Source organism: Akebia trifoliata, chromosome 2, assembly GCF_017979445.1.
Source record: "Akebia trifoliata isolate Shusen 1 chromosome 2, ASM1797944v1, whole genome shotgun sequence".
NCBI lineage: Eukaryota > Viridiplantae > Streptophyta > Magnoliopsida > Ranunculales > Lardizabalaceae > Akebia > Akebia trifoliata.
Window position 1 is genome coordinate 5,260,702 of NC_141376.1, and position 284,420 is coordinate 5,545,121.

The window sequence follows — 284,420 nt, forward strand, 5'->3', positions numbered from 1 at the left end:
AAAAAATAAAAAATTGTCCTTACAAGCCAAAATTTTGAGCCGAAATTCTTTTTATTTTTTTATTTATAAAAAACACGACAGTTTAAGGACCAAAATTTTAATATTTTAATTAGAAAAAAAAATTGGCTCTTAAAAGATCGATTTTGATTCCTTTTAACAAATTATGTAAAATTATTATTTTAAAAAAAATATATTTTTTAATAGATTTTTATTTTGATAATTTCTCCTTGTATCAATCAAGTTCGGATCCAATAAAAGGTGAGAAATTATGTAAATTATATTATGTATTTTGTTTAACTATATGTAATTTATTTAGTTTTTGTTTATCTAATGGATTTGTTCCCACCTTGACACAAACCAGTTGTTATTTGATCGAGTTTGGATTTCAATCCTAATAGAGATCCAATAAAAACCCTATACAAGAAGTTTCTGATCCAATCCTTATCGGATTGGTCCAAGATCAACCTCGATACGATCTATTTGTCAACCTAATGATAGTTAAGTGCAGAGATGTCATGGGAAGTCTTGTATTCCATTTTTTTATAAATCATGAGCTTTACAAAAGCGATTCATGCATGTCCTGCTGCCAATTACACCCAAGTCTTTATACATTTGGGCTTTAGATAATAAGCGAGGAATGACTAGTTCCACTGGTCTTATGGAAACTCAAATTCTTCGTTAAGGTCCCAATCAAATACATTGTAATAATGCGATTGCAACTAATCTCTAGGAATTATGTGATTTTCCTCAAATCCTAAGGGTCATGTTGATGGAGATCCTCACCAGAGAGTTGTGGCTAGAAAAGTCCGATTCAATTAAGGGTTGTTTCTCAATTTTCTTCTGAAAATGGACATCCTAAATTATTCTATTAAGAGTGCTATATTACATTACGCTTAAATGTTAATATTTATTTTGATTGAACAAAAAGAAGATGTTACCCATGCAGGGGCGGAGCTAGTGGGGGCAATTGCCCCCCCAGAATTTTGAGACACCCCCATATTTTCAACTAATTACATGTCCCATTTATCCCCACTCCCTCACCTCTCTCCCCATTTTCTCCCACACCCTCACCTCCCTCCAATCGTATTTTCCAGCACAAATAATTTTCCCACCCTCCAAGTTCTTCAACTATACAACTAACCATAGTTTACCCCCAGTACAAGAAAATCCTGGCTCCACCCCCGTACGCATGTTTATTTTATAAGAAAAACTTCTTCAAGGTCAGGTTTTTAAGATCGGGTTCTTATTGAAACCCAAATTCTTGAGTAGGGTCCTAAGTTATTGGATTGGATTTTGGGCCTTATCAGATCAACAGCCCTAAAATCTCCACCAGTATTGGATGAGCATGCAGAGTTCTCTTTAGAGACGAGAAAATTTCTTCTATAACATACCACATTGATTTATGAAGCTTGCATATAATATAGAATTTCCAATAAAAGGTATAGCAGATAACCTCTCATGTGTTCCAGTATTTTCATAATTCAATTAATCATATAGTTTAGAAGGGAGTCGCGGGATGATTAGAACTTCAAGTGGTGTTACTTTCAGATTAGTGAGGCCAGCACTCTCGGTCATATCCACTGGTGCATCAAATGGGGTGGCAAACTCAAATGCATGCAACAAACGTGCCAGGGTCAAATGCACGACTTGGAGGCCAAATGAGATCGCTGGGCACGCTCGTCTACCAGACCCAAAAGGGATGAGTTCGAAATGCTGTCCCCTAACGTCCACGTTCGCTTGGCTTGTGAGAAATCTCTCCGGTTGAAATTCCATAGGGTTGGACCATACTCGTGGGTCTCGCTGAATTTTCCAAATATTTACTATTAGGCGCGTGCCTACAGGGACGTGGTAGCCAGCTACCGTGCAGTCCTCGATGGCTTCATGTGGTATAGATAATGGAGCAGCTGGGTACAAGCGCAACGTTTCCTTGACAATGGCTTGGAGGTACACAAGTTTCTTTATATCTGCTTCATCCAAGGGCCTATCTTTTCCAACATGTAAATCAATCTCATCTTGGGCCTTCTTCAATATGTGTCGATTGTTCAGTAGTAAGGAAAGTGCCCATGTTAGAGTGACAAACGTGGTATCGCTGCCTCCCAGTATTAGAGCCTGCCAAGCCAACGACAACAATGCTTGAAAACAAAAGAAAATAACATGAGGGGTGTCAATTGAGTTCACTGGCCCGTTAATCTGGTCCAGACAGGGGTTTTATTTTGAGACCACAAAGATAAAGTTGGGCTTAAAAATTTCACCTCGTTAAACTTGGGATAAAGTAGGGCTTTACAATGTACAACCCAGTCGGACGCTGTCCTCTGGTATATGTTATAGACCTCAGTGGGCAGACACCTTAATGTGGTGGCTCGCGCATATTCATAGGTGCATTTTACTTGTATGCTGAGAACAAATGACAAATCTAACTATTTTTACAATCACAACAGATATTAGAACTTTGTTTTGATGGAAAACAACATTGGATGACTCCAAATTATTTTATAAAGTGAATTAATTTAATTGATTTATAGAGTTTGAAAATCAAATCAACCCATCCAATTTAGCCCTGTAGCTATGGGACTGATTTAAGTTATCGCCTAGCTCTTTAGGGCCCAGCCAAACAATTACAAACCTGTCCACCAACAAACCTACAAATCCTATCTACATGTGGACTACAATAGCCACTTGGACTACAAATCCAAATGGGGGGTTAATAAAAAAAGTTGCAACTGGCACCCCAACGTTTAATTATTACACCCCAATTTTTTAAAATGTTTATTACACCCTCACTAAAGATTTAAAAAAAAAAAAAAAAAACCTCTTCAAACATTACAAACTTCTAGTTCTAATTATAATATAAACATTACAAAACATTATAACACTCATTCAAACAATTTCAATGGTCATTTGCAATTAGGTTCATATAAAACCTAAACCCAACAAACAAAAATCTAGCAAAAAATAAAAGGGAAAACGAAAGAACTTCTATTGGCATCCTAACTTTTACTTATTCTCTATCACTCACTTATTTTCTTTAATTTTACTATGGGTGTGATAATTAAAAGTTGGAGTGCCAATTGCAGTCTTCTTTTCTTCCATTTGCGGGATAAGTATGGGGTTACTGATCAGCTCTCACAGGATTTGAACTTGATCATGGGATCAACAGTTCTCAAGCTTTACCTCCCCATTGTGTGGCTCTCCAAGAAACTAAGGACTCCCAAGAAAAATGTATCCCTACACAAATTGCACTAGTCCCCAGGACAATCACAAACCTATGGAGAATCCTTGTTTCTCCTCGCCCTCCTATAATTGTAATGAGGGGGAAAAAAGGAAAAACTACTTAATGATGAATGGAGAATGATATACTCCTAATTTTGAATATTTAGATATATTTTTTGATCTATTTTGACATTTTATAACAAAACATATCAAATAGAATTGGGATTTTTTTATTTTTTATTTTTAAGATTTGATCGTAACTTTGATTTAAGTGTCCATTTCACAAGTATGATATTTGCATTTTGGTTATTTCAAGAAGTTCTCTAGTGTCGAGTTCAAAAAAAATAAATCTAAATCACATTTGTAGTGTTGAGTTCAACATTTTTATCGTTAAGATTAACATTTCTAATTTTCTAGTTCAACATTTTTTATTGTCAAGATCAATCACGATTCACGACAATAAAAATATTGACTTCGACATAATAAACTATTGATCGCGACAATAAAAATATTGGTCTCATCAAAATATTAAACTCCGCAATTGTTGATCTCGACAATCAATATTAAACTTGAAAACAGTTTTGAACTCTGACTGCAAAATAAAATATTGAACTTAACATTAAAATTAAAATAATGCTCAAGTCACATCAAGAATGGACCGCACATCGCACACCCTGGCGTGAAAGTGCATGAGAACCATAGATGCTTTCTTCAAAATGCAAGTGAAAAACATTTATCATTCCCATCCATTTTCACATCAAGATGTGCTTATATGAGATCCAATCTTGACGTCACTCCCGCAGGACTCTTAAAATTATTGATCCACGTGGCATGTATTTGGGGTATGGGAGGAGGGTTTCAATCGTCCACTCTGGGTGCATTCGATCCGAACTCTTTCTTTTTTATCTCAACTATTAGTTTGACGGAAAACCTCACCCGTGGGTTGACGCTCGTGTTTTCAATAAAAATCAAGAAATCTTGCGTGTCCTGTGATGGGAGGATAAGAGCAATTTTCTGGAGATAAGTATTGGTCTATCAAAGGATTTCGATCCGACCAGCTGACAGCCCTACTTGGTTGTTGGTATAATGGTACATCGATGCATATTAGAAAATTCAAAAAATGAAAAAAAAAAAAAAAAAAAAAAAAAAACCGATCATAGCATTTGCTTTTGTATTTAATTATATCATCGTAAGATAAACATACCATGCTCGTGGCCTTGTTGACGATATCGGCATCGTAACCATAGAGCTTTTCATCTTTAAGAGTTGACAGCATCACGTCTATGAAGTCTCCATCGCTGTGGGCCTTACTTCCCAATTTATTTCGTCGATGCTCCTGTAGCCATTTCTCGAGAAGATCATCCAATTCTTTGAAAGTTTTTTTCATGTCTCTTTCGTGACCTTGTATATCCAACCACCCTAAAAATGGCACATAGTCCGACACGACAAACAATCCTGCTAGGTAAAAAAAATCTTTTATGGCTTTCTTGAACCGCCGCGCCTCCTCACCCTCGCCTTCACATGTAGCAGCACTAGCATCAAAATATCTCTTCCCAGCAACCATCCTAACAACCACATTAACTGTAAGGTCACTCAACCATCCGTTCATCTCAACCAAAACACCATTGCCTTTGTTATTCTTTGCCCACAATTGGTACAATTCCTTTATACACATGTCAACCTCGGAGATCCGAACATACTTGAGCAACTCGAGCCTATGGTTCGAGAGAAGCTCAAGCGTGGCTATCTTGCGCACTTCACGCCAATATGGCCCGTACGAACTGAAGCCCAACATGGCGTGGTTGTAGCCCATTAATTTCATGGCTACGGAGCTTGGACGGGTGGCGAACGCCTTGTCATTGGTAGTGAAGCATTCCTTTACTACCTCCCAACTGCTCACCACCAGTGCTCGATGAACACCTAGCCGTATCGTTAAGACCGGTCCATACTTGTCGGCCATGGCCCCCAATGTAAAGTGGGGAGGGTGTTTACCTCCTAACATAGGGAGGTGACCGATGATGGGCCACGCACAACCCGCTTTGGGAGCCTTGTTACACTTACCACCTGCGCTTCTTCTCCATAAGACTAGATAATAGAGAAAGATTAGGAAGGCAAAGAGGGAAGTGATTGTGGCTGTGGCCGGGAAATGTAGGAGGGACTCCATAGCTTTTCAGTTTTCAACACTCAGTATATGGGCACAACTTTAGCTTCATCTATAGGCTTAGGAAATAATAATAAAAAAATAGATAGGGTGATTTCAAGATACCTCCATATTTTCCTGAATATTAGAGACACGCTCTTATGTTTTAGAACTGATGACATGCATTCCTTGACCCTTGACCTCAGTATTTTAAATAAATTAAGGAGAAAAGACTCAAATGCCCTCATCGTTAATCTCTTTTGGATAAAAATTTTAACCATCTTTCGTCTATTTTAAGATTGTATCTATTTTACGTCTTTAACATTCAAATCTCAAGGCAAAATACAATTTTTGAAGAAATATAAAATGATAAAATTTTAGATAAAAAAATCAATAATATTTATAACAAAAAGAAAGATAAAAAATAAATGATGAAAATAAAGTTGAATAGATTAAAATTATCTTGGAATTTGAAGAATTTGAAAATGATTGATTTTGAAGAATAAAAATTTAGATTTTAACGTAGTGATTAAAGATGAAGACATTTGAGTCTTTTTCTCTTAGGGTATGTTTGATTGCATGGAAAGTTACTTTTCATAAAATTTGAAATCCATGAAAAATTAGTTGTGAAAAATAGGTAGGGTTGAAAAATCAAATTTCATTGTTTGATTTCACTTAGATAAAATCATGAAAAAAATATGAGAAAAAAGAAGAAGAGGAGAAGGAGGAAGAAAATGAGAGGAGGGGGAGAGGACGAAGAAGATGACGAGGAAGAGGGAGGGGAGAAGATGTGGCGATGGTGGTGGCGACGACGGAGGTAAGTGAGGAAGATAAGGGGAGAACGAGGTGGTGGTGGTGGCGATGGCGGAGGACGTGAGGGATGAAGAAGAAGAAGAAGAGAGAGAAGGTGGTCGAAGACGGAACTGACGATGACGACGACGGCGAGGTTAGTATAGTGGTGGTGGTGGTGGTGGTAGTAATGATGGTAGGGAAGAATTGAGGATGGAAAATATGGGTGGATTTCATTTTTCCACCCATATGGGTGGGAAAGTGAAATTCATGATTTAGTGGACTTTTTGAATGGGATGAAATATGGGTGAAAAAGTGAAATTCATGATTTAGTGGACTTTTTAAATGAGATGAAAAATAAATTTTTATTTTCATGTGCAATCAAACACTAGAAAAATGTCATTTTTCATGAAAATTGATTTTGAATCCTATTTTTCATGTGCAATCAAACATACTCTTAGTCTATTTAGAAGACTCAAGTCAAGTAAAGCATGATCACTCAAAAAATATGAAAGATAAAGTCGCAAAAAATATTTGACGCTTTCCATCAAACAAATGGTTGATATGAGATAATACATCTAGCGATTTCTTAGAAAAGCAGTAATTATCCCTTTACGATGTACTGGTCTCTGATAAAACAAACTTTTTTCATAAATCTCAACCGTTCGTTTTGATGTGAGAAAAATCTTAAAAATTGTTCGTTTACGGCTCTGCTTTTGACATTATTGGACAAGACAATATTGGCTGTCGAAATGAGTGACATCATTGGACTAGACTAGACAATATTGGCTGTAAATGGGTGAGGCAGATTCATTGGTATTGCCACTAAACTTCATTTTATTATAAAGACGTGACGCTTGTTTGAAAGTTGAATTTTGACTTTATACGGATAGAAAGGATGAATATGAGACCATTAAAAAATAATTCACTGATGCATTTTTCCGGACAACCAAATCGATTGTTAGAATTTTTTTAATAATTGGTAGTTTGGTAGGATGTGTGGTTTTGCTTGGAGATGATAAAATCGTGGCATCCACTGATGTGCACATGCCCATCATATATTGGCCACTTAAGTACAAGGCAGTTGCGGACAATTGATGTGTAAATTGTAAAATAGACAAGACGTTTTTTTTTCATCCAATGTCGAATGAGTCTTCTTGGAATTTGGATGAGAAATAAATATCTTTTATTCAAACCTCTCCACCTTTTACTAATGCCACAACAATTCTTATATAAATCACCAAACAATTTGGAGATGATAAAATCGTGGCATCCACTGATGTGTACATGCCCATCAGATATTGGCCACTTAAGTACAAGGCAGTTGCCTACAATTGATGTGTAAATTGTAAAATAGACTAAGATGTTTTTTTTTCATCCAATGTCGAATGAGTCTTCTTGGAATTCGGATGAGAAATACATATCTTTTATCCAAACCTCTCCATCAATTGAAGGATTGAGATGGCAGAGCACTCTTAAAATACCTTCCTAAAAGAGATTTTTTAGAAAATAGATGTTAATCCCCAAAGTAGTATTGTAGAGGTAAATTCGAGTTTTATCTCTAATTTCTCTAAAAAAAGTGATTTCTTACTCCTTCGTGAGGGCATCGATGTGGTACCTGTCAATAATCCTTCGAAAATCAAATTAGAGTTACAGAAAAGATTAATAGATGTTCACTCAAATTTAAAGGAAAAGAAAAACTTGGTAAAGATTTCTAATGCCTGATAATATTATTACTTCCAAATTAAGTCTAAAATCAAATAATTTAAAATCTATGACAGAGCATCTAATGGGGATTCACGATAATGTTATCAAACAATATCAATTGCGATGATGATATGATAAGAAATAATGAGACCATAGTAGGCAAATCACGGTCAAGCTTGGTAAAGTTAATTGTGAGCATAGGGAGATCAAGTTTGCTGTTCCCAAGAGGAATTGTATTGGCACACAAACTTTTACTTACAACACACCAATCATTTAGAAATTGAATATAGAGATTGATGTGTTATAAGTAAAAGTTGGTGTGTAAATATAAGCTTTATTGTTCTTATCACATGTCGGGATTCTATGATGGGCATGTCTTGGTATTTTGAGTAGGAAAATGCTGAAGTAACATTGAGATTGACATCGTAAGGCACATTAGTGTGCACATAACCGTAGATGCTTCTAACTCGTATCTCAATGACAAGCATCTATGGTTCTGACATACATCCACATCAGCAATGGCCCCATGATGTCCCCCAACAATGTTACTCCAACACGACTCTTTTGAATATTAAGGATCAAGCTCTGAAAAATTTTGAGTTCCTGATGGTAATGTGAAATATTATTATTAATCCATATGTGAATTGGTCGGCCATAGAAGCAAATTAAGGAGATGGTTTGGTTTTGATAATGTTGAAAGGTGCTTTCTAGCCTTCCATTTGGCATGTTTGAAAAGAAAGGAATGAAAGGTTCTTTCAAGATATTTTCCATTATAAAAAGTTTATCTTTTCACTAGATTGAAGATGATGTTTGAGTACTACTATTTTCGAGTACAAAAAAAAGTTGAAAGTTCATGTGAGAATATGAAATTGCTTTCTCACGGGTGTTCCTCTTCATGTTCCTAGACATAATTTAAATAAAAGAAAGTTGCATGATCCCAATAATTAAAGACTTGGGTATGCTTTATCTTCAAAAAAAAAAAAAAAAAAAATTTACATATTGAAGTGATTTCTAACTTGATGATTGCAATCATATGTTTTAATATTTATATATTAGGGTTACTTTCTATATCTTCATTGAAGTAATTCTTATGATTAAGACTTTAATTGAACTAAATCACTCTTATTAATTTATATCTTAAATCTTAGGGTGAATTACCATTTTGTGAGTTGAATTTGGCGAATTTATGATTCCAATTGATTGGTCGAAATCACAAGTTTAAAGAAACTAGTTAATTCCCCCTATGACAATCTCATTGGTTTGTATTGTAACGATCTAGCTAAAATTAGGAAAATCTCACTTAAAACTTGTTAAATTGTCACTTCAAAACCTCTGATATCATTATCATTCACGTTTTGGTAATTAAAATGAACACTGAGCCAAAATCATAAATTCATCAAAAGTTTATCACGTTTTCATAAATATATCTACCCCCTTCCTCTCAATTTTTTGTTGATGACATTGCCTCTTGACCGGTCCTTCTCATATACTAATTGGAAATGACCTAAATATCTTTTTCTTCAATTTCTAATAAAAAACCTCTTAATTTCTTCATAAAATCATTCATCTTTAAGTTATTGGATTATACAGCTAACCATAATTTGCCCCCATTACAAGAAAATCCTGGCTCCGCCCTGAGTATAGAAGATATTAATTGATATATATCACACATATTCTTCTCCATGATACATCAACATTGCTTAACAACTCTCCTCCTTAAATTATTATTGGTAAAGCTTCAAAGGGAGTCGTGGGTTGATTACAACTTCAAGTGGAGTTGCCTTTAGGTTAGTGAGGCCTGCACTCTCAGTCATATCCACAGGTGCATCTAACAATGTCTTGAACTCAAACCCATGCACCAAACGTGCCAAAGTCAAGTGCACTACTTGAAGACCGAATGAGATCCCTGGGCATGACCGTCTACCCGACCCGAAAGGGATGAGCTCGAAATGTTGACCTCTAACGTCTATGTCCACGTGGCTCGTGAGAAATCTCTCTGGTTGGAATTCAGTAGGATTGGACCATACACGTGGGTCTCTCTGAATTTTTGAAATATTTATTAATAGAGTTGTACGTGCAGGGACGTGGTAGCCAGCTACGGTGCAGTCCTCCATGGCCTCGTGTGGGGCGGTCAGTGGACCTGCTGGATACAAACGCAAGGTTTCCTTGACAATGGCTTGTAGATATGGAAGTTTCTTTATATCTGTATCGTCCACGTGTCTGTCTTTTCCTACAAGGAAGTCAATCTCATCTTGGGCATTCTTTAGTATGTGTCGATTGTTCAGTAGCAAGGAAAGGGCCCATATTAGAGTGACCATTATGGCGTCGGATCCACCCAGAATCATAGTCTGCAAAACGAAAACAAAAAAAAGAATCGTGATAATCTGACTTTTCCACGTGGCATACTCAATGACTCTCCTGACATGAGTTATGTCATAACCATAGATTTTCTTTCGTCCGGATGCACAACTGCAAAGATTTATATGTATGATTGTGCATCCCAAGGCATAAAATCTATGATTCTGACACACCTCACGTCAAGGGAGTGAATAGAGTATGCCACGTGGGAGTCATATTATCACCACTCCAAAAGAATAAAAATAAAATTTGGTTCATCAAAACTATTTGAGGCTCACAATCATGTAAAGGAGGGCAAAGATGGGAGATGCATTAAAAGAGAAAAATGCTAAAGTGACTTTTTATGATACTGCATTCAACAATGCGTTGACCTAGAGGTGCTCCTAGAACCATAGGTGTTTTTCCTGAATAATGCTGAAGTGATCTCAAGATTGTACCTCATATTGCACTTTCCTGATGTGGAAGTGTGGAGGAATCATATATGTTTTTCATTGAGATGAGTAAAAAGGTGTCTACGATTCCTACTCACTTCTACATAAGGTACAATCTTGAAGTCATTCCAGCACAGCTCATTTTTCCTCCAGACACGAGAGTGAAAAGCATCTATGATTCCATGCATATCACGATGTCAGCTCAGTGTTGAGTAGTGTCCTGCAGAGTTATTCTAGCATTACTCTTTAACAAATATTGTATTGATCTCTAGAAAAACAGAACAGTTCTCCAAGAAATATTTGCTTCCCATCCCATCTGTCATATGTTTGACGGAGAGACTCAGATGCCGTTGTTTGAGGTTAAAAAGTCCAAAGTAAAATTAAAAAATACATTTAAAAATAAAAAAATAAAAATTCTGATTTCTAGGATATATGTGTTTGTCCTCTTATCTCAACCATCCGATATGATATTTCTTGTTTGGATTCTCTTGAATAAGAGGATTAAGATTTAAAATAGAAAAAGGGCTTTAGACTTTTGTGTGTATGATAGTTAAGGATCTCTATGATTGTAATCTTTTTCAACGATATAGTGATTTGACTCCAATATATCTCATCGACGGAGTAGACCAACTGTGGAACCATGTAAATTCTTTGTAATTTGTAATTTGTTCTCAATTATAAGCAGTTTTTCCTTCAGTGGAGTGCCCGTAATAAGTTTTCGTAAGATTGGAAGCATGATTATGCTTAAAAAAGGCAAGCTCAATTCCCAAAATTAAATCATTACTCATCTCAAAGAGAGGTTTGAGGCAGAATATGTATCTGCTTCAAACCTCTCGATTAAGGCATTATATAGTATAATGCCTTGGGTGGAAAGGTATTCGTAGGATTTCGTTAAGAATAGTCCCTAGGAAATTTGTACTAATGCTTTTGAAGTCCATTTTATCTTCCCATCTCAATCATATGTTTGAGACTAGAAAATCCTTCCCTTCTAGCAAGATACACATACCAGGCAAGTAGCTTTGATAACAGTATCAGCATCGTAATCAAATCGCTCTGTATCTTCAAGGATTGAAATCATCACATCCATAAAGTCTTGGTCGCTCTGTTCTTCTCTCAACGACTTCTCTCTTCGATGCTCCTCTACCCATCTCCCAAGGAATAAATCCAATTCTTTCGCTGTTCTCCTCATGGCCTTCTCATGACCTTGCAAATCCAACCACCCTAAGAAAGGCAATGCATCCGACACTAAGAACAGCCCCACCAAGTAAAAGAAATCTCTAATTGCTTTCTGACACCGCCGCGCTTCCTCCTCACATGCAGCACTAGCACCAAAATATCGCTTTCCTGCAACCATCCTAAGTGCCAAGTTCAGTGTCAAGTCACCAAACCATCGCTTCATCTCTACCAAAACACTACCTTTATTATTCTTGGCCCACACCTGATACATCTCTTTTATACATGTGTCAATCTCTGAGGCCCAGACATGCTTGAGTAACTCGATCCGACTATTCGAGAGAAGCTCGAGCATGGCTATCTTGCGCAATTTGCGCCAGTAGGGCCCGTAAGGACCAAAGCCGAACATGGCGTAGTTGTAGCCCATGATTTTAACAGCCACAGAGCTTGGGCGAGTGGCAAAGACCCTGTCGTTCGTAGTTAAACACTCCTTTGCTACCTCCCAACTACTCACCACCAGTGTTCGACGTACTCCTAGACGTAAAGTAAACACAGGTCCATACTTGTCGGCCATGTCCCCCAACGTAAAGTGAGCCGGGCGGTGACCTCCTAACATAGGAAGATGACCGATGATAGGCCATGCTCCATTGGGTTCAGGAGCCTCTATGCTCTTGTTACTCTTACTACTTGCACTTCTCCTTCTCCATAAGAATAGATAATAGAGAAAGAATAATAAGGAAAAGAGGGCACTCATAGTTGCAGTGGATGTGTAAGGTAGAAGGGAATCCATTGTTTGATGATGATGAGTTTAGTGTGAAGAAAACTTGGTATAATTTATAGATTTAAAAAATGACGATAAAAGTCTTAGATTCTTATCGGTTTAGGAAGAGTCAAATTTGTTCTAATTTTCAATTTAAATGGTAGGTCTACAAAATGACAAAAAAAAAAAAAGGCCTCAGGCCACTATCAACTGAGAAATTTTTAATAAGTGATGCTGACAGGATGTTGAATTCTTGTATAATTAATTATTCTAAAAGTAAATAGATGAATCTATTAGGAAATCTAATCTGATCAAATCATATTTTATCCTGATCTTCGTCGATAATGTTATAAAAGATGATTTAATATATTAAAATACATCTTATTATAATCTTCCTATAGCACCCACCCACATTTCTTTCACAGTCCAGAGAGTGTCATGTTGAAAGAAAAAACCACAGCCCCATAGGGTTCTTGGCCTACATCAGAAAAAGAAAAAAAATTAAAAAAATCACGAACTTTTCTTGGCCTGATCAAAGACTTTGAAACACTGAACACCCAAATTTAAACCAGTTGATTTTTTTTTTATAGTCAATGTGATTCTCTCACATGACATGGTGCTGTATAAAAAAAAAAAAAAAACACTACAGACGATCCGAGCGGAACTTATGTATGGCTGCCCACATGAACCAAATCTACAATATGGTAAATTGAGAAGTTAAGCCATCTCTTGTGGGGGCAACTGCCCTCACTCTAAATCCGTCCCTGCTCCCCGAAATCAGAACACATAAACATTTTACACAATCAACTACGAATAAAAGCCCCTATCACTCCAGCACAAAGAAGCTCTTTTCCAGTATACTCACATGCCACAGAAATTATCCCATATCTGATGGATTAATTGATCAGCGAAGGCCAAAAATTAGCAAGTTTACAAAGTAAAGGCTACCTATATCACCCGGGTATGGGTCATCCAAGTGTCTGACTTACTTTACTCCTATACTGGACATGCCTACATAGATAATATTCAAGCTTTTTTTGTTTTTTTTTTCTAATATAATAAAACCTTTATTACTTTCTTTAAATTTAAATCTATCGTGCTTTTGTAAACATTATTTCAACATAAAACATTCAGGTGAGGCTGAGTGTTATTCAACACGGATCCCAAATCCAAATCCAAATCCATGTCGAGTTGCGCTGACATAGTTAGCCACCCAAGGCCAAGAACCAACTTGCACTGTTTCATAATAATAAATACTGGCTAATGTGAAGTAAACTCTTGGTTGAAAAAATAAAATGCCTAAGTTAGAAAAGAAAGCAATGTAGGAACTAGAAATAAATACCAAATGATACGTTTATAACATACATATACATTTAATTAACTTTATAAAGGAGCTTAGGAAAAAAAACTCCGAAAAGAAACTAACAGGGCAATGGATGGTTTATATGATTCTTACCACCATGGCCTTCATTGCCTGTAGTTTCTTGGAAGGTGTTCTTACGGGAGGTTGCTTGGCATGAACAACCTAAGGTTGTCCTGGCAATTTCTTTATAGGAAGCAGTGGTGAACTGAAATCAACAGCCCCGCGATACCTAGGTCTGCCAAACACATGAATAGATGCTCTACATGATACGTTGGGGGGTTATGAAATCTTCAACAAATTAATTACTTGAGTTTGTACATGGTCAATTGAAGGATGGCAAGCAAAAAAGGTTCTTGAAGGTTTAAGGTGAGAAATCAACATTTTTATAAGAGAATCCTTGAGAAACTTCTACATGATACACAAGTTACATACCTTGGAAAGCATGACCCTTCATGGAGGTAAAGGAAATCATTTGTGTATTCATCAAACAAGGACAAGCTAGCAACAATATAGAGTATTCCTCTCCTTACAGAATTTTCCTCACACACAAAACACATAATAAGGCTTTTTTTTTTTTTTTGCAAGGCAAACAAGGATTAGTGGTCAGCGTGAAGGCGCGGTAAATGGGTTCTGATCCCAGACTTAGCTAAGTTGGCATCTTCAAACATATAGTAAGGTTATAAGCAATAACTAAGAACACACACACACAGAAAACCTTGTCACAGTATCAATTTGGGAAGCAAAGAAATAGTACCTGATATGAAACATCAGCAGCATAAAATCCAAGAAAAATAATTTCTGCAGTTTAAATGATTTCCGAGTAAAAATAATTTACTCTAACAAAAGATTTGTGTTCAAATTTTATATCAACAACTAAGCAAGTAGCTTAGTGCTCAGTTGCTCCCAGAAACTTTTTTGTTCCTAGTCGTACGAAGGATGACAGGACACCTTATGAAGCCTTCTCGGCAAAGAGAGTGACTCTTGGCCAAGAGGAATGTATGTTTTGGGTTTTCAAACCCCCATAAGTCCCTATACAAGAAGGTGTGTATGATTAAATTGGTCTATATGAGACCAGCTAGTGTTTACATGCATCAAGTTCGAATTTTTTTTATTATTATTATTCTGAACTCCGAAAGGTTTTCAATCAAGTTTTGCAGACAAAAAATTTTCTATTGTCTAACAATTTACAGCCTTGATACCCTCATGCGTGCATGTATTAACCTTATGTAATGTAATCACATTTATGGTTCAGTCCATTTGCAATTCAAAAGTATAATTTGGCTTCCAACAATTACAATGAGTTGCAAAATAATCAAACCACCACAAATAACATCAGTAACCAAACAACAACAAATAACTTACTCGTGTCCTAACACAATCAAAAGTAAATCATAAGAAACTTAAGTTCATGTTTTATGAACATACTTGATTTCTAACAGCATCTCGATTTGTAACATGACAACCCATCCATCACAGATAAGTAAGAATAGAATGAAACATCTGCGAAGTCATGTACAACCGTGCATCCCCCCAAAATAGAGCTCCAAGTACCATCCTATAAAGATTTTTCAGAAATATTAAACCTCCTCACAATCAATTAATTCAAATAGTAAGCTATCACAATACAAAAATTATTGAAGCAATAACAAAACAATACCGTGAAGCATTTGACAAACTTGTTTGAAACACCTTCGTCAATAACTTCGAAAGTTGCAATCAAAGGCCATAAGAAGCCATACCCTAAACCTGTCAGCACAGTTCCGATTAATCCCACGAGCAGCCATAGTAGCAGAGGAATCGGCATTGTTAGAAACAAGAAAGCCTTCATAAATGTACCAAATTTAAATGTTCTGCTCCAAATTTATAAAATAAAAAAAATAAAAAAATTATCAGCATTTTTCCTTAAACCCAACAAAAATACAAATAAAAGCAAAAAAAAACATAAAAATGGGCAACAAGGATTCTTACTTTCCCATACAGTAGTAAGTCCAAATCACATGTACCGGCCATAACCCAACAATAATGGCGAAATTTCCAAATGTGATCAAAAGAAAGACAATGGGACCGATAAGAGCAGCTGCAGACAAATGTGATCAAAAGTGCTTCTTGCTCCTCTATGGTGGCACCGGTGTGGTATCTGCCAATAATCCTCTGAAAATCAGAAAGGATTAATAGATGTTCACTCAAATCGAAAGGAAGCCCCTAAAAAAAATCACTAGCTCTGGGTCATCCCTTCAATATGTAGGATCTCCCTAGGATCAGGATTTCCCCTTTATTCAAGATTTGATCATGGGGGATTCCACGATCACAGGGATCTTAAACTAAATTGGAACCTTCCTTATCATGCTTCAAATTTCTTGGGATTTCTCCAAGAATCTTAGAGCTTAATACATGCGATATGGGATCGTACGAATATATTGACTTAGTCTGCCCTGCCAACAGGATAGACCACTATCTATGTTTTGCCTTTCTATTGGGCTGGACTGGATTGAAACTGAATTGGAACCTTCCTTATCGTGCTCCAGGATTCTTGGGATTTCTCCCAGAATCTTAGAGCTTAATACTCGTGGTATGGGATCGAGCGAATATACTGACATAGTCCGCCCTGGCAGTAGGGCAGACCTCTATCTATGCTCTGCCCTTCTATTGGGCTGGACTGGATTATTAGCCTGCTCTGAGTACCACTTGCTCTCAGCACTTGCTGTTCTGCTCTTCAGCTCATGCATTCATCAGGACACGTATAGGGTCTTGATGAGATATTGATTTTACCCTTTACAAGTACTAATCTATAGAGAATTGGTGTTTATTCGTTTGTGTGTCAGTTGTAAACAAGGTTTACTTTGCCCAACTTTTTTTCCTTTGAAAGAAAAAAATAAAATATCTCCTATAAAGGATCAACCTCGTAGCATCCAAAAACATGATCAGATGACACAAGGTTGTAAAGGACAAATTTTTAAGAACTTTGAAAAGATTTAAAAAAAAAAATTAATTTTCACTACTGAATTTTAATTTCAAATTTGGAGTTTTGCAGTTGCACATTTTCAACACCTTGGATCAAGTTCAGAAAAATGATATTTTTTTTTCTTTTTTCTTAATCGAAGTTTTTCAATGATATCTATAGGGCTATGGTGTTGGATTTCCAATTGGATTATCCAATTGGGTACAAGTTGACACCCTCATAAGAGCAACAGTAACGCATTACCCTTCCCTCTACCCATCAACTCTCAACTGTCAATATGAGTAATGGCAGGGGCGGAGCTAGCAAGTAACACATTTCGCAGAACTTTGAGACACCCCTATATTTTCAACTAATTGCATGCTCCATTTGCCCCCACCCCCTCACCTCCCTCCAATTCCCACCTCCTCCCCGCCCCCCCACCCCCCTTCAATTTTTTGTTGATGACATTGCCTCTTGACGGTGCCTTCTTATATACTAATAAGAAATGACCTAAATATCCTTTCCTTCAACTTCTAACCAAAGACCTCTAAATTTTTCCCTAAAACCATTCATCTTCAAGTTCTTCAACTATACAACTATACAACTAACAATAGTTTGCCCCCACTACAAGAAAATCCTAGCTCCGCCCATGCCAAAAACCTCTGAATTTCTCCTTAAAACCATTCATCTTCAAGTTCTTCAATTATACAACTAACCATAATTTGCCCCCCTACAAGAAAATCTTGGCTCCGGCCCTGAAAATTTCAACTCCAATGCATGACCCATCCCTCACCATTTTTTGGGTCTAGACATTTTCAATACCAAAAAAAAGTACTCCCACTTGGTTACCGGTCCTTTCCCTCCTTGTTTAATTACCCATCCGTTTTTTGAGGGAAAAAAAATTAGGGCAGCTATGTTGAAAAAAATGTTAATTGCAGAAAGTTTTAGATCTAAATTAAATTAAAAAATTATTAAACAATTTAAGGGTTGCACGGTTGGAGTGCATATCACGTGCATACCCATAATTGCTACTCACAATGCCTAATGGAGATGCTCTAATGGAGTACTAGATACTTAGATAGGTGTCTGGACTCTGGACTTCTCTTTACCTATAATAGAAATACATTGAGTTAGGCTAGCGACACCAACTCGGTAAGATTTGACTAAAAATGCTAGCCTCACTAACAGGTTGATGAGTGTGTCTTGCTCTCTTTCAATTATTGGCTTGTAAGAAGATTAATTAAAGATTAGAAAGAAAATATTGATAGAAGGAAAGAAAAGGAAAAAAAAAAGAAAAAAAGCCAGAATATCAATTATAAACAGAGATTTATATGAGAGTGTGAGAGATAGGGTTTGAGAGGCTTCATACCGTTTCGTTCAACTCTAGGATAGTTGCGTTTCGATTTGGCTGATTTCTAAGAGAAGATTGAAGATTTCAGGAAAAGGAGTCTTGCGGTTTTTATTTTACTGATTTCCAGGGTTTCTTCGTTCTAGAGAGGATAAAAGAAGAGAGGACTGCGTTCGTAGTTGGATTTGACTTCAAAGTATTTTTTCATAAAACCACAAGGAGTCGTTTTTTTCTCAAAGTGCTCATGGACTCTCAGTGCTTGCCACGTCAAGTATACAAGGTAGTTTTGTAAGTAAAAAGGGTACTTCAGTAAATTATAGGAATGTCATTCAATACACGTGGCCTTAAAAAATGGGACGGTTTTTATCTGAAATCCAAATCATTCAAATCTGAATTTAACGGTGTTGGTTCCTTTAGGTACATCCTAAAAAAAAATGGGTCGGACATGAGATTGAGTCGTTTGACCAGCGTTGAATATGAGTCGGATCAGATTTGTAATTTATATTTTTCGAAGTATCTTTTTTCAACCAACAAATTGATATAATGGCCTAGGCCACCTTTAAAAAAAAAAAAATATTATGTTCAAGTCACCTTTTGGTTGTACCTTTAAATCTAAATAAGACTTTTGAAAATTTATCCAAGTAATTTTATTTTATTTTTTTTCAAAACTCTTAAATTTTTTATTTTCTACATCCTATTGCAACATTGTCTTGGGGGAGCAAATCCCTTATGGTTTTGAGATGACTTAAAGAGCACTATACATGTTGTATACTACCTCCTACATTTGCCTCTTTCAATTCTATATTTTGAAACAATAAAATGAAAAAATGTCATATTTTGACACATGCTTCTCCAATGTTTTCATCTTAAAAAAAATGTCATTGGTATACTTTGAATGATAATTTGACAAAATAAATAATCCAAAATAATATTTTTTTTTTATATACTTTGAATGGTAATTTGATAAAATAACACTTCAACAAGTTTTGAGATATATATTTTAAAAAATAATGTCAAATATAACATTGTTTTTAGCGTATTCTATTTTTTACGAGTCCATATGACACTTGCATTGAAGAGCGTTTATGAGAAACAATTCCAAAATTTGGAAGGGAAACGCTTTCCTTACTAACATATTAAGATTTTAAGCCTTAGTGAGGGTCGTTTTGCACAAATGGAATACCACAACCACAATCCATTACTACAATTCTCTAAGTTTCATTAACAAATTCAAATAAATAAAAAAAATCAATTTTTTGTGTTGAGTTTGATACAAGGTTTTGAAAATGGACAGCTTCCACATAACTCCCAAACATAAAATTGAAATTCAACTGTGACAAAAAATGGATTTTTTTTTTTAAATTCATAGAATTTTGTTCTTTACAATCCTGAAGCATAATATCATATTTTCAAACACAACGAGGTGAGCTCAAGGACCTTAATAAGGGTGAAATCTTTACTAACATCGTAAGGCTAGTCCGACTCAATTTGGAATTGCCATCAAAATTTGAGACGCCATTGGAGATGCTCTTATAGGGCTTTTGGGGAATTAGGAGAGTGCCATGTTGACCTGACATTAAAATCACAATGTTGAAAATTGATTGTAAATTGGAGGTTCACCGACAGTGAAGTTGTGGATCATGTGAAAAAAAAAACTCTTTTTTTCGATTTTTTTTTTATTAAATCAGATCTAGGTCATTGCGGTGTTATTTTTCCTTGATGTTTACTGTCTCCAACTTGTATAAAGTTCTACAAGGAACTAAAGAAAAATTGCCTACAAAGTATCTGCACCCACCAACACGTAGGGTACCTCCATGGAAATTTGCTTAGTAAAGAAGGTGTTCTTCTAAGTACTTTTATTGCTAGACAAGACGAAAAAGTACGGTGCAGTTCACATACAACATAGAATTACTAACAAAGATAGGAGGTACAACAAGTTCACAACCTTCCATAATTAATCCTCTTATTATTTTAATATTTATATTTCGAAAACACTAGCCTCAAGCATGGGTTGAGGTCCATCAAACACATGGTCCAGATTCTAGGAATTCTTGAGAAAGAAGTACCCAAGGTTGGCCTGGTGTTGGAGAACCTCAATCATGGGTTGGGCTAGTGTTTTCCTATATACTTTTATCATTCACAAAATTTAGAAGGGAGTCGTGGGGTGATTAGAACTTCAAGTGGGGTTGCTTTTTGATTACTGAGGCCTGGACTCTCGACATATCAATTGATGTATTTGATGGTGTCTTCAATTCAAACCCATGTAGTAAACGTGCGAGAGTCAAGTGCACCACTCGAAGGCCCAATGATATCCCTGGGTATGACCGTCTACCAGACCCAAAAGGGATCAACTCAAAATGTTGTCCCCTAACGTCCATGTTCGCTTGGCTTATGAGAAATCTCTCTGGTTGGAATTCAGTGGGATTGGACCATATGCGCGGGTCTCTTTGAATTTTCCAAATATTTACTATTAGGCGTGTGCCTGCAGGAACGTGGTAGCCATCTACGGTGCAATCCTCAATGGCCTCATGTGGTATTGACAATGGAGCGGGTGGATACAAGCGCAATGTTTCCTTGACAATGGCTTGGAGGTACACAAGTTTCCTTATATCTGCTTCATCCGGGAGTCTGTCCCTTCCAATGTGGCAATCAATTTCATCTTGGGCTTTCTTCAAAATGTGTCGATTGTTCAGTAATAAGGAGAGTGCCCATGTTAGAGTGGCCAACTCCCACCAAGGAGTAGGGTCTGCAATTTTTTAAAAGAAATATGTGGCTGGTCAAAGCCTCAAAGATTTGGTGGGTCAAGATATATTTTCAGTTTTTTTCCTTGCTGTTTAGGTTGATACAATAATAGTTGACTGTCCTAGAGTCTAGTCAACTAGTACTTTAACTTTTAAAGAGACTTTTTGGTTCACAATTCAGTGATTCACACATGATAGTCAATGTTGGATTTCACTAAGTCCCCAATTGGTCAATCGCATGCATGAAGTCATGTGTATTGAAGGCATCACCGATTTACATAAGCACCAAAATTAACATAGGTGAAGTATAGTTGTACATGCATTAGTTTGCACTTAGTCTAGGTCGTATGTATAGTACTTCGCAGATTGGAATACATACTACCTACGTTGAGCTCAAAATACTATTTATACCCATCTAAGATGGTGACCAAAGAGAAAATAAATGAAGTATATTGTAAGAATAATGCTGAAAGTGACCTCAGGCTGGAACCTCACATCACACTTCTTGATGTGAAAGTGTATGAAAACCAAAGATGCTTTTCATTGAGATATGAGTGAAAAAGCATCTATGGTTCCTATCCACTTTCACGTCAAGAAGTGCGATATGAGGTTCCAGCTTGAAGTCACTTCAGCACAACTACACCTCAAATTTGGGAAAGAGTTGTATTGGGGGTGACCTCAAGATTGTACCTCAAATTTCTCCACGTGGAAGTATGTAGGAATCATTGGTGCTTTTTCACTCGAATTGAGAAACTAATAATGACCTATATGATTTAATTCATAGGGATATGTGTCCATCATATTTAATCTCGAGAATGGTCAATGATGCAGATGATACGTCTTTTAAAGAAAATGGAAGGAAAATACTAGTTAATATCCTCCGTGTTCATGAGTTATTTTTGTGTGCTAAACCTCAAGAGTACTTTTACATTGGAGATCCTTTAGTAGGTATCATGCCTAGGATTGGGAGGAGATCAAAGTAAGAGGAAGAGTACAACCATAAATCTCGAAGTGTTATGATCTAAAATCATGACCACACTATAATCTACAATGAGATATATTTGGAAAAAGACTCTATCCTAATAGAGTAGATAATAGATAAAACTCATTGATTAAAAGAAGGTTTATTATTATTTTTAAGAGAGATTTGTCGACCTATTTGTTGCTATTATATTACAAAAACTCCCTTACTTTATCAAGTTGGTTACCAAACAAAACCTTACTTTATGAATCAGACTAGCATGACTTACTTAGTAAGATTGAAAATCTTACTAAGGGTTGTTGGGCCCACATGGATTGTCGAATTGGAAATCAAACATACAGACTTTTAAATTTCATGAAAAGACTCAGATTAAAGAAAAAAAAAGTTTTAAAAAATAGTTCCTTTTTTATCTTGATCCTAGGCATGAAAAAAGGATGGCTACCAAACTCCTAAATATAAAATTAAAATTTAACTGTGAAAATTAACTACTATGTTCAAAAAAAATTCTAAGTTCTTAGAATTTCTTCCTCTATAACCTTGTGGCATTAGATCATGTTTTTAAATGCCACAAATTAATGCGTAACAAACTTATCTTCATCAATTTGAATTTTCCGACATGGATTCCCACTTCATGGTTTGCTGCGTAACAAACTTCATAAAGTAAGGTTCGTTGGGTAATGAGCTTCATAAAGCAAGGTTCCCTGGAGTTGTCAGAACTCCAAAAGAGGTTTTTGTAATAAAAATGTAACACTTGGGTTTGCCGGGTAAATCTCTCTATTTTTAATTCATGTATACTTTTTGTTATCGCTAATGCTCGAATGACACAAATCAAAGCACACAGGGGTGACACAAATGATGTGGTGGCGAACATAACCGTAGGTGCTTTTTACTCATATCTCGCAAAAAAGTATCTATGATTATGTGTGCGCCACCACGTCATTGTTTCACCCATCTGTCCCTATTTTTGTCACCCCAGCACAACTCGTTTGTTATTTAAGACTCCTTAAACAAAAAAACAAAAACAAAAAGAAGGGAGCAAAAGTAGGCATAACTGGTGGTGACAAGTCGACAATTAGTAATCTATTTAAATTGGGGATGCCCTCAATACAAGCGGGCTAATCAGATTGATCCATCAATGATCCCATGAGATCCGTGAGGAGAAAGTTTGTGAAAAAAAAGATGTCACTACTACTACTAGTACGAAGTGAGTGGAGCTTTCCTAAGTTAAGCTGTCACAATTGGCAGAGACAACTGGTACAAGTACGAAGTGAGTAGGACCATGGTTTTAAAACTCGTTTGGACGTCTCGAGACAAATTCATCTCAGACAAGTTTTTCAATACGTTTGGACGTATCTTTCAACAATGTGAAAACAATTAATGATTTTAAATCTCATCTGATATGTTTGGCTATTCTATCGGACGATAGAGAAACGTATCGATTTAAAACCATGAATAGGACTACTTTTCTAATCTCAAGTCAATGTAGGCCCACTTTTCCATTCAGCATTACATGTGTTATTGCATGAGGTAGGAAAATGTTGAAGTGACACTAAAATTGACATCGTTTCACATATTGCTGATGTGGAGGTGTGTTCAAAATCAAAGATTATTTTCACTCGTATCTCGATGAAAAATATTTATGATTTTGTACACACATCCACATCAACAATGTGTGAAACGATGCCAATTTTAAGGTCCCTCCAGAACTACTCTATCAAGATAAGAGGAGAAGCACAAATTTCCTCATGGAAAATGTTGGAGTAAATTAACATTCACAATGTGAAAAAGCCTAAATTTGATGATCTTAGGCCACCAAATTTTCATAAAATTTGACAGACTAAGGGTCGAATTTTTCATTGTCAATTTTTTTTTCGACGGTTTGAAACTGTCAAATTAATGCAGGCTGATAGAATTTCGACAGCTCTAAGCTATCAAATCTGGGAGCATCAATAATTTTGACAGTCTTAGACCGTCAAAATTTAGTTTCTAAAATTCGTAGGCCTTCGCCCATCAATTTTTTCTATTGAATTTTCCAATTTTCACGTAGTGATTGTTTCACACATTACTAATGTGAATGCATGTACGAAACCGTTGATAATTTTCATCCAGATACGAGTGAAAAGCATTTATGATTATGTGCGCATCTGCACATCAACAATGTGTGAAACGATGTCAATTTTAATATCAATCCAGCACGACTCTTTCTCATTTAGTGATGTAAGTAAGAAAAAATCTAGTGTCCAACGTGTTGATTGTATATTTTCTTCCACTCTCGGGTGAATCATATACCAATTAAGCCCTGTGACCCTCTTGTATTAATACTTCTCCCCCTCTCCAATAGATCGGTCTTTTGGATTAGTTGGTTGATTAACAAATTATCAGAGAATTAGGTTTGTATAAGTTATGGGTTCGATTCATTCCACCCTTATGGGTGAGAGGCAGATCGGTCACTTGGAGTAGTTGGTTGGTTAACAAAAAGAAGCTTGTAATGGGGGGGATAAGTATGGTCTTCCTAAGATTAGTAAAGCTCTCTTCAAAATCAGTTTTCCTATATTATCCTCATGTACTAAGTAATCTATAAAATAAAAAAGTGAAAGAAATTGGCAAAGAAAAATGGAATTGAAGAAATATATAAGTTTATAGTGTTGTGTAAATGTCTTGTATTATGTTGCGCTATGGAGAGCTGCAGGGGTGCACTAAGTTTTTAAGGATTACGGAAAAGGCAATCCTGTAATATTTTCTTAAGAGATTTTTCTATTTTTGGGATTTCTATTTTGGGAAGTTTTACATATTTTGGTACCTCTTAGTTATATAAATAGAAATCTCTAGACCTATAAAACTTATGAGAAAATAGTAATTGTTTATTTGCTTAAGTAGTTAAGAGTCTAAATTTGACGAGTTCAACCAGACCTAGGTTTGATTTAGGTTCCTAACACTAAGAAATTCCTTTAAAGTCCTTAAGAAATCTCTCCCAATCTCAATCTTTGGTACATAAAATATTAAAGGACTTTTCTAACAATATTGTTAGAGGTTCTTCATCAGACAAATGGTTACGGCAGACCGTTTGTCTAAGATGGAGAACCTCCAAGGTTGGTTGGGGCTGTGTTTTGGAGTTTTCTAGTATCAACCCACGATTGAGATTCTCTAATAAACATACGGTTGAGATAAGAGAAAAAAAAATTTCATAGAAGATTAATTTGTGGCTGTCCTATAAGGATCAATACAATTTGTTTAGGATTTTTTTTTTGCTAAGCAGGGTTAGTGGTGCGTGAGAAGGGGTTCAAAGGGTTTGAACCTCAGACCTTGGGAAAAACCTCTACACAAGGTCTTACCACTTAGCTAAGTGATCCTTCTTGAGAGAGATATTTTTCTTGGGAATCCCAAGCATCTCAACCGTTTATTTGATGGAGAGCCTCAACTGTGGGTTGAGAGGTTGAGGCTAGTGCTTATCCTTTGTTTTCGAAAGTGGATCGAAATGCACAAAACCTAAAATAAACTCCCATTTCTGTTTGGAAAACACAATCCTCGACTCATGCTTAAGGCTCTCCACCAAATAGATTATTGTTGAGATGCTAGGAAATCTATATTTTTCCTGTTATCTCTACCGTCTGCCTAATGGAGAACCTCAACCACTGTTAAGACTAGAAAATGATAATTTGACTTCCTACAACACTGCACTTACGTGGTACTGTGATAGAACCATAGATGCTTTTCCTCGAAATACAATTGTGCACACTTGAGGAAAATTGATGGGTCTCTACAAACACAGTGTTGTAGGAAGTCAGTGTAGCACGACTCTTCGTTTTTAGCAAAATGTACATACCAAGCTTGTTGCCTTAGTAGCAATATGGGCCTCATAACCAAAGAGCTTTGCACCCTTAAGGATTGACAACATCACGTCCATGAAGTCTCCTCCCCTTTGTCCATCTCTTGACAATTTTTTTTGTTGATGCTCCGGTAGCCATCTCTCAAGAAGATCATCCAATTCTTTTGCAGTTTTTTTCATGGCTTTCTTATGACCTTGCACATCCAACCACCCTATGAATGGCAAATAATCGGACACCACAAACGTCCCCACAAAGTGAAAAAAATCACTCAAGGCTTTTTGGCACTCTCGCACCTCCTTCTTCTCCTCATATGCAGCACTAGCCCCAAAATAGTGATATCGCTTTCCAGCAACCATCCTAAAGATCATGTTGAGCATCAAATCCCCCAAACATTGCTTCATCTCCACCAAAACACCATTGCCCTTGTTATTCTTCACCCACAATTGGTACAACCCCTTTATACACATGTCAACCTCGGAAGCCCGTGCATGCTTGAGCAACTCAAGCCTATGTTCCGAGAGAAGCTCGAGTGTGGCTATCTTGCGCACTTCACGCCAATATGGTCCAGAAGGGCATAAGGCAAATATGGCGTTGTTGTAGCCCATAATCTTCATGGCCACGGAGCTTGGACGGGTGGCAAAGGCCTTATCATTAGTAGTGAAACACTCCTTTGCCACCTCCCAACTACTCACCACTAGTGCTCTACGTACATCTAGACGGATTGTTAAAGCCGGTCCGTACTTGTCGGCCATGGCTCCCAATGTAAAGTGAGGAAGGAGGTGGCCACCTAGCATAGGAAGATGACCAATGATCGGCCATGTTCCACGTGCTTCCGGAGCCCTCTTACTCTTAATACTTGCATTTCTACTACATAAGAATAGATAACATAGAAAGAAGAGGAAGGCAAAGAAAGAAGTCATAGTAGCAATGAATGGATAGTGATGAAAGGAATCCATGGCTTTGTGAGTACTTCAGTTCAGTATGAGCACAACTTCTTCACCTCATTTTATAGCTTTGAAAAAAAAATTAAAATCTTGAATCTGTCTATAGCTTAGATTCTTAAAATATTAGATTAGACTTACACAATTAGTCCATGTTCTCAATGTTCCCCTCTTGAAAATTAACTTAAAATTTAAAAATCTAAACTTTCCTATTAGATCATGGACTTATTGTCTACTTAGTTTTGTACCAAATGATGTTGACAATTGATAGAGTTCCCAAACTGGCCATTTTTTCTCCTTTAATTACCACGGTATCCTATTATAGAGTAGTGAAAAATGATCTTAAATGCCCTCATCTTTAACCTTCGAAAACCTTTGGTTTTTCTTCTCAAAACCAGTAATCTTCAAGCTCTGAAACATCTAGTAATTTATTTTAATCTATTAAGCCTCCTCTTTAATTCGAAGCTGTCAACCTCACCATAATCCCTTGTAGAAATCCTTGACTTTCTATCGGAAAGTCATTTTTTACTTCAAAAATGTTATATTAATTGTGCTTGAGGTTAGATAGAACTATTGAAGTAATTAGTTTTGATGCATTGTAATAAGGTGTACTACGGTTCACCATATCATATCTATTGAGAACCTTAAGGTTGAAGCAAACGGTTTGAAGAGTAGTGAATTTTTTTTTTTTGTTTTACAAGAGTTTGAAGAGACTGGTTTGAATAATGCTGAAGTGACCTCAAGATTGTACCTAACATCTCATTTTTCTGATGTAGGTGTGTGTCGGAACCATAGATGTTTTTCATCAAGATACGAGTGAAAAAGCATCTGTAGTTCCTACACACTCCCACGTCATGAAAGTGCAATGTGAGGTACAATCTTCATGTCACTCCAGCACGACTCAACTGGTTTTGGGAAGAAGGTTTATTGGGGTGATCGTTTAGGTCTCCCTACGCCAAGATTGTCAAAACAGGGGATATGCCCCTAGTGATTGTAAAATTTTATTTCTTTAATTAAATCTTTTCATTCACTTGGCAAAAAAAAAAAATGGATTCTAAGAGAGGGTACTGATTTTATCGAGCGGGACCAGTGTCTAACACCTTTGGGATCACGCTAGTTCGCAACCAAACCCTTGGATGACTATGAATTTATTGCTTAAATCAAACTGAATTCATATTCGAGTATATATCAATTCTTAGACTGTAGTAACTCCAAAACCCATAATCTGTGGATTCGAGAGGGTGGACTTGATCCGAAATCTGGATCAACGATTCCTACATACCTATCCAGCAGAACATATAAGATGACAAAATGTTGCTTTTGGATTATGGTAATGATTTGGAACCAATCTGTTTAGAATCAGATTGATTCCAAGATTCATCTCTTATTGGATCGGCCAGGTCTTTATCAGATTGGATTATGATTCAATCTCCATACTTGGCTCCAAATTTAATATGGCACAGTTAGATCAGATCTTGATTGGATCAAATTCATCATGACATATATTATATTGACATATAATATGTTACATAAATAAATATAACATAATTTATACTTTTTCTTACATATAATCCAAATAGGTTTCGTTCATTAATTTGGGACACAGTTTATCCAAAAACTGATAAATTTCAAATCGGATCATTATAGGATCGAGTCCTTACTTAAAGACAAATTCCTAATTTTGTATTAACATATAAAGCTCACATAGGATAAAATTTCTAACAAAGATAGCAGGTATGACAATTTTACATTGCCCCGACCCAATTATTTTATTAATTTAATTATTCATAAAGGTTCAAAGGGAGTCGCGGGGTGATTAAAACGTCTAGTGGGGTAAGTTTGAGATTAGTGAGGCCTGCACTCTCGGTCATATCCACCGGTGCATCAAATGAGGTTGCAAACTCAAATGACTGCAGTAAACGAGCTAGAGTCAAGTGCACCACTTGAAGGCCAAATGAGATCCCTGGGCATGCTCGTCTACCAGACCCAAAAGGGATGAGCTCGAATTGGTGACCCCTAACGTCCAAGTTCGCATGGTTCGTGAGAAATCTCTCTGGTTGGAACTCGGAAGGATTGGACCATACGCGGGGGTCTCGTTGAATTTTCCAAATATTTGTTATTAGGCGCGTGCCTGCAGGGATGTGGTAGCCAGCTACAGTGCAGTCCTTGATGGCCTCATGTGGTGCAGACAATGGAGCGCCTGGGTACAAACGCAAAGTTTCCTTGACAATGGCTTGGAGGTACACAAGTTTCTTTACATCTGCTTCATCCAAGGGTCTGTCTTTTCCAACATGAAAATCAATCTCATCCTGGGCCTTCTTCAAAGTGTGTCGATTGTTTAGTAGTAAGGAAAGTGCCCATGTTAAAGTGACCATCGTGGTATCGCTCCCACCAAGGATTAGAGCCTACAAAGCCAATGATAACAATGCTTGAAAACAAAAGAAAATCATGAGAAAATACTACCCTCAAAACAACTTTTGGGGAGATTTTTTTTTCTCACATGAGAGTCAATCGGTGATTTCACAGAATCCAGGATGATTAATCTTATGAAGCCTTACTAGTGTTGTTTTGTAAATTGAGATGTGATTGGAATTCTGTGAAATCCTGGATTGATATTTTTTGTGAGCAAAAAAAATCTTTTTTAGGAAGACCATCAAATTTGCAATTTACAGAGAAATAGCCCAAGGAAATCTTATTGAATCCTCTGGTTTTCATTTTGTAGCTAGACATTTACCATGCATGTGGCCTTGTTGACGGTATCCGCCTCGTGACCAAAGAGCTTTGCATCCTCAAGAGTTGACATCAACACGTCCATGAAGTCTCTGTCTCTCTGTGCATCTCTCGACAATTTATTTCGCCGATGCTCCTCTAGCAATCTCTCAAATAGACAATCCAATTCTTTGGCAATTCTCTTCATGGCTCTATTGTGACCTTGCAACATGTCCAACCACCCTAACAATGGCAAAAAGTCTGACACTAGGAACAATCCAACAATGACAAATAAATCTCTAAATGCTTTCTGGCACCGCCTCGCCTCTTCATCGTCTTCACAAGCAGCACTAGCACCAAAGTATCGCTTCCCAACAACCATCCTAACGGCCACGTTAAGCGTTAAGTCACCTAACCATTCCTTCATCTCCACCAAAACACCTCCACCTTTGATGCCATCTCTATTCTTTGCCCACACTTGGTACAGCTCTTTTATACAAATGTCAACCTCGGAGGCCCGGACATGCTTAAGCAATTCGAGCCTATGGTTCGAGAGAAGCTCGAGTGTTGATATCTTACGCAATTCGCGCCAGTAGGGACCATAAGGACTGAAGCCAAACAAGGAGTTGTTGTAGCCCATGATCTTCACGGCCAAGGAACTTGGGCGGTAGGCAAAGACCTTGTCGTGGGTAGTGAAACACTCCTTTGCTACCTCCCAGCTACTCACCACTAATGCTCTACGTAGACCTAGCCGGATAGTTAAGGCTGGTCCGTACTTGTCAGCCATCTCCCCAAACATACAGTGTAGAAGCCGGGGACCGACTAACATAGGAAGGTGACCAACGATGGGCCATGCTCCACCAACTTCGGGGGCATTCTTGTGCTTGTTACTTTTACTAGTTGCACTTCTTCTCCATAGTAATACATAATAGAGGAAGAAAAGGAAGGCAAAGAAGGCTATAATCATAGTAGTGGGTGTGAAATGTTGAAGGGAGTACTCCATGGCTTTCAGTACTTCATTATTGGAAAACTAAGCTTTATTTATAGACTTAAAAATATTTATAAAAAATAAAATCTTATATAAGCTTTAAATTTTTTTTTTTTATATTTGATTATATAAGCTTTAATTATCAGCCTACGACTCTCCATTAGACAAATTTTGACCAGACAAAAACTGCCGTTGTCTTCTTATCCAACAGATTTTGGTATCCATTCAGACGCCGCTTGACCAATAAGTGTGGCTAGGCTGCAGGTGTCGCGCGTTCGAAACTTGAATCTGAGAATTCGACTAGGAAGCTTTGCTGAACTGGAAAATGACGAGACGAGTCAAGAGTGTTGCACCCCTCCCACTTTGAACAAAGATTTGATGTTTAGAAACTTATGTGCTAAGCTGATGAACCAATGGCATGACACCATGTGTATCAAATGAGCAAGAGTGATTGGTTAGTAGAGCAAAAATTTCAAAACATTTTAAGTGTCTTAATTTAGTAAACACATGGCATGATGCCATTGGTTCATCACCTAGCGCATAAATTTCAAAATAGCAAAATAAACCAACTCGCCCTGCTAGTTAGGCGTAGGGTCCAGAACCCCGATCATCAAAAAATAAATAAATAAAGAAGAGTGATTCAATCAATTTTTAAGTAGTTTATATCTTCGCAATTATAATGAGAGGAGTAGAAGGAATTTGACACCATTGAGACTTCGTGATTGTGTTTAACATGATGTTGATGTGGCCTTGCACAAATAATTATAAATTTATTTCCTCGAGATACAAGTGAAAAAATCAATGGTTCTCTATGCACTGCCATGTCAACGCTAATGAAGTCAGTCCAGCATTTTTCTAAAATTTAATATAATTAGAATCATTTTGATTAAAACAAAGAAAATTGCAACTCACAACTCCATAATCACATTGGTTAATTGGCAAAATTATAAAAATATCCTCTATTTACTATGAAATCTTCAAAATTCTTTAATCAATATTTTATATTTATTAATAAGCCCTTTTGTATGTGTGTTTGCACATGCCCTTCTTGTTATTAATAATGAATGCATTATATAAATTGAGAACTAAGGGGGAAAATGGTTGCTTTAAAATATGTATATATCCTTAGTAAAATGAAATAAAATTTTACTTTCCCAAAAAATTAAGGTTGTTAGTGGTATCTTAGGGTTACTCATGCAAAATTAAAAATTAAGTGCATTGCTTGATCAAAAGCCAGTGTAGTTGACGGATGAAGAATTAACGGGGGAATTAAATTTTATTCAAAATACCATCCAAGAACATAAATTACTAAAATTCCAATATACATTTTTAAAAAGAAAACAGAAATTATCTAAGAATCTATTCCGACCAATCAAATCAAAATCTTGTTCTTTAAAATCTTGTACAATCACCCATTGCACAGTGCAAGAGGTTTTTTGGCTTCCTTCAACAATTCAAAAAAGATGTCAAAGGAGAAATATGAAAATAATCCTAAATGGTGATCTAATTAAGTGAAGAAGACCCAGGTCACACCTTCAAATCTCTATATGCCCCTCCACTTAAAAGTGGGTATATTTAATTGTTGAACACGTGCTAGGGTGGTTAGTATGTGCAGCCCGCCAAAGCCAAAAAAAAACATAATAATAATTAGATTAAGTGAAGAAGCAAAATGGATGACCAAAATCCTAATAATAAACTGATTCAATGAAGGAAAAAAAAAACACTACGCTTCGATCAGAACAATTTTTATCTTCATTTAAAAGACACAAAAGTCCAATGGCCTTATAGTAATTTTCCGTGGGAGGGTATTTAATTTGATGAAATCAAATTTTCACTGTTAATTCATTATCAGTCATTAATGTTGACCTTTGGTAAATGGGGGTACACCTAACTTTACATTTTGTCATGGGGTAACCCTAATATGGCCAATTTCAAGGGGTTATTGCTAAAATTTCCCTTTTTTTCAAACCAATCAGAGGATTGCAATTTTCTTGATTTTTGATCAAAATAACCCTGATTATACTAAATTTAAATGTTAAGGTAAGGGCATTTTTGGAATCCAAATTTTGGTGTTGCAAAGTAGGGCTTTCAATTCCACCCATTGGCCTGCTTTTTAAGGCCCGGTAGCCTTCTACTCGGGCCCGGTCGGACCAAAAGAATAAGGGTTAGGGCCTTGACATTAGGCCTGCAAAGACATGGATGCATTCAAAGTTTTCCAAGTCGTTAAATTTGTGCCAAAAGCTCAATACTAACCACCCCAGCTTAGTCCAACATAACCTGCTACAATAATGTATGGGGATATTTTTCTGGGTCTCGCTTCCTTCACTTTAGCCATCACCCTTGAAGACCTTCCACCCGGTCTCCTTTTCCAAGGTTTCATTGGTAATCAGTTGAAAACACTCTAACGCTCAAGTTAGAAAGAATTTTGACAGATTTTCAGCTCAGAGTGAAAATCACATATCTTTGTCATTCAAATGACCTCCTATTTATAGAATTTGAGATCCCTATTAGAATCATGTAATTTTTGGACCTTATCAGTCTCACTGGATCTGAAACATGGCATGGTTGGCTCGTGTTAACATCCTACCAAGTCTGGTTAGCCCATATTTTGTGGGTGGTGAACAACTTCTTGTCATCATGCATGCTTTGTTCAGACCACGCATTCTGCCATGTCAAGTAATAATTGTCATCGAGTGGTATATTAGGTTATCAGTTAGGTTGGCTTATAGCCTGGTCATGCTATTTGACTCTTGGACTCACTTTTTGGATGGATTTCAGCTCTTACCATGGCTGGCTAGTCTTCTTTTATTTTATTTTATTTTTTTAATTTGGGCCCAATACCTAGCTTGGATTACTTGAATGTCTTTGAAGTTGAACTAGGAGTTTTATCTACTAAAACAGATAGACCTGGGCTGTGGCAGGGCTGTGGAGGCCCATTTCCATCCATCTAACCTAATTTAAAATGCAATAAACCACTAGGGTTTCCAAAGTCCACAATTCACATTAGCAGGTCTGAGTTTCATAGTAAATTCCTAGCATAAAAAACGATGGGAAATAAACATAGATCAACATGTCAAAAGATTGATCCTAACGTTCATGGATTACAGATCATTTTTTTGACCTATTCATAAATATTTAATGTCATTTCTGACTTTTAATCATTAGATTTAATAATTTTTTATGGCAGATTTCTATCTTTACATTTGATCTTTTTTTTTTATATCTGTCTATATGTAAAACTTTTGTACATTATAGATTAATATGATTTGACTATCATGGATGCCAAACCATGGAGTTGTTTCAAAAACTTCTTCCACTTTAATCACTTCTCAAATCTCCCTTACTTGCAAAAAGTCTTTTCTGGGAGATTTCCTCGTCACATGTGTGGAAATTGATCCAAAACCAATGAGTTGTCAAATCAAAACTACTTGGTGAACTCGGTTTATATTGGATTAAAGCGCTACAGGTCACCAATAAAGATAATTAACCCCCCCCCCCGGCAACGGGGGGTGTTTGTTAATGGCAATTTCAAGTCGATAAGCGGTTAATGCATGTAGGTCATGAGTTCGATACTCAATATGAGCATTAATTCTTAGGGACCACCCACAAGGCACACCCTTACTTACCTGATATGTGTGATGTGTGGGTGTTACATGTTCCCTGAGACTAGTCCTTGAACAAGAATCATAAATATAATAACAAAGCTAAAAAAATAGATTAGCTTGGCAAAGATAAGTTTCTTTTATTATCCAAGCAATGGTCATCATTTTGGTAAATATAGTATTTGGTAGGGGTGCAACTTGGTCTGTTTGAAATCGAGAATCGAACCAAATCGAGAGCTTTAAATTGATTTGGTTCGATTTATAATGAACTTTGGTTTGGTTCCGGATTAACAAAATAGAGAACCGATCAACTGGGTTTGGTTCTTGGTTCATGTCTTGCAAGAACCAAACCAAACCAAGTACCTAATCTTTATATTAATAAAATTATATCAATCTATTTAATAACCTATACTCATTTTTATAGATAGATTAATGACATTTTTTATGGGTGAGATTAATAACTTTCTTTAATTGGTGAAAAAATTATTGACTTTTTTTTTAAAGGGAGATTGTAGATGAAAAACTTGCTCTACCTCGTGATTCTTGCTAATAAAGAACTCTCCCCTTTTTGCACTCCTAGGTGTGCCTGCAACAACACCACTCCGACACCCAAGTCAGGGTTTAGTACAAATAGTATAGAGTATTTTCAGGGAGAAAATTCATACATTTTGGTATGTTGCACTTTCGTATTTATAAAAGTTTCTTCCCTAAGATCTTCTTAAATTTTCTCCATGATTCTCACCCGAGCGATTACGCCCATTTAGGAATTTGTCTTCATTTCTAGAAAGGAAGAATACTCCATATTTTATGAGATTTACACCGAGCTTCACACCTTTGGAACTAGGTTAAATGCAAATCAGCATCTTTAGTAATTCGGACGTTCAGTTAGATTATCTTGTAACGCGGTCCTTCAATTAAAATTCCTCAAGATTGCCACATGTTATTTTTTCCAAAAAATATCCTCCACAGATACATTAATGATTTTTTATTTTATTGATGGATAGATAAATGACTCATTATATGAGATTTCATATTTATATATATTTATTTTCATTAAAAATATGTTGATTCAATTAGATTTTCAAGATATTACATAAAGGTTGGAAGAGAGTCGTGGGTTGATAACAACATCAAGGGGGGTTGATTTGAGATTAGTGAGTCCAGTACTCTCGGTCATATCAACCGGTGTATCTGATGGTGTCTCAAACTCAAACCCATGCACCAAACGCGCGAGAATCAATTGCACCACTTGAAGGCCCAATGAGATCCCTGGGCATGATCGTCTACCCGACCCGAAAGGGATGAGCTCGAAATGTTGACCTCTAACATCTATGTCCACGTGGCTCGTGAGAAATCTCTCTGGTTGGAATTCAGTAGGGTTGGACCATACACGTGGGTCTCTCTGAATTTTCCAAACATTTACTAATAGAGTTGTACCCGCAGGGACGTGATAGCCAGCTACAGTGCAGTCCTCCATGGACTCATGTGGAGCAGATAGTGGGCCTGCTGGGTATAGGCGTAACGTTTCCTTAACAATGGCTTGGAGGTACACAAGTTTCTGTATATCTGATTCATCCACATGTCTGTCCTTTCCAACGTGAAAGTCAATCTCATCTTGGGCCTTCTTCAATATGTGTCGATTGTTCAACAGCAAAGCAAGGGCCCATGTTAGAGTCACCATTGTAGTGTCAGACCCACCTAGGATCATACTCTGCAAATTCAAAACAACTCTTGAAAAGAAAAGAAAATCAAATAGTCTAAATTATATATATATCCTTGGGCCACTATCTAGGGTCCGATTGACCCTCGACTCAACTAGTTGCACATAAGACCATTATCCAATTCATTTCTACTAGTCCGTATTGTTGTTTGTGGAGCCTAATAGTACTAGTCAACAAGGATGTATTGTAAATCAAGCCACGTTTTCACGTTGGTCGAGCTTTTCCAATGATGTTTTCATAATTTCACTATTATTATATAAAATCCTAGTTAGATTTTTTGGGGTATTTATATTTCTCGTTTTTTGGTGAAAGTGTGTAATCTGTAACTGTCCATCGACGTACCTCAATCTTGAGGGAATCACGTAAAATTATGTGTTTTTGTGTGTGATTTGTGTTTTGTTTTAATTCATTTTCTGATTCAATTGTTCCTCTTTTTCTCAACAGTCTGAACCACAAATCGGTATGAAGAGAACCAGTTCGTGGTACGATTCTTACTGGGTTCATTAAATCAAGTGAACCACAAACCCACAGAATTTTGGTCAGGTTCAACAAACCAAAAAATTTGGTTATGCAAACCAATTTGATTCGACAAAGCAAATATTTTTTTTAATTCATTTTTATTTTTTTCATTGTTTATATTTAAATTTTATATTATTTAACTAATTTATTTCTATTTAAATTTTTTTTTTAAATTATATTATAATTGTAATTATAACTTGTATACTTGACTTATATATATGCATAATTAAGCGAACCAAGCTAGCGAACTGATCGTTTGTAAATCTTGCTAAATAAATGTAGAGATTAAGATGTGAACTAAGACTTTGGGCAAGTCGAATTCGTTCCACAGGGACAATGAAGATTCAAAGATTCATTCGGTTAGAAACAAAAACAGAATTAGAAAACAGATTTTTCTTAAAAACAAAATTGATTTGTTGCACAAATGAAATGGAAATTAACTTGCAATTTGAAATAAAAACAGAAAGTAGAGATTGAAGATATAAGAAAGGAGGTTTAGAGAAATCAAATCAGCTTTTGCAAACTATCCATAATGCAGATCAATTCCAAGAATAACTCAATCCATGTAGCAAGTCATTGCTCATGGATTGGAAGGTGGAGCGGTTTAATTATCAAAGGTAACCAAAAGACATTCATGAAAATTCATATTTAATTGAGATTGCCTAGCTTATATTCAGATTCTTCACAGAGCATAGCCGTTCTTGAACTTATCTAAGTAATGGCTATCAAATTTTGAATCAGAAATATAAGTAGATCATCTAATCAAAGTAGAATTTCTAGAATAGTAAACATGTAAGCAAAATAAGGAATTAAAACTACATTAGAGGGATAAACTTGCTTCGGCATCCTTGATCTCTCTAATGAGGATCTAGCCACTCATTGCAAAGATTAAAATTGCAGAAATTAATAAGAGAGCAAAGAACATGGGTGAAGAAGATGATAATCGATCTGAAATTCTTCTTCTATATCTCTCCAAAGAATTACAAAAAACAATGAAATCCCACTCTTGATGTTCTCACTACACTCAAGAGCTTTCTCACAAGGAAATTACAGAGAATAAAAGAAGATTAAAGAGAGGAAAAACCAAAAATTAGAGAAGAATAGAGCAAAGAGAAGACCCCTTCTCTAAAATCAACCCTCCAATTTATAACATTCGTATTCGGGTAATCGGGTCAACTTTTCGGATGATTCGCTTCGAACTACCCATTCAGTTACAACCACCGAAGCAATTGGAAGCTTCTATGAAAATCTCGAGGACAAATTCCTCGAGATGACCGCGGCGCGGTCATGCCTAGCCGCGGCGCGGTGACATGGCGCCCAAATCGATCGAGGTTTTTCTGGATGCTTTCTTTCGGCTCGTGTATTGTAACCGTAATCGTTTCGCGATTTAATAACTTCCACGTGCGCTACAATTAACACTAATATATCATTAGCTCTATTAATTTGGATAAATAAAATAATTTTACAATTATTTAAAGGAACTAACATTTATGCAATGGTAATCTTAATGCAATTACGGTCCCAAAATCGAATAATTGGGACCTTATCACGAACCAAACTAAGAAACCAAAGGGAACCCAAAAATAAATTTTCTCTATGAACCGAGTTCATTTTAAATTGACGAACCACAAACCAGAATTCAAACCGATCTATCCCACAAACTAGGTAACATAGCGTAGGACTTTTCGAGGGGGTGGTGCATGTGACCATGGGATTAGTCTCATCCTAAGAAGAAAAAAAAAACTTAAGAGAAGTTAATTCATATTCCATCACCATATATAGACCTAAGAGAAGATTGGCTAATTCGTATCCAAAACTGCTTGAAATCAATCTATAATGTTTTTTTTTTCCTCGGTTTCCACCACTTTGTGCAAAAAAAGGGGTAAATTCAACGGACCTTGGCATCAACTTAACCCTTTTTGCATGTAGTGCCCTAGAAAAAAAAATGCTTTATTGGGGATAGGTTCTCTTTGCCCCAAAATTGTATAGTTTAAATCATATTTATACGATCTCTATTTAATTTAGTGAAAAAACATACCAAGCAAGTAGCCTTGATAATGGTATCCGTATCATAATCGAAGAGCTTTGTATCCTCAAGAATTGACAACATCACACCCATGAAGTCTCGGTCCCTATGTGTCTCTCCCAACAATTTTTCTCTTCGATGCTCTTCTAACCATCCCCCAAGTATACAATCCAATTCTTTTGCAGTTCTCTTCATGGCTTTCTCGTGACCTTGCACGTCCAGCCATGCTAGGAATGGCAGTGCGTCCGACACTACGAACAGTCCCATAAGATGAAAGAAATCCCTAATTGCTTTCTGGCACCGCCGCGCCTCCTCCTCCTCACACGGAAGATATCGCTTCCCAACAACCATCCTAAGGGCCAAGTTAAGCGTCAAGTCGGCAAACCATCCCTTCATATCCACCAAAACACTTCCTTTGTTATTCTTCGCCCACAACTGATACAACTCTTTTATACATGTGTCAATCTCGGAGGCTCTGACATGCTTGAGTAACTCAAGCCGATGGTTTGAGAGAAGCTCAAGTGTGGCTATCTTGCGCAATTCACGCCAGTGGCGCCCGTAAGGACTAAAGCCGAACATGGCATGGTTGTAGCCCATGATTTTAATGGCCACGGAGCTTGGTCGAGTGGCAAAGACCCTGTCGTTGGTAGTGAAACACTCCTTTGCTACCTCCCAACTACTCACCACTAGTGTTCGACGTACTCCTAGCCGTATAGTTAATGCATGCCCATACTTGTCGGCCATGGCTCCCAATGTGAAGTGGGGCGGGTCGTGACCTCCTAAGATAGGAAGGTGACCAATGATAGGCCACGCTCCATCAGGTTCTGGAGCCTCTTTGCTCTTGTTACTCTCACTACTTGCACTTCTCCTCCACCATAAGAATAGATAATAGAGGAAGAATAGTAAGGCAAAGATGGCACTCATAGTTGAAGTGGCTATTTAAGGTTGAAGGGAATTCATGGCTTGTTGGTTGATGATTTTTCTAGTACTTCTATGGGCAAGATAAGCCTGATATTTAATAGACTTGCAAATAATTAACAAGTCTGATGTCCTTATTGCTGATGATTCGGGTCCCACCGTTGCAAAGAAATCCAATTCCAAAGAAACCCACACGACACGACTCAGATCTTATCACATACATGTTGAAAAGTCCTCTTTTTCACGATAATGAAAAGGATATATATATCTAGAAAGATCCCCCTCATCCCTTGGTGCATATTATCCAGATTAATCCCCAAAGGGTCAAGTCAAGCCTTGATAAGCTCCTTAAGAAGGGTGGGTCAAGTGTTCGAAACCCCATGAAGTTATGAATTCCTTAGGGGCACTCTCCAGGTCCAGTTGACCCACAACTCCATCAGTTGCAGATAGGATTTTCCGAGGGGATGGTGTGGGTGATCGTGAGATCGAGTGGGGATGTGCATAAAAAAAAAACCATTTCCTTTACATGCATAGCATGTTATCAAAGAGTGATTTCAATTTTAAACATAACCCTTCACATACATTTTGCTAAATATTTTGAGATCTATGTTTTCAAACTGATGACATGCCCTTAATTTTTTCTACCTCTACCTTGTAATTATCAACCTCTTTAATTAATCTTTACAATAAATTAGTTTTAATCTATTCAACCACATATTGAATTTATCATTTTCAATGTCACTTCAACACCTCATAGAAAACCTTCATTTTTTGCTCAAAAAATTTGTCTTGTTCGTGATGTTTAAAGGATTAGATAAAAATTTAAGGTTATAACGTGAAGGTAAAAATTTTACCCGAAAGGTTAAAGATTGCATTTTTTTAAGAAACTATAAATTCTAAAGATTTTTACTGCAGGTTGAAGATGGGATGTTAAAATTATTTTTTTATTAATCTATTATAGTTGCATGGAATTTATGGACTATATATCATCAGATTGAAAATTCAAATGCATCTCAAACATTCACGAAAATTTTGAGGATATATTTAAATTACCCTAAATAAATAGTCGACTTTACAATTGAGTACCTACAGGTTAGGGGTGCACATGGTTCGGATTTTGACAAAATTGGAACTGAACCAAACATGATCGGTTCTACAAATTTGAAACCGAACCAATCCAATTACCCAATAGAACCGAACCAATCCAAACCAACCTTGGTTCGGATTGGTTCGGATCGGTTCTCGGTTCTCATACTTTCAAAATAGAAGAATTAGTATTTTTTTCTTTCAAAAGAGGAACCCTTTGGATCATATCATAAATAATGCATATTTTAAAAATGAAAATGTTTTTATGATTAAATTATGACTGAAATCTGTAAAAATTGAAAATTAAAGAAAGCTCAATGCATTAAAAAAAAATTACAATTTTAAAATTGGTATTTTGGATGGATTAGTGAGGAAACTAATCTATAAATGGTAGATTAACGTATCCAAGTCTAGGTTCGTATAGTTTATTTCATCTAACAAATACGACATAAAGGCTCTCGTAAAAAAATAAGGAATCAAATTCTTTGAAAAGCTTTTCCATAAATGGATTGATTCATTTGAGAGTTGAGAAAGAGATTTGTGTACATTTTTTATGAATTTTTGTTAGAAAAACATAGAGGAAATAAAGTTGAAGACTTTGATGAGTTATATATATAATAGATATTTCGGATTAGTTCGATTCTCGGATTGGTTCAGTTCTATTATACCCTTAATCCGGAACCGAATCAAATCAATCGGATTTTTTAATATACAATATGTACCCGAATCAAACCATGCTCAATCCGAACCAATCCAATCCAAAAGGCTTCGGATTGGTTCGGTTCTCGGATTTACCCAATCCAATGTGCAACCCTAGTTCTTCTAAATTTTAAAGAGCGCATTTGGATAAGGGTCCGACTTTGAAACGGACAGCCCGCTTCAAAATGTGAAAGAATCCTGCTTGTTACATGACACGTGGTGTTTTGAATTTATTTACCACCCTACATTTCTGCCAAAATTTGAAATACCTCCTTGAAAATACCACATGTAATCCAATGGAGGTGGTATCTTCAAAATTTTGAAACTGGCTGCCCACTTCAAAAAAATTTCCCTTGGACTAGTCGCCACCCAACGAATGCCACCAACCCCAAGTGACAAAGTTTTTGTCAATGACCAGGCATAAACGTCACCTAGAAGTCTTTAATTTAATTGAATACTGATTTATAAGTCTACAAGAAGATCTAAAAGTACATTTCACAGGACTTAACAGGGGTTTAGTACCAAACTTGTGTTAAGTAACTCAAAATATTTATAACTATAACGGACATTAGTGGGGTTAATTAATATCAAATTTTGTGCTAAGTAATGTAACAATTACTAATAATTACTAATTGTCCAGATATCCTTCTAATCAAAACAATAATAATAATAAATAATTACTAACTGTTATAACTGTAATGGACATTAGTGGGGTTTATTAATATCAAACTTTGTGATAAGTAATGTAACGAGATACCTGTAATGATGTATCCCGGTCTTCGCTCTTTGCAAAGCTTGGTATGCCATTTAGTGTAGAGTGTCCAAGTTTGATGGCATAAGAATCTATGGAAAATGGGAGATGATCCACAATAGCATTTTTTTTTCTTCCAATTTTTAGACTGTTTGAGAGAAGGATACATAATTATTATTTTTTTAAATAAAAACCAGGAGGCCAAGAGGGAGGGGGTTTACCAAATGGGTAAAGAAAAAGTTGAAAATTTTAAATATGATAGACTATTCATTTTAATTCTGAAAATGATAAATTATCATTTTTACATAATTAAAACATTTTACGAAAGTGGGGAAATATTAAATAATTTATGAAAATGATGATTTTTTAATAATTACTAAAATTAAAACGAAAAAATATTTACTTTTTTGAAAACAGTATATTGAGATCAACCTTTTTATTTTCATAATAATGCATTGTTCTTACCCACCCATGGGTTGCCTAAGTGGTAAGGGCGAGCACGTGAAGTGTGGGTTAGGCGCACGTCATGGGTTCGATCGATTCCCCTCTTGGATTTTTCTCATGATTTAATTGGGGGACCATGGCGGTGGGTTGTTGTGGTAGTCCTCCCCGAGATTAGTTGTGGTGCGCTCAAACTGGTCCGGACACTCGATTAGCCAAAAATAATGCATTGTTCTTCAATTTTGATGGCCTGCACAAAGAAATTACTTAAAACAGGGGCAGAGCAAGGGTTTTGCTTATGTGGGGGCAATGTAAGAGTAGAAAAAATGTATGGGGCTAATAGACTTTGAAAATTATGTGGGGGCAAGTGCCCCCCATTACCTCCACTGTAAATCTGCCCCCTGACTTAAAAGAAGAGTCATTATAATCTTACTACTGCACGTGGCATACTCAATCAACTACCTAACACGTGGCATACTCAATCAACTACCTAATGTGACAAGTTCAAGAACTGTAGATTTTTGCTCCTCGAGAAACATGATTCCCTCGAGATCCACTTTTTTTTGGGGAAGTGAAGTCGTGTATCCTGAGGAACGCAGGTCTATGGTTCTTGAATTTATCACGTCAGGGTAGTCAACTTAGTTTGCCACGTGGGGTAGTCAGACTACCCACGTGGCAGTGTTTTCCGTGATTTAAGCATATATTTGTGTGTATTAAATGACATTTCTAATTAACAAAAGTACCCTTATTAATTACAAAACTACCTTTGTATGCTTGATGTGGCCTGCACTGAGGAATCTGTGAGCAAAAAAAATGTCTCATTTAAATTGTCCACATTAGCATGTTGGAGATTTCGAAACACGTTTTTATATTATTTGTTGAAAGCACTTAGGGATAGATCTTTAATGTGGCATATTAGATGAACTTTAGAACGGACACACATTAAAGGGGGGAAAAAACTAGGTAAAGATTTCTGATGCCTGATGATATTATTACTTCCAAATTAAGTCTAAAATCAAATAATTTAAAATCTACAACAGACATCTAATGGGGATTCATGGCAATGTTATCAAAAAATATCAATTGTGTTGATGAAATTCAAATAATGATGATATGATAAGAAATAATGAGACTATAGTAGGGAAATCAAGGTCAAGCTTGGTATAGTTAATTGTGAGCATAGGGAGATCAAGTCTGCTGCTCCTGTGTGACAGAAAATTTGAGCGACGATCATGATCATGATACGACTTTTAGAGGAATTGTATTGGTACACTAACTTTTACTTACAGCACACCAATCCTTTAGAAATTGAATATAGAGATTGATGTGTTATAAGTAAAAGTTGGTGTGTAAATATAAGGTCTATTGTTCTTATTACCTCCTCTCGGGATTCTACGATGGGCATGTCTTGGTATTTTGAGTAGGAAAATACTGAAGTAACATTGAAATTGACATCGTAGGGGACATTGGTGTGCACAAAACCATAGATGCTTCTCACTTATATTAAGATGCTCCTCACTCGTATCTCAATGACAAGCATCTATGGTTCTGACATACATCCATGTCAGCAATGTCCCCCATGACGTCCCTCACAATGTTACTCCAACAAGACTTTCTTGAGTATTAAGGATCAAGCTCTGAAAATTTTTGAGTTCTTAATGGCAATGTGAAATATTATTATTAACCCATATGTGAATTGGTCTGCCATAGAAGCAAATTAAGGAGATGGTTTGGTTTTGATAATGTTGAAAGGGTGCTTTCTAGCCTTCCAACTGGCATGTTTGAAAAGAAAGGAACGAAAGGATCTTTCAAGATATTTTCCATTATAAAAAATTTATCTTTCACTAGAATGAAGATAATGTTTGAGTACTACTATTTTCAAATACAAGAAAAAGATGAAAGCTCATATGAGAATATGAGATTGCTTTCTCACGGGGTGTTCCTCTTCATGTTCCTAGACATAATTTAAATTAAAGAAAGTTGCATGATCCCAATAATTAAAGCAAAAATTACATATTGAAGTGATTTCTAACTCGATGATTGCAATCATATATTTTTCATCGAGATACAAGTAAAAGGCATCTACGATTCCTACTCACTTCTCCATAAGGAAAGTGTGATATGAGGTACAATCTTGACGTCACTCCAGCACAACTAATTTTTCCTCAAGACACACGAGTGAATTGCAACTATGGTTTCATCCATACCACGATGTCAGCACAGGGTTGAGCAGAGTGTCCTGTAAAGTCATTCTAGCATTATCCTCTAACAAATACTATATTGATTTCTAGAAAAACAGAACAGTTCTCTAGGAAATATTTGCTTCTCATCCCATCTGTCATATGTTTGACGGAGGGACTCAGATGTTGTTGTTTGAGGTTAAAAAGTTCAAATTAAAATTAAAAAATATATTTTAAAAAAGAAAAAAAACTTACCAAATTTTAAAATGAAATGATCCTAGAAAACATTTTCTATGATACATGTGTTTGTCATCCTATCTCAACCATATGACAGGATATTTCTTGTTTGGATTCTCTTGAATAAGAGGAGTAAGATTTAAAATAGAAAAAAGGACTTTAGTCTTTTATGTGTGTGACAGTTAAGGATCTCTATGATTGTAATCTTTTTCACCGATATAGTGATTTGACTCCAATATATCTCATCCGCGGAGTAGACCCACTGTGGAACCCAAATTGGATAATCAATCATAGAGTCGTGACAATCTGACTCTCCCCTGACATACTCCCTCATACTCTCCTGACATGGGAAAAATCTATGATTTTATGCACATGTCACGTCAAGAGAGTATGGGGGAAGAATGTCAGAGGGGGGAGTCTGAAAATCATTGTTCTCAATTAAACCAGTTGTTCCTCCGGTGGAGTGCCCATAATAAGCCTTCGTAAGATTGGAAGTATGATTATGCTTAAAGAAGGCAAGCTCAACTCCAAAAATTAAATCAGTACTCATCTCAAAGAGAGGTTTGAGGCAGAATATATATCTACTTCAAATCTCTCGATTAAGGCATTATATAGTATAGTGCCTCAAGTGTATTCGTAGGATTTCGTTAAGAAGAATCCCTTGGAAATTTGTACTAAGGCTTTTGAAGTCTATTTTATCTTCCCATCTCAACCATATGTTTGAGACTAGAAAATCCTTCCCTTTTAGCAAGATACACATACCAGGCAAGTAGCTTTGATAACAGTATCAGCATCCTAATCAAAGCGCTCTGTATATTCTAGGATTGAAATCATCACATCCATGAAGTCTTGGTCGCTCTGTTCCTCTCTCGATGATTTCTCTTTTCGATGCTCCTCTACCCATCTCCCAAGGAATAAATCCAATTCTTTCCCTGTTCTCCACATGGCCTTCTCATGACATTGCAAATCCAACCACCCTAAGAAAAGCAATGTGTCCAGACACTAAGAAGTAAGAACAACCCTGACAAGTGAAAGAAAACTCTAAGTGCTTTCTGGCACCGCCGCACTTCCTCCTCACACGCAGCGCTAGTACCAAAATATCACTTTCCAGCAACCATCCTAAGTGCCAAGTTCAGTGTCAAGTCGCCAAACCATTGCTTCATCTCCACCAAAACACTCCTTTATTACTCTTGGCCCACACCTGATACAACTCTTTTATACATGTGTCAATCTCGGAGACCCAGACATGCTTGATTAACTCGATCCGACTATTCGAGAGAAGCTCGAGCGTGGCTATCTTGCGCAATTTGCTCCAGTAGGGCCCGTAAGGACCAAAGCCAAACATGGCGTAGTTGTAGCCCATGATTTTAACAGCCATGGAGCTTGGGCGAGTGGCAAAGACCCTGTCGTTCATAGTTAAACACTCCTTTGCTACCTCCCAACTACTCACCACCAGTGTTCGACGTACTCCTAGACGTAAAGTAAACTCAGGTCCATACATGTCGGCCATGTCCCCCAACGTAAAGTGAGCCGGGCGGTGACCTCCTAAAATAGGAAGGTGACCAATGATAGGCCATGCTCCATTGGGTTCAGGAGCCTCTATGCTCTTGTTACTCTTACTACTTGCACTTCTCCTTCTCCATAAGAATAGATAATAGAGAAAGAATAATAAGGAAAAGAGGGCACTCATAGTTGCAGTGGATGTGTAAGGTAGAAGGGAATCCATTGTTTGATGATGATGAGTTTAGTGTGAAGAAAACTTAGTATAATTTATAGATTTAAAAAATGACGATAAAAGTGACAGCCACTATCAACTGAGAAAATTTTAAAAAGTGATGCAGACAGGATGTCGAATTCTTGTATAATTAATCATTCTAAAATAAATAGATATTCTATTAGGAAATCTAATCTGATCAAATCATATTTTATCCCAATCTTCGTCAATTATGTTATAAAAGATGATTTAATATATTAAAATCCATCTTATTATAATCTTCCTATAGCACCCACTCGCATTTCTTTCACAGCCAGAGAGTGTCACGTTGAAAGAAAAAACCTCAGCCCCATAGGATTCATGGCCTATATCAGAAAACGAAGAAAAAAAAAAAATTTTAATAACGAACTTTTCTTGGCCTGATCAAAGACTTTGAAACACTGAACACCCAAATTTAAACCAATTGATTTTGTTTTGTCAATGTGATGCTCTCACATGACATGGTGCTATAGAGAAGAAAAAAAACACTACATAGGATCCAAGCGGAACTTATGAATGGCTGCCCACATGAACCAAATCTACAATTAATATGGGAAATAGACAAGTTAAGCCATCTTTATCAACAAAATACTTGAGAGTACCCAGATTATATAAAATTGGACATAGTGAACAGGTAAAAACGTTCAATTGGTGAGGAACTTTTATGTGATGTACAGCTTACATACTTTGGAAAACAAGCCCCTTCAAGCAATGTAAACTCCAAAACCAAAGCTTGAAATAATTCCAAATAAAACAGCTAAAAGTTGTGTGTGCAATTCTTCATGCGACGCAATCGGCTTTTACATATTTATGGTTCCGAATCCTGAATATATTTTGGCTTTCTTGCATTTGAAATGACTTTTTCAAAATTATAAGTAAATTTGTCCATTTTACAATTGATTCAAAATTTGTAGACCCACTAAAATAACCCGCTAAACACCCAAATTGCAAGAAATCAAAACCCATTTTATGTTGAGACAGTACTTGAGTTCCAAGGTTTTTCATTGTCTTTCATCTCAAACAACTCATCCATCACAGAAGTAAGAATGGAAGGAAAAATACCTAAAGTTGCATATAATGGTGCACTCCTCCCAAACATTGCTCCAAGTGCCATCCTATGGTTGAGTGTATTGCATACGTAATAGGTGGATGGAGCCAGGATTTTGCTCATGTGGGGGCAACCAAGAGTAGAAAAAACTTGTGGGGACAATTAAGAGTGAAAGAAGTAGTTGTGGGGGCAACTATGAGTGGAAAAAAAAATTGTGGGGGCCCTAGTGGCAAATTTCTTTATCCGCTGGTAAAATCTGTTGCAATAACACATTAATACATAGAATTTGAAAACTCTTCTGGGGGCAAGTGCCCCCACTCTAAATCCGCCCCTGCACCCCGAAATCAGAACACATAAACATTTTACATAATCAACTACAAACAAAAGCCCCAACCAACCAAAAATTATAAAACTCAAGAATACAGTTGACAATACGGATGTGCTGTTACATCTCGGAAAAAATAATAACTCTACACATTTACATCAAAATAGAAGGCGAAAAAAATGAGTATCTAAAAGGATGCTTCCATATTGCCGTCATTCCCACGCACATTTGATCTCTGTTTTGCTTCTTGAAGTAAAGTTCTTACTACTTCATGAAACCGCCGCCGGAAGGTTGGCAGCCGTGAGAGTGTCAAGCAAAAGCCTTGCAACCTGATTTAAACAACATATAAGTGCATTTAGTAGAAAACAGGATTGATCTAAAGCCATCTTCTCATGCAATAATAGAACTTTGATCCAACCAAACTTTTTAGACTTTTTACAACCATATAAGAACATGGGGAATTTTCATTCCTAGCAAGCAGGGATCAAAACATGTATTTTTAGCTTTAGCACAAGTTTTGCACCTCATTTATGTGTAGTCGGAAATATTCCTTTTAATCTTAAATAAAAAGGAAGGAAAATAAAGCAATCAGGAAAAAAAATTAGAGGACATTTAAGAACTACCTTCCCTAGAAAATTGGGTGAATCAGTAAGGTTCCCAGTAGTTAAATTAGGGTCAGCCCTTACCATGAAACAAATCACCTGTAATTAGCTTGTCAACTTGTTAATGTTGTTAGCTAGGAAAGTTTTTCATTATGAGATTTGTATTATTTGAAATGATCAAGTTTTTCTTGTACTTTCTCCTTTCAGATCTTCCCATGATATATCTTTCCAGTTATTTCAACTTCTAATTTTGATATAAAATCGTTCAAATATAAACGGCTTTTCATGTCAGGTGTAAATCAATGAAGTTGACTGATGGTCAAGGCGTGACCCTAATGTAGGTCTTATTAATTCAACCAAATTTCAGAAAGGATAAGAATGCAAACAAAACGTTAAAAATAAATTACAAACCTTCTGCTTATGCCATGCAACTGAGCTCTTCTGATTTCATTATCTGGAGAAACTCCATTCTTCCAAGCTTCTATTCTCTTTGTATCACCACAGTAGAGAGTCAATTTGTACAAATATAATTCTTCTATTTCTGATAAATTTAAACACTTAATTTGCTCTTTCATAATAGACATGGGCTCAAAAAGCCAGTCAAAAACCCTTCCTTCCGGCCTGTTCACATTGGTCAGTTCAACATTGTCACCTGATGTAACACGAAAAGTTTGCAAAATAAAGTTAGGTCCCATGTTAATAGACGTAATTGCAGAAAAAGGACCCTCGGTAATGGTTAGGATGGTCTAATAGACATAATTTTTTTGGGCTATGTCCATATTTCAGCTTAAAGATGGATGATCTCCATCTTTAAGCTGATACATCTAAATGGTATGTAAAGATGCATTGCCCCACACACACAGAGGTGGAGCATAGGATCCTCCCTGTATTTCATCTGCACAAAAATAAAATAGACTATCAGTTATTGGCATTCTTACGCATTAGAAAGCCCGAGCAACCATTCTTGACAGAGCGGAGAAAGCAATGCAGAAAAACATATGCTGGAATTCCAATGTTAACTATGTCATTCTTCGAAGATTGCCATGCTTCCAGGTCTTGTATCCCAATCGCTCCAGCATGAAGAAGCTCCTTTCCAGTATACTCACATGCCACAAAGAAATTATCCCATATCTGATGCAGTAATTGATCAGTGAAGGCCAAAAATTAGCAAGTTTACAAAGTAAAGGCTACCTATATTACCTGGGTATGGGTGATCCAAGTGTCTGACTTGCTTTACTCCTATACTGGACACGGCTACATAGATAATATTCAAGTTTTTTTTTTCTAATATAATAAAACCTTTATTATTTTCTTTAAATTTAAATCTATTGTGCTTTTGTAAACATTATTTCAACATAAAACATACAGGTGAGGCTGAGCGTTATTCAACACAGATCCCAAATCCATATCCATGTCGAGTTGGGCTGACATAGTTAGTCACCCAAGGCCAAGAACCAACTTGCACCGTTTCATAACAATAAATACTGGCTAATGTGAAGTAAACTCTTGGTTGAAAAAATAAAATGCCAAAGTTAGAAAAGAAAGCAATGTAGGAACTAGAAATAAATACCAAATGATACGTTTATAACATACATATACATTTAATTAACTTTATAAAGGAGCTTAGGATAAAAAACTTCGAAAAGGAACTAACAGGGCAATGGATGGTTTATATGATTCTTACCACCATGGCCTTCATTGCCTGTAGTTTCTTGGAAGTTGTTCTTACGGGAGGCTTGGCACAAACAACCTCAGGTTGTCCTGGCAATTTCTTTATAGGAAGCAGTGGTGAACTGAAATCAACAGCCCCGCGATACCTAGGTCTGCCAAACACATGAGTAGATGCTCTACATGATACGTTGGGGTGTTATGAAATCTTCAACAAATTAATTACTTGAGTTTGTACATGATCAATTGAAGGATGGGAAGCAAAAAAGGTTCTTGAAGGTTTAAGGTGAGAAATCAACATTTTTATAAGAGAATCCTTGAGAAACTTCTATATGATACACAAGTTACATACCTTGGAAAGCATGACCCTTCTCGGAGGTAAAGGAAATCATTTGTGTATTCATCAAACAAGGACAAGCTAGCAACAATATAGAGTATTCCTCTCTTTACAGAATTTTCCTAACACACAAAACACATAATAAGGCTTTCTTTTTTTGCAAGGCAAACAAGGATTAGTGGTCAGCATGAAGGCGCGGTAAATGGGTTCTGAACCCAGTCTTAGCTAAGTTGACATCTTCAAACACACAGAAAGGTTATAAGCAATAACTAAGAACACACACACACAGAAAACCTTGTCACAGTATCAATTTGGGAAGCAAAGAAATAGTACCTGATATGAAACAACAGCAGCATAAAATCCAAGAAAGAAGCTTGAACTAATTCCTGCTAAAACAGCTAAACTAACCGCAATTGGCCACAACAAAATTGAAAGCCCGGCAAAAGGGACACAGACGGTTTCCAAGAAGGGACCGGACCTTCCAATAAGATCTCCTACCAACCGCTGCCATCCTTTGAACAGCATGAAGGGTGCTTTATAAATCACTATTAAAGTAATAATGGGCACATCTAACAGAACCCCTAAAATTCCTGTCAATATGCATCCTGGTATCTGTAAAATCCTGCAATAGGAACAGGGAAGATCAGCAAATAATAGGACAATGAATCCAGTTTGGAGGCTATACATAACTTCACATATCATGGAGCCTCAGAACCAACCATATGGTAATTGCCGGAATATCATAAAATATGAAAACCAAATGTGCTATGAGTGACGGAAATGCTAAATGATTTCTGCACTTTAAATGATTTCCGAGTAAAACTAATTTACTCTAACAAAAGATTTGTGTTCAAATTTTATATCAACAACTAAGCAAGTAGCTTAGTGCTCAGTTGCTCCCAGAAACTTTTTTGTTCCTAGTCATACAAAGGGTGATAGGACACCTTATGAAGCCTTCTTGGCAAAGAGAGTGACTCTTAGCCAAGAGAAATGTATGTTTAGATCCATGCATCTGGGTTTTCAAACCCCCATAAGTCCCTATACAAGAAGGTGTGTATGATTAAATTGGTCTATATGAGACCAGCTAGTGTTTACATGCATCAAGTTCGAATTTTTTTATTATTATTATTCTGAACTCTTGAAGGTTTTCAATCAAGTTTTGCAGACAAAATTTTTTCTATTGTCTAACAATTTACAGCCTTGATACCCTCATGCACGTGTATTAACCTTATGTAATGTAATCACGTTTATGGTTCAGTCCATTTGCAATTTGAAAGTATAATTTGGCTTCCAACAATTCAATGAGTTGCAAAATAATCAAACCACCACAAATAATATCAGTAACCAAACAATAACAAATAACTTACTCGTGTCCCGACACCATCAAAAGTAAATCATAAGAAACTTAAGTTCATGTTTTATGAACATACTTGATTTCTAACGGCGTCTCGGTTTGTGACTTGAGCAACCCATCCATCACAGATAAGTAAGAATAGAGTGAAACATCTGCGAAGTCATGTACAATCGTGCATCCCCCCAAAATAGAACTCCAAGTACCATCCTATAAAGATTTTCAGAAATATTAAACCTCCCCACAATCAATTAATTCAAATAGCAAGATATCACAATACAAGAATTAATTGAAGCAATAACAAAACAATACCGTGAAGCATTTGACAAACTTGTTTGAAACACCTTCATCAATAACTTCGAAAGTTGCAATCAAAGGCCATAAGAAGCCATAGCCTAAACCCGTCAGCACAGTTCCGATTAATCCCACGAGCGGCCATAGTAGCAGTGGAATCAGCATTGTTAGAAACAAGAAACCCTTCATTAATGTACCAAATTTATTGGTTCTGTTCCAAATATAAAAATAATAATAATAAAATAAAAAAAATTTATCAGCATTTTTCCTTAAACCCAACAAAAATACAAAAAAAACCAAAAATAAAATAAAAATGGGCAACAAGGATTCTTACTTTCCCATACAGTAGTAAGTCCAAATCACATGTACCGGCCATAACCCAACGATAATGGCGAAATTTCCGAATGTGATCAAAAGAAAGACAATGGGACCGATAAGAGCAGCTGCAGACAAATCACTACTAGGTCACAAAAGAAAACAAGAAAATAGGGGAAATTTTGAGGATTAGAAAGAAACATAAGAGAAATCAATACCTTTAACGATTCCAAGAATTAACAGAAGTATAAAATAGGGTAAGAAGGCGAGAAAGTTCCATAGATAACCAAGAAATCCTTCAGGTACATCCATTTCAGAATTTTCCTGCAAATTATTCAAAATGGTCATTGAAAGAAGAAGAACAAGAAGAAGTTTTGATTCAAAAAATAGTTTAAACTGAACACCAAGTTTACCTGATTTTGAAACCCTAGCACAGAATTGACAGATAAGCTTAGAAAGACTTTTGCGCTGTGAATCTCAATTTTAATAGTTATCAATTCGAATACCCTGCAAAATAATAATAATAATAATAATAATAAAAAAGTGATTCTCGAATTGGGTTTTCTTAATTTCAAATCCTTTCGTTATGTACAAGCAAGTGAAAAGATGATTATTACGAATACGATAATGATAGTTACAGAGAGGAGTCTTTTTGTTAATTCTAGTAAGAAATATCGCCATTTGTTTGGTTCTGTAAACTTGATTTCTTTTGTGAAGAACACGACGCAGTTTCCCGCTGTTTAAATTATCCAAAAAAAAAAAAACCGGTTTGGAACCTTGAATGATTGGGCATGTCAGGGTCCAGGCCCAACTCAAAAAGTCCATGGTTTGATATTGGGCTGCTTGGAAAGGCCCGTTGTTGGTAATTGTTTAATTTGATCATCAAATCATATCCCATGTGTAACGGCTGCAGAATGTAGATAGATCTGACCCGGAAAGATCCGCTTTCGAATTGGGCTTTTATCAAATATCAAAATTATGATCCACACCCAATCCAACAACATGATAGATCAAATCCCATTTGTTATACTAAACATAAACTAACTTCACATTTTATTAATCCAATAGATTCTCAAATCATAACTTTGTTAGAATCCATATCCAAAGTTATTGGATTGGATTGGATTCTGGATTTGATTTGATCCATTGAACCCTTACCATTGTCTCTATATAATGGGTGTTTGCTAATTATAATTATAATTTGGGATACGTTATTGTAATCTCTTGTGCTACACTTCTAAGTTTATATTATTAACTTTGGGCCCTCCGAAAATTATAAAAACTAAAAATGTTAATTACATGAGGAACATAATTTCAATTGTTTAATCAACCTTTAAACATAATTGCATACTCATTAAGGCCCTAATGAGATCTTGTAACTCACAACTCCACTATGGAATCTAACAAATTTTTCTTCGGCAAATCATAAACTAGAGACCTTTATAAATAAATAATTAGAAGATTCTAAGAAAATATAGAATCTTAATGGACAAGTCTGGTTAGATAGAATTACTAGCAGTGCTTAAAACAACCATGCAAGTCTTATTTTTCCGGAATATCTCAATTTTCGATGATGAATTCTACCTCTAGTCAAAAAGATAGACCATGGTCATATTTCATATCTTCAACAAATTTTTGTGAGAATTTTCGTATTTGATAATAAATAAAAATGATTGTAATCTAGGAGAAAATGATATATATATTGATAAATCTATGTCTATCCAACCAAATTGAACCATGGTCTGATCAATTTAACAAAATTTTGGTCTAATGGCTGTCTGATTTTTAAAACATTGACTACTAGACATTTTTGGTTATCATGCCTGATCAGGCCCAATTTATATTTAGGGATGGGCTTGGACTTAGAAAATTGTTCATTGGGTCAATATTATAGTTTTATCTTTATTGGACCCAACCTAAATAGGCTCAAATACTAGTGGGTCTGATTGGGTGGGATGTGCAGGCGTTGCATGTGCACTAGTCCTTGGACAAGACCATGGTCTATGGACTGGGAAAAGCCCAGTTACAGGCCCGGTTTGCTGTTTTCAATGGAGGTACCTGATTATCCCAACAAAAAAAAAAACACTTCAAAACAAGAAAATGAAAGTTTTTAAGAGGATCTTGGTCTTCTTCAACTAGATTCAGTGCCATAAGATTCTACGAGAGAGGACTTTGACCAAGGGTCAAGCAAGATTTTGTAAACTTTTCAACTAGTCTAAGCTCAGAAGAAAGAAGGGAGAGATCAAATTCAAGTACTACACTTGTTCCATTTTTGGTAATCGATCTCATGTAATAACTTTTTCTTTTCTTTTATAACTAGAAATTATTACTCCACAAAAAAAATATAAATTAATTTACAAAACTTGTGCTTAGGAAGATAATTGTGTTTGAATTCACACTCAATGAATATTTGTGTATCAAATGACAAACTCGTGTTAGTAACCTAAATGAATTGAAACCATTTTTGTGGATGCATTACTAGTCACTTATTTCATTGATATTAGGTGACACAAATGTGTGAATTAAATCTAGAAGTAGTTTCACCGATTCCTTTCATTCTAGAAATTTTTCCTTCAACTCATTCATCCATTGATGGGTTTGCTCCTTTGGACTAATAGTTCAGAAACAAATAAATTGGAAACTTGATACTTCCAACCAGCAATTAATTGTATCAAGTACCATGAACTGCTTTAACTTCGTCTTCTTCTCCCCAGTTGACGTACCATTTTTTTTTTTTTTTTTGCTAAGTTGGCAAAATGCATTAAAATGAAAAAAAATAATAATAATAATAATAATTCATGTTAAGATGTCAGTCATAAATTCTCTGTTCCTCATAGGTTTGTGGGGGCACTTGTATAAGATGAGGTTGGGATCCCTTGTCCCTCAATGGATCACACTATTGAGCTTGACATATTGCGGAATTATGGCATGTCCTTAGGCAACCCTCAAAGGGCAATCAATGAAATTGAAGGCTAGATCAGACTACACAATTGAATGAGATAAGCCTAATTCCATTTGAATAAAATCCCCTACCTATCGATCGCATATATATATATATAGATATATAAATTCATATGGACCATCCAATGTGCAGACTAAAATTTGACAGGCAAGACCCATGAATTTTAGAAATCAAATTTGAAGGTCCAAGGCCATTGAAAATATTTTATATTTCCCAGATTCGACGGTTTGGAGTTGTCATATTTCTCTCATCCTCCATTAACTTGACGGTTTCTATCTGTTAAAAAAAATTTTGACTGCCTTGGACGGTCAAATATGAGTTTTTTTCACATTATGTGAGGAACTATAATATCATGAAGGAGAGATTAAATGGGTTTGCCTACATTTAGATTTTCAAAATTGTATAAAGTATGGGTTTTGCCCATGAATCTATTCTCATTCTTTTTAATTCGTCAACGCAATTCAACAATTGAGAAAATATGCCATATGGTGAGGATGCTCGTCACCACCACATCTTCCTCCAATCTCATATATATATTAGTTGTCACCAAGCAATAATCATCAACTTGACATTAGCATCTTTATGAAATTTCTAAACAAGGAAACAAGTGCAAGCACCACGCGATTTTCATGACAATCCAAAATATAATATATCTTGTGAGTAATTAACATTTGAGGAGGGTTAACTCATTGGAAGGTTCAGCATAGTCCATTTGCCAACTTTGTCTTCCCAGGGTGAACTCTAGGTTAGGTAACATTTTTGAAGCTGCCAATGAGCTTAAATACAACTTCTCCCTGTCCTTGTGAGACACGTGGAGGCCGGACCCATATTCGTCAACCTATATTTTTATATCAAAAGGGTTAAAATAAAACAATGTTAAGATCATATAATTCCTACATTAGTGGTAATATCATATAATCTATTTTTTTTCTTTTTTTATTCGAAAATAAATATTGATTAAAAGAAACTCACTAATCAAAAACTGGAAAAATTTAAATGAAATATGATCTCTTACCTTGGTTATTTCATTTATTGAACTGTTGGATTTGGAATGGGAATGAATTGTTGGTCTGTGCCGATCAGTTGATGGGCTCCAATCATTCCTCTCAATCGACGACCACGATCCTCTACCGTCAAATCTGGTGAGAGATTGAGGTTACAGATTATAAAAGTTTAAGTTAAATTAATATGATTGTGAAGATGAGGTTTGTGTAACATGGATCACATGTATTTGATAAAATTATTGATGTTCTTTCCATATGAACTTTTTTTCTCTCCATATTTTCGCTAGTTAACGTGTAAACAAGAAGAAAAAGTGGAAATGTTTTAAAGGCATTCAAATGGTTATGATCACTAAAATGTAAGATAACCAAATAGAGACCATTTGATTAAGTAGAGATTAATCCTAGCTTAGCCTATAAAAACCGGGGGGAAAAAACTCTGCAGTACGATCATAATCAACTAAAGCATACATCTAGATTTAAGGGATTAAATTAGATGAAGATGTTTGCTCCAAGTTTTCCAACTTTTGGTCAAATTTATGATCAAATGTGTAGATTGAGTAATCAAGTGTGTCTTCTACCATGATTTGTAATTGTCATATTAATCCGGTATTGGTTGTTTAGATCAAACACCAAGGATATATTAATTCAAACCAGACATGCTTTTCATGGTCCATTATCTTTCAAAAATAAAATTATTAGGTGCATGATTGTGCATTTTTCATGGACCAAAGAAATATTTCACCTTGGACAGAAAAACTTTTTCCCACCCAAGCCCCATAGGAAATGATTTTCACACTTCCTAGCGTTAATCTCTCATTTTCGTTACCAAGTTGCAATCAAACGTGAAATTTACTATAGAGTCATCATTTTCAAAAGCAATTCATACTCCCTGAAAACGAATTCCTTGTAATCAAACAGACCCTAAGGATTAAAATGTCTAATAATTGTTTTTCCCTTCTGTTATATGTGTGAAGGTAATCAAACAAGTGGATACGTTGGTTTGCTGCAAAATTTTGAAAATTGTGATCTTTAGGCTTTTTGACCTTAGGGGTTTGGTATCAGAACTATGAAAATCATGTTCTCTTGTTTCAAGGACGTCAAATGAAATTATTTAAGCTGTAAGAGTAGTACATCAATAAATTGATTTAAACCCATTCTTCTTGTCTTTGATGAATCCTCTCCGAGGAATCCATGAATGAAGTCAACAAAATCCCACCAACTAATAACATTAAATACTCATTTAAGTAAACAAATCCGGTAGCCCTCGGCTGTATTCATCACTATTGATGTACTTAAACACCTATCTTATCATCATTATCTACGTCATTAATATATAAATTAATCCCTACAAACTCCAATACCCAAGGCATGTATGAACGTGTACTGCACACGTACAAATGCTGTTTCCATGTGTGTGAGTTTTGATGCATATTCAAGTGATGAGACGACCCAATGTTATTTGCATGTTATGATGATGGATGAAAGACATAGAGATGATGATGGTGCACAAACCTAGGGGATTTTGGTAGTGGTGGTGGAGCTTTTGGTGATGGTGGTGATGGGTTGAGAAAATGAGAGGTGTGGATATCAGCTTTCCCACAAGACAATCCACCTTCCACTTCTACAATCCCTGTCCTCTTAACAAAACTCATATCTATCTGCCCTTGCCCTTGGTCTGCAACATTCATCATACATATAAAGTCATGACTTGTGCTTTGTCAGATACACTCAACAAATAATTCATGTGGACAAAAAGTCAGTCCAGTCTCAACCAATTTGTGTAGTTGGTAACACTAGAGGAAGATCTGTCACCCTTAGATCAACAAAACTTTGAACCAAAAAGAAAAAGAAAAAAAAAATTATGAGTTCTTATGAAGAGAAAAATCCAAATACCTGCTCCTTTGTCAGTGCTCTTCACTGTCCTATACATCTGCATGAACACCACACACACAAAACTCAGAGAAAGTCCACATTGCTAGGATTACTCCTTAGATGCCCTTTTGTCCTTACCACTTGTTTTCTAACCCCCACTATCAAAAACCCTAAAAATATTAATAATATATTACAATATAAATGGCAATAACCATAATAACATAAATAAATAAAATATCCTCTCAAATTTCAACCAAGTGAAGTTGATTGTATTAATTAACCTCACCTGTAAATGACTCTTCACATGAGCTAGTGTTAGATCCTTCACATTCATTAACTCCAAAACTGATTTCGGTGTTGCTCCTATCATCACAGTATATGTTCACAAAAATAGTTTTAATGAAACAAAAATATGTAAAATGGTTAAAAAAAACAAAAACAAGAAAACGAGAGACATGTAGCATGATGAAATGAAGACAGATTGCCTTAAATATTCTTTTTTTTTTTTCACCCTATCTTTTGTTTTTGTTCTATTTTCCTTACTCTCATGGCCACCAAGGAGTTCCACAGCATGAACAAAGTGGGCGTGAAGAGTTGTAGTCCATCTCATCCTTGGAGCTCTGATGCTTCTCTTTCCCCCATTAATACCGATTCTCGAACTTCTCTTAAAATCACGACCGTATATTTGAGGGTGGTGGTTGTGATGATGATTGCGTGGGACTTGTACAAGTGAAGGATCCAACGCTGTCGTCTCGAACCCAAGACTCAAGAACCCATGTTCATGGCTTATATCACTCCCGCTACTACCAGAATCCGCTGTTGTTGAGCTTTTGTCAGCGTAGAACGCTCTCCTCATCGATCCATTGTAGCCCATTTCTTTAACTTCACAATTTGAAATAGATGGAGGGCTGATATGTAGAGAGAGATCGGGAAAAGTACTCGAAGTTCTCATTGATTTGGAGGTTAAAAGCATCAAATGGTGTAAACCCAGTTCAAATCATGCAAATATCTACTAGGGTTAGATGCTTAAGCAAGAAATGAAGGAATTGAAATGAAGGGAAGGGAGTGAGAGGAGAGGAGGCAAAAAGGGTTGAGGAGTGTTGTGTGATTATATCATGAGTAGCTTATGATTTGCTCGGGTGCTTAGATATATATATAGAGAGAGTGAGAGAGAGAGAGAGAGAGAGAGAGAGAGAGAGAGGGTCTAGACTCTAGAGAAAGAAAGATAGGCTTATAGTATGGTGTGTCTAGGGTTAATAAAAATCAACAGTGAATGAAGGAATTGCAGAGGCTCTAAGTCAGAAAAAATGCAGAAAAAGAGAAGAAAAGAGAGAGATTTTGGGATGAACCGATGAAGGAAAAGAGAGTGGAAAGGGGAAGATGTGTACTTTAAGGAAGCAGAGGTACCAGACCACCACTTCAACTAGAGAGAGAGAGAGAGAGAGAGGGAAGGAGGGAGGGAGTTCCTTGTCTTTCTAATGGGGAATGAAAAGGAGGTGCAGGGATTAAATGGTGGTTGTACAGAGAATAGTTGGAATTCGAGAAAACCAAAAGGGTACTGTTCAATGGAAGGGGTTTGGGTTGGCATCTCTCTATCTCTCTCTCTCATGTCAACAGATGGGGACCAAATATAAATTCCTCCATTTTCTTAAACCACAATTTAATTTAATTTCGCTTTCAAGAAATTAAAATATTATCATTTTATTATTTCATTAAATGATGAGGATTTAGTCAAAGTTAGGACGGCCAAACATCTCTGTTCAACACTTACATGTTGATCTCCTTGTAAAAACCTGGCATCTTAGCTCTTACAAAAAAAATAACAAGGGTTTGTGATTTGAGCTGAACCATTGGATAAAATAACTTATCTGATGAATTTATTTGATTAAATAAGTAGGATCATCTTAAGGCTCTAAGCCATGTAAAGAATTCTTTGAATAATTCATGAATTATATCTGAATCTCCCAAATAATATATAATCAATTTGAATGGTAGTGCAATTCTACTCTTAAAAAAAAAATTCTCAACTTTTTTTTTACTCATTTTGAATAATTCAGATTTATTTGCTTCTTCAATTAAACAAATCAAAATAACTTCTTCTTTATGACAAGATTCTGAACCCATAGACCCAATTAGTAGGAGTGAGGCAATTGTTCTATTAGACCATCATATCTCGTCCAAATCCCTTAGGTACAATTCATGGCTAGCTTTACTATGACATAGTTGTCAATCATCATCTACCATCTATGCCAAAGTTATTGACCACTAGCTCAATATCTTCAATTTTTTCGATTTGTTCTCTCTCTTCTTCATCGATTTTTTTAGAATGATATTGGTGGAAAATCTTACATAAAGAGGAGTTTGAAGTTTGAATATGAAGACTAATCATGGTAAATTTAAAAATGAGATATAAAAATAATGAATCTTAAATAAATTGGAGAATATATGTGAATAATGATCGTAAAGAATTTAATTATTTTTGTTACTTGATTAGAAATTTTAACCTATGTATTTATTTCATATTTTATCTATATATATTTTTATTTTTAATTTTTTATTTACTTGACTTAATTCCTAAAAGTTGAAGTACAAAAATTCTTAAATATGTAACCTTATTTTCTAAAGTCTTTTAAATGTTGAAATCAAATTAGAAAAATAATTTCTTAACTAACTTAGGCGGAAAAGGTTCCTGACCATTCCTAAACACGTGATGGGGTGTGATGGGGATGTAAATCTTTTAAAAAAAATGTAAAAAGACAGGTTATTTTTTTATTGTTGAGTTCTAATTTTAAATTTGGAAGTCCGATGGCCATCCATTTTAACATCCTTGGATCAAGCCTAAATTATATATATTATTTTGCCAACATGATAATTCACGTGGGTCTTGTGACCAATTTGAAATCTTACTAAGGTAGTCACACTAACCTAACTCATCAAATTATGCTCGTACTTGTTAATATTGGAATTTCAGTGTAGTTCATCTTTTAAATGAATTGTTGAACGTATATTTTGAATAATTATTCAAATTAATCCCGTAGCAAATTCTTGTTGTATATTGGATTGCTTACTTTGATTTAAATCATGAATGTAGCATAAGTGATGGTATCTTTAGGATATCTCACCAAGATCGGATGATCCCAAACCATTTGATCAGTTATCAAATTATGATGGTCAATCTGATTACATAGGCGAGCAAGTGTCTAGAAAAATGCATGGAGGAATCTCATCAAATGTTTTACAATGCTTTACAAAATAGCTTTTCTTTCCCACATAAGAGATATTTTCATGAAATAGACCAAAATACCCTCAACTAGATTCTATTTACATTTCTGGAAAAACTTTCAATTACAAACACCAGTTCGAGAGTGGAAAAAAAAAAAAAAAAAAACTCTTTCAGATAAACTACTTTTGATCATGTTGGGACACTCGTGTGAGAAAAGTTGAAAGCCTTTTGGATGAGAAAACTTTTCAGAGTCTAGGACCCTCCCCCACCACAAGTCCTAGCCCCCCAATCCCACTAGAGCGAACTTTTAAGGGGTATTTTGGTCAATGTAAATAAAACGAGAATTTGGCCTATATTAATATTATTGAAGATATCGTGAGAAATAAATAACGCGAGAAATTGTCAGCGTGGTAGGTTGTCCGGTGACATCGGGTTCGGAAACCACATGCAAGTCACCGCGGCCCGTTAACAAAGGCTCCAACTCCTTCATCCGCTACTATGTATTTGTCTTCTCTTTCCCAATATTCCCTCTCCGCCTCTCTCTGCCTGTCCAAATATTCTCTTCCCGATTATCGAGGTACACGTGGCACTCATCAACTATCAAATTTCAATCAGTGGGCCTCCACGTGCTTATCTCAAGTGAGGTGTGGATGTGACCACCAGTTCCAGGTGATAGGTTCTCTTGTGTGTGTTGTTTTCTTTAATATTTGTTTGAAAGGTCACTAAGACTTAAAGAGTAGGAAAGGAGATTGATTGAGCGGTAAAGGGGTTAATAATAATCATAAGTTAATCAATTTCGAAGCTGCGGTCAGCGACTGATGCGCTCTAGATTCTTTGGGAAATGAGATTTTTCATCTTTTTCTTTAGTTAACGTTATTCTTTATACAGTGAGGACAAACACCTCTTTCGAGTTTCGACTAATTGGCAGTAATTATATACCATATCTCTCTTGATCTGTCTAATAATGCAAGATTATTTTTATATTTTAAACTTCTATTGTCACACCAAAATTCCTTTATATCACTCCAATTAATCAATAAATGGGGTCTAAGGGTATTTAAATCATTATGTCAATCTCATATGATAAGACTTACGTCATAAGGGTATCTCTCATATTGAGTCCAAAACAGGGATATATTTATTCATTTTTCCATCAATCCATTATGAACTGAACCACTAAATGGCTTGGACCACTCCCCCTTTTAAAAAAAAAAGTTTCCCTCACTTAGTTGTTCATATGATTATAGTTTTTCTTAAGATACACAACTGCACATATTTATGGGGATCAACAAATGTGTATTTTAAGAAAGAAAAATCTTTGATTTTATGCATAGTCACATGGAGAGAGTTCGTTAGAAGGGGGAATTAGAAAATCATAACTCTTGATATAATAGGAATGAATCCAATAGTATTAATTTGACATGAAAATTTATTTCTAGATATTCGACAAAGTAAGAGGAATTTTATATTGATCCCTTGAAAATTTTTGTTTTTTTTTTCTTCCATTCTCAAATGTTTGTTTAATGCTAGAAAAATCTTGATTTGTATTTTAATAGCACACTCATTACATTTAATTTCCTTAATTGATCTAAGAAAAATGTTGGTATGGCAATAAGAATTATATTTATATTCCATTCGATATGGAATGTGTTCTCATGGAAATCTTCACTAGATTTTACATGGTATGAAAGTAAGAGTAATCCCCTTTTTTGGATGGGTTTTTAGAATATTTCTTAGCATAGTCCTTGTATAACATAAAATTATTATATATAAATTAAAATTATAATAGATTCATTTAATTTAAAGCAGGGGCAGAGTCAAGATTTTTTTCAATGTTGGGACAATTAAAAATTCTTGTGGGGGATTATAACTAAGGATTTTTTTTTCCATCGTTATTCTTAGTCGCAGTAGAATAAAATCCATATCATTTTTTTTATTTCTTGTGAGGACAAGTGCCCCTACTATAAATTCACACCTAATTTTGGGCTTACCTTTTTTCTTTATTGAAATTGAAATATATATGTAAAAGAATGAAATACTTACCATGCTTATGATACTCACATTGAGATCTACATCATTGATGACATTTATATTAGTGAAATTGAGCATAGGGGAAAGAAAGCTGTGGATACGTTGAATCCCAAGTACATGGATTAGATAAACAAATCCCAAGCCCACAACTTGATTTTGATATTAGCATGCCAATGGAAATGTGTCTAGTGTGCTTTGTGGATAAGATCAAGGAAATAAAAACCCAATCACAAATGTCATGTAAACGTGTAATTGATGCCTTTTTTTCTCTTTTTTTTTTTTTTGAGGTAATCTCTACTGTCACTCCAAGAAATCTTATGAGTTCAAACGTAAAACAATATATATATGAGGGAGAGTGTTGAACCTATGCAAAGAGGTGAAATATACTCGTTGAAGGTTATGTCAATTCAATTGAAAAAAAAAATATCAATGAATTTAATTTAAGTACTTTTTTGTTAAGTACTATATCGATGCTTGGAATGACAATTGGATTAATCACATTGAAGATCTTGATATTTTCAAATGATGAGAAAAGAGTAATCAAAGAATATAATCATTTATACATAATAGATTTTGATTTTGAATATGAATATTTGATATAAAAATAAATTAAAAATATAAGTAAATATGGCTAAAAAAAAAAATCTTGATTTTTATTCCGATAAACCATATGTGTATTCAACTCATACGCACGCACAAACCAAAAAGAAAATAAGGACTAGGAGTCTAGGACCTTGATCTTGACCCTGGAGAGCTAGACAATTAATAATATTCTTGCAAAATAAATTTGTATTTCGATTGTTGTTGCCTTCTCGAAAAGTTAGCCGAAGAATAATAGTCTTCTCTTTGGAGAAATTGTCGAGAAGACAGCATTTAATTGCTGTCTTTGGTATTTAATTTATCAACATCGAGAACAACGCTGTTCTTCAAACTAACGTGGGGAAATGATACGGTCAAACCGTAATCAACGTTTAATAATTGAACTTAAAAGTTACTTCACTTTTATTTTCTCTGTCATCAACTTTTCCCACAAACAGCCCACTTTCTTTCACCATTCGCCCTTCAAACCTGTCCTAAGACTAACTCAATGCAGTAAGACCTACGAAAACCTACGCGTCCACGCCCAATTGGAGCCTGTGCTCTACCCAAGCCACACAACCCTCAACTTGGTAATTTGAAAGTGGGGAATATTCCAAACCCCCCCCCTAAAAAAAAAAAAAAAAAAAATGAGCTGTTGTTGCCATTGTATAGTAGATGTGTGACATTAACAAAATTGGTGTTGTAATAACTACTCAAAAAAAATTTGAGAACTTCTATTTTAGCAACAAATTTTATAGAGAGCACTTCAAGATGTGTGCTAATTTTTTGATGGTGTGACATGAATTGCTATGTTATTAGTAAAAGTTAATGTGAAAATAGAATCTTTACAAAATAAGATTATTTATAACAAGATGGGATTTGTGAAAGTAGAAGATGAAATTTTAATAGAAAAATCAAAGGTTTTTTTTTTTTTTTTAAACAAGAGATTAGGGTGAGTTTCAAATTAATGAATTGAAAATAATGTTCAATAGGTTAAAAATAATTTACCTTAGAAATTCAAGAGCTTGAAAATTACAAATTTTTTAATAGAAAAATCAAGTGATTAATTTAGAGGTTGAAGGGACTGACATTTAAGTTGTTTTTATTAATCTTCCAAAGTAGAATAAGGTCAAGGGGTATACTATTAGATTGAAAACATAGGGCATGAATTTCAAATATCCACCACAAATGTCTATATATATATATATATATATATATATATATATATATATATATATTAAATGAGTGGTTTTTTGCCCACATAATTCTTGCTCATAGTGCTCACAGATTCCTTAGTGCTTGTCACGTCAATCATACAAGGGTCGTTTTCTAACTAACAAGGGTACTTTTGTATTATAAATGTCATTCAACACATGTGGGTACATGTGATTGGTGGATCCGAGATTTTTATGAACAATTTAAAAAAAAAAAAAAAAAAAAAAATCTCATTAATATTCTTTTATTATAAATTAATTGAGAGATCTATGATTCAAGATTTTAGGTGTGAGTAAGGTTTTAACCCTCATACTTGCATGTATAAGATCCAAACTCATTTAATATACCAATGCATGGTGGGTGTACTCTTCTTAGGATTAGATGGTGGGAAGCCAAAAGCTTATACCTTTTCTCTTATTTGAAAGATTTCTTTCTTTTAAAAAATTTATCCCATTAAAATTACATTTTTTTGGACTTATTTGAACATCTCTTCTTTGTTTGTAAATATTTGAGTTATCCATATTTCCAAATTGTTGATGTACACTTGAGCTTTGGTCTCCTTTGAAAGATGAATTAAAAAAGGGCAAATTACCATTTTGTAAGTCGAATATAATGAAATTTCAATTTCGACTAAATGTTCCTATTATTTTCTTAAACGTCAATCATAGGTTTTTCAAGTGACAATCTCGCAGGTTTAAAGTGACTATTACACTGATTTTTTTCCTCGAAGTGACAATCTCGTTAAAAGTAGCGAACCTACGAGATCTTCACTTTATAACCAACGAAATTATAATTTTAAATATAAATAAATAAATGTATATATATATATATATCAACGTGACAATCAGACTTGCAAGATCCTCACTTGAAAATTTGTGATCTCGTACGTTTACGTTTTGAAAATTAAAAAGAATATTGAACCTTAATTAGTATTTCATCAAAAGTTGATTACGTTCTAAGAAATTTCTCTAAAACAATACCCTCATCTTCAACATCTAAAAAATTTATTTATTAATTTCCTAACATTTTGTCATCTTAAAGTTCTTCTTATTAAGGGTAAATTAATTTTTAATCAATCATTGATCTCTTTGTACAAAATCTTTGATTTTTCTATTTAAAAAATTTATTGTTTTTTCACTCCCTAAAAATTTCTATATTGCAATAGAGGGTAGAGGGTTGGACTTTGGAGGCTTGAAGGAGGGAGACATTTAAGGTAGAAAACAAGGGTAAATTGATGGGTGTTGGGATGAAAATTCAAGGATTTTTTACTTGAATAATAGGTCATTTTTTTTTTATTGTTCCCAAGAGAAGGAATGAAAATTGAAGGAGAGCGTAAATGGTGAGGAAGTGATGGGTAAGTTTTTAAAAGAGGGTACTTGTTTGTTTGCTTCTGCTTAGCAAAGTCAGGTGGCCACTCTCTCATTTCTTGAAAGAAGGGAGAGAGCACCGTACCATCCTTAATGAGAAGGTATGGCCGCAGCTGCAGAGAAGTAGAGCTGATTTTAATTAAAGAATATGGCCAAAAGGCCGTACATTCTTCAAGTAAAAATTTACTAGTGAAAACTGGATTAAATATCCTGTACTCTACGAATTACATAACAATCTCTGACCTCACATCTCTTTTCACGACCTCTCATCAGATTTTAATTCTTTCGCCTGTCGTACATTTTTTTTTTCTGGGGATCTATACATTAAAATCAGCCAGTATTGAAGGCCTAAGGGTGAATTATTGGTCATGATGTGAAATACTAGAATTAGAATCAAGTGGATACAAACCACCAATCACGCTTTATCCATATGTAGGATTCACCAAGAGCGGGCCAAACAACCCTAAAATGGAATTAATTGGCTTAGAGCTAAAACTAGCAATAAGGTTTGGCACTGGTCATGTGCTCGGGGACCTCCTGATTTACTCTATTGCATGTTGGGGGACTTCTTGAAGATCAAAACGTGTGATTGCACTACGTGAAAAAAATAGATAAATTCGAAGTCAAGGTCGATCGAATTTAAGTCAAACATAAAAGACCTATGATTGATATAAAAGATGCATTATTATCATATAGAGTAGGAATGATATTTACGTGGTACGTTTTGGTCGGAGTTTAAAACACTTTGAACTCTTAATCAAACCTATGGTTCTAGCACATGCCACGTCAAGAGAGTATTTTTATTATGCCATGTGGGTGAGTCAGACTATCACGACTCTTTTTAAAATTAAAAAAAATTTGTCTCAACTTAAATCTCCACCTAGTCAAATCAAGTTTAAACTCCACTCGGCGAGTTTTGAAACAAAGGTTGAAAGCATATATACCCATGGTAGATACATAGTTTTTTACCATATTTAATCACTACTTTTGTCTTGAGAACCCTTAAATATTCCAATGACAGTATCACAAGTCGCACTCTCATTTCTCTAAGCTGTTCGCATGGACCACCACTTTATATTTATACTAGAGCGTAAAACTTGCTCGTTCTTACACTGTTAATAATAATTAATTAATACTCTCTTCCTTCACCTACTTCGACTCTTTCAAGCACTGTTGGAGAAGAACCTCTTTTGGTTGTCATGCACCTCTTAATAGAAAAATAGGACTAAACTTTAGACGTCAACATCTACTAAATAAACCAAATTTCCATTTCTTAAGGAATAAATTTGATTTCTTCCATGAAGTATATAGTATTCAAGTTTGAACTATTATGGGTATTATCTTATGAACTTATACTGTGATGTTAGAAAGGAATAATTACTAGGAGAAGCAAAAATTTCTAAGTGGACCCCTACTATAGTATAAAATATTAGAATTCAAATTCATGTAGATTTGAAAGCTTGTTGTCTAATGAAATATAAGATGTTGTTGTTGGAATATTATTCCCACTAAATAAATGTATTAAGAAAGGGGTGATCATAACTCATAATAGGGAAATGTGTATTAAAAGGCTTAATACATTAATATCTACTTGATTATAAAATAATCCAAAGATGTTGAACTGTGTATTAGTAGACACACATGATAGCATTAGACTAATATGATTACATTCCATTGGAGCTTGCATGCAGCGGTGAGACGGCATGTAGGGATTACCGCGTAAAATAATGAGAAACCATGTGAAGTCACAGAGAAGATATAAATGGTTAAGGATGAAAATGGTGCAAACAAGAGATAAGAAGCTTGGGAGAATGGACAGACTTGGAATCTAATTAGTATTAATGTTTTTAAGTAATTAAGAAAGATATTGAGTGTTTAACAGTACTAGGGAAATTTTAGGTCAGCCCTGGGAGACGTTCATCACAAGGTTCAGACTGTTGGATGATCCTCGAGATTTACATAAAGCAGAATCCTGAGGTTCAACCAATGGTCTAGACCATGGGACATTAACAGTCAGCAAGGGCTTGGAACTAATGTGGGGAGGACTGTGCCACTCTTATGATTTATGCAAATCAGATCCCATCCTACTTTTCTTGTATCCACATACAGAAAAACTCATCAAGTTCTCTTTGACTCAGATTTTTCTCAGAGAGCATCAGAGAATAAGCTCCTTACAACACATGAACACACTAGTAAAGTCTTGGGTTTGTACCAGACTAGAAGAAGTATGAACTAGTCATAATTAGGGGGTGTTAATGGGCCGGGCTGAAAAGACCCATTCTAATGGGTATGGGCTTGATATTAAGCACTATGGACTCAATTTCATTTAAAAATATAGTTAACTCTATATGTTTATAAGTTCAGGGTTATCTAGCAGGAAAAAAAAAATATATATTTGATCAAGATTACACATGAACAAGTGTGGGGAGGCACATTTCTAACATCACGTTCAGTGGCTTATATGACATATGAAATATGCAAAAACAGAAAATCAAGTAAATCTGCATAGTCCAATATATCTACTATGGAACTGAAATTTATAGCTTTAGATAAATAATGACTAAAATTGAGATATTATAGGGGCAAAGTCAATGTCTTCGATGCATATTAGGAACACCACAACCTACCAATAGTGAATCCCAAATTGCCCATATTATCATAATAAATCCACAATTTTTTATTTTTTTTTGGATTAATTTTCCTATGACTTGGAACAATTCCCCGTGTGAAAGAAAATTTAAATAGGAAAATTAAATTTGGAGTATAATGGAAAAGTTGGGGTGATGATATATTTTTATATTGTTAAAATTTGCTAGTCTTCAAGTTTATTAATCGTTCGGCAAATTTTCTTCTTAATATGTCCAATTTTATAATATAAATAGACCCAAGAAACTATATTAAACTTAAAACTCTTCAATAACATACCTTTAATTTCTTACAATTGTGTTTTTTCGAGCAGTAATCATTTCAAAGCTTTCATAAGCACTCTAGAGAATCAATCAAAATTGTCATAAAAAGTATCTCCACTTCTATAACTATAGGTGCTTTTACTAAGTGGGCATTGTACCACAAACAAATTTTGTCCTAAAATAAAATATTGTGTTTTATAGGATATGCTCTGTATTGGCTTCATCAAGGTCCTTAAAAAGTAACCTCATTTATTTTTTAGCATTAAAAAGTTGAATTTTATTTATTTGTTTTTTTTTTTTTCTGTCATTGGTACAATGTTATTTTTCTAAATTACTTTTTGAGACTTTGTAATTGTAAATTACAAAAAACCCTCCTTTTTTTTTTTTGGCGTTAAAATAACAAAAATAATTACTTTTAAGTTTTTAATGATTTTAGTGAACAAAAAATATAACTTTGGAGATTGTTAACATCTAAGATTTCATGGGAACATGAGCATCCTCCACAACAATGTATCCATAAATACCCCTAAAGAAAATATTTTTATTTAATCTTTTAGTACAAAAAAGTAAGGGTTATGTTGCCATTATTCAATCATTTATTTTCTTATAAATATTACAAAGTCTCATAAAGTTATTTACCATTGAACAATGATAATGAAATCCTCACAATTTTTTTTTTTTTTTGCTATAAAAGAGAGACACTTTAAAGTATTTAGACATGAAATATGATCGTAAAAGATGCTAACGTCCCATAAAATATTCGATGGTAGGTCTACATATTTTTTTGCCATTGCCAACTTATTAGTAGATAATCCAAAATAAAAAATTATAGATTAATGGGAGCTTTACCTTCCTTATTTCCTTCAGCCCAAGCCCTAACCCAAATTTGGATCAGGCCCTAAAATTCCAGCCCCAGACAAACCCAAAGTGGCATCTGTTATCCAAAACCTAATTGAATATATTGGGCTTTGAGTGGGCTCGCCAAGTTGACCCCCTAAGTAGGTATGTTACAATTCCCCGACTTTCCACTGATGTGCATGTCCTTGTACTGGACACCAGGCACATTGGAGAGACTTATTATATTTTCAGGGTGTTATTATAAAAATTTTCTCTCCACCAAAAGCAAGCCTGTTCTGGTTATTGATGGGCCAAATAATGGCCTTTGACAACCAACTCCATACGAAACTATAGTGCATCCATGTAAAACTACAAACTGAAAACTAGGCCCAATAGGAACAGAAGGACTTGAACTTTACTGGGGTAACAGTCCTATAGCAAATTAGCAATTCCACAAGAAGGAGAGCTACTGCTACTGCAGCTGCAAGTCTGCAACACCAAGCATGACTTCTCTCCTTCCCTCCTAATGGTCTCTCACAGACATGAAGAGGTATGCTTACTCTCTCTATTGTTCTCAATTCTTCTCTCTTTCTCACTTAGCTTCTGCTTCCAACGTTTTCTCCTCCTCCATTGTTAGATATTTTAACCAAAACCCCTCCTTTATAAACCCCACCACTACTAGACCCTTCCCCCACTACTCCCCAAAGAAACCCACAATCCAAGACTCTGAACTTGTTAACCACATCTCCACCTCCATCAAGCAACGCCGCTCTGAGACCCTCCGCCGTGTCTTAAAGCCATTCGAACCCAAATTCAGACCCGATCACCTAGTCTGGGTCCTCATGAAAATCAAGAACGATTACAGTTTAGTTTCTGATTTTTTCGATTGGGCTTGCTTGCGTAAAGACCCGACATTGGAAGCTCGATGCATCGTCGTCCAAATTTCTGTGGCTTCAAAGCATCCGAAGACAGCTCATGAACTCATTCGCGCCTTCTGGGTGAAACCCAATTTAGATATTGGTCTTTCTTTCAGTCATTTTGTCGAACGGTTGATATACACTTATAAAGACTGGGGTTCAGATCCCCTCGTCTTTGATATTTTCTTCCAAGTCCTAGTTGAGGTTGGATTATTCGATGAAGCGAGGAAATTGTTCAATAAAATGTTGAATTATGGTGTGGTTGTCTCTGTTGATTCTTGTAATTTTCTTCTTTCTCGTCTGTTGAACACCCACGATGGGATCAACATGGCATTAAAGATTTTTAGTGAGTTTCCTGCGATGGGTGTTTGTTGGAACATTGCATCTCATAATATCATAATCCATGCTCTTTGTAAGTTAGAGAAATTGAAAGACGCTGAATCCCTTCTCCTTGAAATGGAGTCGAAGGCTTGCGTGCCCGATGTTATAAGTTACAGTACTTTAATTGACGGTTATTGTCATCTTGGGGAGCTTCAGAGGGCGTTGGAGCTCCTTGGAGAAATGCGAGTAAATGGTTTGAAGCCCAACCCATTTACATATAATAGCATTATACTTCTCCTATGTAAAAACAGTAAGGTAGTGGAAGCCGAGAGGGTACTGAGAGAGATCATAAGTTATGGCGTAGTACCAGATAATGTCGTCTTCACAACTCTCATCGATGGGTTTTGTAAGGTCGGGAATTTTCCAGCTTCATACAGGCTTTATGATGAAATGCAGACTCGAGGACTTGTTCCTGATACTATAACATATACACCACTGATTTGTGGGCTTTGTCGAAGTGGAAAAATGGCCGAAGCAAACAATTTATTCCGTGAAATGCTCAATAAGGAGTTGACGCCAGATGAATTTACTTATACAGCACTTATCGATGGTCATTGCAAGGCGGGTGATATGAAAGAGGCTTTTAACCTTCACAACAAGATGGTTCAGCTGGGGTTGACCCCTAACGTTGTCACATACACTGCTTTGGTTGATGGTCTTTGTAAACGTGGCGAGGTGGAAACTGCGAATGAGCTTCTTCATGAGATGTGTGGAAAGGGTTTGGAGTTGAATATATTTACATACAATTCGTTTATTAATGGTCTTTGCAAGGCTGGAAATATAGAGCAGGCAGTTAAGCTCATGGAAGATATGGAGGTGGCAGGGCTTCATCCCGATACTATTACTTATACTACGGTAATGGATGCTTATTGCAAGTCAGGAGAGATGGTTAAAGCCCACGAGCTCCTCCGTGAGATGCTAGATAAAGGGCTTAAGCCGACTATTGTGACATTTAATGTGTTGATGAATGGGTTTTGTATGTCGGGGATGTTGGAAGACGGTAAGAGACTACTAAGCTGGATGTTGGAGAAGGGTATAATGCCAAATACTACCACCTACAATTCTCTTTTGAAGCAGTATTGCATTAGAAATAATATGAAAGCCACCACCGAAACCTATAAGGGAATGTGTGCTCAGGGGGTGATGCCTGACAATAACACCTATAACATATTAATAACGGGGCATTGTAAAGCAAGGAACATGAAAGAGGCATGTTTCTTCCATAGTGAAATGGTTGGGAAGGGATTTAATCTCAGGACTAGTTCCTACAATGCCCTCATCAAGGGACTCTTTAGGAAGAAGAGACTTGTAGAGGCAAGAAAACTGTTTGAAGAGATGCGGACAGAAGGTTTTGTTGCCGATAGGGAAATATATAACATGTTTCTTGATGTACACTATAACGAAGGGAACATTGAGATGACACTCGAGCTTTGTGACGAAGCTATCGAGAAATGTCTCGTGGATAAGGAGCATAATGAACACACATAGTCTACAGGTGTTCAATCGCTTGGGATGCTTTGATGGCATTCAAAGGTTGTGAGCCGAACTATCCTTCCACACTAAACCAGAATTCTCAGAGACAGTGGTACCTCCGACGTACTGCTGTGTTGATTCAGAACCATTGTGGTAAACCCTTGTTCATTCTTTGCTTCTATTTTCATCCTCTACTATATTGTTTATCGATATAGTTCTAAGTTGTCCAAAGTCAGTTTAATTGGTCATTAGCAATTTGAAGGTTCTAGTGATATCCTCTTGTGATTGGTGAGCATCATCAAATTTCCAAATCTATGAGGTTGCTACAGACTGCTCTCCCTATGGACATTTAACGACTTTATGAGTGATTTGTTAGTGGCAGTTGATTTTATTTTAACAAGGATAAATACATGCATACTTTTCACGTTATTAGGAATGCTTTTAGCTGCTTTTCTCCTTCAGTAAGTTTCTCTTACATATACAAAATTCTTACGCTAGTTAAAAATGAAGATAGATTACATTAACAAGAATAACTAGTGGTGTTCTTGAGAATGGTTTTAATAGATTACAATAAAACTCGCCGGAATGGCAAAATCTTTGGCTTGTTGGATAGGTAACTGAATAACCTATCAAATGGCACAAAAATTGACCCAATACGACAAGTTTTGACCCCTCAGAATAAGGCCTAAAGAGAAAGAGAAAAAAATGTGAATAGTACCTAAACTCTTATATGACTTCTAAAAAACTTAAAAGACATCTAAAAAAAATAATCCAATCCAAAACTAATCTCAATAAATAAAATAATAAAAATAATTCTAGATCCAAACAAGCTGTATCCCAAATAATTGCAGAATTTCCTTGGAACACTTAATTGCTGACTTGATTTGCGTTCCACATCAATGGTCCCCTGGGCCATTTTGGAGCCAGAGGCAAGACTCTTTGGGATGTTCATCTTCTCTTGTAGTGTTTAGGAGTAGAAATAAAGGGAAATCTATTCCCTAAATTTTCTTTTTCTTTTGTACAGTTTCTTTCCTTATCAAAGAAAAATTATAAGAGCAAAACTTCAAACAACAAAAATTAGAGGTGTTAAAACTGGAATATTGGATAAAATATGGTCATTGTAGAAGTAACAGACAGTAGGAGGTCCAAGGTTGCTAAGTAGGAGCAGGAACAAAATTATGAAGTGAGGGGAAACAATAGGTAGAAGATACTTGCTGCTAAGGTTGCAGCATGCTGGAAATTCTCATCCTATTATCTCTATCTTGCTTGTTACTTTGCAGTGAAAACTTTGGAAAGCATTATAGTATTCAATATTAGAAATTCACTTTTATTAAGTGGTTCTGTATAGATTTTTTTTTATTTATTTTTTTATTTTCTTATATTACTTTTTTATTTTATTTAGTATAGATAAAATATACTACAATACATTAATACAGTTGGCATTTTGGCCTTCTCAAAGGATGCATATCAGACACCCCTTACCCGTGTTAGACACTTTGACACCCGTGCCTGTGTCCTTGTTACCTAACACAACACAACAGTAGTACAAAGGAACATATGGTTTGAAGGCTCTGAAAGGGTGGGGGGAGGCCAAAAAGGGATGAGGACTGAAGTAGTGAGGAGTGATTTGAAGAATTCTACCTTAGAAGACAGGCTCTAGATAGAATTGAGTAGAGGAACATGATTTGTGTTGCCAACCCCATTTAGTTGGGATAATAAGGCTTATGAATTACGATGATGATGATTAACTGAGATATATTTTATAAACGAAATATATTATTATTAGCATGCTATCACTTTAAACACATGGTATTGGGGAGACATTTTCTTTAGGTATCTTTTTTTAACTGTTGTAGCTTCACTCTTCAATTATACCATTGTTTTGGTGTTTCTACTTGGGAAATTTATACTTTTAAATCTGTCTAAATGTGTTGACCGTAGTCAAAATACAACTCTAATTTCAGTTTCATTTATGCATCAACACCTTGGTATTTCTCTTTAATAGGTAAGCTAGTATCAAATGCCATGGCCTCACTGTTCTGAGACATACTTCAACATTCACTAGTTCAGAGTCTATCTAAATCTCTGACGGTCGAGCTTCATGAGGAAAGAAGACAGGCAGAGACAAATAGTTAAGCTGTTCACGGGAAGGAGCATGGATGCGCTTTCATGGTCATCTGGATGTAGTTTCGAAACAAGATCACGACATTTCTCTGAAAAGGAACAGAACCACCTTGAACAAGCATCATCAAACCATATACAAGGATGACTTGGGCAGGACCGCAGGATCAAATAAATACTCGTTCTTGCAAGCTCTCTCTACATCCTAAATGCCAATATGGTGGGCCTATACAAGTGTTCTTTGCTTGGTTTAGATGTACCAAAATTGCTGTTATCATTGATGTACACTAAACCTTATTCATTCCCTTCAATTATTTATTTATCTGATTTATCTATGGGTACTATTGTAGGATATTTCTATGGGTACTATCGTAAGAGATTTCTCTACTTGGTATTAAGGATCTTGCTTATTCCAACCTAAAATGGATTATCTGAGAGAAAATAATCTGCTAAGGAATGTGCACAATGTCACGGGAATGCAGAGCGATCTGAGGTTTCTCCCTTTCATGAGTTACATCCAAGCTTTCCGATTCATATAGTTTTCTTTTTGGTCTTTATCATCTTTAATGGATTTTCTTTCTTTGTTTTATCCTTTATGATCTACCTGCCCTTATAAGTTTTCCTCCATGCTGGATTCAGGTATATTGATTGTATCTTTTGCAGCATTAGGATATTTCTTGTGGCTTCGGAAGAAAAAACCCAGGACTGTAATGCCACCTATCACTAGGTCTTTTCTGAACTACAGTCTTCATTCATTGGTAACTAGGGAGTATAATTTTGTTCCAACAAGAACTATTTCAGATGAACTTCTGTCAATGTTCTCTTTAGATCACATACCTTTCTATAATGTTGTACATATAGATGTTGATGCTGCCACCTTTTGTGGGGTAGAAGGGATGCTGACAAGATATTGATATCCAATTTTCAAAGCTTAATCATTTCTTTTTGTTCTTGTTTGCTAGGCAAGCAACGGTTAGTGTTCAGCAAAGGTGAAGGCGGGTTCAATGGGCTTTGAACCCAGTTCATGGTATCAATACTCCACTAACCTTACCAACATTGATACCTTCAACAGCTCATAATTTCTCATTATGATGAACACCATAGAATGCTAAACCATCAGAAACACACACAAAAAGAAAACCTAAGGTTTCCCAATGGAATTGGATCCAATGTTTGATAAAAGAATTCTTTGGAAATGTATCTTTTTGTTGTTGCTTACATGAAGTTTGTTGAGCTACAATGGCGGGAAGGATTCTCTTTTTCTAAGAGATTATTATGGAGCCCTACCCCGTTTGCAATCTTCTGGGAGATATGTAAGGAAAGGAATAGGAGGATTTTTTAGAACAAATACAGGTGGTGCAGCATATTATTCTCTCTATTTTGAGTCTTTTATTGTTAGGAGTTTCCATTGGGAGTAGGTTTGTACCATCTTTGCTGTAACTATGAAATCTAGTTGTATTTCTTTTGGATTGGTCACCTTGACCACCTTTTTTTACTTTAATATAACATATATTTTAACCTATAAAAGTAAATAAATTATCCAATTGTTACAGCTCAAGTTTTTTCAACACTACTACTTTTTTTTTTTTTTACCTAACATCATTCTAGGAATTGGACAGTTTGTCAAAAAACTGTTCTTGTAACACTCAATTTTTTACAAGAGGAGATCCACCATCTAGTTCAGTTCCTGTTTCAACTCTAAATAGAGCTGCTGATTGGTCTCAAAAAATATCTTTACCTTAATAGTCTGAAAAATTAATCGAAAGCTGACAAAAGTTCATGGGAAAGTTCAATATTGACATGTTTTATAACTTGAATAAATTAAATTCAATTTAAAAAATAAATAAATAAATAAGTTTTATAACTTGAATAAAATAATCATTAGTGGAGATAATTGGAAAGATCCCTCCCAGAGCTTTCTAATGAATTTATATTTACACAAGCTTCACAGACTGCATAGAAGGAGTTCTTTGGTGGGGAATTTTACTTTGTAGATCAAATGCCACATCTCTGACAACTCGAAAAAATGGAAACTTGAAGTGCAACTTCCTCTTTGGTGATCAGCTCAAAAACACAAACATCTCCTTCTACAACATTATTTTCCTTTACAAATGCAGCCCAACCATTATATATCTTAGTGATGCCTTGATAGAAAAATAACTGGGCAGGCCAGCTTCTCCCATCAGAAACCCTTAGTGTGAGATTGTCAGGATTCTTTGTGAAATATGTCTTCATGAACTGAAATGGCACATTCTGCACAAGTAGGAATATTTGCATCTTAAACCAGAGTGAATTGAATGCAAATTGACAACAGAAGCTTGTGAAACAATCAATCACAGTTTGAGATTATTATTTAAATTTCTAAGAGCTCACCAATGCAAATTTTCCATTCACATAAGTTCGTCGCATGATAACCATGAAGAAAGGATTTTCAGACTTAAACTTCCGAGCTGCTTGAATTGCTGAATCTTTGTCTTGGGTTGACATAGCCCTGGAGTCCGATTCTTGTTCAGGGACAGCCACGCTCCCATCATGTTTTTTAGACAAATCTTGCGTGCCTGCATACAATAAATGATGAAAATAATAATAATAATAATAAAACACATTAAAAAAAACTGATTTTGGAACACTTACTAGGTTCCCGCTCGAGACAATTTGACTCAACTGCAACTGCAGTAGATTTAATATGTTTCTTTCTATTATACTGAACAGGTAGATCAACAACAGTTGTAGGCAACTCTTCTAGGCTGTCCGTGTCGTTAGATACATCCAAGGTTTCCATAGAGTCCTCTTCAATGTCTTTCTTTTTCCGTCCATCGCGATTGGGCTTTTCAAAATGATCAAAAGTACTCGGATAGTCTATCTCATTACCACTCATATCAAATATAAGAACTGAAAAACGAGAATTTCCATTGTATCTGAAAACTAAAAAATGTCCAGCATGTATAGAATGATATTCAACAAATTCCTGCCAGCCCCTATGGAACCAAACCTCGTCATTAGCTTTCCTCAATCTTACATGCCACACGTTACCATTGGGAACCTTGAGGACTGCAACATCAGACAACTCCTTACCAAGTTTACTGACAAACTTTCTCGGGATCATCTGCAAGATAGCCAATATTGATACATAATTCAAGCTAGTTTCAAGAAAAACAGAAGAATAAAAGAGAACATGTGTACCATCTAAGACCAAGATTCTAACATTTGATGTGCCAACTTAGCTAAGTAGAACGATGTGTGGAGTGCTGTTCCCGCGTCCTAGGTTCAAATCCCCTTAAACCCAACTTCATTTACTAACTACTAACCCTATACCTATCAAACAAACAAAAACAAAAAACAAAAAAAAATCTAAAATTTAGTGGCAATACAATCATTGTCTGCCTTCTCCTTTACATTGTTCCTACTTGGTTGCACAAGAACAACACCTCAAGTTACACATGGAATAGAGGTGTTAGGGATGGCCATTATTACCTAATGTAATGGAGTTTCAAACAACACATATGTCATAAGAAAACTAGCCAATAATAGAAGAGATCTTTGATCTTTGAGACGATTGCCTCAGAGGACTCTTCCTTATTATAAAAAGCTCTTCTATTTCTTTCCTTCCAAAACTCCCAACACAAACCAAAAGCGATGAAAATTATAATTCTAAATGCAAATATAGATAAAGGAATCAAACCAGCTGGAATTGCAAGCCCAAGTTTACACTAATGATTTATATATATTTTTTTGGTTTTCTTTTGGAACTAAGTATTTGAATTCAGTTTATTCCAATGCAGGGGTGTGATAATCTTTACGGGAAACCACAGACAAGAGACATAAACAGTTCAAGCCAATGGTGTATAAAAATGTGAGTAAATCAGATGGTTATGATGATTCAAGGCAGACCTTTGACCAAGGATAATACATATAATTCGCATTAGAAACAAATCACAAACAGCCATGGGGGAGGGATACTTACAAATTGTTGGTCTTGAATAATGGAGGAATGGATTATCTTGAAGAAACTATTTCTCTTCCTTGCCAAAAAATTTGCCGAGTCAGCGACTTTCCGGCGACTCCGGGTGGAAGGCACCATTATTTAAAGACCGAGTGAAGAAGCCAAAGTGCAAGGAAAGCAAGAGCAAATAAAAGTTTCTGTGTCACTGATTCTCCTTTTCAATCTCCAAAGTGATCTTTGTTCCTATAAATGGACCATAGTTAGAAATTTAGCATCGGCATTCAACAATAATGTCGAGCAACTCAGCCCAAACATTGAGCCTGAGCTCATTAACCCAAGCTAGCTCAACCCGAGCTTTTAAATTCAGGTTGAGCTGGGGCTAGTCCAAGTTAGGTAGTTTTAGATGGGTTGGGCTCATTGACTAAGCCTAATTTTGTTCTGATTAGCAAAGAAGTTTTATATCTTAAATAAGAAATACAATAGAATTCTATATCTTAAATAAAAAAAATACTTTAAAAATATATAATTAATATGAAAATATTTATATATTATTATATAACTTCAGTTTGAGTTGGGTTGCCCGTTCCTCAATCCAAATTAAGGCCGTGTTGAGTTATTCTAACTCAAGCTCAACTCTTGTTCTGCATAACCCAGACCAGTCTCACCCATCAATCGGGTTTAGCTCAGGCCAGCCCACCCAAGTTACAGCCCTAATTTACACTCTCTACCCCGAACACAAATGTGTGGTTATTTGTGGTACAAGATGTTCATAAGGGTTTGTTATAACTGGTGTAAAGATAAGCTAGGGGCACTACAACTGTTATAATGGTGTCAAGGGGCCATAATTCATGCTCAAAACAATCAAAATAACATGTTTAAAAAAAAAATTGAAATTGAATTTTTTTTTAATTTAAATTAAACATAAAACAACTGTAAATGATTATATCATTATAGTAACTGCTAGTATTTAAAAAAGAATATTTAAATAAAATTTAAGATGTTATATTTGAAAATTGTTGCCCAAATAATTTCCCAAACTACATATATAGGACTTGACTGCTTTAATGAGCTTAGTTAATAACTGTCCTAGTTTGCTCTGCCTTACTTGCTTGGCTGGCTTTCCACTTTTGATTCTAATGATGTAGCTTCCTATATATATATATATATATCATAGCCTCCCTTATTTGGACAGCAATTTTTTTTTTTTTTAAATTAAAGCCAATATTTTCTGTTCTTATTTCAGAAGTTCTTAACCTAGCTTCTTCTGCAAATCAAAGTATGTTTAAGAGTTCAAAACTTTGAGATTATTTTTAATTTCATTCTCTTTTTCTCTACAAATTTGATTTCTTACCAAACCAATCAATCTCCATTAATTCGATTGCAGACCTAGATATAGAGAGAGATGGAGAATTACCTTGTACGGACATAATATGTACAGAACAGTGCAGAGTGTGGACTGACTTCGGCGTTTGACTTGACTTGACTAACAGAGAATATGATTGGAGAGTTAGGGTTTGGGCGGTCAGAACCATAGGAAAATGAGGAGGGAAAAAGGTCTTACCTTATTCTTTCTATTGATCCCTCGAAGTCTTAAAAGTCAAATTTTATATAGAGTCCCGATCCTATATATATATATATAATATGTGTCTACGTGGCAAGGTTTAATTGGCAAAGAAACACTTTGGGATCAATGTGCGGCTTGCTTAGGTGTCCGAGGTATTTTAAACACGAACTTAAACTTTCCACGTAGACACCGATCATATTTTATAGAAACTGGATGCCGTACTGGATCCTGAGTCTTTTATTTAGAGAACAAAAACTTGCACTTCAAGGCCCTGTAAGTTATCCCCCATGTACTTCTCTCAAGTCCAAATCCTAGACAAGAACATAAACCTAATTTTCTCTACTCCACTTTCCTCCAAGTCCATAAAAAAATATTAAAAAAATCCTTTCTATCTACTTCTCAAATATTCTCTTAAATCTCAGTTCTCCAAATAAAAACCAAACAATACCTAATCAACTTTTTAGATCGATGAAGTTGATTACAAATGGATGATTTAACTAATTGAAGGAAGTAGAAGGAGATGTATAAGTTAGAGTTGTGATAAAATGACTCTCCCATGTGGCATACTTAATCGACTCCCCTGATGTGACCTGTGCTAGAACCATAGATCTGTACTCCTAGAGATACAAAATTGTAGACATGTCACGTCAAGGTAGTCGATTGAGAATGCCACGTGGGAGTGTCATTTAATTATTACTCTATAAGTTATGATGAGAAAAGTTTGATACTGATTTATAAGGTTTAGATAGATAGATTTTGATTTCTCTATAAAAAATGAAAGAAGCTTGAAACAAAAAACACATTTTGGGGTACTTGGATGAATCTCCTTTAATCTTTCTCCTCTCCATCTTACCTAATTTGTGGATTGCTAGTTCTCACCCTACCAAAAATCATCGACCGCCAAGGATTTGAAGTTCTCATACAAAATTCAAAAGGATCTAAAAAACATGTCTTCTACGACTCAATATTCTTGACTGACAGCCCAGCTATATCAGAACACATGGTGTATCAAGATAGTTAGACTAGCACAGAAGTTCAAGAGGTGGTTGATATCCATACATAATTTCTTATGCATTGTTCTTGAAACTCAAACATTATGATGTTAGAGCAGTAAGCATCAACATGACTTAAAAGGCTTAATTTTGAATTCCCTGGAGATATCACAAACTCAAATTCTTAAATTGTTTCAAACTTGGGATAAAAGGATTTGAGGCTCTCATTTAGTTTAATGCAAAAAGATATATATCACCAAATTAGCTAAACAATTGACAGTCTGCACAACAATCACACGGTTATAGCTTCGTTCCAAGCATCCCCACGAAAGAAAATTGCAAAGTTGAAATATGACTATTAAAAATGATTATTTGATGGTATTTGACTTCACATATCCAAGGCCATGACTACAACTACCCAAAAAAAAGGAAGCTTCTAGTACAAGATTCTCTTTCGTAATCAGCCCAAACACAAACATCTCCCTATTCTACCTGATTTTCTTTTTTTTTTTACAAAAGCAGGCCAAACCCACTATATCTTAGCAATACCTTGATACAAAAAGCACTGGGCAGGCCAGTTCTCCCATCATGAATTCTTGAGTGTGTCGTTGTCAGGATTCTTTCTGAAGCCTGTAGAACGAAGGGTTAGTAAAAGAAAATGCCGATAAAATCACTGGACTTGCAGCTATAAGTTTCCCTACAACAGTCCCCCCAATAACCTGACCTTGATCTCCTGAAAGAGAGATTGTTAAAGGAGGAGGAGAAGAAGAACGAAAGGAGCCTGATAGAGAGAGAATCTCGAAGCGGCCAGGGATTGTAAAGGTGGTATTAGGTGAGGTGGGATGGCAGAGTGTGATATTTGATACGGTGCCGGACCCATTAAGGATGGAAAGACACACTTTGTGTAGATGTGCAAACTGAGAGACCATTTCGATGATGTCCGATGCAACGCAGATCTCAAGAATGATTGGTTGCATGGATGATTTGTTAACTTTGTTCATAAAGATGGGTAGTTGTGGCATGGGTGATTCGTGGGCTTTGCTTATAAAGATGGGAATTTGTCGATTGGTTTTGGAGCCTGGTGGTCTACCTCTTGACCTTCGAGGAACCTCTGGTGTTGTTGATTGAACGTCTCCACCAACATCACCATCTGTGTTGTTATTGAGCTCTGTGATGGAAATGGATGCGGTAGGGTTCTGTCCTCCATCATCACCTCCCGAACCTAGGCTTTCTCGAGCTTGTGAGAGTGAGATATTTCCCCCATACTCCACCGTTCGCTCCCTCTCTCTATCTTCAGACTCAAATTCCCTGGCTGTTTGAATCACCCTATCTTTGTCTTGGGTTGACACACCCATCACAAAAGCCCTAGAGCCCGAGGGTTGTTCAGAAACGGCCATGCTCCCACCATCTTGTTTTTTGAACAAATTGTGTGTGTCATACACTAAATTATGTCAAAAACAATAATAAAGCTGTTAGAGACCTGGATGCAACTGTATTACGATAAATGAGATACATTTATCATTATCAATATATCTCATCACAAAAGGAAGGTAGTGATGGAGAATAATATATGTAACAATATCAATCAAGATATTCTACATTAGGAAGTATTAATAAATCAAAATATTTATATTAGGCTAGTTTTCATATCTTGGTTGATGTAATCTCTATAAATATCCTATTGGCGTTCATGTAATATCATCTGAGAATTTATCAATAAATTCAGATTTTACATGGTATCAGAGCCTAAGCTCTATTGAGAGCACGACCTTGGTGCGTCGTTCTTCAGCGATGGTGCCACCGCCAAACATAAAATCATAATACTGTTGCATCCAGTTCTCTAATAAAAGCGCACTAAAAACTGATTTTGGAACACTTACTAGGTTCAGTTCTTTGATTTCCTTGATGAAATGAAAAGACTCCGCTTCTAGATTCCTCGTTGAGACAATTTGACTCAACTGCATCCACATTATATTTTATCGGTTTCTTTCCATTATGCTGAACAGTTGGATCATCCACATTTGTAGCCAACTCTTCGACACGATCCGTGTCATTAGTTAAATCCAAGGTTTCCACATAGTCCTCTTCAACATCTTTCTTCTTGGGCCCTGAACATCTTTCATCATGACTGAACTTTTTAAAATTCTCAGAAGTACTTAAATAATCAATCTCAGCACCACTCGTATCAAATATAATAACAGAAAAGTGAGAATTTCCATCATATCTGAAAACTAAAAAATGGTCGGCACGTATAGAATGATATTCAACAAATTCCTGCCAGCCACTATGGAACCAAACCTCGTCATTATGTCTCCTCAGACTTACATGCCAAACATTACCATTGGGAACCTTGAGGACCGCAACATCGGACAGATCCTTATCAAGTTTTTGAACAAATTTTCTTGGGATCTGCTGCAAGATAGCCAATATTGATACATATATAATTCAATTTTGTTTCAAGAAGAACATTAGAATAAAAAAGAACATGTGTACGATCTAAACCCTGTTGGGTTATGTCTTCTATTCTTGTATATGGGGATTGTCGTGGATTCAAACTGGATCTTTTGATGATCCGTTAACGACCCGTTTAGGCGAAGCCCCCCGGGAAAAATATTGGGCCCATTTGGTTTGGTTTTGGATCCGACCCGTTTAATCACTTTGTAACCCTAAGTATATAAAGGGTAAGAGATGAAACCCTAAAGGGTGTGAGAGATATACGAGAGACAAAGAGAAATAGTAACCTTGTTCTTCTTTGGTTAATTTAGTGAAATCGCTGTTTTCGCCCGTGGAAGTAGGTCGATGCTTTGACCGAACCACATATATCTTGTGTCGTGTGAGATTCTTGTGTTCTTGTTTGATTTATACTTCGGATCATAGGGTTTTATCTAACAAGCCCAATATTCTAATATAGCCAACATAATGAAGAAACCATGTTGGGGTAATTACAAGGTTAGAGCTCAGTTGAGTCCCATTTGAAAGATTTTCTCAAACAAAATTGGGCTATATAATAAGGTGATCTAACCATCTTACATTCTATTGGATGGCTAAGAAACAATAACCATTCAGCCAAAATGAAGACCCCTTGATCAAGTGCTTAAGATTATCAGGGCTCTGAAACAGTTGTGTTTAAAATAAAATAAAATAAAAATCTCTTTCAGCCATTAAACAATACTAGCTTTCAACCACATAGGATTCCAATTTCCAAACAACATGAAAGATGCACTTTCTAAGGTTATTAAGGTAATTTTGCCATGTTATTTATAATAAAAAAAAACAAGTGAAAATAGCGAGTGGGGAGGGAATGAGGGATACTTACAAGTTGTTGGTCTCGAATAATGGAGGAATGGATGACCTTGAAGAAACTATGGTTCTTCTTTGCTGAAAAACTAGGTGATTTAGAGAATTTTTGGCGACTTCGGGTTGAAGGCACCATTGCACTTAGAAATAAAGAATCTGTTTTTCAGGGTTCTTACTTCTTGGGAGAACGAAGATTAGAAAAAAAAACTTGGAATTTCGAGAAAGAAAGAAAGAGAAATAGTTTTTGAGAGAGAAGATGGAGAAACCCTAGAAATCATAGAAATAAGACACTCATTTGTTCTCTTCTGCATCGTTTGTCCTGTAATGGCTACTTGTCAGTAAAGAGATTTGCTGCAGCGTGGAGACTCAGTCCTCATACCTTAATGGGTAGGTCTCTGTATTGTTATCAGGTATTCACGTGTGATAAAGTAATGCTGTGTGATAAAGAAAAATTGGTGTGTCAATAGAAAATTTGGACACCACAATTTTTATTTTTATTTATAAAACAGAAATTATTTTGCCCACGCATCAGCACATATATCTTCTCCTCTCTCAGTCTAATCTTTTTTTTTTTTTTTTTTTTCCAATTAAGAGATTGAGCCTCTGTTTTGTTTCGATTAAAAGCAATATCAAACGCTGCAAATAATTGCAAAACATGCATAGATTTTGTTGGACTTGAAAATCAACCCAAGTCTAATCTGGGCCCCATAGGGGTATGGTCTAGCAAAGCCAATTAAGGCCCAATAAGAGACACAGGACTGGTTAAAGTGTCCGGGTTGGGGCCCAACCAAGCCTGGCTCGGATCCATCCTAATCCTCTCTCTCTCCTCCAAATCACTTAAAAACCTTCTACTATTCACTATTCAAATATATATTTTTTGAATCTCCACTTTGTCAAATAGGCCAAATGTGAAGCTCATTTTTGACACGTTTTGAAATAACAACACATGTCCCTTTAATTTTAGTGAGTTTAACATTCCTTGACTCACCATCCCTGAAATAGTGAAATCAAGTCAACTCAGAAATTAATATATTTTGACTTGCTTGCGTCCTACTTGGCAATACACTTAAATCAATCGTGTGGTAACACGTCTTAGAATTCAGACTATAAAACTCCCTACCAAAGATCGAAAGAGGGTTTAGAAAATCATTTTTCTCACACAGAATAAAGAACCGAATCACTCAACAACTTACTATTCATCATCTTCCTTATCTCAAACTTCAATTTTTCCTTAGCTTTCTGTTTTCTTTACTACCTTAATCTTTGGAGAGTCTTTGATAGGTACACACTGGAACTCCTCTCAATCCTTCAAAGAATCTAAAATCTACCTCGTCAACACCGATCAAGGAGAAAGGTCAAGAGATCATAAATCAAAGGAGAAAAATTTATGGATTATAAATCAATTGATTGGTTAAAAAATCTTACACATCTTGGTGGAAGCATAAAAAGCCTCCACACTAAGTACTAACTCTTGCCAACTTTTTGGGCTGTTGGCATTGATTACAAATTTGGTAAATGAGTAATTAGAGAAAGTTGAAGAAGATGCAAATAAAAAAGCTTGAAATTTTTGGTATTTTAGAATTTAGATGAATAGTTCTCTCTCTATCACCTTGCCTCTTTTCTTTCTTTTTTCCAAATTGAAATTTAAAATATAGATTGAATTTATTGTTAATCGAAGAGAAAAGAATTGGTTCTCGTCATGCAATTTTTTAAAATGATTGCACTTCTTTCAAATCCATGTAATTTAATTATCAGTATGCTATGAAAAAAAGTTGGTGCACCCTTGATCTGTGGGCAATGGCAGGCGACAGAAATAGGGCATGGGCTATGAACTCCATATAGTTTTGAGTTGGACCTGAAGAATTCTATATAGAATGTAGAAATTGATTTTCGCATTTAGTTTCATGCAGATCATCAAAACACAAACACAAAGTGAAAACGACCGTTGATTGAAGATATAAACACAAGTGAATTAATATAATACGTTAAATTAGACTTAATTGGACAGAGAAGCCAAATTTCAGAAAACAGAAGCTAAATTATAGTCATCTTCAAAACAGAATAAGTTGTTTATACAGAAAGTAATCTAGACGAAAGAATGCTGTTAAAACCAATCTGAATAAACCAGATAAATGTAGCTACAGAATCGTACGAAAAGGGCAAAACAAAGCTTAACAACACAAATTTGAAAAGGTATTTCGCTCTAACAACACAACTATTCTGGTGGGAATATATGGACTTTTAGTGTAGTATCCTTCTTCTTTATCATCTCGAACACACAGACATCTCCTACCTTTAGATTATTTTCGCACACAAATTTAGTCCAACCACAACCTAATCTAGCACCTCCATGTATCTTCCAACCTCTGAATACCGTACGAATGCACCGGACAAGCCATGATCGCCCATCTGAAGTCTGAAGTCTGACACAATCTAATTTCTCTGGTAGGTATCCTCGGGTGAATTCAGATGGTATAGGCTGCACAAAGAATATGACGTGCACCTTACATTAAATAGATAGATTGATCAATCGTGTTGAAGGAAAATTCCAGGTGTGAATTTTTCACTCTCTCTTGACAAGTTTCTTGTTACTATTTGATGATCACTTGTAACATCAACCTCATCCGATGGTGGTTAGGGCTGCAACCTGAGCAGCAGGTTGGGTGGGTAAACCCAAGCTTGAGCTTTTAAAATTGGATTGAGCTCGGGTTAGCCCAATTTAGGAAGTTTTGGACGGGTTGGGCTCATTGAACAACTCTAATTTCATTTTGATCAACAAAAACATTTTACATATAGAACAAGAAATACAACATTAGAAAAAATAATCACTTCTAAATAAAATCGTATACAACATCTAAATCCACCATTCAAAGAAGATTTAGATAAATCAGTGAGGCAAGGTTACCTATAAACAAGTTGTAGCCCGCAGAGCACTTGTAATAGAAGTTTAGTAAATCTTGTAGTTGTATAAAGTTTTCGAGTTAGGAGCTCACCAGATATGCATGATTCACGTAGGCTGAACGCATGGTCATTGTGAAGAAGGGATGTTCAGAACTAAATGCAGTGGCTGTTTGAATCACACCATCTTTTTCTTGGGGTGTCGTAGAAGCCCTTGTATGGAAACGTCTTTTGGCAACACGCTTTCCAATGCTATCTTGCATTGCGGGTGAACCATCTGTATCTGCATCAAATCAAATCAACTTAATGATGGATTAAGAAAAAGACACCAAAGCATGTCAAGAACATGTGATTTTAAAAGTCTTACCACAAGAGACACCAACAATTTCCACAGAGTCTTCCCTTTTGATTTCGATTTCTTCTCCACCATATTTGGGTTCGTCAAAATTACCAGTATTACTCTGATAGTTTATCTCATTACCACTCATATCGAATATAAGAACATGAAAAAGAGAATTCTCCTCTAATTTAAATACTAAAAAATGTCCAGCATGTATAGAGTGATATTCAACAAATTCCTTCCAACCACTCTCAAACCAAACCACATCATCAATTTTCCTTAATCTAACATGCCAGACATTACCATTGCGAACCTTGAGGACTGCACCATCCGACAGTTTCTTTCCATGTTTCCTGACAAACTTTTTCGGGATCCCCTGCAAGGTGCCAACATCAATTAAAGTTTGAGAACAGAAGAAGAAATGACAAGCAACTTCTCAAGCTGCCCCTGGAACATTAGTTCTAATAATGGTAGATATACAAAAAAATAACAACTTCAAATAACTTCAGTCCCACTTGGTAGTAGTAAATAGTTGGCTCCTCAAACTGCAGTTCGAGGAATCATGGTTCTAATAACCACCTAATAACGGCGTGTATCCCCCATTACTATATATAACTGCCAATTAACACCCCTAAGTCTATAGCAATATCTGTCCACAATTGATGTTTCAATGCCCATCAAAACAGCAGTTGTAGAACCCCTCACATTCTTATTTTAGGACTCTTGCAAGCCTATTTGAGCACCACTTTTGGGAAGAAATTTTGCTCTTTTTCTTTTTATCTCATTTGAGACCTCTTGGGATGGGGAGGTGGCGCCACCCACATGATTGAACTGGGAATATTCATCCCCATATGTACATGTTATTTTCTTAATCCAAGAAATCTCATAAGATGAAAAAAAAGATCCCCACTTATGCCCCCCTTCAATTTTCTCTAGAACCATGTCTTATGTTACGTAAGTGTGTTTGTGTCCGCATTCGCTACCTCAATCCATCTTCTCTTGTATGTTCATTTTAAAACATGGTCAAAGGCCAAAAATAGCTCTCAATAATCTTTGAAAAACACTTTCCTTACTAAGTTAGTAAGATTTTAAGCCTTACTAAGGATGTTTTGTTAAATGGATTACCAAAATGGCAATCCAATACCACAACCCTCTAGATTTCATGGAAAAACTCTGATCCAAAAAATAATAATAATAATAATTGGGCTTCATCCAAGGTTTTGAAATTGGACGGTTACTGAACTTCAAGGGTTCTCCCTAAATTTAAAATAAAAATTCAACGGTGAAAAATAATTTTTTTTTTTTTTGAAAGTTAATAGAATTTTGTCCTCGACAACCCTGAAGCATGGGATCAGGTTTTTGGATACAAGGTGAGCCCAAAGCACCCTTAGTAAGGGTGGAATCTTTACTAACATAGTGAGGCTAGTTGGACTGATAATCTTTTAAGAACCATCCGCATTGAGCTAGTTCAGGCTGTATTGAATGTACTATACAACCCATGGACACTACTTGGCCATGAATTAAAGGCCTATTTAACAACGGAAAGGAGCCCACAATGATTTATAGGATCCAAATCAACTAGGTCTTCTAGTTTCACCACCAATAATGTTCTCAAGCAATATATGATGCTTGTTAAAATCACCCATGCGAAAGATATTATAAACAAAATTCGGATAATCGTTTACAGATCAGGAACAGTCCAGCTGACCATCCTGATCCATGAATGGGCCGGCCCAACTCGTATTGGGTTGAAGTAGGACTTTTTAATGGTAATAGTAAATTACCAAAAGACCCTGCTATATCTACATCCGTCCGTGTAAATGTTAGTCAAATTTAAATTGCCCAAAATACCCTCAAGCCATTCTAGTAATGCCAGCACCGCCCTCAAGTGGCGTTTGTGGAAAGATATGGAAAATTCAAATTGACATCGTTTCATACATTGCTGACGTGGATGTATACAGAACATTTATGTGTAAATGTTTGTCAAATTTAAATTGCCCAAAATACCCTCAAGCCATTCTAGTAATGCCAGCATCCCCTCAGGTGGCGTTTGTGGAAAGATATGGAAAATTCAAATTGACATCGTTTCATACATTGCTGACGTGGATGTATACAGAACATTTATATTGCCTAATTTACAGCAGAACATATAAATATGACCGCCCAACATTTTGGTGAATATTTGAGATTCCCCCTCTGTTTTTCAAACTGATGATAATAACATACTCCTTGACCTCAATCTTTTAGATAGACTAATATAAAATGACCCAAATGCCCTCCTATTAGGTCTCCCAAAACCCTTCATCTTCAGACTCAAAAGGGTAAAAAAAAATAAAAAATTTACCCGCCTTTTAAACCTCAGGATTCCATCTCCTACAACCTTCAACCTCAAGAACAAGGTACGATTATTGAGTAAATAGAAAATAATGGATTATTGAGGGAAAAAAAAAAAAAAAAATTCAAAAGTTTTCCACAATCATAGAGGGAGGCATCTCAAATATTCACAGAAATATAGAGGGGTATTTCTAAAAAATCGAGAGAAGGAGATGTGGAGATTCTTACAAGCTTTCGGTCTCGAATGATGGACGAGTGGATTATTTTAAAGAAAAGCGGTTTCCTCTTCACCGGAGAATTATTCCGGCGATGATCTCCTTCCTGCCTCCGGCCGAGTCTCATTGTTTGACAGCCGGTGCTGTGTAACTCTAGGGTTAGGGTTTCCAATTTTCGCTCGACCACTGAACGAAGAAAGAAAGTTCGTAAATCTCTCAAAAATTTTCTTTTTCTGCTACAGGATTTAATTTGTGTGGGCCCCACTCTGTTAACGTTATTTCAAAAAGGTAACAAATATCTAAGTCATCTTCCAATCATTTTTATTAGTCGATTTTGTCACATGGAAATATTATTTTATTTTTCCATTTTAAATACCGAGTCATCTCATCTTATTCATATTTTCAAATTATTTAAATTGATTTAAAATTATTTATTAATATATATATTTAAATTATTATTATTTTTAATTACAGGGTGGAATGGATTAGTCATAAAATTGACAATTCACTTTGATTATTTCACTCAATTGCCTTTAAAGATTGAGATGAGTTATTTGAGTTTCAAAATTATGATTCCAATTGAAAAAATCTTGAACTTCATTTTTTCTAATTTATTCTCATTTTCTTTCATATCTCGCACCAAATGACGACCTAACTTCAAGTTTTACACGATTCTCTAATATATTAAGTCTTTTCTAAATTATATAAATATAAAACTTGTACGCTTAAGGTATGTTTGATTGCATATGTAAAATATGGTCGAAAATCAATTTTCATGGAAAATGATATTTTCAAGTGTTTGATTGCACGTGAAAATGAAAATTCATTTTCCACTTCAATCGAAAAGTCCACCAAAACATAGATTTCACTTTCCCACCCATGTGGTTGTCGTCATCGTCATCACCATCTCCGACTACTTTCTCTTTCTCTATCATCTCCTCCATCGTCACCACTACCACCACGCTCTCCTCTCATCTTCTTCCTCACTTACCTCCACCGCCACCGTCGTCACAGCCACCACCACCACATCCTCCCCCCTCCCTCTTCCTCCTCATCTTCTGCTTCCTCTTCCCCTCCTCTCATTTTTTTTTTTCTCTTCCTCCTCCTCTCCTTTTTTTTTCCCCTATATAATTTTTCTATGATTTTATCCAAGTATAATCAAACAATAGAATTTGATTTTCCAACCCTACCTATTTTTTACCACTATTTTTTCATGGATTTCAAAGTTCATGAAAAGTCACTTTCCATGCAATCAAACTTACCCTTAGAGAAAAAAGATTTATGCAAGTATTATATTTTTGTTTAAATTAAAGTAATAATAAAAAATATAATTTTTACTTAATATTTCATTAAATAAATAAAAAATACTCAAATCTCTTTGAATACAATTTTCCTTGTAATTTTGCTTAAATAAATTATCATATTGGCACACCACTGGATTACATGAAAATTTTCATATCTATAATATAAAAAAATTTAATCTTATTCAAAGATTTAAAAATGGACTATTACGAAATTTCCACCTCAGTCTCAAATTTAAAATTTATATTAAATGATCAAAAATAATTTTTTTTAATTTATTATTTTTGGCTTCCACTCAATAAATGGTAACAACCAGCTCTAACGGGTTGAAAGAAGTAAAAAAATCAATCTTTCTACAAATAAAATTCACTAATGCTGAGGTGACATAAGACTGCGATTCTTACATTTCTGACGTGGGGGTGCATACATAACTGTAGATGTGTTTTCTCGTATCTCGAAGAAATAGTATATACAGTTATCTGCGTACCAACATATCAGAAATGTAAAAAATCTCAGTAAATCTAATGTCACCCACAGCACGACTCAATAAAATTTGTCAGTCCTTCCACTGTCATATGTCCCATCAAAAAAGTTTTTCACTTTACTCAAACATTATTCCTTGTCTAATGATTTCAAACTCAACTCTGACAGTCTAAATTAAAATATTTACTGACGTGGCATGTGCAAAAACCGTAGGTTTTTTCTCGGGATACACATTAGACATTTTCCTAAAACATGCGTTCTGGTGTATCTGGAGGAAAAATCTACGGTTCACCACGTCTATGAGTTTATGAGTTAGTCTGTCGGATTGAATTAGAGAGGTCTTTTATCTCTAAGGGTAATTTAGCAAAATCACTAATCGAAATTGACCACATAAGATTTAAGTGTCGTGTTGGGGTGACACAGGATTTACTGTTATTCACACAATTCTGACGTGGAGATGCATACATAATCGTAAATGATTTTTAATCGTATCGCAAGAAAATACATCTATGATTATATGCACATCCCACGCCAGGTTTGTGAGAATCGCAATAAATACCCTTTGTCATTCCATCATTTTCCAATATTTAAGCCCAATATTAGATAAGAGATTTACCCAACAGACCTAACTGTTACATTTTTATCACAAAAACTCCATCAATTTCTTATTCAACAAATCTTGGAGTGAGATCCACATGTGGTTAATTTGTTACTTAACATACCTTGAAGTGATTCTAGCTGCATCAATTTTTGGCATCCAAAAACATAATTTGATGCCACTGGTAACAAAGGACAAAATTCTAATAATTTTAGGGGGAAAAAAAAAGAAGAAAAAAAGTAAATTTTTACCATTAAATTTTAGTTTTAAATTTACACTGAAATCCAAGGGACACCTTCTAAAATTACTAAGCACCCATTCAAATCATCAAGGACTTTCAAAGAGAGCTTTGGAATGAAGAATGAGGAGAAAAGACTTTTATTTATAGGTTTCAAAATTCTCTCCAAATAGATTGAGTCCAAATAAATTTTAAAAACAAACTTCAATGCATGTGAAAAGACAATAACCAATGGGATTACTTTAGTCCACATCACTTACTTTTCACTTTAACCTTTAACATAATTTTCAAAAATACCACTTTAAATTAAAATAAATTAATTTTATTTGAATCAATAATAAATAAATATAAAAAACTATTTATTTTTAACTCAAAATTAATTAGGTTTGTTGGTCGACTTGATTCGGATTTGAAACACAACGTCCAACAATGTAAACACAAAATTCAATGATAATGATTTATGTGAATCATAATAATATATATCTCGATGAATCTATTTCCTTTGACCATGAAGAACCTCAAGAATAAGATAGGATTTTTATTTATTTATTTATTATTATCATGGATTGCGTGCACATTTCACAACAGATGAGTGTATTAGAGTGATTTTTTAGTCAGTTTTGTATTATTCTACTCAGAAATGTCTTTGTTTTCTTTAATTTTATAAGTCAAGGAAGTAATTTCTGGATTGTCATAGAATAACCAGGATCTACAGATGATCTTAATCCAAATCTTCATGCAATATGGTTTGGGGCAACAATGTAGACCTTGTTACAATGCAACTTAGATAATAATATCTATACCCAAAATATCATTTGTTCTACACAAATTGCTTTGCATGCTACTACCAAGCATTCAGGTCTCCGCACTCGAAAAGACTTAAGTAACAGGTTTCAAAATACAAATTCGGAATAAGCGAGGCTATGAAGCACCACTCCACTTTTGGTATCAGAAAGCATAAAAAACCATGTTCCCATATGCAGTCAGAAAGAAAACAGAAATGAACATTATATAAGATTTCTACCTCATTCACGGGCTCCTCTCAGTCCTCTTCGTCGTCTGACATGCACGATTTGCTTTACTCTTTCTGATAAGGGAACTGTGACCCTTGTCAGAGGAACACACTCATCAACAACTCGAAATATATGAACATCGAGGAGCATTGTGTTCTGCACTCGAGCAGGCTCAAATAGACACACATCACCTACTTCTATGTTGTTTTTCATTACAAAGTCATTCCACCCTGAACCAGTAATTGCTGTACTCCCACGTGCTCTATACAGATATTTGGCAGTCCATGTAGTCCCTTCTGTGCGAAGAATGACATCTTGTTTTCTTAGAGGAAGAAAGCTCCTTACTGCATCGACGGGGATTGCCTGCATGAGGAAGATTAAATAAATATAGTTATTTATATGTATAATACATATGTTAGGTGCTATGTCACATATGTGTTGGATATTTCCATTTTTTTAAGTATAAATTCCGTACCCACATTGTATCAATCCTTTATTCTTGCCGACACCATTGACCCAGCAACCATAGAGATCAAAACTTTGCACAACCTAACAGTTGCGTACATGAGTTATTCCATATCAAAACTTGTGTCAGACCAAGTATGGCTTCTTTCTATCTGATAATTTAAATAGAGAGCTGCTATTGGCACCCCAACTTTTACTTATTATACCCCAATAAAAAAAAGTTAATTGTTAAGAATGTGTAAATGTTGGGTTCCAATAGAAACTCGCTCTTCTATTTTAATTTTATTTTTAAGATTTCTATTTGTTTGATTTAGGATTTTATATGAGCTTAATCCTAATTGTAAACAACTGTTGAAGCTTTTTTCAATGTATTATAAAGCTTTGTAATGTTAAAGTAATAATTTGAAACAAACTTCTGTAATGTTTGAATGGTGTGTTTTAATCTTTAATTAGGATGTAATAAACAATTTAAGAAATTGGGGTGCTTATAGCAGCTCTCTTTATATAGGAAAAGGTAGGCAAGATATCCAAACGATTGACCAACAATCTGTCCCAATACCAAAAAACAAAATACAGGTTAAAGTGAGGATGTCTTCCATTACAAAATTTAAAAGTGGTATCAAATTATCAGAAACAAAAGCCATTCTGAATTCAGCAATTTTTATTCTTAGATATCATAACCTATGTACCCTCAACCATATATTTTACAATAGTTTGTGTTAGTCTGCACAAATGGCCTTCATAAAAACTTGTTCTACTTCACTATGGCTAAATTTCATCGAATATGCTATGAAGGACTATATTTATTCTTTACCAATCAAACCAAAGGCGAATTGAGTGCAAAAGATGGAAGCTTACCATGTAGAAACTCATAGATACGTGTGTGGGCTGCATGACAACCATAAAATGTGGCTTCTCCTTACTAGCAGCTGCACATGCCAATTGGAGGGCCCTGTTTTTCTCTTCCTCAGTTACTGGTCTTCTTCTTGAGACGAAATGCAATGGGTATGCTGGATTTAAATCGACAGGAATTTCTTCTCCATCTAAGCCATTTTCCAAACAAACGATGAGGAAAAAAAAAGTCACAATGCCCTAACTTACCTACTACTTATAGAAAAGGTGAAGTTTCTGCAAGGGCATTCCAACCAAAAAAGGGGGAAAACCATATGCCAACATATCCCTATAGAAGCATAGATACACTCATGCTTTAAAGTATCGGAATGTATCGGTCAATACGAAACATTGAATATATTGAGAGTATGTATTGGTTTGTATCAGCCGATACCGTATCGGTATTTTCATTAACCAAAACATTCAATTGATACGATATTTTAAACCATGGATACACTTAACAAAACTAGCAAATTCTAAATACAGTTGCACACAAAAATAAATTTACAAATAATATATACACACAATACACTTGCTTGAGGAAATCTCCAATCAGGATGAGAAAATCTTCCTCCATGGCTCAGCTATATTAGAAGGTAGAATTTTTTTATTGTTTTCTTTTGGGGATGATTGGGGTAGGCATTACGTAGACCGTATGACCTTATCAGATGAACATGTTAACACTCCCCACTTGTACACCCAGCCAACATTGATTTATGGCACATGGATGTTACAATCATCTCCAGCTGGTTTAGCATTTGATCAAGAGATCTCAATCGTTCTCCTGGTAAGGGCCCTAATTCCCAACATGTTGGATCTTGTGTGCCATGTGCATTGCTATTGTACCCCTGACATGGGAGCCCTCATTTTTTGAAACGGGGAATGAAAGTCTAGAAACGGGGACCATGCAACATTTAAAAAAAAAAAGAAAAAAAAAAAAAATAGAACATAAGAGAAGGGAAGAATACTTCAGGCATCTTGTGGACATCATTGCTTTTTTCTTTTTTTTTTCCAAGGGTTATTTACTTTTTTTTTTTTTCAGGGGTTGGGTGGCTTTGATTTTCAGGTAATCCAACAGTCTGGATTATCAGAAGGCATGAGGGACCTGTATAAATTATTCTCTTTACAAAAAGAAGACAATTTTTGTTATATTGGGGAAATGACTTTTAAAGAGCTTGAAGCTCCATTTTTAGGGTTCTATGCATTGTTTATGAAAATTCATCCAGCTCTATGCACCAACCACACTTCAAAATCCTTGGTTGCATGATGTCTTTGTTGGAATCAAACCGATAGGGGATAAGATTTTATCAAAAAAATGCTGCAAATATGATCCTTTTTAGGGGATGACCTCGTCAGTAATTTGAGTTTTATTGTCTGGATGAGAAACCAAATTAAGGCCAAATCCAAATTAGATACCAGAGTTCTCTCCAAAGATTACTCACACTTCCTAAAGGTTTTAACCCTCAAGTCCCAAAACTAACTACAAATAAGCAACAAATTGACTTAGGAATATACTAACTAATTACCAACAAGTAACTCCCAAAAAAAAAAAAAAACAACAGAAAATGTTCATAACAATCTTATGCGAGGAACAACCACTGATCATATCTTCTTCTCTTTTTTCTTTTTTTCCAATCCATAGTCCTGCCATTGTTGTTAATGTTGCCATTATCAATCTAACAAAGTTTTTTACTATTTTATTTCCTTATTTAATCCCAATTTCCATTTTCTTTTTTAGTCTCTTTGTCTTTGCTAATGCAAAATGGGCGAATGGTTTCTTTAAATCCTCCCGTGTGGATGTGAGGATTGCTATTTATGTAGTATAACCCAGAGCTTTATCTACTAGAGTGAGAAAACATATAAACAATTAAAACTTAAATTATGAAAAGCAGGGCAAAGAGGTGTGCTTCTTACCTTGTTCAACCTTTGGTTTCACGGTGCCGGTGGAAGGTCCACCTTTTCTAAATTTCCTCTTGCCACAAACAGGTTCAACAACTCGAGTTCCTCCCCTTTTATGCTTTCTATTTCTTATGGAGGAGTTACACTGAGTAGATGGTTGTTGTGTTTCTTTGTCATTCCTTCTACGTTGCCTCTTTGAAGATGAAGTGTAGTGGCATTCATTTCCTGCTTGCATGACTTCAAGACAGTTCTCCATTGTTCTTCCTTTCACCTTGCACCCGCAGCAATTCTTGACGAAATATGAACTTTCCTTCTCACAAAAACTTTGATCAAACATTAAAACATCAAAACAAGAATTCCCATTGTATCTAAAAACCAAGATGTCCTCCTCTTTCAGTAAATGATCTTTCATGAATTCTTTCCAACCATTTTGTAGAAACAAGTCATCACCACTTCTCACCAATCCAATGTTCCAGGTGTGTCCACTTGGGCCTTTGAGAGAGATATTGTCTGATAGTTTCTCTTTCAAATTCTTAACAAACTTCTGAGGAATTTTCTGCAAGTTAATGAATGATTGAACTTCAGCATAATTGCACTTTCCAACAGACAACTGTAATGCAAAAATATATATATTCTCACAGTGCAAACTCTTTGGTGAGTTTAAGAGGGCATTACTTGATAAGTTTATGTTTAAATAAGGATCTTATGTACTTAGAAGTGTGCTAAGATAACGATAAATAGATAGGAATTAAGTAGATCTCTTTAAAATGCAACATATGTATGCGTGCACGCACGCCTAATATTAAAAGAATAAAATAATTTTGATTTTAAATATTAGTAAGGTAAGGAAGAGAAAGAAGTAAATTGATTCTCTAAGCGGTTCCAGTTCAATGCTTTTACTTTTTTGTATGGATTCACGGGGTTTGAACTTAGGACGTGAGAATAGCTCTCCACACATCTTACCACTTAGCTAAGTGGCACTTCTTATGTTTTTTAGTGTATTTTGCTTTTATAGAGCTGTTTATTAATGTTGGGTTCACCATAGTTGTACATTTGGCAACTTGGTCAGAAAGTACTTAACCAATATTATTCGAAAAAATAAAGAAAGCCGTAAAAGAATAGTTTTATAAAATTAACTTCAAGGTAAAGCTCTTAAAGCATAAATATATCACCAATTGTCATTTACTTCATAAAATTACTTTTATATGTGGTGACTATGATGAATGTGGATCTATTAATTTTGGACTTTATTTTTAGCTATATGTGGTTCATGGTGTTTCATATTTATAGGACTCACCAGTCATGTGTTTAGGGATCTCAATGGGGTTGTCTACACTTATGCCAACCTGGATGACCTGGGCTTGGGCAAGGAAAGTGAGCACGATATATTTCAGGTCAGACCAGGTTAGGCCAATCTATTGGGCTATAAAGCCTCGACCTGATCCATTTCTATGTTCAATATGAAATTCAAACTTAGTGGCATGTCATCACCAATGGACCATTGCAACAAACAGAGAGATACAAAAGGTAAAGAGGCATATTTTCTGTTACAAATTAACCTAAATGCAGGCAGCCAGTACTCTAATTCTCGGGGCACATGCAATCCCATCCCCTCACATGCACCAAGTAATTTCTAGGATAAATCCTTGAGGGTGTCCCCCTAAGGGGGGGATTCAAACTCATGACCTTCGCTTCGTGAGATGTGGTCTTGGCCATCTCATCAACCCTTGGGGGATGCTTAAATAAGTTATTAGGCTTCATTACAAATTGTCCTGCTTAAAGGGTATGATACTCATGAACCCACATTTTGATTGTCTCACTTTTGGTTAATTAAGTACTTCTGTAAATACAAATTACCAAACCAATTCATATAATTGAAAATTATCACAAAAATTACCGTTACCACATTTACTCAAAAGTAATAATCCAGAATGTTGTTAATGGAATTGTTCCCAACACAACTTACATGTTGGAGATGGGAATCCCTCTGTAGAACCGTAAAGAAATGCACCCACTGAAAGCGAGTCCAGTAGGTGTTCTCCTCCCATTTTTTGCAGTCCTCACACTTTTTTACCATTTTTACCTCTGTAACAAGAACAAAAACAGATTATATAAGAAGGGTAGGAGTGTAAAAATCAGATGAAAGAAAGAAAAAAGTCTGTTAAGTGCCCTAAAAAAGGTGCCCCTTTGATTCTTCTACACCAAAACTCATCTTATGTAACTTCTCCCAAAATCATCTTGTTTTTAGGTTTGAGGTTTGAAGGGTAAAATTTTTTTTACCCTAGATAGAAGTCGAGGGCATTTAGGGCACCTTATTAGCCCCCTAGAGAAGACCGAAGTCAAAACCAAAACCTGGAGAGAAGTATGTCTAATTTACCCTTCCTAGTTCCTACTTTTAACACTAGTGAAATGCAGGATCTCTATTTTTCACTAATATTAACCAAAATTTGAGCATTTTAGTTTAAATCAAGAAAAAAAAAATTATTCTGTAATTTAAAGTGAAAAAAGAAAGAGAGGTAACTTACAGACCCACACTTCTCTCCTTTAGATGACAGAGACCAAGACCAACAACAACAAAAGGATTTTACAACATTGATTGAGAAGGTAAAGAGGAGTTGAATCATTCATTAATAAGCTTTTTTAATCTTCAATGCTTGCGTCCGTTCCAATTTCCAACTTCCATATAAACAAACGACTATATATTTAGGAAACTCCACCATGAGCCTTTCACCATTGACCAGTGAAATTTTACTACTTAGAAGCTGTATCAAAAGTTTGATACATTTATCTCAAATGCCACGTGGAACACTATGTTGAAAAACAAGTACGAAAATGCACAGAACCATAGATTTTTTCGAGTGTATCTTAAAGGAAAAATCTATGGTTCTGCACACATGCCACGTTAGTTGAATATGTTTTGAGCATCGTTTTTTTTAGTCAGTTTATCGCGACTCTTCAAGTTAGTCGATCTCTATTTTTGAGAGTTTCATTGGCGCACTAACTTTTACTTATAACACATCAATCCTTATAAGGTTTAGAGATATTTACCAGGCAGACCAACCGTTGCATTTTAATTACAAAAACATAACTCCAAACTCTACCCTTACTTGAAGAAGTTTGTTACCCACCACAACTTTCTTTATTAGGTTTATTATAGAGCAAACCCTGGAGTAGGATCCAAGTCATAAAATTCAAATTTATGTTGTCAATTTGTTACTTAATATACCTTGCATAGATTCTAAGCACATCAATTTGTGGCATCCAAACAAGGTTATAAAAAACAAGATTCTAAGAATTTAAAAAAGAAATTTAAAAAATAATTATTTTTCACAGTAAATTGTATTTTTGAATCTGAGTTTTTCTATGATATCTACAAGTTTGAGTCGTTGGATTGCTAATTTGATAATCCATGAGAGCCCAACGACCCTTAGTAAGATTTGAAATCTTATTAAGTTAGTTGCGGTAGTGTGATTCGTAAAGTAAGATTTGTTCACGTAACAAATTTAATAAAGTAAGGGGCGTTTTGTAATAAAATTGCAACAGATAAGTCTGCCAATAAAATTACACCACGATTGTGTTAACGTGTGTCGTTAGGGCATAGATGAGGCATCAAAACGAGTTTTAAAACCATTAAGGGCACACGTTAAAATGCAATATATAGGCAATTTGGGAATATGCATTTTGAGGGTATTTTTTTGTGAAAATAATTTTTTTAAGGCATTTTTGGTACAAAATTCAATACCCCAAGTATATTTATTGCACTTTAATGTGTGCCCCTTAGCATGGTTTTAAAACTCGTTTGTCTTGGATGAGTTGTCGAATTTATTTGAGTTGTCTTATTCGATAATGAGACAATGTAGTGACTTTTGATAAACATTTACGTTTGTGATGGCTTGTCAATTCAACTCATTGGTGGACGACATTAAGACGAATCGAGTCATTTCAGTTTCAGGCGATATTTAAAACACAGCCCTTAGGGCAGACGTTAACAAGACCCCATTAAAATAGTACCTATATAAATTGGTGTGTTAATATAAGCTCTCTCTCTCTCTCTCTTTTCCGAATTTACATATGCCCCCAGTGATTTTGATCAGTAATAGGTTTTCAAAATGCTAATAGGTTTTGTGTGAGAGAGTCAAAGAAAATGATCTAAGGGTATGTTTGATTGCATGGAAAGTGACTTTCCATAGAATTGAAATCCATGGAAAAATTGTGATGGAAAATAGGTAGAGTTGGAAAATCAAATTCTATTGTTTGATTTTACTTGGATAAAATCATGGGAAAATTAAATGTGGAAAAAGAAAAAGAAGGATAGGAGGAGGAGGAGGAGAAAGAAGATGAGAGGAGGGGGAGAGGAAGAAGATGAGTAGCGGTGGTGGCGATAGCGGCGGTGGCGGCGGTAGTGGTGACAGTGGTAAGTGAGGAAGAAGACGATGAAGAAGATGAAGGGAGAACGTGGTGGTGGTGGAGGTGAGAGATGGAGAAAGAGAAGAAGAGAGAGAGAGAGAGAGGAAAGGTGGTCGGAGATGGTAATGATGGTGACGGTGAAGACAACGACGACGGTGAGATTAGTGTGATGATGGTGGTGGTAATAGTAAAAAAGAAGATATGAGTGTGAAAAAATTGGAGATAGAAAATATGGGTGGAAAAGTGAAATCCATGTTTTAGTGGACTTTTTGATTGAGATGGAAAATGAATTTCCATTTCCATGTGCAATTAAACACTTGAAAAATGTCATTTTCCATGGAAATTCATTTTCCACCCTATTTTCCATGTGCAATCAAACATACCCCATTAAACTATTACCTATATAAATTGGTGTGTTAATAGAAGCTCTCTCTCTTTTCCGAATTTACAAATGCCCCCAATGATTTTGATCAGTAATAGGTGTTCAAAATAATGCTGATAGGTTTTGTGTGAGAGACTCAAAGAAAATGATCTAATGTCTCTAATCTTTAGAATCTTGATAAATTGAGTTGAAAGAAAATACTCGAAATTCACTCAACTATAGATATTTTCTGCTTGTATCCCCGAGGAAACAAATCTATGGCTCCATCTTTTGACTCAATAGTAAACAAATGAAAGCCAATGGTTCATAGTTCAAACACCCCAAAATCGACAATTTCCCAATCTCCTGATTAAGGACTAAAAAGGACTGAAACACCTTCAAAACTAAACGCCAACATAATTATGTCAAGAATCCTCCACTTCTTATGGATTCTTGGCAATTGTAGAGCAAATTTGGATAACAAAAATGGATTTTGTACGCGTTAAGAAGCATTAGATACACCTCGGAAATAAGCAATCTATAGTATTTTTGGTAGTAAAAAAATTTGAGGGCATTTTGTTTAGGAAAATAAAGTGTGGAGGTGTATATCATGCATTTTAACGTGTGCCCTTAGGGCACATGTTAACGAAACCCTACAAAAATTGAATTTTTTGGACCATCCTGATATCTGGATTCACTAAAAATCAGCTCTTAGACTAAATACTCGGATGAAGATACCAATGCCTTTCTTCTCAAATGCTAAGTTCAGTTTGATTTATATTGGGAGATTGTCTCACTGTTTCTTGAGTGCATGTGGATTGGAAGTTAATGTATTTTGAGAGCGATGATACTCTATGAAATAATGGAGAAAAAGGACGCTGTGCATTGAAATTCAATGATTGCTGGAAATGGGTCTGGCGTCGGTGCAATTGGTCTCCTTTTCTGGAATGAAAAGCTAAGGCATAGAACCAGTTATGAGTCAATTATGGTCCTTGTGTGCCTTTAGTCATATGCTTGGATGGTCGATTAAGGCCCCCAAATCTTCAATCTTCTGGTTAAAGATTGGCATACATATAATGCCTAATTCACAACACCATAAGCTTCCATTGTTGATCTTCTTTACTGTGCTGGACAGTTAGATGATTTGTATTTCACTAATCAATAACATACCTTGTCTTCGTGACTAGATGTCAAGGGACTGAAGAAGGCCCCAGAGCTTAAGTTCGATTGAAAAAGATCAAGAGGTTCATAATGATACCGAGATGACATGGTTGAGCCATCTTGGTCTCCAATGATTTTCAAAACCATGAGTATGAAAAGTATATAATAAAAGTAATTTACTGGTCTTTTAAAGTATAATACACAGAGATGTTTCCACAGTATGTTATTTATACAACTGTGATCGGTTCTTTCATTCATTCATTAAGATGCAGAACTGACTTTGAAAATATGGACAAGCATTTCAAGTTTACCGACAAGTTCAAATATGCAGATGTCTCCTTCATTGAGGTCGTTGTCACGTGCAAAGGCAGTCCACCCTCCACAAAAACCACAAGTTCTACCAGGAACAAACTTCACAATCCAAGCCTTACCCTTCAGATTACGGAGGACAATCTCCGCTTTGGTTTTCTGAAAGTGTGCCTTAGCGAAGTCAGTTGGGATTCTCTGCATGACAGATACCCATTTAGCAAACCAACAAGTAACAATAATAACAGCATACAGAATGGTTGGTTCAAGAATAAAGCATAACATAAATTAGTATGAAAACAAATATCTTAGATTAAAGCTGTATCTCAAATTTTTACGGTGTCTTTTTTTCTCGCTTTTTTAGAACTTTTCAACTTATATTGTTCCTTCTAACTAGGACTTTATATATCTGCATTCTATATAAACAAACCATCTCAATCAAAATTTCCTTATTTCATCGCCTATTAGGGTTTACTCATTTTCATTAATGCATCCATTTCTTTTAGCTTTCTTTGTTCTATCCATTTATCTATCTCAACATCCCTACCTCAGCTGGTCTCAATCAGCGAACAAGTTTATCAACTGCCCAATATTCTGGTCCATAAATTAAAGTCATTCTAACCATCATCTTATAAAAAATTTCCTTCAAATTTGTTTGGGATGTGTTGGTCACACAACACTCCATAACTCCCTCCAACTTTGATTCTATGGGAAAAAACACATCTCCCCCTCCCCGCGCCCCCCATCTTCCTGGCCATCAAACTTCACAATTCCTTAATAAAGTTGCACTATATATACTCTTGGTTCTAATTTTCATTAAGCCCTTGGGATCCGAAAGCAGTTCTTCAAGGTTCCCGTTTTGGGTTACTCTCATCATCGTCACTGTCGTCATCTAGCACTATGTCATCTGAATATAACATATGCCAAGGGGTCCTCTATCAAATATGAGAAATTGATCCATATATTACCGGAGAAAACCGATAAACTAAACCCAAATCCCATACATAAACTAACTATAATCAGGAACTCATTTGCCTCCTCACAATTTGTTCTCACACTACTCATAACTCCCCCATGCATGTCATTAATTATGTTAATATATCTATTTGGTAATCATTTTTTTTCTTCTAATACTAAACAAATTAACTCCCTCATGCACTAATCTATTGTGTGCTTTCTCTAAGTCAATAAAATCTTTATTAAGATCCTTAGAGAAATCACTTCAATGGTTTACCTTCCTAGCATAACACCTAAGAAAGGGATCTCATCAAACAACTTAAATAGGTTTTATTTCCAATTAGAACCCAACGAAATTTTGAATCCAATGAATTCCATCTCAAAGATTCAAATGGTTTTTTTTTTCTTTCACCTTGATACCAGATTAGCAGCCTCAAGCTTGGGTTCCATATGAGGACATTCGATGTCCAAGTCTACCAATCCCAAGATGTAGAAGTACAAATTGGGTAATAGTTTATCATATCTTTCTCTTCTTGACTATTGAGAATGTATTTTAAGTGCGTCTTTCCATGATTCTGTCTTTCTTCAAATGATTACCTATAGGATACAAATTGTTGACTCTTTTCAGGGGCAATGATCCAGATCACACAGCGTGCACTTTCCTCATAGTATAACTATTACTTACCATAAACCAATAATGTACAGTATCCATTTCATGCATGTGCATAGGTGCAATTATACTAAAACACTCAAGTCAGACTAATAAAAAAAAGCAAAAGAGTTGGCATGACAACTCACCAGAACATATGTACTGCACACATTGGATCTATTCATACACCTCGTAAAATAAGGAAGATTGGAGGTAAAAGACTTTGCTCTTTCTTCTTCAGTTTTGGGTTTCCCTCTCGAAGAACAGCTTCTAGCTAGTGAACTCATTTCGCAGATAGGCTGGCCAACATCTTCTGTTTTGATTCTTTTCTGGGCAATTGCCTCGATTCCTGCGTCTTGTAAACCATGTCTTTACACACACGATTTAAATTTTCCAAGAGAGGAAATGTTGACACACATTACCCCAATTCTCTTGCTTATTAAGATGGAATAACAATCCAAAAATATAACAGTAACTGAAGCAGTTTTCTTTTTAAGCTCCGAATGATAATCTACTTGGTGAAGTGCAAGTGATGCATTTTCACTTAAAATAAAAAAATTATTGAGATGGTAAATGGCAACCAAAATAGCTATAATATTTAATATTTCATTGTTGACAACAAAGGAAATCTACTTAAATAAATATCAGCCTTATAATTATATAAAAATATTTAATAATTGAATATAACTGGAAATAAGTAAGGCAAGAGCTTATGGATCCATTTTTGCGGCAAATGAATCTGTGGACAAGAAGTTATAAGCATTTAAAATTTTAAAACCCAAAATACATTCCAAAAATAGATGCTAATTTAGTTCCTAAAAGAATAGAAAAATATGGGAAGCAACTCACATTTCGTCCCTGAAATAGACCCATAAAAGAAAAAATACTATTTTACCCCGTCGAATGTGTTTTGCATCAATATATATATATTTGTAGGTGCCCTTAAAAGTGGGGACAAAATTGATAATAAAAGAAGCTGACTTCAACGTAAAACAACCATCAGAAAAGTCGCTTTTGTTGATCTCAATACATAGATGTCTCAGTTTTTACATTCATCCATACACTTTTATATAACGAAATACCTAGGTCATATTGTGATACAATAAAATTGTTAGACATTTAGAAGCATAGATGCCTGTAAAACTATGTTATCATGCATATACCACGTATAATGGTGCAACTTCATACCTGGGTCTTCATAGCAGGCTTTTGACTGGGAGAGCTGCTTTGGCGGTCTACCCCGTTTCTTACCAGTTTTACTAACAATTTTCTTTGATGGTCTACCCCGTTTCTTACCAGAAGGGCAAGCAAATTTCTTTGGTTGTCTACCCCATTGCTTTCCTCCATTGGAGAAGTCAGATCCTTGATCTGTTTTGATGGTAAATACATCATTTTTTTCGACTCCGGACTTACTAAAAATCTGTACATTGAAATGCATGTTTCCATCGTATCTGAAAACCAGAAATTCGTCGTTCCACAAGGAATGATCTCTTCGAAAATCCTGCCAACCATCTTGTAGGAATGTGCCGTCTGTTGTTTTACATAATTTGACATGCCAATGATTACCACTAGGACCCTCCAGGATTGCTCTTTCAGACTTTTCTTTAGAGATGTGCTTCATAAAGGCTTGTGGGATCCGCTAAAAAAATTTAGATGAAAAGTGAAATTGAAGAAAAAGAAAAGGAAGAAATGTGATTTTTCATCACTAAATGGGCTATATGACAAACATAAGGTATGTCAATGAATACCACTAGGACCCTATAGGATTAATCATTCATAATTTTCTTTGGAAATATGCTTCATAAAGGCTGGCTACATGAAAGTGAAAAAAAAGGCTTTTCAATATTAAAAGGGCGTAATGACAAAAATAGGTTTTCAGTAAAAATGATTGCTTAGGAAAGAGCATTAATGTCCTAGACGGGTTTACCACAGCATGCAGTTGGCACTATGTTTTCAGTTTGGGCCAGCTTAATTGGGTTGCTAAAATTAGTGCCTTGTACTTGCAATTTCCCAAGATGACCTGGAAAAAGTTTCGACCGACAAAAAGTTGAGTTATGTTACAATGCAATTTTTGGACTTTTAATTTTGTAGTTTTAAGTCTTGCATCACTGAAACAGCCTCTTGTGAATAAGTCTCCATCACTGTAAATATGGAACTTCTCCAAGACCATTTGGTTCTGATTGGGTGGTGATATGGAGAGAGAAACGGCGTCAGCATGCTCTGGCCTTGTAACCAGGTGATGCATACATAGGGCTATACATCCCACCAATGTATAAATCATAATTGGACAACTATGGAGATCAAGAAGTCTACACCAGGAAACTTTAGTCCACCATTAACTATCAATCCTGATAGGATGATGGTGTGATGAGGTCAACCATATCCACTTTCTTCTACTTTTTAAATAAATGATGGATATATTCATCCCCATCTCCCACAGCTGATCCCAATGTGGTGGAGATTAAAAAATATCGGTCATTTGGTACTTGGATCTACCAAACAGTGTATACCAACCCAAATTATTTGAGCAAATGCCTGAAATAACTGAAAGAAATATATTTGAACAAGTCTGAGAGGTTTATTCACTAAAGATTGAAAACTACTACCCTAGTACTAGACTTGCAATACAACCATATAGGGGAAGTTCACTTGACGATCAAGTAATTCTTTTATGAATTCTGATAAAATTCCAGTAAAATAATAAAGAATTTAATGAGAATGTGAGGTGGTGATGCTCCAAAACATTTAGTTTTTCGTATCTCCTTGTTAGTCATTTATATAAAAAGAAATTTTGACTAATAAAATTTTTATTGTTAGATAAAAATAGTCAGTTATGGATCTATTTGGGAAGTCTTGGCAAGAACTTTAAAATGGACTGCAAGTTATAAGCATATGAAAAATCTTAAAACAACAATTTGGGTCCATACTGTTAATTGAATGGATGGGATCAGATCTTTAACAGAGCCCGTTGTCCAGACTCGACAATCGAGTACAATAAACACATACACCACATCATCATCATCATCATCATCATTAACATCAACATCAAAGCACATGATCACATGCAGGGTACAAGTAGAAACCCCATTTTAATACAAGAATTGTTCGTCAATATAAACTAAGGTAACTTTTACACGAAGACTACAAAGCAAACCACATTAATTGTTCTATGGGCATCCATGCATATAAAGAGAAAAAAAAAATTTTTTGAAGCTCATGCAACCATATATAATCAACCCAATCAGCTCACACAGAGGAGAGATTATTACCAAACATTGGGTTGGGAAATCAGGGTGCACAATCTTGTAGAAGAGAGGAGCCCTCATGTCTGAACAGATCTTCTCTCCATCACTATTCACCATTTTTGGGTTGAAGAAGATATGAGAGTGAGAGAGAAAGAGATGGTAAAGGGGTATAAAAGTGGAGATTATTGGTGTTAGTAGACGAGAATCTCGAGGATCAAATAATGAAAGATCGGTTACTAATTTACCAGGAAACCTTCTAGCAACAGATGTTCAGAGAAAGGGAGACACTTCTCATCTGGACACAGAGTTCCTAGCCCACTTGTCTGCATGAAGTATGGTGGGACCCACATTACGAAATTAGGTCTGATTGGATCATTTCAACCATCCGATCAATTACCCTCATTTTCCATCACATTCAACTCGTCGATCCATAAATAAAATCAGAGGAGGAAGATGGGAGCATCTTTCGATTTTCATCACTCGCGTGACTAGTGTTTTTAGAGCTTGAAATCACAAAAGGAATGGAAATGGGTGAAATAAGTAATAAAATAGAATGACTGTCTGCACCCGTACATCTTATTTAATTGCATATGATTTTCAACTAGAAAGTCGTCACTCGATCAATACTCGACTGACGTGGCACGGACAGAGAACCATAGATCTTTTTCCTCGGTATACTTTCTGAAGCACATCCCCATAAAAGATGTTTTCTCGTGTGTCCCGAGGAAATATCTATAATTCCATGTCCATACCACGTCATCCGAGTATAGACCGAGTAAAAACTATCTTCAACACGCTGTTTAATTTCATTCATTGTTTAGTTGGTGTAAAAAGATACGCTCTTTAATTGTTTTTTAGATTTTGTCATATTTAATTGAAAATCCCAACAAAGGACGACCGAATCGCACTCAAAGGAAAAAAGTGAAATCTATGAAACATCAATATGGAGACTCAACTTCACTGTTTTCATGAACTTAAAGTTAGATGTTTTGCTCTAGAAAGTCTTTGTTAGATACTTCATCAAACCCATTAATTGATGATCATTGCATTAATGATCAAATTGAGATGATGTTATTGGTCCACTGAGACTATATTTGGATTGAGAGAAATGGAGAGAAGAGAAATTTATTAAGAGAAGAAAAGAAAAATACAATTTTTCTCTATCATGTTTGAATTGATAAGAGAGAACTTGGGGCATCTTTGAAATTTTAAAATATTTTAAAAGAGATCTAAGGGTAGAGTTAAAATTATAAAATATTTTAAAAAGATTTCTCTTCTCTTCTCTCCAGTTTTGGAAAGAAAGAAAATTCACTTTTTTTTTCCTCCTCCTCTCCAATTCTTTTCTCTTCTCTACCCACTTAACTATCTAAACTGAGAAATGGAGAGAAATTCATTTATTTTTTCTTTTCTTCTCTCCATTTCTCTCAATTCAAACACAACGTAATAAAAAATACCTTAACAGATATAAGCATAATCCCAAAATTCTCCAAATTATTTTTTTTTAAAATCCCAAAATTCTCTGAATTAGAGGTTAGTCTACTAAATCAACGAATTGACAAATTAATTGACGATTCCTCAATTTATCGTGGAACATGGTAACATTTTTACCCTTCATCTTAAATATATTTTATATAATCTCCGAAATTTTTCCTTGTTTTAGGTATCTTTCTTTAATTTACCGGAATTAATCAAATTGAAACTCCACCGATCAAATCCAAACTTTGTTACTATGACTACAAACAGCCCATGGAATTGTTTTTTAATTTTCAAGCCAGCCAATGCGTTGATCAAACGTCATTTGCATAACTTTGGGGAGGAAAGAGTTCCCACATGGTCTCATATAATGTTTGATATGAACCATAACCCTTTTTTTTTTCTCTTTGATCTTGCCCATGATCAACTAAGAAAAGTCACTCTTACATAAAGATTTGTAGGCTTCGTATTTTCTGGAGTTTGGAATCCAAATGTTCTTTTGGATATCTTTTGCTTATTTATTTCTTAAAAGAGGGCTTCCATGCTTTTCCTACTTGGGTGAAGTTAAAGATCTTTCTTATAGAAATATATAACCTCTTATTAGCTTTGGCTTTGATAGTTAAATAGTTGAGTGCCATTTTGGAGATTGCCCACATTTTGGAGATCTCAAGAAATCACACATTCCCATTGGCCCACATATATTGAAGGCATCCCAAATTTACAAAAATTACCCACGTTGGTCGATAGAGGTGGGGTTCCTATGTCTCTGAAATGTGGGTTTCCAATATCACACTATATATACTTAGGTGGGATGACTTTTTAAGTTATGCACTGACTAGAGAACTTTTTGGTAATTTGATAATATTAGAAACATTTAATTTTAATGATTTAAAAAAACTAAAAAAAAAAAAAATTTGACTTTTGGGTCCATAGTATTTGGGTCATCCATTTTGAAGCGTTTGTTGGCCCAATCATGAGTGAGTTAAGTTATTGGATTTAATGCCTGATACCACTTAGGTGTGCTTGAACCATGGGTTCTTTTTTAGGAAAAATTACTTAATAGACCTTGTGGGAGAGAGGTCTTTTAAAATTCAGTTAGTTAAAATCTTTCTTTCAAAATAGTTCCTCACCTTGGTAAAATAGTAAATTCAAATATTTGAGACCGATAAATCAAACTTGTTGACCTCGATAATTCGAATTGTTGATCTCGACTATTCTTGTTCAAATGTCAAGATTGATGACTGTAACAATGTTGATCGTGACAACCTAAACATTGATCTTAATGATTCAAGTTCAATTGTTGAGATTGATGATTTAGAATTTTTGATCTCGACCATTTGAACAAAATTTGATCTGAACCATTTGAATCATCTAACTCACCAATTCAATTGGGGTCAAGGGCCATTAAGAAAGAAAAAGCTCATTAAATGGACTACATAGTTAGCTCAAAAAAATTAGGTGTCATTATCTCATTAGGGGTAATTTAGAAACGAATCCCTACAACATGATTTATTAAGTAATTTTCTCATAAATTTAAGTTTAAACAATGAAAGTACCTGATAGACCCAATTCACTTATGTGGGACCATTTGTTTCAGTTTTAGGAACCTTTAAACGGGCATCCTCTTGAGAGTTAAATGGGTAAAAGAGGAAAGATGGTGAAATTAAAGGGTATCATTGAAAAGGGGGAGGGAGAGGAAAGACAATAAAATTAAAGGGAGGGGAGGGGGAGAACATAGTCACTAAGTCTTGATGCGGATTTAAAATGGGATTGAAAAACTTCATAAAAAATTGGAGAAAATGGAAAATAAATGAGAAGAAATTAAAAAAAAAATTGATAAATATAAAAGAATAAATATTAAAAATTATGAAAAAATATATATTTAAAATGTAATTAATATACATTATATATTATTCTAAGTTTTTAATATAAAAAAAATATTGTTGAATATCTATTTCTGATGACATTTTTTCACACATAATTATACATTTTATGATGCTAAAAAAAAGTCTAATCAGCAATATATATATTGAGAAAAATAATGAATTATTGAAAAATTATAATTTAAAAATCATAATATTGATACATTATCATCAAATCCTAGATTAAATCACAAAATATCATAAGACCAACAAAAAAAAAATATTTTAAAATATGTGTTTACAATGTAAAAAATGTGAGAAAAAGTTATTTGTTTTTATTGTTTTAATCTTTATATAGTTAAAAAACGTATTTTAAATGAAACTCTTAAAAAAAATGTTTTTTATGAATATGTGAGAGAAGAGAAAAGGTAATAAAATGGGGTGTGTAAACCGGGTCGGATTTGAGTCAGATATGACTTTATCCATATTCAAATTTATTATTTGGATCCAAATCTAATTCAAATCCTACTAGATAAAATCATATTCAAATCATTTTGTTTTATCAAACTCATATATGGATCCGATCCAGTCCGATTGAATAATTGATTCAGGTTAGATAATTTTAAATCATTTAAAGTTATTTCAAGAAATATCATTAAAGATATAATTTGAACTCAATACCTCATCATTTTTAGAGGAAGGCCTTGGTCACTATGGGCAACATTTGTTCGTTGAAAATAAAATATCTTAACAAATATAAAAATATAACTTAGAAAGCATTATATGATTCAAATCCAAACAAATATAGGGATGGATCCGTATTCAACTCAATTCAAGGGAGATCAACTAATATCCGACCCATTTTTGTCTCAATTGTTATTCCCGCAAAACTATAGAAGAATAGGATATATTGTTATGTTTTATTATATTTATATAATAAAATTCGACCGCTACTACGACTCCACGTACGGTTGTGGGTATAAACATCCCCCTCCAATTACAACGCTTGATTCTCTCCATAAATCGGCGTCGGTTTTAAGCGTTAGCAAACAGCTATTGTTATTTGTTTAATGACAAATAAGGGTATTACGGTAAATTTCAGTTTCAATTTCATATGAAAGGAACTCTCTTTAACTTCCATAACCGTTTCTAAGTAGAAGATCCACCTGCCCTGCCGATACAATCGATTCGAGCGTTTTACGCGGTTTCATTCCCTCCAAAGAAAAATTACAGAAAAGAAAACTTTGATTCGAAGAAAATTTTCTTTAATAACATCCTAATGTAATTTCTCCATTCTCTTTCATCTTCAAAACTTACTTGGATACGAGATTAGGGTTTTTTTCTTCCTGATTTCTTCCCTTTTTCAAGATTTACTCTCTCTTTGAAATTTTATTTATAACAGATTCATTGATGAAAATTCATTAAAAGCTGCAGTCGTCCATCAAGATTAGATTTTTCGATCATTTTGAGAGGAAACTGCACCGATTTGAAGCTCGATTGTAGTAGATCATTGATGTGTTTCAGTTTGTTCCAGACTCGGCAGAATATTTGAGTTAGTTTCCTGAATCCATTTTGTATCTTAATTCATTAAATCTATTGGATAGGAAACTAAAACTAGTTCCACAAATCATAAACCGATCATCTCTGAAAAACTCATACTGTAATAAGCTAACATTTATGCAAATAAGAAGAAAAAAAGAAGAAGAAGACTTTAGAGTTGATTTTGTGTAAATTTACGAATTTTAGGGTTCAAATCATTTATTTCTATTGGATTGTTAGATTTTTTTGAGCTTCTTATGACGTTCTATTTTCCCTAAAACGTATCAGTCCACGCGGCTGACCTTCTTATGTATATGATTAAGTATTTTTTATTAGATTTTTTAGACATTGGGAGTCCACAATAGGGTTTCGTTTTTTCCTTGGTTAGTTCTTCAGAATTCAGTTTGCAAAGTTCAATATATTTCTTTTCGGTATCTTAAGATACCTGCTGTTGCTTTTCCTATTGATGAAGCTGACACAGAGAAAGCTTAAAGCAGAGAATCTATCATGAAAACAATGGTAGCGTTGGTGGTCGTAATGATGGTGATGATGATGGGTACCGATGCATTGGATACAAATAACGTTTATGATCCCTGCTCGGATGTAAAGATCCAGAAATCAGACGGTTTTACATTTGGGATTGCATTCTCTACAAAAGAATCGTTCTTTTTCGAGCAGACACAGCTTTCACCCTGTGATCAACGCCTCTCCCTTTCCAGCATAAATGCTCAACTTGCTATGTTTAGGCCAAAGGTCGATGAAATCTCTCTCCTTTCCATCAACAGCAGCACCTTCTCCCCAGTATGTAATTAATCGTTCTGTTTTTTAAAATTCATTTGAATTTATTACCTTGTTTAAACATCAGTTTATGTCTATCGAGTTCTAGGGTTTAAGTCTTTACATGATTTTGACTATCTGGTTTTATGTTCCTTTTGTTTTGTTGGTGCCATTTGCATTTGGTTGATTAGGATCCGCTTTTGGTAATTTTCTTTTTGAGTTTTTTTTGGATTATGGCTTGAGATAAGAATTAATGGTGGAACTTGTAAAAATTTCTGTTATTTTGATGAATCAAAATTTATTTAGATCACAATCTGTCTTCACTCTAGATTCCCTAATAAATTACTGGAAAAATTCCAAGCCTACATTCCTCTAACATCGCCACTGGTAAAGATCCTATAAAGAAAAAGGTATTCAAGTAGAAAGGAAATATAGCAAGTCTGAAGTCCTATAGGAACATCAACATTCAAGTGGAGGGGATAACTTGTTTACGCTGGCAATCATGGTAAGCGAGACCAAGGTTTAAAATTTCATTTCGAGACAATGTTTCAGTTAAGCGAAAAACTGAGACGGTCTTGACAAAAATAACCTGAGACAATCCGAAGCAATCTATTAGGGTCAATGTTTCATTCTTGTACAGACCAAAAGCGGAATGCTCTGCCAAAACATTCTGAAATGTAATGAAACTTAAACCGTGAGGGAGACCACAGTGCTGAAGGAGGGCAGCAGTGGAAGCTTTAAAATCTTGGAGTATGAAAAGGTGCTACCTGACAGATCTGGTAGTAGGAGCCTAGACGGACCTCAGAAATATGCGTGTGTTCAGTGATTGTAGTTTGGATTCATATGGGATGAGTTCTTACTCATGAGCTCGTATTTTCCGTGTGTAATATTATTTAAGCTTACATCAACTTGAAGTTTAAAGATGCTTTGAGTTTATAACTGATATTTTTCATCGTGTGAGTTTATAACTAATATTCAGTTATTGGCCATAGTCAGTTTTGAATGAGCTTCCTCATTTTTTCTCCCTTATCACTCCAAGACAGTTTCACCATCAAGGGATGCATGTCTGGCAGAAATAAACTTAAAACGGATAAACTTAAGCTTGGTACTCTGCTTTCAAGTAGTATGTAAGGAGTTATTCTTAGTCAATTTACAGTTGCAGACCTATTATATATTGTTTCCCCTCTCATTCATCATCATTGTCCCTGGTGTCTCAGCCATTATTGTTTGTTTGACATCTCACATCTCTCATGGACGCTCGCTCCTAACCAAGAAAAACAAGCATGCTCTCTTAGATTTCGTGACTATTTCGTATTTTAGACAATCTTCTAGGCAACTAGCCAACATAAACTTCAAACTTTAAGTGTACCAAGTGTGGGCTAGTAGTTCTATCATCCATGTGTATTTCTGTTGTATTTGTCAATGTTATGAGTAATTTAAACAGGTACAATTTAATGAAGCAATCTTTGTGATGTTTATTTGTATAAGAAATGATTTGATTGATTACTGTGATTCTATTTAATGTCCTAGAGTATGCATGGAGGGTACATGGTAGCATTTGCTGGACGGAAATATGCAGCAAGATCACCCCCAGTTTTTGTTGCAGATAGTAGCTACATCATAACCAGCTTTACTCTGGTAACCTTACATATAAGCACGAGTAGTATTATTTTGTTTCCCTTTTGATCCTTATTGTCTAAAACTAGTGTACATGTGTGAACAGATACTTGAATTCCAGAAGGGTACGCTGCAGAACCTGTTTTGGAAGAAAGATGGTTGTGGTTCATGTTCTGGGAATTCGTCTTTTATCTGTCTTAATCAACAGGATTGTGCAATTGGAGCCTCTACCTGTAAAAGTCAAGGGGGTTCCGTCGATTGCAGCCTTGGAATACAATTGGCTTTCTCGGGCACAGATAAGAACGATGAGGTGCTCAATTCCTGGTATGAAGTGAAAAATCTCCGGCAGTACTCTCTCTATGGACTTTATTCTGACCTCAGGGAATCTCTCACTAACCAATATAACAGCCTTTTCTAGTCGGTAGGCAGCTCTCTGACCATTAAACCATCAATGTTGTTGTAGTTGCACACAAGAATTATCTGGAATCGTAATCTGTAAATGAACACGAGAATTATTATTTATATTCATGTGGATTTGTGTTCTAACATTGCTCTTATTTGATATATAAATTATGAAAAAGCCAGAACTTGTACATCTGCAATATCCCAGTTATGTGGATAGCATATTCCTCGTTCCTTAAACCGGGTTTATGGATGCAGCATTAGATGTCTTGCTCAATTATACACTCCTCCTATGGCTCATAGATTTTGATCGTGTGGGGCAAAAAATGTCTTAGATATTAAGTTGTTCCCTTGTTATATTGAAAGCAGGGGATGCATTTGCAATGCACATTTATATTTCATTCTGTCTTTTATCACTATTATGGTTCTTTTCTGCCTTTTGAAAAATAATAGATAATTTAGGTAAAAATAATGTAAAATTCAAAGGTTTTGTTTATCATTAACCAAGCTTACAGGTTGAAAGTTTTGCATTAAAAATCTAAATAGATTTTTTTTTACATGTGGATAGATTGATTGATCCATATTAGGTAGTTTGATAATTTAGGCATCTAGCAATGCACATGTATTATTAACAATAAAGAGAAACAACTTGCATGAAAAACAAGTGTGAAAAACAGTAAAAAGACATAAGAAAGATAACAAAAGCAGGATAGGATTTCAATGCTCCTTGGTAGAAGAAAGTTGACCCCTTGCTTGCTATATTGAAAGCAAAAGGGACTTCACTTGCACTGCCCACAGTACTTAAATAATAGAATCTCTTTCATTCTTTTCTTGGTAATGTGACTCTTTTTATGCTTTTTATAAAAAAAACAGTAGATAATTTAGGTAAAATTGTAACAGTCTTCTTTTGACTGTAAACCAACTTACAGATTGAAAGTTATAAAGTAGTCCTTTTAAGGGAGAGTGACAAGTGGGTACATAGGTTGATCGTAATTAAGTAGTCCGGCAATCTAGAAAAACTTAGGGTTTGTTTGTTACTGATTCTAGCTTATGTTTGTCTTGGAGAAGCAGAAGCTCAAAGTCTAAGAAGTTGCGTCTAGGAGAATCTTAATTGTTACAAAAGCCGGCGAAAAAATAGTAAAACAAGGTCAAATTGATTCTATTGTTTAATTGATGCGTTAAGAAGAATGAATCATTTCACCCCATACATTTTTCGGTGTTGACTTCTCAAGTGGCTCTGGCGCGAAAGCAGCTCCAGCAAAGCTTCTCAAAATACAGTTTTAGGCTTACCCCAAAAGCTGTTGAAGCGGAAGCTGTTACAAACAAACGTGCCCGCTTTTTCCGCTCAAAGCCCAAAAATCCTCCTGAGTCAAAAAAACTGTAACAAACAGACCCTTGGTAGATGTGTTGGATGTGTCTATTACAATAAAAAAATTTCCTTCATAATAATACACAAGCTACCATAAATAAAGTATTATTTGAAGTTCACGTTTTTGGACATGTTAGAAAAAAGACCTTACATGAGTAAGGTTAAAGAGGATATCAATTATCAAATTAAATAAAGAAAGATTAAAGGACTAAATCATGTTATCTATTAAGAGTGGGAAAGAGATTCAATAAAAGATAAGAACAATGAAAGGTGGATTTAAATCCAACGAAGGAATGAATTCCTTACGACCACCTTCCAGGGTCCAATTGACCCTCGACTCAATCAATTGCACGTAGGAATTTTCAAGGGGGCGGTTTGTGTGACCATGGGATTAGTCTCACCCAAAATGTGGGTATACCCACAATAAGCCAAAAAGAAAAAAGAAAAAAAGATTTGAGTTATGGAATCAAAAGTGAAAATTGAAAGCTGAAAACTTATATAATAAAAATAATAGAATTATAAAAACACATGAGAAAAAAACTTAGAAGATATTGGATACGAGTCCTAATAATCTGACTCTCTTGTTTTGTAGACTTTCTTCATTGAATTGTACAAAATCATAAATATTTGTCCTTGTATTCTCAAAGCAAAGGAACCACAATTTTGTGAAGGGAGTGTAGAAAGAGTGTTTAGAAAAGGGCATAAGATTGTCACAACTCTATTGGCATATATATATATATATATATATGGGTCCTGTTCAATGACCAACTTTTTGGCAAAACATGAGTTAGAGGTTTTGGAATGGGCTGATTTTTGGTGAGGATGATCTTTACGGTGAGGAGATCATCATCACCAAAAATCAGCCCATTCCAAAACTTCTAACCCCATCAAAAATAGTTTTCAAAAAATGGACGATCCACAATTTTTCAACTTGTAAACATGGGTTAGAAGATTTTGAATGGACTGATTTTTGGTGAGGATGATCTCCTCACCGTAGAGATCATCCTCACCAAAAATCAGCCCATTTCAAAACTTCTAACTCATGTTTTGAAAAATGTTTTGCCAAAAAGTTGGCCATTGAACGTCACCCTATATATATACATATATATAGGGTCCCGTTCAATGGCTAACTTCTTGGCAAAACATGAGTTAGAAGTTTTGGAATGAGCTGATTTTTGGTGAGGATGATCTCCTCACCGTAGAGATCATTCTCACCAAAAATCAGTCGATTCCAAAACTTCTAACTCATGTTTTGAAAAATGTTTTGTCAAAAAGTTATACATATATATATAAGGGAAATGTTCAGCAACAAAAATTAGGCAAACATTTTGGCAAACACATGAGTTTGAGGTTTTGGAATGAGCTGATTTTTGGTGAGGATGATCTCTACGATGAGGAGATCATCATCACCAAAAATCAGCCCATTCCAAAACTTTTAACCCATCAAAAATGGTTTACGAAAAATGGACGGTCCATGATTTTTCAACTTGTAAACATGGGGCTAGAAGTTTTGGAATGGGCTGATTTTTGGTGAGGATGATCTCCTCACCGTAGAGATCATCCTCACCAAAAATCAGCCCATTCCAAAACCTCTAACCCATGTTTTGAAAAATGTTTTGCCAAAATGTTTGTTGCTGAACGGGACCCTATATATATAGCATTCAATGGCAAACTTTTTGGCAAAACATTTTTCAAAACATGAGTTAGAAGTTATGGAATGGGCTGATTTTTGGTGATGATGATCTCCTCACCGTAGAGATCATCCTCACCAAAAATCAGCTCATTCCAAAATTTCTAACTCATGTTTTAAAAAATGTTTTGCCAAAAAGTTAGCCATTGAACGGGACCTATATATATATATAATTACAATAGTAAAATAAAAGAATGATATTATCACACCATTATAATATAAATTCACATTATATTTTTCATTGTTGCATCTGTGGACATATGGTGTGATTTTTAATAAAATTATTTATGGTGTAAATTCATATTATAATGTGTGGTAAAATCACCCTTAACCATCAGGCTAACTAATATATATGGAGTTGGGTACACATTTGTTGCCAATGGCATGACGCCATGTGTATTGTAAAAGCAAGTGTGATTGGTTGGTGGAGAGAAAACTCTAAAGGTTAAAAGTTTCCATTTTAGGTAATTTTGCAGTACCAGTGGCGCCATACCAATTGATTCATCAGTTTGGCACAGAAATTTGGTAACAGTCCTCGACGATTTGGATGGACCACCGCTCAACTCGTTCTCCTGTCGCTTTCCACATGCGTAGCCTCTTTGGATGATCCAGAAGTACAGCAAAAGATATTTATAGAGAAAATGCTACAGTGACATAACAGGACACTGCGCTTGAAACTGAGCTGACGTGAAGGTGTGAATACGGAATATAGATACTTTTCCTCGAGATACACGAGTAAGGCATCTACGGTAATGTGGACACCTCCACGTCATTTCAGTGTTCAACGCAGTCTACTGTACAGTCACTTTATAGAAATATTGAGAAGATATTTTGCGCCCACCGTATGACCCGTTCCGAATCACCTCGCCGCGTTTTCGAACCGACTCATGCTATCTTGCGCGCATCTTATCCGGAGCACCTTCAACACTCTACGAGAGATGTACTACTTAGTTACACGTGGCAGAATCCATTTGGTGCTACTTAAGTTTTATACATCACTTAAAGCGCAAGTTAGACACTGTCAATAAAAAAAAAAAATAATGTCTCTGTCTTCTCATCGTTATCTTCTTCAAAGACTCGTAATTTGTCTTTAAAAAAAAATATATCCTATATATCTAACGTTAGTTCATCCTTAATTCTCAAATCTATCTTGTAAAAGATAAACCTCAAAAGCCAACCATGATAATATCAGTTCCTCTTCCTTCATCTTCTTCTGTTCTTTTCGAATCAATCGATCTTCCTTGTTCGAAATCTTCGAGAGCAACTTCGACGATTTGTTCTTCTTCAAGAAGCCATGCTTACATACCAAAGCTTGAGCCTTTCAGCAGAAGCAAAATCGATCGAGGTGTTAAAGAGCCTGCTATCATCCAGAAAGCCGAAAACGAACTTGCAGGTTCTTAAAATCTCTCATCTTTCAAGTTTTTTGGTATTTTTTCCTATTGAAATTGGGGCAAAAAAGTTTTTCTGTCCTTTTTTCGATTGAAATCGGAGCAAATAAGTAGATCTAATGGTTTTCATGTAGTTTCTCTATTCTGTTCAAGAAATTCATTATTGGTAGACTAATTCGTTAGATTTCTTGGCCTTTTTTTAAGGTATTTATGATTTTCTAGAAAATAATTTCCGATTGGGAGTCTCAGATCTGTTTTTTTCACGCTTTTATTTTTAGATTATTGTTCAACGCTCGAAGGAGACGATTCGTACAAATGTTGGAGAGCTTACTTCGAACTGAAGAATCTTGAGGTAATTTTCTATAAATCTATAAATCCATAATCTAATAACAGAAATTTAGCCCTAATTACTTGGATTTTGTAATCTTTCGCAGGAAGAGATGTCGAAAGAAAATGTAGAGAACTTAATTATACAATCAGGAGGAGTGAAATCTCTAATAGACTGTGTTCATGGTATATCAGCGATCCGTACAAAGAAGAACGAAAAGATTGAATCGTTGAATCCACCGAATTTGGAGAATCAACGAGAGAATCCTTGCCCGAAACCAGATGGATTGCCGAAAACAATAGAGGAGATGGAAGAAGAAGAGAAAGCTAGAATGTTGGATTCTCCTTTCACAAGGCTTCTCAGATCGATGGGAAAGTTCCCTGCTTGGTACTCTCAAGCCCCAGATCATGAAACTGATTAATGTTTGATTAACAAGTGTTGGTTAGTGATAAGTTTCTTGTAAATTTGGCCATTATGTTTTTAACTTTATGTCTAATAATGTACAGTTTTAATATCTTTACTTTGTTTTAAGGAAATAAAACCAATCTTGTGTTTTACAGAATCTGTATATTGAGTGCATCTCCAAATTACAAAATTACCCCGATTGAACGATCTGTATAATGTATATGTACTTATTGGTCTCACCCTCTAAAGCAAAGTCGAAAAATGGGGAAAGTCGTGGAAAGGTTCAAAGCTGATAATTCTTGGAGTGGGACTTTCTTTTAGCAAATTCAAGTTTCATCTCTTTTAGATCTTATAATATCCATTTCTTTCTTCTCAGCTCAATCCTTATTAAGGTTTAGTTTCCATTTCAAAGTGTATGTAAATGTGCATGCTTGCAAGTAGATACTTATCGATTTGGATACAACTATATTTAAATTTGAATCCGAAAAAATTATTTGATGTCCGAATTCAATCCATGGTATATCCCTAAAACATCATTGAATTTGAATTTGATTATCTTATCAGATATCTAATTTGAACTTCAGCAAATAGAAGAGTTCCTTGATATCTATTTGTCTTTGCAATCTAATAATTAAGATTCTTTGTTTTTGTGTTTTAAAAGCTTGGAAAGGGTAACATTGTAGAATAAGATAGCAGGGGAAGAAAGGGTATGTTTTTATTTTTGAATTTTTTTTTTTTAACTGGGAAATAAAATAAGGTGGAGTTTTTGATAAATAAAGAAACCGATGATTTCCTAAAGAAGGTTAAGGTGTTGAGAAATTGAGGGCTTCTTAGCTGAAAATCTGATTTTAATGTTTTTTGAATTTAATGTATATTATATATGACATTCGAATCGAATATTATTGAAACATATACATTAATATTGGAATCCGTCTCCAAAATTCTTTGGAATCTAAAACTTTATTTGAATCCAATATTCAAAGTTTTGGATAATAATATCTGATTTTTTTAATACAACTCTGAATTTGGATTGAATTTTCAACCATTCATTGACAAGCTTGCTTACGAGGAGGCAAACTCCAAGCCCAAGTATTGTTTATTGTTTCTCCGAAAAAATTGAACAATTCTCTTCAATCCCTTTTGAACTTCGTTATGAATTCTCCTTGCACCAACCAATTAAACTTTTAATGGACAAGATTATCCCACCTTTACTTTGATTGAGTAGATATTGCAGACATATAATTATTTGATGCAAAGATATTGAAAATAAGAAGTCCAACAACATTAATATATTAGTTATTTTAAATGACAAAAGTATCATTATTTTTTAATCGGATCTTAAAGATTATATTCTATTTGTATAATGTCAACCTGAAAATCATAGTAGGCTCTCCCACCTTTTTTTTTAAACTATTGCGTTCTAAAATAACATAAAAAAGACCAACAGGGCCATATTCTACTCAATGTTATTTTTTTAATTATTTAAAAATATATTATTTTAAACAATATATTATTCAAAAATGTCAAAAAAAAATTCTGTGATATTTTTTGTAATCTTATTTGTTAATTAAGAGCCTAATTGTAAAGAAAAAGTAAAAGAAACCTACCTTGATTTTTGATTTTTAATATACATATTTTGCACTCTTGGTAGTGATAGACTTTGTGTACAATATTTTTTGTATACAATAGTTAACCCTTATTTTTTTGTTTATAAAGAAATTGTGCCTCGCCCATTGCAAATGAGGAGTATTTAATTTGTCTTTCATAAATAAGTAATATTGGTATTTTGTGTTTAACATAATTAATTAATTTATTTGTTTTTAATAATTCATGAATCCTTACATATGAAGGGTAATATTATCATTTAAAATATTTTTTTTTTGTGGATGGAGAAATAGTAACGAAGTTCAGAAAACAAGGATTGGGAGGGAGGGAGTAGTTTCAACTTCAGTAGAGTGTATAAAGAGAACTTGGGTTGAGATCTATGGTGTAAAGCTCTGTTCTATTTAAAGCAACGGAGTGAATTTTGTTGGTGTTGAAAATGGTCTTTATGCCCCTTGGACCTTTTATTTCACCAAGAATAATGATTTTCTAACTTAAAAAAGTCTTCGCCTGATCTGACGTGGCATGGTCACAAAATCATAAATCTTTTTCTCGAGATACATAACTACTCATCTTTAAAGATGGGTGTGTATCCTGAGAAAAAAGATCTATGGTTCACATCAGATTGAATAAAGACTCTCTAATTAAAAAATCAGCACTCTTTCACTAACAAGGAAGAGATAAAGAGAATGGAAATTGAATAATGATTTACTAACTAGAAAGTCTTTACCAAGGTGTTGTTTGTTAAACTGAAAAAAATAAGTGTTGAATAGCATTAAGCGCTGAATTTAAGTGTTGAAAAAATTGTTTGTTTAGATGCTGAATCATGTTTGTTACACATTGCTGAAACTAATAAATTGTCTTTGTTACCCTTACAATCATATTATACATTGTTTGCATGTTTCAAATGCTTATTTATTATCAAACACAATAAAATATATTATTTCTTATAAAATTAAAATATAAGTTATTTTTAAATAATAAATAATACTCAAATCTTCAATTTATAAATAATAATTTCTATTTATAAAAGTCCACAAATTTCAAATTAAAAATAATAATGTCATACAAATCACCAAATTTTGAAATCAACTTTAAAAGAACTTAATTTTGGATTAATAATTTTCGATGGAAATGAAAGATGTATAATTATAAAAGCACCCTATGAATTAATAAGGGCAACCCACACTATAACCATTTTTTGTTTTGTTTTATATGGGCTAAAGTTTTTGGAATGAGCAAATTTTTAGTGAGGATGGTCTATATAGTCTAGAGATCATCATCACAAAAAATCAGTCTATTTTGAAACTTCTAACTCGTCAAAAATAGTTTTCAAAAAAAAAAAAAAAGACAATTTACGGTTCTTGAACTTGTTTTGATAGGGTTAGAAGTTTTAAGATGTGCTGATTTTTTGTGAGGATGATCTCCTCATTGTAGAGATCATCCTCATTAAAAATCAACTCATTCCAAAACTTTTAACCCATATAAGACAAAATAATTTAGCTATGGTGTGGGTTTATTAATTTGTGGGGTGTTTATATTATTCGTGGAATATAAGAGGTAATATCCTTATAAGAATAAGGGCATACTTGTCTATGCTCAAAACAACAAAGGGCATACTTGTCCGTGTTGAAAAAAACGAAGTGCTTACCGCTTCAGCACTCTTTTTTAGCATCAAAATAATGCTGAATTTTTTTCACTTATTTTCAGCAATAAGCGCTGAAAATATAGAGTAAACAAACGCGCTATTTTGACAAAAGTGCTGAATTTATTTTTTTTCAGCAATAAGCGCTGAAAAATAGTGCAAACAAACACCGCCTAAGTCAATACTCTTCATAAAAGATGTGCAATTGTGTATCCCAAGCAAAAGATCTATGGTTCCGTGTCTGTGCCAAGTTAACCAAGTGAAGACTTTCTAGTTAGAAAACCAATACTCATGTTTTAATTTTGAATAATGCTAGACTGAATGAAAAAAAAAGACTTTGAATTGACTTGGAATGTTTGCAAAACCATAGATTTTTTTCTTGGAAAATGCTGAAGTGACATTAAAAATTACATTGATTCACACATTGTTGTGTATGGAGCCATAGATGCTTTTCATCGAGATACAATGAAAACCATCTATGGTTCTAGGTGCACTTCCACATCAGCAATGTGCGAATTCGATTTTGGTTTTAATGTCACTCCAGTATGACTCTTTTTTCTTGTGTATCGTGAAGAAAAATATCTATGCTTTGTGCGCATTCCATGTCAGTTGAATTGTATTTGAGTGTTTTTCTTTAATCAATTTAACAGGTTTTTTAAGTTTTAGGGAATGGAAACCTATAAAGAAGAAGAGTCGTTCTACACTAACATCGTTGGACATGGCATTCAACACTGTGGACATAGTGCACAAAGAATCATAGATTTCTTTCCTCAAGATACAAGGAAAAAAATCTATAAATCTCTTTGCTCTACCACATTAGCACAATGTTAAATACAAATGCCCAATGAAATCAATTCAGGATTTCCCAAAGAAGAAATCATGAGTTTCTGTATCATATATTGTTCCAATTCCATTTGGGTTAGAAATCAATTCAGCTCAGTGTTGAACGCAAATGCCTAATGAAATCAATCTTATCCCCGAAAACTTGGAAGCTTGTTTTTTTACTTCACATGGTTACTCTTCTAGTTCCTACTAAAGTGAGAAACGTGATCAAAACACAACAACAAAATGCTTAAAAAAATAGGATTATTTTTAAAGAATCATAAATTGCACTACCAATGATTTAACCATTAAATGATATGCCTAATTTATGAGAAGCATTTTATACAAAATGAATGTTTAAAATTTTCATTCTCAATATAAGATTTTGCTAGAGAAAATAAAATTTTATTAATAAAAATATCTTCTAAGAACTTACGGTGTTAGCAAGATTTGAACCCAAGTGTCCAATATCATCACTCAAAGACTTTATCAACTAAGTTAGGTGACACAAATTAGCTAACCAACTCTTAAAAAAAAATTGAATGGAACCTACACATATTCTTAAAATCTATATTATAAATATATGACAGTTATCTCCTCTATCTCAATCTTTATCCTTCATAAAAAATGTATATCGAGGACAACTTTCAATTTTATTCTATTTTTTATTCTCATATTTTTTAAGAATACCCATAATTTTATTGTCTTTCATTTTTCTATCCCCTTTTTAAGAATACATTTTTTTTTCCTCTTCTCTCCCTTTTCAATAACTACCTTCTAATTTTAATGCATTATCTCTTCTATCCATTTTTCATTAATATCCTTTCAACTTTATTTTCTTTCTTATTTTGCCTCTTAATCCCAAAGGGATTACACTCTCTTTCTTTTTTTATCCTTTAATTGCAAAGGGATTTATTTTCTTTCTTTTTTTAGAGCACCTCCATTGGAAATGTTAAATATTAGACGTTAAAAGTGCCACATAGACACCTTTTTACACATGCTAACAAACAAATAAACTCGTTATCATCTCCAATACATATGTTATTCCACACTCAACATTTCTTTTTTCAAAAATATCATTTGAATTGAGAATTTGTGGAATTTAACATGTTAATTTGACTAACTAAAAGACTAGCAACAATTAACTTGATTTTTGACTTCTAATACACTAAATGCATCTGTTAGCTAATTCGTTGGAGTACTCAAAACAAATAAAATTACTGAGTCTGACATAAACAAACGCACTAACACTTCCATTATATATGCTCTTGCCTCGTAATAAAGGGATGATGTGTAGACTCTAATTCTATGATAAATGTAAATATTTTCAATCATTGTATCAAGTTAAATTGTGACAAATTTTCAGTCATCATAGGCTTTGATTGCAAGTAAGGAACGGAAATTTAGTTTCAATCCACGGGTTATAGCTTTCCATCAACATGATTTTTGGGGATTCCCAAGAAGAATGTATCCCTAGGGATAACCAACGCCAAGAAATTTGTAAATCCTAACCTATGATGTGTGTATATTGTCCTCGGTTAATTCTACCAATGGTTTCCACTCTTTTTTATAAATCCCCATTTTGCCATTTCAATATATCTATTGAGTCGTGCAACAATGCCTATGTTGGATCGATCATAAACAGTGTATAGATAATCATAAATTTATTTTCTCGAGATACAATTAAAAAAATTCTTTATGCACTGCCATGTCAACTCAGTGTTTGGATCGAGTCTTCATATCCATTTGGTGGTCACATTAATCCTTAATTCTTAGCAATTAATATGTACAGTGTATCTACCAAGAATAAAATGAACCTAGGATAAGGAAACGCCGATTGGTGGGTCTCAGTAGTTGGAAAAACCTTTGAAGGAGAAAAGCTGCATCAAAATTCTGTACCGATGCTCTCCATTGGATACATGTGGCATTTTCAAGAGGTATTTCAAATTTTGACAGAAACGTAGGGGTGTGAAATAAATTCAAAATGCTATATGTCTTATAACCCTCCCGCTTCGAAGTCGGACTCCCATTACTGTACCAACCCACCACCAACAGCTCAGTCCACCCATGCGGTGGGTGCGTGTGATGGGAAGGTTCGTGAGAGAGATTCCATTAAATAACTTCCAAAAAAGGGTAGCCATCGTCTTTTTGTTGTTTTTGCCTTGGCATCTCTTCTTAATCCTTTAAAAGCATCTCGAGTTCCCAAAAGGATTGTCAATTTGTCCTTGTCACCACCCACTCTCTTTCTATCTCTGTTGTTTTTATTTTATTTGGAAGGTTTGTTCTCCTTATGCATAAATATATCATTCACTGAAATTAACAAAAGCACCAAAGCTTCAACAATGGCCTTCATCACTGTTACTCTTCAACATTATTTCCCAGCACTGCCTTTTGTCACAATTGCTCTGGGTTTCTTACTTCTGCTCTTCTTCACTAAACGTGGATCCAACCACAAGAGATTACCCAAAAATCCATCTTTGCCTGGTAAATAAATGGATTTTCTTTTTTCTTTTTAAAGTAAGAATAATCAGAATGTTATGTGATTTTGTGGGTTTTGTTTGAGAATGTTGTAGCTGTTCCTGGGCTTCCATTGATTGGGAATTTGCTGCAACTGAAGGATAAGAAACCCCACCAAACATTCACAAAGTGGGCTGAGATTTATGGGCCGATCTACTCCATTAGGACTGGAGCTTCAACTGTAGTGGTCCTCAATTCAACTGATGTGGTCAAGGAGGTACGACCCCTCCACCAGTCTTAACTTCTCTAATTTCTAGATGGTGATGGTCTGTCTTCTTTAGTTTCATATATGATGCATGCAGGGGCGGAGCCAGGATTTTGCCCATGTGGGGGCAACCAAGAGTAGAATTTTTTTTTTTTTTGTGGGGACAATTAAAGGTGAAAAAAAAGAAGTTGTGGGGACAACTAAGAGTGGAATTTTTTCTTGTGGGGGCAATAGTAGCAAAATTTTTTATCCCCGCTAAATTCTTATGCAATAGTGCACTAATCCATAGACTTCAAAAATTCTTGTGGCGGCAAGTGCCCCCACGACCCCCACTGTAAATCCTCCCTTGGATGCATGCCATTGCCATATGGATTATAAACATTAAGGTTGAGTTTTGTGTTAATGGGATGGCTATAGGTTGCATTTCATATTACTTTGTAATTAATTTTCTAGCATTATTTTTCTACAAATTTATTTGTTAATGTCAATTATAAAAGTTATTAACTAACCAAAAAAAGGGTTGTAGAACGCTTGACAAAGTCAATTGAGAAAGCAACTTTTTCAAAGGATCATCTCTGAAGAACATCACTAACAACACCCACCCCCGAAACCCCTGAATTTTGATCAGGGGTGTACCACTACATCTGGTGTGGACTACCAGTCATCATATCCCCATCATGAAGTCTAGCAGACTTGGTCAAGTTTCAAGTTGATTCGAAGAGTTTTAAGACTATGGGGCTTTAGCCATGTGGATAGGCTTCTGATGCTATTGAGCACAATTGGTAGCTTTCGTTGACAAAATTTCATCACCAATATGTCAACAATCAAGATCGAATATAAGTATCGATTTTGATGCCTATCTATGTTATTGAATACGCCAGGACCACTAGCTACCCAAAGATTGTGATGGATGGTATGATCAACCCATTGATCAAAATCCAAGCCAACCAAAGATTCATATTAAAAACTACCGTTTGCTCATGCCTACGGCATGGGCATCCTCTTTGAGGGTAAGGACATTCTTGGATACAAATAGAAGTGGAAAGGCAATGAAGGTAAAAGTTGTCTTCAATATTTGTAAAATCTCAAACCCTCTTTATGTAGGGGATAAAGGGAGAGGGACTCACCATTGTGTTCTATTATATGTGTTGTAGTATGTGGCTCATATTGAGTGAGCACGTATATAGAGAAAGCAGGTGGATGCCGGAGAGGAGTGTTGCATTCCGAACGGAACGACAATATTCACTTGTTTTTTGGGATGATTTACTGTTTTATTGCTAGGGACGATTAATAGGTTGGGAGTGCGGGGGCAACACCCCTGCGGTACGGTACATGGGTATTATTGGAATTTTCTAATGCATATTGTACAATTAGGGTTTACTATAAATTCATATGATATAACCTTAATTTGACATATTGTGAAAATTCAGCTCTTCACTCTTGTGGATGTAGGCACATTGCCGAACCACGTTAAATCTGCGTGTTCTTATTTTTTTCTTGTTTTTTTTTTTTTCTCTTTTCGTACTATTCATCATAATTGCCACACGTAGCACAACAATATGTAAAACCTTTTCCTTACTAACATAGTAAGATTTTGAGCCTTACTAAGGGTCATTTTGCTCAATTGGATTACCACATTAGAAATCCAACTCCACAGTCCTCTAGTTTCATCGAAAAACTCAGATAAAAGAAAAAAAATTCTTTTGAACTAGATCCAAGGTTTTGAAAATGGACGGCTACTGAACTCCCACATAACTCTCAAACTTAAAAATGAAATTCAACGGTGAAAAATCAGTTATTTTATTTTATTTTATTTTTCAAAATTCATAAGATTTCGTCTTCTACGACCTTGAAGCATCGGATCATGTTTTTGGATGCCAAGAGGTGAGCCGGAGATCGTTAGTAAGGGTGAAAGGCTAGGCGGAGACTTATTATATAGATTTCTTTAATAAATATCTAATGGTATAAAGCCACATGTAAAGCATAGATGAGGACCACAAGGTAAGATTCCTTTTTGATTAGTCCATTATCTCTATAGTTTGCAATTTTAGTACCCAATCTTCTTTTACAATATTCCATCTTTAAAATTGACATACATTTGCGACCTTATTCGACAAGCCTACAATACACGGACAACTAACATTAACAACTGGACACATTTTGACTCAGAAAGTGTAAGCCCCCAATTGGTGTAAAGAACTTCAAATTGTTCCCATCTTCATCACTAGTTTATAGTAGCATCTCGAGGTTGATTACACAAAACCAAAATGTCCTATTTTGACATGTCTCATGTACAACGGGTGGAATCCAGTATTTAAAGGGTTCTACCAATGGATATTTCAGGCAAAAACTCAATGAGTCAAACTATGGTATATGAGTGCCGATATTCTGCAACCAAGGCACTACGACTAGCCATCCTACTGAATTGGATTGTATATTTTACAGTATTTTCAGCTTTGAAGAATTTACTCGTTTCCTTTATGCTAAGATTTTTTCTTAAAATAAAGTTTTTACTACTCTAAAAATTTCAAAATAGCAGAAAAAATGTTTTTGAGAATTTTTTTTTTCCCTAAGCTTCCTTAGAGGGCATTAGTAGCAAAACAAGTATTGATCTCAAGGGTCCTTGGGCTCACCTCTTGGCATAAAACCATGGCTATCTTTTAGGTAAAATACAAAAAACGTATTGATCTCAAAGGAATGTGACTAGTTTTCTTGGCCTATTTTTTCTCATATTAGATGGTCAAGATCATTGCTCTTGGCCCAATAAATCCTAGATGAGCCACACTAACAAGTGGGATCTTATTTGTAGTTTGTAATTAGTTGGCAGTGTTTAGGGCTCTTTGTGCTTTGTTTTTCTCTTCAGTTTTTTTAGTTGTTGTGCTTGTTGGGGGACATCTCGGCCTCCTTTCGTTTTCTCCTTAATCAGTAAATCTTTACACTTATTATTAAAAAAAAACAGCAATGACATAAGAACCCAAGAATTCATGAGTCATTCCTATATTAGAAAAAAAGCATTAAGAAGATATTTATAGCAATTGGGTTTTGAATCCCCATGACCCAGTTTTCATGCAAAAAAAGTAGAAACTTTTACTGATTAACTTCCACTTAAGAGCTTTTACTAGTACTCAACTTTATAAAAATATTTATTGATATGTCCAAACCAAACACACTATTGTAGCTCTCTCTCTCTATTTTTTTTGGTAAGTCATATAAGTGCTTTCTAATTACTTTACCAAATGCATCCTTAGTTTAACTGCCCATCAAAAGCACTTTTTGGAGTTGAAAGCATTTGGTGGGCACTTTGCCTTTGGATTCCCACAAAAGCTAAAGCCAAAACCTTGCAAGAGAAGAGGGGAATTGCTAACAATTAAGCAAGAACTAACATTATTTTGAAGCTTTCTATTCCCAATGTTTCCTTACCAAGGTAAAGCTTGAAATGTAATGAAATTCCAAAAATGCACTCACTTTTATTTTTTCCTATGTGGATATATTAATTTCTCTAATAAATTGAAAAGCAAAGAAAAAAATGCTGATTTTGGTTCCCATTTTCTTCATTTTACCCTCAACGCTTTTCAGGAATACATTATCCAAGTTTACAATTGTGGTGCCTAGTTATCTAATCTATACGATGATCTACTCTGAGTATATAATTCAACAATTCATTAGAATGGTTGTAATTCTCGATCTGGGTGGCTCCTGCAGGCCATGGTGACTAGGTTCTCATCAATCTCAACAAGGAAGCTTTCAAACGCATTGAAGATACTCACATTTGATAAGTTTATGGTTGCCACAAGCGACTACAACGAATTCCACAAGACGGTAAAAAAATACATCCTTACAAGCGTCTTGGGGGCCAATGCTCAGGTTTGCCACCATAAACGTTCTTCTGATATATATTTTTTAAAATTATAACTACCCTGAGTAGAAAGAACTCTGTAACATTAATATGTTTTCTATGTTCATGGGGAGATTTTAGTTTATACATTTTTCTATGTTATTCAAAACCCAGAAGCGACACCGTGGTCACAGAGACACCATGATGGAGAATCTATCGCATCAGTTGCACACTTATGCCAAGGACAACCCTCATCAAGCTATAAACTTGAGAAAAATATTCAAGACTGAACTCTTTGGATTAGCTTTGAAGGAAGTAAGTTTGTTTTTGTTGAATGATCTTCACATTGTGCTCTACTGAAAAATAGAAAAACCAAACCTCAAAAAAATATTGAAATAACGAATTAAATTTTCAGGCCATTGGTAAGGATGTGGGCTCTTCCATTTATGTGGATGGGCTTGAGACTACACTGTCAAGAGATGAGATCTTTGATGTGTTAGTCATTGATCCAATGATGGGTGCAATTGAGGTAGATTGGAGAGACTTCTTCCCATATTTAAGATGGATTCCTAATAAGAGCATGGAAATGAACATCCAAAAGATGAATATGCGCAGGAAAGCAGTAATGAAAGCCCTTATTGGGGAGCAGAGGAAACGGATCTCTTCGGGAGAGGTAGCTCGTCTCTATCTTTTGATCCAATGATTATATATATATATATATATATAAACAATGTAGTAATAGTAATTTTTCAAAATATGGGTTAGAAGTTTCGGATTGAGCTGATTTTTTGTGAGGATGATCTCTATGATGAGAAGATCATCCTTAATAAAAAAAATAATCAGTCCAATCTGAAACTTCTAACCCCATCAAAAGTGATTTTGAATGTGGACCATTGATTTTTTTCCAATAATTTGTAAACAACCACTTTTGATGGACTTAGAAGTTTCAGATTGAGCTTATTTTTTGTGAGGATGTTCTCATCATAGAGACCATCCTCACAAAAAACCAGTTCAATTCGAAAATTATAACTAATATTTTGAAAAACCATTGTTTTTGCATATGTTTTTACATATGTCCCATGATCCACCCCCATATATATATATATATAGGGAAATGTTCGGCACCCTACTATTTGCCCTACGTTTTGCCCAATGTGTTTTGTCTTACATGGGTTAGAAGTTTTGGAATGGGCTGATTTTTGGTGAGGATGATCTTTACTGTTAGAAGATCCTCCTCACCAAAAATCAGCCCATTCTGAAATTTCTAGCCTCATGTTTACAAGTTGAAAAATCCTGGACCGTCCATTTTTTGTAAACCATTTTTAATGGGGTTAGAAGTTTTGGAATGGGCTGATTTTTGATGAGGATGAGGATGATCTCCTCACCATAGAGATCATCCTCACCAAAAATTAACCTATTCCAAAACTTCTAACCCATGTAGGACAAAACACGTTGGGCAAAACGTAGGGTAAATAGTAGGTTGCTGAACAGGACCCATATATATATATATATATCTTCTACTTTAATGTTTATTCTAAGTTTATAACTAGAATGGATTTCAAACAGGAATTAAACTGTTATCTAGACTTCTTGTTATCCGAAGCAAAATCTCTTACGGATGAACAACTGCTTATGTTGATTTGGGAGGCAATTATTGAGGCCTCAGATACGGTTCTTGTAACAACAGAATGGGCCATGTACGAACTTGCAAAGAATCCAAGCCGCCAGGTTGTTAATTTCCTCGACAAGTTTGCTAATTTCTTTCTCATCATTCAACTTTCCAATTCTATATGTTTCTAATTCTTTCCGATTCCAATATCTATAGGATCGCCTATACCGTGAAATTCAAAATGTTTGTGGATCAGAGAAACTTAAAGAGGAACATTTCTCTCAGCTGCCATACTTAACTGCCATTTTCCATGAAACCCTTAGAAGGTATTCGCCAGTTTCACTCATCCCTCTAAGATACGTACACAAAGATACTGAACTAGGAGGGTACCACATCCCCGCTGGAAGTGAGGTGAGTAGTACTGAATAATATTTTCATGAAATCTTTCTTCTTGTTGGGGTTGGGGTGATTTTATTTCGAATAAACTAATCGATGAAATATACACATAGGTTGCAATCAACATCTATGGATGCAACTTGGACAAGAAACAATGGGATGCACCTGAAGAATGGAAGCCTGAGAGATTTCTTGATAGCAAGTATGACCCTATGGATCTTTACAAGACAATGGCCTTTGGAGGAGGAAAGCGAGTCTGCGCAGGATCTCTGCAGGCATCGTTGATTTGTTGCACGGCTATTGGTAGATTTGTGCAGGAGTTCGAGTGGAAACTGAAAGAGGGAGAGGAAGGTAATGTCGATACAGTTTTGCTCACCACTCATAAACTCCATCCCATGCAGGCAATTATAACACCGAGAGATTGATAGGGATGCCGCCAAACCGAATCACTTTGAATTTCTATGCATGAATGCTGAATGGAACTGATATGTATATGGGACTAGACTTTGAGAAAGAATAATAAATGGGTTTGAACAATCCTAGTTTCTTATTTTCTAGATAACAAAAAGATATTAGGAAGTTAATTCAAGAATCAAGTAAACTGGGAGAAACACCAACACATCCTACTTCAACAGAATGACCCTCTTTTGTAAATTTGAGAATGTGCTGTGTGGCATATTTTGTTTATGGGGTCATGGAAGCTTTTGCAGCAATATTATCCATGGTATGCTAACCAATGAGAAAGCAGACCAAACCATTGTTGCATAATTCTGAAATTAGGCCTAATCAATGGGTAAAATCAGTCCTAGCAGAAGTCAGGACTAAAATCCCTTTCCCACAGCATTTTGTATATAATACTTTTAGAGAGCTTCTAGTGGCACACCTACTTTTACTCATTACACCCTTATTAAACTAAATAAAAAAGTCAATGGTTGAGATTAAGTAAAAGTTGGGGTGCCAATAGAAACTCTTTCTCTCTTTTTTTTATTATAGATTTCTAGCCTTTAAATTTAGGATTTTATATGGGCCTAATCCTAATTGTAAACAACTGTTGAAGTTGTTTCAACGTCTTATAACGCTTTGTAATGTTGAAATAATAACTTGAACCAAACTTTTATAATGTCTGAATGGTGTGTTTTAATTTTTAACCAGGGTGTGACAAATAATTTAATAAATTGAGATGTAATATGTAAAAGTTGGGGTGCCAATAGCAGATCTCTAATTTTATTTTTATCTTGTGGAGGGTCAAGGATGTAGTATACGTTGACCAAAGCACATTATTGATTGGACTTGAAGATGGACCCAGACTCCATGGAGTCAATCGGGTAAGTGGATATAGGGTACTTGGATCAAGGAAATAAAAATAAACTTTTTACAACCGCAGCATGCTTAGATGTATTGGTGAAATCATCATGATCATGGATCCAGGAGATATCTTGGATGGGACCCATTGTGATAGATGACTTGAATTTATAGTTGGTGATTGAAACTAGGGATGTAATGTACCCCATGGACCCATGGTTTTAAATCTCATCCGAGACCTAGACGACTCGTCTCAATATCATTCACCAACAAGACGGGTTAACAAGTCATCTCAAACCTGATGTGTTTTATCAAATAAGACGGAGGTGTTCATTGTTGAACAAGACAACTAGAATAAATTGGACAAGACGGACGTCAAAACGAGCTTTAAAATCATGATGGGTGTTATTTTATTTTTATTGCCTTCGTGATTAGATCTGAAGCTTTACACTCAAAATCGATAAATGGGAGTAGTGATGGAACTTCCCAACCATACAGCACCAAATTCCCACCAATATATGTAATCAAATAAGGCACCCTCTTTGACCAATGTGTGCAAGGCATCCTTGTCCCAAAAGCAAAATCCATTAGTCCATGGCACGCTGAGCCAATACACTAATGCTGATCAACTACCCACTTGAAATCCTTCATTCTTGCTCAAATGGTCAAACCAAATGCAACTCTTGCAATAAAACTAACTCTACAAGTTTCACTAATGCCTTTTGATTTCTCCAAAGAGAGAGGGTAGCTATAAACTCATTAGTAGGCAAAGTCTTTAGCCATGGTTATATACCATCTCTCTTCTTCTATCAATATGTGGAAGATACAAAGAATGTACATCAAATTCTACACTTTGGTTTTGGCTTTGCTGTACTTCATTAGCTTGGCTTCTCTTGCTGGAGGTGAAGATGGTTTAGGAGCCTCTTTTATCTTCGGCGATTCACTAGTGGATGCTGGAAATAATAATTTCCTCTCAACATTGTCCAAAGCAAATATCCCACCAAATGGAATTGATTTTAAGGCTTCGGGAGGGAATCCCACTGGACGGTACACCAATGGTAGAACAATTGGAGACATTGTAGGTAAGAGTTCTCTTTCATCCGTGCCTAAGTATGTTATACGTACTTGTCTATGTAATGCAAATTTATGTTTTTGGTTTGACATTTTTCGTGTATTTCAATTGTAGGAGAAGAATTGGGACAACCACAGTATGCGATCCCATTTTTGTCTCCAAATGCTACTGGCAAAGCCATATTAAAGGGAGTGAATTATGCATCAGGAGGAGGGGGAATAATGAACCAAACTGGGAGAATATTTGTAAACGACTCAAATCCAATATATTACTTTGATTTTTTCCTAATTAATTTAACTAACGAAAGATCCTTTTAGATTTGGATGTTAACTCAAGTGGGTATCTATAATTTTTCGGTGAAATTTCCTTCATGACAATAACACATCTATGTGTCCACATTATACATGCATAGCTTGAATGAGATTCAATTTGTTCTTTTTTTCTGTGAGCATGGATGGAATTCAACTGAGATGCATTTATATTGCAGGTTAATAGGCTTTCAATGGACATCCAAATTGATTACTTCAACATTACTCGGAAGCAGTTGGACGGATTGTTGGGTACGTCCAAAGCAAGAGAATTTTTAATGAAGAAGGCCATATTCTCGATCACGGTTGGAGCGAATGACTTCCTCAACAATTATCTTCTTCCAGTCCTCTCTATTGGAGAAAGGGCATCCGAGAGTCCAGATACTTTCATTAACAATGTCATCAACAACCTAAGGAATCAATTAACTGTAAGTAAACTAACTCAAATCGATGGAAGAACAGAAAATTTGTGTTTAAGTGCTTTCTCATTTTAGAATAATCAAATATTTTCAATGACAGAGACTTTACAAACTGGACGCACGAAAGTTCGTCATTGGGAATGTGGGGCCGATAGGCTGCATTCCTTATCAAAAAACAATCAATCAGATTAATCAGGATCAGTGTGTGGACCTACCAAACAAACTAGCAGTTCACTACAATGGCCGATTGAAGGATCTTGTTACAGAACTAAACGAAAACCTCCCCGGTTCCACATTTGTCCTAGCGAATGTTTATGAACTAGTGATGGAACTCATCACAAATTATGCCAAGTTTGGTAAGTAATTTTTCCTTGCCAAGTAGCATTGGTGCTAGTAGAAATCTTGCATTTTGGTTTAGGACATATATTGCTGTAAAAGAACAAAGATACTAATAATTATGGGAAGAAAAATTCAAGAACATTTTTATTTTTGAAAACTATGCAGGATTCAAGACCGCAAGCGCAGCTTGTTGTGGCAATGGGGGCCAGTTCCAAGGGATTATTCCATGTGGGCCTACCTCTACTATGTGTGAAGATCGCTCCAAGTACGTATTCTGGGATCCTTATCATCCAAGCGAAGCTGCAAATGTGATAATCGCCAAGCAACTAATTGACGGGGGCACCAAGTACATATCTCCAATGAATCTACGGCAGCTTCGTGATCTTTGATTGTATTTTTCTTTCATTTCTTGAAATAGTGTGTATGTTTTATTCCTTTCTTGGAGTATTTTTAATGTTTCCCAAATTTCTAATTGCTTATTGTAATTTTAATGGGACAATGAAAGAGATACTAGTCTTGGAGCTTGTTTAAAACTTAAAATTGTGTATCTGCTTTTTTTTCAGTAAAATGTAAATAAATGTAACACAATGAGCCTTGTCCATGGCTCTACGCCAAAGGTACGTTTTGGCTTGCCTGAAATCAAATGGTTCAACTCAAATAGCTAGCTAGCCCTTGACCAAACTTTTTTTTTATGGGTAAGCTAGACTTGAACCCACGACCTCAAAGTTGCTTGGCAATGTGTCATACCAACTGAGCAATGGGTCCAAATCCTGCCCTTGGCCAAACTTGGATGGCACATAGCCATACCTAAGCCCTTGATGGCTCAATTTATTGTGATTAGCATCAATCTTAAATACATCTTAACAAACTCATCCCCATGTGACATGCCTCATGCCATAACGTGCATTGCTTGGCAGAACTGCATCACCATACTGTAGTAGTCTTAGTGCCATACTGCCATGCAACTTAGTGACAAGAGCACCCGTGAGATACTCCTAACATGGAGCGTGTCATTGATACCTTGCCCTTCGCTATGCATGCAAGCTGATCCGTTCCTCATTTTATATTCAGGATTGCATTTATGCATAAGGGTGTCAATTGGTACATGAATGCCATATTGCAATGCCAAAAATATAACCTAGACTGTATGTTTTGCATCATTAATGCCTTGGTGCTTTTGACGGTTCAGAAAGAAAGCCATCATGGAATGGAATTTAAAGAATGAATTTAAGGAGAAGAAAATTATAAGGACAAAAAAACATTATTAAGAAGACCAAAACATGTAATCGAATCTCCCGGGCTGATATGTTTTTTTGGATTCCGATTGGTAGGGCTACAACTTGGGCAGGCCAAACTTGAACCTGGTGATCGGTTTGAACCCAAAAGATGTAATCCAATATATTATATCTTCATATTTTGTTTTGTCTTAATATATGATACATTCATTGAATTGTGATCCCCGTAAAAAATTCAGTGAATCACAATTATTAGATGAGTCGTGATTTTTTGACTCCACCCCCCGCCCCCCTCCCCTCTGACATAATCTCCCATACTCTATTGATGTGACATGTTCGAGAACCATAGATTTCCTCGGGATACACAATCACAAAATATGTGCAATTGTGTATCCCGAGTAAAAAAAATGTAGGGTTCTAGCACATGCCACATCAAGAGAGTATGGGAAGGCTAATGATTTTTGGATTCGATTTTTTTCACTTGGTTGATATGGCAAGGGTACAAAACCATTCAGCCAGGTACAGAACGAGTGGAAAAAAAAAAAAAACTAGTCCGAAAGTCACCGACTCTTATTAGATTTTCCATCTATTGGCACTTGATTAATTAAATTCCTCGAATACAGAACGAATCATGATTCATGATTCAAGCTGATTCACTGTATTCCGATCCTCAACTGGGTTCACAAGGAACGAGTTATGTAACTCACCGTCTTTGGAGCTTACGACTTACGAGGGATCACGCGGTTAGGTACAAGACGCACCCCGTTCACTTTAGCCGCACTCACATAACGACGAACTACACATATAATCAGGTGGTTCGTGGCTGTTGAAAACAATACATGACCAAAGATCCAAACAGATCGCGCGAGTTTTCGTATTTATCGAATAGTGAGGGATTTGAACCGCCATTTTCAGAGAGAGTTTTCGTTTGAGAGATCGAATTAGAGAAGACCAGAGAAACAGTTGCGACAGTTTCTCGATTTTCTTCTGTAAGAGAAGTAAACGAAGATCTAATTTTGGGGGAAATCTCGTTCTTGAGTTTCTATGGAGGAAAACACGCAATCCCCTACGAAAAAAGAACCTGAACCTGCACCGAAAGGAGGAGGATGGGGAGGTTGGGGGATTTCACCTCTCTCCATGTTAGCAGATCTTCAGAAAGCCGCGTCAATTGCAGCCGACGAGATCTCTCGCAATGTATATTACTTCTCAACTATCTTCATCTCTAATTTGAATAGTTCTTTGAGCATGCGATCTTGAAATTAGGTTTAAAGATGGTACTTTTGGTAATTCGACGTTTTCAGTTTTGTTAAGTGTAGCCTGAGATTTGGGAATGGTTAATCTTTGGAGCTGCGCTTCGGTCTAGGGTTTAACAAGTTTCAATTTTTTTTTTTTTTTTATAAATAAAATTAATTGATTCTTATCTTGCCAGAGTCGGAAGCAGTTCCCTGGAAATTTTTTATACTTCATAAGGATCTGATGATTGTAGTTTCTTAACTTGTATGAATGGTCCTGCCTTGGGGAATTGTCCAAACGACAATGCGGATGCAGTTTTACAGTGGGGTTAAGGTGCTGTTTTAGGGTTCCATAAATGTTTTTTGTATTTATTTATTTATTTTTCTTAATGATATGTCATTTCACATCTATTGTTGTGAATTTCCATGGCACAGCCTTGCACATTGAGTAAAAACCTGCCTTTTGTAGATATTAGCACAGTAAATTTCCTTTGTCGTTGAGATTTAGGTTAATAGAATAGTAGTACATAGCATAGGTAACCTCAAGTAATGTAACGGTTAGGAAACCAAGATCATATTCAATCAAGGTTAGCGGCATCCCCCAAGATTATTCTAAGTTGGAATACTTTTGCTTCTTTTGTGAAAAATTCAACTTCATTTGCACCTAAGGTGGAAGAGCCTAGATGAATCTTGGTCTCGTAGTCAGACTGAAATTAAGACAAGTCAATTAAAGCATTGGTAATGCCCGACATGGAAACAGCCAAAATTATGTCCAGTTACTGTATTTAGTCATAATTTACTCCACTATATCCAACTCTGTTGTTTATTTTCTATCAAATCATCTATTCTTTTAGTTTACTTTATACTTCTTTTTTTCCTCACAGCTTTAGAATTCTTCCCCATTAAGAGATTCCATATTTTTCAAAATCTGAAGGAAACTTAACAAATCATCACATACATTGAAATTGGAGATCACCCTATAAACAAATACGTGAAAAGTTCATTGCTCTCCTTTGACCTCAATGCAGTGTCATGAATAACTGTTTGCATGCTAAATACCCTCCTCTGCGATGTAATATCATTAGCATAACCAAGCACTCTTCTATGGGTCTTCTGCTCCAGCCTTCTCTGCGTTTTGATGAACAAAATGTTTTAATCACTTAAAATTGAAATAATTGTTCTTCATAGCTCCATGATTCACTGGTTTCCAACACGTTGTAAAATGATTGTCCTGGGGTGCCTAACCAATCCACTGTTTTAAAAAATTGTGCTTGGAGAACCAAATTTGACCTTGATCCCAAGATGTTGGCTAATTGATTGAATTTTCTCTAAATATCCATATGCCTGAAGCCCTGAACTTTGGTGAGCTTACCTAAAATGATGATGTGACACCTCTTCTCATATTTTGCCTTGAAATCTTGACACCATTTTTATCTCTAACTCACCATGTTATTTTATTTTTGGCTCCTAAACCATGATTTGAAGTGTAGATTTGGATTGTTGTTGTGATATTGTTTAATATTATATCATAAAATACTCTTAGGACTTGGGAATAAGGAATGGTAAGTCAACTGGTGATCGACTTAAATGAAGACTATGTTCTAAATTGTGTTGTGAAGTATTTCATATCTATTTTCTCATAAAGATCACAAGTAATCATAAAATAATTAGCAGTTTGTGATAATTGGTTGACTAATTATCACCTTAAATTTTCATTATTGTTGTCACCAAAGCCTTACACCCAATATTTCTATAATCTAATCGGATCGTAAAATCTTAAGGAATAGGATTGGATTTGAATCGGATTCAAAATTTTCGATTATACTATCCATCTCTTTTTCTTTGGGTTAAAAATTTGGATAATTATAAAAGAAGTTATTAAAAGCATATTACATTACTGAGTTGAAATTATAAAAAGGTACGCAAACCTATATAATATGCCTTCTTTATTTTGATTAGCTAATATGCCTACTTTCTCCATAAACATTATATACTGAAATGGTTTAAACACTTACATATAATGACAAGATATTCTACCTGGCAAGCTCAATGTACAACATGGAGACAATGTTCTAAACTCATAGTCATAGTCATGGAAACAAGTTTCGATATCTCATTAATATTCTTAGTTTTCATTTTTTTTTCCTAATTGCGCGGGTCGACATGCATTTCTTGTCACTCATACTAGTTGATCAAGTAATTAGTAAAAACAACCACTATTTTTCTTTTAAGGTTCAGAAACAACATGGAGTGCACGTTTAGGAGTCATTGTTTTCACCAAATATTTTTTTATTAAAATCATAAGATTTGAATTGTACTCGAATCATAAGATATATACAAAGAAGTTGTAGAAACTGCTGGAAAAGAACTTGAATGCAACTTATAACATTTCTGGCCTCTTAGTGAGGTTCAAACTCTTGCCTAAGGCAAAAGGGAAAGGTGGGGTCAATGTGCATGCCATGGTAGATTGAACAGATGATTTTTATGTGAAGGAACAGATTCTTACGTAAGATTCTAATTTCTAACTGTTTGGGTTAAGATTTGCATTGTCGGATTCAAATTTTAAATCATAGGATTTAAACAAATAGCAGCACTTCTTACACCAAATATCTGGGGTTGGCTGAAATATTCCTGATCCTCTATTCAATACTATTGTTAGAGTTAATATATGATTATTGTTTGTTGTGTATGCTAGTTTATTAGATTTATGTTAAAGGTTCCTCTGTTTCTTGGATTCAGGCTGCTGAGGTTGCTAAGAATGCTGCAAAGAGCATCGGAGATATGCAAAACACTGCTCCTGAATCAGAATCTTCTAACGAGGAAGAAAAGTCAGAGGAATCAACACCTGCTGAAAAACTTGAGGATGATAATGATAAGTTGCGGAATTCCACCCTGGATAAATTGGAGAAGGCCAGTGAGGAATCTTTGTTGGGCCAGGCAAGCAATACCTCCAACAGAGATGAAGTACCTTGTTTCTAAATCTGATATTGTGACGCATGATCTGCAGTTCAGTTATATGGCACTCTTATGCTTGTCAGATACTGCATCCTTGCAAGTAGTTTATTCTTTTTTATTATATTTCTTGAACAATTAGTTGCTTCTATTTGCTCGTATACCCATTGTGGCTTTACCCCTTGAGGTTTAACTCGAGGCACTCAAAAAAGGCCTTGAGGCTTTAAGGAAAGGCCTGTTTTCCTCCAGCTTATATTCAAATGTATAGGAAAGGCTATACCTCAGGGGAGACACATGCCATTTTACCACGGCATATACTTTCTTGGAATGTATTGTATTTTTTCCCTCTCCGTCTCATAATATAATTGCATAATATCCTTTATGATGATAAATTTGTCCATTTTATATAATTTTATCTATAAAATATATATGTATATAGTTTGTCCCGAATTGATTTGCAAGCCTATTAATCTCTTGTTCTTTATATTCTTCTTCCAAGATCTCTGTTTCTTGCCTGTTTATATTTGTGTGTGTTGGGCCTACTTTGTTTCTGTTTTGCCACAAGCCACATATTCACCTGGGAGGTATCACAAAATCTCCTCTGACATTCTCTTAGAATATGTCAAAGTTGTTGTCCATGACATACTAATCACAAGCTATAGTTTGCGCTTTTTTTAATTTGGTCGATGGTGCACTGTTGTGATGGAATCAGAACAGATTTATATGTGTAGTTCTTTGAGTTGTTATAAATGTGTTGTTTTCTCAAGTATGAGTTGTTAACACTATATGTGCAGGGTCTGAAGGTTTTGGACAGTTCCGTGGAAAACCTTGCTTCAGGAGCATGGCAAGCATTAGGCAGTGCCTGGAAAGGGGGTTCAAATCTGGTCCATAAGTAAGTCTTAAATTATCAACTGGATGACCTCGGTAAATAACGAGTTGTTATTCATTGATCTTTGGGGAATCGGTAAATGGGGTTCATATATTATGAAGGGGTAGTGTAATGTAAGTCATAAGTTGTTAGGTCAATTACGTATTATGCTGATCTTTTGTTGCAATAGTTATTTATGTTTGCATTTTATGACATAAACACTTCCTATTTATGTTTGTATTTTATGTCATAAATCATAACACTATAAGCAACTCGCTTTTAACAAACTGGTATATTGCACTAACATTGTGAATTTGTATTTGATGAAATCAAAATCCATTATATTCTTAAACACAAAATAAAAGGAACTCAATAACATTTGGGGTAGATAGTTTTTCAAACAAGAGCCTATGGAGTGTCAGAATTTTACACTTGTCCAACACAGGTACTTCATTCTTTTAGAAGAGTCTATGCAACATAGCCTCTCACCTTAGCATATTCAACCTGCACCAAAGGTCCTCTTCGTTTTGGTCTGTGTCAAAATTTTTGTTATAAAGCATAAATATTTTATTATGTGGGATTTTCAAATTTATTTTATTTATTTTTTTGGTATTTCTATGTGCCTTTAATGAAAAAATCAGGTAGGGATGCATCATGAAACCATCACCATCATACTTGCTTGCTGTTAGTGACTGTTATTCAGTGATGTGTTATTCAATATATTGTTTTGGGAAATGGGTTTTGCTAGTCAAACAATATTGACCATACAGTGTGGTGATGCATGTTTTCAGGCTTGAGAATTCTGCTGCAAACCTTGCCGAATCTATTCAGCATAGCAGTTTACCCGTAACTCCCGGTTCTGTTGCTCCATCTCTAATTGAGGTGTGCATTCAATCATCGTTTCTGCTTTATTATTTTGCCAGAATTGCTTATTCACACCTTTGTGTTACAGACTGGAAAAGCATTTACAGCAAAGGGAATGCAAGTACTTGAACGAGTGGGTAAGGAGACCATGGAAATATTGATTACAGAGACTGGTATTGAAATTGAGAAGAATCCCCAGGAACCTGAAGAACACGCAGATGAAGAACAACTATTTGAGGAAGCTTCATTTGACCGATGCTTCTATATCTATGGAGGTCCAGAACAGCTAGAGGTGATCTTTTTTTTTTTCTTTAAAAAAAAAAATTCTTTCTCCCGCAACACCCCCCCCCTTTTTTTTTAAATTCATGTAGATGTGATAACGGCAGGTAATATGAGTATCTAAGTTGTTGAAAATGTTATGAATTTTAGGAATTGGAGGCATTGTCCAACCATTATGCATTGTTACTTAATCGGAGAAAAGCAAAATTGTCGTCAGAACAAAAAAACTTTTATGATGGAGAGCTTAAACAGGTTCAGCAAATTTTCAGTTTGAGTGATGAAATTGATGGAAGTGGTATAGACTCTGAAAAAGGAAAGAAAATCGAGACTGTAGAAGAGGGAAGCGGCGATGAGATGAAAGTCTTGCGTGATTCAAGTGTCAGTAAGGCTGCAGACATGGCTTCTGGGTAATAATACTTTTAAATTCTCTTGTTTCATACTAATATTGCTTTATGGATATATCATGCGTATTCGTGCATGCCAGTGTTATTTCTGTTACAGCAATCAAGTAACACCCACTTTCTAACATTTGGTTCTATATTACAATGGCATGACACTTCAGGTTTTTAGTGGCATTGAACACGTGCCAACGCACATATACATGTAGACACATCCAACACACACTGACTCTTAACTTAAAGAGTCACCCTCCATTCTAATCATTTAAAAAGTGGCTTCTAAAAGATGACACTATGTCCATGCTTGATACGCTAATTTATTTAGTTGCTAAACACAACCACTTCTTTTGGTATTGTAGATCCATTTATATTTCTTAAGCTATGAAGGCACCAGTGAGCACCTTGTATCCATGTTAAATGGTGACACGTGTTGCGTGGACTGCATCATAAATTTCTTTATGATCTACCAACTAATACTACCATCATCATCAATGGAGCCTTATCTGAATTCTGAAAGGTCTAGGGGAGCTACCCACCAACATTAATAAATAACAAAATTTTCCTAAATTTATTCTGTTTAACATGAAGCTAATGTATAATAACAGAGTGACATTGCAGGCAAAGCCTGAGAACATTGGTCAGATTGATATGCATAGTTGAATCAACTGTAATCGGAAAGAGTGGAGTGCCATGGCACTCTTAGGAATTTTTCAGTAATCGACACATGGACAGATCCTGGTCACATCCTAACGTGCAAGGCAAGGGCTTAGAGCCATAGCTCAGTTGATGGATGTATGGGAATGCAACTATGGGGTTGTAGGTTCAAGTCTAGCTCACCTACCAAGAAACGAAAAAAGAAAGAAAGAAACAATCACGTAGTGCCGTGTCATCCTTATATGATTTGCTACAAAATATGACATTCCTCTCACATGATTATTTCTTAATTTTACTAGGAACCCAGTCTCCCTCACAAATAGCTGTTTGTGCTTCCCATTTCACGTATCAAATATACTAAATGTTGTAAATGATATGTTTCCTGTTTCCTGCAAGTTGCTGTTTGTGCTTCTTTCCTTTATTAGTTTTTAACCGGCAACTCACGTTACTTGCTTTCATTTCAAGTTGATAATTTTCGAGCTGAAAATGCTTAAGTTCAGTAGTTCCAGATACTGTACAATCAGAGCTTCTTTCTTGCTTTTGGTAATGATTTTGACAAATACATGTGATTTTTGTAGGTTCACCACTATCCTTGCAGGTCTAGCTGCGAATGAAGTAGTTCAACGAACTGCTGCCATGCTTGAAAATATTCACTCAGAGGGGGTCCATGTATGGCAATACCTTGGAATTTTATTCAAATTTTTTTTTTGGTTGAGTTTTGAGTTAAAATATATGCTGTGAGGCATTTAACATCACAATTATCACACAGAGACTCTCGGAACTGTGCTGCTTTTCGGCGTCTCAACTTTTGATGCTTGGAAAATCCATCATCTCTAGTGCAAACAAAGGACAGAATGAAGATGAGGACCAGGATAGTATGAAAGTTGACTGGCCCGAGGATTCCATTGCAAAAGCCAAGATCATCAGATTGAAGGCACAATCAATGGCAGGCGATGTCAAAGCAGTTTCTAACAGTTTTATTATGGGTAAAGTTTCTTGCATCTTTTCTGTTTGATATTTCGCAATGTTTTGAAACTCAAAGAGTCGGTTAACTAGATAGTGGCCATGCCAGGTCAATCTGGTTCGACCAATGGTTTAGTTTGGTTGATGTCTGGTATCCATTGACATGATATATCATTTTTTTTAAACGTAATTAAATAAACCAATGAAAATTAAGCTTGCATTGCCAGTCCAAGCTCCAGATAGTGGGTTTCTTGACGTTGACAGCTGGTGTAAGATGTTGTCAAACCTTTAAACATGGAATCAAAACTTGTTGATTATGGTTCATGTGAAGATTTTCTGAACATGACACTGCATCGTAAGCCTTATGTAGTGGTTATTAGGCAAGGGCTACCTAGGTTGTCTCTCTTGAAATGGATTGTTGCAACAGCCGTGTTGCAGAAACTAGTAGGTAAGGGTTCCTGCACCAGGTATGATGAGTGTGGGTAAAGAAGCTAGTTTGGGAAAATAGGATTTATGACTAGATATCCTAGACAACGTATGTTGCTTTCTTTGCTGATATGGAAAGTAATGATCTCAACTTCTGCAACCACCAACTGTTATTTTCTAGCTAGGATTTTTTTATTTCTCTTTCCTTTTTCATAGTTAACACTCCATGTTGGACTGTGTTGTACTCATTGGGGCATCTGTTTACAAACTTTTGCAAATAAACCCTAATTTATTGAAATGTTTTGCTTTCAGATATTATATATAGGAGTTTGATTTCTATCAAATTAAACCATATTTAAGGTGCTCATGTATGGATACTGACATGGACATTGGTTATGGAAATAGGGATATTTGTTTTCCAAAGTTACAATACACGGTCTCCTTTCCAATGTCCTGATTGATCTAGACACATTCATTGCAAGGAAAGAAGCCCTCCTTTTTAGATAATTGAAGGTCAAATTTTGGTCCATAAAGTTCATGAAACATTCAAGTATCCATTAATCAGTGATTTTGGTTGGCTGGATTTATGTACAACTCCCCATCTACAAGGCAGCCATCCCACTGGGAATATTATGGGTGTTGAGAGCCATTGATAACTAATTATCTATGGCTTCAGGTGCATCATATACTGTTTATCGATTTCTCTTTTGAATTTTTATAGATGATATTTATTATTTGGCACACTAACTTTCTCATGCATCACTCAGGTATTTCTGATATAGTTGAAGCTTATCAAGCAGCCATAAAAGGTGCCACTGCCGATGTTCATGATGGCCTTCCACAGACTTCAATTCAGGAGAAAGCCAATGTCATCTCTGATCATCTCCATGTTGACTATACCACGGCCACGGGCAAAATTCAGGATGGACTCCAATACTTGGCCTATGTAGTTCTTGCTACCTCTACTCCCACTGCATGAACTTCAGTAAATCCTGCTTTCTCCCTGATTGATTTAGTTGGTTTTATTTGTACATAACATAGTTACTTCGTCATATGGGGTTGTAACCTACTAAACATAGGAGAAATATTTTTCATCTTTATTCTAAAAAGCATACGAATTTCTTCTACCATGTTAAAATGTTGATAAAACATTGTGAACGATCATGAATCAAATATTCAAGATGATTTTGAGCTGTGATGTGGATCACTTATAAGGCAGGTGAGATTGATTGTATCATTTACAGGAGAGGCGTGGGGGGATTTATAGTCCATTTGACCTGAATGGAAAGGATGGGCATGATGGATCTACTAATATGGGTAAATAATAATGGAATGTGGAATGCCACGTGTATGGTTGGGCACGATTCATTAGTACAATTATGAGGACATGTGGTGGGACGGCAGGGTGGTCCTACACACCTACCATGGAATGGAATGGATGGCTGCAATCATAAAGAGAAGTTTTACTTTTGACTTGATAGATCTATATGGGACCCATTGATTGGCCCCTACTACGTTCCCTTGGCATTGAAGCTTGTTACGTCAAAGTGTAGTGCCCTCTCCTCCCTAGGTTTAGTTGCTCACATCACCACAAATGTCTGGGACCGTCCAATGGTTTGGAGCTGGGGACCAGCACTCTACTACAGTACCTACATTGTGGACCTGATAGTGCTTGTAGAAGAAGGATGGTGACATCTTCTGTGCAGTAAGGAAACAAACGTAGAAAACAGAACGAAACCATTTTTCAACAATCTCATGCTCTTGCATCCACTTTCAACAACAAATTCAGACTTCAAACCGACCCATACGTCTTGAACGTTTGACTAAGAAATCTGCTTTTCTTGACCTAATTATCAGTTTAGATTTACCCTCATTTCCATCTCAGTAAGGACTTTTTTTTAATAACCAAATGGCTGTTTGTAGTATGGTTAATTTGTAATGAGAATTACTAAAACCAGTCGCATGCAATAAGCTATCATCCAAAACAGTATGTTCTCTTAATGTTTGCATTATCTTTGAAGTGAACTCATTCGTCCCCCTAATTCATTGATATAAAATGCTTCTCAAACTTGAATTAAGGTTTGATGTATTAGAATTAAATAGAGAGAGGGAGAGAGTGATAGTAGTTTTATTTTTTGATGACCAAACTGGTCCCTTATATAGTGAGGAATGCCTCAAATAGAGACATCAGTTAGGAAAAGACATTGGGAAGCCAATTAAGATATCAAACCCTACGAAATCATCCTTTGGTGTTAAACCTGTTGGATCATCAAATAGTAGCCTGAGTGTCCAAGTCGGATCCGTCCATTGAGGTGCCTAGCAGGTGTTCCCCTCATTTCTTGTAGCAAGAAATGAGAGAGAAATGGGCATCCTATTTCTAAAGTTCATTTCACTTGTATCTCTTGAGGAAAATCATCCATCGATCTATACACACTACCATCTCTGCCAAATGTTGAATGCAGTATCGTACAAAGACATTTTTGACATTTTTTTTTTTTTTTTAAAGAAAAAAAAAAAAAAACAATGCGCTGATTTTCTAACCAGAAAGTCTTCACTCAGCTGATGTGGTACTGACATGTAACCATAGATTTTTTTTCTTGGGAAACACAACTGTAATTTTTATAAAAGATGTTTTGTTGTGTATTCTGATGAAAAACATCTATGATTCCAAAAACAAAACAAAAAAAAATCTTCGATTGGGAAATTGGAATATAGTAGCAGCGCAGCTGAACGGGACAATGTTTGGGCACTATCTCAATCCAAAATTGAATGAATTGTAAAATTTGGAATCCACCCTTAGCATTGTGGGATCAAAACATTAAGCCCTGATTCTTTTAGGCGGGGAAAGATGGTTACAAAGCACTTATCATGATGACTCTTTTTTTAACTGTTTTGCTCAAAGTTTTTCTTGGCATCTTAAGAAGCACCTTCACTCAGTACATTTGGCAGTATTCCTTTGATTTAACAACTAAACAGCAAATCCTTACGTCATGTCGTGTAAATTAGGTCAAAGTTGAATGATAGCCCGCTCCGTAATCCAAGCGGTGTCTAGGTTGGTTGGTTCACAGTCGTTTTCTCACACACACACACCAATCAAGAATAGTAAATTGAAATAGGTAGAACCAAACAAAATCAAAGTTTCTTGGGATTCGAGAGCCGCAACTGTAGGTGGAAAAAAGAAAAACACTTCCCTTATTAACTTAATAATCTTACTAAGGTTTGTACATTGGCTATTCAACTTCACAGCCTTCTACATTTTATTGAAAAATAAAATTCAACTGTAAAAGTAATTTTTTCTTTTTAATTCTTAAGATGAGATCATGTTTTTGGATAGCTCATGATCCTAATCTTACATAATTAGTCAGGCTGGTATGACTAAAAAAATAAAAGTTTCTTAATGTTAAATTAGAGTCGCCTGAGACGCGCATGTCAAATCAAAATAAAATCCCCAGCAATTAGTATCTGTTTCACTCTCTAACACAGCTGTCATCCTTTACGTTGTAGGAGAGAGAGAGGATTTCGAGTCTTAGGAGGTACGACTTAAAGGTTAGGATTTGTTTTTTCTTTCGCATCGATCATTTTTTTAGACGAAGTTGTGATTTTAATTAAATAAAATTAGTTGTATTTTATTATATAATTAGACATTCCATGAAAACAATTAACCGTACGTTACGAACCGTGATAAAATGACTCCACACGTGACATACTCATAATACTCACCTGACGTGGGATGTATCAGAACCATTGATTTTCTTTCATCAGGATACACAAATGACAGATTTATGGGGATGTGTGCTTGTGTATCCTGAGGCATAAAGTCTATGGTTCTGGAACGTAGCTGAATATTTTGAGAATGCCCGTGGGAGGGACTCATTTAATCCTTACTCTGTTTTTTCTTTTTTTCCTTCTTTTTTCTTATAGAGTTGATTTCAATCCTAGAATAGAAAGGTCCTTAATTAAAACAGTGTATCTCCTTAAAAGAAACCCTCTCTCTCTCTCTCTCCTTTATAAATTGAAGGTATCCTCACTCTCTCTCTCTCTCTCTCTCTCTCTCTCTCTCTCTCTCTCTAATTACAGTTTATAAAATTATAAGACATAATATACAGAAAGAGAATGTCGTCAGATTCCGGTGAAAGATACAAGGAGAAACAGCGACACAGGGGCAGTAAGGCAAGTGAGAAAGAACGGCTCCCATGCCCAAGATGCGAGTCCAACAACACCAAGTTCTGCTATTACAACAACTACAACCTCACTCAGCCTCGTCATTTCTGCAAGTCCTGCCGCCGCTATTGGACGCAAGGTGGCTCCCTCCGCAACATACCCGTTGGTGGTGTCACCCGCAAGAACCCGAAGCGATCCCGCTCCTCCTCCTCCTCCTCCTCTCAACACCACATACAACAACCGTCCACTTCCGTTCCGTTGTATGGAAACATTAACGACTCCGCAAGTTTTACTTCCTTGCTCAACACACCACAGAGTCCAGGGCTTTTTGCACTTGGTGGATTTGGGTTTGGGTTTGGGCTTGGGCTTGGTTTTGAGGAAATGGGGATTGGGCTTGAACGAGGAGAGTATTGGCCTTTGATGGAAGCTGGTGATAACAACACGTGGCAGCTTGGGAGCGGAGATGGTGGTGGTTGCATTGGGTGGTCTGAGCTTGCGATTTCTACGCCTGCAAATGTTACGAATTCTGAACTCTGAAGTGAGTGGTTAAGTTTCGCCGTTTCGGGTTTCAGTTGTCTTCTTTTTTCTTTTCTTTTCTTTAAAAAAAAAAAAAAACAAAATTCTAGTGTGTAACATAGTTGGACACTGTGTCTAGCTACTGCTGAGAAGAACTGATCCCTAGGCAACTACGAACAACACCCCATCTCAATTGGTCATTGGACATTGTCTGTGTGTGTCCAACGACGTTGGATACTAGAAAATTATGAGGTAAAACGGGAATACGTATTAGGGTGGGTGTATTTTTTGGGCATTGCTACTTCCATGCAAATTAATTTGCTTTTAATTATCTTATTATTAAATAATAGTGAAAAGGAAAATAATTTTGGGAGTATGAGACTCACTCCTCCCTCTCTCCCATTGTTTTTTTTTTTTTTTTTTTTTTTTTTTTGAGTTTTAGGTTTTCAATTAGGATAAAATAGATAAATAGTCATATTCCAATTACCTAAAATGTTGCCCAGCAATTTGGAGCAAATTATGTTGCTGAAAGAAAATTATAAATCAAGTTTTATGAAAGTTTGCATTTAATTAAAATTAGGAATTTTTTTTTTTTTTAACCTTCTGTTTAATGGTATTGGTAATTTGACTATGTAAAATGTAACTCTTAATTAGCTCCTCAAATCATCTTCCCAAGGTTTGCACCCTCAGATGATCCTGGGGAATTGTGAACGTAAAATCTCGATGATTTTTTATTTGCCTCTATTACAATAACCGAACACACCTCTGATCCATAAGGTTACTATCATTTATGGAAAGAATTAGGATCCAGAACGGTATGTCTATGCGGCAGGATTTAGTTGGTGTTTTAAACACATTGAGCTCCTAGACAAGTCGTGCACGCAACCTTATGTGTTTTAAATCCAACCAAAATGTACCAAGTACACACCATCTGTTGGTATTGGAAAATAACACCATTCTAGACCAATTCTCTAATGGAAAATGCTAGCTTCACCAACGAGTTGAGGCTCACCACTAACATGACCGTTGGGATGGTAGTTAAAAATGTGTCCCTAAGATAAGAAAAAGTGTATTAATCCCTACAAGATTGAACATGATAATCTCCGAGAAATCTTTTTTTTTTTTCCGTAAATTCTAGTGTTTGATGGAGGTTAGAAAAGTCCATAAAATATATTACCAACAAGAGGCCATGAAATTAGTATAGTACACCTAATGGCCTAAAATGGCGTGACCCTTTGCAACAAAAGAAAGCTATAGCTTCAATTTGGGGTTTAATGTCTAACAAAAATAAAATTCTAAATGTTATGGTTGGTGGGGAAATTAAATTCGGTGTTTCCCCTAAAACAGGCGTATGATGAGTTCTTAGGGAGACACACATTGCACTGGGACCCATCACTTAGGTTGACAAATATATATATATATAGGGAGGGGGTGATGATCATGACATGCTACCAACTACCATGGCCCACTTTGATCACCAACACCTCTTCTTAACTTTACCACTATAGTCAATAGTATTGTAAATGTAATTACATCCATATGCAACACTTATGGCAGATGAATTAATTTCTAATTTTGCATATGGCATGCTAGAGCCTTTCAAATCCAAATGTATGGAGATTTCAGAAACTGGGGTGGGAATTTTTTGAATGCAACACCACAATAACACAGCCGAGTCCTATCTAGAGTTTTCAAATCCTAATGTATCGAGATTTCAGAAACCGGGGTGGGAATCCCTTGAATGAATCATCACAATAACACGGCCGAATCCTATCTAGAGCCTCTCAAATCCGAATGAATCAAGATTTCGGAAACTGGGGTGGGAACCCTTTGAATGCAACACCACAATAACACGACCAAGTCCTATCTAGAGCCCTTTCAGATCTGAATGGATCAAGATTTTAGAAACTGGGGTGGGAACCCTTTGAATGCAATGCCACAATAACATGGCCGAGTCCAAGTCCTATAAAGAGCCTTTCACATTTGAATGGTTCGAGATTTCAGAAACTGTGGTGGGAACCCCTTGAGTGCAACACCACAATAACACAGCCGAGTCCTATCTAGAGGCCAACCTTCACAAAGAATAAATTTATGTACATCCCTTCAATTTCATGATAATGCCAAATTATTAGGTTATTATAACAAATCATATCTAACTGTACATGCTTCTCCTTTCGTTTCTCTTAAAAATATTCTTTCATTTTTTGTTTGGTTTGCAAAAGTCATACCTCCATGTCATTAAGGTTATTTAGATTAAAAATGGTGCTAGAGTTAGATTCTCACAAGATCTTACAACAACAAAAATATTGGATAAATTTCAAATATATATATATATATATATATTTATAATAATAATTATAACTTGCCTGTACCTAGGGAATGGTCATCCCCTTTGCAGTTAAAGAGGTAAAAGAGGAAAGAGTATAAAGTTCTAGAGGTATTATTAATAGAAAAGGGGGAGAAGGATAAAATGCAATAAAGGTGAAAAAGAATTATTGTAAAATAGGGAGAAGAAGAAAGAGAATATAGTTGGAGGGATATTATTGAAAACAAGTAGAAGATAAAAAATAATGAAGTTGAAATTATTTCTTTAGATACATGTGAGATTGAATCTAAAGCATTCTTTATAAAGGATAAACCTTGAAGAAAGACAACCATTGTGTTTTATTAAATAAACTAGAGTTTGTCCATACTCACGGCACTGACATTTCCCTTGAGGTTTAATGGGTTAAAAGAGACAAAATAATTAAATTGAAGGGGTATTATTGAAAAATCTTTGATTTAAATGAAGTTAAAAGAAAAAAGAAAAAAAATAAAGTTAGAAAAGGTATTATTGAAAAGGAGGGAGGGAGGAGATGAAAGACAATAATATGAGATAGTGGTGGAACACACAAAATTATAGTAGTATGATGAGAAGTTTATCCCCCTCCTTCTCCCCCTCAACAAAGCACAAAATTCTAATGCTGGATGTGATGTTTATCTCCTACAAAATAATAGCAATTATGAATCTTACAATTGTGTTTTATTATATAGATTTTCTTTGATATTCCTAAAAACTTGATGTTTACAACAAACAACAATTAAACCTCGGGGCATTTGCAATCTCCTTTTGGTGGTAAAAGGAATTAGAGATTCCATTAAATTGAACATTGTTTTTTTCTAGAAGAAATCACGTATCTTCCTTTGGGGGATAAAGGGAAATGTTAAATGAGTTCTCATCTTTGCTTGAATAAATTTTAACTATTAATTAGAAGAGAATGCTTCATTGGGTGAGTGAAAATCGAGATCTATATTATCATCATCATCAATACAAATCCTTTGCCATATTATTTTGGGCATCTCAAGATGTGAACACAAATTTTTTGCGCTATAATTTGGTGTTTAACAACTCATAATGCAACACACAACCTTACCTCTCTATTGCACTACCTCTTACTAATGCAACAAATTGTTAATTCCTCTTTATTCATATGTTTTTTATCCATAAAATTTTCAAAATTAGTAACTTTCAAAATTTTAATAATTCAATTAAGTAAAAAACCATCATTGGTAAGTAATGATATCTAGTGCTTGATATTTTTAATGGTGCGGATCATGGGACATAAGTAAAAACATATGTAAAAATTATGTAGTAACAATCATTATTCAAAATATGACTTAGAAGTTTCAGATTGAGCTGACTTTTTGTTAGGACGATCTCTATGATGAGAAGATCATCCTGAAAAAAGGTCATCCAATCTGCAACTTCTAATCCCATCTAAAGTGATTTAAAATGTGAATTATCGATTTTTTACCAATAATTTGTAGAACACTTTTGATAAATTTAGAAATTTCAGATTGGACTGATTTTTTTTTTTTCAGAAAATTATATTTTGCATTAAAACAATAACAGGAACAATACGACTAGTTGAGCCTCAAGTGCACCCGTGTGCCTTTTCTCATACTAGAAATTTAGAAACAAAGGACACGGATATACTACTATACAAACCATAGTCACGGTAGTATTCTAATACAATACCCAAATCAACGCCAGCTGTTCAATTATACAAGAATTACGACACTAATAACACTTTTAAGAATCTCTAATAGCACTTTTAACACCGAAATCAATTGGTCCTATATATTTACTTACTTTACCAAAATGAGTATATACACTTCTGTTTTTTTTTTTTTTTTAATTCCTTGAATTGTGACTTACGTGGCAGGTATTGATTTGTGGGAGAAGGGTTTCAATCCTCCACCTGGCTGCATAGGATCTGTACTCAATAAGGTAATACAAGTGGTATTAGAATTACTATTTTTCCCAAATAGATTTCGAAAAGAGATTAATTAGACCAAGTTAGACTGGGATTAGAAAGATTTTTCTTATTTAGCACTAATAATAGTTTCCATCCGATTTTACTAAAGATTTTTTGTTTTTGTTTGTTTTTTTTGTTTTTTTTTGTGTTTTTTTGTTTTTTTTAAAGTTTCTGCGTGCATTGAGCTTTGTTAGTACACACAAACTTTTCGAGGAGTGGGGAGGTATGACCCTGCAATTGTTTTTAACTACTTTATTTTTCTAAGCATATCTCTTCAAATATTATTCATATTTTAATTTTATTTTCTGCATTAATATAGAACTTATCTTCCTTCAGGTGTATTTTTTCAATGGTTTTTTTAAAACACATCGATTCTAGTGTTTGGAAATAATTCAAGAAACTAGACAAGACCCTAAAAGTGGGCTGATAGATGATTCCGGGGTGTGTTTGTCCTAAAAAGAAAAAAAACAAGATACCTATAAGAACCGAGATATTTTGACTCGAGTATTTTCTTTTGGTCTAACGTGGTGAGGGTACAGAACCGTTGATCGATTTTTTTTTAGGGATACACTAGAAATCGTTCAACGATTTTGTGTCCTTGCCACATCAAATCGAGTGAAAATATTTGAATCAGAAAATCATTAGTCTATCTATATTTTTAGATTCAATAATAGGAAAAGATTCATAGAATCCTGAATCTTTCAAGATCTTACATGTATTGAGGGAATCTCTCCAAATTACAAAATTACCTCCGTTAAATTTGTGTGATTGGGATTCGGTAAATTCTGAATTGACTTTCCTATGAGTGAAAATTCTCTCACAGTAGTAGAGACATTTAAGATACATGTGGTGCCTATGAACAAAGAGAGTCGACGATACCAAAAATCTCTCAAATGGTAGTAGAGACATTTGTTATTGTTAAGAAAGCATTTACATCTCATGTATGATTACATTTGCTATTTATTACATAGTTGCCCTTGTGAACCTACATTCGACTCAAGCGCATAAAGGTAAGTTCATTAAATTATAATTATAATTTTACGAAAAAGGTTTGATAAGTCAAAAGATTTAATGAATTTTCCTTTATGCCCTTGAGACGAATGTTGGTTCACAAGGGCAAATAAGTAAATAGCAAATGTGATCATACATGAGATTTAACTGCTTTCGTAATAATAACAAAAAAATCATGAAAGTTCAATAGCCGTCCATTTTTAAAACCTGGGATCAAGTCCAAATTTTTTTTTTTTTTTAATCTGAGTTTTTCCATGAAATTTTAGAGGGCTGTGGTGTTGGATTACTAATGTGGTTATCCATTTGAACAAAATGACCCTAAGTAAGACTTAAAATCTTAAGGAAAGTTTTTATTGGAAACATAAACCATTTGCATTCATGTTATAATTTGGTCTAATAATCAATTTAAAATTAATATATTCTATATTTTCACAGAACTAACATCTTTTAGATTTTTGTGTTTTAAAAATTTAACATTTTTTATCGACTTGGGTTAGTCACTATTGATTGTAATAACCTGAGTACGATATTTAATACTAAAAATTAATTGTTAGTTTAATACACTTGTTTCTATTTATCATTCTTCTTGATTTAAATAGATTAAATTTGTTTAATTTGATAGTTATATTGACTTAGCATGAAATTCACAGAGGAAAGCTCTTGATTGAACACTCCAAATTAAGAGAATTGTTTCGATGGATCGATATCTCTTCTCGTGTTCGTCTGTTTTTCTGCTTATTCTGATTCAATTACTAGGCTTGACAGGTATATATCAGCAAAAAATCCAATGGTTTTGATATTTATGTACTTGTACATTACTGTTTTTCTTAAGTATACTAATTTATGTATATTTTGCATTAATGCAGTTGCTCAAGGTATTGGTGTGAACTATGGAATGTTGGGTGACAATCTTCCAACTCCAGACCAGGTGCTAGGTCTGTACCAATCAAGAAACATTTCAAAGCTTCGCCTTTTCGACCCCAACCCATGGATCAGGAATTGAAGTAGTCCTCGGAGTCCATAACCTAGACCTCGCACGTCTAGCAAATGACCCATCTTATGATACTACTTGGATCAACACTCATGTGATCCCATACGCACCCACGGTGCATTTCCATTATGTGTCCGTTGGCAACGAGGTTATCCCGGGTGACTTAGCAGCATATGTGTTTCCAGCCATGCAGAACTTAGATGTTGCATTCAGAGCTGCCAACCTTTCAATCCCTGTTAGTACAAGTGTGTTCTTGACTGTGTTAGGGACATCATACCCTCCTTCCAAAGGAGAATTCTCGGCAGAATCCGTGCCTATAATGAGACCTATTGTTGAATTCTTGGAATCAAAGAATTACCCTCTCCTTTGCAATGCGTACCCTTCTTTTGCCTATTCTGCAGACCCGAAAACCATCCGATTGGACTATGCAATCTTCAACACTACAAAGGTGGTTGTACAGGACGAGGCACTCGGGTATACGAACATTTTTATGCCATGCTCAATGCATTGTATTGGGAACTAGAGTTGGCAGGTGCACCCAATGTTGAGATCGTTGTGAGTGAGACAGGAATTGATATTGCCCAGACCTATAACAATGACGTGATTGCACATGTGACATCTACAATTGGGACACCAAAGAAGCCAGGGAAGAGCATAGAAACTTATGTGTTTGCAATGTTCAATGAGGACCTCAAGCCTGTTGGGACTGAGCAACACTTCGGTATATTTCACCCAGACATGACTGAGGTGTATCAAGTTAATTTCTCGCCGCAATGATTTTGTAATCGGGTTAAGGGATTTGGTTTTTCTTTTTCTCTCCATTAATTTATGCCATATGAAATTAGACGATTCAATTGAAAATAGTATATAATTTTTTCTTTCTCTCCATTTTTTTGACCCAGATGTCTATCGGTCAAATTATTATGTGCATTATCGAACTTCAATGGTTTAATTTTACATGAAATAATAGGTAATCCTAGTACTTTGTGATTTGTGCCATTACCGAGTTAGTAATTTATAACTGGACCAAAAATCAGCTGTTATGAGAATCGGATAATTGTACATTTGTAGTAATTTATGTTCCCAAGGGAATATTATTTGTTTATTAGATGTTAAGATTATATGTGATGGTGTTGAATTTTGGTCAAGAAAAGAAAATCTACTAAATGGGGTCTTCTGAAACCTTATGTTAAGAGTTATGATTCTCATCAACAGTACTAATCCTCTGTTTTGGCAACAAATATTAATCCAATTGATAAAGTTTTTTTTTTTTTTTTTCAAGTAAATCCCTGTCTTTAAAAAGACTTAAAATGCATAATTGTCCGTATATATAAAATGAATATCAAACTCATATTATAGAGATTTGGGAGAGTTTTCTATTTGTTATTATTATTTTTTTACAAGTCCGGATTGTAAATATAGAGGGTTAAATCAGTAAGATATCTGGACCCTACATGTGTCTTAAGAGCTAGACTAAAAGGAGACTACAACTAAATGGTTTTTGCTCCTAAGTGGTACCTAAGGCACCCAACTTATCTGAAGGACAAAGCTCAAATGTCAGTTCTACCCAGCATATAAACCAAGTAATTTAGATTTGTGGGTTGTCATCAAGTCAACCCAGATCCCTTAATTTTAAGAAAAATCCCAGGAATCAAGGAAATAGATAATAGAGTCCATGTGAATATTTCCCTTTCTTAGTAACTTCTCCTAAAAGTAAAGAATCCTCACTGGAGATCTCTGAAGATTAGGGATCTCGAGGAAATTCCTTATTTGAAGAGATTTCAAGGAAAAACTATAAATAGAGGTGGAGACCTAGAGGAAAGGGATTTGAAAATGGAGAGGTCAAAGAGTCTATTACTAGTTAACTTGAGAACTAACTTTATCATCGAAGGATTTTTAACGGGTACCACACCAGTATCACTACTAATCGGAGGAAGCAAAGAGTGTGGGGCGAATCGAAGGAGTTGAGTTGTAAGAGATAACACGAAATCACCTCTACTATAAACATTCTCAAACATAAAATTAAATAAATAGTCAAATTGCACCTTTGGAACACTAATATAGCAGGGAATTTGTTGATTTTGAAAGTAGTGAATCCTCTAATTTACTAATATGGTCAATAGTACTGTAAATGTAATTACATCCATGTGCAACACTTATGGCAGATGCACTAGTTTCTAATTTTGCATATAGCATGCTAAGAGCCTTTCAAAGCCAAATGTATCGAGATTTCAGCAACTGAGGTGGGAACCCTTTGAATGCATCACCACAATAACACAGCCGAATCCTATCTAGAGCCTTTCAAATCCGAATGTATCGCAATTTCAGAAACTGGGGTGGGAACCCTTTGAATGCATCACACCACAATAACACGGCTAAGTCCTATCTAGAGCCTTTCAAATCTGAATGTGTCGAGATTTCAGAAACTGGGGTGGGAACACTTTGAATGCAACACCACATGTAGAGGTCAACCTTCACAAAGAATAAATGTCGTATAATAGCAAATCATATCTAACTACACGCTTCTCCTTTCTTTTCTCTTAAAAAATATTACTTCATTTTTCGTTTGATTTGCATATGTCATACCCATATATCAGTAAGGTTACTTAAATTAAAAATGGTGGTACAGGTAGATTCTCAAAAGATCTTACAACAATAAACATATTGGATAATTTTTTTTTTAATTATTTATAGTAATAATTAGAACTTGCCCCTACCTATGGCCCAGTCATCCTTAGGACTGTCAATTGAACCCGCAAAAGTAGGGTCACGCTCAATAGTTTTCAACCCGTCAAATCTGGGTTGGGCTAGGACTACTAATGCCCAGCCCCTAACCCACTATTATATATTTTAGCAACACTCATAAAATATTAATTTGATAAATATTTTTTAAATTTTAATAATTCAATTAAGTTAAAAAACATTCACTGATAAGCAATGATATCTAGCGATAGATATTTTTATGTAATTTTAACATTAATATTTTACTTAGATTTTGAACTTCTTATTTTATTCTTAAATTTTGAATATATATAAGGTCGGGTTCCATAGACAATGTTCAAGAAAACGTGACCATTCATTTTTTACTGTTACAAATAACTACTTTTTATAGGGATGATCTCATCCTCTCTCTCTCTCTCTCTTTACATATATACATGGGTTGGGTTACTTTGACAAAATCCTAAATAACATTTTAGATAAAGTTGTCCTATATGATTAAAATATTTCAAAATGGACTAATTTTTTGTGAAGATGATCTCTATGATGAGAAAATCATCCTCACAAAAAATTAGCCAATTCTAAAATTCCTTACCCTAATTTATAAGTTGAAGAATCGTCAATTTTTTACCGTTAGGTTGTAACAATTTTTCATGAGATTAGAAGTTTCAGAATTGACTGATTTATGTGACGATAATTTACTGATTATAGAGATCATTCTCACAAAAAATCAACTTATTCCAAAACTTTTTAATCATATAAGACAAAAAAATTTCAAGAATATTGTTTAGGACCGACCCATATATATATATATATACAGGTTCAAGGGCCATGTGAGAAAACATGTAAGAAAACTTTCGGCGGTAAATAAAATTTTAAAATATGGGTTAGAAATTTTAGATTGAGCTGATTTTTTGTGAGGATGATCTCTATGATGGGAAGATCATCCACAAAAAAAAAAAAAATCAGCCCAATCTGAAACTTCTAACCCCATTAAAAGTGATTTAGAATGTGGACCGTCGATTTTTTTTCAATTTTTATCACTAATTGTAAATCACTTTTGATGGATTTAGAGGTTTCTGATTGAGCTGATTTTTTGTGAGGATGATCTTCTCATCATAGTGACCATCCTTGCAAAAAATCAGCTCAATCCAAAACCTCTAACCCTTATTTTGAAAAACGAAAGTTTTCTTACATGTTTTCTCACATGGCCCTTGAACCTGATATATATATAGGGTCCCGTTCAGCAACAAACATTTTGGCAAAACATGGGTTAAAGGTTTTGGAATGGGCTGATTTATGGTGAGGATGATCTCTACAGTAAGCAGATTATCCTCACCAAAAATCAGCCCATTCCAAAACTTCTAGTCCCAGTTTACAAGTTGAAAAATCATGGACCGTCCATTTCTTGTAAATCATTTTTGATGGCGTGAGAAATTTTGGAATGGGCTGATTTTTGGTGATGATGATCTCCTCACCGTAGAGATCATCCTCACCAAAAATCAGCCCATTCCAAAACCTCTAACCCATGTTTTGAAAAATGTTTGTTGCTGAACATTTCCCATATATATATGGATAGAGTTCCGAATATAACATTCTAGATAGTTTTTTGTCCTATATGGTAAAAAAGTTTTGGAATGAACTAATTTTTTGTAAGGAGGGTTTCTATGATGAGGAGATCATCATCACAAAAAAATCAATAAATTCTAAAACTTCTAACCCTATGAAAAGTAGTTAGAAATTAAAGATAAACAATGAACAATCCATGATTCTTCCGCTTATAAACTAGGATTAGCAATTTTAGAATAGGTTGATTTTTTATGAGGATGATCCTCTCATCATAGAGATCATCCTCACAAAAAATCAATCTATTCCGAAACTTTTAGCCCACACACACGCGCGTGTAGTATTAATAGTCAAATTTTCAACTTACTTCATACCTCTTTTTTTTTTCTTTTTTTTAAGGAAATTATATTTTACGTTAAAACAAGAAAAAGAACAATACTACAAGTGGAGCCTCATGTGCAATCCACGTACCTTTACTAGAAAAAATGGACACAGATATGCTACTATACAAACCATACCCTGGTAGTATTCTACTACAATACCCACATCAATGCCAGCTGTTCAATTGCATTATAATGACGACATTAATAACATTTTTAAGAATCTCTAATAATACATTTAAGACCAAAATCAATTGGTCTTATATATTTAATTACATTACGCAAATGAATATATACCCTTATATATTTGTTTTAAAATTTTCTTAAATTGTGACTTACGTGGCACATAAGGATTTCAATCGTCCACTTAGGGGCATAAGATCTGGACTCAATATAGTAATACTAGTGGGATTAGGATTAATAATTTCCCAAAATAGATTTGAAAAGAGATTAATTAGACCGAATTAGATTGGCATTAGAAAGCTATTTTCTTATTTAAGACTCTTTAGCACTAACAATAGTTTCCATTCGATCTTACTAAATTTTCTTTAATTTCTGCATAAATTGAGCTTTTTCGAGGAGTGGACAGGTATGACCCTGGACTTGCCTTTTCATGATTTGCTTTTGAAAAAACCTTCGTACGTGTTTGTTTTTAACTACTTTATTTTTCTAAGCAAATCTTTTCAAATATTTTTCATATTTTAATTTTCTGCATTAATATACAACTTATCTTCCTTTAGCTGTATTTTTTCAATGGTTTTTTTTTTTAAAACACATCGATTCCAGTGTTTGAAAATAAATCAAGAAACTAGACAAGACCCTAAAAGTGGGTTAACACGGTAAGGGTACAGAACCGTTGATCAATTTTTTAGGGATACACAAGAAACCGATCAACGATTTTGTGTCTTTGCCACATCAGATCGAGTGAAAATACTCGAGTCGAAAAATCATTAGCCTATCTATATTTTTAGATTCAATAATAGGAAAAGATTCATAGAATCCTGAATCTCTCACAAGCTTGCATGTATTGAGGGCATCTCTCCAAATTATAAAATTTCCCTCGTTAAATTTTGTGAGATTAGTTAGATGGAATTCAGTAAAATCTTAGATTGACTTTTCTATAAGTGAAAAATCTCTCAGAGTAGTAGAGACATTTTAAATACATGTGGTGCCTATGAACAAAAAGAGTTGATGATACAAAAAAATAAATAGATGTGTCATGATTTTTGGTTATTATTACGAAAGCAATTAAATCTCTTGTATGATTCCATTTGCTATTTACTTATTTGCCCTTGTGAACCTACATTCAATTCAAGGGCATAAAGGCAAATTCATTAAATTATAATTATAATTATAATTTTACAAATTTGATAATTTGAACAATTTAATGAATTTATCTTTATGCCCTTGAGTTGAATGTAAGTTCACAAGGGCAAATAAGTAAATAGCAAATGTGATCATACATGAGATTTAACGGTTTTCATAACAAAAATCATAATAGTTCATCAGCCATCCATTTTCAAAACCTTGAATCAAGCCCAATTTTTGTTTTTTGTTTTTTATTTTTTTGGATCTGTGTTTTTCCATGAAATTTAGAGGGTTGTGGTATTAGATTACCAGTGTAATTCATTTGAGCAAAACGACGAATTATAAAGGAAATATAAACCAGTTGCATTCATATTATAATTTGGTCTAATAATCAATTTAAAAGTTGTTCAAAATTAATATACTCTTTATTTTCACAGATATAATATCTTTTAGATTTTTTGAGTTTTAAAATTTTAACATTTTTTATCGACTTGGTTTCATCACTATTGATTGAAATAATCTGAGTACGATATTTAAAACTAAAATAGCAAAATTTTCACTTAAATGAAAAACATAATTTGAAAAAATTAATTGTTGGTTTAATACACTTATTTTCTTCTTCTTGATTTAATTTGATAGTTATTCTGACTTAGCAAGAAATTCTCACAGGAAAGCTCTTGATTGGACACTCCAAATTCAGAGAATTGTGTCGATGGATCAATATCACTTCTCGTGTTTGTCTGTTTTTCTGCTTATCCTGATTCAGTTACTAGGCTTGACAGGTATATAACAGCAAAAAATCCTATGGTTTTGATATTTATGTACTTTTACATTATTGTTTTTCTTAAGTATACTAATTTATATATTTTTTCAATTAATGTAGTTGCTCAAGGTATTGGTGTGAACTATGGAATGTTGGGTGACAATCTTCCAACTCCAGACCAGGTGGTAGCTCTGTACCAATCAAGAAATATTTCAAAGCTTCGACTTTTCGACCCCAACCCCTCTGCCTTGAATGCATTACAAGGATCAGGAATTGAAGTAGTCCTCGGAGTCCATAACCTAGATCTCGCACATCTAGCAAATGACCCATCTTATGCTACTACTTGGATCAACACTCATGTGCTTCCATACGCACCTGCGGTGCATTTCCGTTATGTGTCTGTTGGCAACGAGGTTATCCCGGGTGACTTAGCGGCATATGTGCTTCCAGCCATGCAAAACTTAGATGTCGCACTGAGAGCTGCAAACATTTCAATCCCTGTTAGTACAAGTGTGTTCTTGACTGTGTTAGGAACATCATACCCTCCTTCCAAAGGAGAATTCTCGGCAGAATCCGCGCCTATAATGAGACCTATTGTTGAATTCTTGGAATCAAAGAATTACCCTCTCCTTTGCAATGTGTACCCTTCTTTTGCCTACTCTGCAGACCCAAAAACCATCCGGTTGGACTATGCAATCTTCAACACTACAGAGGTGGTTGTACAGGATGAGGCACTCGGGTATACAAACATGTTTGATGCCATGCTCGATGCATTGTATTGGGCACTAGAGTTGGCAGGTGCACCCAATGTTGAGATCGTTGTGAGTGAGACAGGATGGCCCTCGGATGGAAATGGCGATATGGCGACAATTGATATTGCCCAGACATATAACAACAACTTGATTGCACATGTGACATCTATAATTGGGACACCAAAGAAACCAGGGAAGAGCATAGAAACTTATGTGTTTGCAATGTTCAATGAAGACCTCAAACCTGCTGGGACTGAGCAACACTTCGGGCTATTTAACCCAGACATGACTGAAGTGTATCAAGTTAAATTCTCTCCGCAATGATTCTGTAATCGGGTTAAGGGATTTGATTTTTATTTTTTTTCTTCTGTCCATTAATTTATGCCACATGAAATTAGACGATTGGATTGAAAATAGTATATTTTTTTCTCTCTCTCTATTTTTTTGGCCCAGATGTCATCTATGGGTCAAATTATTATGTGCACGATCGAACTACAATGGTTTAATTTTACATGAAATAATAGGTAATCCTAGTACTTTGTGACTTGTGCCATTACCTAGTTAGTAATTTATAACTGTACCAAAAATCAGCTTTGATGGATAATTATACATTTGTAGTCATTTATGTTCCAAAAGGAATATTATTTGTTGATTAGATATTAAGATTATACGTGATGGTATTAAATTTCGGCCCAGAAAAGAAAATCTACAAAATGGGGTTGGATGCAAGGCCCTACAGTGCACAAAATTGAGTTTAATTTTGTCCACTTTTCAATTTCCTATGGGTTCAAGTACTTGTGTACTCAAAGTTCTTGGCGTATAGATCAACTATTCGGTCTTTTGAACCTTATATTAAGAGTTATAAATCTCATCAACAGTAATAATTCTCTATTTAGGCGACCAATATTAATCCACTTGATAAAGTTTTTTTTCAATTAAATGCCCGTCGCTTAAAAAAGACTTTAAATGTAAAATTGTCACGAATATCAAATTCATATTATAGAGGTTTGAGAGAGAGTTCTCTTTTTGTTATTATTATTATTATTATTTATTGGAAAACTACAGTTTTACAAGTCTGGATTGTAAACATTCTCAATCGTAAAATTAAATAAATAGTCAAATTGCACCTTTGGAACAAATATAGCAATGAATTTGTTGCTTTTGAAAGTAGTGAATCCTCAACTTTTCAATAGAGGGAACATCGAAAATGATATTGCATTACTTTCTTCTCCACTTTATTTTAAAATGACGAGTGTTGGAAAAAAAAAAACACTTTTTTTTTTAAAGGCAAGTTATGATCAACCCATGCCGCCGTATCAATACTCACAAACTTAAACCAACTTAATAAGTTGTCTCCTTTAATTTTAAAAAATATTTGATGTTTAAAAAATTGATAAATACTTTATCTTTTTGGAGAACAATACACTATGTTTCACTGTAGAAAATTAAATCTCCAATACAATGAGTATGTCATTCTCTATCACAAATCATCAAAATGTATCCAAATCTTTGGTAAGTTAAGAGAGATGTAAATGAGTGAGTAAACTTAAAACAATAAATGATATTTTTTTGTATTATATATTTTTTAAAGTCAGTGGAGTGTGGAAAAACGATATATTGGGGTGTATTAAGTAATTCTCCCTTTTGGATCTCAGTTGTAATTTTGCAAACTTTTTTACCCTAAAATTGGTTCACAATTCTACTCATATGATCACGCACTATCCCGACCATGTATATGATCACGATTGGGGTAAAAGATGTATTCTGAGAATACATTATGGATCTATAAGATAAATCTCAACCATTAGATCTCATTTATAAACAGTTAGGATTGCGTGTGAACATATGAGTTCACTTTTCATGAGTCTACGGATCCCAACCCTTTTTATAATAGAACAAGTTCTAATAAGGAGCAAAAATAAAATCTAATAAGGCCTTTCTTATTTGCCATACAACAAAAACACATAAATAAGTAAATATTGAAACCAAAACAGCCAAGAACTAACCTTGAACTGGATTATGTCTGGGTTTGGCCCCAAAAATGGACTCTTCAAACTGCTTATAAGGAAAAACTTGCCATGTTTCTCTAATTTTAATGAGAGTGGTTGGTGAGATTTTGAATGTTGGTTTGGCTTCAAACAGAATACTCATTAATGGTGACATGGCATTTAGAAGAAACAATACTTGTATGGATGGTGAATCTCTACCACCAGATGAAGAAGAGATCAGATCACTAAATCTCTATAAGAATGGGAAGGCCAATAATCTCGAGGAAGGAAAAATAATCAAAATGAAAGAAAGGAGAAATTTAAAAAAATGGGACGTAAAGTCAGTCGGATCCATCAATAAGTTGGTAGCTTAGGCCTCTCCATAAAGTCATCAAACAGCTAAAATCATGAAATTGGTTCAATTTTACCATGAGAGAAATAAAATCATGGTGTAAATAAAATGGTAAATCAAGTAGATTACGTTGACCATTGACGATAATCTCACAATCTCAAATGATATGGACTATACAAGATGTACACCATGTTTACTAGAGATTATTACAAGTTTATTATAGTAAAATTAAAAAAAACTTACAAACTACCTGTTGGGAGACATGAGTAGCACACCCCACCTCTCTAATTCCATTTCATAAGTCGACGGCGTATTCCATCCTTTGCACACCAACCCATGGCAAAATGCTGGTCCAGTGTGCAAGAGATGGAACATACCATAGACTCATGTGAGCCAATCTTAGAAAACCAGTTAACATTTTAAGGGTCTTGGAGATAAAGACAACCTTATAACAAGGTCTCTATATCTATCTTTGTTTTGTAGTTTGGAAATTCTCAGTGAATAGGGAATTTATAGGGGTGATGGGCTTGACTTAGAGTACTAGATGATTGATTGCTGGATCACTTTTTTACATTTGAAAATTTTAAAATTATGAGATAGAGTTAGAATATTAGAGGTAGGTAGGCTTAATATGTGTTGATCATTTTATTTTTTGTGTGTGATTGACCTTAATAACCAATGAGAGAGAAAGTGTCCAAATGGGAGGACAAAGTGGAGATGCTCGATGACGTGGATATCACCGACCAATCTGCCCGCCTACACCCAATGAGGTGGAGGTGGGCCTGTCTAATTTTTCCTTCGTTCTTTTTTCTCTTTTGTATGTCATTAAGCTTTGAGTGTTGGGCACCACAGCCCAAACATTCTCTGGGGTCTCCAGATGATGATTTATTTTATTTTATTTTTTAAATTCTTGGCTGAATTCAAACGTTTTGTACAAAAGATATACATTAAGTGGTAAAGAAAAAGATATCTTTTTTCCCAACTTTTCACCCTCCCATGCTTATTCTTCATCTCTCCCTATTTTCTATGTTTTTTGGAGTAAAAGCTGATAGTGTCTGAGATGCATTGTCCTTCAATTATTCTTGTTGTTGGCTTACCTCTCTCTCTCAAATCTTGGCAAATTTAAATCAACAGAGAGGCCTCAGTGATAACTGCACTAAATTGTTCTCTTTTGTTTGAAGGGAATCTCTTGTGAATGGGAACCATGTGGCTCCCCCACAACACTGTTTTAATCAGTGATGTGAAATAGGCAGCTTGGGTGGTAGGGCCATGGTTTTAAGTTTCTAATCAAATACTGGTTTCGGACGAAAAGCATGTTCTGCTGATATTTTTGACTAATCTACGGCTAATCATCCTACCATGTGATACATATGGTGCAAATTCAAAGATCTGCGCATCCTTAGAAAACAAAAATATATCAACCAGTTATATCCATCAGATGGATTGATTTGTTGATTACCATCTCTTAGACCGATCTTTTGGATGTATTTTCCATGTACAAAATCCATAAGCCAAGCAACAAGAACAACAATGCCTTGGTGTAGTCTAAACAAATTTTGTTCCTCAATGTCACTGTGTCAAGAGCAACTGTGGTATGCCAAGCAAGTAAAATAAATCCGAAGTTGTAGTTATAGGCAAGGCCATGCTTCTTTGTTGTACAAACTTGATTGGGTTTCGAAGATGGGAGGTTTATATCTATGGTCACATGTGGACTTGGGCTGACTTGACCCAGCCCACAGTGCAATTATGCACATTAATTGACAGTGAAAGGTTGATATAAAAATGTGGGTGGGTGAGGACGACTTTGTAAATAAAGTTAAAGAGATCTATTTGGTTTGATACTTGACTTTATGGAATAAAACAGCCAAAAGCATCTATCTAAAGGTAGTAGGACAAGCAATATAAATATTGACAATCTCCATCAACAAAAGTAATACAGATGAGAATTTAGACTAGATACATGAATCATACTTTTAATTCTATTCTATTTGAACAAAATAAGATACCCAACCATACTTTTATGCAAATATTTGAATCTGAAAATTATGGGACAATGTAACTTCTACATAAATTCTACAGAACAAATGAAGACCAGCTGCTCCATGCACTCTTATTTCAATCTCAGATGGGCTTAAAGAATTTAAGCTTAAGCCCACTGTTCACCATACTCCAAACACCCCCAATGGAGAAAGCCAAGCTAAAAGCAATCCCCAACCATCCAAGAGTCCAATTGAAATACCAATTAAAGCTAAACCTTTGAGGCTTCTTTAAGAGAACCCACATGAAGCAAGGGTAAGCAAAGGTAACAGGAAGAGTGAGGCCTCCTAAAAGACCAGCAAGGCTGGAGAGAAAAGGTAGTGCCACACCAATGAAGAAGGAGATGAAACCATAGAAGATTCTGAAACCGGATCTGACCCAAATTGAGCAAGGGCGATTAGTACGACTGGTGTAACCAGCTTCAAAACTGTCAAAAACAGGCATTGAGTAAATCTGGAAGCTACTAAGGCAGTTGAACACAACTAAGAGGAAAGTTGTTGCAAGAAGTCCCCTCGGAATGTCATGGCTGTGAAACCCATACAATGCATTCAGGATCCCTCCGGAGGGCATCTGCAACAAGTACCAGGAGAATAAGATTAAGTTATCTGTACAGAGATATGCATTCATGAACATGATGCATTAATTATTTAATGTACTTATATGTAGGAATTGGTGGCCTATGTCCATGGTCCCCAGCACGTCTTGGTCACACAACAAAAAAATACTAATAAAATAAAAAACCTATTTGAGTGTTAGAATGTATAAGCTGCACCATTGGATGGATTTACATTGATGAGTCGATGAGGATATTCTCAATGTGCCCCATGTTTTGATCATCTAATAAGTCTACTTGTTCTTTCAAGAAATGCCTGTAATGACTATAAGGATTGGGGACAGGAAGAAATTTGTTAATTGTGCATAATATCCAGATTAGGTTACCTATAAAATCATTGAATGGTAAATACGAGGATTAATTGACTCGAGAATATTATAGAGTGATGGTTTAAATAGTGGGTAAGTGAAGCCCGGAGCCATTAAGCCATTTTTTACCTTGAAAAAGTGGGATTCTACATTTGAAAAAAAAAAAATTAAATCTTCAATATCTTCCCCACATGAGATGCAACAGTGGAAATATGTATGCCAGGTGCCAGCATGGAATCCTCTTTGGATTATTGGTGGTAATGGAAACAAAAGAAAAGACACTTGATAATTACATTAAAATTTGAATGTGGGCAAAGCATGGCCAGGGGGAATGGGGTGTTGGGGGGGGCTGTGGTGGGGGGTGGCACTCAGGAAATGTGTTTATAATAAAGAGGGATGCTTTATAAGAGAAACCCAGGGACACTCAGGAAATGTGTTTCAGATAACAAAGAGGGATGCTTTTATAAGAGAAACTCATGTGGAGAAGTAATGTTTTACCTCTAAATAGTAAAGATTAATCAATGATTATTAGGAATATAATTTCCCAGTTCCATAATTAAAATTTAACTGTATGGACATGAGGCACCTTGAACTTTTTGGACTTACCATGACTGACATCTTGTGATGGCATCTGGTGACACATTTCAGCGTGTAAGTTAGGTTATAATGTGCACAAGATACATGTATATGTACATATATGCATTCGCTGTTGTAGGAATGCACCATAAGACTAGGTAAAAATCACCAAAATAAGGTGAAAAATGGTGATAGTAAGATGACTTACAAGATTGCCATACGCCCAAAAACCTCCAATGGCGACAGGGAACAAGCACATGGCAATGAAGAAATATGCAACCTTGGCTCCTCTCCACATGGGCACATGAGCCGGGTGCTTAAAAGTTGATGGCATTGTTGCCTGAAGAACCAAAGTGAACTCCCTTAGAATACCAAATGTCCAAAATACATGTTTTCCCCCATATTATATCCACCAAAAAAGAATCCCATTTGCCCAATTTACAATTATTCTGTAAATTAGTAAAGGAAAAAAAAAGAATACCATCTCAGGGTCACTAACTATTACAGAACTCTTTCATACCTGAATCTCAAGGACTAGATTGTGGCCTCTGAATGCGAAGGCTACAATTCCAAATGCATTCAAGATCGAAAAGACAGAGGCAGGAAACGAAGGGGATGAAAGGGGCTGGTATGAGATGGATGGTGGTCTTGGTTGGCTAATAGAGAGAACCCATACCATAGTAGAGTATGTGATGGCTGTCACTGCCCCAATGAGAGAAAGCCCTGCAATTGAATTGAGGTTTGGGAGCTGAGATAGAACAATGCATAGAGAAGTGAACACCAGATACCATTCAATGGTTGATAGAGGATTGGACGAACAGAGAGGCCCACAGACTATTTGAAAGAAAAGCTTCATAGTCTCCCCTCCAATGAGAATAAGAGCTGTTGCGGTTCCTGCTGATAGGTAAACAGTTGGGAAGAGAGCAAGCCACAGACCTAACCTTTCTCCTGAAGAAGAAAAAAAACAAAAGCCATGAACAGCATAATAAGCAATGCGAATGTTTTATGTTTTAAAAAAGGATATTTTTTCAGATCTTTTCCTTCAATTATTTCTATTTTGTGGGTAGACAAGTGGATTTCTTGCTAGTGAGTTAAGGGAGAACATGAGAAGTTCGAACCCAAGTATGTTATATCGAATAGAGTATCAAATTATGATGCATTTTGCAGAGTCAAAACCAGTTACTAAGCCTATATGCTTCACAGTAGCATGGTACTTAGTTTAGCTTCTTTGTTCTTCATGAAGAAGGTAAGCAGAGATCAAACCCATTATTTCAACTCTTAGAAGCCACAAAACCAATGGTGCACATAAGATAAAATTACCCATATATAAAGGAGGGTCAATGGGGGCATGTCAGGCAGACCATAAGGACAGGCTACCAGTGTCGCACCAGTTACACATGGCACATACGCAAGAAATGGGTACCATTTGATGGATCTTACATAGAAAATCTTCTAGGCTAAAATCCATTTAGAGCTTATAATTGTACATGTTTTTTGCAAGATAGTCAACCATATATTTTCTAACCATCTAAATAAATAGGAAAAATCGTATAACCACAATCATCGGATCAGATCGACCGGACGGGTATCATTATTTCATCAATAGAAAAGTGAGTGATGGAATGCAATCTCACCAAATGCTGCTTGTGCAAGCTCCACGTATCTGTTGTACCTCTTCCCGGGAACTGCTTCATGTAGTTGGACCAGAATCCACAAAGTGTAAAGTTGCCAAAAGTAGGCTATTGTTAACGAGATTATCCCCCAGCTCCTGCATACCAGAAAACATATAAATAATTTATGAAGGCACACCAATTTATCCATATGTTATTTCATTTCAACAAGTTGATGAGGTTACAAATTTCTCCACATGACAAAGAATTTGCTCTAACCCCAGATTTACCCTTTCATAATTTAATAAATAAATCAGTTAAAAGAAGTTGGAATTTCATTTGTCGTGAAAAAGTCAAATATATATATATTAAGTATAAAGATTTTATAAATATCAAAAGAAGGAAAATACAAAGGGGGCCAAGAGAGCCTCCGAGAATGAAAGCAAAAAATAGGAAAGACAAAGCAAGAGCTTGCTAGTTACATATGCTATCCCATCTAAAAACATAGTGCTCAAACGAAAATCCGGAGAAGTCCTTGCTTAACTTCGCCCAAAAAAACAGCAACCCTAAAATCTCCATGTACACCATATGTGAATTGTTCTCCTTGCTTTGGAACATCCTATTGTTTATCTCTTTCTAAAGACCTCAAGCTATGGCCGGAGGAAGAATAGCCCAAAGGTGCATTTTTCTATGAGAGAAGACGTTGAAAGCCCAACCTTCTAACATCAAAAAGAAGTTTTTCGGGAAAACCCAACACATATAAAACAAAGACATGAAAGACGACCAAATACCTCGGGAGAAAGAACAGTGAAATAGGGTGTGATCCATAGACTCTCCGTCGCTCTTACAAAGAAGACAAAAATTAGAAGTGATCCACCCACGAGAAATCAAGTTATCCAAAATAGGAGGCAAGCCAAACAAAGCAAGAAAATTTAGAAGGGACAAGAGAAGACCAAATGAGTGATACTGGAGAAGACCAAATACCGAAAAAAATCAAATATTTTACTTGGGACTTTTCTGGCATCAAACAATGTCTGAAGCAGAGCATGCATCAAAAATAAGGCTGATATGAGAATGAAAACATGGGATTCCTAGGCATCGGTATGGATTTTCTAGAGATTCATTTTTCAAGGGAATCCTAGCAATACCTTCTCATCTCAAGCATACTTTGATGGTTTGCATCATGGTAACCAAGTTCGGATACGTTAACTATTCGTTGGTGGGTTTAATTCAGTTAATTGGATAAATTCAGAGAAGTTTTGTAAAAAAATCCAGAAATTTTTGGGAATATACTAATGATTTTTTTTTTTTTTTTACCGAAACCCATCATCTTCAACATCCATATCTTGTTCTTGAGAGTTTAATGTTTAAGAAAATAAAATCTTGAGGGTGAAGGGTAAAAATGTTACCATATTTGACAATTTATCGATAAATCATTGATTAATTCAGTAATTTAATCGTCTAGTCCCTTTATTCGGAGAATTTTTTGAATATTTGGAAAAGCCAAGAAATCTTATAACCATGGTCTGCCTCAAACATCATTTGAGGTAAGTAATTTCCATTTCCATTTTGCTTGTCCAAGTGTTAATATGAAATTTACAAGCATTTTGAAACTTTGGTAAACCAGAGAGACGGCCAAGCACTGGTTCACAATCACAAGTTCAACAGATGGGTCAAACCAACGGCTGAGATGGGAGGATTGTTAGAATAAAGAATCCCTAGCTAACATATTTCCATATCAACCATACGATGTTTCAAACTATAATTTTCCTATATTAATTCATAAAAAGGGGTCCTATTTGAATGGTTTAAATTAATTTAACTGCCCTCAGTTAAAACGGGTTTCCTGTTCAACCAGCCTATTTGAACATTTTAAACAGAGATTTTGAATAAAATTGAGGTTGATTATTCACCCTGGAACTGTACCTTAAATGTAGAAACAATGATTTCTTTTGGTATAAGGTTTCAGTAAGGCCACATATATAATTGAAAAAAAAAACAAAATTAAAGATGAAAATTAAAAAGCAAAATCATCAAATCTTATCTATACCTAGACAAATACTTCAAGACAAAAAAGAATTATTGAAGGAACAGGAAAACTTCAGACACTTCTGTTCAATAGGTCCTCATTCTCAATAAACAGAATTATTGAGGTTGTTATCTCAGGAAAAAAAAAAGATTTATATAGAAGGAAAGAAACCGACATTCCACATTTCGACAAGAACTAAAGTGAAATAAATCAATAATAAAGATTAAAAGAGAGAAATGGAGGAAAGAAAAAGGTGTAAAGAAAGAGACCTCACACCCATAGAAGAACATCATGATAAATACTTAACCCCAAAAAAAAAAAAAAAAAATTTAAAACAATCGAATTTAGAATTTTTTTTAAAAATAAATAAATAAAATCATGAAAGAAAGAGAAGGTATTACCAGCCGAGGAAAGCGAAGGAGACGGGCAAGAGGAGGGCTTGGAATCCGACACCTGCATTGAGGTTGTGGAAAGCAGCGTAGTGAGCGTTGCCATTGCGAGACTCAGTGATGGGAAGCCATGAATCTTGCGGGTTGAGCTTGGTGAGGTGTCCGACCTCTTCAAGATACCCTTTCATGTTTATTAGGACTCTCTTCATGGGTGTTCCTATGGGACTTAGGAACCTTGGAGATATCAGGGATGTGGGAGTCCAAGCTGTCGAAGATTTGGCTTCTTTGGATGCCGGACGAGGAGATCTCTGTCCCGATGGTGTCAGTATTTCCGGCGTTGATAGTCGGGGTGTAGCTGGTATGGATACTAGCTCTGTCTCTAGTCTCTCCTCCATCTCTCTCTCTCACTCACTCAATGTGTACGTGTGTTGTTGTTTCAATGGTGGTGGTGGTGAGAGTTTGTAGACAAGTAAGTACGTGTGAAGTGGAAGTGAAATAATGGAGGTGTGGGTGTTTTTTCTAGCTGTTGGTTTGTATGTCTATCTGTCTTGGTCAGTCAGAATCAGAAGTCAGTTCTGTCCCACAGAAAGCAAGTCAAGTAACCAGTGTGGGTGAAGAAGATAATAATAGCAAACAGAGAGAAGAGAGAGAGAGAGAGAGAGAGAGAGAGGGATTCTGTTTTCTCTTTTCTTTTTATTACTGCTTTGGAGTTTCGTACACACCGCAGTCTACTGAAATAGCACTCTATCCACCATCAACCTTGATTTGATAAATGTACGGATTTGATTGATTGCTATCTTTTGGACGGTGGATTGGGACATTAGAGGATATGAGGGAGACAATAATTTTCTGAATCTGAAATTATGTCCACGTTAAGCATAAAAATGTTACAATCTTAAAATTATTAATCAAATTTTGATTGTTCAGGTGATCTAATCAAAATCAAATTTTTGACAAGTTGATAACTTGTACGTGGTCTTGAGCTATTGGAGATCTCATTGTTGTACAAATTCAAGATATGCTTCCGGGACTATTTGTTTTACCGATTCTGAATACTCGAATATTAACTATTGTAAACTGTCAAGGGATTTATACAAATGCTTTAAAGATGAATTATTTCTATGCAATAGTAAAGAATTCTTAAAGGTACCTAATCATCATATGATTTAATATCAAAGAATTTTCTATTTTTACTATATAGTATTCATCTTTTTCTAGTGATGATAAAAAAAGTCGTTATAATCTGATTTTTTTTTATATGTTTTTTTTACGCTCTCATCATAAAATCGTAAATCATTTACTTCGAGATATTCAAGAAAAAGATTTATGATTTTGTAATTGTCAGGTTAGGGAGTGTTTAAAAAAAGAGTTAGGAAATCACGATTCATAATAAAATCATTCGTGCCTCTTTTGACCTCTTAGAAAGTTCAAAAAATGATAAGATGCCAATTTAAGAAGTTAGTTAAAAGTTGTGAGGGTTGATGGTCAAGTTTAAAGCCCATGTTCAACTACTAAGTACTGATTACTATCTATCCAAAAAGATAAAACAGCAATCACTAACCTCTCCTGCAAGAAAAAAATAATTAAAGAAAATGTGGCCCAAAAATAAGGTGGAAAGCAAATTAGTTTTGATGGTATGGAGTATGGACCTAGCCATGGTATCCAAAGAAATGGGTCCACCACATGAGAATTGAATAATAGGCAATTGGATGGACTACGTCGGCATCCTAACAATTTTTAAGTGGGCTAGTTAAACATTATTAAAGTGTCTTAGGTATTTTTCTAAGACAAAAGTACTCATAAGACTTTATCTTGACTATGCACAACATTTGAGGATATAATTACTATTAATTTGAAAATCCTACCAACTTATCAAGTTTAAAGCTAATAACTCTCCAAATAATATTATTTACATTAGTTTTTTATTTGGTCGAACTTATTTTAATAATTATTTGTGAAGTTGTCTAAACTCTAAATTTATAATATTATAAAGGGCAGAGATCTAGTCAGGTGTCCCATTCCTAACAAAGGTCAAGTGGCAATACATTTTATGCCACGTCACATTTTTGGAGATTCAATGACGATACAGATATGTGGTCCATCCTATGTGATCTTATGTACCAAAAATTATAATATTTGATAACTTGTATCGGGTAGATCTAATATCTTGAAAAAGAACTCAAATCAAACGATTAGAAATCATTCTTAAGACAATGCTATAATCAATGAATTCACGTCACCAATCAAACTGATCTTTTGTGTTTAGATTTACCAAGGGATGGGCCACAAATCCTTATGGTTAGTTGGTCACCAAAATGCTATGTGGCATATAATGGAGTGCCACGTGACTTTGCTTTGGAACGGGACCCCTACTCTACTGTAATCAATGGATGTACATCACCGATCAAAGTGAATCTTTTGCGTGTAGAGTCATCAAGGATGGGCCACATATGTTAGAATTGATCAAGTGCAAATATAGATACATTGAATACCATATATCTCGAGGCCTATATATCTTCATCTCCACCATACAAGATGAAATACGGAAAATCTCTAGGATGAATTTTCCCATATGGGCCCTTCGTTGGACAGTAAAATTTTCAAGGAAGAGAACAAGTTTGGTACTCCACTTGAAAGACTCGTCTGCAAAATCCCGACAAATTAAATGCAATATCACGTGCAAAATGGTTCCCAAAGTCTTTCTCCTAGGATTCCGATCACACTGCAAGTTAAAACCAACGTATTTGACCAAAAAGATTATCAGCCCAGGTGGACTGTCATCCTTAATCGAGAATCAAGAAAATTTGATAGTTTATTTATTCTAACCTAGAAATCTCGAGGACCATCAGTGTCTGATATTCATTGAATACACTAGTTTCGTATAACGTTGAAACAGCGTAGATTTATTTATTTTCAGCTCGAAATTTCCCCACACTTGGTCTTCGTAGGAAGTTATTTACCGAGAACACGCGCGTCTACCTCGCGTGAGTTAGCGAAATAACGTATAATATATGGGTACTGTTGCTAACATGCGCTTTTAGTAAATTATCCTATCTCGTGCGTTGCAATTTTTTGTACTTCTTCTATGTTTAAAAAAAAGGAAAAAAGAATAGAGAGACGCGCAGTTCCCCTTTTTTCTACTTTCTAGGGTCCCATGACGAAGACGTCATCGGAATGCTAAACACAGCTGTTGGGAAAGAGAAACCCTTTTTTTACTAAGGTAGTGAGGGAAAAAAGTCATACTAGGCCTCATCCACCCTCGAAAAAACCCAAGATCTCGAGATTTGTTAACAAATCTAAATATCTTTTCGATGGTGGATGAGACTTAATAGTGTTTTTTTTTTCACATTAGTCGGGAAATCGAAGGATAACACGTGGCACATCACCCCCATCAATGAGAGGTCACTCATGGTGGTCCCATCCACTAGTTAAGGGTTTGTTACACCAACTGTCATTAAGCACCCACGTTTTTCTACAATCACTTTCTCCATAAAACACATTTTTTTTTTACAAATTAACGTCTGCAACCATTTTTCAAGCAAGTCAAGTTCATATCTTTAAACCATCTAAAATAAATGAAAGATTGGCACTCGAGAGATACTTCACTCCATAACGTCGTATTTAGAACGTCCTTTAGATCCCCTTAGAAAATATATTACAAAGTTCTAGATTCTATCAACCAAAACATATCAATAAAGAACAAAGAAGATAATTAGATTCTTTTGGAGACGCTAATCTTATTAAGAATTTTTCAATGATGAAATCCCATTTGACTTTGGATTTGTACCATGCAACTAGCAGGTGGTGATCAATTTAGTGACTTGATAAAATCCCATTTTGTTTAGAGCTTCATTAAGAATAGAGGTAAAGGTAAGGGATCTCTTTTATTTGATATCTCACGAGAATTTGAAAATCCCAACAAGCACAAGAAAAAAATGCTATCGATATACATAATTTGATCCATCTACTTCATTTACAATTGTTTTCCCAATGCCCATTCTTCAAAATATGTCATTCGTGAAACTTCAACTTAAACAATCATACATGTTTTTTTTTTTCAAATTAAATTGACTTTGCATATAGAAGACCTTGCATAGGAGTTGGACATCAATTCACTCATCATTTACTTTTTGTCTTTCTTCCCCCTTTTGGTATAAATTATTTAAAGAGTTCAGAAGATTCTCTATTGAGAATTTTTTTTTTGAGTCGTGATCCAATATGGTTTGTAGATGTAAAAATTTGCACTATCTTAAGATCTGTGACAATGCCTCGCAATCTCCTCTCCTCGTTCTCCTGAGTGTGCCTGTAACAATTCTACTCCAAGTCCAAGTCAGAAGTTTAATACAAAAATAGTATCAAATTTAGAGTAGAGAAAACTCATACATTTTAATACCTTTATCCATCTATTTATAGATATGAAACCCTATGATCCATTTAGATCTTATTATCGATTTGACCCTTATCCGATTTAAAAAGTATATCTTATTTGATGATTTGAAATGTATCTAGTAAATATTAAATTCCCATACATTCCTCCTTTTTTGGGACAAATCTTAATCAAAATTTTAATCCATTTTGATTTAATCACTAATTTTCATCAATTGAGACCCTAATCTATGTTTGGTTTGTGATCGAGCCACCGAATTTACCCTCGAATCTTCGTATTGAACTCGAATCCTTAGGTGCTACATGTTGCCCTTTGGTACCCAACGAGAAATATCTTTCACAATATATCCTCTCGGGGGTTTAAATTTTAGTTCAATAGCCCGAGAATAAATGAACAGTACCATATGACACGTGCCCACGTACCTTATATATTGTCATTTCGAGCTCTAAGATCTATTTAGTCAATGTCCATGTCATCCATCTATATTTACCTTTGAAAGTGTGACGACTATAATTACCTCGATTCATTTAAATCGCTAATTTTGTTACATGCCTAGAAGTATATTTCATAAATACATTGTTTATTTTTTTCATTTTTTTGTCATTTATTCTTTATTGATCGGGTTTGGTGCCATAATGAGTCAAAACTCTTAAGCCAATAAATATAACCCCTTTATGGTTAGTCTTGGAACAAAACTTAATTAAACCCACCCCTTTATGTTCGGACTTGGTTCCCTTTACGCATCGAGACTTTAACTGTGTACCGACCCCTTACGGTTGGGCTTAGTTCCTAGAACAGGCCAATGCTTAGATAAATAACAGATGAACCGATCAAATTCTCATATCAGGTTTGGATTTCAAAATGATCTAAGACTTTGATAAATAATAGAACAATCAATTAAAATCCCAGATCAGGTTTGGATCCCAAAATGATGAAAAACTTAGATAAATAATAGAAGTACCAACCCCACACAGTCGGACTCGATTTCTATGATGGGCCAAGGCTTAAATAAATAACAAATGAATCGATTGAATTTTCAGATCGAGCTTGGATTCCAGAATGATCAGAGACTTTGATAAATAATAAAATAATCGACCGAAGTCCTATATTGGACTTAGATCCCAAAATGATCCAAGATTTAGATAAGTAATAGAAGTATCAACCCCACAAGGTCGGGTTCGACTCCCATGATGGGCCAAAACTTAGATAATAGATGAACCGATCAAAATCTCATATCGGACTAGGGTCTTAGAATGATTCAAGACTTAAATAAATAACAGAATAATCGATCAAAATCCCATATCGGACACGGTCGGGCTCGGCCCGCATGACAGGTTAAGACTTTCACTAAATCAACCCCACATGGTCGAGTTCGGCTCCCATGACTGGCCAAGACTTTTAATATACCAACCCCACACGATTGGACTTGACTTTTATAATGGGTCAAGACTTTCTCTAAACCAACCCCACACAGTCGGGATCAGCTCCCATGACTAGTCAAAGCTTTCATTATTCCAACTCATACAGTCAAACTCGACTTTCATGATGGGTTAAGGTTTTCGCTATCTAACCTCACATGGTCGAGCTCGATTCCCATGACTTCCCAAGGCTTTCATTATACCAACCCCCACAAGGTTGAACTTGGCTCTTATAATGGGCCAAGGCTTTCGCTATACCAACCCCACACAGTTAGGTTCGATTCCCATGACGGGCAAAGGCTTTTACTATATCAATCCCACATGATCGAGCTTGATTCTCATGACGAGCGAAGACTTTTGCTATACCAACTCTTGCACGGTCAGGCTTTGCGCTAAGTGATCCTACACGATCGACTTACGTTGTGGATTGAAATTCCCATATAAGTCGAGTATGACACTAAGTGATCCCGTACGATCGACTTAGGATGTGGACCAGTCTCCTCATATGAGTCAAGTGTTGTCAAATTCATTTGCAACTTGCATTTTTAAAATAACATGGACACAAAACAATCATAATTGCATAAAATAATAAGGCAATTAGTCCTCAATCCGATGTTGTAGATCCATGTTATTGTCTAAAACAACTTGATTTGATTGAATTCGATTTATAAATCAATTTCCTAGGTTAAGCCCACTCGACTCGTTGAGTTGAGTTCAATGAGTTGGGGTCGATTTCCCATTAACAAATTAGTCATTTGAATTGGACCCCTACTTATACCATATGACTCGATGAGCCGAGGTTGAATTAAACCCTCACATACATTTTTCAATAATCCATTGAGTTACTAGGCTCAGATGAATTCCTAATTATTCGTTGCATAACCTGACGGGATCCCTCTAACTTAGTAACTCGACTTATCGGAGTCCCTGGACTCATTGAGTTCCTAATAAATTTAATTTTTTGCTCTACGAAGTCCTTCAATTCAGTGCAAGTCTTAAGTATTAAGTTTAACTTGGGGGAATCTATTGACTCGGTAGAATTCTCGAGTTTAAACACTGAATTCAATGAGTTAGCGAAGTCCCTAGACTCAACTAGGTTCGTAGTAAATGAAGTACCATGACTCGATTGAATTCCTAAGTAGTAACTCGATTTAATCTAGTATCCTTATTTGGTTGAGTCCTAATAAAACTCTTCAGAATGTGATCCTCTATTTAGGTTAATACCACGAGGTAAAATTTTGACTAAGTGTTGAGATGTACGATAGATGTTATATCCAGCTGACATTATAAGAGTACCTATATGATCCAACAAGTGGTGGACCTTACGTTTTCCAGATGCAAGTAATCCCTGATAATGAAATCCTCCATAAGAAAGATATATTGATCGACATTTCAGCGTACACCTTACGAACCCAAACACCTTTCTCCTTGTCCATGTCTTCAATGTTGAATCAGCATCCTTTACTTATAGATTACTCAACGTGCACAAGCAGTAAAACCCAGCGAAGAAACCTGATTACGTCATTGAGTCACCAACTCAACAATGGGTGCATTTACGGCCTAGGAAAGTCTTTACAATCAATCACATGGGCCCAGGCTCTTTTACCCCAGTTGTCAGCATTCGTAAATATCTCCTCTACCTGGCGTTAGCGAAATAGACCTAGTGATATGAATACCTTTAGAATTATAAGGGCATCAGAATTGCACACAACTACATAAGCTCATATTTATCCATAGAAACATGGTATAATCATTATCTTTAGAATTCTAATTCTAAAGCTTTAGATTTGTATGCCTCCACGTATGACAATATGGAATTGTCTTTATTAATGGATACCTGGCATTACCATTGCTTTTAACGCTAGTCATAAACAGCACTTCTTGTGGCCGCCAACAACATTCCTATGGCCGCCATTATTCGTCGCTTTTATTTCTTGAATCACAATACATCTAACCTTTGGAGATCACCACAGTTGCAACAGTGAATCTCTTGTCACGACATTAATGTAAATCTATCCGATCTGCACGTATCACCACAATACATAAATCGCATCCCACTTGCCCTCCAATCTCAAAGGCATGCCAGTGTGAGAACCCTCAAAAATAATTCGAAGTTGAGGTGAATCACAATGGTTCTCTATACTTAATACAATCGACATGAATGTGAAAAAATATGGATTTTCACAATTCAAACTGTTAATTAATCACATTGGAAATCATGATCTATTCTTGACAAAGTTAACGAGATAAAAAATCGTAAACCCACGTAAGGTTGAACTTAAGGTAGCCTTACTTCCTCCCCTCTGATCCTCTCCATAATGATCGTTTTTTATCTTTGTAACATTTTTCATGGACGATGTTAAATTATAGATGTAAAAATTTGTATTACTTTGATATTTGTGACAATGCCTCGCGATCTCCTATCTTCGTTCTCTTGAGTGTGCTTGCAGCAACATCACTCCGACATTCAAGTCAGAAATTTAATAAAAAAATAATGTCAAATTTAGATGGGAGATAACTCATACCTTTTAATACCTCTATCCATTTATTTATAGAGATGAAACCTTAGGATCCATTTATATCATATTATCAGTTTGACTCTTATCTGATTTAAAATGTAGATCTTCCTTGATGATTTGGAATGTATCTGATAAATATTTGGTTCCCACACATTTTTCTTTTTTTTGGAACTTTTTCAAACCAGAATTTTAATCCTTCTTGATCTAAGCCCTGATTTTCTCCAACCGAAATCCAAATTCATAGTTGGTTTGCTTGCTCACTTTCTTGGATGGTCTCCTCAATATGCTTGTATGCATCTTTTATAGTCTTTAATCAGTCTCCTTTGCCTAAAAATAAAAATAAGACCTTGCTTACTTTGCCTAAGAATGGTGCCAAAGCATTCATTAGCCAAAGGCACTCATCCAGGACTTGTGATCTCCTAACAAAAGCCACCTTGAAAGGGAATAGGATAGAACCCATAAACCCATAACTATGGGTGTCAATTGAAACCGCTAGCCCACCCAATAAAACAATGGCTAGGGCCTTCACATTGAACCTGCAAGGGTAGGGTTGGGCTTAATAATTTTCAGCCCATTAAATCCAGGTTGTGCTAAGGCCTTACAATGCCCGGCCAGGCCCGCTAATTAATCATATAAACTTCTTTTTTTATAACATATTTAAGTAGAAATATTTTTTCTAATATAAAAGTAAAATAAATTGTCTAATTACAATTTAGCTCTCATCCATAACATTTTTAGGTTAATAAGACATTAATGTTAACTTCTATTGGATAGTCTTCTAGCATGCACACACAATTTTATTTAAAAAAAAAAATACATTTTTTTCATTAAAATCATTAAATTTTAGTCATTTTATTCAGCACGGCTAAAATCCGGCCGGGCTAAGACAACTTAGGCCTGAAACTAGTGTAGGTTTAGTCTAGGTAGAACCCGCCGCTTTAGAGTCAGGTTAGGGCTCAACCAAGTCCGGCCGAACCTGCTCATTGACACCCCTACCCATAACCTCCCTCAATCTCAACGGTCCAGTCAATTAAACTCATTGGTTGATATTATTGAGAGAAATAGTCCTCTCAATTTTTGTAATTAGCTTGTAATGGAAATTTTAATTCTATTAAATTATTTTTAACAGGAAGGGTTGTTTTGCAAATAAAATTTATTTTTAAGTGGTCCAAACAAACTTATTCTTCTAAACTTTCAATTTCTCCTCCGAAATCTTAAGTTTCCACCATAGCAAATAACATTAAAAGAGTATAAACTCCACAAATCAATCCAAGAAGGAGAGGAGAATCGATCAACTGTGGAAGGGCATTTTGAGGAAAATATGTTAATTAATTTTCCGAACCAAGTGATATTATATCATCAAAATAAATTTTTCACGATTAAAACACTTTTTTTAATCGTTTGGTGAACTTGCACGGGACTTCAAATTGACTTATGAGCTTGTCCATCGAGCGAGCGGCCCTTACATGTTTGCAATAACTATGAACATAATAAACATGGATCTAGGATTTGATCTTGAACAAACAATATAATAATCGAAATCGAAAAGCAATAATTGTAAAATACCTGGATTCGCTTTTCCGATTATTCGCGGAGAATGCGTTAATCTTAATCTGCAAAGAATAGGTGCACTACCTCAACTCTACCTACACTTTTGGTGATGGGAACCTCTATCTCAATAATAGAATAATCTGTGTGTAGAGAGGGGGGACGGCCACCTATTTGTAAAAAAGGATACTAGCTTTTCTTCCCATCGTAGAATTCTAGTAATAGGTGAATACCACTTAAGTTTTGATAGGATATTCACTAACCTATCATATTTGATACTGGTAACTAATGCCAGACCATTAACATGGTTTCCAATTTTATCTTTAATGTTTTGAACAAATTACAATACAGTATTTATATAAAATTTATATATGTGAAAAGGTCACAAAATAATTTTGATAATGAAAATAAATAAATAATAAAATAATAATTCCAACATTACATGCCAAATTCTATAGTATACTTTTGCAAGGGATGCGCTCGACTTTCATGGATATGTGGGGCCAAAAGATTGTTCATGGGAGGATAAAAGTAGGTGAAAGTTTTTTTCTTTAGGGTCTGTTGATTTCACATTGAAAATGGTTGGAAAATTGAATTTTTCATCTAAAAGTGCAACCAATGCAATCATGTGCCATCTCTTACGTTAGAAAAAAAAAAAAAAAAAACCTCCAACCTTCAACTTGGGATGCAAAATAATTGATCAAAGAGGACGAACAAGAAAGAAACATTAACAACTTAGAAATTTCAACCATAACATAAGATTTGCATTGAAAATCCTAATTCAGGAGAAAATTACGTCGCCACAATGATTCAATTATGCTAAAAAAACACTAAAAGAATATTTCAATATTTCTCCCACAAAATACTATCACGAATTAGAACTTTACATAAAAATCAGTGAAATTATAGAAATACCGTTAACTTGTGGATTGATTAACAGCATTTCAATATCATCTCACTCCATGAACCATTACATCTCTCTCTCTCCTCTTTTTCTAATTCTTCTTCCATTTTGCCTGATTTTTTATTTATTGTCTCAAGTCCAACCAAATGGTGAATTCATATTTTCATGAATTCATTTTCTAAGGATTTTAAATTCTCTGCAAATTAAAATTCAAGCCAATCATACTCTTATTTAATTCATTTTTCATGTTTTTGACTTTTCGCAATCCAAGATTATGGATTTTCGTACACAGGAGTCATAATTGTCTTTTTCTCTCTATTCTTCTGCTAGGTGGATAAGCATTAAAGAAAGAAATAAAAAGGTTCATGACGAAAGTTGCAGGAAAGGAGTAAGGTTGTCCAAGTCAAAGTCAGCTAATCAAATAGTAACGAGACAGGAAAGCCCATAAGTTTGTCCTATTTTACCATTTGACCTAAACACCCCCCCCACCCCCTTTTTTTTTTAAACCATTTTTCTTGCCATGAGATTTGGCAACCAAAATCAAATTTTGAACCAAAAGCCAAGTTGATACTTGGGAATGGGGAAGAATGTGAGTTATCCAATGTTGACTACAAATTCTATCTCAATTCTCTACTAATGGTGTTTTATTTCTTCTCTTGATTCGTGACAACCTTGCAAATGCATTGATTATCAAGTCAATTATTTTTTTGATAATATTTATAAAAATAATCTTAGAAGATTGCAAGTTTTTTTGCTTTCATTAAATACTTATTTAAAGGGTTTTATTTTGAATGGTTGTAATATATGGCAACCTATCCATATGGATCACTCTCAGAGATGTCAACACATCCACAATCTTCCTTACATGGTGGTCACATGTCGTCAAGATGTTAGAATCAATTTAATCATTTTTCTGGGGATCTCGAGTCAACACCTAACATGACCTTCACCTTTCGAATTACACAGTCCTCCAATTTTTTCTTAATAATTCACAAATCAATATATTTCTTAGACTTTGGATATTTTTTACTTGCTCCCACAAATATGATAAAGGCATTATTATCAATATTTTTGTGAGATATTTGAAAAAAAAAAAAAACCCCATGTAGCACTTATTGGACAGACTAATCTTATAAGCATGCTTTGGATATCAAAACTCAGAATAGCGATTGTTCGTATCCCAATTAACAAAAGGAGCTACACTTAGGTGTATTGCAACATCACAATCAAAATGGTAACACATGATTATCATGTACAATGAACGCTTGCACAAAATTTTGGAAGAATCAAGTATTGTGAGCTCATGATGTGATACAAGCACAAATAAGTTCATTGATAATAAAAAATTCAAAAAATATTTATAAATTGATTGAGCGAGTGCAAAGATATATATATATATATATAATTTTAATTGAACAAAAATCTTATTACTTAGTGTGTGTTTGATAATATTTCTGAAATTTGAATAGAGGCGATCCACATTTAAAATTCACACTTTAAAAATTTTATTTTTATTTGTTTTTTATTTCCGATTTTAAAATCGAAATTCAAAAATTTTGAATTAATAATAGAAGAACACTTAATAAAACTTTTGAAGTCTGAATTCTAATTTTTAGAATTCAGAATTGTTACCAAACATAGTCTTAGAACATAATTTCCACTCACTTGATTGTCGAAAACAAGGTCAAATAAACTAAAATCTGAAAAAAAGAATGCATTATAGAATTTAATTTATGGGAGAGAAAATTTTCCATCCACGCTCTAATTTTTTTATATCCAGTGGTTCTGCCCCAAAGTCCTCACCAAAGGGACAGGTATTCCTGTTAATCGTTAGGAGAAGCAAGGGCATATTTGTAATCTTAAACTTAAGCCCGTCATATTAAAACCTAAATAAACCTTTTCTTTTGACGCCTCTTTCATTTCTTGATTTCAACCATTTCAAACTCCCCCGAGGCCTGAGCTCCTCGCTCGGGATCTCTTTAGGTTTCTTCTTCGCTCCAATCCAGAAAACCCTAATTCTGCAATTGGTTCCGAATCTTCTAATTCATTACAGATTTGTGGTAAAATTAGACCCCCAATTCACTAGAGAGAGCTTTTCTCTGTAACTTAGGGTTTCTGCCCTTGAAACCTTCGATCACAAAAACCACTCTGTACCAAACGTTTCTTAGTTTCTTAAAGATTGTGATTATGGCGATCCGAATCACCATCACCTATTCCGGCCATGTAGCTCAGAACCTCGCTACTTCGGCCGGAAGTAGGGTTGGAAATTTCCGTTTGTTTCATGACTGTGGTAGACGTGCTCAGGTTCTCTTCCCCAATCCGAAATCTGAATTCGTTCCAACCGTGACGAAGTGCCATGTCGATTTCTCCAGATCGAAGTCGAGAAATTGGTCGAAGACACCTGCATCGAGTTACAGTTCGATTGCGAACAATCTTGGCTCAAGAAATTGTCAATCTCCTCTAATTATGGGTTTGATTTCGATGATGAAGTCATCAGCTTATGCTTCGGGATCTCTCAGTATGGGGGTTCTCGGAGTCTCCCCTTCTTCGGTTCTTGGATTTAAGACATCTTCGTTTCTTCCATTTTTCCAAGGAACGAAGTGGTTGCCCTGTAACGAGTTCTTCCAGGGTCCTTCAAGCAACGAAGTCGATAAAGGCGGTACAATTCCTTGTGATAGTAAAGATAGTGAAAGTTTGAGAGAAATTTTGAAGGTCTCGAATGTGAAATCGGTTGAAAAGAATAGTTGGATCTCAAGATTATCGAATTCTTGTTCGGAAGATGCGAAGGCTCTTCTAACACTTTTGACTGTTAACATGCTCTCTCGGTCTTTCATGGCGGAACCAAAATCAATTCCGTCACTTTCCATGTATCCAACACTTGATATTGGGGACCGAATATTAGCAGAAAAGGTAATTTTGAATCTTTTTTATTTATTTGTTTTCGTTTCAGCTTTGTTTCTATTCGGATTTTTATAATTGAAAATGTTAGAATTTTGCTACTTTATTCGTCACTTATACCATCCTTTCTGCTCGAATCCTGGAAGAAACCCACAAGTAGGAATTTTGGAGAAAATATTACAATTAGAACTTGATGTGAATGAACATTCTCCACTTGCCATTGATCTTAAGAAATTTAATAGAGATTATTTATTAAAAGGATGGCAATTTCTTTAATTATATTGGTTAGCCTATTTTTATGAGATCAATAATGTGTTGTCGGGAATTGAATCCAGGTCTATTGTATCATTACCCATAGAACGACACAATTTATTGAAGAGAGGACAAGAAAGAAGTCCTCAAGGAAAGATACAAGCAGCAAAGGCCCAAAAGCAACAAAACAAGAAAAAACAAAAAACAAAGCCACACACACTTAAGATTGGTCACCCTTTACACACTAGATCCCACTTAAACAAGAAATCTTCAAACGAGAACCCCTGAACTCTCAAAACTGCTTACACAGTAGAAGAAAAAACCCACAATAGAAAAGTGCAGCTTAGCCACCGCTTCCCGCAAAAACAGGTATCCAATTGACGGAGCCAATCTAAGCGTGACAGTTCAAGATACCTATTAGCTCCTGGGCTGACCTCCGCCCCTACTAAAAGCAAGCAACAGATAAGCGCCCTATAAGCCAGACTGCCATTCAAGAGATGAATTGTTTCATGTTTCCCACCTGCTCACCGACCGGATGGAAGAGAGGAAAGGGCAGCTCTTACCCTGCCAAGCCAATATCGATGAAGAAAGAAAACTACTACGGCCAAGATGATTTCTTGCATGGAATGCTCCTTTCCATGGAAGATTTATCCATTCCTTTCTTTACATAGGCCCTAACAAATGGCTGTGGGAGTAAAGTTCCAAAGAATCCTATCCTTACCAAAAAAGTCATATGATAGCATAAGTACCTCTGTCATACAATATTTAATTAAACCATTAGAGTTAGTCACCTCCATACCATATTGAAAAAGGCTAAGTCAACTAAAGTCCACTCTTTAGCGCACACTTCCACATGCTAACTTGATTATTTTTAGATAATATTTGGTAGATAGAAACAACACTTGCAATGAGTCCTATTGAAACCAAGAAATATAGGCATGCCTGCCATCCACACTAGAAGAGATAGAGTTTTCCAAAAAACCATCGGATTTGTAAAATCTTCTCAGATCCCAATAATTTGAAATGTGCAAAAAGCTTTTATTTTTGCAAAGAAACTTTAATTAGGCAAAGAGAACAACATCCTTGCATCGGACCAGATTGTGGGAAGCCAATCAAAGGGATTAGTCCAAGAGATACAGTGTTCCTATATCATTGGTTTTTGGGCCAGCATATGAATTACCTGTTTCATAGAGCTATTTGCATACATCACTTTTTCGTTAAAATTTTTTTTTTTCCTGCTTTAGTGGGAATGCTTTTGATGTAATAGCCATTAATGTCTGTTCTCAAATCCTGTCCTAGTTTAAATAAGTATCATTATTTCTTACTTGTTCACAGCAACAATTTGACCAGAGAGTGTAAATGTTGAAGCTGATTTTTTTTCTTCTGTTATTAATGTTTCAGGTGTCATATTTTTTCAAAAACCCTGATGTTACAGATATAGTGATCTTCAAGGCTCCCCCAGGCCTGCAGGTACAATATGCAACTTTACTATGCAGCCTTATTCGTGTGATATATGTGATAAAGCCCTTTGAAATGACATCATTCAGTTACTTTGTGTAGGAAAATGGTTTTGATGTGTTGATCAAAAGAATTGTAGCCAAGGCAGGAGATTGTGTTGAAGTGAGCTTTCCCCTCCAAATATAAGCTACCACTTTTACTCTGGAAGATCCTTTTGTTTTACTCTTTTTATTCTGTGCTCAGATGTGCACTTGATTCCTTTTATAGGTTCGCAATGGAAATTTGTTGGTCAATGGTATCATCCAAAATGAAGACTTTATTTTAGAGCCACTTGCTTATGAAATGGATCCAGTGGTATTATTACCTTCCTCTGTATTTCAGATTCGCTGGTTTTGGTTAATTTTTTTCTAGCTTCTATTGAACATGAGAAGAAGTTGAAATCACTTTATACTAAAATATCTCAATACCGTTAATTTCTCACAAGCTCCCTATGAAGGGTTCATATTAATTATACCACTGACTGTTGGCTACATTCTGATGGTTTGTGCAGCTTGTCCCTGAAGGCTGTGTGTTTGTGTTGGGAGACAATCGCAACAACAGTTTTGACTCCCATAATTGGTATGTTATCAGTCAAAATTAGATATGACGAGACAAAATTTATATACAGGCGAATTATTTTATTGTTTCCGTGACTGTTGATTTTACAGAACATGCAGTTTTCTGTAGATGCATGTAGTCTTGAGTTATTGATGTGATTAAATTTATTTTCAGGGGTCCACTTCCAATCAAATACATTGTTGGGAGATCGGTGCTTCGTTACTGGCCTCCTCCTAAAATATCCTACACTATTTATGAACAACAGGCAATGCAGAATGTTGTGGCAGTTTCTTGACCCGCCCACCAGTCAACTACAGTTCTACTAGAATTTCGTTGCTGGCAAATACTGAAGGGTCATTGTTAACTCTTGGTTCCAGAAAGTGATTTATTTCTCCATTCTTGTTTCTGTTTGTTTTCTCTGGAAGCTGTAAATGTTCAACTCTGTTGTCTCTCTCTCCTGTACTTATTTTGGGATAAACTTCGAAGTATCCCTGGTCCATTCCTGTACTTATTTTGGGATGTACATCAAATCGGTAAATGTCAGGTACATTGTATTTAGGTTATTGTTATTTATGTTTAATAATGGCCTTAGGTAGGTCAACAATGCATGAAATGTTTATTTTTTTTTCAATTTCTTGTTCCTTGGGTGGTTATTCTTCATAAACTAGATATGTATTTCATTCTCTTATTCTTTTTAAGACCTATTGCACTGGAGATGGAGAGATTGAAGTGGAGCCAAAGATGGATGATAAAGTTACAGATAAAAGAAAAGGAAAATGTAAGAGAGAAGTTCATGTTTAATCGAATCATTTCTAATTTGTTTTGAAAGCATAATCTCACAGCAAAGAAATACTTTACTTAACGCATTGGAAAATACTTTTTGAAACTCAAGTATGTTTTATGCCCATAAACATGGAAAGGTAAAATAGTTCACAATTTTTCTATAGATTAGCTTCATATCTCAAGTGATTCATTTCATTTAAACATCCTTACGGTATATCCTCCCATCTCAGCTGTTTGTTTTGATGGAAAGCCTCAAAACGCATTTGAATATTGTATTTTCTTACTGGAAATAAGCTCAAAATAGGGATCAGAATTATTTTTCAATGCCCGATAGAAAAAGTAGAAAAATAAAATATATAGAAAGAGATGAAGGAATTAGAGAATAATATGAACGAGGAAGTTTTTAATTTTTCATGAAATCTATACGGGGCCCTCCTCCTACTAGGGCTGAAGAGGAGAGTGTGTAGGACATCATTAAAGCTGTTTGAGAACGAGATGATTTTGCATTTTAGTACAGGCGATATTTACAATATGAAATCTTCCTTCACCTTGAATCGATTAACATCTTATGAGTTGTTTTATATCTTCAAAAACTCATCCAAATCTTCAGGATTTTGTAATCTTTTCATAAAAGAATTAATTTTCTAATAATTTAAATTATTGGTTTTTTTTTTTTTTTAAATAGAATTATAATCTGCTGAGTGCTGACGGATAAATTATTAAAAAATAATTCCAAACCAAGTTAAATGGATTATTTCAACAGCGGTACTGACTATCAGTGGGTGCTGTTACTAGGGTTGCAACTTGAGCAGGCTGACCCAAATTCAATCTTATTGATGGACGAGTTATGTAGAAGATGAGTTGAGTCCGGGTTAAAATATCTCAACCCGATTTCAATTTGTGTTGAGCGTTCGGGTTGAAGTTATGAGCAACCAGACTGAGCTTGAACTTGGTGCCATATACTAATATAAAAATATTTTTATATTATTATGAGTTTTAAACAATTAGTTAATATTAATGTGAAGTTTGGTTTAATATGGTTTATTTAAATATTCTCTCGATGATGAATTTGAAGGTGGTTTACAATTTTATTTACTAGTATTTTTGTTTTCGGGTGTTGTATTTTCTTTTTAATATAAAATTTATTTGTTAATTAAAATGAAATTAGTATTATAAAAAAAAGCCTAACCCGTCAAAACAGCCCAAAATTATCTAACTCAACTCAGATTAACCCAAACTCAATCCGATTTCAGAAGATCAAGCTCGGATTGTTGAGCTTAGGCTCCATGGTCAGGTTGAGGGTCCTGATATTTGGGTTGAGCCTGGGTTTACCATCCAACCCGCCCGGGTTCCGGCCCAAGCTGTTAGATGGTTAGTGCGTAACGGATCGGATTATCTTTTCATTTCAGAAACAAACCAAATCACCTGTGGCAGTATGGCGTACCACTGTAGCAGTGAGCCCTCATCAGCCGATTGGAACTTCACATCGGACTCGTTACACACAAAGATGTATTGCCGTCCTCCCGAATACGCGCGACTATGCCGTCTGATCGACGATTCTCTCCGTCCCTACGCAGTCAGTTTCCGTTTCTTTTACCGTTAGTCAGTTAATCCTGTTAACTTCTCAACTTCTTCATTTCCTCTTTCTCAGGAACCACAACTGTTACCACCATTAACGCAGGAAAAGGAGAAGGATCTTCTCATTATCCTCTCCCAGGTATTTACTACACTTATAAAACCCTAACTTCTCTGCCTTTTCTCTTCGATTTTACTGAATTACGTTTACCTCTCCCAAACGCAATCGATTTTAAGGGTTTTATTTCCATAATTAATATTTGTTTCTGTATTTTATTTTCAGGTCTCGAGAGAGATTCGACATTGGCAAGACGAACACGATTCCAATTCTCAGCATGTAAGTCTCTCTTTTCAGCTTCGATTTCTGTATTTGTAGGAGAAATCTAAGAAATATAAGTTTCATAATTCTTACTCTTTTAACAGGAAATTGTAGTGAATCCAGAATTTGAAGATAAATTTTTTCTGGGCATGGAGCCAGCTTCGGCTGATCGGCATAACTGCTTAGCTAACATTGTAGCTATATTGGTAAGTCTTAGACTGGAAAGAGTTGATTCTTTCCTCTAGGGAAGTGTTTTTATTTTTATTTTTTATTCTTCGTTTATATTAAAATTTCTAACAGGTTAGTTCTCCTGTAATTTTTTCGTAGCTGTGTCTCCTAGATTGTTTGGATTTTACGATAAGTTGACACTTGTCAAAGCTCTGAATGACTATGTGCCCTCAATAGCTTTTTAGATGTACTTGTACTTACACAGGCCAGCCTTGTTTACATATTCTCGACTCGGAATGTGATTTGAAATTTGGGTTCGAGCTCATGATTAAACAAGACAGCTCTTATTCTGTTTTATAACATTTTAGTTTTTGTCGAGTGTAGAAGAAGTGAAAGAACTAATCAGCGTTAAGTGTTTTTTGGATTAATGTAGGAACTATAAATCAAATGTTTTTACCCAACCCTACAAATATTACTAAAATGCTATATGTGTTTTATTAGGTGATGCAAACTTGGCGCTTTTGTATGCAATTTAGTTGCTCAGCACTTTTGTATAGTTGCTCTAGTGACTACAGAAATATGTAAATTCTTTAATTTCAGAATGGACAGGAATCCAGCATTCCTAAAGAAAAGTTATATTATCATTTTTCTTTGTAAGTGGCTTGACGGGCCATTGGAAGGTTTGCACATTAAAATTATATATATATGGGTTGGATTCTGTTGACTCGAGAAATATGATACAAGATCTTGACCGTGTAAACACAATATCCAATGGTTGAAATTTATCCTCAAGATAAGTATTATCGAGTTATGCATTGTTGAGATACATATAAAATCTCAACCGCTGGATTTTGCCTTTGCACAGTCAAGATCTTGTGTCATTTCTTGAGTCATACATCTTGAGTCTACAGAACCCCACCCTATATATTTGTGTTCTTCACTTGCAGTATGTCCATGGGAAATATCAACTTGCATATGGAGACAGCTTGGAGACTCCTACCATAGAACCGTAGAAAAAATGTTAGGATACTTTTATATCATGAATTTTTTTATCTTTTATTATTATTATTTTATTTTATTTTTAAAGATGGGTGCTTTGACTCCTTTAGTTATACTTACTTTTCCTTTCTTCTTATTTATTTATTTTTTCCTTTCTTGTGTAAATTTTTTTCAGTAGTTCTAAGAAAAAAATAATAAAATTACCAACATTATATCTATCTAAACACTGGGTGAGTTTGCTCATGCACAGTAAATTGTGGTTAGACAGACATCTCAGGACATCTTTGGCAATTGTTGGAACCAAATTTGTCAAAAGGGATCCCACCGAGAGCATATCTAACACCTATATGTCATACTAGATTTAGATACTAAATCTTACAATATCCTAGTCGAGGCAAGATGATCTTTTATTTATATGTATTCATGAACAGGGAGAATATATATGAGATCGAATATAACAATTGGTTATCTTATGAAAAAAAAGGAAGTTTTGAATAACTTATCGTTTTATTTGTCATGGTTTTATGGTATTATAAGCTGCTGTGTTCCTACAGTTCATTTCCTGAGTCTGGTATCATGTCTTGTGCATATGACCTTTATTTTGCCTACTCTGACAGGTAATTTTCCTAACTGTTGAGAGTCAATATGTTCGACATACGACAGGCAATGTTCTTGTGGTCATCTCCTATTTTCTTTCTAAACATGTATGTGACGATGGTTATTCCTGGAAAAGCTTGGGTAAAATTAATTTTCTTGTGTACTTTATCTGCTGAACCATTAATATTTTTCAGGGGGGAAAATGGGATGAATTTCTTCATCTGTTGTGTGTTTGCTTGGAAGTGGCTATGTCCAAAATTCTCTCATCCTCATCTGTATCTTTGATAACTGGAGCTGCTGTTTCAGATAGCGATACCTCTAGTTTCGTTTTATTTTTACGACAAAGACTGGTAAATGCGAATTGGTTTACGATGGATGGTCTTATTCAAGTTTTACGTACTATACTGAAGCATCTGAAGCAAGACCATGATGGTGAACTCATAGAAACATACATGCACTCTGTCAGTTATTGTCTCACAAATATTCCCTGGGATTTGTTGAATGAGAATCATGTTACTCAGACCACTGATGCAAGGAAAAGCTCTGTTATGGATTTACAACATGGAAAAATTGGTTCTTCACTGTCAAAGTTTTTGTTTCTGGGGACCCTCCTTCAATTTCTCTGTTCACTGGTTCAGCAAAGTAGTTATGTGGAAATCAGGGGTGGTTCCTTAGGTGGGCATCTTTTTCTTGATAAAATCACCAGCCTTGTTCCAAAGCTTTTATGCTGGGGTTTCTACAAGCAAGAAGATTATAACTTGATGCACATCTCTCAATACTTGAGACATAAGATGTTGGTATGTGTAACTTTCAGTGCACAGTGAATTTAGTCTCATTATTTTAACTATTCTTAGAACTTTATGGTGAAAATCTTAGTTACCCACTCCTTGGATCTTAAGGAAGTCGGTGCATGTGGTACACATACTGGATAATGGTACTGCAATTTGACAGTTCTCATTTAGGATATCTAAGTTCAAAAAGGCAACCCGATTGAACGGATCTTAACCATCCTATATATTGCATTCAAGTGTCAGAAAAATGCTATAAATTGGGTGGTTACAGTTACCTAATTGGATTGATTTTGATACATTAAGCTATCTTATGTGGGATCTATTGAATGGCATTTTCCCCATCCTCATTCTCAGTAACTAGTGTCGTGCTATTAGTATCCCATTTGTAGTGATTTACCCAAAAAATGGTTCCTTTTACTAATTGATTTCTACAAGCCTCTATTATTATAATTTTGCTAGTGATCAGAGCTTTTTTTTTTTCTACACTGTATAAATGTAATACCTGCTCTTTGGAGAATTAGATTTTAGCTTTTATCCAATGAGAAACTGCATTCTTTTAGAAAATGGTACTAATGTTGACCCTACTGGTACCTTCTTGTATCTTTTGATTTGACTTTTATGCTACATTTGTACTTTCTTCGCGTCTCTATTAATCCAGGGGTGCTCTTCACTTGATTATGTGTATGCATGCATTATTTGTTTATTGTTCATTATCATATAATTGTAGAGCCATGTCAGCTTGTTACCTTTTCCAAGATGACTGTGTTTGATGTCTTTGATCCATGAAACATTTTCACTTTATAGATTAATTCTAATTAGGTTCTAACAATGTATGCTGCAGATGCTAATGATCAGGCTTAGTTTCCAAATTCATCAGGAATGTTCCACTCTTGTTTTGTGGTTGCAATTACTTCGGAAATATTTTGAAGATCTTCTTCACCAACCCATCTCTGGATGTTATTCTGGTCTCGATGAGTCTCTTGAAGGGTCTCCTTTTTTGGCGTGTGTTGCTGATGGAGGACAGGTTAATAGGATATCTACCCGTCACTTACAGAGACAGGCTGTTTTTCTTTTTCTAAAATGTTCCTTCAGTTTGATCAGCCTTAGTAAAGAAACTGATACTAAATGTTCTTGTGCAACTTCACATTCTTGTTTGACCTGTGAGTTGCAATCTGGCCTGGAATGTTGCGCTAGGGAGAAATGTTTGTCAGAACTTTCTGTGTGGCTTCAAAGGCATGTGCCTCTGGAAATGTTTGTAGACTATGAAATGTATTTGGAAAAATGTGGCAACTTTGCCCTATCCTTCTTGCAGCTATATATGGATGAGGTATGCCTTCCTTTCCCCTAGTGGTAAGTTCCTTTAATGCCTCAAGGATTTTGAAGGATGCAAGTTTCTTTCCCTTATTTCTTTTCATATGCACACCAATTAACCAATGCATAACTACTATGTATTTGTCAATAATTATTGTAGCCATGTGTGATTTTCCATTCTGGTTCTTCTTCTTCTTTTTCTTTTTTATCTTTTGAGAAAATATGCATTTTTTTATATTATGTGTTTGAAGATTTTCTGCTGTAACATGCTTTTATAAGACGACAATGAGACCATTTGTTTATTTATTTACCTTACAGTTAGCTTCTTATGAATTGCTTGGAAGGCTATTAAGGATTAGGAAGGCTTCATGTTGTCATTTACTTCTTCGTTTCTCCTTATTTGGACTTGCAATTAATTAAGCGCTTGCCTTACTTCTCACTTAATTTGTAGGACGATCTCTTGTTTGAAGTACTCTTGCAACTGTTGAGCTTACCTTTCCCTTCTGAGAAAATGTAAGCAACAAATTTCACTTGTTTGTTAGTGATTGTCCTTAGATTTGTAAAGATACTCCTCTTACATGTTTCAAGGAAATATGTAGGGGGTACAAAGAAAAAGGCAAGGGTTTTGAGATGGGGAAGGGAGATATCATCTTTCATCTTTCAAATATATTTAGTCCTATACACCTTTTCCATCTATTTCTTGCAGAGGTGAGTCCATTGTACCCAAATGGTAGAAATTTTCCATTTCTGATTCTCAGATATATTTTATCCTGCTTGGTTTTGTCCATAAAATTGTCATTATATTCTCATGCATGCTTGGATTCCTTTTTCCAAATCGAGGTCCACATGAATTAAAGATATGTGAATATATCAGTACAACGTAATTAGTTTTATTGTAATGTTTATATATTTTTTGGGTGTAAGTATGATGTTTTGGAACCAAATCTTGAATTGTATATCATGAAGGGATTGAAGTTATCCATATTTTTAACAGAAAATGCTTTGATAGAATATTGTGATAACCACCTTCGTGATTTGTGACACTTGATTGATCTATAATCATAATTCTATGATAAAAAATTGCAAGTAGCTAGCTTGACTCCCACAGACTTGTAATTAGTTTGGAATGATTTGTGGCAGTTCTTTGCAAAATGATGTATAAAAGCCAGAACCTTTTTTTTTTTTTTTTTTTGTTGCTACATTGGCATCTTCATGTTTTTTTCATCTCGTTGAGTTGAACATTGAACTCTCATGCTTTGGTTAGTATTAACTTATTTATAAATGGAATAAGGGTAGTTTCTCCCATATCTTGCTATTTATTATCTCGATTCTTTTGTCAAAGCAACTACTGGAAAAAATAATTTGGTTGTGCACTTGTCTTCCTTTTGCAGTTGCACTATGATCACCAAGTGCTTCTTGATTACCTTATTTCTAAAGATACAGGAATTCAGTGTGTACAATATCTTTTAAGGTATGTATCTTATTGCTTGTATTAACAAAACTCTCTCTTTGTCAATTTTGTAGATGAAAAACATTTGATATTAAGAGAATCTTGTTGGGTCTCATCTATTAATGCCCACCACTTGTTCCTATTTTTAAATTAGTGTTATATTTAGTTTTCTTTTGGTGGTTATTCTGCTTTGGCCAAGTGTCTGTCAGCATTTTAGGAGATGTGAAATTTGAAGTAGAGGGATTCCATTTTAGTTTGATAGGCTTGTATTTTAACTTTTTTATTGGTGATTATTCTGTTAAATATTTGTTGACAAATTGTCTGGTAATTGATTATTTGAGCATAAAACTTGATATCTGTTAACAAACCAACTACTCCAAGAGACCGATCTATTGGAGAGGGGGAGAACTATGAATATAAGAGGGTCACGGGGCTTAACTGGGGTATCAACACCCCCTCACCCGTAAGGGTGTAAAGAATCGATCCCATGACCTATACGAACCTATTGCTCTGATACCATGTTAACAAACCAACTACTCCAAGAGACCGATCTATTGCAGAGGGGTAGAACTATGAATATAAGAGGGTCACGCGGCTTAACTGGGGTATCAACAATGCCCTAAGACCTCTGGTGTCAGTTGAGCTTTAGTTTTTGGGTGAAATTTAGCTATATATTATGCTTCTGTATTTTCCTTTATCTGTCTTGTCTTTGTGCTGACTGCTGTGTTTCTTCGTTTCTTGGAGTATTTTTTAATATTTGTTTTAATCTTTTGTCCAAGGTCAGGTGCTTGCGAACAGTTAGCAAGTCATGGCATTTGTTTGTGGGATTTCAGGGGTGCGGGGAGGAGACAAGTTGGTCATCATTCAAGAAAAGAAAAGTCTCTCCAGATAGCCCAGATTCTCATGAGAAGATAGTGCACCCATTCACCCCAGATAAAAGGGGCAGTAATCCTGTACTTCGTCGGGAGAGTGGTAGTGTGCTTAATTATACTAGACAAAGGGCTTTTGAAAATGCCAAGGAATGTTTGCTTTCTCTGAAAAGATCTGTCGAAAATCTTCATCAGAAGGATTTGTTTCCATATAATCCCACAGCGCTTCTGAGGAGGTGATTTGCTTTCTTCTAATCCCATATGTTGTGTTTTTTAGGTGTTTCAGTAATTCTTCTCATTTTGTTCTTGTCTAACTGCCATGTTTTATGTTTACATAATTAATATTGTTCCACTGCCTATGGTAACCTTGGTTGAATCTGATCGGTTTCCTTGGTTTTGGGTTGCTTTTTGGTCCTTGTTCTTGGGTATGGGATAAAGACTCACCACCTAGTATTACAGTCTAGGAAACGGATTTGACTGAGTTTAGAGATTAGGGTTTGGTCTGATTCTAGATTTAAGGTTCTTACATGTTTTGGACGTCATCCAATTATAGCTTATGCATTAAATCAAATCCATAGCCAACCTTTTGGACTATGAAGTACTACTATGGGAAAAAACCAATCAGTTTGTACCATCAACTTGTTTATTACACCAATATTTTCTACTTCTTTACCGTTTGACATCAGGTTCTTAGAGTTTGGGCCATACTATTCTTAGTCAAATATATATTATGCTGTATCGAACTATTATAGATGGGTGTTCCTAGTGTGGCTTTTGGCACCTGCAATAACAAAGGATATCCACGTGGCAGCCCTGCTAGCACTTTTGATGGCTTCAATAGCAGTTACGTGGTGCCCATAATGGCATCAAGTTCAAGGATCCCACATAGAATCATCATCGGTGCCTAGAACAGTGCCAATGGATTCTAAACAAAAGGTGTGCCCTATACAATACGTAATGGGTGCCATCAATTGAAGCTTTTGTGCTCAAGAGGACTCTGAAAGCTACTCTGAGCTGAAATGGTTGTTTACTGATAGATATAGAATATGACCATTGTAGATGTACATCTTGGGTCTTCATTTTTAGTTATTCTAATTGATATTATTTGTTAGCTATATGTCCATAGGTTTGCCAGCATGGTTCTCAAATACTTCTCATGTTTTTCAAAGGCTGCAAAGTTTGTAGAGTTTTTTGGTAACAGTTTTACCCCGAGTAAACTAAGAAACTTAGTTATACACTTTGATATTACCTTAAGTTGAAAAGATGGCTGTGCAGCTAACTCGCTCACTCTCTCATTTGTCTTCCTTGTAGCTTCACGAGTTTCCAGGAGATCTGCCATCAGCAAGAGAAAGTATATCTTCCAAATACTGAAGGGATGACCTAGCAACTTATGTATCAACAATCCTGATCGATCACCACCTACTAGGGTTGCTCTTCCATTGACACTAAAGACCTGTCAGGTAGGTGAGAGATTGCGAGTGGCACTTCTTCCAAGTGATGGATTTTGTCTGATTTGGTGCAAGGTTGAGACGATGAGGTCGAGTATTAGTGCACCATTTCAGAGAATCCAAGTAACAAGAAGATGAAATGGCACGGTGGGAGAATCTAAGATTGGGTAGGGAATTTGAATTTCTCCTCTTCACTTCCATTAATGTTACTGCCTTATTTAATTGGCACCAGAGGTTGTGGGGGCAGTGGCTATGGAGAAACCAGTGGCCTGAGTATCTTCATTACCGTGGTATTGTTAGGGGCAATGTTCTTGGCATCCTTCCAAACCTATTAGCTCAAAAGTTTCCCATGGCCGGGGGTTAATTGGTTCTACTATTTCACTGCTCACAAGGACCGTGAGCCCTTGGTGACAGGCCTCCCTGAATCTCACAGTAAGTAGTCTGCTTTTATTTTCTTTCCAGCAGACTTGCATCTGTGTAGTTAAGGAGTATGATTGCTTCATTCAGTGTGAGGGGATACTTGAGCTTCTATTGGCCCATTGCATGTATTGGTTAAATGATTGAAGTTGTAACGAAAAAAGAACAAAAAGAAAAGTGGATATGGGTATCCACATTTGAAGTTAAACCTATGGGATTTATGTTTCATTTTATGTCAATCTCGATTCTCAAATAAATTCATATGTTCCCGGAACTGGTCCTCTGACATTTCCCGATGTTGAGGACATACGACAGTTCTCATATTTATCAGATTTTCCTGTTCACTTAGTTGTAAAACCATCCTCCTCAAAAGTATATAATTACACTGAAGGAAAATGCTTTACTGACTTCCTTGAACATTGGGTACAACACTGCTGATGTGGCAGTGTGCACAGAACCATAGATTTTTCACCCGGTATCTCAAGGAAAACCATCTGTGGTTCTCGATACACTGCCACATCAGCACAGTTTTTACCAGTGTCCAAAAAGGGAGTCGGTGTAAGACACTCTTACACTAAATGGCAATATTATAATAAGTTTTGATAGCAGAAACTAATTTTCACCAAAATCCAGAGCGGCTCCACAAAGTTACGCCATTTTTGTCTTCCTAGTTTTTTTTTTTTTTTTTTTTTTGGGGGGGGGGGGATGAGTGATTGGTTTACTTTAGAGATCAGATAGATGATCTAATGGTTCTCCTGCAATACTCATATCAACCCTATGTGCAAGCTTATGGATTGAATCACTAACATCATTTGGTGCTCTCTCTTGGTCATGATCCTCGCTGGTCTCGACCGAGGCAACCATGCTGGTAACATTTGTAAGTGTATTTGGTCATACATCAAGTTTCTATTGTAAGCAATGACGATAAAACCAAGAAGGATTTCCAGAGATGTATGATTAAAAATAATATGGATGGAGTGAAAGAGATCACAGGTTCAGACCACAGTTATGTGCCCTAAGCCCCCCGGTGCTATGTGCCACTCTCTGAGTATCACCCAGAATTAAGTTCCTGATTGATCTCGGATAAAGGTCGGCATCATCTCTGGTCTCTTGAAAAATCAAAATAATTGGGCAACATGTTTAGTTCTTCTACGAGGATTTCCATTGTGATCGCCCACGTGGAGAAAGCAGCCTAATATCATTTGTGGCCATCAATTTACATCCAACTGTAACTAGAAATTCAACTCATCACATAACATTCTTATTGAATGTTTTATTTACAACTGCAATCGCCTATTCATAATGTAATTTTACATATTATACAAAAGTGAACAAATTCCTTCTGCCATTAATGTTCTCTTTTACTGTTCACTGGCCAAGTAGCACACTACAAGGAACGAAACAGAGAACACATGCCTGTAAATGCTCCCAAACATAGATATAATATATAACCCTTTCTCTTACCACCTTACGTCCAATGTTAGCGCCTCAAGAGGTACAAGGACAGATGGGAACTTCGTAAAGGACATATTAGACATTAGAGTACTCCATGCAGCAGAATTAGCTGCAATGAAAGCCCTAACGTTCTTAACCACTAGAGGCTTCAGCCTCTCTGCTTCCACCCTTGCCACTACCTCGAACCAAACCCGTTCAGCTGTAGGCTTCGTTCTCCATTCTGCCAAAGTGCCCCAAAACCTGTCATTGTCCCCTATATTTCTTTCCACCTCCAATTGGAACCGAACTAGTGCTGAAGCTGTAATTCTCGCTTTGAGGAAACGAGAAAACCCATTCTGGAGGATTCTGTCCCCTAGAAAGCCCCTCATGAGTTTCTCCAATAGAGCTACCCTCGGATTTAGGGAGTCAATGGGGCATGGTTGTTTCTTGTTGGGATAACTAGTGTAACACTTCTCAGGCAACAATTCAATCATATCCTGAGACAGGAATGCAGTTTGAATATGGGCATTGGGGTTACGGGTCCTGTAGGCCACTAAAGATGCAGATCCCAAAATCTGTATAGGAGGTAATGGCATACACAAAGTTTGTCTTAAGGGCCAGAACTGGCTTCTATCTTTATTAAACTCAATGCTTTTGTTAACTGGTAAACCAAAATCAGAGGCATGAAACAGGGAGACTTCTCTAGCACCTTTTACTTTGACTGTTATGCCTTCACCAACAAGCAAACGTTTTAAACCAGTATGTGTGGTGTTCAGCTGCATACCAAGAGCATCACAAAACAGTCAGATATGTGTTACAACAATCAGTGTGTATTTCAACAACATATGTCTCATCATCATCAAAGCCTATCAGCTAAATAAATCCTGTTGCACCATTCCGTCTTTTGTTATTGTATGTGTTCGTATCTTCTTTCCAACAATACGCATACCAGAACAAAAGTACAAAAAATAAAAAAGTAATACCTCATGAAATCCATTAATATCGGACGTAAATTTAATATCTTTAAGTATAGAGAGTTGCGTTACATAGGATGGATGATAAAAACTTGTCTTTGAGGCATTGCATATGATGTTAAACCAGTGAGTGCAAAACTGGAAATAGATGGAAGGCCGATTAAAGCCATTGACAAGGCTAACGAGAGAGAAATCATTTTTTTTTTTGATAAGTATAATATATTGATAAGAACAAAAATCAAATACAAGGAGGCCGAGGAGGCCTCACAAAAACAACAAAGAAAAGGAACAAACAATATTAGTGATTACAAAAGGAGTTCCATCTAAATAAAAAGTCATCAAAAGAACTGAGGTTCAAAAGCAGATATATGAAAAACCAATGACTTCTTTTACTGGACCAATGGAAAACAAGAGATGGTTGATTGGGACAGACCTTCTGGTCTACAGTGGTTACAGAACAAATCAACTGCTGAAACTAGCTCTATTGCGTTCTCCTGAACTCCTAGTCATGTGTTCCTTCCATAGCAATCACCAAAAACGTCTGTTGTTGCTGAAACGATAAGATTTTTGATGTTTAGGAGCATGCGGGATCATAGAACTTGTTCATAGAGAGAGATCAGGGAGGAGTTAAATTGATATGGAAGCTAAACAAGGAGGATGACGAGAAAGATGCAAAGGAAAATACAATACTGGAGTCATTGTATTTACAACAATATGAGTCTCCACTAATAAGGTGGTGCCATGGCGTTTTGATGTCTCATCTGGTCCATGAACGAGACCGAGTCATCTCGGACAAGTTTTCTGATACGTTTGAGTTGTCTTGTTCAACCATGAGAAAATTGAACCATGGCTTTAAATCTCGTCCGATACGTTTGACTTGTCTATCCATCTCAGTGGTGAACGATACTGAGATGTATCAAACGAGTCATCTCGGTCTCGGACGATTGAAACCATGGGTGGTACACATTCTCATTAAAAAAATATTCATAGCTATATTCTCATAAATTTATCTCATCCAATTAGTAAATCAACTTGATAACTACTATTAAACAACCGACAGTTAAGACTTCCTGTGTTACCGCTGACAACAAGAAGACAATTGGATATCTTCTACTATACTATTTAACAATCAAAGGCGACATATAAAGTAAAGCCCAAAAGAGACAAGTTCTCACATTACTAGAGGTGCTAACAGATCAGAAATATTAAACACAACACATCTAAACAACAAGCGTAATTCAGCAGCGCAACAATGTTAATGCATCCATTAGAACAACATCACTACTTGACATTCCTCAACAAGGGAACCCAATTTGCACCCTGAGACAAATATCCAAAATTGTATTGGCAAGAGATAAAATGCAATTTACAACATCATATGGTGAGTATATAAGAAAGATTCTTCTATCAAGGATTTTTAAAAAAATATGCAAAATTACAGCAATATTCATAGATAAATTGTCCACAAATAAAACAAATTAATGGAAGAAACAAAAAACAAAGACCCTAATCCATGGCAATCATCAATTTTAAAACAGAAACACATACCGGCAACTGCAGCGACATCTTTTCATCCCCATGGACTCGCAATTCAAACGGCCCATCCAATTCCAACTTATTTAGCACCGTATTCGAACTAAATTCATTAATTAAAGAACCAAATTTACCCTTTTTCCTAAGTTTCTTCCATGAAGCTACTTCCTCCGAAAATCTGAACACCAATTCGCTCTTCCCGATCCGAATCCGAAACTCATATTTCTGAGAACCCCCAACATTAACATTCCTAACATCCACATTAGAAACCCTAATTTCATCCAAATTCCAACTCTGCCTCTCAGATATCACCTTCAAAACATCCTATTTTTCAAACGACACACAATTAGGGTTTCTTAGTTACACAAATTGATGATGGCGGTGATGTTGTTTAAATAAATAAAAAATGAAAAAAAATTGAGATCTGACGTACCTTGAAGAGATGAGAAGAGGGAGAAGGAGAAGGAGAAGGAGATGGAGATTGTTCTACGTTAATCTGTGAAGGAATAAGAATGTTTGAAGCGTTTAATGATGGTGTTGTGCCCGTGAACGCTACGAGGATTTGGAAACATAGAAAGATGAGAGAGAAGATGAAGAGGAAATTAATGAAGAACATTTTTTTTTTTCTCCTTCACTTGTCAATGAGACTCGACTCGACACCGAACTTCTTCTGTGACATTAAACCAAGCTTTCACTCGCACACCCCACAATTTTATGCTTTGTTAATTATTCTTTCCCAATAGGAATTTGATCTACTATAATCATTCATTATTAATTATTAATTATTAATTATAGATTTAAATGAATCTGTAATTTTGTTGACAAAAATACCCTTGCTATTACCTCCACGCAGGAGGTGGGACCAATATGTCACTCCTCACCCATAACTTGTTAAACCGCCAAATGGATTACAACATCAAATTTTGGAAAATGCTGAAATGATAAAAAGTATTTACTGCAATTCTCGTCATCGGATGTGCACGTAATCATAGATGTGTTTCCTTGCAATACAAGTAAAAATCATCTACGATTATGCATGCATGTCCATGTCAGATATGTGAGAATGACGATAAATCATGTGTCACCCTAGCACGACTCTCAAATTTTACAAAATCTTTTGATAATGCTAATTTTTTAACTCAATGATATTATATACAAAATAATAATAATAATATTATAAATATTTTTAATAATTTATTATTAAAATTTTAATAATTTTGATTTTTCATATTTTTATTATATAACTGTATTATGTGTATTTATGATAATAATGCCATTGCCTTCAAGCAATAATGTATAGGTTTGAATGTAACCATAGATGCATTTCCTTAAGATACAAGTGTTGTACACTCAAAAAAAAATAAATGATTCAGTTTTATAAAGAGTGTTGTAGGAAGTCGGTGTAACACGGTTCTTTATGAAAAGGTTTGCGGATGGCATACATGTGCATGCGAATTATAAATTAGTAAGGTTAGAATAATCTCTATAATTAATTAGGGAGTTGGATTTGAGGTTGGACTGAATTAAAAAAAAAACAATAAAACAAAACAACAAAACTAAAATTTGTATAAAGTACTATAATTTTGTAATCAAATGCTGATTTTCTAATTCAACCTAACATAATAACTCAAAACTCATTGACGTGGCATGTGCAAGAACTGTAGACTTTTTTCCCTTGGGTTGTTTATGTGCATGCTTTTACTCTCTTGTTAAGGATCGACCTTTGAGCATAGTACAACAAATCCAAACCCAAATAGAATGAGAAAAAGAACCAAATAAAACGCATGATAATGCACGCGGCACATTCAAGTTAGATGCTCCTAAGAAGCTGTTGAAAACAAAATTTCTAACAAAAACATTAAAAAAAAAAAAAAATCTTTCAAAATTCATTTTGAAAGGCTTCTACCAACATAGAATACAAGTGATCTCTACCTAACCAATTCCACCAAGCAGTGGAAACACAGTTCGTAGGCAGTATGATGCGCAGACTGCCCATAATAAGAATAATTGCACTACATGGATAGAAACCCTTTGGATAACTTTCTACTTGGATCAGAGTAGAGTATCTATTATAAAGTATTAATTGTCCATATATCCAAAGTTATATTATATATACAGGGCTAGATAAGCCACCTCCATCCCTAACCAAATGGAGAAGGAAAATAAAATAAAAAGAGAAACAACCTTATTTACATAATAATTTGGATTGTGCACAGGGAAACCTGTTCCATGTCCTTGCTAAATTAACGAGCACACCAAATTTACTGATTAAAAAGAAAAAATGAAAAAAAACACCACCCCTACCCATGTCGGCAACATTCTCCTCCTGCACAAAGTACAAGAATCAAGAACCTTGAGTCAGGAGAGCTTTAGTTTGCAAGGTCAGGTCAACTTAGCATGGTTGGATGCCCAGTCTGAAGCATCCTCTTGAACATGTCCATTCCAAATGAAGAATCCGACGAACTGTGCAAAGGCAGTAAAAATAGTCAGTCTAGGAGCCTGAGATAGATAACTATATTTCCAGTTACAATGCTTAATAAATGTAGAACATCTTTCAAACCACTTTCTCTAGTTTAAACTGCTTAGAAAAAATATCATTTACACACACACACACACGTACATACACACATGGGTTATCTAACTCAGTAAACAAGTCTCATGCAAAACCATGGTCACTGCATTTTCCATTAGTTGGAACTCAACAAGAAGTCAGATTTAGTGAAGCAACTGCAGTTAATCACGTTGATGGTGTGCCACTTCAAGACCTCCTTAGGTTATTTTTTCAATGTACAGTGTTTAACATTCACTGCAGGTTTATCAGGAAATATATACTTACATTAGTATATGTTATTATCAGTGGAGTGCTACATCTCCCATTATACAACTAATTATAACCCTAAATCCATTGAGATTAGTGAATAGCACAAACCTAGAAGATGATATTAATATTAAGCAAACCCCACCATTTAGGAAGAAGTTTCGACTGGGTAACCTCTTTAAAAAAGGTTCCTTTTCGTTATATTATGTCCCAGTAAATGTTGTTCTGACTTCAGAGACAGAGTTGAGAAGATAATGGAGTTAGATTCAACAACGGCTACTCTATAAAAGATTACATGTTTTTTATAAACAAGATTATTCATTTTTTCACCTCTCATACTTTAAAATTGTGACTGCTTTCCATGATCTACCATGGAGTTCTCGCAAAAAATATAAATAGATAAATAAAGCAACTTCCATCACAAGATGCAAAGTTTTAAAAAGGGAGAAAAGGTATAATCAGAAGGCTCATAGAGAGCTGGAAAAGAAAACAGTGCTACATGAATATTCACAGTTCCTTTCAAACACAGATAATAGCTAAAACCCTATTAAGATATGCTTCAAGAAGATGAAAACAATAACATGGGTGGACCTTGGGATTGTGATTTCATAAGGAAATGATACACCCTCGAGATTCGGTACAGGAGGAATATGATCTTTTTTCTCATTGACAAATTTTATGATCTGAAACAATACTTCACGGAGAGATGCTTCCAAGGCTGCCCGGCGAATACTTCTCTCTTCTAATGCACTCTCTGTGATCAATCAAAAAGTAAATCCTATAAAGAAATGCACTGAAAAGCAGTTCACATTTGATATATAGTGAAAGTATCACTGAATCATGATGACACTTCAGCACAGTGAATGTACCTCCTGGATCTACTACAACTTTGGAATGATGAGACTTGCTTGAATGTGCTTTTGGATGTTGTGCTACAATCAAATTTATATGCCATTGTTCCCAATATGAGCGTTCGATTTTGTTAGTGAACCATGTTGCCTGCTTGTTTTTTACCTCATAGAAAGCCAAACATATCTGCATCATTCGTGCTCAAGTCATTAAAATAATAAAGAAAGAGAGGATGAAAAGCTTGATTCACAATAGGGAAAGGAATGACACGGTACATAATGTGTGTCTTGAATCCAAACTCTAAGACACAAATCATTCAGCATCCAATGATATACTAAGTGATAGCCAGTAACAAACACGAACCTGACTTTTCTTGTTCGGGTGTTTCTCTACCCAACCAATGAACTGGTCAATCTTCTCCTCTATTTTCTTCTCAACTTCAGCATCTCCACATTGCACCTATGCAATCAGAAAGGTTGAAGTCAGCACAAGACATATGTCTAAAGACTAAATTTGCCAATATCAGCAAATGCCCCGTTCTCCTGTTTTAATGGGTTATACGTGTATGATTCAAATAAATGAAATATAACATTGAACCATGATATCTGATTCCTACCACTGCAGTCAGTGCCTCGCAGGTTCAGCAAAAATTTTAACCCAAGTGGCAGGACCTAATAGGGTAGTGGGTAGGAATTCATGTTTCCCCATATAAGTATAGCAAACAAAAGTATTCAGTCATCCATAAAATATGAAATGTGATGCGTAAGCCATGCCACATATTTTAATTTAAATTTAAACATACTACAGGCACACTGCATAGCAAAGAGAGCCATCACACTATCACATAATTTATTTACTTCTTTAGCTTGAAACCATCACACGTAGTTTGGCATTGCTATACATCACTCTTCGATTCATGTTTCAAGGACCAAGTATGCAGCCGATGCACCACTCAAGTCTAGAACACATGCATGGAATCACCATCGTCAAAATCACAAATAACACCCTATCTATCCCAACTATTAAGAAACATGAATCATATCCATACAACAAAAAGTAGTAGTTCCAATGGTGATAGGGATAAACTAAAGGAAAACCGAATGAGATGTCTTGGTGATGTTCAAAGAAGTCCCATGAGGCTATAGCAGCACCATTTAGAAGTCCCATACAGGTTGAAGATTCTAAAAGAACAAAATGAGAGAAAAATTTTTGTATTGTTGATGAGCTTGTTTGGATAGAAAGTAGAAAGTAGTTAGGAAGAAAGTAACTTATAGAAAATAGAAAGTAGAAAGTAGTTTCCTTTTGCATTTTAAAAAGTAAAGATTTTTACTTTTTATAAGTAGTTTTCTAAAATAAATCCAAACTTTTTAACTTTCAAAAGTAAAAAAATTACTTTTTTGTGTGTATCCAAACGGGAATATGTGAGAAAACTATTAATCTATAGAATGTGAGATGACAACCCCATGTTATTGTTGATCAAACATGCCCAACACAGAAGGATGTAATGGCAAAAGGGTTCCAAATTTTGTATGTCTGTATATCTGCTGAGTGATTTTGCGCTACTTGTTATTTATCAGTAGTGATTATCCACCACATTCAAAATCAAAAAAAACACGTGCGAATTCTAACAAGCTCCAATACGGAACAAGAGATTTCCTTAATTGAGAAATAGTCATCTCCATTATTTTCAATGAGTTATATCAAGTACAAGCACCCAAAAAATAAAAATTAAACACAAATGCATGTTAAAAAGTGAAAAGACTTTATAGCTTCCAAAGATAAACTTCAACTGAGAAACACTTACATAAGTAATTTCAAAAAGTTCAGAATCAACATCTTTGGGTCGCACAAGACCTAAAGCTCTATGAAACAAAATTGTGTGTAGTATGCCTGCATCCAGTTTCACATCCACTGTTAGTTCAAGCCAAAACCAAAAAGGCTTTATACAGTGAGGCAAGAGGTAGAAAACAACGCAATAGTGGAACAAAAACTCCCAAAAAGAAATGCATTGATCCTATAAGTTTGTGTAGTCTAAACCCACATATCTATTACTATTCAGTATTCAAAAAAGAAAAGTCAGAGGTTCACCCTGACATCTCATTGCAATTTTCTATCAAACCAAAATTTCCAAAATAACCCATTAAATTATTCTACGACAACAATTTTGTTCTTCCAAAATTAATTTGAGTAATCTTGATTCATAACTACTCAAACTCATCCGGTCCTAATGCATCTCAAACACAATAATACTCCATAAAAAAAAATTGTGAATCACTGATGGATGCACCTAGCAACTAGAATTACCAAATGGAAACATAAGCCAAAAATAAAGTAACAATGGAGTGTACATCAAGATTTAAGTAAAAAGTAATCATAATTTGCAGAAACTATTTCTTATATCAAATCACGGAATACAATTCCCAAAGGTTAGTCTAGTTCTACATGAAGGATCCCCACACCTCCTCACCAGGGGCAGATTTACAGTGGGGACACTTGCCCCCACAAGAATTTTCAAAGTCTTTAGATTAATGAGCTATTGTGATAGATATTAGCGGCGGATAAAAATATCCGCCACTGTTACCCCACAAAAAAAATTTCCACTTTTAATTGCCCCCAAAAAATATTTTTTCACTCTTAAGTTGCCTGCACAAATTTTTTTCTATTCTTAGTTGCCTCCACATGGGAAAAATCTTGCCCCCCACAAGACCCTACTAGGGGTCGGTTCAGCTGACCAATCACTTTTCCCATACAAGCCAAAAACAAAATATGGAAACTGAACAAAAAGCTAAATTATAATTCAGATTTTCGGTGAACAGAAAAACCAAATTTTTAGTCACAAAATAAGTGAATCGAGGCGGCATGAACTACAATGGGTACTATTGAAGCTATATATTTTACTGTACGGTTTAAACCTACTGAAAGACACAACAAGTGAGAATCCACAGATCATGAAAAGTAATTAAGTGCCTTACAGCGCAGTATTTCCCGCATCTCGAAGTGCTCCACTTCCTGTAGATCATGACAAGTATAGAATCAGACTTAATTAGGAATGCAATTGAAATGGAAACTTAAGTTAGGGTTTTAAGATTGATTTTCTAACTGAACGGCTGTCATTAAAGCTCAGATCCTCACCAATTCTTTAAGATGGCAAACCTCGCAGTTCATGATATCTAATTAACCAAATCGAATTGCAGCAAAAACAAAATAAATTTGGTCGAGAATCGCGCGAGAAGAGGATTGAGACGGATCGATGGAGAGATTGGAAATAAAATTGACCAGAAACAACCAAGAGAAACCCTAAGTTCCCTGTGACTTCTGTTTGAAATCAGAACGAACGAACGAACAAAGTTAACAATGGCGCAATCGATTTCAGCCTACATTTCAGCCTACGTGTCATAGTCGAGTATAAGCTTGGATCAGTTCTAGATCGACCGGGAAGAAATCTCATAAAGCATCAAGGCGGCCTGTTAGCCAGGCCCGGCCCAAAGATAAGGTTTGCGGACTTATTTTTGGCCCACAATGATAAAATTGCTTTCAAAAAATTTCAACCACTTAAATTTGGGTCATACTTTTAGTGACCCAACCCTTCTATTAAGGGTGTCGCTCACGCTCTCAAATCTCGTTTAGACGTTTTTAGAACAAATCCTTCTCCGATCCCCGCTCTCAAAATGTTGAAACCCACTCACATGAAGAATCTCATTTCATCTCTCTTATTAAGTATTTTTTATTTCTTAAACAATTATTAGTCATGTATGTCCTAAAATTTAAATATATAATGAATTATTAGTGAGTATTATAATTAGAAACAACAATATTGTAATGACTAAAAAATTAAAACATTACTATAATTATAGAATTAATTTGATTCCTTCAAAATAGAAGGAACCTCAATCATTAAAACATATAGATTAAGGGTCCCGTTCAGCACCAAACATTTTAGCCAACATTTTAGCCAATCATTTTTGTCCTACATGGGTTAGAAGTTTTGGAATGGGCTGATTTTTGGTGAGGATGATTTCACCAAAAATCAGCCCATTCCAAAACTTCTAGCCCTATGTTTACAAGTTGAAAAATCGTGGACTGTCCATTTTTTGTAAACCATTTTTTATGGGATTAGAAGTTTTGGAATGGGCTGATTTTTGGTGATGATGATCTCCTCGCCGTAGAGATCATCCTCACCAAAAATCAGCCCATTCCAAAATTTCTAACCCATGTTTTGAAAAATGTTTTGCCAAAATGTTTGGTGTTGAACACTTCCCATAGATTAATGCTAGAGTGACCTCAGTAGATGACAAATGGGGAACTTTAAAATGCATCTACGGACAGGCGTGCGCCACCACGTCAAGGTGTCCCCTGTCGAGGTCACTCCAGTACGACTCAAACATATATTAATTATTTAATTGGTAATAATTATATTGATCAATAATTGTTTTGTTGTAACGAATTGGAGATGGTGAGTAGCGCATCGTCATAAAAAAAATAAAACAATAACATAGTTAAACTATATAAATAGTACAAAAAAAAAGAAAAAACACAAATAAGCAATGGATGTAGTGTGAGTGAAAATATAACAATTATGGACCATGGTAGAGTCAAGTAAATAATCAATTAGAAAAGAATATTTATTTTATTGAAAATTGTAAAAAAATGTGTTTTTTGCAAGAGAAAATATACAGCGATAAATTAATTAAAGAAAATGAAGCATACAATAGTAAAATTGATATTCGAATGTATTGTATATAACAAAATACATAACGCTTTTGAGGCATTCTGCACGTTAAGATAAGATGTTTTCAACTAGACATTTTTGCGTTTCTACTCTTGTACTCACACCCGTTTTGTGCTTTAATCACTAAAATCCATTTGTGATTTACATGTGAATTGGGGTGTTGTTAGCAAAAGTTAGTGTGGTTATAAAATATCTATTTTTTAAATGAAAGATAATTAGAAGCGGATCCTCTGCGAAGCGGATTTCCAATAACTCATTTTGCTATTTTTTAGTATGGATCTTACCTTTGCAAGCTTCTGACAAATTGTGGTGGAGTGCAAGGAGTATTTTTCGAGTGACAGAGTGCCATCATTCTTAGATGATATGGTAGTTGGGGGGGTATTTTGTAGGAAAAATCACTTAAAGACCCTTGATGGAGGATTTTTTTTTCCTTATAAATAGTCCTTAACTTTAGGGCTTCTCTTAATTAATAGTTCATTTAGTACAAAAATTCTTTCTAACCAGTCCCCGAACCTCACTCCTCACATTTTTCACGATTGAAATGTCGAATGTGCCATAATCGTTTGAATTCACTATTTTCTTAATAAAAAACTGGATTTTAAGCATCCCAATCAAGTTTAGGAGGCTTCATAATGATGTTAAGGATTTAACAAGGAAGAAGTCGTTTTTAAGGGTTTTTTATTTTTATTTTTATTTTTTTAAGGATTTTGAAGATGTATGTAGAAAATTATGTTTTTTTTTTTCTTTTTCTTTTTCTTCAATTTTTATGCTTCATTTTTTTTTTAATTATGAAAATTGACCAAAGGTGCTTCTTTTGGTTTGAAATCACCTAGACAAGTCGTTATATCAAGTTTTTAGTCGAAAAATCTCAAAAAAAATGAAAAACATATGGGTTTTCTATCGTTGAGTTCGATAATTTTAAAAATTATCGAACTCAATAATAAAAAGCAGTGATCTTAACCCTGAGGGGTTGACTCAATGACAATTTTCAAACCGATAAGCGATGAAAGTTCGTAGATCGTGAGTTTGATACCTAATATGAGCATTAATTCCTTAGGGGCCACTTGTTAAGGCGCACCTTCACTTCCCTGGTGTGTGTGATGTGCGGGCATTGCACGCACTCAGGACTAGTCCTTGGACAAGATCATGATATATGGACTGGACAAAGCCTATGTATGGGCCCGATTCACTATCTAGAGGGATACCTGGTTATAAAAAAAAAAGTTGTGATCTTGATAATAAATAAAAAACGATGAGCTTGACAATGAATAGAAAAGGGTGAGCTTAATTGACAATAATAAGTGGTGAGCTCGACAATAAAAATATTGACCTCGACAATAAATAAAAAATGATGAGCTTGACAATAACGATAGACCATTAAGAAAAAAAAAAGTTAACTAAATGGACTATCAAGCTACTACCCAAGAAAGAAAAATCTCCGCCAGGGATTTTTAAGTAATTTTCTCTATTTTTTATTTTAACAAGATGAAGACTAAGGTATTTTGAGTCATTTTCGTTAGTCTCTCAAAGAATAACAGGGTCAAGGGACACAGGATAAGTCATCAAATTGGAAACAGGACGCCGCGGGTGCAGTGCCCTTCAAATATCCACCAAAATGTTAACGTAATGGAAACACAGTCAATTTTCGACAAATGAGAATTCAAGTTACGCAACTATACAAGACAAGACCAGCACACTTGTACATCGCTGTAGAAGAAACATAATCGAATCCTTTGTACGTTTCGTTTCTCGCCAAAAACCCTAATCTGACTGGACTGTTTCCTAATCTGGATTATCACCATTCAAGCTCAGAAGAAGCTTTTCCACTTCGAGAAGCACAAAAGCCTGCATTATTTCTATAAAGAAGCACAAATTCTAGTATTCGAAGCATCGTATCTCTAAAGGTAAATCGTGAGCATCAGATCTTCGAATCTTTCATTGATTTATGCGATTGAAAACACGTTCTTCGATTTCTAAAACAAGTTATTAAGAAACCACGCAATTTACACACTTGGTTGTGTTAATTAAGTTCTCTTCTCTCTTTGAACATCAGCAGTTCTTGGCAAAATGAGCTCTGCAGCTTTTGGTTCTTTTTCTGCGTATCGAGGGGCTCTTTGGAAGGTCTGTTTGCAGAGTTTTATTGAAGAATATTAGGGTTTTACTTGTTGATTATTCTTTTTCACGAATGTTATGTGTTTTAATGGTAGGACGAAGTCAGGATTTCGAAGATCAGAACGAGGGATGGAAAGAAGTTTTGTGTTAAAGGCTCTATAGCGTTGTCGCCCCAAAGCTTGGAGTCTGCAAAGAAGAAGGTTCAGAAATCTGAAAATACGGTTCGAATTGGCGTCCTCGGGGCAAGTGGTTACACTGGTTCGGAGGTATTTTTTTTGTCCATCTCATTCTACATTTCAAGTGTGCAAAACATACATGAATGATAGCTTGTCGCAATTTTAACTAAAATGAACTTAAATTCTACGCTTTTACTAGTTATTGGAGAAGGGTTATGGTTGTAAACTTGCAATTTCAGTATTTATAGACAGAGTGATTTCATAGCAATCCGTAAGTTTTAAGAATTTATAAAGCTGGATTGTTGAGAGCAGGAGATGCAAGAATTGCTGTCTCTCATTTTGTCGTCTTATATCTTGTTTATTAGTTTGGACATATAAATGGTTGAATGTAGGTATGCATTATAGAAATAGATCTAGATTCTTCACCCTTTTAAGTTTAATTTACATGACATGTGAGATGTTATTTTTTTATTTGGCAGATTGTGCGACTCCTGGCAAACCATCCTCACTTTGACATCACACTGATGACTGCTGATAGAAAAGCTGGTCAATCAATTGGATCTGTATTTCCTCATTTGGTCACACAAGTATTACTCTTTAGATTTATCTATATTTTGTTTCTACTTCTAAAAATGGAAAAGTGGATTTCTCTGAGTGCCTAATGCTCAGAAAAATTGAGCTAGTTCTCTGTGTTACTTTCTGCAGTTTGTTTTGTGTTTCTTGCGTCACTTTGTGTGCTTTAGTAAAACTGTATATATGGATATATAGAGTTCACATCCTGGGTGACCAATTCTCAGATGAATATATTCATATACAATATTTTTATATTTGAGAGCTACCATTGCAACACCAATTTTTACTAATGCAACACCAATTCCTTTATAAATCACCAAAGAATTGCACACAATGGGTGTATCATTAGCAAAAGTTGGTGTGGCAATAGCAACTCTCTTATATTTTTAACATCCATCTTAAAGAATTTGGGAAAGATTTTAATTGTGTCAACCACCTTCTTATGCTTGTAATTTCTCTCCATTTGGTATCATTTCCTCAAGTTTCTTTGGTATCATTTCCTCAAAAAATCTGCCACTATTGCCCCCACAATTTTTTTTTTTTTTTCCAATCTTAGTTGCCCCTACAACTATTTTTTTTTTCACTTTTAGTTGTCCCCACAAAAAAATTTCTACTCGTGTTTGCCCCCACATGGGCAAAATCTTGGCTCCGCTCCTGCCTGTTATTTGGGGTCTTTGGAAGGAAAAAGAATAGAGGGATTTTGGAGGAGACCGAGAAGGTGGTGCATGATGTCAATATAAATATTAAAGCTCTTACTTTCTTTTGGTTGATACTTTCCAGAGTTCCTGAGGTCTGTTTGGTGAGGATTTTATATTTAGGCGGGAGCTAATGATTTATGGTGATATGTAGGCATACCATAGTATGTTATCTTTGCTTTTATTTGTTTATCATCTCTGTAGATTGGTCTTCTCAGCCTCCTTTTGTATCTCGTTCTCTTTCATTTTTAATCTCTTACATATTTAAAAAAAGAAATTGTTCCATAATAGTTGGGATGAAAAGGCATGTGATGATGCCGGAGTCGATTGCATTCTTTTGAAATAATTGCCAAACCCTTCAACTAAAAGATTATGATTCTTAGTTCCTGTTTGTTTACAGGATTTGCCAGATATGGTTGCCATAAAGGATGCAGACTTTTCTAATGTTGAGGCTGTATTTTGTTGTTTGCCGCATGGAACAACCCAGGTACTTTCCTATTCTATCTAATCACATTCTTTAGTTAGGAAGTGTATTTGAAATATTATGAAGCCTGCCTCCTTGAAAGCCACACAATGTAAAAATATTGAAATTACAATTAAAAGTTTATTCTTATTCTTATTCTTTTCTGCCAGCTTCCTTTTTATGAAGAAACCAAGCCATCTGCCTTCTTATTTGTTTCAGGATATCATCAAAGGCCTTCCAAAGGGACTAAAGATTGTTGATCTTTCTGCAGTATGCTTTGGGTGCACCTTATAGTGTTGTCAAATTTCATGCTTATATTACATGCACAACATGTTGTCTTTCCAATTCAAATTTCCAGCCAAAGAAAGTGAAATGAGATGTTTGTACAGGACTTCCGGTTGCGAAATATTGACGAGTATGAAGAATGGTACGGTCAGCCTCACAGAGCATCTGAGTTGCAGGTCATTTTATTACTTTTTTTTATTTATCATACACCCTCTTTTAGCTCCATCACTAATATCTCTGACACATTCGAAGGTCTTCCTACTTTTTCCATGGCTAAGCAAATGATAATTAATAAGAACTATAATTTCTTGAAGAAGGTTAATTTTTTGCCGGAAATGGTTTCTTTTTTAAAATTTGCACAGGAATATTTTGATATATTAATTGGGTTCATTTATTAATTACTAATTTAATTCGACTAAAATGTATTTCCAACTTCTTAGCTTTAATTTCCGGAAAAAAAACTTGATGAAGGAAACTACATCTAAATGCCACGGGAATTTCCTTGTTGAAAAGTTCTTAGAACAATATGTTTTAATGCACTACACAATAGCCATTTCACAATTATGCCACTTATTTTGGTTTTTGTTCCATTTTTCGGAATTTGTTCTTAGTTCTGTTTCTGTTCTTCTACCATAATCACTTTATTACTATCACAAACTTTGGTTCACTCTGTACCTGTTCCTCGTCTTCCTTGTTAGTATTTCATCTTCAAGGGAACCCTTTATGCCCTGTTCTTACTTCCTATTTTTATTTCCACCAGAAGGTGTCCTTGTGGATACCTTGTTATAGTTTAGGAAATCCGATTTTGCAGTGGTTCAGTCTCAACATGATTAGCATTATCATCCAAAATCAGTCCATTCTAACATCATTACTAACTGTATAAAAAAGATGACCTGAGATAACAGTTTAAATGAACAGTCACAGATTTTTCAAATTCAAGTCAAGTGTTCGAGAGGTTAAAAAATGTTAGAATGGATTGAAACTTTTTGAGGATAGTCTCCAAGGATAGTATTTTTGGATTGTATAAAATGATATTATAGTAAATGGTTGTGTTTCTTCGTCCTGTATTTTGTCTCCTTCCTTATGCTACTGCTTGGTGATGAATATCTCATTCTTGCCATCCAGAAAGAAGCTGTATATGGCTTGACAGAGGTTTTAAGGGAGGAAATTGGGAATGCTCGGCTTGTTGCTAATCCTGGCTGCTATCCCACATCCATTCAACTTCCTCTTGTTCCGTTGCTTAAGGTTTGTTTCCCATCTTGTTTTGTTTGAAATTTAACATTTTAGATTTTACAGGATAGCGGTTGATTTCTCTAAGATTGTGTTGGGATTTTGACTCTATCTCTGATGAAGAAAAATAGTTCTTTTATTGTTTATTGTATGAGCAGAAGTACTAGATAGTGAGTCCAATATAATTTCCACTTAGTTTGTTGTACAACTGACAAATTGTATCCTATGTAACAAAGAATCTCATCCTTGTATTGGTGTTTGACATTGAAGTGTTAGATGCTAACTCCCAGAAAAATGATAATGCCCTCACACCTGTAAACTTTTTTTTTTTTGATGACCAAACGATATATTATCAAAAATAAATAAATAAATATTATCAAAAGAGAAGAAAGGAGGTTGAGATGACATACATCATACCAATAATGAGAAAAGAAGAAGAAAAAAACAACAAAAGCACTCCAACCCTTGGGTTTGTAGATTTTATTGTAATACCATTAGACAACAAGCATTCAAAACCTGAATGACAAGTACATTATAAATATATGAAAAGCATACACAATGGGGGCAATCATGATGCATTCCTCCTTGCTATAGTATAACCTTTGAGGCTCACATCTACACGAGCATTTCTTTTTCATAGTTGTAAATTTTCTATTGCCCATTCCTGACTGAAATTTCTTTTTCCATGCATGGCTGCACAAGAGAAAATAATTGTTAGTATATCCGTGCCTGTTTTTTGGTGGAAGTATTTTTGTGCCTTACAGTGAGTGATTTTCCCCTGGAAATGCAGGCTAATCTTATAGGACAGGAGAACATCATTATTGATGCAAAATCTGGTGTCAGTGGAGCAGGTCAGAATCTTACGCTTCATCTCCATTCATGTAGTTATTTTTTCTTAGCAATATATTCTAGGGGCTTTTAATGCCATCATCTGACCAGCTTCTGATATTGGGTTATATGTCACAGGACGTGGAGCCAAAGAAGCAAACCTATATACTGAAATAGCTGAAGGAATTCATTCCTATGGCATTACAAAGCATCGTCATGGTATGTTTTCGCACTTTTAACAATTGTGATCCCATATGTCCCTAGCATTTACAATTATCTGTTCACTTTGATGTTTGATAAAAGCAATTATCTGATCTATCCGTGATTAGGTTTGCATGCTTATTCATATTCCTTAGAGATTCTTTTTCAAGATTAAAAGAATAATGGACAACAATGTTTTCCTTTGATCTTATGATTGGCATCCGGAGTGGTTGACCTAATGGAATGTTGACTACTTTTCAAGAAATAATATAATACAAATTTTGAAGGAATTTGGGAATTTAAACCCCCTTGGCTTTGAGTCCTATTACTCAAGTTAAGGCCATATGCTTACCTTGTTGGCTCGAGAAAATATAGTTTTATCACTTTGATTGAAAAATCATGGTGAATGAGTACTAGTAGCATATTAACCGTAGGTAATGGTCAGTGTGAATTAGTTGCAATGTCTGATTCAAGAATTCGCAATGAAGGAGGTGGTTGAAGGTTCCATCATGTACTTTGCAAGGAAAGCATGAGTTATAGACATCATTTCGGGCCTCTTTGGTTTTTTTTTTTTTTTCAGATAATCAATCATTAGGATATTGGCAAGCAACTAGATGGGATGAGGGCTCGTCAAATTCAGCTTGCTAGGAAAGAGAATGCATTGGCGACCATAAGAGCATCTCCCAATAAACTAACTGAGAACCTTGTATAGACTTCTACTAGCTTATAGAAATTGTCCAAGAGATGCCACCAGGCAGGGGAAATTATTGCCACAGCTGATTCGAGAATTCACAGTTGGAATTATTTTCATTTCTTTATCAAACTATCACCCCTATTTGGATCTGTCCGGCAAAGGTATTCAAAGTGAGAAAAATACTTTTGGCGTGTTGAGGGCTCACATAATAAAGCTTCCTAGGAAAAAGGTTGCATTGGGGTGGGGCTCATAAGAGAAACCACAAGCGAACTAGCTGCATTGACTTGTTTTGAATTCCAATTCCAAATATTCCTATCACCAGAAGCATCAAAGTTATAACCTTGTTAAGACTGCCTAAAACATCTGCAGAAAAAATTGTTAGAAACAAATGTATTTTTTTTGACATGCTCTCTCTTTATATATGTCAGAAACACTGTGAAACAGTTTTTTGCTGCACTCCAACTCTTCCCGAAATATAATGTTTCCATACTCACCTTATGATGGATACCCTACTTGAACTTGTAAAGATTTGTATTTAAATATTATGACATCTGAATCTTTTATCCTGACAGTCGGTTTTTAAATTTTGTGATTGGTCGCTGTTTTAGTGTGAGAATATTCTAAAAGAGTATTTATTAATTTTTTATTAAAGAATCTCCAAGGATTGATCAAGGAAGGTTTTACAAATTCAAAAGCCAAAGCAAGTACAATGTTAATGTTGTCTTTTATTCTTTTCAGTTCCAGAAATTGAGCAAGGACTTTCTGATGTCACACATTCAAAAGTAACAGTCAGCTTCACTCCTCACCTGATGCCAATGGTAAAGTTATTAGAATATTGCTAAGTAGTTATTCTTCTTTATTTATTTGCTTACTCCTTCAAGCAACAATTGAACCTTTTAATCTCTGACTGTTTTATAGAGTCGCGGAATGCAATCAACCATATATGTTGAAATGGCTCCCGGAGTAGCAGTTGAAGATCTATACCAACAATTGAGGGTCGCTTATGAGGTATATCTTCCTATTATGTCTAACTTTCTACTGCCTCTTTCTGTTGTTGGGTGTTTCCTCTCATACTGGGCATTCCTATTGTTCTTTTACAGGAATACTTTTGAAAAAAACCAATACAAACTAAAAAAAAGCAATATATGCTTGCATCAAAGTGAGTGGAGGATGGTAGCTAAGTTGGGGAATATATTTTCCCTCTTGGTCACTTTTTAGCACTGTATTTGTATAAGGAGGCTTTTGGTTGAATTCTTTTTCAATTTTCCTCATTAATTCTACCTATTAGAAAGGTGAGTGGAAGAGGAGAAGCCATGCACTGATTTATAGGTCCTGTACTAATTTTTTTTGATCAGTTAGGTCCTGTACTAATGACATAGAAAATTGTTGTGCACAGGACCCGACATCCCCCTCTTTCTCACCATGGTAACAAAAACTCTGTTTTTTTTTGTTTTGTTTTGAAAAAGTTCTGTTTAAAATGCGCTTTGTAATTCCAACGATTAAAACAATAAAAAACTCAACTTAAAAAAAAAAAAAACTCTTTTATGTTTTAAATGCATTTTTAACGTTTTAAACACTTTTGAAATAACGTTTTTATTCTCACATAACTTCATCAGTTTAACTTTAGTCTATCCCTTCGGATGTTGAGAACATTTTGGTAAAGTTCAAAAGAATCTCTATGGGTGAAATGGTTAAGCATCATAAAACCAGTGCAATTTTTTGCATATGACACCCTCTAGGTAGTGCTGCTTTGATGCTGGGTCCCATCCCATTGTATGCAATGGATGTGTTGAGATGTTGTGCTTGATAGTTGTTTCGGGTTTCAGTACTATGATGAAACCCTTTTCTTGACCTTCAAAAAGGATGCAGCTTAGATCATTAACACAAAATTTTGGCATAGAAGGTCCCCTAGGTGGTACCTGAAGTGTTGGTTTATCCCTTCCATTGTTCTGCTTGTATCTCAATCTCTCGGAGATAGGGAGGATATTCTCTTTTTCCTACCATCCTAAGTTTTATGTTATCGATCTGTTCCAATCAAATTGAAGGAAAATTTTGCAGTACCGAAATAAGACCAGCAATGCCTTTTGGTGCTAGTTGTTGGGCTATGAAGAAACACCATGTTCTTCAAATGAGTGTTAACATAGATGAGGATTTTGAGATGGATGGGGGCGAGACTAGGAAGACAAAATCAGACATGAGGATATTTCAGGAAATTTAGGAATAGTTCTAATAGAAGATGAAATAAGCTGTTCGAGATATTTTGAGTACAAGTAGAGGACTCTAAAAGTGCAAGAAGACCAAAAATGACATTGATGGAGGAAAAAAATATGGTGGAGCATGTCTTATTTGAAGATATGGTTCACGATAAAGTTAAATGAGAGATACAATTCATGTTACTCCAGTTATTTGGATAAGGTGTAGATGATGGTGGTGATGATAAAATCAGAATATGACTTCAAGTCAATCCAAGTGAACCCTGTTTACAGGATGATGTGTCAAGCTGTTTACAGGATCATGTTCTTGTAGACAATTATGGCACCCACACTGAATGGAGGTTGATTCCTTCAATTGCTCTGCTTGTATCTGAGTCTATTAGATATGGGGAGGAGTGCTTCTTATTCCCAACACCCCGGGTGTTCTCTTTTCCGAAGTTGCTTCCCTTATATGGCTTTGTTGTTCATAAAATCACTAGTACACAAAATTCAAGACATTATGAATTATGATTCAGAAATCAGAATATTTCTTTTGAGTCAATCCAACTGAGCCCAGTTTATAAGGTAATGTATCAAGCTGGGTTGTGCTAGTATGGCTCTCATCATTTTCTCCAGGGGCATGAATACTTCATGTTCTCGGTGACGATCTTGGAACTTCTGTGCCTCTTGTGAGCCATACGAATCATTTTATTCTATATTTTGCTTAAATTGCAGTTATTTCATTTCATTTGGTGACTGGTTATGCATCTGTCTGTTTCATTTCAGGATGAAGAATTCGTTGTTTTATTGGAGAAAGGAGCAGTTCCTCATACTAGAAATGTTCGAGGATCTAACTACTGCTTCATGAATGTGTTTCCTGATCGAATTCCTGGAAGAGCAATAATAATATCAGTTGTATGTTGGACTCCTTCCATCCCATTAAAATTCTCTCCAATTCTATTGAATTCGAATTGATGCCATCATACTGGCACTAAACTTAAACTGTTATCAATCTTGCTACAGATAGATAATCTAGTGAAGGGAGCATCTGGTCAAGCTCTACAGAATCTTAACCTGATGATGGGGTTTTCGGAGAACACTGGGCTCCTCTACCCGCCTCTGTTTCCTTAGGTTATGTTCTCGAAGTGAGTAAGCATGGGATTTTTTTTTTTTGTGGCTCTCTGCTGCTTTCTGAATACCACGGACCTCGATTAAATGGCAAAACCATGCAATTTATTAGTATTGGATCTCCATTTGGTGGGTCCCATGGAGGAGATTCCCTATAGCCAATATCAAACCTAAGATGATTGTTATTATTGTAGCCCATGCCATTATCATAGATTTCTAAATTGAAAATAATGATTGGTGATCTGGAAAGAAGTTTGTAGATCAGATGATCATGATCATATGATCAGGTTGACTTATAGCAGTGAGGATCAAGATGTACTAGGAGGGACCCATTATGTAGTTTGTGTCTAAGCACATGAATCCATGTCATTTGCATATGCACGCTATTTATTAACTCTGTATGGTCTAAGAGGACAGGAGATTACTATATGCATATTAATTTAAGCTGATCTCCACTACTTGATATTGCAGGTGTGTAGGATGTGGGGTCTTGGTATGGAGGTTCTTCCAAAATTTTCCGCCGACTAGAACTTTGGAAGGAATTGTATGTACAATAATATTTATTTCCTTATTTAAAATCTATTCTGGCTTGTAGCTGGCAGGTGGGCTGATCAAAGGTATTGGCTGTCCCCGTACAAAATAAAAGATGAGGCTCAGATATCCTAGTGAGGGGGCCTGGGGGGTGTAAGGGTTTGTCTTGTTTTATGAGAAAACTCATCAGTTGACATCCTTCTTGGATTTTATAAGTCTGTACCAATACAATGCTCCTAAAGTATAGCAACTTTTGTTCTTTTTGAGGAGTTAAAATTGGGTTTCTTAAATTAAAATACATAAGTTACTGAACTTCAGTTTCAGGTGTTACCTGAGCAATCAATGGATGTCTGATAAAAGAGGAGACTGAGCCACAGTTTATCTGATTCTTAGCCATACAGGTTCCCAATGTCTATAAAATGGTTTTGATGGCATTGGTTGACCCAAAGATAAAAGTAGGAGTTGGTCTACAATTTTTTTTTTTTTTGGCTCTCTGCTGCTTTCTGAATACCACGGACCTCGATTAAATGGCAAAACCATGCAATTTATTAGTATTGGATCTCCATTTGGTGGGTCCCATGGAGGAGATTCCCTATAGCCAATATCAAACCTAAGATGATTGTTATTATTGTAGCCCATGCCATTATCATAGATTTCTAAATTGAAAATAATGATTGGTGATCTGGAAAGAAGTTTGTAGATCAGATGATCATGATCATATGATCAGGTTGACTTATAGCAGTGAGGATCAAGATGTACTAGGAGGGACCCATTACGTAGTTTGTGTCTAAGCACATGAATCCATGTCATTTGCATATGCACGCTATTTATTAACTCTGTATGGTCTAAGAGGACAGGAGATTACTATATGCATATTAATTTAAGCTGATCTCCACTACTTGATATTGCAGGTGTGTAGGATGTGGGGTCTTGGTATGGAGGTTCTTCCAAAATTTTCCGCCGACTAGAACTTTGGAAGGAATTGTATGTACAATAATATTTATTTCCTTATTTAAAATCTATTCTCGCTTGTAGCTGGCAGGTGGGCTGATCAAAGGTATTGGCTGTCCCCGTACAAAATAAAAGATGAGGCTCAGATATCCTAGTGAGGGGGCCTGGGGGGTGTAAGGGTTTGTCTTGTTTTATGAGAAAACTCATCAGTTGACATCCTTCTTGGATTTTATAAGTCTGTACCAATACAATGCTCCTAAAGTATAGCAACTTTTGTTCTTTTTGAGGAGTTAAAATTGGGTTTCTTAAATTAAAATACATAAGTTACTGAACTTCAGTTTCAGGTGTTACCTGAGCAATCAATGGATGTCTGATAAAAGAGGAGACTGAGCCACAGTTTATCTGATTCTTAGCCATACAGGTTCCCAATGTCTATAAAATGGTTTTGATGGCATTGGTTGACCCAAAGATAAAAGTAGGAGTTGGTCTACAATTTTTTTGTTTTTTTTAAGTAGTTAGTAAATGGTGAGTAAATCGTGCTCAACGTGATAGTCACAAAATATCATCAAGTCAACTATAATTTCGTTAATTATTTGAAAATAATTACACATGGTTGACTTGTAAATGCCAAGCTATAGGTTCTGCTCCCTATAATTTCTATTTGTTTGAAATTTCTGTTAGGTGCTAGGTTGTCCATCATCCTGTCTCACAAATATATATGAAATTATCAAAGCTCTCGTCAAAATGTTACTAAAAGACCACAAGTTATGGTACTGGGTGTTGACATGGATTATAAAAGATTCCATTTTCAAAGGCATAAATTTCTTCTTAGGAAATAAGCAAAAGAAAAAGTATAAGAAATGAGATCATAAGCATTCTTTTTTTCTAGGAGCAGGGTTTGATTTCCTTCCTATGAAAATGCTTTGTGGGACACTTCCAATAGGGACAGTGATCTATAAGAGATTGTTTGCTGAACCTAACACAAGCAATTTTCTTATTAACAACTTTAACTTTATTGGTGACATTAGATTTAATAATTTTTCTTATCCGGTAAATATTCATTGATTTGGTAATTTTTGTATGCCTCTCTATCACTGTACAAACTCCTCTCCCCACCCCCCCACCCCCGGCCCCCGTTTTTTATTTTATTTTATTTATCTAACAAAAGATGGCCTGGAAAGTAGACATTATGAGATTATTGGGACTGATTTAAATGTGTCACAATACATCTTAAGAGATATCTTTTACAATAATGAAATTGTTAGAGAAACTCCAATAGGGATCTCCATAAATACTAAGCATATTGACAAGGCAGCATTTCTTTACAGAGAAGTCATATTCAAGGGATATGCATTCCAACCGTACTATCCAAAATGATTTTCTATAAATAGTTTTAATTCTAAATAAAATTCAACAGCAAAATTCTACTCCAATCGCCTTCTTCATTTATTGCCCAAAGGGGGAGAGAGAGAGAGAGAGAGAGAGAGAGTCTCACTCTCTTCTTTTGCCTACTTAAAATGTCACTTTTCAAAAAAATTCAAGGTAAAAAAGTCAGATCCAGAGTGCATTGGTGTGCTTCATGGGTTCATACTCTAAAATATGGCAATTGGGAGAGGATGCAAAGTTTGGGTGTGTTGGAGTTGCTCTTACGAAAAGTAATGGAGATAGAAACGGATCAGTTTTTTCTCTTCTAAATTGGAGAGAAAAGTAATGCTCAAGACTAAAAGGAGTGTTAAAATTACGACCCTTATCATTTTTTTCTCTCCAAACTTAAGATTTTCTATTATTGAACCAACCGATATGGAAAGAAATTGGATTTCTTTCTTTTCATTTATTTTCTCTTCATTTCACTCAATCCAAACAAAGCGTAAGCGTACCACTAACAAGGATATTACATGATGGAGGGTTGAGATCTTTTTCCTTTATTTATTTAACATAATAATTGGTTAGAGGGTTTCTTCTGTATTGTTGTGGAGATGTATTCATGCAGAACATTCATTTGCAAATGGACCCCTATTATGATAGACCCAGCTGTATCTGATGACGTGGGGACCCAAAGAGCTGTATACAAGAATTTTCCCTACTTCGGCGGAGTAGGGAATACTGCCTCATCTTCAGACCTCATCTCTTAAACCCTGCTGGTTTGCTCAGTCTCTCCCCATCGAATTATTTTCTCTCAAGCTTGATTTACGTTCCCAATTGAATCTCTCTATAGTCATTCAAAAAGACTAGAATTTAAGCAGAAGTTTCATATCCACGGCTTCCACTCATCTCCAAGGTCTTACTTCTGAAATGGCTCTAAGAACAACTCCTCCTTTCCTGCACAGATTCAAGGCAAGCCCCGTTTTTTTCTCCTGTTTCTGTGTTTCTCCTCTGTTATAATATAATTTGGGTTCCTCAAAAGTGGGTTTGTATTTGAATGTTTTTTCGTTTAGATTTTTGATATTTTTATTTTTCTTGGTGGAATTGAGGAGTTCTTTTTCCTGTTTATTGGGTTTTTTAATTCATATGTGGTGGGCTTGAAAGGAAAGGAGGTTTTCGTTCAGTGGATTGCAATTCTTTTAAATTCCATTTATTTGGTTATAGATTTGATGAGGTCTAGAACTGGTTAATGGCATCAGGTTTTTGTTTATTCCATAGAGATTCTTATATTAATTGTTCAACTGTAGAAATAGGTTCATCTAAAATTGGTTGATTGAGGTTCTTGTTCCCTCAACAATGATAATTTTCTTAATTGATACCCTGAGTTCCATCTGTTTTAATTATTCCTTTTATTTCCATCGATAAAGACAATTTTCCATATACCATGAGAAGAAGGTATTTCTTATTACCTTAATACAATTAGGACACATGAGAGTTCAAATATAGAAAATATGGATTATGGAATCGAAGTTTTTCATATATCTGCATCTCCTTTGACCCTTCTTATCTAATTATTGTGAATCCCAAAAATATTTATCCATTTTCCTTCGCTTATTGGATTAATGGGTGGGTTGTTTCAATTGGAAGTGATAACTTTGATTACTGTTCTCCCTTTGTTGTTTTCGTGACAATTTTTTTTTTTTGAATTTGTATGTGTTTTTTATTTTTCAATTATTAAGTATTGGAATTTCATTTCTCTATCTGGCATCAATCTGTCCTGAAATTTTGGTAAAATTAACATGTTGTAGAGGTTGATTTTGTGATAAATTGATCTCGATCACGATTCCATCATTAAATCCACAAAATAATATAACAAGCATAGGAAAATAAACAACACAAAGGTTTTTTACATGGTTCGGCAAACGTGCCTATGTCCACAGGCTCGGTGAGCCGTTTCAATATAAATCTGAGTTTTTTACACAACCTCCTCACCACGGTCTCCCCCCTTCCTCCTTCCCTTTTTACAAGGGCCTCAAGGCCTTTAAATAGAAAAACCCTAAAAGAATCCTAATCCCAATTAAATTACAATTGAGCCTATTACCCTTATCCAAATTAATAATTACATAAAAGGGGAAGAATCCTCTTAAATTGAGATTCTTCCCTAATAAGCTAGAGTCATCTTCAAACAATGCCACATGTTTGCCTTGGGATACATGTTAATGGTGCCAATGAACGGTCCAGATGGAAGATGATTTTATTCCTCTACAATTGTTATGAGAGGTTCTCATCGTAGAAATTTCTGTTCTCTTTTCAATATCATGTAAGTTTTATTCTTGGACTCTTAGGCTCAGAGGTTGACTAAGATGACCCAACCCTGGTATGTCTCTTACATGGCATGGTTGAAATATTCACTGCTCAGCTTAGATTTTCATTGAGAACATTTGCAAATTGTGAGCAATAGGACTCAGGTTGAAGGAAGAGACATGCATTATGCAGACTCAGGATACCCTTTGTATTGGCTTAGGAATGATGTATTATCCTTTTATCATCTTGGTATCATTTAACACTGATGATGCTTGGAAACTATGTATTGGTCGTCTCTGAAATTTTTTAACCTGCTTTTCCATGCCATCTTCTTAATTCATGTACTTCTCTTTTCTGTTTGTTATCTAACAGGGTCATAGGCCGTGTCCCGGGACAAACTACCTCATTTTAAATTGTAGACCACAAGGGTTGCGTCCATTTCAGAATACTAGTTCGATTGTCTCATTCGCGATGAACATGACTGGAGGACAATCTGATGGCTCCAGGAGACTAAATTTAGACCATGCAATGGGTGAACTTCAAAAAGTTTGGGAAAGTTTCCCTCAGCCTGTCAAGACTTTCCCTTGGGTCGAAGCAGCGGAAAACTTCATTCAGCTCATTGTCGATCTTGTTTGTGCGGTTGTCAAATACTTGTCTGTACCGTTACTGGTAGTTTCATCACTTAGTGAGATGTCTTACTGTGCCCATGAAAGGAAAATGGTTCTCATACCTTTCCCCCTACTTGCCGGGATTGCAATTGCTGGGGTTTTAAGGGACACAGCCCTAGAACTATCGCCTCGTCTGAAGGTTCATTTATCATACTTTATATGCTATCTATGGATTGTTCTAGCAATTTACTACCTCATATATTCTAGATTTTGTGTGTATATTTTTTGCTTCATTTTGTAATTCATAATAAATTTTCATGCATTGTTTAATTATCAGGATGCAGAGTGCCCCTGGCATCTGATTGCCATTGCGATTTTCTTCACATTGCTCAAATTGCCGGGCCCATATTACCCATATTGGGGGCGCGTAATTATTCCACACTTTGCAAATGGTGGACTATTGGGGACTCTGTTGTTTGCTTTTTTGTGGTATAGAAGGCCCCAAGAGGCAACAAAAACAACCTTGCAGGCGATATCAATAGATGATACTCAGTCTGAGCAGAAGCAGCCATAATGTTTCCATTGAAGAGGCTTGGGTAGGTGTTGATATTTGTCTCTCACCATGTAAGGAGTTAGAGATGGGGATAAAAAAAAATAGCAATACATGGTGAGTTGCTTTCTTGTTAGAGGTAGAAAGTAGAAACTATCTCCTAGGAGATTACTCATAAATGTATTTAACTGATTTACCATGTGTTTAGGAGCAAATTTTGAATTTAGTGGTGTTTTATATGAGTTGAAAGTTATTTTGATCGCTTCGTATCTCTTATTGTTGGTTTATGAAAATCTCTCACCTAAGATCTCATACAAAGCACATTAATCATGCTAACAATGCAGGTGATAGAGGGTAGAATCATAAATACAGAGTACTAGACTAACCTTAACTTGTATCCACATGGGGTTGTGACCCTGACTGAAGCATTACTCATCATCTTGATATCTTTATCTTTTTTTTGTTGTTGTCAAGCAATGGATTAATTAAAAAGAAGCATTATCCATATTGTCCGAGGGATCAATGGATGTATGGGACTTCTAGAATTTTGTAGGTTCTTGTTTAAGCTCATATCGAGTATATAAAGAAAGCTTACTAACTTATCTCAATATCTTCTTGATGGCCTTTATACAGATCAGAAAATGCGCTGGTTCTGAAGCCATTGTCAACCTGCACCATAGGGTGGAAAACCCTGAATCCATCCCCTAACACTTTAATCCATGGACTGGATTGGATAATCAAATTTGTTTTTTGATTGGGACCCACTTAGAGAGAATCTTGTCTTTGTTATTGGTGTAGGTTTTTCAGCCTACTCCTTTATGGTGTAGTTCCATCAAGATTGGAGAGTTTGCTACTTAGCACAATATGGCTTTTCAGCCGCTGTTTGCTGGGCTGGAAAGGATACTCATTCCAAAGGGCTTTTCACTCACCACTTGTGTTAGGAATCTTAGCTGAGAGGGGTGGTGGAGAAGAGATTTTTTCAACTAAAATCCCTAATTTTAAAGTAAATTCTTGGTTCATATGTTCCACGCAGATTATAAATGTGTGTCTCAGAGCTGGTTATACGGGTTATTCTTGTTCGAGGTTGGCTGATCTGCAAAATCCCCTCCCCTTTTAATTAATAAAACCATTTACTTCAATATATATATATATATATATATATAGATGCCTGTGATTTCCTGAAGTAGAAACCTCTTTTTTATGGTGTCCTGTATTATAAAGTCTACTTTCGCTTTTTGTGTCGAGCTATGTCTGGTCCTCTCTAGTATTTTCTTTGGCATTATTTCACATGTCGTATTTTCAGGACAGGCTCCTATAGTGTATTTATTTCATTAAGTGTACTGATTCTACGGTAAAGATTGAAAAAAAGGGGTTTGTTTTTGTCATAAATGTGCCAAGTGCTAACTCCTTTATTTGGTGTTTGTCTTGCCTCTATAGCTTGGCCTGTTTCAACTTAGGTCACCATAACACATAAATTGTATTACTTGATTGTTGAAGATGCCCTTTTGGGTGGTCAAGTTGGTATCAGCCTGCATTCTTCTTTTACAATGAGAGTGAAATCTGTTTGTGTCTAATAAGTGTTTTCAGAGGTTACTAATCTTTTAACTTCTTTGGAGAATAGCAGAATTCATGTGTCCCCATCTCGCATTACAGGTGTATCAGTCAGGACTATCTTATCTATCAAGCTTCTTCGCTACATGTTACGGTCCACAATGGTATCCCATTCCTAAGCAACATATGGGTGTGTACATGACACATTTTGATTGATTCTAAAACCGATAGGGCTGCATGCATAGCTTGTTTAAGCGCCCGTTATAAACACCAACCAAAACTTACCACATTGACACCATTCCTATTCTTTAGGATTAATGGGACACTATTTAAAATGGGGTCGTCTCTGTCCAATTGCTGGCGATTGGCGAGTGACACCGAATTTCTCATCAGTGTTCACAGACGCTCTAGCGCGCATACCCTCAAACCTAACGCGGGGTAATTTTGTAAATTAGAGATGCATCCAATACACACAAATTAGAGATGCATCCAATACACACAGACTCATGTGGTTGGTGGATCCGGATTTTGATATTTGTGAGCAAAATATTTTTCGGGGATTGGCACCTTTTGTAAAATATCTGTACCTGTTTTTTTGCACTAAATCTTATCCTACATTTTGTTGGTTGGTGATAATGTGTGTGCACCACTTAACATCATAATGCCAGGGTGGCATCTTGATTTTTTAAGAAAGAAAAAGACATCATAACCATTAATACACTCACATCTCCATCTCGGCATCTTACGTAATCATCGACATCTAGTGGACTCTGAGAAAACATAATACGACAAATGCCCACTTCAAATCAACGTTCGGATAAAAGCAATTTAATCACTCGTGTGGGATACCTTTATACCCAACCCTAAACATTATTAACTTTGTCTCGCAACAATCAAGGGCTATATGATCAGGCCCACATCAGACAATTTGGGACCCACAACGATTTGATGTGACTTCACTCTCACGATTTGTTCGTTTCTTTCTTAAATACATATATTAACGATTGGAAGATCTCACTGTAGAACTAGATGAGTCACAACAAAACTCATTTGATTAACACTATTTACAACTATAATTTTTATTAGAAAAGCTTCAACCTTTAATTTTGGTATGCGAAATTAATTTGAATAAGATAGAAAAATCAATCACACTAAATGAATTTACATGTCAAAATTAGAGAAAAGTTACATAACCACACTAATTTCTTTATGGTCAAAAGTTTAAAAAAAAATTATAATATTTCTCCCATAGAAAATTATCATAAACGCTCCAAATGAATCTTTAATCCACTCAATGGATGTATTTTCAAGTTTTAAAACATTGGCCTAGAGCCAAGACAGTTGAGTTCTATACAAAAAATTTAGAAAAAATAAAAACTAAAATATTCCTTTGAGAATATTTATCAAGGGATTTTTCATTTCTAAAACTTCAATATAAGGCTTTATTATATGTGTTTTCTTTGTAACGATGGATGGTTACAAAGGCTCTAGACTTCTCTGATGTACACCATAATTAAGACTCAGCATCCAATACGGTGTCCCGTTCCAATAGTAAAGGTAAGGTTTCTACATGGCATATTTTTGTTGGAGTTTGAAACACCTAAGGCTTTTAACTAAGCAGTGCAGGCAGCCTGATGTGTTTGAATTCCAACAAAAATGTGTCCCGTAGACACCTAATGTTGGGATAAGAGCGGGGGATCGTGTCTCTATTTGTATTTTAAGGAAGGTTAGGTAGGACGAGTTTCACTTGTGCTCCTGTTATCTTATCATTTCCCCTCAATCACATTGGTGGGTTCCAAATATTATTCTTTGGAATGTAGCCAACCACGACCACTTAGGTTTGTTGGATGGATAATTGACTCACTACTTCCCATTAATGATTCAACATGCCAAAACAATGGCACGTGGGCCATTCGTTGGGCCCTAAATTGAGTGTTTCCTTTTTACAACAGTATTTTTGACACGTGGGCCTGGCCCATGTGAAAAATGCTGAATTATATTGATGTTATTTGACTCGTACAGCGTGCCACATGGCAATTTTCATAGTATTAATTTATTAGGAGGAAATAGAGATTGATAAAGCCAAAACCTTTTATATGGTTCGGTTGGTATTTTATGATGCATGTCTTAAGCACTCTTGTTGGGTGGAATTGTATTTAACTATTTATTAAGAGTAATGATAGTCTCACACTACACGTGGCATACACAAAATAATCTTGTGACGTGAGATGTGCCAGAACCATAGATTTTCTTTCATCATGATACACAACTTGCACAGATTTATGGAGATCTGCAATTGGGTATCCCAAGGCATAAAATCTATGATTCTAATACATGCCACGTTGGGAGAGTATTTTGAGTACAGTCATGTTGGATTAACATTCTGAGGGACATTTCTGACATGGATGTGTGTCATAATCATAGATGCTTTTCATCTAGATATGATTGAAATCTCGATGAAAAGCATCTATGATTATGATACATCCACATCAGAAATATCCTCCATAATGTTACTTCAGCATTATCCTTTTGAGTATGCCAAGTGGGGGAGTCAGATTATCACGATTCATTTATTAATACACTTCAACTGTTTTTTAGGCAAGGGACCCGATGTCTCCTCCATTCCTTTTAATTTTTTGTTGGGAGACTCATTGCGTTTTCTCTTTTTAAATGTTAACCTGAAATCTTACTGTAAAATATCTTTTCAAGAATTTTTTTTTTTTTTAAATCTATACATTTTTTTTCTCAAGAGTTCAAAGTAGTTCAAAAAGATTTAGGGATAAAATGTTTTGTTGTTAATGGTAAATATTTGGGTAGTCCATGGATGCTGATTGACCTAAATTGGAAACTTTCAAGCAACTTTTAGAAAAAATATATGGTTATATTCAAGGGTGGTGGAAATTAAACTTTCACTCTTAAGCTGTTCCAGGCATAATGACAAAGTTGGGATTCGTGATGAATTTGGCAAGAGAAAACATTGGATAAATTAAGTAATAATTTTTTTTTTCAAGTATTCAAATATATTTAAAAAATATGTATTTCAGATATTAAATGATAAAATAATACTTAAAAATGATAAAAATAAAAGTAAAATATTTTTTTTTCTTTCAAAAATCGTGATTTTTTGACAAATAAAAATTTATTTTTTCACCGAAAATCTTCATGATTTATAAAAAAAACAAAACGTGATTAATTGACAATCATAAAATAGTGATTTAATAATGATTTTTTCAAAAAATCACAGATTTTGTCACTATGGGTATTGGTAGTGTGCTTTTTCCGTGGGCGAATTTAGAGTGAGGGCATTTACTTCCATAAGAATTTTCAAATCTACTAAAAATTATTAATGAGTTATTGTGACAAATAACAACGACAGATAAAAAAATTTATCACTATTATCTCCACAAAAAAAATTTGTACTCTTAGTTTGCCCACACAATTTTTTCTACTCTTACATTGTTCCCACATGGGTAAAATACTGGCTCTGCCCCCCTAGCTTTCTCCATTCATTAAATGCCCTTTTCTTATCTTAAATTGGTTCCGATGGAGTCACAACCTATTTTTTTTAACAAATAGCCAAACATTTGTGCCCCTAATGAAATAGATGGGCAGAAAATTACAAAATGTCATAATTTTAACGGGTCCATTGCTAAACTTGTTTAACCACTTTTCATTAACCCCTATTTTTCTATTATTACAATTAGTTAGTCTAATCCATAGTTTTCTAGCAAATCTGCTGAAAATAATTCATAAAAAAAAATACAAAATCTAACAGTCATGATCTATCTTAGGATTATGGGACATATCTCAGTATCCATGTTTTATTCTAACAGTTAAATTTAATATTTTAACAGTTGGATTTCATGCTTTTTTTTAATCATTATCACGAAGCACCATATAATCACATTTAATTAAACGGGGTTTCATTTTAAAAGCTTGTTCTTTTTCATATAATTAAGATTAGCATTATCGATTTACGAGATTATATTACATTTTTTTTACACCTATCGTCTTCGTGAAATGTGAATCCGATCCTCTTTGTAGATAGATATCTAGAATTGGACTCTTCACCTTAAAACTGAGCCAACATCTTAAATAAACACCTAAAAAAATATTAAATTATTGTTAAAATGGACATCAAAGCTGACCCCAAATCTAGTATTAGTCATAGGAACTGGATGATATATATCTCGGGCATGGGGTCCATAATATGTCAGTGAGACATTCTCTATGCCATATTCATAATTGCACACTCGACCAATAGGCATCCTTCCACATGTCAAGTGTGGCTGGAACTGGGAGACATGATCCATAGTAGCCATGTAGGGAGAATCTTTTAGCAGGAGAACCTCCATTGGATTTCCCTATCTTGATAAACTATTTCGTTATTAATTATTTGAAGCCCTATATCCCTTGAAACTTAGGAGGAAAGGTGAAATAGTACGGTACACGTGAAATGTGGAGAAATAACATCCATGCAGGATCCCACATTTAAATTGGACGGCCTCTCTATTCTGAAATTCAAATGGTTAGATTTTCATGCCATCTTGACGTGGCACTATTTCAACCCTCGTTCCCTTCCCTTGCCTTCATGCCATGTAAGCACAATCCAATGAAATTATGAAAATGAGATATTTTAAACTTTAATTTCTAAGATTGTGGCATATATTGAAGTGTGGGAGAAGGGTTTCATTCCTCTACCTTGGGTGCACACAATCTGGACTCTTCGAATTTTATGTGCTAAGCGAATGAACCTATGGTATACCACCACGTGTATTGAAAAAAAAAGTTAAAATCCAAATACTTAGGGGGTGTTTAATAACGTTTCATAATTGGACTTTTGATCGTTTGCATCTATAAAACGCAATTTAAAACCGCAAACGTACTTGGTTAAAACAATTGCTCTATATTTTTGGGGTTTTTAACGTAATTTAAAGAAGCGATCAATACATGCTTTCCAATTTTGCATTTGCGAGAAATGCAAAGTCTGTAAAAGCGGCACAAGTGAAAAGATGAAAATACCCTTTGAAAAATAATGAGATTTGACTTCTATCCTTCTCTATAACGAATACAAAACTCATTTCTATCGCCCTATTCACGCCTGTGCATTACTTCAACTGGTGTGTTTGTTGTTTTTGTTGCCATTTGAGCTCTGATTGATGTCATACCTTAACCGAAGTTTGATCTACCTTAAGGTGAGTTAAAAATCATTTTCTTTTCTAAAATATGTAGAAACCCATTGTTTAATGTCGATTTTCGCAAATCGACCATCTATTGTTCCTTGATCTGAGTTTGCTGTCACAATTAGGTTTGGATTTGGGTTCGTTTTTCCCGATTAGGGTCGTTTGATCATGATTGAGTCGATTATCTCATGATTGGATTGGTACTTCACGATTTGGGTTGATAGATCACTATTTAATTCGATTATTCAACAATTTGGGTCGATGGATCACTATTTATCTAAATTAACATTATTATTTTCATTATTTTATAATATTTGAATCAAAATAATAAATATATATTATTTATTAAGAAAGTTACCATTGCCGCACCTACTTTTACTAATGTCACACCAACATGTGCAATTTTTTGGTGATTTACATAGGAATTGGTTTGGCATTAGTAAAAGTTGATGTGGCAATAACAACTCTCTTTATTAATTATTTTTATAAATTTTTAATATAAAATTATATATTTAATTCGGTGTAATTTGGGTACATTATTAACATTAAAGGCATTTTAGCCATAATAGGATCCAGTAGTTGTATTAAACAATAATTACCAATTCTACTAAACAACATAGTAGTTTTATATGACCCTATTAAATAAGTTTTTCAGGGTTCAATTTTTTTTATAGTTATTTTCAATTGTAGAATTTTACAGTAAAAGTTGATAATGTTATCAAACAGGGCCTTAAACAACTCAAAAATTTTGTCCCACAATTTTCTCTCCACTAACCAATCACTCTTGGTTTTTTAATACACGTGACGACATACCATTGGTTCATTAGCTTAGCACATAAAATTCAAAACAACAAATCTTTGATCCCATGCATGAGTCTTATGTCGAATCATGAATTACATGCTGGATGTGTATACTAATTAATATAATGGCCCTTGTATACATATTAAGTCATGTCTAAGACTACGATTAAAGGACAATTTATGATATCCTGAAGTGGTAGAAGGTTGTTTTTTTTTTAAATTGATAATTAAACATGTTTCTAATGAGTTTAGTAACCTGATGCTGGTGGGATTTGAAACAAGGTCTCTAATATCATCATCCAAAGACTTTATCAACTAAGCTAGTTGACACTTGCAAATACTTAGATTTTGTTTAGAATTCTTTTAGAGTCAAAGGTCCTAATCTTGTCTTCCCAAAGACAACAGTTCTAGAGCGATCATGTAAACTACTTAAAAATGGTGAGATCATTAAATCATTAATAAAATAGTCATGAAACATAATTGCCCATTGAACATAGGGGATTTAGTTCCTTAAATGAATTTTCGAATGGAATCAACTTATAAATGTAAAAACTTGATTTTACAGAAAAACTTAAGCCTTTGCCGCTAAAAAAAAGGAAAAGAAAGAAGAAGATATGGATGTAAGGGATACGATTTTTTTAAAATATCCTTTTGGAGTATCTCATGGATTTAAAAAGCCAACAACTTCTTTACACGAATGAGAAAATGGGAAGTTTGAACCTTGTACTGTTCAATTATTTCGAGGTAATTGACCATGTTTATTTGAGAATCTTCTTCCTCTTTACTTTATGACCAACTAATCATGATTCAATTACTTTTGTTTGAAAAATAGATTACTATAATTATCTTTGCGAATTTCTAACGTCAATCAAGATTAAATAATAATAAAAAACTTAGATAGTGTTGTAGCCTAAGCAGACTTCAATCTAGATAGATATTGGAAGCCTAAGCTTTTAAGTATAAGCTCCAGCCAAGCCGTTACATAAAGGAAACGTGTTAATCTCATAGCTTTCGGGACGTATCTCAAGAGGTACAGAGAGGTCTTACTAATAAACCCTTTTTTTAAGGTCTAATATTAAAATAATTTTATTAGAGAAATTTGAATCGGAGAGAAACAATTGGTGTAGAAAAAGAAAAGTGTCTGACAGCTACTGACAGCAGAGAGGGAGTAGCCCGGGCTTCGAGGGACTACCCTGCACCTTCTTTAACGGCGTCTCGTTTATCTGCCCATTCTGCCCGGTCATAAGGCAGACACAGGTATGGGCAGCAGAACTCTTTCTCTTGGGTCGTTTTCCGCTGCCCGCACGCTGCCCGGCCAATATTTGTGATGGACCATCTCGTGTCGGTCTCAATAATTCTAAACTGCATCTCGCATTCCGGACGGCACGCGCGGTCAGGTACGTAGAGGGAGGAGTACATGAAGAACCAAAAAAAAATATAATGGTGAAGACCATCGTCCTTAGATCCAAACCATTGGAAATTGCTCCGAGATTTACGTGTCGTGAATAGAGAGAACCATCAGTGTCTGAAGCAAAGGACGACTTGCTGCAGTATTCTGGGAAAAAAGAAGCGTTGGTGAAGAGGAAGCTTTATTCTCTTTTTTTTTTTTTGTTTGAACAAACATGATTTTTCTCGTGTCATCTTCTGCACTTGCCTTTAGTCTTCACATTTCGTTTTCTCTAAAACTTTGTAACTTGGTGTAAGATAGACTGCGAACTGATTACAACAACTCATGTAGCTTTCGAACTTTAATTCAGGCTTCTTTATTAAAGGTTTGATACAAACATCCTCAAATGCCACGTCACAACTTTTTAATTAATTAACCTAGATGAAAATAAAAACCTACCTTTATGGACCTATTATTCTTTTAAGAATAATAACGTATGGGTACAAATTTTGATCAAACTCTTTACTTTTTGATGGATGTTGAGTGGGCATATGCAATTACACTTCGTTGATTAAATTGTAAAAGATTTTGGCATAGTTTCATTTTGAATTAGTGTCAATTATGTATACTGTGGAGCTCATTTCTGTAATGTTTGAGATAAGGACACAAGTCCTCCATATCCTCACAGATCTGACCTTAACATTGGACATCATTAAAAAAATTACATAGTTAATCGAGAAATAAAATTATTCAGGTCAGAGTAGTAAGATATGCCTTGATGTTCGATAAGTTCTGACAAATGAGAAAGAACATTCTGAGACAAGAACACGTTTAGTTCAAGTAAGTAAGACACAAACCTTATACTAGTTAAAACCTAATCATGTGTCAAATCCTTGTATTTTGTGCAATATCCATACGTACTTATCAAAATAGAGCAACGTATTTTAACTCACCAACCCCCAAATAGTAAAATCAAATCAACTTAACAATTAATGCGTTGAGATCTTTTGAATTAAATTCGAGTGCCAACATTAATGAAGTATAGGTACGAGACCCAAGGACATAGTCAGCTACTATAGCTAACTCATAGCCTATTTGACAATATACTTGAACAAACCATGTGGTGACATTTGTCTTAGACTCGAAGCTATAAAACCCTTACTCAAAGTGAGAAAAGGGGGGAACAAAAAATTCATTCGACAAATAAAAAGTCTGGAATTCGCTCTGCAACATACTATTCATCATCTTCTTTATTTTTACTCATCACCGTCGCTGTTTCCTATTTCATTTCTATTTTTTGATTTAATATTCAGATGACCTTTAGTAGACATCACATTGGGCCCTCCATCATTCTTCCTTCAATCTTTCAAGAATAAGAGACCAACAATGTTAGCAACAATTAAGGAGAAAGGACGTAGGATCAAAAGCCTAGGGTGTAGAGTTGGAGGATAACCAATCGACAAGCCAAATTAAGGATCATACACATCTCGAGGAGTGAAAGGCCCAAGAAATCCTCCACATGTACATTGATTATTTATTTAGAGTCTTAAGGTTTCTGATTATAAAACGTATTGATATGATTATACTAGTTGTCGATATTTTGAAAATGTTGCATTGAAATTTCGCGTACTGATAATTATTTATGCTTGTCACGCATAAAAAAAGATGTTAGGATTCTATCTTAATATTCAAGCATGTTCCAACTGAAGATTTTTTCCTTACAATTCACATGAATTCATATTTTTTTTTGGGAAAACTCATCCTTCCATCGTTTTTATGTCAAGATCTCGAATCAATTCTAACTCAATGATTGATTCTTAGTTGGAAGAAGATCTCAGGGTCGTTTGATCCTATCGTGATAGTACCCGAAGGTGGGTGTTTATCTTGGAGTCATTTAGCTATAAAGCCTTAAAACCAGTTTTTCTACTTTCTCCTACCCCTACTAATAATATTTACGATCAAACAAAATATGGTTATTTGTTGTTCCAATTGGAAGAATCAATGAATTTTTGTTTTAAAGAGTTAAATCATGAAAGCTAATGAAGTGGATTAAGAAATAGAAAATGGGAGAGACCAAATAATTATAAAGAATCTAGCTTGATTGAGGTTTCTTGACTTACCACTTGGAAGGAAAATAAGTTATAATCAATACCCCACACCTTAATAAGGTTTTCTAGCATGATATCTTTGTCAAACTAGCCCTACTCAAATATTAAAGATAACACTTGGGAGGGTGTGTGGGGGTCATTCTCTGCCCTTTTGACCAGCAAGAGTGCTTTTTGATAGAAATTACCATTTGTTATCTTGCAATAAAATCACTTCCTAGCTGGTTCCAGCTAGTTTAGTTGGTAAAGTCTTTAGGTGATGCTACTAGAGACTTGGGTTCAAATCTCGCCAGCATCGAGTTACTGAATTCATTAGAAATATGCATACCCATAAAAAATCGTTTCCCACAAAGGAAAGAACTGGAAGCAGCTCAAACATGTTTTTGACTTCCAACTTCTCCAAAAATTTGATGGAAAGTTACATTTATTTTGGATGATAATGTCCTTATATTTAGTTAATGAAAAAATATTTTACAATTGCTTCTATTTAATAATATGATCAAAATATTCAAAAGTTTTAATATAATCACCCAATTCAATAGACCTAGCCAAATTAAATGTTTCAAATTTACCTAGTTCCCAAAGAGAATTTCTTGAACACTTATACAAAACAGTCAATTTTGCAATCTTGATTCTTATAAAATAAAGGTATTTTTGTTGGACTTACTAATATAGAGTATTAGGCATGAAGTAGTATATTCATGACACGGTTAAATATGATTGTTAATGTTATTTCAATCTTTGAAAAACATGTCTCAATGTAATCATAATGCACCTTATTATAATGCTTCATATTTAGTACTCTAATATGCTCTACATTCTAAAATATGAATTAAAAATATTTGAACGATTTCTTATGTAATATATCATAGGAACTTATTTTATTGAAGAAATTTTATATTATTTTTTTCCTAGGTATCACCAATATTATATTTGCTTTATTATCTAATATTGGGGTTGACAACATGAATTTTGGTGTGGTTTCTGCCAACAAGTCATCGAAGGTCAAGTCAGTATAGTGGAATTAAAATAAAGATGTTTGTGGAAACTCAAAAGTATGAGACTTTGAGATTTCAATTTTTGAATCTCCTCTCAATCTTTGAGAGATGACTTTGAATTCTAGGGGCAGTATCACCACACAATATGTTCAAGCATAATGTTAGTGGTGGTTGAATTGGATGGAGATTGCTAACTTTGTCTTTGAGAATTGTGCACATGCCTCATTAATATTGATACTTGAATTAGATTAGTGGTGTCTTAGGACAATAAATGATGAGTTGGTCAAATATCACTATTTAGGAGTAGGTTAGTCAGAGAATGTCATGTCTACTTCAATCTAATAAACACTTTATGATATCAAATTAAATGCCTAGATTTGTCACAAGGGAGAGCTCAGACCGTTTTTAATTATTTTTCCTATTTTGATGGTCGATCTTAGACCGAGTTGCATTCCAGACCACGAGCTACCACTAAGTTAATGCCCATTTGTGAATATTGTAGGTCTAGCTCTGACTGAGTTTGTTTATAGATCCGTTCTAACACTAGGATGATGATTGTACTTCCTAAGGAGCACGGTTTGTACCGTGTTATTTGTGTTGACTCTTTTCAACTGGGAATTCTATTTTAATAGAGGTTGGGCCATGTGTTTTTCTTATCATTGTCGGTGTAGATCGATCGAAACCTGTAGTCATGCGTGATGATTCTATAGGAGACATAGATTGGGCTCAATGTAAGGTTGGTAGGATTACGAACTCTACGAATGCATATCTTCATCTCCGGTGGGGAGAAAAATGGTTTCCATAGAAATGTTTAATATCAAATCAATCCAATCACTTCAATTGAAGAAAGTGTGAAGGTCAAAGATTGGTCGTGTGTTTTTTGTACAATGGCAAGATAATATACATTTGTAAGATAAGGAATAGTTTGGTATCCATTGTAATATTCAATTTTTATTATAGCCATTTCTATTCGACATATTAAGATATTAATCTTTTATATGATTAATTGAGTGATTTTATTAGAACCAACTAGCTAATCCATCCTTGCTTCAGCAACTTCTCTACGCTACTACTATTGAGTGGTGACTCTAACTACATTACTTGTAGAGTCATGCGGGAATGACCTGAAGATTGTATCTCATATCTCACTTTCCTGATGTGGAAGTGTCTAGAAAATATATATGTTTTCCACTATTATCTCAATGAAAAATATCTATTCTTACACACTTTCCCATTAGTAAAGTAAGATATAAGGTACAATCTTGAGGTCGCTTCAGGTTTATGTGATTATCTACCAATTTGACATCACAATCATGCATGTATGACAAAGGTTAAGTGGACCCTATGTGTGTGAGAGAGGAAATTTTGGTGGGAAGATTTAGTGAAATATAAAAAATTCTCATTAGAAAATCTCTTGATAATGGCTCCATTAATAAAACTTCTTAATTTTTAATTTATTTTATGATTAAATATACATATTTACTAAACTTCTTTAAAACAATCTTGATAATGGTCCCATCAAAAACACAATGTGTGGCAGAAGTAATCAACTTTGCTTGTGTTAGTAAGACTAAATTCGAGCCATAACTTCCGCGGGCAGTCGCCTTCAGCTTGGAACATCAACTTTACACGTATCCCCACGTGATAAGCTCCCACCTTGAGCTCGTAATCATTATCTTTGAACGACAAAAGCATCTTCAAGAAGGAACACTAACCCTCATAAAAATAATTTTACTTCTTCGATTACTTGTATTTATAAAGTAAAATAATAATGTCCTCCCCTGACAAACGGTCTACCCATGGTCTAGGCCGTTGGATGAGCATCAAAATTCATCTCAGATCTTAAGAACATCAATGCTGTCTTCCTTGGGATGACAGTAGTCCACATGGGCCGACGCAAACTTCCCTTTCTATGAGCTCTTCTCCCCTCTCCCCACTTCCAATAAGGAATTGTATTTTATTGGACTTTTCTAGTTTGAAACCACGTCTGAGGCAGAGCATCAAACATACTGCTGAGATTCAAACATACTTATAACATTGGTAGAATTTAGAAAAAAACACAGATTTCCTAGGAATCACAGTAGATTTTTGAGGAATTCTATTTTCTAGGGAATGCCTAGGAATACCTTCTCATCTTGGCTAGGGGTCGCTAGTCCACTAAGTTAGCCTCGTTTACCCGAGTAAACAAGGTTTAGGGCCTCCATGTTAGCCCCCAAAGTAGGGATGGGTTCAAAATTTGCAATCCATTATGAATTACAAGAGTATTTGAAATAAGGTATTTGATATTAGATATAATGTGAATATACTCCACAACATGAGAGGAAAAATCGTCACTTGAGTGAATGCATGAGAGCTCTTCTGTTCTAAGATTAAACATGAATAAATATATGATCAAAAAAGATCCAATTGACCCAAAAAATATATAAATTAATAATAAGTTTACTCTCATCTCTAATCACTTTCAACTAAGATGAAGATTGAATCCCTTATTTTGATGAAAAGTGGCATAAAATGACTTTGAAGGTACACGAATTTATATTTTTGTAAAGTCTAAAAATAAACCTGAACTTGCTAGCACTGGGAAAGTCCTTGGTGTCAAATGTCATTTGAGGCTAAAATTTTCCTTATTAAGGTGTTAAGTGAAGTTTTTCATAGATACAATGCAACATCCTTACATTTGAAGAATGCAAAATATTTTAGAATACCCAACTAGTTATAGAAGTACCCATAAGACTTTTACTATATGCCAAATGGATCCCATGATTTATAAAAATGTTTCTATTTCTCTTATGGATAAGGATTGGATGACTAATATAAAAAAACACGACCCGAACCATGTAACCACAAAATCCAGTGGTTGTGATCTATAGTACGTCAACGTAAAATTCCTCAGGAATACTTAATCGTGAGAAAAAAAAAACTTGATCATTATATTTAGTGTTTAAATGTCAGGATCATCTGCTTTATCACTGGTGATCGAAACAGACCCAATCTTAATATTTAAGTGAGATTTAATAAGCTTCACTATAACAGGTGTAAGGCCTTACCATCTCATAACAATGTTACAAAATGGTGGGACATATAGTTTTAGGTTAGAAAGCAGTCAAAATAATGTTTTTCAAAAATAGGAATTGAAATTAAAATTTATATATAGAATTGAAATCATTTTAAATTTTTTGTTCGAATAATAGTGGTAGTTAAGATATTAAAACTATTGTTTTTCAAAAACAATAATGCCCAAAAATCATTAAAACAACAGTTGTCTTAACTATTATAACAAGAGGAGGGACAGTATTCTTGACTTTTATATATATGGTTGGGATATAGTGACAATCCTTTGTCTTATACGTTAGAAGTTTTGGAATTGACTGATTTTTTACGAGGATGATTTCCATGCCCATTCCAAAACTTTTAACTTTATCAAAAGGTTTAAATCAGCTTTAATGGGGTTAAAAATCTCAGAATGAAATGAATTTTTATGAGGATGATCTCCTCATCATAAAGATCATCTTCACAAAAAAATCACCTCATTCCAAAACTTTAATAGCATGTAAGACAAAGGGTTGTCAACTGGATTGTGATCACTGGATCCCAACCATATATTACAAAAGTGCCTTTGCATACATTAAATGCACCAGCATAGTATTAAGATGGCCAAGATCGCACCTTAGGAAGCAGAGATCTTGAGTTTGAATCATCCCTAGGAGCCACCATTGAGATTTATCCTAGAAATTACCCGATGCATGTGGAGGGCGGGACTACATGTGCCCTGAGGATTGGTAGGATGCTCTAATAGGCCCGACTTGGGACCTTAGTTTCCAAAAAAAATATTATAAAATTAGATTATCTTAAATTTTAAAACTGCTTAAATTAATTATAAAAATAATTTTAATATGAATAGTAAATTTTTGTAAATGTTGTGCAAACACATATGCTGGTCACTAGTTATAAATAATAAAACAGGTAATTATAACGTGCGTTGCGTAAAATGATAGTTGCTATAAATAATAAAACAACCCCAAAATGAAAGTCTTTTTCTTCATTGTCTTATAGCCTACAACTTTTAGTGGCCATTTTTTGTCCTGAATATAATTTCACTTTGGACATTTCCTAGTTCTAGTGGGGATGTATTTCACAACTGGCACATTACAACATTCTATTCGAGGGATCATACCTTATGGAAAATGATCACTTATGCAATTTATTGGGCATTTAGAATGAAATAAACTCTAAGGTGTCAAAAAGAAAGAAATACTAATCCATTTTTTTATTATGTATATTTTTATTTGAACACTTCTTGAAATTAATCATGAGGATAGTAATGTGGTCTTATCAAATTTAATTTTTCATAAGAGATAAAAGCTATGATCCGAGGGTAAATTGGGAAATAAAGATAATGTGAGAGAAACATACAAGTGGTTTCTTCTTCCATGTATATTAGACCTTCCCCCACCTCTATTCTAATCTGTTAATACTCACAAACAGCTAGCCAACAAAACCAATCCAACTGAACTCACAAAGACGGTCCTGTTTCCACATCTCTCTCTCTCTCTCTCTCTCTCTCTCTCTCATATAATATACACAACAAAACCTACTTTCTCTGCCTTTTCCTTTATCTCTACTCAAAAGACTCTCCATCTTTGCTTTTCTTGTTGGGGTTATTTTGTTGAAGATTTACAAAGAAGAAAACATGATTCAAGAGCTGTTAGGAGGTGCAGGAGTACTAAGTGGTGAGGGGAATATCTCCTTTAATGCTGGAGTTTTTGAAGGGTCACCTTCTCCTTCTCCAACAACCACAACAACAACTACTACTAATACTACTACAACATCATCTTCAGAAAATTTGAGGTGTCCAAGATGTGATTCTTCCAACACTAAGTTCTGTTACTACAACAACTACAACCTCACTCAGCCTCGCCACTTCTGCAAGACCTGCCGACGATACTGGACTAAAGGCGGCGCACTTCGTAACATTCCCATCGGAGGTGGTTGCCGGAAAAATAAAGGCATTTTTGTATCGACAACAACTGCTGGAAAATCGACATCTGGAAAAGCAAAAACAACGTCATCATCGGATATCGTCAAATCGATAAGTGGGTTTGATCATGAACCACCTTCCAATCCAATTCTATGGGGTTCCCCTCAGAATTCTCAACTGTTAGCCTTATATAGATCCACACAAAACCTTAACCCTAACCCTTATTCTGTGACCACTAAAGATCAAGGGGCCATGATTGGATCACATGTTACCTTGGAGTCAGCAGCACCTACAAGTGCATTAAATGCACGAACCCTAAGCCTAGATCCTCTTGGTCAGGTTCCTATTGGCCTATCATCCAATGCTTTCTGGAGAAACAATCAACATCACCAAGACCAACACTACCCTCAACAAAACTTGTTAATGGGTGAAGTTCAAAACACAGGGATTCAGGAACTATATCAAAGGCTTAGATCATCAGCAAATTACTTCAATGATCATTCACCACCCGTATCCAGCAGTTTCACTTTGATGCCATCTATCTCGGAACCAGCTTCAACTTCTGGAGGGGAATTAAATTACTGGAATCCATCGTCTTCATGGTCAGATCTACAAACAACCAATGGTGCATTCCCTTAGAAATCTGTTCAATCTCTCTCATTCTCTCCTTGATTTCTTGTTTTCTTTTATTAGTTAATGTTGTTGTTGTTTGATGTTGTGGTTTGGGTCTTTGGGGTAGTGTTATATGATTATGGTTGTAGAATCATTTTGTTACTTTCTTTTGTGTGTGCTTGAAGGCTTGTTGAACTTGTGAGAATGTTCCAAAAGCTAAGGAGAAGAAATGGTTAAAGTAGTAAGTGTTTTTTATTTATAATTTGAGAAGAACAAGAACCCATGCTGCACAACGCATCCATATCACATAAACATACCATTTCGTTTCTTGTAAATTTCAAATTAATGTTAGAAGCTCTCATCCAATTCCAAGACTTTAATTTTCTTATAGTAAGTTACAATTCATCAAATTTGAGGAAACATAGAATTTAACTACTTGAATTTTTCATATTTTTAGCTTTAGATATATATAAATTCTTTTATATATATATATATATATATATATTGATTTTTTAGCTTTAGAATTGATATATAGTAATCGACAAAAAAAAAAAAAAAAGATACATAGAAGAGAGTAATCTTGTTTGTTCATTCAAGCTTCTAGGGTTTCTTTTTCAAAACTAAAAAGAAGGGTTGGTATGTATTTACTAACAAGTACATGGAGATTCCTTCATTACTGTCGTGTAATAAGCAATTGGTGAATGAAGAGTTAAAGCAGCCTCCAAAGAGAGTTACCAAAAACAGCAATTGATTCTGATTCTCTGAGTTGGAGGGAGTTCTGGTGCAGCCTTATGTTAGAGGATTGAAACAGCTATTGTCTGCTTCCTTGAAACTCACAGATATATTCCCTTTCAGTGCTGAAACAACATATATATTGGGTTTCATATCTAGAAATATCAGTGTCATAATCTCGGATACCAATGACACATCAAATGAGGTGCCATGCTTTACTCTCTCTCTCTCTCTCTCTCTCTCTCTCTCTCTCTCTCTCTCTAATAAAATAAGTGGAAGCTTGAGTTTGTTTTGAAATACTAGTAAATAGTTGAATACTAGAATTTTGATATTTTCTTCCATCAAATGAAACATGGTTTTCAAGTTGGAAAAGAAAGCCTAATGAGGAATTGAATAGTTGCAGTTTAGACTCCAGTTAATTAATTGATGTACATCTTCTAAAACCATTATATTATATGTAGTGAAATTGTAGGATTCGATTATACTTAAGCTTCTAATGTGCCATAGTAATTCACTTTCATGTAAAATAAAGAAGAGAAAAACTTTTGGTGATGGGTATCAATGGCGATTTAACGTTGATGACACTTTGAATGGATATGAAAGAAACATAATCAGGAATTCTAAGAAAAAAAATAGTAAATTTTAATTGGGCCATTAATTCAAGGTCCATTTCACTTTCTTCAACAATTTGAGTGATCTTGCCTGTTTGTGTCCAGCAGAAAGCCATTCACTTGCATCTTCAACCCAGTGCATCATTGTTCTCTCCATGAAAATAGGCATCTTCCTTTCATATTTTGTCTAACTAAAATTTGTTACACACTATTTGAATGTTAAAAATGAAATCAAAATAAAAAGAAAGTGATGATCACTTCAAGAAGTATTGAAAAACACAGGGAAATTTCATTATGTCCAATGTCAAGATTGGTGATTGCAATTATCAAGCATATTTTTATTTGGTATGCAAGCACATAGCTGCAATGATTTACTTCATGGGCAATTTCTCTACACCTGCCTTTGATAAAAAGATTATTCATTCTCAAGATGAAGCGAGTCAACCCCTTCAATCGTCTTGCTGAGTGAATAGATGAACTAACAGGATGTGCAAAATTATGGGACTGAATTAAAGAAAGTTAGATGTTATTCAAAGTGTAAGATAGAATGCGTAGTGATTCGGAACTCAATAATCTTGTTTGTAGTTTCAGCTTCTACCATTCAAATCCATATTAGATATTCTCCATGGGATCTTGGTATAAGTTCTTGTGTAAAATAACCTTAAATAGATATTCTCCATGGGATCTTGTTATAAGTTCTTGTGTAAAATAACCTTAAATAGATATTCTCCATGGGATCTTGTTATGGTTTCCATCTTCTTATAGCAGTGTTTGTTTATAATGGCTCATACACTCATAATGGATAGTTTTGTATTAGTTCCATTTATGTGTTATAATCTTCATGGACTTGGAGGGAAGTCCTTGATCTCATTGTTGTGGTGCAGTACACAACAAATTGAGCTAAGGATTCATGTCTTACATGACTTGAATTTCACTATAAATCAAAAAAATAATCATAAATAGTGTTTTTTGTTCTTTGAGTTAAACTTAATAAACATAATAATCATGAGCATAATGAAAACAACTAAGATATCTACAATTCAATATTATGAGTTTTCAAACATTCTTGAATTCAACATCTCAAAGGTATCACGAATCCCACAACTGAATTTCTTTATATACATAGTAAAATAAACTCCTTAATCATCACCAACTGCAGTAGTGGTTGGTGAATATTTCATTCTTAGATGCATAAATGCTACACTCGTGCTAGGCTAATGTGTAAGAAACATTAGATTTCAAATCTACAATAAAATTGTTTAAATCTAACGATTGGAATTCACCGATTAAGACTAACTTTTGATGTAAATATTAACCGGGGAAAGGCCAAAAATTCATTGAATACAGTTTTTATGCTTATAAACATATTCTAAATGTTATTATTGGGGTAAAAATCTTCGTAGCGATCAATTCCCTGGAATTAGCTTTGCGATCTTGATTTTAACAAATCGAATCGACAATGGAACGAAGAATATGCATACAATAAATTGCAATTAGATAAGAGAAAGAAAAGATTGCAATGGTTTTTAACGGGGTACATCGCTCAAAATCTTTTGCTTTAGAAGCCAATTTACTATTTTTTACCGATAAGTCCTCTTCCTTAATTTGTCGAAGAAGTCCCCCTCTCAATAATACAATGAAGTAGGTTCAGGTCAAATCATATATATCTTGCTCCTCGATTGGTTGGTTGTTGTGTTGGTTGCATCATGTCTTTCTTGAAAGTCGCAATATCTTGAAAATGTGACGCTTCTGATGTTGTCGCTCGATTCTTGTTGAGAGACTCCAAATCAGATAAGTTTCAGACCCAGGAATTGGGAAATCTGAGACTAGATCATCTTTTTACGAACTACGTGTACCAATCATATGAATCTCGATGATGATTTGAGTTGGTTCCTTGTCTTAAATGTTCAGATGTTACAGTCAGATTGAGATTCCTTACTCTTGATCATGACACATATGTCAAAAGCTCTCCTCATTCAGTGTAGATGAAGGGTAATTTATTGCAGCCATGATTGTCATACCATTATTTTTCTTTGCAAAAATAAAAAATAAAAAAATTTTAACTTTGAAATTGTTATTTTTGAAAAAAAATTTCTACAAACAATATTAGAAAAAAGAACTATCACAACAGCAGTTAAATAGAGAAACTGGAATTATACAAAAAATAACATGATCTGTTTCAGAATGAGTCTTATACCACCTTGGAATCGTGGTTCCAAAGGTGTTTGAGCTAGTAAGACCAGTCATCCCGTGTTCCCTTGATCGAAATGGTTTGTTTGAGCAGACTAACAGCGGTATAGTTTGCTTGCTTTTGGGATCCATTTTTAACAGTCCAATAATGCGAGTGATTTTTTGCTCACAGACTCTTCAGTGCATGCCACATCAAGCATAGCAAGGGTAGTTTTATAAGCAACAAGGGTAGCTTTGTAAATTAAGGATGTCATTCAATACATGCAATTCATGTGATTGGTGGATCCCGAATTTCTGTGATCAATTTTTTTTCCTAATAATGTAGTCTGTTGAAGTACAACAAGCATTCACGAACAGCCCACGTGGCATACATGAAGAGGTGGAGGAGAACCACCAAAACATCTTAACTATCAAAGGACTATAATTGAGTTAAAGCTGCTAGGTGTTTGCAGCTTGACGACGGACCTTAGTCGACATTAATTCAATTCAGAATTGATTATAGCTTCATCCTTGAAATAAACCTTCCATGGAAACAAAAAGAAAAAGAATGAAATACGATACAAGGAGGTCTGCATCATTCAGGGTTATTAATTTTCAAGGGAATATGAATTCCTCACAAAATGGATCATAGGAAAATGAATTCCACCATTTGATTACACCTAGGAAAATGTCAAAAAGAGTGTTGTTTTTTAGTTTTGGGGTGAGGGCAATCACGAGAGAATAATATTAGGAGCTGGAAATCATTTTCATGGGGCAAAAAATTGCATTGGATGGGAAAATGGATTTACACAGAAAATACGCAATCATACACATGAAAATCACATTTTCCAGTAAAAACCATTTTCCTGCTCATTTTCTACGTGCGATCGTACAGACCCAAATCACCAATCCAAAAACTTCTTGAAAATCAAAATAATAGATCATCATCACCATCAAAACCTTCTCCCAAAATTTGGGCTCTGCTACAGATATAGAAAATGGGTTGAACCCATAATTCAATTTGAATGTGCTCTGTGCCAAAACTAAGAACAAACCCCATGTTAAAAGATAAGAGACTAGGATAAGTAATTCAAAATTTTATTTTGAACAAAAATGCAATGTACGAGATGAAAGGTAACATAGTCAATCCCCTGCTTAGATAAACAGCCCAAAAGTTGTCTCATGCGACAATGGTATTTCAACTTACATATAATGATGGGGCTTATGATTTGATGCAATGTATGTGATTTGGGTGAAAGTCCGTCTTTTTACTAAAACATTTCCACCACCATATTCCTATCATGAACCCTCAGAAGTGACAAAAAGAATAAAGAACAAGAAAAGAATCAAATATTTTGTACAAAAGAATCAAATAATTGGGGAGCTTGCCTTGTAAGGTAGTTCAGGTTGCATGTGGAGATGGACCCACTCTGTATCTTCCAACAACCAATCAGTCTTTCACTGCTGATGTTGAGAAATAGCTTAATTCATCAAAAAAAAAAAAATGTTGAGGGATAGCATCACTTGGAGGTCATTAGCATAATACATGTAGACACTATAATGCGACTGAGAGGTGGTAGAGGTTGGATGCCATGCAAGGTGAAGAACTTAGTCGAGATCCAGCAAGAGAACATGACATTTACATGTGGAGGTATAATTATAGGGAGCGAAAGTTGAATATATGGGATTTAATCTCCAATATGGTAAACAGAATTGGGAGACAGAAGAAGTAGTAAAGATTAAGCCATCTAGTATGACTCTTCCACATAAATGCAAGCTAGATCTAATTACAATCCTTAATTACTTATAAGTTCCAAAAACAGTTAGCAAATGTCCGATCCATAAATGAGATAAACTCGCACAGAGGGCATGACTATAGAATGGTAGATGTGTATGGTTATTGTCACAATCCCCTCAGTGTGCCTAGCCAGGCCAGGGAAAGGGCTGCTGAGACTGAGGGTCGAACTGGAGCCATCCTGTGTGTTTGATGGAATGGCAGGGGAAGTTGTGAATTTAGTCCCACATTGGGCAGGAGAACGTTCAGAGCCTGAGCTATAAGGACAAACCAGATTCTATATGGTACAACGCGTTTTAAAGCCATACGGTCCTTGGCCTAAAGCAGACAATATCGTATTGTTGTGAGCCTAGGGCATTACGGTTATGCTATTTATAGATTGTGTCCAGATGATGGGACTTCAGATCATCCCACTGTAGAAAAGGCACATTCAAAATATAACAACTTAGACATCCTTAGTTACAAGTCATTTGGAAAATGAGCCTAAAATTTTTGTAAGCAAAGCTTACAACAATGTTAACTTATTTCTCTTTTTATTCATTTTCTCAACAAGTTACTCATCTTTGTTTTACAAGAGAAGAAATTCACACCTTCACTTCTACAAGTAACTTAAGAACAAACAGGTAAGGTAAAATATCATAAATACTATTATTCAAGAAACACTCTAAACTTAACCCTGAACCTTCCCCATTTCAACCTTCACCTTACCCTTATCAACACCTCTACCTACTTGCTTCACTTCTACCACCTTCTTATATCTCTACCAAGAGGCACAAACCAAATAAAATCCAAAGTTGACCGCACTCAACACTGACAAGAGCCAATAGAAGTAATTCAACTTATCTCTATTCAAGTTGTTACTGGCTAGCCACCCCCCACTCATCTTATTCACCACCTCCACCAATACAGAGCTCAAGTAATACCCAAATGCCAAAGAACACCATGAAATTGCTGTACTTAATGACTTCATACCTACTGAGCTTTCTGCATAAACGAACTCTAACAGCCCAACCAATGTGAACAAATCAGCTGCACCAAATATGGCATATTGGAATCCTAGCCAAAACACACTCATGGGCAAAGTGTCCAATGAGTCCACCATGTTATGTTTAACAGCAACTGATTTTCGACGTGTTTCCATAATTCCAGCAATTGCCATGGAGATCACTGAGAGCACGAGGCCGACTCCAATTCGTTGGAGGTGTCGAACACCAGTTGGGATCCCCGTAAACTTTCGAGCAATGGGTACAAAGAGACGATCATATATTGGGACTAAGATGGACATAAATAGTAGAGGGATGACTGGTAGCGACTGCCCTGGAACACGGAAACCCAATAGCCTTGTGTCCATGGTAGTACTTTGTTGGACTGAGAAGGTTTGAAGTTGAGCCAAGCATGTGTTCATGAAAACAGTACTGATTACGATAGGAAACATGCGGATGAGGATCTTCGTCTCTTCGACTTGTGTCATGGTACATATGTGCCATGGTCCTGACACATGCAAGGGGGACATGTTGTGAGAGTTCGTTGTAATTGCAGCTCGATCCAAGAATCTGTGGGAGAACAGGGCATATGGTTAACAAGGGAACTTCAATTAGAGTAGATATCACCATAATTAATACATGGATACAACTTCCAGTATGGTTGCATACCTAAATTGATCAGTTCTTGGAAGAATTTCAGTTTCCATACTTGCTTCCTTGTCTTGTATCTCATACAGTTCATTCATATTCTCCGGTATTGAAAGCTTACGATTTCGTGTCGCTACCACAAACACCTGAATGAAAAAAAAAAAAAAAAAATCAAATTCGCTTAGTTAAAAATTTGCTTTTGGTATTTCAAATATGAAACAAATAAAACTATATATTATATGCGATAAGTACCTGGAGAACACGAATTACGGGGCTTCTTCCCTGGGGAATATTGTTCCTATAAAATGACTTGCCCATGGAGAGAAACAAAATTGCAAAGATAACAGCTACAGTGCACACTCCAAACCCCCAATCCCATCCTTGGTTGGTACTGATCCATACCACGAAAGTCACACCAATCACAGCTCCAGTGGAAAGGCTAAACAAAAACCAGTTGAAGAAGCTGGAAAGAAGAGCTGCTTCTTTTGGATCTCCATCATTGAATTGGTCTGCTCCAAGTGATGGTAACGCTGCCTTAATTCCACCGGTCCCAAATGCAATTAGGTAAAGACCGGATAAAAGGATTGCAAGTTGACCGCTATCGGCAACCTCACATTGAGTCATGCTGCTTGGTGCCACATCTTTGCAAGGAAATGGTCTTAGGATATGGAAATGTGCTTGCAATGTTAGGAGTGAGTATCCCTACCAAAATTGTGCGCAAATCAGTTCATATAAAGCCTATGCCTTCGACTCTGATGTGTACTAGATATATCAACTGTGTATGCATCTCACATATACATATTCCAATCAGAAACAGAGCAAAGAAGAGCATGTAAGCGCATTTACGTAATATATGACTGATCATGGCATCATAGTCCTGAAGTCAACCACTTTGACTTCGGCCATAAACAATGCCCAAGTCATAGTATGACTTTGATACCGTGATTTGGGTTCAACCATTCATGATCCACCTTTACCCACTAATTACTGACCACTAACCCTCTTGCTTATCAAAAGAAGAAAAAATAAACTAGGATAAGGAGCACGTGATGCATCTGTTGTTCAAATTAATAATGGCAGTGCATTAGGTATTTTAAAAATATATTCTCAAGTAAAAAGTGACAAAAATAGCAAGGACAATGCTGGAATGACACAAACGGAGACACAAAGGTGACAAAAATGATGTGGTGGCGTGCACATAACCGTAGATGTTTTTAACTCGTATCTCGCAGAAAAGCATCTACGGTAATGTGCACGACACCATGAGTTTTTGTCACCCTTGTTTCTCCCTTTGTGTCACCCCAGCACGACTCTACTAGCAATCATTATCATTATGTTCTCCATCACAGTTATAGAATTACTAACAAATCAAGTTATTAAGGGTATTTTATAAAGTTAGAGCTAAAGGGTTATAGTTTTTTATCAAACAGAATTAGTAGATTATGTATATTATTGAAAAGATCTCAACTAGAGCTCTCGGACAGATCCATTTTTATACTAAAGTAATGGAATTAAAGCTATGAGCATTAAAAAATTCGAGAGAAATAAAATAGTTGCTAAAAAATGCTAGAGAGTGAACAACTTCACCCTTCAAACATGTTATAACATAGTTATGTAAATAATTTATTTAAAAAAAATGAAAGACCTTTAGTTAGAAGACAAGTTGCCATAATAATCTACAAAAATAAAAGGTGTCTCCCTGGTTTTTATATCCTTCTTATTTTATAGATAATTTGATATATAAATTTTTTTGTCTTAATTAAAAAATGGAGTTGAGTGTATTGTTTACTTTCTGTATATAGTATGTGGAGTAGGCTCCAATGCATTGTAGAACTTCATGCCAGTGATCACTATTATTTCTAATACAACCATTATTTATTTTAGACAACTAAAAAAGCATATTAAATTCATAGATTAAATTATGTAGAATTCAAACTGGGTGGTAGTTACAATGTCCAAACCCAGTTTGAAGCAAGTATAGTTGAATTGTTGATCTGTTAGTATATAGAAGAAGTCTTAGCCTTATTGTGAATTGTAACAAAAATGTGTTACTGATTCTAAAATTAAGACGGAGATTGATCGGAAAGTTCGAAGCAAACTTACAAGCAATTCAATGCATCCAAAGAGGATACAAGTCTTGAATCTTGACAAATATGTATCTGAGATGAATCCTCCAAAGAGTGCCAATAAAAACGAGGTCCCCATGAAGTTAGTGAGCGTCGTAGCTGACTTAGTTAAACTAAAGTTCATGTATCCATAGAAGTAAGTCACCAAACTAGCAGCATTTGAGATAAACGCCATGTTCTCAAGCCCCTGCATAGCTGCAAAGTCAAGAAAACTAGTAAATGAATTACCCAACAATCTATAATATGCTGAAAACCATTAAATCTAAATGGGTATGGGTGTTCCCTACCATATATAAATAGAGCTGCTCTTGCTCCTCCCAACCTTTTTTGTTGGATTCCTTGTGCATTTCCATCTCTACAGATTCCCTATTGACACAAAAGTAGTGAAGTTAACAATTTTAGTAGCATTTTAAATTTGTTGAGGAGAAGCTCAAGGTGTATAGATTACCATTCTCTAATATCTGCTTCTATCGTTAATAAGGTGAGAGAGAGAGAGTTGTACTCACTGCACCACATACGGTTTCTAATCACATTTTTAACACATAGTCGCATACATACTTATATAGAGAGGGAGATGTTATTTCATTTCTAGAAAATTAAAATCCGAATTAATGTTTTGTAGTCTACTTCGTTCCTTTAAGGAGAGGAATCTCCCTCTCTCTCTCTCTCTCTCACACACACACATGTCACACACATATGATGCATGAATGATTGATGTTGAGTTGACTTTTTTCGCGAAAATGGCTGGCTACTTAACCAACTCCATGTCTACTTTCCGATTTGACAATAATGGCTACTTAAACAACTCCATGTTTACTTTCTGATTCATGAAAAGTGTAGATTTGATTTTCTTCTCTACAATGGTCACTTAACCAACTCTACCTTTAATTTGTGCACCACATCACAAACAAATTCAACCTATTCATTAATGAACACCAAACACTCCTCCCTCTCCCCTTCCCCACAACTACCATCTATAAAAGAAAAATCACCAATCAGTGAAATTTGGGCGGTTGGTTAAGGTCAACTAGAGAATGGGCAATGTATCGGTGGGCCCAAAAGAGTGTACTGATAGCCCCACAAAGTAGAAAATGTTGTTGGGTTGGATGGATGGTAGATACCCAACTAACACTTGCAGTCCAACTATAAGTTCAGTTTGCGCTTCCAACTCCCCAACAATTTCTTTAGAAAGATTATTAGTTAGAGTAGGGAATAATATGACACCCCCTTTGACGCACCCCCCATCACAGAATCATAAATCATTTGCCTCGGGATATTCAAGAAAAAGATTTATGATTATGTGTATCCCGAGGCAAATGATCTATGATTGTATGGGTGGGGGGTGTTTTGTCAAGGGAGCGTTAGAAAATCATGACAATATTAGTTGGGTCTTTCTAATTGATATGAGGACCATGATGATGGTCTAAGAACTTACATTCATTGGCTAGTTGAAAGTCAATTCAAAGACTTGACAACATAACATGGTTCATGAAAGTCAAGGACTTGACAACATAATGTATCTTGATTTTTATGATAAAAGAATCATAATTTTGTAACCGACTTCAGGTGAGAGACAGTTCTCATAATGTCCTTTATTAGTACTTTGGTTTGAATGTAACAAACTATGAAAGTAGGATATGTGGGGTTGTTAATGGGACTATGTCAAGGTTTTTGAAAAGATGGCCTTGCCAATGGGTACATGTAACTTAACTTACCAAACACCATATATAGATTTAGAAACCGTGTTGTTCATATATCAAGTATATAAAAATGAATTATTATAGGACGATCTCAAGGGTGTCTTACCAAATCATGCACAAAAGATTAGTTAGTTAATTAATTATGTGATTGTTGATTTATAACTTACCACCATTATTGGTTGAGTAAATTGATAATTAGGACAAATTTTGGAATCACCTTCTCATGAATTTTTTACTTATTTTGGGGACGTATAAACATCTATAGTTATTAGATGGGTTGGTCTATTTGCATGCATCAAAATGGTGCATTGCACCTACTTAAGTGACTTTTGTTAAAAACAATATATATTTTTTTTAATACATTTGTACTCTTTTGTATTTATTTAATGTACACATCATAACCATCAAACTAAAAAAACCCTCTTCTTCTTCTTCCTTCATTCCTTCTTCTCCTCCTCATCTTTCTCTATTCATATTCATCTCCTTTTAAGTTTTGTAAGATGTTGAATTAATGAAAATTAGATTTTACTTTTTTTTTTTTGAAGTGATATTATTTCTTTGAAATTTCTTTTGCATTTAATTACAAAGACAGATGGAAAAATCATTATTAAAACCTTCAAAACGTTGGATTTTGAATTAAAGAATTCGAAGATTTTTTGAAAATTATGTTGATAGATTCAAACTGAACTTATTTTAGAAAATTCGATAGGTACTTATATTCAAAACAAAATTTTGTATCGAATATTACAAAATCGATTCAATAGATACTTACTGAACATAATCTTTTCATGTGAACAACTTCAACTTGATTGAAAGTGTTAGGATAAGAAAAATAGGTAAGATCAAAACTTTAAACTTTCATTGGAGTCTTTCTAGATGTAAAGAAGAGAGAGAGGAAGAAGAATAAGAAGAATTCAATTATTTAACACCTTTAATGTCTTAAATCAGTATTTTAGTTTAGAAAAATGCTGAAATGACACAAAGCATTTACTGTGATTCTCACAAGTTTGATGTGGGATGTGCACATAGCCATAGATGTGTTTTCTTGTGATACGAGTAAAAATCATCTACGGTTATGTATGCACGTCCACGTCATAATTGTGAGAATCACAGTAAATGCTTCGTACCACCCTAGCACGACTGGTTTAGTTTAAAGCAATGTAGATAGTTATTTTAAGGAAATTGCTGGAATAACACGAACGGAGAAAGATAAGCATTGATGTTTTTCACTTGTATCTCGTGGAAAAACATCTACAATAATGTGCACGACACCACATCATTTTGTCACTCCTGTGTCGCAGTTTGCGTCACAATAGCACGACTATTATTTTAAAGCTCAGGTGCGTGGAAAGACCGACATTCGTTAAATGTCTCTTAGCGTCGAAATAACTCACATTTTTTTCGCTAACGTTCTCCATATGTGATGTACTTCATGGTGCAGAAAGAAGAGAGAAACTATTTGAGATGGAGATGCCACTTCAAACAATTCTTCCATCAAAAACATCTCTCTCGTTCTCTTCACTTTCTTCTCCTCTCTCCCTTCTCCACCAATGTAACACCACAAGAGAAATCCAACAACTCCACACTCTCACTATTAAAACTGGTCTTTTCCATCACGACCCCTTCATCGCGACAAAAATCGTTGAATCATGCTGTTCTTCCTTCCAATCTTCTCGTCCTAAATCCATCCATGATGTTAATTACGCTCTTTCCATTTTCCATCAAACCTTTGATTCCTCTTCTTTTCTCTATAACACTCTCATAAGAGCCCTCACCCAAGTTGATCAACCTGTAGAAGCTTTCTTGCTCTTCTATCTGATGCTCCACGACCCTAAAAAAATTCTTCCCGACAAATTCACCTTCCCTTTCGTCCTCAAATCTTGTGCCCAACTATCCTCCATTGAAGAAGGAGAACAGATACACTGCTTCATTTTAAAAACCAACTTTGGGTCTGATCTCTTTGTGCAGAATTCTCTAATTCATATGTACTTTCGGTGTGGAAACATCGAGAGTGCTCGTAAGGTGTTTGAAGGAATGTCTTGTGAGAATGTTGTTTCTTGGAATTCTATGATAGATGGGTTTGTAAAATCAGGGGACATTGTCTCTGCTCGTAGAATGTTTGATGAGATGCCGCATAGAAACATCGTCTCTTGGAATTCTTTAATCGCAGGGTACGCTAGAGAGTCACTCCCCGATGAGGCCCTCAAACTATTTTTCGAATTGAAAAATTCGGGATTGAGACCTGATGAATTCACCATGGTGAGCATCATTTCTGCTATTTCTGATCTGGGTTTTCTGAGTTTGGGCAAATGCGTTCATGGGTATATATTACGCCATGAGTTCTCACTAGATGGTGGTCTTGGTGCGGCCTTGATTGATATGTATTCCAAATGTGGAAGCATTTACAATGCCTCACGAGTCTTTGAAGACATCCCAAATAAGAATGTCGGACATTGGACGTCAATGATTGTTGGGTTTGCCATTCATGGCTTTGCCGAGGCTTCTTTGCACCTATTTTCAGAAATGCAGAAGTCTGGAGTTAAGCCTAATTATGTAACTTTTATAGGTGTCTTGAGTGCTTGTAGCCATGCGGGTTTGGTTGAAGAAGGCTTAAAACATTTCCAACTCATGAGAAGAACATATAACATAGAACCTATGGTCCAACATTATGGTTGCTTGGTAGACCTTCTTGGACGCTCTGGTCTTTTAAAAGAAGCAAAATTGCTCATTGATAATATGCCCATGGAACCCGGGGCCGTGATATGGAGTACACTGCTCGCTTCGTGCAGAAACCATGGAGATATTGACATAGGAGAAATTGCGGCTAAAAAATTAATCGAGCTAACACCGGCGTACGGTGGTGGTTATGTTCTAATGTCTAATCTATATGCAGGGTCAGGTAGGTGGGTGGATTTTGGGAGAATGAGGAGAGTGATGGGGGAGAGGGGAGTAAAGAAGGTCTCTGGTTTAAGTTGGATTGAAGTGGATGGAGAAATCCATGAGTTCTTAGTGGGAGATAGATTTCATCCAAGGAGTGTGGAGATCTACAGATTGTTGGATGGGATGGAGTTTAATTTGAGATTGGAAGAGTTATAAATCAGCTGGAATGGATGATGGTGGCATCAAAAGAATAATTTTTTCGATTCAGTTGGATTATAAAAATATAGATTTTAATATATGGACTCGAGAACTAGAACAATAAAGATGAATCTGAGGTCCACCACTCTCAATGGACCTATATACTTATACTGCTGGACGTTTGTTCCATCGAGTCATTGATGTGGATTTTACCATCATTCACTAGATGAAAATGTCCTTGACTGAGCGTAGCGGGCTCCGCGCCCTGGCTTCTAATGAAACCACCTATTATGGATTCCTCTCTTGGCTGAACAGAAGGTTAGATGAGATGGCTTCTTTGTTCTGTTATAAACTCATCTACTGCTCATTCAGTTTAAAGAAAACGTAGATATTGCAATTCAAGGCGTTTGAGCTCTGTGATTATAGTTTTGCCTCAACGGATTACAAACATTATTACAAATAGATTGAATTGAAAATTCCCAGTATTAAAGCATTTTGGCTGGATTACTGCTGAGGTTCAAGACTAACCCAACCTTGTCATGAGCTAAATTGAAGCGGTCAAATGACTCAAACCCAACACAAGGTTGGTTTATGGTTTCAGTTTATAAATATATCCTAGAACGCTATCTTACTTACCATGGTGTTTTATATCATCACTGTCGAATCCTTATCTTAAATAATTGGTTTTTGTTAGGATGAATCCCATTCCTATGGACCCACGCTATTGGCTGTTCTTGAAATAATAGAATCCATACTCAAAATGATAGGAATCCACTCTCCAGCCCTCCATGAAAAATCGCACTCCATCCATAAATATCAGGTACTTCTTCCGTTTTAAACAGAAGTTGATCTTTTACTTAAAAAAACATGTGCTCTCTCTTGAGCATTTCCCACGAGTCCTTGAATTTCAGCAGGTGTGATGGTAAAGATGTGTGCTTTTTATTATTGTTGTGAGATGTCTAATATTCCTAAGTTGGATTTCAAGAGACTAAATCATTTAAATATTTGTGTTCTCTGTGTGATTGTTTATTTTCAATTTACTTCTGGATTTTTTTACACTTCCATTCAACAATTACTATATGTAACATAGACTTTGTAGCTTACAACCCATTTGTGTTCCTAATCAGAGAATGCGTGAGTGTTGTGGTGGTGTTCATCGAACATGTGCTCGATCCGGCACTGGTAATATAAGGCCAAATTTTATAGTGTCATAACATTTCTTGTTCTAAGAACCAATGCCGTTGGTGCCAAAGAAATTTTAATGCCAAAGTCAGAGTCACAGTTGCTTATTAGTTGGAATTACATAATAAATAAATAAATAAATAATAATAATAAAAAGACTAAGTTAAGGGTTAATTAATTCTCCTATAAATTGGCTTACCTCCATTTTCAATTATCCCTTGTTTTAAATTTAATTGAGAACCATTAACTCTTCCCCGCAAATTATAGATACATTCGTGGTGCATTTCTTCTTCCATTATGAATTTCGTTCCCGTAATACATGGTGGAATATTTCTATGATGGTGGTGTGGAGTGGCGGAGTCAAGAAGGGATCGGGACCAGTGGGGGCTATAGCCCCCACTCAGCTTTTTGGAAAAAAAATAAATACAAAATCAGTTATTAGCCCCTACACTTTAATCCATGTTAAAAATAGTCCTGTGTTTTTCAAACGGACGTTGTGTAAAACCCCGACAGCCAATGCACATAAATAAATAAATAAATAATTAGATAAATACTTTCCTTACTAACTTTGAAATCTTATTATGGGTCGTCGAGCTCATATGGATTATCAATGCAATTCAACCCCACAAACCTTCTAGATTTCATAGAAAAACTTGTAGCCAAAATAGGAAAAAAATCACCTTTTTTTTATTTTATTTTGGGCTTGATCCTAGGTTTTCAAAATGGATTACTGCAATCCCATTGAACCTCGGAATTTAAAGTTAAAAATTCCACGGTGAAAGATGTCTTTTTTGAAAAAAAAAATTTCAAAGTTCATCAATTTTTTTTTCTCTACATCCATATGGCATTGGATCATGCTTTTGGATGCCTCAAGGTTGAACTCAACAACACTTAAGTGGGATTTGAAATCTTATTAGGTTAGTGAGGAACATAATATATGCATAGAAGAGAATTGAGTTTATTTCTTAACCATTGTTAGTACTTAGTCCCCATTGATCAAAAATCTTGGCTTCATCGCTGATGGTGTGTACATCGATTCTCACATTGCTGATGTGGAGTTGCACACATAGTCTTAGATGCTTTTCACTTGCATCACGATAAAAAGCATCTATGGTTCCGCACATAAATCCATGTCAACAATGTGACTATCAATGTCAATTTTAATGTTACTTCAGCATTTTTCATAAAATAAACCCAAAATCATGGAGTAAATAGCCAACCTAGGAGTCTAAATTCCTACCAATATTTACAACTTTGGGTGTTGAGAAAATTCACCTCACGATTACCCATAATAATAATAAGGGAAAATTATCAAAAAAGAATCTAATAAAATGATTATTTCACTAAAAGAATCGAATTTAATATAAATTACCAAAACGATAATAAACCGACCATTCAATGGCCGGTTTTTTCTCTCTCCTCTTTCTCTCTTTTGATTTTTTTTAAATCGAATTAAAAAAAAAAACAAAAAAAGGCCATTGTATGGTTGATTTTTTCTCTCTCCTCTTTCTTTCTCTTGATATTTAAAAAAATTAATTTTTAGAAAATATTGAATAGTCGATTTTTTTTCTCTCTCTCTCTCCTCTTTCTCTTTCTTGATTTTTTGAATAGTTTTGTTTTCCCTCTCTTCTTCCTTAATAAACTGTAAGTTCTTTGTGTTTTTACGCCTTTTGATTTTGATTTTGATTTTTCTCTATTATTACATAATGGGATAATTGTTTATTGGATGTTTTAATTTCAGAAATCCTAATTATCTAAAAGGGTCTTTATAGGCCAATTTCGAAAAAAGGAAGCTATTTATCATTTGCACCTTGTAAGTCCTTTATTTTTTTCTCTTTTATTTTTTCAAAGCTTTTTTATGTATTTATTTCATAAAGAGAAAGAGGAAAAAGAGAAAAAAATTTGATTATTCAATATTTTTTTAAAAATTCATTTTTTTTAAATAATCAAGAGAGAACAATCCATCATTCAATGACCGTTTTTTTTTAATCAAGAGAGAGAAAGAGGAGAGAGAAAAAAAATCGATCATTCAATGACTATTTTTCTTAAAAAATCCGATTTAAAAAAAAAAATCAAGAGAGAAAAAAAATCGATCATTCAATGATCAATTTATTATTATTTTGATAATTTATAATAAATTCGTTTTTTTTTATAAAATAATTATTTTATTAGATTTTTTAATAATTTTTTTAATAATAATAATAATGTTGAAGTGACCTTATTTTCAAATGGAAAGCATTTATGACACTGCACACTTCCACGTAAAAAAAGTGTGATATATGAGGTACAAACCTGAGGTCACTCCTGCGCGACTGTATCCATAATCCATAAAATGAGATGAAAGACTGAACTGAATACCTTAATAAAATGATATAGATCTAATCAGGAACTATCACGTGTGTGTGACATAGGGAACTCAACCCACATGACTTGTCAGGGAAATATTGTAAGCGAGTCGAGTATGCGACTTGTCAGATGTTGTACCTTACAAAATTTGATTCTGCGATGGGTTATGGGTAGGGCTCTGTCCATCATATCAGACCTTAAATCCAATCCAATAATTTAGAATCCCAATTATAGATGGGATATGATAGGACCAGATTCAATGACATTGATCAATTATGGATCAATGTTCCCTTGACAAGGATATTTTATCTGTAAATGTCTCAAAAATATAAAAAAAATATTACATATATATATATATATATATGAACAGCGTTCCTAAGACTCATATTGGGACTCACATTGCGACACACCGTTTTGTCTTATATGGGCAAAAATATTTGGAATGGGCTGATTTTTTGTGAGGATGATCTCTATGGTGAGGAAAACAGATCTAACGAAATCGGACCGTTGAATGCATTTAAATAGCGCGTGCTATTTAAATCACTTAAAACTTATGTTATTTACAAACACCTCCCCCATTCAAATGTGTTTTTTCTCATCCCATCGTCTTCTCTTCTCCTCAAACCCTTTACTCTCCATTCACTGACGACGATGCTGATCAGGCGCAAATCAGACGAAGAAATCAGGCGAGAAAAATCCAATACGTATTTCAGCTTCATCTCCATCGTTCACTCGTCTCTTCCTCTCTATTGCGAGGACGACGACGACTCACTACCGTTCCAGCCATTGCGACGAAAAAGACGGAGACGTGAGTTTCTCTCTTTCTGAAAAAAAAAAAAAAAAAAATCTCTTCATTTATTTTGTAATTGATAAATCACATCTCATATTCTATTCTGGTTGTTTTTGCAGTAATTTTTTTCGAGTTTTCAAAGCTTGCATTGCATCTGAATTTAAACCCTAACCCTATATCGACAACCTTGTTTCCTCCTCGTTAAACACCATACAATTAATTAAAAATAATTTGAATTATTCCTTATATATGTGCTTTATACATCCAAAAGAACCAATCTCTTTATTATTATTAGATTAAAAAAAAAAACTCAAAATGGTCTGATAGGATGATGGTCATTGAAAAAGACTAAAGTCATTAGGAATGATTTTAGCTACTTGACAGCCTTGTTTAAAATGCAAAATCGACCAATTGATGATTGATTATTGAGAAACCAAAACCTATTACGAGGAAAGAGGGCCAATTCTGTCCAAATTGACAGGAGATGAGAATTTTGGGATAGTTTGTCAAGGATCCTCATCTGCTTTGAACTGGAGTGATGTGCACGAGGCATTAGCTGCTACAACGTCAAATTATTCCATAGTTTCAATGGGAGAAAGATTGAAATTTTTTGTTGCTACAAATGTTGAAGAATATGAATTTTTCTGTAATACAAGGTACATTAAAATATCTAATCAAAGAATGTTTCTTAGATCACATTATGTTTTTATTTACAGGCTGCATAGAGAATGGTCCACATAATAGACCACATTATGTGGTGAAAGGTTTGGTAGCACTAGCTAATCCTGAAATAGCTTCAAGGAGGAAACTTAGGATTAGAAGGGATCAAGTATTCAAGGTTATCAAAAGCGTTATGCGTGCCTAGGCGATGAGGGAGTCGCCTTGCGTAGGCTCGCCCAGGCACGCATTTTGATTCATTAGGTATTTTTATTCTTGAAAATATACATACTTGATTCTTTTATATTTTGTTGTAGTTCTATTTTGGCATATGCTGGACGACGAGGGAAGAATATGAAATTTTGGGGGGTTAGGGAATTTGATTTAGGATTTTCATTAAGGATTAAGGGTTGAAGAAAAGAAGTTTCAAGTAAAGGGGTTTTCGTTAAAGATTTGAGATTGGATAAGTGGATTCTTCAAATCCACTCACAAAGTTCTTTGTAAGAAAAAAGAAACTTAACAAATGAGGTTTGGGTTGATTTGGATGGAGTTTGGATAGTTTTTTCTTTCATGATCTACACAGAACTAGAGATTTTAGTTGTTTTTTTTAATCTTTAAAAGTGATGGATAAGTGTTTGTTTTGGGACTATAACTATCTAATCCGAAAAGAAGAGAGCCAAGGAAAAAAAAGGACCAAGATTCCCTTAATGGGGTATCTTGGCTCGTTGGAGCTCGAGGCGATGCCTTTTGGCACTTTTTTTTGCATCACATATCTTTGATTCACCACTTTTTATTATTGCCTAGGGTAGGTAAAGGGACAAGGCCTCACAACGAACGCAACACAACGCCGAGCGCCCTTTTTGCCTTTGATGACACTGGAAGGGATTATATGTTACATAATTAAGTTGGAAGAAGTTTGCCTACAATAAACATTGGAAAAAGCTGTAATGGAAAATGTTTGTTTGCCACCAATACCTATAATTAAATTCTTTATTAAAACAAGTTATTGTTTGTCTTTTAGATGTCAAAAGAAACTTATTTGAGTCATGATTTCTTTTTATCCAATATTTGTTAGTAATTTGTTTTCATTTTCTCATAACAAAACTCAGTCTTACTAGGTGGACTGCTGATTGGAGGAGTGCCACTCTTTGTATGAGTAGGCTGGTTGGTAAATTCTATGCTTTGGTATTTTATTTTTAACATAGCATCAGTGTGAATGCTCAGTGAGTTTTTCTTTATATATTCTTCTCTACTATAGCTGTTGGATTCAAGCTTGCCAAAGATAATGTGAACCCGAAAACATCATTTGAGAAGGCTTCAAGTCACTTAAAACAAGGTCCTGTGGGGAGAGACTCAAAGACATATGGAGTATGCTGGTGCTGTAGCAAAAGAACTAGGCAGCTGGAATGAAGTTGTTGATTTTTATAGAAGGGCATCTAAGTTGTACAATGAGTGTGGAAGATCACAACCCTCATCAGATGCTCTTGCAAAGGGTGCTCTGTATGCTCATTGTTTCTTTTGAGATAGCTGTTGGGCTAAACGGCCGAGTGTGGATATGATTCTTGAAACCCTTTTAGCCGCCATTTTTTTTTTTGCTTCCATTGTTAAATTTCACTGCGCCCTGATGATCGTCACTTCAATCCTAGATTTCCGACCCAAAATGCTTATTAATTCCAATTTGTTTTTCAAATTATAGGTGAATGCTGACTCTCCATCCCTCGTGACTAATGTGATTACGACTTCAGAGTATCTTTCAACTAGGGACGAACTCGATCGAGTTTGTGTTTGCAGATGAAGTTGTGAAGAAGAATCTGAGAGAGATCTTTGATTCCGCTGCAAGGAAGTCCGTGTTATGAAATCATTCCCAATATAAATGAATTGAATTTATGATTGTATCATTCATCTTTTAGTTGGATATTGTACTAAACTGAAATTTACCCATTCTAATGAAATCAATTGTATGTCTGATGCAACTTTTTCAGTATTTCTTTTGGTGATTTTTAATTTTGATTTTAATTTTAATTTTTGGTGATTTCTTTTGGTAATATGTACATTTGAAAGGTTGAAGTTTATGAGGTTGTCACCAGGGGAATTCACACTCATGTTGAAGACTTCGACGCCAATGCAGTTGTCGAACTTGAGGTGGCACTGTGGTAAATAATTGGATTTGCAAGTTCAAACCAGAGTTGGAGGGTACCTTTAAGGCATTGCTTATGAGCATTCCAAATAAATTTTGGAAGAAAAATGAAATATTTCATTTGTAACTATCAAAACAACACTTTACTATTGATAGAAAAACTATTCTTATACATCGCTACATCATAAACGTGACAACTTCATAACAATACTAAAACTACAGTTTTTTCTTCTTGTAACCAATACTCTTCTTTATGTCCTCAGCTATCTTTTGTGCATCCATTGAAACCCTAGCTAGGCCTCTCCTTGCAAGTCCTGCACAGTACAACCCATTCTTCCCCTTCCAATGCTTAGGAAAAGGAGCGCTCGGCAGTCCAGCATCGTTTAGGAGATGCCCTTCATCCTACATAAGAGAAATTAAGGGCATATGAGTATATTAAGAATTTTTCATCTATTAGGATATGATCTTAATGTTAAAATTAAATTAATGACATAATTACCTCAAGCCAATTATTTGCAAGGCTTCTAAAGCCAGTTGCAAAAATTATAGCATTGAACGCTAATGCCTTTCCATCCTCAAAAACCAACTTGTTTCCTTCTACGCTTGATATCTCCGGCACAACCTGCATATATTGATTATTGACAAACAAATTAAGTGTCATGTTAGTATCATACGATTAATAATATAAGCGATAGATGTGATTTATAAGGTGTATCCATATACATTATATCATGATCTCACGAAGATAAACTTAACGCTTTTATGGTACCTTTATCTCTTTATTTCGGATCATCTCCACCGTCCCAACGTCTATAACTGGAGACCTTCCCATGGCTCCTTTGAGATAAAATGGCCCTTGTGTCGGCCTTTTTATCCCAAATTTGGATAAATCTCCGTACATAAGTTTGGCAAGCGTCAATACCAAACAATCCATTAAAAACAATGGAAGGAACCTCAGTAGGAACAGCAAGACCCTGTAGCTTAATGTAGCACAATAGAATATAAGACATTTACATGAAAGTGAGGACATGGAACTGCATCCATCTGCAAGAATTGAAGCTAACAAAATTACAAATTAAACGAACTAAACATAATTATTAAATACAGAAAAAAACATTTATAAATTTTCAAAGTGAAGGGGAGACTCGGAAATATAAAAAGAGAAATGGTTACTATCATCAAAGTACTTGATGTTGCTTATCTATCACAAGTAATGGCCATAAAACATAATTATTCCCAGAAAATACATGAAAATAATGCAGAGAGGAGTGAGAGGGACAGGTTTTTACTATTGTATGTGGGTTCTCATCTTCAGTAATGTTGGTTATTGGAACAGCTAATCGGGTTTCATTGTCAATTGGTTTGTACAACGGTGAATCCTTCCACCAGTTTGAGCCGCGGCCGTTGATGATACCTTCACCTTGAATTGTAATCCCTCTCAACTTTGTGAATTCAAGCCATTGAAACAGTCCTGAACCCTAAGCTTTGAAACTTGTTGGAGCAATGATGGTACCATCCAATTACAAGAGATCCAACACTTCAATACAAACATTGGAGGCATATCACTAGGATTATTCTCGATGTATCCTTGCAAACCTACAAATCAATATAGAACCTCCCCAAGTGAGAAGATAAATAAATAAATAAAAACATGTAACGATAATATAATCTGCAAAGAAGGTAAAACCTAATTTCTTTCATGAAGCAACCGACCTTTAAAGGGACATGAACAACGTCCAAACCTCTAATCCATGGATTTCATAATGAGCTAATCATATAATGAAGTTCAGCACAAAGTGAAACTTCCGAAGGTAGAAAAAGTAACAAGTAGCATAATTTATTTGATTTTATGGTATCCCATAAACAAACAAATAAGTTATTCCACTCAACGAGTGGACAATGAAGAGAAATGGAAATTATATTGCAGGAGTCAAAGATCATAATCATAGAAATAAAAAAATAACTGGAACTAGCAATTCTTAGACTAAACTGTAAGATTTTTCTGGTATGTGGCTCACATGGTTGGGTTTCTAGAAATACTTGGACTCTCTAAATTGCAATCCTATTGGAAACTCTAATCGAAGTTAAATTGGGAAATAAAATTTTATTGCTTGCAGTTTTTTTCATGGGTTAGGAAACATATTGGGATAGAAACTTTGGCCCTCTCTCTCCATCTATAAATGCGGATGTAATCTCATCAATGGTATTATCACACACAAGTCAAATATATTTGGAAACCATATAAGAAGCAATTGAGGATGTAATCCCATCAACGGTATTAGTTTATCAGTTTTAAAAAAATGAATTTGAGTCTAGAGCCCTTCTAACGTATGTGTCACTCACTAAGTAAAACCTCATAATGTTGCTAACCATGGCAATAAAGTACCAATGTAGGCTGAACAACGGAATAAATCATGTCATTCATAACAATGCATCATAAACAGGTCATGAGTCATAATAAGATCAAGAAGATTGACACAGTTCAACAGATTAGTGGAATCTAGAATAGATAACACCCTTATCTATAATATAGCTTTTGGTTAGAGAAAAAGAAGCTGAACTTCATGCTAGTATTCTTCTTGAGACTCTTCATTAGTGTAAATTGTTTCAAAACCAGTAAGAGGTGCAAATGAGAGTTCTTAGAGTTTCTCAATACAAATATACCAAGATCATAAAATAATAATCTCGGGTTAAACCAAGTGACATGAAGTTGTGTCCAATATAGTTTCTTAGAGTTTCTTAATACAAATATACCAAGGCCATAAGATAACAATCTTGGGTTTAAACCAAGTGACATGAAGTTGCGTCCAATATAGCTTCTTCTTCTTCTCTTTTTTTTTAACGGAAAAAAACGAAGTTGTACTTCAAATCAGTATTGATTTTGAGTATCTTCATGTGTTTTGTTTAATTGTTTCACTGTCGTACTGCTCTCTGTTATAATGTGTGTACAAAAGAAAAAGGTGGTGTTAGAGGTCCAAATGAGTTCTTAGTGTTTCTCCATACAAATATACTAGTATTGAACATTTGAACAAAACGATCTCAGGTTTAAATGTCTAATATATATTTTCTATTATTAATACAACTCTCAATTAAAGAAAAAGAATTTGAACTTCATACCATGCCAAGTATCTTCATTACTGTAATGGTCTAAAAAACAATCAAAACTAGCTTCTTACATGCATAGGTTGAACTTATCTCTTCATCTTTTGGCAGAAATAATTCAATAATATTATTCAACAAGACCCATTAGTATCAAAAATCCTCCAAATTCACAACCTTAGACAAAGAATTAAGAATGTCAATAATTTCTATTGTTTGTAGACTAGAAAGATCACCTGCAATGAATTCAACGACCACGCCATCGACCTCTATCGAACTACAACCAGGTTTCTTCTTCAACCCCACTCTTTGAGCGAGCTTCTAACTCTCTTGGCTTCAGATTTCCAACCAGCTTCTTTGTAGATGTTATATAGGATCACATAAGTTCCACAATCTGTTACTCTCAAATTAGCAAGCTTGTTCCAAACTCTTTTCCCTACTTCAACATTTCTATAAATTCTACAAGCACTCAATAGAGCCCCCCACACGTTAGCATCCCCTTCAACATATCCTCCCATCTTTTCCTCTATAAACTTCTCAGCTTCCTCTAACATACTCGCTCGAGCCAAGAGATCGACCACACACGCATAATCCTCAAGTAGAGGCTTAATTTGATAGACCGAACCCATTTGATCGAACAATTTAAAGCCCTCATCAACCAAACCCCTTTGTTTATCGCTTATTACAAGCTGCCATTCTCCAGGTTTCCATCTTCTTCGTCGCCATGGCTGAAATGATAGTTAGTCATCGTCGTCGCAATTGAGAGGAAGAGGGTTAGGGTTTGAGGTAAAACGAGGTGAAGAGAGAAGAGATGAGAGAAATCTGATTTGCGTTTAGAGTTTGGGTTTGAGTTAGAGAAGGCAAAGCAAGGAGAAGAGAGAAGAGAGGAGAGAAATCTGAGCTTAGTTTTTGTTCGGGGAGGTGTTTACAATTTCTGCGCCTGATCTGTGCCTGATCTGCATCGTCGTCAGTGAATGGAGAGTAAAGGAAGGAGATGGTTAGGGTTTGAGGAGAAGAGAAGAAGACGATGGGATGAGAAAAAACACATTTGAATGGGGGAGGTGTTTGTAAATAACATAAGTTTTAAGTGATTTAAATAGCACGCGCTATTTAAATGCGTTTAACGGTCCGATTTCGTTAGATCTATTTTCATCTAACGGCTGAAAAAATTTGTATGGACGTTGGTCTCAGATTTTGTCTGCCGATCCCTTCCCTATATATATATATATATATGGGTCCCGTTCAGCAACAAACATTTTGACAAACATTTTGGCAAAACATTTTTCAAAACATGGGTTAGAGGTTTTGGAATGCCGATTTTTGGTGAGGATGATCTCTACGGTGAGGAGATCATCCTCACCAAAAATCAGCCCATTCCAAAACTTCTAGCCCCAGTTTACAAGTTGAAAAATTGTGGACCGTCCATTTTTTGTAAATCATTTTTGACGGGGTTAGAGATTTTGGAATGGGCTGATTTTTGGTGATGATGATCTCCTCACCGTAGAGATCATCCTCACCAAAAATCAGCCCATTCCAAAATCTCTAATCCATGTTTTGAAAAATGTTTTGCCAAAATGTTTGTCAAATGTTTGTTGCTGAACATTTCCCTATATATATATATATATATATATGGGGTCAGGTTCAAAGGACAACCATTTCTACACACATATAGACAACGTGTTTTGTCTTATATGGGCAAAAATGTTTGGAATGGACTGATTTTTTGTGAGGATGATCTCTGTGATGAGGGGATCATCCTGGCAAAAAATCATCCCATTCCAAAACTTGTAACCCCATCAAAATTGATTTACAAAAATTGGACGGTCTATAATTTTTCAACAAAAATTGGACGGTCTAGAAGTTTCATAATGAGCTGATTTTTGGCAAGGATGATCTCCTCATCACAGAGATCATCCTCACAAAAATCAGTCCATTCCAAACATTTTTGCCCATATAAGACAAAACACGTTGTCTATATGTGTGTAGAAATGGTTGTCCTTTGAACCTGACCCTATATATATATATATATATATATATATATATATATTATATATATATATATATATATATATATATATATATATATATATATATATATATAATATATATATTATATATATAGGGTCCCGTTCAGCAACAAACATTTTGGCAAAACATTTTTCAAAACATGGGTTAGAGGTTTGGGAATGGGTTGATTTTTGGTGAGGATGATCTCTACGGTGAGGAGATCATCCTCACCAAAAATCAGCCCATTCCAAAACTTCTAACCCCAGTTTACAAGTTGAAAAATCGTGGACCGTTCATTTTTTGTAAACCATTTTTGATGGGGTTAGAAGTTTTGGAATGGGCTGATTTTTGGTGATGATGATCTCCTCACCGTAGAGATCATCCTCACCAAAAATCAGCCCATTCCAAAACCTCTAACCCATGTTTTGAAAAATGTTTTGCCAAAATGTTTGGTGCTGAACATTTCCCATATATATATATATATATATGGGGTCCCGTTCGGCGTCAGGCAAAATAACAAACGTTTTATCAAACTCTCTGGGACCGTTCGATCGGACACAATCCTACGGTTGAGATCTATTTTACGTTAAGTTAAAAATTATCACATTAGTTACAGCGCCATCCTTTACGTTTTTCATATTTAGTTTTATCTCCCTCACTGAATATAACCCAAAAGAACAGAGTTCTGTTCTCTCTTTTCCTTCTCCGTGCTCAACCTGACCATCCCTCTCTCTCATTGCAACTTACTCTCTCTCTCTCTCTCACAGCAACTCGACTCTCTCTCTCTAAAACTCCCTCTCTCTCTATCGCTACAACTCTCTCTCTGCAACTCTCTCTATCGTTTTTCATATTTGGTTTAATATCAATTCAGGTGGGCATTAATGTTATCATTTCAGTTCCATTGCCCTTTTTCTCATTCACTTGATCAAAGGTATCTTTTGCAGGCGATATCAATTTCTATGGTAAGACAAATATATTCAGCTTTTCTAGTTGGTTAAATATCGGGATCGGTGTATTCTGCAATTGCATCATACAGAGAGTCCTTGTGATTTGCAGGCAAGGTTGGTGTGCAGTTTTGCACCCAAATCAAAACAGTGAATCAGCAATGGAAGAATTTACCGAGTCAAGGAGTATCATTAGCTATGCCCACATCCCAGAAAATATAAAATTGCAGGTTTTGATTGAGAAATGTAAATTTAACTTCAAATAATAAAATGACTTGGGTTAATCAGAATTTTTAGATTAGATTTCCTTTCTGTCTTGATTGATGTAGTTCTCTTTTGTCAATAAATCTATGTATCAACCCATTTGTTTATTGGAACCTAGCAAACAATATTAATAAAAATAAGAGAGATGCAATTCCAAAGCTTTCATTTCTTGTTCTCTTTCCATGTAATCAATCACCCCCACCTCTTGATGTACCTTTGCATTAAAAATGAAGATTGATTAGGGAGAGAGAGAGAGAGAGAACGTCATGGTCGAATTGCCTATAGGGAGATCAGGGAGAAGGAGACGAGAGAGAGAGGGTTGAGAGTTGATTTTGTTCGAAGGTGAAGGAGACATAGAGAAACACGTCTCTGTTTCGTTTGGAATTTAAATTTATTAGGGAGGTAGCATTAAAAATCATTTTTTCGAAGGACGGCGCTATAAATAATGAATAATTTATAATTTAAACGCGGATCGCTGCAATATTCAATCTCGACCGTCCAATTCCTTCAAATCCAACGATGGAGCTTCTTTTGTTAAAACGACTGTTAAAACAGATGGCTCCGAACGCCTCCCTATATATATATATATATATATATATATATATATATATAGGAAAATGTTCAGCATCCTAAGTTTTACCACACACTTTAACAAACGTTTTTTGTCCTACATGGGTTAAAAGTTTTGGAATGGGCTGATTTTTGGTGAGGATGATCTCTATGATTAGAAGATCATCCTCCCCAAAAATCAGCCCATTCCGAAATGTTTAGCCCCATGTTTACAAGTTAAAAAATCGTGGACCGTCCATTTTTTGTAAATCATTTTTGATGAGGTTAGAAGTTTTGGAATGAGCTGATTTTTGGTGAGGATGATCTCCTCACCATAGAGATCATCCTCACCAAAAATCAGTCCATTCCAAAACTTCTAACCCATGTAAGACAAAACACGTTTCTTAAAGTGTGTGGTAAAGCTTAGGGTGCTGAACGGGACCCATATATATATATATAGGGTCCCGTTCGCCACCCTTAGTTTTACCACACACTTTAACAAACGCGTTTTGTCTTACATAGGTTAGAAGTTTTGGAATGAGCTGATTTTTAGTGAGGATGATCTCTATGGTGAGGAGATCATCCTCACCAAAAATCAGCTCATTCCAAAACTTCTAACCCCATCAAAATTGATTTACAAAAAATGGACGGTCCACGATTTTTCAACGTGTAAACATGGGGCTAAACATTTCGGAATGGGCTGATTTTTGGGGAGGATGATCTTCTAATCATAGAGATCATCCTCACCAAAAATCAGCTCATTCCAAAACTTCTAACCCATGTAGGACAAAAAACGTTTGTTAAAGTGTGTGGTAAAACTTAGGGTGCTGAACATTTCCCATATATATATATATGGGAAATGTTCAGCACCCTAAGTTTTACCACACACTTTAACAACGTTTTTTGTCCTACATGGGTTAGAAGTTTTGGAATGAGTTGATTTTTGGTGAGGATGATCTCTATGATTAGAAGATCATCCTCCCCAAAAATCAGCCCATTCCGAAATGTTTAGCCCCATGTTTACTCGTTGAAAAATCGTGGACCGTCCATTTTTTGTAAATCAATTTTGATGGGGTTAGAAGTTTTGGAATGAGCTGATTTTTGGTGAAGATGATCTCCTCACCATAGAGATCATCCTCACCAAAAATCAGCTCATTCCGAAACTTCTAACCCATGTAAGACAAAACGCGTTTGTTAAAGTGTGTGTGGTAAAACTTAGGGTGCCGAACGGGACCCATATATATATATATGGGGTCAGGTTCAAGGGCCATATGAGAAAACATATGTAAAAACTTTCGTTTTTAATAAAATTTTAAAATATGGGTTAGAAATTTTGGATTGAGCTGATTTTTTGTGAGGATGATCTCTATGATGGGAAGATCATCCAAAAAAAAATCAGCCCAATCTGAAACTTCTAACCCCATTAAAGGTGATTTAGAATGTGGACCGTCGATTTTTACCAATTTTTATCATTAATTTGTAAATCACTTTTGATGGATTTAGAAGTTTCTGATTGAACTGATTTTTTGTGAGGATGATCTTTTCATCATAGTGACCATCCTTGCAAAAAATCAGCTCAATCCAAAACCTCTAACTCTTATTTTGAAAAACGAAAGTTTTTTCATATGTTTTCTCATATGGCCTTTGAACCGCCCCCATATATATATATATATATGGTCCCGTTCAGCATCAAACATTTTGGCCAATATTTTAGCCAATCATTTTTGTCCTACATGGATTAGAAGTTTTAGAATCGACTGATTTTTGGTGAGGATGATCTCTACGGTGAGGAGATCATCCTCCCCAAAAATCAGCTCATTCCAAGTTGAAAAATTGTGGACCGTCCATTTTTTGTAAACCATTTTTTATGGGGTTATAAGTTTTGGAATGGGCTGATTTTTGGTGATGATGATCTCCTCACCGTAGAGATCATCCTCACCAAAAATCAGTTAATTCCAAAACTTCTAACCCATGTTTTGAAAAATATTTTGCCAAAATGTTTGGTGCTGAACATTTCCTTATATATATATATATAGGGACGGTTCAAGGGCCATATGTAAAAACATATGAAAAAATAATGATTTTTCAAAATATGAGTTAGAGGTTTTGGATTGAGCTGATTTTTTGCGAGGATGGTCACTAAGATGAAAAGATCATCCTCACAAAAAATCAGCTCAATCGAAAACTTTTAAATCCATCAAAAGTGATTTACAAATTATTGACAAAAATTAGCAAAAATTCAACAATCCACATTCTAAATTAGTTTTAATGGGGTTAGAAATTTCATATTTGACTGATTTTTTTTTTCAGATGATCTTCCCATCATAGAGATCATCCTCACAAAAAATCAACTCAATCCGAAACTTTTAACCTATATTTTGAAAATTTATTAATGTTACATTGTTTTTACATATGTTTTCTCATATGTCCCTTGAATCTGACCCATATATATATATAAGGAAATGTCCAGCACCAAACATTTTTCAAAACATGGGTTAGAAGTTTTAGAATGGGCTGATTTTTGGTGAGGATGATCTCTACAGTGAGGAGATCATTATCACCAAAAATCAGCCAATTCCAAAACTTCTAACCCCATCAAAAATGGTTTACAAAAAATGGACGGTCCACAATTTTTCAACTTGTAAACATGGGGCTAGAAGTTTTGGAATGGGCTGATTTTTGGTGAGGATGATCTCCTCACCGTAGAGATCATCCTCACAAAAAATAAGCTCATTCCAAAATTTCTAACCCATGTAGGACAAAACTGATTGGCTAAAATGTTTGGTGCTGAACGAGACCCATATATATATATATATATGAATCCATTTTGAGTGATTGTACATATTATTTGATCATCTAAACATGAGCTTAATTAACAACCAAATAGTAGTCTATTCTATCATTACTAACTATGTGGAAAAAAATTGATCTACAATAACAAATTTAACCAAATTAAGAAAAATTCATTATTCTATAATTGGATCGTCCAAAATCTACCCATTTGAGTCCACGGTAGGGAATAGGGCAGAGCTAGTAAAGAGACAACAGGGGCAACTGCTCTCACAAAACTTTGAAACACCTTTGTATTTTCAACTAATTAGATGCCCCTTTTTCCCCACCCCCCACCTTCCTCCAATCACTTTGTTATGTCGGTGCCATCTTCAATGATCTAATCACTTGATGTTTTAGTAAGAAAATTAGCGTATTGTTAACATGTGCCCTACTGTCACATGTTAAGATGCATTAAATATGACTGCAAAATTTATTTTACTATCTAAAATGGCCTAAAAAAATTATAACAAAAAAATAAAAAATTATGAGATTCTATTGCAACACCACTTTTGCTAATGCCACCTTATTTCATATGTAAATCATCAAAGAATTAGCATACATCTTAGGGAAGTGTTAGCAAAAGTTGGTGTGGCAATAGAAATCCTCAAAAGCTTATTTTCAAGGTGTTTTAAATACATTTTAAAATGGGAAAAAACTTTGAAAGACCCTCTTTGCATCATGATATATTGTGTTTTCAGAAAGGTATCCCAAATATTTATCACTATTTGGCACATGTCAAGACCTTACTTTTTCATAAAGTCGGATTCCTTCACATGTGCCCTTAGGACATACGAGAACCCATAAAATTAAGACCATCCCCACCTTTCTCGGCATCCACATGCATGGCGCGAAAATTTTGAAGCCAACGATAATCTTGTCCCTACAACTAACATTGACAACGGGTTGAAAGAAACGTTATATGTGCCTTGTATTACGATAACACAATCATGTACTAGGTACATTTACGTATTACTCTTCACGTTCTCTAAGGCTGTGTTTGGATTGAGAGAAATGGAGAGAAGAGAAATTCATTAAGAGAAAATAAGAGAAGAGAAATTCAATTTCTCTCCACCATGTTTGGATTGACAGGAGAGAACTTGAGACAACTTTGAAATTTTAAAATGTCTTAAAAGAGATTTCGGGGTTGAGTTGGCATAATAAAATATTTTAAAAGGGTATCTCAACATTTCTCTCCACTTTTGGAGAGAAAGAAAACTCACATTTTTTTCTCTCCTATTCTATTCAAATCTTTTCTCCTCTCCCCACTTAACAATCTAAACAGGAGAATGGAGGGAAACTCGTTTATTTTCCCTTCTCTCCATTTCTCAATCCAAAACACAGCTTAAGTAGAGACTTGATGAATATTAATTTTAATTGAAGATTAATAAATAATTGAAAATTATATAATAATATTACTTTTGTGGGAGCGGATTGGAGCTATCCCAAAGCAACCTATAGGGAATTATTCTAGTGGGAGTTAGAAATAATTGTATAAAAGCCTAGGATATGCATTAATCAATAAATTTCTGATTATAACAAAATATTAATCAACTAAGTTGAAGCCCGACTCTTAAAGAAGTTAGCTCGGGATCACAGGTATAAATAGAATCCTAGGCATTAATTGATTAATTTCTGATTGTAACAAAATATTAATCAACTAAGTAGAATCCTAGCTCTTAAAGACATTAGCTCGAGATCGTGAATATATATAAAATCCCATGTGCAAATTGAAGATGATTGCATCTTCTGAATGAATAAAGTCCCACACAAACGGATGTACGGACATGACCTGACACTGAGTAAATCAATCTAACCATTAGATTGATTATGACACTAAGACGACACGTAGCCTCCATGTAAGATAGGCGATACATGAAATTTAGAGATTGCCACGTGTTAGCATTCCCATGCTATAACTAGAATGACATGGAGTGCATTTGGAGGCATAACCACGTGAACTAGGATTCCAATCATCATGAACTAGGAAAAATATCAAAGAGCATGGATCGAGCATGAAAAGAACCCATAACTTTTATATAATATTATTGTCAATTGTACAGATAGAAGTATCAAACTATAGATATCACCCTAATGATCTGGGCGAGAGCTTTCTAATAATAATATTTTTATCACAAATCAATTTATGAATGCCAAGTTGTGGTTTCCTCAACATTTAAATAAAAATGAAACTATGAAGTACATATAGAGAAAGGAAAGATAGGGAGGTAAATATGATTAATTTCAATTAAGTACTTCACTAATATCAAGTTGAAATCAAAAGGAGGATCAACTCTTTGAGAAGGTCTATGGAGATTCCTTTGCCCAGCTTATTTGTGATTGTCATCTATTTCTTGAAGAAGAAGGATGAAGATAAAGAGAATTACTATTGCCACACTAATTCCTATGTAAGTTGTGACACTTTTTGTGTGGTGGTAATAAAAGTTGGTGTGGCAATAGTAACTCTGAAGATAAGTTTGAATAATTTAATAAATGGTCAAAATGTCTTTCCATAAATTATCAAATTGACCCAAACAATAGTACTTTTTGGCACACGGACATGCTTAAAAATTGTAAACAAATTGCTAAATGAAGGGTTTTACATTTCGTGTTGTTTACGGAAGAATGCTCCTATTCTATTAACTAGGCCTGTCAACGGATATGTATCCTATCGGATACTACTATATCCGAATTCGAATCCAAAAAAAAACAATACTATCCGAATTCGAAACAAACATTCGAATTCGAATCCGAAAAATATATCGGATATCCAATAATATCCGATTCGAAAAAAAAATCCTGCAAAATACCATCGTCTTCGATCTGTCGGAGTTCGCACAGTCGAAAACCCCCCGAAACCCCCTCTCCGAAAAATCACTCGGATATCCCTAATAAACATTCGAATTTGAATCCGAAACACATATCGGATATCCGATAAAAAAAAAATCCTACAGATCGAACAATCGGAGTTCGCACAGTCGAAAGACTCGAAACCCACATATTTCCTCCGACTGGTTCGGATCGGAGAGAGAGAGAGAGAGAGAGAAAGAGAGAGAAAGAGAATATATACCTGCATGCTCGCCGACGGGAGAATTCGTATCGGAGTTCGTACAGTCGACATTCGAAACCCACACATTTCCTCCGAAAAATCACTCCAACTGATTCGAACTTCGAAGAGAGAGAATATATATTTGACGCTCGCCGACCGGAGAAGACGGTGGTTACGGGAGTTCGATCGAAGACCACCGTCGACTGGTTCTTCGTTTTAGCCATTAAAGTGGTTGAGAGACGGGGAAGATAAGTTTAAAAAATAAAGTTTTGTTATATAACACGAATACACAATAACATATATAACATAAATAAAAGTTTTGTTATAAAACATAAATACATAATACATATACTATATCGGAACGGATATTATCGAATCGGATATCGCGATATCCGAATTCGTATCCGAAACTCATTCGAATTTTAAAATGATATCCGAATCCGAATCCAATATCCGATTTTTCAAATTCGAATTCGGATTTCGGCTATCCATTGACACCTCTACTATTAACTAATAATAATTCTTAGTTTAGGCTGATTTTGTAATTTATGGAGGCGACCTTTGTAACAACCTCCTAAATCCCATAAATTTATAATGACATAATACAATTATAATCAACAATGCTCACTCACACAACTCACTTCTATCTAGTATTGTAGTTTTATTTTTTGTTTAAAATCTTCAATATATATATATATAAATTTATTATACCCGTAAGAGATATCTTATATTAAATAAATTTATATAAACATAAACAATAATTTATAGTGATAATTTTTTTCCAAATATCATCTTCATCTAATCCTTATCTCAAAGATCTCGGGCCAACTCAACTAATCTTTTTCCTCCATTTTAAATGAAATATATGATCAAAACTCGTGTTATGAGACATACACATATTTGATGGAAAGAATAGTTATTTTCATTTCCACGTTGGCAGGTTGGACGGAAAGGTCAAGAACTTTTCTAACCTCAAACGATGTTGAAGGCTCTCTAGAAAAAATCACAGATTTCTTAGTGATAAGAATTTAATTTTTTAGGGATCTGTACAGATTCTTTAGAGATACATTTGAGAATATCTTTAAACGTATTCTTTCATCTCAACCGCCTTTTTATGGAGAGCTATAAACGTTGTTTGAGGTTTGTGTTTTCCAAACGCAACACAAATAATCTAAACCACGTGGAAAAACAGAAGTCCAACCTCTTCACGCAAGAGTAAAAATCAAGAAATTCTATCTAAATATGTGCTTGATCCCCACATGAGCAAAAGTCATCAAGGAACTCTATTCAAACGCTA

The 284,420-nt window shown here is 35.2% G+C and overlaps 28 protein-coding genes, 1 long non-coding RNA gene and 4 pseudogenes across 58 annotated transcripts; 16 read left to right on the top strand and 17 right to left on the bottom strand.

The window, feature by feature from the left end:
- Positions 1 to 1,395: 1,395 nt before the first annotated feature.
- LOC147409033 (cytochrome P450 CYP82D47-like) lies at positions 1,396 to 5,433 on the bottom strand. The gene is made up of 2 exons (XM_086424741.1): positions 4,415 to 5,433; positions 1,396 to 2,109 (listed from the first exon to the last, which is right to left on the bottom strand). The coding sequence occupies exons 1-2, from the start codon at positions 5,372 to 5,374 to the stop codon at positions 1,486 to 1,488; spliced, it is 1,584 nt and encodes a 527-aa protein (XP_086280867.1). The 5' UTR covers positions 5,375 to 5,433; the 3' UTR covers positions 1,396 to 1,485.
- A 3,805-nt stretch (positions 5,434 to 9,238) lies between these two features.
- LOC147409034 (cytochrome P450 CYP82D47-like) lies at positions 9,239 to 18,394 on the bottom strand. 5 transcript variants are annotated; one of them, XM_086424837.1, is made up of 6 exons: positions 18,239 to 18,394; positions 15,900 to 16,068; positions 15,589 to 15,781; positions 15,357 to 15,486; positions 11,642 to 14,166; positions 9,239 to 10,194 (listed from the first exon to the last, which is right to left on the bottom strand). In XM_086424837.1, the coding sequence occupies exons 5-6, from the start codon at positions 12,596 to 12,598 to the stop codon at positions 9,571 to 9,573; spliced, it is 1,581 nt and encodes a 526-aa protein (XP_086280963.1). In that variant the 5' UTR covers positions 12,599 to 14,166; positions 15,357 to 15,486; positions 15,589 to 15,781; positions 15,900 to 16,068; positions 18,239 to 18,394; the 3' UTR covers positions 9,239 to 9,570. The 5 variants fall into 5 exon arrangements, with proteins under 5 accessions (XP_086280963.1, XP_086280976.1, XP_086280956.1 ...); XM_086424850.1 differs by having other exon boundaries at positions 15,589 to 15,677; positions 15,900 to 16,082; positions 18,239 to 18,391; XM_086424830.1 differs by having other exon boundaries at positions 15,900 to 16,082; positions 18,239 to 18,391.
- Positions 18,395 to 20,186: 1,792 nt separating this feature from the next.
- LOC147409035 (xanthotoxin 5-hydroxylase CYP82C4 pseudogene) lies at positions 20,187 to 26,687 on the bottom strand (annotated as a pseudogene).
- A 1,544-nt stretch (positions 26,688 to 28,231) lies between these two features.
- LOC147409036 (cytochrome P450 CYP82D47-like) lies at positions 28,232 to 30,442 on the bottom strand. Its single transcript, XM_086424777.1, has 2 exons — positions 29,443 to 30,442; positions 28,232 to 29,113 (listed from the first exon to the last, which is right to left on the bottom strand). The coding sequence occupies exons 1-2, from the start codon at positions 30,418 to 30,420 to the stop codon at positions 28,490 to 28,492; spliced, it is 1,602 nt and encodes a 533-aa protein (XP_086280903.1). The 5' UTR covers positions 30,421 to 30,442; the 3' UTR covers positions 28,232 to 28,489.
- Positions 30,443 to 35,034: 4,592 nt separating this feature from the next.
- LOC147409037 (cytochrome P450 CYP82D47-like) lies at positions 35,035 to 39,212 on the bottom strand. Its single transcript, XM_086424785.1, has 2 exons — positions 38,286 to 39,212; positions 35,035 to 35,718 (listed from the first exon to the last, which is right to left on the bottom strand). Exons 1-2 carry the CDS (start codon positions 39,195 to 39,197, stop codon positions 35,089 to 35,091), a joined length of 1,542 nt encoding a protein of 513 aa, XP_086280911.1. The 5' UTR covers positions 39,198 to 39,212; the 3' UTR covers positions 35,035 to 35,088.
- Positions 39,213 to 45,380: 6,168 nt separating this feature from the next.
- Positions 45,381 to 46,311, bottom strand: LOC147409038 (strychnine-10-hydroxylase pseudogene; annotated as a pseudogene).
- Positions 46,312 to 47,637: 1,326 nt separating this feature from the next.
- LOC147409039 (putative membrane protein At3g27390) lies at positions 47,638 to 53,019 on the bottom strand. 4 transcript variants are annotated; one of them, XM_086424803.1, is made up of 12 exons: positions 52,896 to 53,019; positions 52,692 to 52,785; positions 52,497 to 52,602; positions 52,298 to 52,406; positions 51,982 to 52,174; positions 51,749 to 51,879; positions 50,652 to 50,940; positions 50,334 to 50,440; positions 49,998 to 50,160; positions 49,252 to 49,444; positions 48,725 to 48,965; positions 47,638 to 48,040 (listed from the first exon to the last, which is right to left on the bottom strand). In XM_086424803.1, exons 3-12 carry the CDS (start codon positions 52,588 to 52,590, stop codon positions 47,899 to 47,901), a joined length of 1,662 nt encoding a protein of 553 aa, XP_086280929.1. In that variant the 5' UTR covers positions 52,591 to 52,602; positions 52,692 to 52,785; positions 52,896 to 53,019; the 3' UTR covers positions 47,638 to 47,898. The 4 variants fall into 4 exon arrangements, with proteins under 4 accessions (XP_086280929.1, XP_086280936.1, XP_086280921.1 ...); XM_086424810.1 differs by having other exon boundaries at positions 52,917 to 53,013; XM_086424795.1 differs by having other exon boundaries at positions 52,692 to 52,991.
- Positions 53,020 to 55,724: 2,705 nt separating this feature from the next.
- On the bottom strand, positions 55,725 to 59,667 carry ATS (Homeodomain-like superfamily protein). The gene is made up of 6 exons (XM_086424870.1): positions 58,660 to 59,667; positions 58,403 to 58,479; positions 58,138 to 58,174; positions 57,757 to 57,919; positions 56,256 to 56,379; positions 55,725 to 56,078 (listed from the first exon to the last, which is right to left on the bottom strand). Exons 1-6 carry the CDS (start codon positions 59,087 to 59,089, stop codon positions 55,905 to 55,907), a joined length of 1,005 nt encoding a protein of 334 aa, XP_086280996.1. The 5' UTR covers positions 59,090 to 59,667; the 3' UTR covers positions 55,725 to 55,904.
- Positions 59,668 to 70,700: 11,033 nt separating this feature from the next.
- LOC147409041 (Pentatricopeptide repeat (PPR-like) superfamily protein) lies at positions 70,701 to 76,918 on the top strand. Of its 9 annotated transcripts, none has more exons than XM_086424909.1 (5): positions 70,701 to 73,201; positions 75,054 to 75,389; positions 75,520 to 75,662; positions 75,809 to 75,927; positions 76,132 to 76,918. In XM_086424909.1, exon 1 carries the CDS (start codon positions 70,820 to 70,822, stop codon positions 73,061 to 73,063), a length of 2,244 nt encoding a protein of 747 aa, XP_086281035.1. In that variant the 5' UTR covers positions 70,701 to 70,819; the 3' UTR covers positions 73,064 to 73,201; positions 75,054 to 75,389; positions 75,520 to 75,662; positions 75,809 to 75,927; positions 76,132 to 76,918. The 9 variants fall into 9 exon arrangements, with proteins under 9 accessions (XP_086281035.1, XP_086281028.1, XP_086281039.1 ...); XM_086424902.1 differs by having other exon boundaries at positions 75,809 to 75,896; XM_086424913.1 differs by having other exon boundaries at positions 75,833 to 75,927.
- A 54-nt stretch (positions 76,919 to 76,972) lies between these two features.
- LOC147409042 (B3 domain-containing transcription factor VRN1-like) lies at positions 76,973 to 80,667 on the bottom strand. Its single transcript, XM_086424923.1, has 5 exons — positions 80,527 to 80,667; positions 79,134 to 79,355; positions 77,804 to 78,275; positions 77,543 to 77,727; positions 76,973 to 77,422 (listed from the first exon to the last, which is right to left on the bottom strand). The coding sequence occupies exons 2-5, from the start codon at positions 79,248 to 79,250 to the stop codon at positions 77,165 to 77,167; spliced, it is 1,032 nt and encodes a 343-aa protein (XP_086281049.1). The 5' UTR covers positions 79,251 to 79,355; positions 80,527 to 80,667; the 3' UTR covers positions 76,973 to 77,164.
- Positions 80,526 to 86,932, bottom strand: LOC147409043 (uncharacterized). 3 transcript variants are annotated; one of them, XM_086424916.1, is made up of 3 exons: positions 84,985 to 86,932; positions 83,549 to 84,080; positions 80,526 to 83,109 (listed from the first exon to the last, which is right to left on the bottom strand). In XM_086424916.1, the coding sequence occupies exons 1-3, from the start codon at positions 85,099 to 85,101 to the stop codon at positions 82,280 to 82,282; spliced, it is 1,479 nt and encodes a 492-aa protein (XP_086281042.1). In that variant the 5' UTR covers positions 85,102 to 86,932; the 3' UTR covers positions 80,526 to 82,279. The 3 variants fall into 3 exon arrangements, with proteins under 3 accessions (XP_086281042.1, XP_086281043.1, XP_086281046.1); XM_086424917.1 differs by having other exon boundaries at positions 81,185 to 83,109; positions 83,549 to 84,077; XM_086424920.1 differs by having other exon boundaries at positions 81,185 to 83,076; positions 84,985 to 86,522.
- A 132-nt stretch (positions 86,933 to 87,064) lies between these two features.
- On the bottom strand, positions 87,065 to 90,961 carry LOC147409044 (B3 domain-containing transcription factor VRN1-like). Its single transcript, XM_086424927.1, has 4 exons — positions 90,766 to 90,961; positions 88,231 to 88,579; positions 87,959 to 88,146; positions 87,065 to 87,444 (listed from the first exon to the last, which is right to left on the bottom strand). The coding sequence occupies exons 1-4, from the start codon at positions 90,877 to 90,879 to the stop codon at positions 87,181 to 87,183; spliced, it is 915 nt and encodes a 304-aa protein (XP_086281053.1). The 5' UTR covers positions 90,880 to 90,961; the 3' UTR covers positions 87,065 to 87,180.
- Positions 90,962 to 94,138: 3,177 nt separating this feature from the next.
- Positions 94,139 to 108,713, bottom strand: LOC147409045 (B3 domain-containing protein Os03g0620400-like). The gene is made up of 8 exons (XM_086417384.1): positions 108,410 to 108,713; positions 106,671 to 107,121; positions 105,632 to 105,837; positions 103,835 to 104,074; positions 99,608 to 99,748; positions 97,657 to 98,197; positions 95,710 to 95,894; positions 94,139 to 94,749 (listed from the first exon to the last, which is right to left on the bottom strand). The coding sequence occupies exons 1-8, from the start codon at positions 108,536 to 108,538 to the stop codon at positions 94,399 to 94,401; spliced, it is 2,244 nt and encodes a 747-aa protein (XP_086273510.1). The 5' UTR covers positions 108,539 to 108,713; the 3' UTR covers positions 94,139 to 94,398.
- Positions 108,714 to 113,152: 4,439 nt separating this feature from the next.
- On the top strand, positions 113,153 to 116,563 carry LOC147409046 (uncharacterized). 2 transcript variants are annotated; one of them, XM_086424935.1, is made up of 5 exons: positions 113,153 to 113,343; positions 113,465 to 113,614; positions 114,074 to 114,402; positions 115,909 to 116,016; positions 116,102 to 116,563. In XM_086424935.1, exons 3-5 carry the CDS (start codon positions 114,109 to 114,111, stop codon positions 116,411 to 116,413), a joined length of 714 nt encoding a protein of 237 aa, XP_086281061.1. In that variant the 5' UTR covers positions 113,153 to 113,343; positions 113,465 to 113,614; positions 114,074 to 114,108; the 3' UTR covers positions 116,414 to 116,563. The 2 variants fall into 2 exon arrangements, with proteins under 2 accessions (XP_086281061.1, XP_086281058.1); XM_086424932.1 differs by having other exon boundaries at positions 113,153 to 113,614.
- A 3,988-nt stretch (positions 116,564 to 120,551) lies between these two features.
- On the top strand, positions 120,552 to 121,734 carry MEE14 (maternal effect embryo arrest 14). The gene is made up of 3 exons (XM_086424940.1): positions 120,552 to 120,849; positions 121,123 to 121,196; positions 121,279 to 121,734. Exons 1-3 carry the CDS (start codon positions 120,636 to 120,638, stop codon positions 121,591 to 121,593), a joined length of 603 nt encoding a protein of 200 aa, XP_086281066.1. The 5' UTR covers positions 120,552 to 120,635; the 3' UTR covers positions 121,594 to 121,734.
- Positions 121,735 to 127,680: 5,946 nt separating this feature from the next.
- Positions 127,681 to 134,745, top strand: GA3 (GA requiring 3). Its single transcript, XM_086424945.1, has 8 exons — positions 127,681 to 128,130; positions 128,220 to 128,380; positions 132,071 to 132,232; positions 132,378 to 132,518; positions 132,619 to 132,876; positions 133,770 to 133,931; positions 134,029 to 134,223; positions 134,322 to 134,745. Exons 1-8 carry the CDS (start codon positions 127,989 to 127,991, stop codon positions 134,631 to 134,633), a joined length of 1,533 nt encoding a protein of 510 aa, XP_086281071.1. The 5' UTR covers positions 127,681 to 127,988; the 3' UTR covers positions 134,634 to 134,745.
- A 1,495-nt stretch (positions 134,746 to 136,240) lies between these two features.
- Positions 136,241 to 138,208, top strand: LOC147409049 (GDSL esterase/lipase At2g23540-like). Its single transcript, XM_086459069.1, has 5 exons — positions 136,241 to 136,592; positions 136,697 to 136,827; positions 137,070 to 137,318; positions 137,410 to 137,665; positions 137,814 to 138,208. The coding sequence occupies exons 1-5, from the start codon at positions 136,292 to 136,294 to the stop codon at positions 138,035 to 138,037; spliced, it is 1,161 nt and encodes a 386-aa protein (XP_086315195.1). The 5' UTR covers positions 136,241 to 136,291; the 3' UTR covers positions 138,038 to 138,208.
- Positions 138,209 to 139,689: 1,481 nt separating this feature from the next.
- On the top strand, positions 139,690 to 148,715 carry LOC147409050 (BAT2 domain protein). The gene is made up of 9 exons (XM_086424950.1): positions 139,690 to 140,077; positions 142,855 to 143,052; positions 143,862 to 143,959; positions 144,727 to 144,817; positions 144,888 to 145,091; positions 145,229 to 145,485; positions 146,709 to 146,799; positions 146,900 to 147,116; positions 148,287 to 148,715. Exons 1-9 carry the CDS (start codon positions 139,928 to 139,930, stop codon positions 148,496 to 148,498), a joined length of 1,518 nt encoding a protein of 505 aa, XP_086281076.1. The 5' UTR covers positions 139,690 to 139,927; the 3' UTR covers positions 148,499 to 148,715.
- Positions 148,716 to 151,287: 2,572 nt separating this feature from the next.
- LOC147409051 (dof zinc finger protein DOF5.8-like) lies at positions 151,288 to 152,275 on the top strand. The gene has a single exon (XM_086424956.1). The coding sequence runs from the start codon at positions 151,633 to 151,635 to the stop codon at positions 152,215 to 152,217; it is 585 nt and encodes a 194-aa protein (XP_086281082.1). The 5' UTR covers positions 151,288 to 151,632; the 3' UTR covers positions 152,218 to 152,275.
- A 5,925-nt stretch (positions 152,276 to 158,200) lies between these two features.
- On the top strand, positions 158,201 to 159,273 carry LOC147409052 (putative glucan endo-1,3-beta-glucosidase GVI pseudogene; annotated as a pseudogene).
- Positions 159,274 to 165,287: 6,014 nt separating this feature from the next.
- On the top strand, positions 165,288 to 166,362 carry LOC147409053 (putative glucan endo-1,3-beta-glucosidase GVI). Its single transcript, XM_086417419.1, has one exon. The coding sequence runs from the start codon at positions 165,288 to 165,290 to the stop codon at positions 166,305 to 166,307; it is 1,020 nt and encodes a 339-aa protein (XP_086273545.1). The 3' UTR covers positions 166,308 to 166,362.
- A 3,840-nt stretch (positions 166,363 to 170,202) lies between these two features.
- Positions 170,203 to 176,659, bottom strand: LOC147409054 (lysine histidine transporter-like 8). 2 transcript variants are annotated; one of them, XM_086424961.1, is made up of 5 exons: positions 175,898 to 176,659; positions 173,492 to 173,625; positions 172,378 to 172,805; positions 172,066 to 172,197; positions 170,203 to 170,930 (listed from the first exon to the last, which is right to left on the bottom strand). In XM_086424961.1, the coding sequence occupies exons 1-5, from the start codon at positions 176,278 to 176,280 to the stop codon at positions 170,445 to 170,447; spliced, it is 1,563 nt and encodes a 520-aa protein (XP_086281087.1). In that variant the 5' UTR covers positions 176,281 to 176,659; the 3' UTR covers positions 170,203 to 170,444. The 2 variants fall into 2 exon arrangements, with proteins under 2 accessions (XP_086281087.1, XP_086281091.1); XM_086424965.1 differs by lacking the exon at positions 175,898 to 176,659 and adding an exon at positions 174,616 to 174,792.
- Positions 176,660 to 188,564: 11,905 nt separating this feature from the next.
- LOC147409055 (thylakoidal processing peptidase 1, chloroplastic-like) lies at positions 188,565 to 192,497 on the top strand. Its single transcript, XM_086424968.1, has 6 exons — positions 188,565 to 189,571; positions 191,213 to 191,281; positions 191,372 to 191,431; positions 191,537 to 191,623; positions 191,820 to 191,887; positions 192,041 to 192,497. Exons 1-6 carry the CDS (start codon positions 188,849 to 188,851, stop codon positions 192,159 to 192,161), a joined length of 1,128 nt encoding a protein of 375 aa, XP_086281094.1. The 5' UTR covers positions 188,565 to 188,848; the 3' UTR covers positions 192,162 to 192,497.
- A 1,450-nt stretch (positions 192,498 to 193,947) lies between these two features.
- On the top strand, positions 193,948 to 202,850 carry LOC147409056 (golgin). 7 transcript variants are annotated; one of them, XM_086424976.1, is made up of 13 exons: positions 193,955 to 194,225; positions 194,301 to 194,366; positions 194,508 to 194,561; positions 194,648 to 194,749; positions 196,328 to 196,414; positions 196,502 to 197,104; positions 197,940 to 198,425; positions 198,861 to 198,922; positions 199,009 to 199,117; positions 199,801 to 199,880; positions 200,644 to 200,964; positions 201,841 to 201,922; positions 202,040 to 202,850. In XM_086424976.1, exons 1-12 carry the CDS (start codon positions 194,085 to 194,087, stop codon positions 201,911 to 201,913), a joined length of 2,184 nt encoding a protein of 727 aa, XP_086281102.1. In that variant the 5' UTR covers positions 193,955 to 194,084; the 3' UTR covers positions 201,914 to 201,922; positions 202,040 to 202,850. The 7 variants fall into 7 exon arrangements, with proteins under 7 accessions (XP_086281124.1, XP_086281116.1, XP_086281117.1 ...); XM_086424972.1 differs by lacking the exon at positions 201,841 to 201,922 and having other exon boundaries at positions 193,966 to 194,225; XM_086424990.1 differs by lacking the exons at positions 201,841 to 201,922; positions 202,040 to 202,850 and having other exon boundaries at positions 193,951 to 194,225; positions 200,639 to 200,926.
- Positions 202,851 to 203,822: 972 nt separating this feature from the next.
- On the bottom strand, positions 203,823 to 207,258 carry LOC147409057 (signal peptidase I). The gene is made up of 3 exons (XM_086425003.1): positions 206,968 to 207,258; positions 206,550 to 206,858; positions 203,823 to 204,803 (listed from the first exon to the last, which is right to left on the bottom strand). Exons 1-3 carry the CDS (start codon positions 207,148 to 207,150, stop codon positions 204,054 to 204,056), a joined length of 1,242 nt encoding a protein of 413 aa, XP_086281129.1. The 5' UTR covers positions 207,151 to 207,258; the 3' UTR covers positions 203,823 to 204,053.
- A 1,343-nt stretch (positions 207,259 to 208,601) lies between these two features.
- On the bottom strand, positions 208,602 to 213,596 carry LOC147409058 (meiotically up-regulated protein). The gene is made up of 7 exons (XM_086425051.1): positions 213,334 to 213,596; positions 213,174 to 213,210; positions 212,006 to 212,091; positions 210,565 to 210,660; positions 210,222 to 210,387; positions 209,944 to 210,106; positions 208,602 to 208,997 (listed from the first exon to the last, which is right to left on the bottom strand). Exons 1-7 carry the CDS (start codon positions 213,364 to 213,366, stop codon positions 208,922 to 208,924), a joined length of 657 nt encoding a protein of 218 aa, XP_086281177.1. The 5' UTR covers positions 213,367 to 213,596; the 3' UTR covers positions 208,602 to 208,921.
- Positions 213,597 to 216,540: 2,944 nt separating this feature from the next.
- Positions 216,541 to 226,399, top strand: LOC147409059 (Putative N-acetyl-gamma-glutamyl-phosphate reductase). Of its 3 annotated transcripts, none has more exons than XM_086425019.1 (15): positions 216,543 to 216,834; positions 216,984 to 217,051; positions 217,138 to 217,308; positions 217,698 to 217,805; positions 218,887 to 218,973; positions 219,169 to 219,219; positions 219,339 to 219,410; positions 220,360 to 220,479; positions 221,255 to 221,315; positions 221,431 to 221,511; positions 222,926 to 223,005; positions 223,106 to 223,195; positions 225,166 to 225,294; positions 225,403 to 225,524; positions 225,979 to 226,399. In XM_086425019.1, exons 2-14 carry the CDS (start codon positions 216,998 to 217,000, stop codon positions 225,508 to 225,510), a joined length of 1,212 nt encoding a protein of 403 aa, XP_086281145.1. In that variant the 5' UTR covers positions 216,543 to 216,834; positions 216,984 to 216,997; the 3' UTR covers positions 225,511 to 225,524; positions 225,979 to 226,399. The 3 variants fall into 3 exon arrangements, with proteins under 3 accessions (XP_086281155.1, XP_086281145.1, XP_086281136.1); XM_086425010.1 differs by having other exon boundaries at positions 216,544 to 216,834; positions 216,987 to 217,051; XM_086425029.1 differs by lacking the exons at positions 225,166 to 225,294; positions 225,403 to 225,524; positions 225,979 to 226,399 and adding an exon at positions 223,288 to 225,132 and having other exon boundaries at positions 216,541 to 216,834; positions 216,987 to 217,051.
- A 2,538-nt stretch (positions 226,400 to 228,937) lies between these two features.
- Positions 228,938 to 232,082, top strand: EMB1273 (embryo defective 1273). Its single transcript, XM_086425038.1, has 3 exons — positions 228,938 to 229,323; positions 231,028 to 231,462; positions 231,601 to 232,082. The coding sequence occupies exons 1-3, from the start codon at positions 229,282 to 229,284 to the stop codon at positions 231,835 to 231,837; spliced, it is 714 nt and encodes a 237-aa protein (XP_086281164.1). The 5' UTR covers positions 228,938 to 229,281; the 3' UTR covers positions 231,838 to 232,082.
- Positions 232,083 to 248,291: 16,209 nt separating this feature from the next.
- On the top strand, positions 248,292 to 249,690 carry LOC147409061 (uncharacterized). The gene has a single exon (XM_086425067.1). It carries the CDS (start codon positions 248,529 to 248,531, stop codon positions 249,453 to 249,455), a length of 927 nt encoding a protein of 308 aa, XP_086281193.1. The 5' UTR covers positions 248,292 to 248,528; the 3' UTR covers positions 249,456 to 249,690.
- Positions 249,691 to 255,235: 5,545 nt separating this feature from the next.
- LOC147409062 (protein NRT1/ PTR FAMILY 4.5-like) lies at positions 255,236 to 259,083 on the bottom strand. The gene is made up of 6 exons (XM_086425071.1): positions 258,941 to 259,083; positions 258,780 to 258,858; positions 258,470 to 258,687; positions 256,619 to 257,068; positions 256,388 to 256,512; positions 255,236 to 256,288 (listed from the first exon to the last, which is right to left on the bottom strand). The coding sequence occupies exons 1-6, from the start codon at positions 258,941 to 258,943 to the stop codon at positions 255,496 to 255,498; spliced, it is 1,668 nt and encodes a 555-aa protein (XP_086281197.1). The 5' UTR covers positions 258,944 to 259,083; the 3' UTR covers positions 255,236 to 255,495.
- A 2,340-nt stretch (positions 259,084 to 261,423) lies between these two features.
- Positions 261,424 to 264,711, top strand: LOC147409063 (pentatricopeptide repeat-containing protein At5g48910 pseudogene; annotated as a pseudogene). Its single transcript, XR_015172475.1, has 2 exons — positions 261,424 to 263,853; positions 263,965 to 264,711. The product of XR_015172475.1 is annotated as a pentatricopeptide repeat-containing protein At5g48910 pseudogene (transcript).
- Positions 264,712 to 267,331: 2,620 nt separating this feature from the next.
- LOC147409064 (uncharacterized) lies at positions 267,332 to 269,935 on the top strand. Its single transcript, XR_015172482.1, has 3 exons — positions 267,332 to 267,606; positions 268,305 to 269,409; positions 269,504 to 269,935. It is a non-coding gene; the product is annotated as an uncharacterized LOC147409064 (long non-coding RNA).
- Positions 269,936 to 270,571: 636 nt separating this feature from the next.
- Positions 270,572 to 274,687, bottom strand: LOC147409065 (putative indole-3-pyruvate monooxygenase YUCCA10). Of its 2 annotated transcripts, none has more exons than XM_086425098.1 (4): positions 273,718 to 274,687; positions 271,152 to 271,426; positions 270,882 to 271,004; positions 270,572 to 270,784 (listed from the first exon to the last, which is right to left on the bottom strand). In XM_086425098.1, the coding sequence occupies exons 2-4, from the start codon at positions 271,410 to 271,412 to the stop codon at positions 270,599 to 270,601; spliced, it is 570 nt and encodes a 189-aa protein (XP_086281224.1). In that variant the 5' UTR covers positions 271,413 to 271,426; positions 273,718 to 274,687; the 3' UTR covers positions 270,572 to 270,598. The 2 variants fall into 2 exon arrangements, with proteins under 2 accessions (XP_086281224.1, XP_086281233.1); XM_086425107.1 differs by lacking the exon at positions 273,718 to 274,687 and adding an exon at positions 271,672 to 271,996.
- Between the last annotated feature and the right edge of the window lie 9,733 nt (positions 274,688 to 284,420).

Coding starts and splice junctions, on each gene's coding strand:
- LOC147409033 (XM_086424741.1), bottom strand. CDS start 5,374: ATGGAGTCCCTCCTACATTTCCCGGCCACAGCCACAATCACTTCCCTC. Junction 2,110..4,414: donor TCAACAAGGCCACGAGCATG/GTATGTTTATCT, acceptor TTGGCTTGGCAG/GCTCTAATACTGGGAGGCAG.
- LOC147409034 (XM_086424837.1), bottom strand. CDS start 12,598: ATGGATTCCCTTCTACCTTACACATCCACTGCAACTATGAGTGCCCTC. Junction 10,195..11,641: donor TTATCAAAGCTACTTGCCTG/GTATGTGTATCT, acceptor TTCGTTTTGCAG/ACTATGATTCTGGGTGGATC.
- LOC147409036 (XM_086424777.1), bottom strand. CDS start 30,420: ATGGAGTACTCCCTTCAACATTTCACACCCACTACTATGATTATAGCC. Junction 29,114..29,442: donor TCAACAAGGCCACATGCATG/GTAAATGTCTAG, acceptor TTGGCTTTGTAG/GCTCTAATCCTTGGTGGGAG.
- LOC147409037 (XM_086424785.1), bottom strand. CDS start 39,197: ATGAGTGCCATCTTTGCCTTACTATTCTTCCTCTATTATCTATTCTTA. Junction 35,719..38,285: donor TTATCAAGGCTACTTGCTTG/GTATGTTTTTTC, acceptor TTGAATTTGCAG/AGTATGATCCTAGGTGGGTC.
- LOC147409039 (XM_086424803.1), bottom strand. CDS start 52,590: ATGGATGTACCTGAAGGATTTCTTGGTTATCTATGGAACTTTCTCGCC. Junction 52,407..52,496: donor AATTCTTGGAATCGTTAAAG/GTATTGATTTCT, acceptor ATTTGTCTGCAG/CTGCTCTTATCGGTCCCATT. Junction 52,175..52,297: donor ACTTACTACTGTATGGGAAA/GTAAGAATCCTT, acceptor TATTTGGAACAG/AACCAATAAATTTGGTACAT.
- ATS (XM_086424870.1), bottom strand. CDS start 59,089: ATGCTTTTAACCTCCAAATCAATGAGAACTTCGAGTACTTTTCCCGAT. Junction 58,480..58,659: donor ACTCCTTGGTGGCCATGAGA/GTAAGGAAAATA, acceptor CTGTGATGATAG/GAGCAACACCGAAATCAGTT. Junction 56,380..57,756: donor CCACTACCAAAATCCCCTAG/GTTTGTGCACCA, acceptor ATCTCTCACCAG/ATTTGACGGTAGAGGATCGT.
- LOC147409041 (XM_086424879.1), top strand. CDS start 70,820: ATGAAGAGGTATGCTTACTCTCTCTATTGTTCTCAATTCTTCTCTCTT.
- LOC147409042 (XM_086424923.1), bottom strand. CDS start 79,250: ATGGTGCCTTCCACCCGGAGTCGCCGGAAAGTCGCTGACTCGGCAAAT. Junction 77,728..77,803: donor TTGTCTCGAGCGGGAACCTA/GTAAGTGTTCCA, acceptor TATTGTATGCAG/GCACGCAAGATTTGTCTAAA. Junction 77,423..77,542: donor TGAATGGAAAATTTGCATTG/GTGAGCTCTTAG, acceptor CTACTTGTGCAG/AATGTGCCATTTCAGTTCAT.
- LOC147409043 (XM_086424916.1), bottom strand. CDS start 85,101: ATGGTGCCTTCAACCCGAAGTCGCCAAAAATTCTCTAAATCACCTAGT. Junction 84,081..84,984: donor TTATTCGAGACCAACAACTT/GTAAGTATCCCT, acceptor GCTATCTTGCAG/CAGATCCCAAGAAAATTTGT. Junction 83,110..83,548: donor AAATCAAAGAACTGAACCTA/GTAAGTGTTCCA, acceptor GACATAATTTAG/TGTATGACACACACAATTTG.
- LOC147409044 (XM_086424927.1), bottom strand. CDS start 90,879: ATGAGACTCGGCCGGAGGCAGGAAGGAGATCATCGCCGGAATAATTCT. Junction 88,580..90,765: donor TCATTCGAGACCGAAAGCTT/GTAAGAATCTCC, acceptor GGCACCTTGCAG/GGGATCCCGAAAAAGTTTGT. Junction 87,445..87,958: donor ACGTGAATCATGCATATCTG/GTGAGCTCCTAA, acceptor TTCTTTGTGCAG/CCTATACCATCTGAATTCAC.
- LOC147409045 (XM_086417384.1), bottom strand. CDS start 108,538: ATGTGCTTTGATGTTGATGTTAATGATGATGATGATGATGATGATGTG. Junction 104,075..105,631: donor TGTGCAGTACATATGTTCTG/GTGAGTTGTCAT, acceptor TCTGTCATGCAG/AGAATCCCAACTGACTTCGC. Junction 95,895..97,656: donor GAAACCAAAGGTTGAACAAG/GTAAGAAGCACA, acceptor AAAATGGCTTAG/ATGGAGAAGAAATTCCTGTC.
- LOC147409046 (XM_086424932.1), top strand. CDS start 114,109: ATGAAAACAATGGTAGCGTTGGTGGTCGTAATGATGGTGATGATGATG. Junction 114,403..115,908: donor ACAGCAGCACCTTCTCCCCA/GTATGTAATTAA, acceptor TTAATGTCCTAG/AGTATGCATGGAGGGTACAT. Junction 116,017..116,101: donor TCATAACCAGCTTTACTCTG/GTAACCTTACAT, acceptor ATGTGTGAACAG/ATACTTGAATTCCAGAAGGG.
- MEE14 (XM_086424940.1), top strand. CDS start 120,636: ATGATAATATCAGTTCCTCTTCCTTCATCTTCTTCTGTTCTTTTCGAA. Junction 120,850..121,122: donor AGCCGAAAACGAACTTGCAG/GTTCTTAAAATC, acceptor TTTTATTTTTAG/ATTATTGTTCAACGCTCGAA. Junction 121,197..121,278: donor TCGAACTGAAGAATCTTGAG/GTAATTTTCTAT, acceptor AATCTTTCGCAG/GAAGAGATGTCGAAAGAAAA.
- GA3 (XM_086424945.1), top strand. CDS start 127,989: ATGGCCTTCATCACTGTTACTCTTCAACATTATTTCCCAGCACTGCCT. Junction 132,233..132,377: donor TCTTGGGGGCCAATGCTCAG/GTTTGCCACCAT, acceptor TTCAAAACCCAG/AAGCGACACCGTGGTCACAG. Junction 134,224..134,321: donor ACATCCCCGCTGGAAGTGAG/GTGAGTAGTACT, acceptor ATATACACATAG/GTTGCAATCAACATCTATGG.
- LOC147409049 (XM_086459069.1), top strand. CDS start 136,292: ATGGTTATATACCATCTCTCTTCTTCTATCAATATGTGGAAGATACAA. Junction 136,828..137,069: donor ACCAAACTGGGAGAATATTT/GTAAACGACTCA, acceptor TTTATATTGCAG/GTTAATAGGCTTTCAATGGA. Junction 137,666..137,813: donor CACAAATTATGCCAAGTTTG/GTAAGTAATTTT, acceptor AAAACTATGCAG/GATTCAAGACCGCAAGCGCA.
- LOC147409050 (XM_086424950.1), top strand. CDS start 139,928: ATGGAGGAAAACACGCAATCCCCTACGAAAAAAGAACCTGAACCTGCA. Junction 143,053..143,861: donor AGGAATCTTTGTTGGGCCAG/GCAAGCAATACC, acceptor CTATATGTGCAG/GGTCTGAAGGTTTTGGACAG. Junction 144,818..144,887: donor TTGCTCCATCTCTAATTGAG/GTGTGCATTCAA, acceptor TTTGTGTTACAG/ACTGGAAAAGCATTTACAGC.
- LOC147409051 (XM_086424956.1), top strand. CDS start 151,633: ATGTCGTCAGATTCCGGTGAAAGATACAAGGAGAAACAGCGACACAGG.
- LOC147409053 (XM_086417419.1), top strand. CDS start 165,288: ATGTACTTTTACATTATTGTTTTTCTTAAGTATACTAATTTATATATT.
- LOC147409054 (XM_086424961.1), bottom strand. CDS start 176,280: ATGGAGGAGAGACTAGAGACAGAGCTAGTATCCATACCAGCTACACCC. Junction 173,626..175,897: donor TCCTTCGCTTTCCTCGGCTG/GTAATACCTTCT, acceptor TCTGGTATGCAG/GAGCTGGGGGATAATCTCGT. Junction 172,806..173,491: donor GCTTGCACAAGCAGCATTTG/GTGAGATTGCAT, acceptor TTTCTTCTTCAG/GAGAAAGGTTAGGTCTGTGG.
- LOC147409055 (XM_086424968.1), top strand. CDS start 188,849: ATGGCGATCCGAATCACCATCACCTATTCCGGCCATGTAGCTCAGAAC. Junction 189,572..191,212: donor ACCGAATATTAGCAGAAAAG/GTAATTTTGAAT, acceptor TTAATGTTTCAG/GTGTCATATTTTTTCAAAAA. Junction 191,432..191,536: donor AGGCAGGAGATTGTGTTGAA/GTGAGCTTTCCC, acceptor TTCCTTTTATAG/GTTCGCAATGGAAATTTGTT.
- LOC147409056 (XM_086424976.1), top strand. CDS start 194,085: ATGGCGTACCACTGTAGCAGTGAGCCCTCATCAGCCGATTGGAACTTC. Junction 194,367..194,507: donor TTCTCATTATCCTCTCCCAG/GTATTTACTACA, acceptor TTTTATTTTCAG/GTCTCGAGAGAGATTCGACA. Junction 194,562..194,647: donor ACGATTCCAATTCTCAGCAT/GTAAGTCTCTCT, acceptor CTCTTTTAACAG/GAAATTGTAGTGAATCCAGA.
- LOC147409057 (XM_086425003.1), bottom strand. CDS start 207,150: ATGTTCTTCATTAATTTCCTCTTCATCTTCTCTCTCATCTTTCTATGT. Junction 206,859..206,967: donor CCTCTTCTCATCTCTTCAAG/GTACGTCAGATC, acceptor TTTGAAAAATAG/GATGTTTTGAAGGTGATATC. Junction 204,804..206,549: donor AGATGTCGCTGCAGTTGCCG/GTATGTGTTTCT, acceptor CTTGGTATGCAG/CTGAACACCACACATACTGG.
- LOC147409058 (XM_086425051.1), bottom strand. CDS start 213,366: ATGAACTGCGAGGTTTGCCATCTTAAAGAATTG. Junction 210,107..210,221: donor AGTTGTAGTAGATCCAGGAG/GTACATTCACTG, acceptor GATTGATCACAG/AGAGTGCATTAGAAGAGAGA. Junction 208,998..209,943: donor TATGAAATCACAATCCCAAG/GTCCACCCATGT, acceptor GCCTTTGCACAG/TTCGTCGGATTCTTCATTTG.
- LOC147409059 (XM_086425019.1), top strand. CDS start 216,998: ATGAGCTCTGCAGCTTTTGGTTCTTTTTCTGCGTATCGAGGGGCTCTT. Junction 219,411..220,359: donor ACAGAGCATCTGAGTTGCAG/GTCATTTTATTA, acceptor CTTGCCATCCAG/AAAGAAGCTGTATATGGCTT. Junction 221,512..222,925: donor CATTACAAAGCATCGTCATG/GTATGTTTTCGC, acceptor TATTCTTTTCAG/TTCCAGAAATTGAGCAAGGA.
- EMB1273 (XM_086425038.1), top strand. CDS start 229,282: ATGGCTCTAAGAACAACTCCTCCTTTCCTGCACAGATTCAAG. Junction 229,324..231,027: donor CTTTCCTGCACAGATTCAAG/GCAAGCCCCGTT, acceptor GTTATCTAACAG/GGTCATAGGCCGTGTCCCGG. Junction 231,463..231,600: donor AACTATCGCCTCGTCTGAAG/GTTCATTTATCA, acceptor TTTAATTATCAG/GATGCAGAGTGCCCCTGGCA.
- LOC147409061 (XM_086425067.1), top strand. CDS start 248,529: ATGATTCAAGAGCTGTTAGGAGGTGCAGGAGTACTAAGTGGTGAGGGG.
- LOC147409062 (XM_086425071.1), bottom strand. Junction 256,513..256,618: donor CCGTAATTCGTGTTCTCCAG/GTACTTATCGCA, acceptor TTTTTCATTCAG/GTGTTTGTGGTAGCGACACG. Junction 256,289..256,387: donor CCAAGAACTGATCAATTTAG/GTATGCAACCAT, acceptor GTTCTCCCACAG/ATTCTTGGATCGAGCTGCAA.
- LOC147409065 (XM_086425098.1), bottom strand. CDS start 271,412: ATGTCCTCACTTTCATGTAAATGTCTTATATTCTATTGTGCTACATTA. Junction 271,005..271,151: donor TCCGAAATAAAGAGATAAAG/GTACCATAAAAG, acceptor CAATATATGCAG/GTTGTGCCGGAGATATCAAG. Junction 270,785..270,881: donor TTGCAAATAATTGGCTTGAG/GTAATTATGTCA, acceptor TCTCTTATGTAG/GATGAAGGGCATCTCCTAAA.